Source organism: Marmota flaviventris, chromosome 11 (assembly GCF_047511675.1).
Source record: "Marmota flaviventris isolate mMarFla1 chromosome 11, mMarFla1.hap1, whole genome shotgun sequence".
Lineage (NCBI taxonomy): Eukaryota > Metazoa > Chordata > Mammalia > Rodentia > Sciuridae > Marmota > Marmota flaviventris.
Window position 1 is genome coordinate 7,811,938 of NC_092508.1, and position 221,633 is coordinate 8,033,570.

Consider the following 221,633-nt stretch of genomic DNA (forward strand, 5'->3'; position numbering starts at 1 on the left):
ATAGAAAACGGAATCTAAGAAAGGAGATGGTTGAATTACTGTGGAGAAACATGATAAAATAGGAATGGCTCGATGCAGGGCGGGTGGCGCAGGCCTGTAATGCCAGCGACTGGGGAGGCCCAGGGCAGGATAATTGCAAGTTTGAGGCTAACCTCAGCAACCTAGCAAGCCCCTGTCTCAAAAAAATACAGAAGGGCGGGGGTTATAGCTTCGAAAGTAGAGCTCCTCTGGATTCAATCCCCAATACCAGGGGAAAAAAAAGTATGGCTTGAAATGTGGATAGAAATGTAATATTTTAATTGTGGCCATTTCTAGGCCGGTAAAAATCAAGGTGACCCTAAGAAAATGGCTCCTCCCCCAAAGGAGGTAGAAGAAGATAGTGAAGATGAGGAATCTTCAGATGAAGAAGATGACAGCAGTGGAGAAGAGGTAATTTTATCAACTCAGTACAGAACTGCGTAAAGTTAAAGTCCAATGCAGTGGCACACACTTGTAATCCCACCTACCCAGGAGACTGAGAGCAGGAGGATCCTGAGCTAGACGCCAGCCTGGGCAATTTAGGTCCTATCTCAAAAAAATACTGTGTAAAATCAGAGAGTTAAAGCAGGTGGTGGTGGATATCTGAAGGTATTGGCAAAAAGATTTTGTGGAGCTAAAAGCTCTTCATTGGCATATTGTCATTTGGTTATGTATTTGAATGTGAATTTGAGACAGTATCTGGGAGGGGCTTCTTTTTCTCAAGTCCCCTCTTCAGGGTTTTGTGTGGTGTGGTATGTTAAATCATTACATCTTTCCAGTTTTAATGTATTTTCTTGCCTTCACATGCTAAAATGAAGGAAAAGCTCTTGTTCTGTAAGTGGCCAACCTGAATGTTATATTCATGAACCTTTCCAGATTCCTAAATTTCAAGCAAGAATAATTGGTCTTTATCCCATTATGTATAAACTTTGAAGCAATCACTAAGTATCTGGATTGAGGGCAACGATCTTCCTTAAGTTATAGCTTAATAGTTGGCTCTCTTAAGCTCTTCTGCCAGTTTGCTCACTGTAAAGACAACTGACCTAGAGTTGTGCTTCCATTTTTTAAAATATTTTTCATTGTAGATGGACACAATACCTTTATTGTATTATTTATTTTTATGTGGTGCTGAGGATTGAACCCAGGACCTCACACATGTTTTTTTTGGGAGTATGATAAAATTACCTGCTAAAACTAATAAAAAGCATCTTGTAAGACGAGATAAATTATAATTTGCTCACTTGTCCTATAATTTACAGGGGTTGTAAAGTTTGTTATTTTTTATTTCGGGCCTTAAGAATTAAACTTTTTATTAATCAAGCTCTATATTACTACCACCCACTCTGGGAGCCCCAAATGATTAAATTAATGGGTGTAATGTTTTGAATGATTAAGTGTATTTGGCATAATCCTTAAACACTCACTGTGGTTTAGATTAACCTTTACAAGTGATAAGTTTTAAGATTTCAAAAGCATAAGATGCAGGAATTAGACATTTGGTTCAAAAATATTTTTAAGTGTTAGGAAGGATTCTTTATGCTTGAGTATTTTACCTGGCATTGAGAACTCTGGCATCACAGACATAAGACACATAATCTTACTAAAGATTAACATGGGTATAGTCTTGAACCACAGGCAATGCCAAGATCTAACAATTTTTAAGACCGTGGCTGTTTGAATGTGTGGAAATATTTAGTGTTTTTATTTATTCTTAAGGTTGTCGTCCCTCAGAAAAAAGGCAAGAAGGCGGCTACCACAGCACCAGTAAAGAAGGTGGTGGTTTCCCTGACAAAAAAGGCAGTTGCCTCACCTGCCAAGAAAGCAGCTGTCACCTCAGGCAAAAAGGCAGCAGCCATTCCAGCCAAGAAGACAGTTAAACCAGCCAAAGCAGTTGCAGCATCTGGCAAGAAGGGAGCCACTCCTTGCAAAGCATTGGCAGCAGCCCCTGGTAAGAAGGGAGCTGTTGCCCCAGCCAAGGGGGCAAAAAATGGCAAGAATGCCAAGAAGGAAGACAGTGATGATGAGGAGGAGGGTGACAGTGAGGAGGATGAAGACGATGAGGAGGATGAAGATGACGAGGAAGAGGATGAATTTGAACCAGAAGTCATGAAAGCAGCAGCTGCTGCCTCAGAGGACGAGGATGATGAGGATGACGAGGAGGATGATGATGAGGATGAAGAGGATGATGATGAGGATGACGAGGAGGAAGATGGTGAGTTCTTTTTGTAATTTCTGGAGTTCTGTTGCAAGATACCTTGATGGAGCTTAATTAAGCATGGTGGCAAGGTTGCATTTCCTTTTCTTTAGCTTTTCCATACTCGTGTTGGTTTGGGGAGGTTTCCAGAGTTTCTGACATGGTGGCTGGCTTCTCTTTCAGACTCTGAAGAAGAAGAACCTATGGAGATCACACCAGCCAAAGGAAAGAAAGCTGCTCCAAAAGCCGAACCAGTGAAGCACAAGGGCATGGCTGAGGAGGACGAGGAAGAGGAGGAGGAGGATGAAGATGATGAGGATGAGGACGAGGAGGATGAAGATGATGATGAAGAGGATGACGAGGAGGAGGAGGAGGAAGAAGGTAATCAAACTAGGTTCTGAAGTATATTGACTTGAGCTGTGTTTAAAGAAAGTACTTAAGTAAGTATATGTGGCATGTTGTTCCAGAGCCTGTCAAAGAAGCACCTGGAAAACGAAAGAAGGAAATGGCCAAACAGAAGGCAGCCCCTGAAGCAAAGAAACAGAAAGTAGAAGGTAATCCACCAAATGAGGAGGGAGGCGGGTGAGATAAAATAGTAATAGCACAAATGATGAACTATAAAGGGACTTAATTCTGAAACACCTGATGTTAGCTTGCAGTATACTGATGTGCTATATGTAGAAGTTTTTGTGCTGGAATTTGATTTGTACCGGGCTTTGTAGTCTAATAATAAGAGTTCACTTTCTGTATAGGCACAGAACCAACTACATCTTTTAATCTCTTCGTTGGAAACCTGAATTCTAACAAATCTGCCCTTGAACTAAAAATTGGTATCAGTGAACTTTTTGCGAAAAATGATCTGGCTGCTGTGGATGTCAGAATTGGAACAACTAGGTAAATGTCACACTGTTACATGCGAATCTGCAAGTGCTTTTTCCCAGTTACCCTAGCCTGGCATCCAAAAATATCTTACAGATTATACATTAATGAACTGGACCATTAGATTATTAAATTACAGAATCCCCAATTTTGAAACCTACATAATTGACATAATAATAAGTAATCTACATAATAATAAAAGTAATCTACATAATAAGTCAAATTCATTTTAAAATTTTTGAAATTAATTCATTTATTGTAGTTCTAGGGATTGAGTTTAGGATAATGTACCACTGCACTATATCTCCAATTCTTTATTTTTAAAATTTTTTTTGGTACTGAGTATTGAACCCAGGGGTGTTCAACCACTGAACCACATCCACATCCCTTTTTTATATTTTGTTTAGAGACAGGGTCTCTCTAAGTTGCTGAGGCTGGCTTTGAACTTGTGATGCTCCTATCCCAGCCTCCCGAGCCACTGGGATTACAGGCATGCACCACCACGCCCAGCTGTAAAATAATTTTTAAGAATAGTTTTGGAAATGTGATGTTTATATTCTTGGAAATGCCAAAATTATTAGACCTCCACACTAAGTGTTTTAACAGGTTGCTTTGTAAGCTATTACTATGTTATAACATAAGTGTGACCCACAGGAAGACATGAAAGATGAATTGCATATTAAATATTGGTATTTAGATCTTGTTCTTTAGCTGAAATTTGCAGAGCCATAACTTTATTAACACTGTAGGTGCTTTATCTATAATGTTGCTGGTATTCGTATGTGTACAGTTTGTCTGTTTTTTATTTTTTGCTCTCATCACTTGTAATTTTATTGTTTGCTTTAAAAGGAAGTTTGGCTATGTGGATTTTGAATCTGCTGAAGATCTGGAAAAAGCCTTGGAACTCACTGGTTTAAAACTTTTTGGCAATGAAATTAAACTAGAGAAACCAAAAGGAAAAGACAGTAAGAAAGGTATGTAAAGCGTTGGAGATTATATTATCCAAATGTGTCTAGGAAGTCAAATGTAGATTCAGGAGATAGACTTTTCAGGTTTTTGTTTTTTTTTAAAAACCTTTTCTCGTAAATTCTTCCTAATATGAGAATTCAATGTGTTGATTGTTGACAGCAGTGCATGTGGCACTACCTTTGTTGTTAAGGATTCTTGACTTAGGCAAGCGTGAACAGTGTTACTCAGAAAAGAATTATATGCAGAGTGAACTTGTGATGTTTGAAATACTTGGGACCCAGAAGTATTTTGGAATGGGGAAGGGGTTATGTTCTGGGTGGGTGGAATGTGAGTCTTAAACACAAGATTAACTTATGTTTCATGTATACTTTTACACATAGTCTGAAGGTAATTTTTGGTGCCATTGAATTTTGACTTGATTTATAAGGTCAGATGTATTTCCTACTGTGTCAACATATCAATAATTATAAAGGGCCTTTCTTAAATTATAATACATTCCTACTAATTTTCTTTATGTCCTTTGTTTTTTCCTTATAGATTGGACATCTTATAGATTGTGTATTCATAAATTTTAGTTTAAGAAGTGAGCATCTACCCTAGATTTAGTATTCTAAATATTTTAGTGTAGATAGTTGTCAGCTGTGACAGCATGGAGGTATTTGTGCTTTGCCACAGATGTACATCCATACTTAGAACAGTACCTTTTACATTGTCATCTAAGTTTCTTGTATGCAATTGTGCTGTTAGTGTTATTTTTGTTTTTTTCCTCCTCTGGTCTGTCGGTCATACCATGGTTCATTTTTATGGTTTCTTTTTAAATGTAGACCGAGATGCAAGAACACTTTTGGCCAAAAACCTCCCCTACAAAGTCACTCAGGATGAATTAAAAGAAGTGTTTGAAGATGCCATGGAGATCAGATTAGTCAGCAAGGATGGGAAGAGTAAAGGGTATGTTTTGTGTCTCTTAGAATGTTAAAAGTTTTGTGTTTTTATTAAGACATTTCAGCTGGGTGCAGTGGTGCACACCTGCAATCCCAGCAACTCAGGAGGCTGAGGCAGGAGGATCATGAATTCAAAGCCAACCTCAGCAATTTAGCGAGGTCCTGGGCAACTCAGCAAGACCCTATCTCTAAATAAAATATAAAAAAGGGCTGGGGATGTGGCTTAGTGGCTGAGCTTCCCTGCGTTCAATCCCTAGTACCAAAAAGAAGACACTTCCCTGCTTAATGACACAAATCATAGTCCAGTTTTGTAGGTGTGTGATCTTGAGCAAGCTTAACCTATAAATGTGGCTCAGTTTCCTGCTTATAAAATAGGAATACTATACTTAATTTGTAACAGTTTTCAAAGATGAGATAATGTACATATGAAGGAGTAAGAAGTGCTCCTACCTTATAATTCTGTATTAAGAGCAGTCATGCCACATAATGATAGTCCAGATTAAGACATGCATCACTTCCATCAATATTGGTATGGTCCTGAGCATTGAGGTCCTCAAGAGCATGTGGGCTGCATGTGACAGTGGTCCTGTGTACATCAGCATCCGTTGCAGTTTTGTGTATGCTTTCGTATTTGCACAATAATCACCTTAATGTGTTTTTTTTTAGTTGTAGATGGACACAATACCTTTTTTTTAATATTTATTTTTTAACTTTAGGTGGACACAATATCTTTATTTTTTTATGTGGTGGTGAGAATCAAACCCAGTGCCTCACGCATGCTAGGCAAGTGCTTTACCACAGAGCCATAACCCTAACCTTTAATGTGTTTCCTAGTGTTTAACTTGATATTACTGCTCAGAACTGAAGGAAAGTCTGTGTTGTTGAGGGCAAAACATGTTAATGTTCTTCCCATTCAATAATCCTTGCAGGATTGCTTATATTGAATTTAAGACAGAAGCTGATGCAGAGAAAACCTTTGAAGAAAAGCAGGGAACAGAAATTGATGGTCGATCTGTATCCCTCTACTACACTGGAGAGAAAGGTCAAAATCAAGACTACAGAGGTGGAAAGAATAACAATTGGAGTGGTAAGAATTTATGGGTTTATTATAGAATTGAGGGTGGAAAATCGTTTGTATCTCCTAATAAATTTATAATTATTGTGTAATCAAGGAGGGTGAAGATCCAGCAAATTAAACTACTGAGCTCTCTGAAATATTTTTTTATTGAAAAATGGTAGGCCAGTCTAGCTTCTTTTGTTAGATGTTTTGTGTTTTAAGTAACTTCAGCCTATATATTATGAAAATATCACTGTTTTATGAAGATATGAAATATTAAAGAATGTACTAGAGGGCTGGGGTTGTAGCTCAGTGGAAGAGCGCTTGCCTAGCATGTGTGACACTGGGTTCTTCTCATCACCACATACAAATAAATAAAGGTTCCTCAACAACTAAAAAGTATTTAAAAAAATAATAAAGAATATACTAGAGCAGGGCATTACCAATATACAATGACTGCTCAGTACATTGAATGACAGAATTAGGCTTTCACTAGCATCAGCCTTGGTACATTCATTCTTAAGTGTTGGTCCTCAGGAACTGGATGCTATTTTACCTGTAATTGTAGCTGGGAACCACTTTCATTTTTAAGAATGACATCTCTATTTGCAGGTGAATCAAAAACTCTGGTTTTAAGCAACCTTTCTTACAATGCAACAGAAGAAACTCTTCAGGAAGTATTTGAGAAGGCAACTTTTATCAAAGTGCCCCAGAACCAAAATGGCAAATCTAAAGGGTAAAATGTCTTTATGTTAGGCTTGGGGCCTGGGGGTGTAGCTCGGGTTATAGCATTTGTCTAGGACACATGAGTCCCTGAATTTGGTCCCCAGCGCTACAAAGGAAATAAGTATGTTGGTTGTCAGGAGTGGGCTATAAGAGTGTCTTTATATCTAAAATAAAGGTGGTTGGGGCTATAGCTCAGTGGTAGAGCGCTTGCCTAGCAAGCATGAGGCTCTGGGTTCGATCCTGTCAGCAGAGGAGTGGAATGGTTTTAGCTGCACAAATGAGTGTAAATTGAAGCGCCTGCTTGAGGGAAAAGGCCTGGGGCATTGTCTGATAGTAGAAAAACCATGTGTTTTCTAACTTGCTAAGTATTGGCTGTCCATCCTCAGGTATGCATTTATAGAGTTTGCTTCGTTTGAAGATGCAAAAGAAGCTTTAAATTCCTGTAATAAAAGGGAAATCGAGGGGAGAGCAATCAGGCTGGAGTTGCAAGGACCCAGGGGATCGCCTAATGCAAGAAGCCGTAAGTCCCATTGGCAAGGTGGTGTGGCTAGGGAATGGTATCTTCCTTGGTGCTCTGCATGAACTTAATGCCATTTTTTACTTTTTCTACAAATCTTGAGATGATCCTATTTTTCTTTTATCACTGAGTGATAGCTGGATATGATGACTGATTACCTGAGAAATAATTGATGAAATATCAAGAAAATTCCTCTAGATAGTCAAGTTCTGATCCAGCTATGTCAACTCAGAACAACAAATTTGCCTGTGGTTCACTGACTCCTACCTGGTGGGCAGTACACACTTCAGTTTGCTTTTGTTTTCTTTGAGACGTGAGGCAGAAACTTGACTGTCCTTAGGTAATACAAAATAAACTTTAAAAGGCTGTTGATAGGAGCCTTAAATTAAGCATTAGTTGGCTAAGTTGCTTTTAACTGCTTTTGTACTAAAGCATACTGGACGTTGCACAAAATTACTGTCATATGAATGTGACTTAAAAATAGAATACACAATTTATTTTTCTTCCACAGAGCCATCAAAAACTCTGTTTGTCAAAGGCCTGTCTGAAGATACCACCGAAGAAACCTTAAAAGAATCATTTGACGGTTCTGTTCGTGCAAGGATAGTCACTGACCGGGAAACTGGATCCTCCAAAGGGTAAGGCATGGGAAATGGGCAGCATTGCTTCTGTTCATATTGATGTCCTGGGTGGAGAATTTGGTTCTTATGTATCTTCTCATTGAGCTCCTTTCTGTCAACTGGTGGCAGTTTATGGATTCGCACGAGAAGAAGAGACATTTCACAGAACAGCATTACTTTACCTTCTGTTTCTACTGAGGTGTGTATTTGGTTGTTCTGTGAGACAGACATTTTAGGATTTAACTGGCAAATTAGGATTTTCTGTAGGGATGATCTGTCACTCAGATCTTTTCTCAGTTGAACAAGGCTACTTTCTGTGGGGTGACATGTGGAGTTAACTTATTAGTATGTATTTCCTTTATAATGGGTGATTTCATTTGGTGTTTTAGGTTTGGTTTTGTAGACTTCAACAGTGAAGAAGATGCCAAAGCTGCCAAAGAGGCCATGGAAGATGGTGAAATTGATGGAAACAAAGTTACCTTGGACTGGGCCAAGCCCAAAGGGGAAGGTGGCTTTGGGGGTCGTGGTGGAGGCAGAGGAGGCTTTGGAGGCCGAGGTGGTGGCCGAGGAGGCAGAGGTGGATTCGGCGGCAGAGGCCGGGGAGGCTTTGGAGGTAAAAATTGGTCCTCCACATAGCACACAGACTGCTGAGCCTGTGCTATATATTCAGTTTCTGGTCACTTTGGGCATTTTTGCACCATCCTTTCATGATGTTTTGCATTCCTGCAGGGCGAGGAGGCTTCCGAGGAGGCAGAGGGGGAGGAGGAGACCACAAGCCACAAGGAAAGAAGACGAAGTTTGAATAGTTTCTTCTGTCCCTGTCTTTCCCTCTTCCATTTGAAAGAAAGGACTCTGGGGTTTTTAACTCTGTTACCTGTTCAATGACAGAGCCTTCTGAGGACATTCCAAGATGGTATACAGTCCCGTGGTCTACTCGGAAATCCGCATAGATGACATTTCAAAGGAGATACCCTGTTGGTTTTGACTGGATGTTCATATAAACTTTTTAAAGAGATGAATGATAGAGCTAACCCTTATCTGTAAGTTTTGAATTTATATTGTTTCATCCCATGTACAAAACTGTTTTTTTCCTACAAATAGTTTTTGTTTTGTTTTGTTTGCGTTGGGGGGTGTAAAGGAAAGCAGAATGTTTTATGATTTTTGCTTCAGTGACTTTAGGACAAATTAAAAGTCCTAAACTCTGGTGCCAGACTTATACTTACTAAAATCATATTTCTTGTGGAATGTCACTGAAGAGCCTAGCAACAAAGGCTCTGTATTGCTCAGAACCACCATATCTGATATTGAATGATCAATATATTGCTTTCAAGTATCACAGCTGCGGAGATGGGTGAGGTAGCCAGTTTCTGCAGCCCTGTGTGCTGACATGTAAAGTTTATTCCAAGACTGGTGGCTTCTTCCAATTGTAGCAGGCTGGAGTATCATGTCCTGAGTAAGTTCTTTGGAAAGAGGAGTAAGAGTACATTCATTGGTCAGATCTCCTAGGATCAGCAGCAGTTGAGAGCATCAGTTCTGGATTTGGCAGTAACTGATGCGTGAGCCAGTAGAAACTTCAGAACTGAGGGTGGAACAAACACTGCCAACATCATACACTAAAAAACCTCTCATTCTGGCATTATGCACATTGCTCAGGCACTGCTTTAAGTAAACACTGCCTCCTCCTGTTTGCTTCTCTCCCCAGCTGAAAGACAGGGTCTTGAGCTATGTTGCCTAGGTTGGCCACAGACTAACAATTTTCCTGCCTCAGCCTTCTAACTACCTGGGGTTACAGGTGTTCACCACTACACCCCAACCCATTTCTGCTTTTAGTTGAAGTCAAAAGCCATGCCAGGTCAAGGGATGGTGAGCATTGTGACAGATATAATATTAAACCAAGGCAGCCACGTCCCAAAACCTGATCAGCCCATTAAAATACCAACTCAATGAAATGGGACATTGTGGGGAATTAACTAACTCCAGTGGCAATGCATAAGTCTGACCAAAGTGCCCTTTTAGAAAACACTCCATAAGTTAGGCATGCAAGGCAAACATTCTGCCCTACTAGGACATATCCCCAGCTCCAGAGAAATATTTGTAAAACTGGCTTGTGAGTGGGGTTTTGGTGGGTTTCTTTGCTATGGAGAAGGGAAGGCTTGAATTTGATCTTACTAGTAGCCCAGTTGCCCAGAGAACCATAGCTTCCATTGTGACGGCTTGCCTTTTAAGGATTTTACATGTCCGAACTACTGAGGTTGCTACTAACAACTCAGTTGCTGACTGCAGTTTATGTTGGGTTTATATCAGACCCTAAGTCAGAGATACAGGCAAGAATCTTCTATGTACTGTTTATCCCATTCCATAAGTAATAGACAGAAATTGTCCCATCAGTTGTGCTACTTGACTGTGGGATGAGGATAGAGGATGATTATCCTGCAAGGCCAAAAAAATGCCAGGGTTTGCAATTAGGGATCAGAGTCCTGCAATCTGGCCCCCTGGGTATCTGTCTGGTTTTCAATTTGGTGGGGTTTGCTGCCATTTTAGAAAAGCTGTCAGTTCCCTTCAGCAAATGGTTGTCACCACTTTTGTCAGCTTCCAGCAGGTGGCAGTACAAGTCCAAGGAAGCTCCTAGGAAGTGTTCAGAGGTAATGTGGGAGACCATCTATCTGACTTTAGCCTAGTGGATATCTTAACTCCAAAATAGTACTCTGACCCTCCTGCTCTCCCTAGTTGGACCATGGTCTATCCTCCATCAGTGTGGCTTTTGTTATTCCCTCTTCATTTTGTGCTAAAGGTGCCAGTGACTAGAGGCTGCCAAATCCAACAGTACATCTTGTCCCCTAAGCATCTGACCTACATCATCCTTCCTAAAATGCCTCAAACCTTAAAAGTAATGCAAACACTAGTCCGGTAGCTCTGTAACAGGGCCAAGTGAGGAGGATGGCAAAGAACAAACCCAAGAAGCTTTTCCAGTTAGTTATATCCCAGCCTATTTGAAATCGGGGTCACTAAATTGCTCTGACTGGCCTGGGACTTCTGATTTGCCTGCCTCTGTCTCCCAAGTAGCTGAGATTACAGGTGTATTCCACTGCATCCAGTTGAATTAGCCTTTTAATAGGTGAACCAATGGAGGAATGAAATGCCACAAGGGCCGCTCATTCCGCTCATTGCTGATCCCTCAATGTGGACCTGCTATGCTCTGCTGTCCAGTTGGAGGGACTTGGACACCAAGCTTCTCACTTAAGGGGACTGACTATACTTTAGAAGAAAAGAACCACAACCCAGGTTTAAAGATTAAGGGCAAAATGGGCTTGCCCTAGCAAGCCTAAAACAACCCTCCACCTCCCACCCCGTGATAAAATTGCCTGTTGATGACAGGAAGACAAGTCTAGTTGAATAAAAATGTGTGTCTAGTTTTAGTCATAACTAAGTAGGAAAATGAAACAAGGTCAAACGTTGAAATTTGCACACAAGGACTGACAGGTGACTCATGCCTGCAATCCCAGTTACTAGGGAGGTTAGAGCAAGAGAATCACAAGTTTGTGAGCATCTTGGCAAGACCTTGTTCCAAATTGGGGGACCCCTGGAGATGCAGTTCAGTGGTAGAGCATCTCTGCATTCAATCCCTGGCACTACAAGAAGAAATTTAATGGTTATAAATAATGTAAAGGAATTTTCAGGAAAAAGTCTGACAAGGGATTTCTAGAGATGCGGGAATTAAAAACCAAATAAATTCTAAAGCTGAGAAGTAAAATAATTGAAAAACTTACTAGAAGGGTGTAGAATCGGTGCTAGAAGGTGGATCAACAGCTTGTCAAAACTGAAATTCAAAGAGATTGGGGGAAAAAAGTGAACTGAGTCTCAATGAAAAGTTGTGTAGTTGAGTCTAATGAAGGTGAAAGCAGGAAATTTTTTGCACATCCGATGGCTAAGGAATTTATCAATTTGACAAACTACCTGCAGATGCAAGAAAAAAACCACCTCAGCACAACTGAATTGTTCAAAACCAAAATTAAGCCAGGCACAGTGTCACACACCTGTAATCCCAGAGGCTCTGAAGGCTGAGGCAGGAGAATAGAGTTCGAAGCCAGCCTCAGCAAAAGTGAGGCACTAAGCAACTCAGCAAGACCCTATCTCTAAATAAAATACCAAAAAGGACTGGAGATGTAGCTTAGTGGTGAAGTGCCCCTGAGTTAAATCCCCAGTACTGTCTCACCAAAAAAAAAAAAATTGAAGAAACAAGGGCCTATTAACATGCAAAGGAACTTATTCCCCCCCACCTTTTGGGTATTCGGGTATTGGGGTTGGAGCCCAGGGTTGCTCTAACCCTGAGCCACATACCCAGCTTTTTTTTTTTTTTGATACAGAGCCTCACTAAGTTTCAGAAACTGGCCTTGAGCTTGTAATCTTTCCAGTCTCCAAAGTCACAATATGATTGCATGCATGCATGTAGACAAATAGTAACGATATAGATGAATTTTAAGAATGCTGGTCAATTAGACCTCAGCTGAAGAAGACACATTCTTTTCAATTCAATTGCACATGGAACAGTCACCAAGTACTGGCCACAGAAAACCTCAAGGAAATTCAGCTCTGAAAAAATGCCCTGTAGTGCTGCAGGGCTTGGTTCCTTACACTCCTATTCCTCACCGTGTTTGCTCTCATTAAGGAACAAGTCAGGAAGCCAGGCCTTTTAAAGATACTGGAAAAGGCCCCCGAGGGACCAGAGGTGGTGATTATGGAATTAGAATTATCCTGCATGGCTACCATGCGGGATTCCTTCATGTTGAAGGTGTGTACTAGCTTAATTAGGCACAAAGAAAAATCTCAGGTGAAAGTACTCTCTTGGGTGCAGGAAAAAAAAATTCATGGTGAAGGTGTTACAGAATCATTTCAAGATGAGGCCACTCAGAAACTTTGTTAGTCGGTTCCTTGCTACTGAGCCAGAATTCGAAGTTGAGTCACCATGCATATAGCTAAGTCAGTTCTTAATATCAGTTAAGTTTTGTTGCCTTTTACTCAGAATACCAACACCAACAAATTCTGAGGAATAGAAGTAAGGATGGGCTATGAAATTAAAAAACAAAACAACAAAAAAACAGCCAGGCCTGCTAGGTGGTGCATGTCTGAGGCCTTAGAGGCTGAGGCAGGAAGATTGCAAGTTCAAAGCCAGCCTCAGCAACATAGCAAGGCCCTAAGCAACTCAGCAAGACCCTGACTCTAAATAAAATACAAAATAGGGCTGGGTATGTGGCTCAGTGAGCAAGTGCCCCTGAGCTCAAACCCTGGTACCCCTCTCCCCCATCAAAAAAGAGTGTGTTGGGGACATGGCTCAGTGGTTGAGCACCTCTGGGTTCAATCCCCAGTACAAAAAAAAAAAGTTTGGAGGTCCCCTTCTTTCTTCTGGAGGACCTCCCTGGATCCTTATCCTGTGACATTTTGATGATTTAGAAGCAGTTTTCAGATGTATATTTAATGTATAAATATTTAGGGATTTTTTAATGTATCATTGTTACTGGGTATTGAACCCCGGGGTGCTTTGCCACTGAGTCACAATCCTAGCCCTTTGTTTTTTTTGAGATAAGATCTCAAAAAAAGTTAAGTTGCTGAGTCTGGCCTCTAGGATTACAGGTGTGTGCCACCCTGCCCAGCTAACTCTTAGATTCTTGATGTACATCACAGAAAAGAATTTCAGGGACTCCCGAAGATTTATTTAGGAAAGCAAGGAATACTCACTTCAAGGGACAGAGTGTGGGCTATCTCAAGAGTGAGATGCACTTTCGGGATCTTGGACTTTTTTTTTTAGAGAATTTTTTTTTTTTTTAATATTTTTAGTTTTGGGCGGACACAACATCTTTGTTTGTATGTGGTGCTGAGGATCAAACCCGGGCCGCATGCATGCCAGCAAGCGCGCTACCGCTTGAGCCACATCCCCAGCCCGAGAATTTTTTTTTTTTTAATATTTATTTTTTAGTTTTCGGCAGACAACATCTTTGTATGTGGTGCTGAGGATCGAACCCGGGCCGCATGCATGCCAGGCGAGCACGCTACTGCTTGAGCCACATCCCCAGCCCCAGATCTTGGACTTCTTTATTTTTGTGATACTTGGGATTGAACCCAAGGTTGCTTTACCACTGAGTTACGTCCTATCACTTTTCATTTTTGTTTTGAGACAGAATCTTGATAAGTTGCCCAAGCTGGCCTCAAACTTGTGATCCTCCTCTCTCCACCTTCCAAGTTGCTGGGAATTCGGCACCACCATGTCAGGCTTTGGCTCTCATTTTACTTTGTTTTTGACATTGAAAGGTCTTTACTACCCACTAGCCTCATGCAGGGCCCTCTTAGGGTTTCTCCAGCTCACTCTAGGAGCCAGCCCAGCTCTCTCCTTCCCAGGCATCAATGTGCTCCTGAGGTGGCAGAGGGACCTTGGGGACAGAAGAGGCAGGAGAGGGGCTGCACAAGCAGCGGTAGCTGGTGCCAGAACTGAAGAGGATGAAGATGAGCAACCACACAGCTTCACATTCTGCCACAAGAACTTGCAGCCACCTTCTGAGATGTGGACTTAAAGTGCTCCAACATGGCTTCCAGGTCCTCTGTTTTGGTGGAGATGGTTCAAGTCTTCCCCACAAACCAGGATCTCTGCTTCACATTCTGGGTCGTAAATTTCTTGACTTCTTTCACCTCACTCTGTAGTTCCACACTTAGTCGTTCCCCGTCTTCTGCCTCCACTGGCCACCTCCATGTCTCAGCAGCCAAGGCCTGTGGGTAACAGAACTTTCCTGGTCAGCTTCCTCCTGGGGAGCCCTCCCTTCACTTCCTGCTTCTAGTCTCTACTTTTAAAGGAAACTTTATGAACACAAAGTTCACTAGCATAAGATATATGGAGGGATGTCGAATTTTAGAGCATAGGATGGGTCATGGTGATTTGGTTTTTTTCAGGATTGTTAGAATGATGCTATGTAGATTATAGTATTTGGTTTGTTTCTGTATTACTGGGAATTGAATTCACATGCTATGGAAGTGCTCTGCCACTGAGCTGTATCCCCACCCAATGGATAGCATTTGAAATATACACACATCATAGGTCTCTAATGATATTTTCCCCTTGGCTTTATTTAATCCAAAAATACATTGTGAGCCAGGTGTGGTAGCACATGCCTGTAATCCCAGCGACTCAGAGGGCTGAGGCAGGAGGATCACAAGTTCAAGGCCAGCCTGGATAACTTGGTGAGACCCTGTCTCAAAATGAAAAATAAGAAAGGACTGGGGGGTGTGAGTCAGTGGTAGAGTACCCCTGGGTTCAATCTCTAGTGCCAAATTTAAAAAAATATATATGTTGTGAAGGCTGGCAATGTATTTAGGAATTAATTATATTCACAGTACTCTCTAAGATTCGTGGGTCTTTTAAAAATTCAGTCCTGGAGGAATGAGAGTAAAAATAAGGATGTTCATTGTACTTCTTAGCTTTAGAGTTTCTTTTTCTTTCCCTAACAGTCTGATTTCTACCAATTCTTATTCCTTCTGTCCAAACCCAAAAATAAAAATCATGAGAAATTAGATAATATTTCAAAATGAAAATGAAAGCATTTTGAGGCACAGGTGAAGTTATCCTTAGAAATGTATAACTTAAAATGTTTGAGAAAAAAATGATTTAAGTTATCAGTTTAAGGAGGTAAAAGAAAGAAAAGAAATTTGCTCGAAATAAGTAGAATAAGGAAATAATAAAGGGATGAAAATTGATATTAAAAAGCAAGGCAAGGGACTGGGGTTGTGTTGTGGCTCAGTGGTAAAGCGCACGACTAGTGTGTCTGAGGCACTGGGTTCAATCCTCAATACCACATATGAATAAATAAAAAATAAAGGTATGGTGTCCACCTACAATTAAAAATATTTATATATTTTTAAAAAGTCAAGGCAAAAGTTGGTTCAATGAAAGAACTACAAGGAGGGCTGGGGGTGTAGCTCTGTGGTAGAGCACCTGCCTAGCATGCATGAGGCCCTGGGTTTAATTCCCAGTATTAAACAAATAAAAAGGACTACAAAGATTAATATAATAGATAATTCCTTAGCAGGATTGAAGTAAAAGTAACTATTTCAGAAATAAAAGATGCCACAGATGTTAAATATGAGAAAAATATCATGAACAACTTTATGTATAGTACGGGGGATTGAACTCAGTAGTGCTCTACCACTGAACTACACCTCCAGTTCTATTTTGAGACACAGTCTCACTATGTTGCCCAGGCTGGCTTGAACTTGTGATTCTCCTGCCTCAGCCTGCTAAGGTGCTGGGATTGCAGGTATGTGCTATCATGTCTGGCCATTAACAAATTTAATAACTTACCTGAAATGAGCAACTTAAAACTGACACAAGAAATGAGTGGGGTGTGGTAGCACATGCCTGTAATCCCACAAGCTCACAAGGCTGAGGCAGGAGGATCATGAGTTCAAAGCCAGTCTCAGCTGTGATGTGGATCAGTACTTAAGTGCCCCTGGGTTCAATCCCTAGTACAAAACAAACAAAAACCCCAAATCATCAAAATAGAAGAAATGGAAAATCTGAATAACACTGCATATACTGATGAAATTCCCAACTGAATGGGATTCATGATTTAATTCATACTTTAAAACCTGGGGATAGATAGCTCAGTGGTCCAGCACTTGTTAGCATGTGTAAGGCCCTGGGTTAGATCCCTGGTACCCCCCCTCAAAAAAAAAAAAACAAAAAACCAGACAACTCTGGAGCCAGAGGCTTTATGAGTGAATTCTATCGAATGTTTAAGTAAGAAATAATAACAATCTTACAAAAACTATTTCAGAAAATAGAGGAGAGAACACATTCCAATTGGTTTTATGAGCGCTGATTCCAAAATATGATAAGGACAAGAAAAAAGGACCAATATTCCTCACGAATATAAACAAAAATACCTTTAAAATATTAGCAAACTAAGTGGGCATGGTGAAGCACACCTGTAGTCCCAACCATTTGGGAAGCCAAGGCAGGAGGATTGCAAGTTCAAAGTCAGCCTCAGCAACTTTTGAGGCCTTGTCTCAAAAAATAAAAAGGGCTGGATATGTGGCTCTCAGTTAAGTGCTCCTGGGTTCAATCCTCCATACAAAAAAAAAAAAAAGAAATTGGGAGACAGTTTCAGCAATTTATTTAGCAAGACCTGAGATAGGTGGGCTCTTGGGAAGAGTGAAAAGGAGCCTCTTAGTAAATGGAGACCTGGATCTACAAGCAAGTCATGTTTGTTCCGTTAGTTAGATGAATGAAACCTCCTTGTATGCTTGTAACAGATCAACTAGAACAAAAACAATTCAAATGTCACCAGATTCAAAGACTTAACGTACCCACTGATGATTTATGGCTAGACTGTTTTTTAAAAATATTTATTCTTAAGTTTTAGGTGGACACAATATCTTTATTTTACATTTATGTGGTGCTGAGGATCAAACCCAGTGCCTCGTGCATACTAGGCGAGCACTCTACCACCAAGCCATAACCCAAGCCCCAAGACTGTTTGACCAAAGAGAAACATTCTGAACCTCAAATATAGAATGATTGTCATGGGACTTGGTTTTCAAAGAAGTTTGCCTAAGGACCTGCACATTTCTTCTCAGGACTATCACAGATATTGACAGTTGAACTCTCTGTGGTTCTTTTCATTTCTCCCAGAGGCAAGGACTTTGGCTGTGTGAACCTTTGCCATCCTTAAGCAAATCTATGCTTGTGCCTTGCTTTTCACATATCCTGGGGTTATTTTCAATGGCAAAAGTCAAGAACCTACCTGGCTAAGTTGAGGTCTCATTCTCATTCTCTGGCAGGACCCCCTTGGATCCCTGTCTGCTGTCAAGACCCTATCTCAAGGAAAAAAAAGTCTAAAATATTAGCAAACTAGGTTGGGGATGTAGTTCAGTAGAAGAGCCCTTGTCTAGCGTGTAGGAGGCCATGGGTTCCATCCCTGACCTTGGGGGGGAAAAACAACTGAATCTAGAAGTGTATAAGAATGATAACTCATCATGACCAAGTGAAGTGTATCTGAATTCAAGGTTGAATTCACTCATAAATCAATGTATTTCTATGCACTGTAGAATCAAGGAGAAAAATAATACAGTTATTCAAAGTAGAAAAATTCATCAATGTCCAACAATCAACATCATAAGAGCATATGCCTGTAATTCCTTCCCAAATGTCTACAGCCTTTGTGGTATGCAAGGGCTACTCTCAAAAGCAAGAATTCCTCTATGGCATTGGCACATGCAAAGTGAAGAGCAAGGATGTGTCCATCTGAGGGCAGTTGCACACTCCAGGGCACCGCCAGGCAGCAGCTTTCTCTCCTTTTCACAAGCTTCTTTGCAATGTTAATGTCCCTGTTCTAGAACATTCCACATTACTAGGCAAGAAACTGCTTCCCATATTTTCTTCTGATCCAGTCTAAAAAGTAGCTCAATAATCTCCATGCATGTGCCCTTGTCCTCTCTACTGACTCCCTCACAAGGGAGGAAGTTTTTTGTCTGGCACTCTGATCAGCACTTCAGAGGATGCTTCAACAAAAGCTCATTATGAACTAGCAAACAAAGTGTTCCAGGTTTTTTAAATTGAGTGTTCCCTACACAAAACACTCTATGCATCTTTAAATGTATTTTTATGAGGAATCCTCTCAGTTTTTCTGGTTTCATCTTTTTATTGAGAGAATTCTTAAGCACAAAAACACTGGCTTTTGTGTCCTGTCATGTCATTACTAAAAGCCAGAACTGTATAGGGCAAGGTCTTCATCACACTTCTCTTTCTTCAGTTTGTACTCTTGTATCTAAGATTTCTTTCTGTGACTGTGATGGCCTTTCCACCCAGTCCCCAGCTCTTCAATCAAATGTGAATCTAGTAGTGAAGTGATGAGATGAAAGTCCATAGTCAATTACTTGAATAGAGGACATTATCCTAGATAACTGGAAGTCCCGAGTCAATCAGTAGAAAGATCTCATGAACAGAGCGAACATTCCCTGAAGAAGAAATACTGCCCATGAACTTCAACTCTTGCAGAGTTCCAGCCTGCCTGCATGGATTCTGGACATACCAGTCATCATAATCATGTAAGCCCATATCTTGCAAAAAATGTCAGATACAGTTGAGGCACCAGGGCTCAATGGTAGAGCATTTGCCTGGCAAGCACAAGGTCCTAGATTCAATCCCCAGAGCTTCCAAAAAATTAAAAATTACACACACACACACACACACACAGATGTTGATCCTCAGTATTCATGGATTTCATATTTGCAAATTCACCTACTTGCAAAATTTATTTTGTAATCCAAAATTAATATTCATGGCACTTTCACAGTCATTCATGGGCATGCAAGTGGCAAAAAAAAATTTGGTCTGATAAAGGTGACTATCATCTTTTTCCAGCTCTTATCCTAGAAGTTAGTGTCCTTTTTAGCTCTAGTTCCTCACTGTTTGCATTATTATTTTTGTTGTTGATTCCGCTGCTTAATATAGCCCCACATGTCATGCTGGAGAGCATCTGGTTTCCTGTAACATGTACTTTGGAGAAAATTGTGTATTAGAGAAGCTTTGCTCAGGCATGAGATTTTTTGCTGTTGGCCACAAGTTCAAGGTTACTTAATCAATCATATATACTAAGTAAGGTGAGTTTAAACAGAATCACACATAAAACAATGTTAGGTATCAATCAGTTGATGAAAATCTTTTGTCTGAAGGCTCATGGGAACCCAACCCTGTGCTTGCTTAGAAACATTGCTTCTGTATTGGCCAATTCAGTGTTTCCAATGATTTTATAGAACATGACCAGCTCCACAGGTAAGGGGCATTGACTGTATCTGCCACTGGTTGTGTTTCTCTGCTTGAACCCAGACTGATTCCGTGACAAAATCACAGACTGCTTGTATACTGGGGTTTGTTATCTACGTTTATATTTGAATGAAAGTTAAGGATTAGTGAAAAATAGTGTAGCTAAGTTTATGGATTCCCTGAATTCTCTCTATGGACCCCTTGGGCCCTTGTGGACCTGTCTGATGAGCAGGTGGCGTAGGGTAGAGGCAGCAGTGATTCCACAAGCTCTCACGATGCTTGAGGGCTCTGCAGGCTGGAGAACAAGGAGGCCCAAGTGCCCTGAGCACTCTGCTGCCAGCCCCATCAGTAGGATGGCATGTGGCTATTCCTCAAGCTGAAGTTGTCCCCCAGCCTGATCCATCCAAAAAACAACAGTTCCCAACAGGCATCATGGAGGGGTTGTCTGCAAGGGCTGAAGTGAGGATGCCCAGCAGCTCCAAGGTCCCTCCCTCTCCCTGTGCTAAACTTAGAAGATGCAACTCGGGTAACCAGGTGAGGGGTTAATTTTGAGTGTCACCTGACTGGATTGGGGTGCCTAGAGAAGTGGTAAATCATTACTTCTAGGTGTGCCTGTGAGGGAATTTCCAGAGAGGATTGACCTAAGCGTCCAGAAATTGTGTGGGGGAGATCTGCCCTCCGCATGGGCAGCACCAGCCAGTTGGCTGGCGACCTGGATGAAACAGTAAATGGAAGAGGCAGAAACATTCTCTGGCTCTTCCTTCTGGAAAGGTGAGTTCTGCTGCCCTTGGACATCAGACTCCCGGTTCTTCAGCCTTTGGACTCTGAGGCTTGCACCAGCAAGCCCCTCTTGGGCCTTCAGCCTTGGACTGGGGACTTCATCATCAGCCTCTCTCATCCTCAGTCTTCCAGGTGGCCATGGTGGAATTTTTCAGCCTCTGCGTTGGTGTGAGCCATCCAACAAATCCCCTCATATATTTTATACATTCTCTTGGTTACGTTTCTCTGAAGAACCGTGACAAATATACCGGGGGCTAGGTAATTCTATACTTATCATTTATTATTCTACCTAGGATTTTATCCCCTCTTCCTATCTGCAAAAACTCACTTTTTTGTTTTTTCTTCAGCACTGGGGAATGAACCCAGGGCCTTGCACATGCTCAGTAAGCATCTTACCACTAAGCTACATCTCCAGCTTCCCACTCTTTTTAGTGTTTTTGCCAAACTTAAAATTGAACCCAGGGGTGCTCTACCATTGAGCTACATTCTCAGCCATTCTTATTCTTTATTTCGTAACAGGTCTCTCTAAGTTGCCTGAGCTGGCTTAAACCTGCAGTCCTCTGGACTTAGCCTCCTGAGTAACTGGGATTATAGGCATGCACCACAGCACCCAGCTACATTTTTTTAATGAAACAAAGAAACACCCTGATTTATTAGATCTGGGATGACCCTCTGGCAGTACACTCAGCCCACCAAACCATCCTAGAGAATGAAATTGGTTTGCTTGGCCAAGTCCATCTCAAAGGTGAGCTGACAATCCCGACTTATTGTCTTGGCCTTTCCACCGCACCGAGCAGTCTTCACCTCAAGGTCCTGGGGCAGGAGGACTTCCTGGGCTGGGCCTTGACACTTCCTGTCGGGGGTCACATTTTACTTCAACTGCTGTTCCCTTCCACTGGTCCTACAATCCCCTCCTCTTTTTTTTTTTAGTTTTCGGCGGACACAACATCTTTGTTTGTATGTGGTGCTGAGGATTGAACCCGGGCCGCACACATGCCAGGCGAGCGCGCTACCGCTTGAGCCACATCCCCAGCCCGCCTCCTCTTAACATAGGTCTTTTTGTCCTGTTTTGTGGATGAGAACCGAGCTTCACAGGGCAGCTAACTGGCACAATGTTGGTTCCTGGCTGAGATGACCTCAGTCCCTCGCAGATTTCAACTTAACCAGACCCTCTGGCCTCAGTATCTTCCCTGCTTTGCATTTGGCCCTACATTAGGCCTGGGCTTGTATGGTTCTGTCCCCAGGTGATCTTCCCCCCATCTCTGTCAAAGAGGCTAGGGATTTGCATATGTCTCTCAGAATCCATGGTTCCCACCTCAGGCTCCCCCTGGGGAAATGCTGCTACCTTACTGGGACCCCAGTCCTTCCCTCTGCGGAGGATCCCATTCACACACTCCCAACCAACCACATCAGACAGACAGAAACCTTTAGATGGAATTTATCCCACAAGGTGGACATGTCTTCAGACAGCTCCTCTATGATTTGATCTTCTTTGATCTTCTTCTTTGATCCTTGGCTAGGATCTTGGCCCCTGCCCAGGAGCCCGTGGAAATCTCAGGTGGCTCTGGGTGTACTCCCCATCCTTCATCCTGGCACCTGCAGTGTTAAAAGCTTTGAGAGTCTGCAAGCTCTAGACCTTCCACAGACTCAGACACCTGTCCAGTCCTTCAGCGCACATCCTTTAGTACCTCCCACCCTTGGGTGTTGATTCAGCTTTCACACTTGGAATTTCTGAGTGACCGTCTGCTCTGTGTTGAGCTGCTCATCTGGTCAAGGATCAGGGCTCAGCAGAGCAGGAGCCTCGCTGGGCTCAGCTCGAGGACGCAGGGGCTCATCAGAACAAGGCCCTGACCCCACAGGCTCAAGGGGGCCCTCCCTTAACCTCCCTCACTCCAGTTGCTCTTCTTCTCTCTCTTCCCCAGGGACCCCCAGCCCCACGTCACCTCTTTGGCCCAGTGCCCATGGACTTTTGCAGCCCAAAAAGTTGAAGGGTGAGCATAGTTCTACCTCGTGTCCTTCACAGCTCCCTCTATTGCTTTATGTAGAGAACACTGACACATTCGTCGGCAGTTCCTACGTCTTTGTGGCTTGTTATTTTTATTTGTGTTTTGCCCTTAAATTTGTCTGGATTTTATTTGGTTATATGCTATTTTATTATTTTCCAAATAAGCATAATAATCTTAGAATCATTTATTGAATGAGCTTATCCACTAGTTGCAATTTTGCTTTCTGATTTATGACAATCGTGGTGATCCCAGGGTTGATTTCTGAGCTATTAAGCACCATTAATCTGAGCATGCGTAGAGTTTTCACATGACGGTAACGAACCTTCTGTAGTAGATCATCTGCAATGGGTTTTTAATCTGGTAAGGTTAGCTTTACCCTTTTCAAATGTTCTTATCTGCCTTGAATATTATTTTAGATGGCTTTTTAAAAGGGCTTTGTCAGACTAGACACAGAACTACCATATGACCAATCCTAAAGAATTAAAGTCATCATACTAGAGAGATCCGGGCACACCCATGCTTACAGCAGCACCACTCACAACAGTCAAGCTATGGAACTAGCCTAGGTGTTCATCAACCAATAAACGGGGGAAGAAAATGACGTGTACATACACGGAGTATTATTCAGTCATAAAGAAGAATGAAAATATGCTATCTGCAGGGAGATGGATGGAACTTGAGAGCATTATGTTTAGACAAATAAGCCAAACTCAGAAGGTCAAGGGTCATATGTTCTCTCTTGTATGTGAAAGCTAGAGAGGAAAGGGTGGGGCAGGAGGTGGGAATCTCTTGAAAATCAAAGGGAAAACAGCAGAGTAGAGGAAGGGGGCAAAGGAAGAAGGACAGGGGCTGAGGAGTGAAACTGACAAAATTATGTTCTGAGCATGTATACGAAGTAACAATGAAGCCCTATTTTTTTTAATTTTAAAAATTTGTTCTTTTTTTTTTTTAACTGAAGTGTAGGAGAGGCACACTGTCCCTCTCCTTTTTTTTTTTTTTAGTATTTATTTTTTAGTTTTAGGTGGACCCAATATCTTCATTTTTACATTTACATGGTGCTGAGGATCGAACCCAGTGCCCCGTGCATACTAGGCAAGCATTCTACCACTGAGCCACAACCCTAGCCCCCAAATTTGCTCTTTTTAATTACACATGACTGTAGAATGTGGAGTTACATGGTCATGTACTTGTACATGAACACGGGAAAGTCACGTCAGTTCATTCTACTGTCCTTCCCATTCCCAACTTCCCTTCATTTTTCTTTGTCTAGTCTCCCTACCTGCCCCACTATTGCAGAGTCAGCATCCACATATCAGAGAGAACATTCGGCCTTTGGTGTTTTGGGATTGGCTTATTTCACTTAGCATGACAGTCTCCAATTCCATCCATTTACTGGCAAGTGCCATAATTTCATTCTTCTTCATGTATGAATAATATTCCATGGGAAGTCTCCTATAGAATTATAATGCACAAAGGAATGATCTTTAAAAAACAGGGCTTTGTCAAATTATTGAAAAAGGAAGTAAAACTTTAATGAACTTAATTCTTATTTAAATAGTGTGTTTTCTTCAATGGGTATATTTATATTGTCAAACCTGGTAGACTAAAGGAAATGAATTAGTCGTCTTGAGGCAAAAAAAAAGGAAGTAAAAAACAATTTTGAATGGACTTGGTTAAAAGCTAAACATTATTATTTGAACTTCCATCCTGAAACATGTTCAAATGTTTTATTTTAAGCCAGTAATCCCAGTGGCTCAGGAGGTTAAAACATGAGGACCATGAGTTCAAAGCCAGCCCCAGCAGAAGCAAAGCCCTAAGCAGCTCAGTGAGACCCTGTCTCTAAATAAAATACAAAATAGGGCTGGGATGTGGCTCAGTGGTGGAGTGCCCCTGAGTTCAATCCCCATTAGTCTCCCCAAAAATGTTTTATTTCACTAAGAAAACATTTCATGTTTATTTATGCACCTCTTATTGTATTATTAAAATTATTTCTAATAAATTTTTTGGGGGGGTACCAGGGACTAAACTGAGGGGAGCTCAACCATTGGGTCACATCCCGAGTCCTTTTTTAAAAAAATATTTTATTTACAGACAGGGTCTCACTGAGTTGCTTAGGGCCTCACTAAATTGCCAAGGCTGGCTTTGAACTCATGATCCTCCTGCCTCAGCCTCCTGAGCCACTGGGATTACAGGTGTGTGCCACTGTACCTGGGCTCTAATATTTTTTTTTTTTGTTGTTGTTTTTACTTTAAATTTTTTTTTCAGTTGGTACTTGCGATTGAACTCAGGGACACTCTTCTACTGAGCCACATCCCCATTTGAGACAGGGCCTCACTAAGTTGCTGAGGCTGGCTTTGAACTTGAGGCCTGCCCGGCTTATTTCTAATTTTTATAGTTGTATTTCCTCATGCCAGCAAAAAAAAAAAAATCAGAAGTCAAAAATTTAAAAACCATACTGAAAAATAAAAACCCATATCATTTATAATAGCATAAAAATTATTCAATCCTTAGGGGATAAATTTGATAAAAGAGGCGCTAGGATTGTAGCTCAGTGTTAGAGTACATAGTTAGCATGCATGTGGCCCAGAGTTCAATCCCCAGCACCAAAAAATGAATAATTTACAACAGATTTGCAAAACCTATACACCAAAAAAAATTTAAATTGCTGAAAGATAGATATTAAATGGATATACATACATACATTTATACACACACAAACACACACACACACACATGTTTATATGCTGTACATAGATGGATCAGATGAATCACTATTAAGATGTTAATTCTTAGAGTCAGGCAAAGTGGTACACACCTGTAATCCCAGTGACTCAGGAGGCTGAGACAGGAGGATTGCAAGTTCAAGGCCAGCCTCAGCAACTCAGCAAAACCCTGTCTCAAAAGAAGGAAGGAAGGAAGGAAGGAAGGAAGGAAGGAAGGAAGGAAGGAAGGAAGGAAGGAAGGAAGACTGGGAATGTAGCTCAGTGGTAAAGTGCCCTGGGTTCAATTCCCAATACCAAAAAAAAAAAAAGTCAATTCTCCCCCAAACTGGTCTGTGATATATTGTTTGCTTCTATCCAGGCTTCCTGGCTCTTTGTTACTACCTTAGTGGCTGGAACCAGGTTGGTGCTCTGGGTCCCAGCAGCAGGCCTCAGAAGGTGATGCCTTTCTTGGATCCGCCCTCCTACCACCTGCGGCTTTCCCTCCCCAAAGCAGGTCATGGAAACTGCAGTTTCTCTTGGCAGGCAGGTCACAGAAACTCTGGTCTTAAGTTGTCTGCCCATTCTGTCTGCTAGCAGACGTAAGACCCCCATTTCAGAAGGGGTCCGCCAATGCGCTCTGTCTAGGAAGGAGTGTGACGGATCTCACCAGGCCGGCCATGTGGGGTCCCCACCCTCTGTTGGCCTCCGTCAGACCCAGGCACATTTTGATGTGGTTATATCATGCTGATGCAATGAAGTCTCATAAATACCCCAAAGGGCAGGGCTGGATGGCGGAACACATGCAGGTTCCTGGGGGATGGTGCACCTGGAGAAGGCATGGACACCCTGCAGCCGGGACCCTGACCCTCGCCCTCTGCAATTTCTTCATCTCTCTTTTCTAATATCCTTTCTGTTTTTTTTGGTTCTGGGGATTGAACCCAAGGTGCTTTACCACTGAGCCACATTCCCACTCCTTTTTATTTTTTATTTTGAGATAGGGTTTTGCCAACAGTTTAGGGCTCACTAAATTGTTGAGGCTGGCCTTGAACTTGCCATCCTCCTGCCTTAGCCTCCCGAGTCTCTGGGATTACAGGTGTGCACCACACCTGTCTTCTAATATCCTCTGTTTTATAAGCCAACAAATGTAATCCACCCAAGCAAATCAATGGAACCTGAGGAGGGGTCATGGGTACCCTGATGATAGCCAGTTAGTTAGAAGCAAGGTTAAGATAGCCTGGGGCTTGTGACAGGCATCTGAACTTTGGGAGTGGGGGACAGTTTTGGGGACCAAGCCCCCAACCTGTGGGATCTAGCACTGCAGATTGAGTGTCACATTGTCAGAGGACACAGTGGTGTTCTCTGCTTGCTTGCCGTTGGGGAGAAACCCGTGTCTCATGGGGACACAGAGATCTACGGTGCTGGCTGTTCCAATCCAAATGAAAACCCTAGCAGGACTGTTTTTGTCTTTGTTTTTTTAAACTGGCAAGATGATCCTAACATTTACTTGGAAATGCAGTTTTTCACAGCTTTGTTGGAGTATAATTGACATATGCCGTAGTCCGGCTGTTGCAAAATAACCGGGGGTGGGGTGGGGGTGTGTGTGGGGGGTGACGAGGAACTTGTGTAGATTGATACAGCAGGAGTGGGAGCCGTTTATTGTAGGACAGGAGGGGTATATATACATTCCACACAGCTTATCTTAATTAGCATAAACTAGATACAGCAGTCAACCAATCAGGAATCTCCACACTTAATGGCTCGCTGGCGTTACTTCACCAACCACTCCCTCTGCAAAATGCCAGGCGCCATCCTGACTTGTTTACAGACCTTAACAGACATACAACAAATTCCACATGATCAGAGTATACAGTTGCAGAAGTTTCCCACCCACCGGGAAACTGTCACCACAGTGGAGAGAGTTCATCACCTCAGTGTCCTGAGTCCTGAGCCCCTCCACAATCTGAACTATGGGAGTGGGGGACAGTTTGGGGGACCTTCTTTGGTCCCTTCCCTTCTTCCTCCCTGGTTCCCACTGATGGCCTTCTATCATTATGAAGCAGTGTTTTTCTAGAATTTTACATAAATGGAACATACATTTACTCCTAGTGTTTTGTTGTTTGATGGGGTCTTCCCACCTGCATGAGCTACTTTCTTAATAACATACAACAAAGCATTTCTCTCTTCCTGCATGGGGGTCCTGTGTTCAGCCTCTTTGCTAGGCTGTCCTAAATCTGAAACACTTTAATTGATTTAGTTTTTGGTTCATAACCAACCGTGCCATCTGTACCTCTGTCCCTTCCTTTCACCAATTATACTTCTTGTGTCTGCTGTGTCAGTTCAGGTCCTCTTGTATCTTGACCTTCCCAACTTCCAGACCTAGATTGGGCCTGATCATGGGGTGTGATTCCAGACTGTGTTTGAACCCAGGGGCACTCTTCTGAGCTATATCCCCAGCCCATTTAAAGAAAAAGAAGCGTAATGCCCTTGTCATAATGCCCGACATAAAGATTTAAATTAAAATGTTTTGGTATGAAGGAGTGAACCCAGGGGCACTTAACCACTGAACCACATCCCCAGCCCTTTTAAAAAATACCTTGTTTTTTTTTTGCGGAGGGTGGGGGGGTTCTCACTGAGTTCCTTAGAGCCTCACTAAGTTGCTAAGGCTGGCTTTGAACTCGAGATCCTCCTGCCTCAGCCTCCTGAGCTGCTGGGCTGGGATTGCAGGGGTATGCTACTGCACCCAGCTAAACTTAATTTTTAATAAGTTTAATCAAATATTCAGTGTTTAGATTTCCCTGATTATCTAATTTCTTTTCTTCCCCCCCACATCTGCATTCAAATCTCTCTCTCTCTCTCCCTCCCCCCCCCTCTCTTTCTAACTTTCCCGTGTGTGTGTGTGTGTGTGTGTGTGTGTGTGTGTGCGTGCGTGCACGCGCTGGGGATGTCAGATCTCTTTTTCTTTGTGAGTTCTTCCTTCCCTCTCCGTTCTTGCTGGCTGGTGGTTGGAGAAGCAGCAGCTCTCTCTGCAGAACCCTGGTATTCTCCTCAGCCGTCTCCATCCCTGTGATGGTTACCCCCCTCCTCTGTCCCTGTGCTGCTAGAGAATTGAACACATTGAGTCCCTTTGTTTGTGGCAAGTACGCCCCAGAGGGGAGGCCTTGACTCAGGGTGCTGGGGCCCAGGCTCTGTCAGGAAAGGCCCTGGAGGGTGAGGGAGCGGGTGGGGCAGAGGGAGACAGGCAGCTTCCCACCTGGGCTCTTAGCTGGGAAGGCTCTTCAGAATGCTCTTGGGGACAGGAAGGGACAAGGCTTCATACTGGGCTCTATGACCTGTCCTTGGATTTGGGTGACCCAGGGGTGGGAGCCTGTGTCAGCAACAATGGACACAGGTCCAGGCCGCAGGAACCTCAGCAGTGACATCCACCACACCCCGCCACCCCAGGCAGCACGCGGAGCAGCCCGGTCTGTGGGCCTCTCTGGCGCAGACTTGCTGCCCAGGCTTAGAAGTATCAGATTCCCTGTCAGCTTTTCTGTAATAGCTTCAGCAGCCCTTGAAGATGACAGTTTAGAGCCACTGTTTCAGGAGGAGTCAGGGACACTAACGATGTTCTAATTCCACTGTTCTTTCTGAACTTTTTTTTTTTTTTTGTATTGGGGATTGACGCTAAGGGCATTTTACTATTGAGTCCTTTTTCTTTTATTTGTAAATTAAAAAACTTTTTTTGGTACCAGGGATTAAATCCAGGGGCACTTAACCATCCAGCCACATCCCCAGTTCTTTTGATTTCTCCTAAATTGCTTAGGGCCTTGCTAAATTGCTGAGGCTGGCTTTGAATTTGCGATCCTCCTGCCTCAGTCTCCTGAGCCACGGAGATTACAGGCATATGCCACCATACCTGGCTCCTTTTTATTTTTTTTTAGTGTGAGATAGGATCTTATTGTTTCTGAGGGTCTTGCTAAGTGGCTGAGGCTGGCCTCAAACTTGAGGTCCTCCTGCCTCAGCCTCTTAAGGTGCTGAGATTATAGGCAATGTGCCAGTCACCTCACCCGATCTGTTCTTATTAGCTAGAAGAAAAGAACTTTCTCTCCTACTCTCTTTGGTCATGCCGAGGCACAGTTTATACAGAAAAGTGAGAATAAATCTTGGTTCTTTGACTTATTTTTCAATTAAAATAAGACTTTTTTGAGACAATGTTTTGTTAAGTTGTGAGACTGGCCTCAAATTTATGATCCTCTTGCCTCAGCCTCCCAAGTAACTGGGATTACAGGAAAATACCACTACATCTGGCCTGAAATGCTATTTATTTAATTTCTTTTTTGTTGTGCTAGCTTCTATCTTGCTTCTCAATGTTTGGTTCAGCATCACTGGAGATTTTGTTAAAAAATTCAGACCCTCAGATCTATCTCAGGCTTGCTGAATCAGGGTCTGCTGTTGAACGTAATTCCCAGGTGATGTATGTATACCCATTAACGTTTGAAAGGACTGTAGAACACCGTGTCTTACATAAATCATTCCCCTAGTAATTTGAATCAGTACTGAGTTACTGAGTGCTGGATTCAGTCAATGACGTGTCACGTGTTGCTGGAGGTGGGACGACTGCTACCCCTGCCAGTCTACTTTATTGTTTATATGCTTCAGCTCTCCATATTCTGAGCAGCATTTCATGACATAAATATTTTCTAATTGCCCTTTTTTTTCTTTTTCACTTTTTCTTCTTCTTTGTGGTACTGGGGCATGAATCCAGGGCACTTACCACTGAACTACGTCCCGATCCATTTTATTTTTTATTTTGAGATAGGGTCTCATTAAGTGTGCCATTGCATCTAGCCAGAATTTTCTTTTTTAAGGCTGAATAATATTCCATTGTATGTATATGCCACATTTTGTTTATTTATTCATTGGTTGATGGACACTTGGGTTGCTTCCACCTTTTGGATATTATGCATAATGCTGCTGTGAACACTGTTATCTGTCTGGGTCCCTGCTTTCCAGTCTTTTGGGTGGCTAGGCGCAGTGGCACATGACTGTAATCCCAGCTACTCAGGCGGCTAGGCAGGAGGATCACAAGTTTGAGACTAGCCTGGGCAGCTGTTAGCTTTTCCTCACTATACAGAACAGCTTAGAGGGGGAAGAGTTTACCTGGGGCTCACAGTTTCAGAAGTCTTGTCCATGATTGGCCGTCTCCCTTGCTTTGAGCCCTAGTGAGGCGGAACGTCATGGTGGAAGGGCGTGGAGGAGGGGAGCTGCTCACCTCATGACAGAAAATGAAGAGCCAGGGACAAGATACATAATCCCCAGTGGCATGTCCCCAGTGACCTACCTCCTCTACCCATGTTCTGCCTTGCCCACAGTTGCCACCCTCAAATCTATTCAAATTATCAATCCACAAAATTGATTAACGCACTGATCAGGTTTCAGCTCTTACAACCTAATCAGCTCACGTCTGAGCATTCCTGCATTATCCCACACAGAGATTCAGGAGACACCTCCAGCCATGACAGCGACTGAGCGAGCACCTGTCCCCAGCTTTGTGTGGCTTAGTGGTGGAGCACTGGCCTGGCATGCTGGAGGCCCTGGGTTCAGCCCCTCACCTTGCAGACACAAGAGCACATCAAATCTTGAGGGTATATGTGAAGAGGAGAACTCCTGTTGGACAGGAGTTCTCTGGGGGTTGGCACTGATTTCCGTAGCAGCTGCACATTTTACATCCCTACCAGCAACTCACAGGCTTCCAATTTCTCTACATTCTTACCAACACTTGTTATTTTCCTTTTTCTGGTAACGGTTTCCTGATGAGTGAAAAGTGGTATCTCCTTGTGGTTTTGATTTGCATTTCCCTCGTGACTAGCGATGTTGAAGTCTGCTTGTGCTTATTGGCCATTTGTTTATCCTTTTTGGAGAAATATCCACTGAAGTCCTTTTGCATATAGAACTATATTTTAAATGTGCTACTAAATCAGATTCTCTAATATTTCCTTAGGATTTTTGCATTTAGTGGGCTCAGCTATCTGCTACTGAATCCCTGACCCACACAAACTGTGAGATAAGGGCTTACTATTATTTTATTTTTATTTATTTATTTGATTATTTATTTAGGTACCAGGGATTGAACCCTGGAGCACTTAATCACAAAGCTACATCCCCAGCCCTTTTAATTTTTTTTTTTTAATTCTGAGATAGGATTTCACAAACATAGAGGATTTTATTCTCCTTACTGTGGACACTGGTTCAAGCCAACCTGATTAGAGTCCCCCTACCTTGATTTTCTCCAGAAATATCAGAAAAGACACTTTCCCCCCACTTCGAGGTTGTGAGCTATAAAGTCATAAGTCTGAAGCTTCCTGGAACCACCTTTCCCCACCTGGAAACAGCTTGCTGGAGAATCAGTCACCTCGAGAAGAGCAGAGCCCACAGAGGAAGAAAATCACTTAAGACCCTGGACCCAGTCATGCCTGAAGCCTTAGACATTTCAGTGACATTCATTTAAAGTTCTTTTTGGCTTGAGCTAGTTTGGAGTTGGGTTTCTGTTCGGAACCAGTGACTGCAACCTGAGTGGAAGAAAGTTTTGTGGTGAAATTGAAAGAACCATATTTCCCCAGGGACCCAAGCAACCCAATGTGGAATCCACTCCCCAGATAACATGATTTGAGATGGGGAGATGCATCGCAGGGGCCAACAAACAGAGGCTGGGGAGAGGTGGGCAGCGGGGTGGAGTGGGGGTGTCCACAATCTCTGTAAGAGGTGGGGTGCACTCTCCCCCGTGCACTCTCTGCCCCAAGGCCAGCAGTGCCGGTACAGGGTCAGCCTAGCATATAGCAAGTATCCAAGGGAGCCTCTGGGCCACAGCTGGTCAGCAATGCCCCTGGGAACACAAGTGGCCTTAGGTGGGCCAGAGGCCCTCAGCAGCTTTGTGGACACAGGGAGAGGGGAGCAGAGGTCGTTTGTGTGCAAAGTCAACAACAGTGATGAGAGGACACTGATAGAAGCCCAGCCGCGAAAGGAACCACCCAGACGACAGGTTCTGGGGGTGTCCCAGGGAAGCCTGGATCTACCCCGACAGGGGTCTATTGATCAGTAGGATTTGGAGACAAATGGGAAATCAGGTACCTGGGAGCCACAGGGCCAGAGCTCTGGGAGGTTGTGGCAGTAGCAGTGAGTGGGAGTCAGGGACAGTTTAGCTGTGCCCACTTTGGGGTCAGGATTATACTGGGTGCAGAGCTCTGGGTTCGGTCCCCAGCACCCCTCTGCCAGCTGGAGGGCCGTCATCCTTTCCACAGATGCTGGATTCAGTTGTTTCTTGGGCGTTTGAAAGAATTTACTCTCCAAATGGTCCCCAGAGTCTGCAAAGGTGATTTTTTGATGATTCTTTTCAATTCTTCCTCACTTAGGGGAGGATATAGGTTTTCTTTTCTTTTTTTGAGACCATTCCTCTTGTTTATTAATTTGAATCAAGACTATCAATAAGATTGATAAGATTTATTCACATATTCATGTTAGAGTTGTGATTTCATCTATGTTAACTACATCAACTTGCTAATTATATGGTCTTTCCTCTTACTAAATTTGGTATAGGTCTAGCTATTGCAATTATTTTTTGTTGTTGTTTTTTTAAAGAATCAACTTTTGGCTCAGGTCAGTGGTGCACTCCTGCAATCCCAGCTCCCTGGGAGGCTAAGACAGGAGGATGGTAAGTTCAAAGCCAGCCTGGGCAACTTAGCCAGAAGACCCTCTCCAAAAATAAAATGGAAAGGGCTGTGGGTATAACTCAGTGGTACAGCACCTGCCTGTCATGCACAAGGTCCTGGGTTTGATCCCCAGCATTGCACAAACATAAATAAACTTTGTCAGAGAATAATCAAGTTTTAGGTTTATTAATCAATTCTGCTTTAAATTTTATTAAATTTGACTTTCATTATATTTCCTTCTTCCAGCTTTGCTTTAGTCTGTTTTAAAGTTCTTTTCCTGAAATATTGCAGTGGAGCTTTAGTTACTTATCTGTATTATTTTCTCTTACAATATGACTGCATTAAAAGTTGTGAAATATCACAACATTAGCTTCAGGGCTGAGGTCTAAGTTGGGACACCTCTTGAAGTCATAGTGACGCAAATTGGCATTCTCCCCCTAAATATAATTATGTGGTATTCCTGTTTCAAAACAATCAGACTTTATAGTTTTTATTTTATCTTTCACTCACAGTAATTTAAGAAAGAGGCTCAGGTTGCTGACATGGTTCTTGATTTTCTTCTGTGGGTGATTTTTTGGTTCATTGTTTCATGAATATAAAATTTGAACTTTCCAATTTCTATCTTGGGGGACTTGGCGTTTTCTTTCTTTCCACAAACCTGGTGGATTTCATGTGCAAAAAGAAGGTACAACACCTGGTGGCCCAGAGCGCCACACAGGTCTTTGATTCAGTCTTGCTCATGGTGATATTTGGTCCTCTTTCAATTTTTTAAAAATTATTTATTTTTTTATTGTGGTGCTGGGGATTGAACCCATGGCCTTGTGCATGTGAGGTAAGCACTCTACCAACTGAGTTATATCCCCAGGTATTTATTTTTTTTAATATTGGAGATCAGACCCAGGCACATTCTGCCTCTACCTCTATCTGTCTATCTATCTATCTATCTATCTATCTGTCTGTCTGTCTATCTACCTACCTACCTATCTATCTCTATTATTTTTGCAGTACTGGAGATCAAACCCGAGGTGTTCTACCACTGAGTGATATCCCCAGCCTTTTTATTTTTTATTTTGAGACAGAGTCTTGCTACTAACTTGCTGAGCCTGGCCTGGAACTTGCAATCCTCTTGCCTCGGTCTCCTGGGTCACTGGGATTGCAGGCATGTACCATCTTAATGGCTTAATTTTGGGGGATTGGGGGGCTTAATCTATTTTTTAATGACACATAAAAATTGTGCATATTTATGGGGCACAGTGTGATAACTGGGTGTGTAAATATGTCACCAAACTCAGATTCTTGGACCCAGGGTTGTAGGAAGGGATAATGGGCCTGGAAAGAATGGAGGAGCAGGCAAGGCTTTATTATGGCTTTATCATCTGCTCAGCCAGAGAGAGCCAGCACTTGGGAACAGAGACCCCAGGCTGGCTCAGGTGAAGGACAAGGGAATAGCTCTTTTGGCACCTGCAGGTAGGTAGGAGGTCGATCTCTTGACGTGGTCACATGTGGAGCGGACTCCAGTCATACCTGCGTGCTTCATCCTGCTTCTACATTGACACATGTGCCATCACCATCCTGGGTCTCCAGCCTTGAAGCCTAATGCACTCTAACTCCTGATTTCCTAGTATAGCTATGGACCCCACAAGACTGAGAGCAACCTGGCAGCCCTTAGCCCTAAGGGGACCTGTCTTTCTTGGGAGTCTCTGACCATGTTATTTCCCTTCTGAGTTTCCACTCCCTAATCTTAATCTTCACCACCAACCAGTGGCGAAGATCCATCTTCACAGCTGCTTCAAGCTGGGTAGGGGCATAGGCCCTCCATATTGAAAGAGGTAGAAACCCTGGGGGCTGGATCTGGGGGTCCTGAGTTCCACATCAGTTGATGGGATAGGGTGAAATTTCCATGCCAGCACAGATTGAGATGTGCCTTCTGTAGTTTGGAAGAGACAAACTTAACAAGGAGGTTGGATCAGCATGGACCAAATACCAGAAGTCAGAAGCTGTGTTGAGAGCCACAGCCCAAGCGGCCCCAGCAAACTTCCAGCTGATTGGCTCACAGCGGCCCCAGCAAACTTCCAGCTGCCAGCTGATTGGCTCCTCTGAGGTGATTCTCATTGGGCTGTTTCCCCGCCCTTTCAGACCACGGAGCTGCTCATTGGGGGACTCTTTTGGCTCCGCCCACACGACCCAGCCAATCGGCCTCAAGAGCGGGAGGAGTGGGGGTTGAGAGGCTCACCAGAAGCCTGTGGTCCCCTGTGTGTTCTAAAAATAAAGTTGGTTTCTGCTTGACAAGTGGCTCCTGAATTGTGCACAGCCAGACTGGGGCAAGCTGCCCTCCAAGGAAGACAGTTCTGCTTGTATTGGGGCTGTGGGGGCATCAGCAGCTTAGCATATGAGAGCAGGGAGGCCATAGCGAGTAAGGGGGCCACAGAGACATCACAGATCTTATTTCCTTAATCCTGAGCCTGAACACAAAAGGGCAAGTTCCTTTGTTTCAGTAGAAGTCATTGCTCTTAAAGAGATACCTGGGGTCTCCCATGGGCTATTAGGTCTATTCAGCTGGACATTTTTGTTCTTCCTGGATGGGCTCCTAAGAAACAGGCTTAATTCTAAGGAAACGTAACTAACTGGAAATGCCTAATAATCTGACTGTGGGGAGTGGGGTGACGGGGTGGGTGTTACTTGGCAACATGTGGCAGGGCCCCACCAGTGGGTTGTACCTACTTGCGATGGGCATAATTTCCCATCTTCTGGCTAGAAAGCAGTCTGGCTCTGGTGCTACTCATGGAACTTGTGTTTTCTGGACTTCTTTGGCAGGGGGTCACTCTGGTAAGGGACTGGTAAGTTCTGTGCCTCTAAACTGAACAAAGGAGATAAGGTTCAGAGGCCTCCCTCCACTAGGAGTCTGGATATTGAGACAGACCTGGAGGGGCTAGGGTGGTACTGCTAGGAGGGGGTCATCTTAGATGTCGGTCTTAGTCTCTGAGTGACGTGGGCAGAGCACACTTGGCCAATGGCCTTTTAGCTCTGGATCTTTTTTTTTTTTTTTTTTTAAAGAGAGTGAGAGAGAGAGAGAATTTTTTTTTTTAATATTTATTTTCTAGTTTTCGGCAAACACAACATCTTTGTTGGTATGTGGTGCTGAGGATCGAACCTGGGCCGCACGCATGCCAGGCGAGCACGCTACCGCTTGAGCCACATCCCCAGCCCCTTAGCTCTGGATCTTCATAGACGGTGATGAGAGCTAGGACATATGGGATCTTTCCCACATTGGATCAATAAATACTAATCGAATGTAGTTTTTTCGTGGTTATGCCTTCCTGCTGGTGTTTCAGACTGGATAGGTAGCTCCCAGTTCAACCTCCTTCCTACTGTTGAGGTCAGTCAAGTTTCCTCAAAGGTCAAGTTCAAGGCCTGGTGAGGAGCATCATGGATGCTTTAGTTTTCTCCACCAGCTGTGAGGACAGAGTAGATGGTTTCCATGATGAGAAAGAACTCAGTTTCCTATCTGCCACGTCAAGGGTCTCCGAGGCATCTCCAGAATCATCTGAAAGCCTGGTGTCCACAGGGAGTTTCCTGGTGCCTCTTCAGTGTTGCTGGTTTGATTGGGGACTCCAGGCCTGGGTTTGGGTGGAGGGGGCTGCCTGCCTATTGATCCTCCGTGGAGATTTGGGGCATGCCGTTTCCACGTCCTTCCTTCCATCAGTGAGCATGCTGGTTGGGCCCCCGGCTGGTCTTTGGGGTGGGACTTAGCTAGGGCAGCCCAGAGCTGAATCTCTGCCTACATCTCATCTCCCTTGGTCTCCTCGGCCCCATCTGGGTTATTACGTACCTGCCATCATTTTCTGACTTGATTGCTCTGAGGGTTTTCCACTGTACCTGTAATGCCCTGGGGTGGGGCAGAGGGCTGGCCCTCTGGCATTTATTAGCCGCAATGCCTTTCAAGACCCCAGAGAGAGGGGAAATGACTTCTCAAAGGAGGGAAAGTAGAACTGAGCCAGGCGGGATGGTCACAGATTCTTCATGGGAGAAAACAGAATAGATTCCCGGCAGAGAGACAGAAGAGGCCCAAAGAGGGCCAGGGCTAAAATAAGCTGCTGCTGCTGCTGCTGCTGCTGCTGGTAGTTGGGTGGGGCACAGGTGGGGAGGTGGCTGCAATAAGGAAGCCCGACGCCAGGGGGAGCCCCAGAGCTGCGATACCCCGGCCTCACTGGACAGGGAGAGTCACTGGGAGGAAGAGTAGGGCCTCGGATGAGAAGAAAAGTAAAAAGGGCAGCTGACCAGCCAGAAAGAGGAAGGGGTGGGGACCTGCCCTCAGCCTGCAGTCTGGGGATCACAGCTTCTAGCTGCACTGACAGCCTGGAACACCCAGGTCGGCTGTTGGGGTTTTTAACCCAGTGACTAATTCCCCTGGGGACTCTAGCCCCTGGGCATTTGGTTCTGTCACCTGGGGACTCTTACTGGCAGGGGAACGGGGAGGTTGGAATTTTCCCCATGAGATTCTAATGCCAGGGACCTTCATGAACTGGGATTTGGAGAGTTTCTCTGGGGACTTTAACTTCAGGGCACTTTGGGGATTCTAACCCTGAGAAATTAGTGGGAAAGATGGACGTTGTCCAGGCAAGAGACTCCAACTTGCCCAGCCTGTTCTCAGCCATCCAGGGTATCCAGGTGACAGGAGGGGCTTAGTCAGAGGTTCCATTTTTACCTCCTGGATTGAAAAGAAAGGAAAAAAAGAGAAAAGGGAGAGATTGAGGGCAAAAATGAGGGGAAAGAAGAGACAGGGGGCTCCTGTGGGGTGTTGGAAACCTGGGTCTCCGCCAGTCCCCAGAGTGATGTCAGTCAGTGCCCACCAGTCTTGGGTCGGCCCAGCCAGGATCTTCTTGTAGCTGCCAGTGGATGAATTGAGATTATGTCCTGCTGGTCAGAAAGGAGAAAAGAGCAGAGGCCCAAGACTGGAGGGACAAGTCAGGCAGGACGCATTGCCAATGGGACAGACAGTCTCAGAGAGACACAGGGGTCAGGTTGGGGCTGGCGCTCACAGCTGATGTGGTCCTCGGCAAAGGGCCTCTGGCAGCTGCTTAGCCATCAGCAGAGGGTGTTGGTTCAGCATCCCAGGTCCCACCCCTGCTGTGTCCTGTCTCTGTGACTCCCTGTATGGCACCACAAATGTGTTACCGAACTTGTTACCAAACTTGCAGAAAGGGAGAGTGGGCCTGGAAAGAATGGGGGCGCAGGCGAGTCTTCATGAAGCACTTCTGCTCGGCCGGAGGGAGCCAGCACTTGGGGACAAAGGCCCCAGGCTGGCTCAGGTGAAGGACAAGGGGAATAGCTCTTCTGGCACCTGCGGGTAGGCAGGAGCTCGGTGTCTTGCCATGGTCCCACGTGGAGTGGACTCCAGTCATGCCACGTGCTTCAGCCTGTGACATGTGCCTCATCGCCGTCTCAGGTCTCCATCTAGGCCTGGGCCCCTCCCTAATCTTTACTAACTGCTACTCTAGTCTCAAGTTCTATAAAATCAACTTTTCAATCTTCTACATGAGTGAGGTTGAAGTGGCACCTCCTTTCTCCACAGAAAAGCCCTCTTCACCATGGCTGATTTTAGGTCTGTCAGCAAAAGAATCTCTATAAAAGAGTCCAAGTGTAGATAAACTTCCTATTTTCGTGTTGCCCTGTTTATTTGGCCACTGGTCGAGAAGATACCAGCACTCCAGGTGCTGAACACCCCCTAGTTTTTCACAGACATGTATCCAGTATAGTAGTTTGTAGAAATGTGCAAACAAGGCCTCTGGCCTTGAGCTGGGCTTCACAGAGATGTCTACATTTTTAAGATAAGTTACAAATGGGCTCCATGGTAACAGCTGGCAGGGGGAGGAAAGAGAGGGGAGAAGCAGCTCTCCCCTTCTCAGGCGCTGTCCTTGAAGAGTTAACTTGCCCAGAACAGTGAAAGAAAAAGCTGCTTTTATGTGAATTTCTGCAGACTGTGGACTTCTGAGCCCCTCCCCTTACACGCTGGGTATAAAACTCTGAAACTCCCTGAACTCGGGGTTCAGGGGATTGATTGATTACAGCAAAAGCTGTGCCCTCTGAACCTGGCTGCAGCCAAATAAAACTGTCTCCTGCTGTCCTCGGTGGTGCCTTGCCTCGTTTGTCCCTACAACAAAGTCACACAGTGTCCATTGACTCTGTGCCTGGCTTATTTCACCCAACACAATCTCCTCCAGGATTTCACTCCTTTTATGGTTGAATAATATTTTGTATATATATGCTTCATCTTTTAAAATCATGTTTGGGTCCTTGATCTTTGTTTAGTAAGTTAAATGTACTCTAGGTTGATTAAATGGTATTATAAAGACTCATTGCATTTGTGCTTCTGGCCACATCTTGGGTCTTTTTTTTTTTTTTTTTTTGGTACTAGGGATTGGATCCAGGGGTGCTCTACCCATGGAGTCACATCCCCAGCCCTTTTTATTTTTTATTTTGAGACAGAGTCTCACTAAGTTGCCCAGGCAGGCCTAAAACGCGTGATCCTCCTGCCCCAGCCCCCTGAGTTACTGTGATTGCAGGTGCAGGCCCAGCTGTCTCAGCTGCTGGTCTTTCACCAGCAGCTGACTCCGGTTAACTGCAGGCAGCAGTAGAGGTCAGATGTTCCCAGACTTGCCTCAAAGTCACCAGGCCACATGCAAGGTGTTCTGTGTGGTGGCAATGTGCACCTTACAGCCAGGTGAACCGAGTCCAGTCTCAACCCATCCTCAACCAGCCATGCAGCTCTGTGAATAGAGTGGCTGGTTTATAATTCTGTCCTGGATCAGCTGCTGGACCAGGCCAGCCCTGAAGGCAGTGCTCCTTGGGATTTCACTCATGTGGGCCAACAGATCCCCCGAAGGTTTCAACCTGTTTGAGTTGAACTTCATGCCACTTGAACAACAGATATCTGAGACGCACTAAGAAAAAACTGATGATTGTATCATTTGTCTGTGAGATTGGACGCCAGACATCGACACAGCACATTAATCCCTTGTGAGGCCTCAGCTGGGCCTAGCAAGGCCTGTGAGGATGGTCCTGCTGTGTGATTTCTGACAACTCAAGAGCCGTGCTCAAGTCCTTGGCCTGTCAAAACTGCAGTCCTTCTCCCTGAAAGAGGAGGCCCCAAAGGGGGCCTGAGGACCGCAAAACCTTCTCACTCCCTCCAAGGCAACCAGGCCTGTGCGCATCTCAGCACAGTCCACCTCTTAGACGCCCATGGTGGATGAAGTCTTCCTTACCCAGGCATTACAAGTCCAGAGGCTCTTCCTGCTCAGTCTTGGTGTGGAGCTCTGGTACTGAGGCATTCAACCAACCTACTTACCTACCTACCTACTTCCTTCCTTCCTTCCTTCCATTGAACCCAGGGGCACTCGACCACTGAGCCACATCCCCAGCCCTTTTTAATATTTTATTTAGAGACATGGTCTCACTGAGTTGCTTAGGGCCTCACTAAGTTGCTGAAGCTGGCTTTGAACTCATGATCCTCCTGCCTCAGCCTCCTGAGCTGCTGGGCTCACAGGCGTGCAACTCGCACCCGGCTACAATGTTTTTATAACACGAATGACTTGGGGTACAGTAATGACAGTTTCAGATTTCACCCAACCAGCTCAAAATGGACCCCCAGCACTAAAGTCCCGATGTTCCCCAGGTGGTCAGTTGGGGGCGCTCCCTGACCTCTTCTGGATTGCGTCTGCAAAACCCTGAGGTGACCTGGTTGGGGGGCACTGAGCACTGAGGGGTTGGCGGGCTGCCGGGTCCCCGCCCCCTGTCCCAGCGGCGCAGGCCAGCCCGTAGGTCCCACGGAGACGTCTGCTCGGGGCGCGCACGGTGCAAACCGCGACCCCACCTCCTCCGCAGACCCCGGGATCCAGCGGATGGCGACCTCATACACTCGCGGGCTCCCCGCAAGTCCTCGACCGCCAAGCGCCATTGTCCCCAGCACTGCCCCAGGCCGGCGCGGGTGGCCTGGGCTCCTTTCTGCCGGCGATAGGGGCCGCGGGCGCGCAGAACCCGGGCCAGGAAGGAATTCCGGGCATTCCTGTTGGGTTGGGCGGCACCGGGGAAGCGGGGTGCTCCGTGATAGACCACCTGCCGCTGGGGGGAGGCGGGGCTCGCAGATCCCCACCCGCTGCCCGCGCCAGGCGGCCGAGGCCCCTGGGGAGCGCCCCTCTGAGTTGCAGCCTTCGCCCTGTTGGAGACTTCGTGCATTGGCTCACCTCCAGGGCCTATAGTGAGTGCCTCTCACTATAGAACCGAGAGTCTCCATTTCTGGTGTGTCTGTGTTCATTTTAATATAAAGGCAAGCTTGGAAGATAATTTTTAGCTACTCCGGAGGCTGAGGCAGAAGGCTCATCAGTTGGAGACCAGCCGCAGCAATTTAGCAAACCCTTAGCAACTCAGCGAGACCCCATCTTAAAATGAAAAATAGGGCTGGGGATGTGGCTCTGCGGTAAAGCACCGCTGGGTTCTATTCCCAGCAACCCCCAAATAAAGATCATTTTCAGGGTACATTCATGTCCTGGGCAGACACAGAAATGAGAATGTCAGGAGATTTATGTCACTCCTAGCAGGGGCTGAAGGAGATGTCAAAGAGCACACGTTTCTACTGGAAGAAAAGAACTGAATGGCCAACGGAGGGTCTTCCACAGGAGGGAGAGAAGTGACTGAAGCTCTCCCAGATGAGAGGCGCTGGCGGGCCATCAGCACCTGCTACTTAAAGGCAACAGCGACCACGGGCTGCTTCAGACCATGCCCAGTGCCTCATTGAAATAAAAGGTTCGCTTCAGAAATTTTCAAATAATTATCTGGAAAAACAGTGCCACCCCATACAGTGCTAATACTGCCAAGTTTCCCCAAACCCCAAATTTTCTTTTTTTTTAAACATGTGTATTTTATTTTTATGTGGTGCTGAGGATCAAACCCAGCGCACCGCGCATGCCAGGCGAGCGCGCAACTGCTTGAGCCACATCCCCAGCCCCACCAAACCCCAAATTTTCAATCACACATCGAACATCACATTTCATTACATCTTGGACATTTGGGCAAAACCAGCGAATCCATGTTTACTATTAAGTTACTTGGAAAAAAGGAGGAAAATGGAAGCCCTGGGGAGACGTTAGGGAGAAGGGGTCAGGAGTGAGGGGCACAGGGTTCCAGTCATGACCTGTCACACAATAACTGTGGGATACTTCTCTGGAGGCCGCAGATTCCAGAAGCTTCCCCCTGCTCCCCAGCCTAGGTGCCTGGAGTAGTCACCCAGGAACAGGCTTTCTTTGTTAAGGGGAGGATTCTTTGAGTGGTCTCCTTTAGTTATGCAAATGTGGCCAAGTAGGCACCCCAGCCCTGGGGGAAGAGCGGAATTGGACTTTTTGGGGCCTGACAAAGGCTGGCCCTCTTCGAGGCCCCTTGGAATGCAGAGCTGGTGGAGGGGAAAAGGGGGGCCTTTTGCCGGATGAAGCCCTGGGCCTTTGGTGAGAAATAGCCTTACCCCTCCCAGTTCCACCAGGCCCTGCTCTCCCAAATCAGGTTGGGGGCTGATGTACTGTCACCAAAGACCTCAGAAGTTGCTTCAGTAGGACAGAGGGAACCTGAGTGTTTGTGGGCTTTACCTACAAGGCCGCAGCTGACCAGGAGCCACAGGACCCAGTACCCCAAACATAGTGCTGCCTTTTGGAGAAGGACGACTGAGCTGGTAAGGGTGACAGAGAAGGACACTTTGCGTCTGAAACATGGGCTGCCCTGCAGCCTAGGCAGCCCAGGCCCAGCCTGAGAAGCCACAGGACTGTGCAGGTCCCGTGTCCGACAGCGCCACAGTGTGGAGTGAGGGGGGACAGCTGGAAGGGCCTGCCCAGACTTGCCGGAGGAAGCCCTTTGGACTAAGCAAGTCCCTGAAGTTCTCACACAATTTGGGATGAGTGGGCTCCAAGAGGGTGACTGGATGTTCTGCCAACAAGGACATGTGAGGGAGTGAAATCACCAAAGAGGAAAAATCTTAATATGAACACATTTGTACCCTGAAGTCACGTAAGTCTTCTCGATTATTCATGTAAATGCTACCCACAGTGTAAGGCGAATCAAATGTGCTCCCTAAGGTGGCCATTGTTATCCTTATTGTCAGTGTTGGGGCCCAGAAAATGACACCCCAAAGTCTGCCTCAGTGGCATGCTGAGTGCTTTGAACTAAAGCAGACTGAAGGCCTCGGGGAGAAGTCTGTCCCCTCTGCTCCCCTGAAGGTCTTCAGACACCAGAATTACTCTCCATGAAGGCAGGTCACGGGAAGCAGAGCTCCCTCTTCCAAAGCAAGCCACAAAAAGTCACTCCATTGTCCCAGGAAGACCCTCATTCCGGAGGGTCCTGCCTATTCCTGAAGTCCTCTGCCCTTCTGCTATGCTAATGCCGGACTCCCCACTCGCCTGAGGGAAGGAACGCCACACAGAGAGGCCAGGAATCTGGGCAGACAGGCCTTGCTGGGTTTCTCCCTGTATTTTACAATTAGGGGGGACCATTACATCACAACAGCCGGCCTGCCTGATCTTGGGGTCCTAATTTCTGAAGGTTACTGTGTCACACAGGACTTTGATTTGTTACGCTTTTCTCTTGTCAACCTGTCTTTGTTATAGGGGTGTCAGACTCAGCATTTAGGACCCCACAACAGAAGCAAGACTGTAAATGCCTGAATCTTCCAGAATGACCTGTTTGTTTCCCAAAGTGATCAGCAGTGGACCTCGCAAAGGTCAGCGTTGTCTTCAGAGACAGTCAGGACTGAGGAGGCTGGGACTCAGGTCACTCTCCCAGGGTCAGCTGGGCAGAGTGGCCAGATCAGGAGCAGGCGGAGGGCAGGACCAGCTGGGATGGCATCTGGGCTGGGTGTCCTCCAAGGCTGGCTCCAGGTGGCTGCGCCTGGCCATTCTCCTTCCAGGTCCCAGCCCCTGCTTTGTGGAGCTCCTCCCTGCTAGAGGGGAGAGGAGCCAGGGGACAGTGGGGGAGGTTTGGGGCCATGTGCCCATCCTGACCTGTATGTCCTGCCAAGCCAAACAGGCCTGAGGCTGGCTCCCTCACCACGCCCTGGGTGGGGGACTGGGGGTGAGGATGCATTTCTACGACTCTTTTGCTTTGCTTGGGAAACTGTGATGGCGCCTCAGTACCTGCAGAGAGTCCCCTAACTTTCACCAACCCCTCCCCCACACTGTTCCCAGCAGCGGTTCCTGCTCATGTCCTAAGTTTTTGCACTTCTGGGCTCTTGTCCGGAAGCCTGGACTGTCCCTCCATGACAGACAGAAATCCACACCTCCCTCAAGACAGGTGCACCGCCAGCCCAGGGCGGTGCCCGCTCTCACCCCCCAGCCCACCCCAGGCAGGTCCTCTGCCCTTCTGCTATGCTGATGCAGGACTCCCCACCGGCCTGCCAGGAAGAGTGTGGTGAGTGAGGCCCCACATCTGGCCAGGCGGAGGCTGAGGACAGCCAGAGCACTGAGTGGCTGTGAGGTGGCCTCAGCATCATTAGGATCCACGGGGAAAAAGGCTGCCCCACCTAGGGCTTCCAGTCAATGGGGCTCAGTCAGGGTCATGCAGAATGAGCCCAGGAGACAGCTGCAGAGGCCCCAAGCCTGTTGGTCTCTTCGGTTCCTGAAGATAGCCCTACCCCCAGGTACCTTGGCCCTCTGCTCTCAAGGTCAAGTCTAGACACCTTCCTGAATCTGAGAGGCCAGAGAATGTGCCCTGCCTGCCTCCCCAGCACCAGAGCTATCCACCTGCCTCCCTTTGCCCTTTGATTAAGTGGCCCTTCAGCTGCCCACAGGCCTGCACACTGCCCCCTGGGCCTCTGGGTAGTATGGCCGGCCCTTCCACCCTCTATGCTGCCCTCCCCCTGACTGGACTATTAACTCAGGGCCTCCTGCAGTCCACAGCAGGGCTGGGCTTCTCAAAAGGGCCCTGCACTTGGTTTAATGATCTGCTGTCGCAATAATTCTTAATAACTTTTTTGCTCTGAAATAATGTAGCTGAAGCTGGGCGTGGTGGCGCACACCTGTAATCACAGTGAGTCTGGAGACTGAGACAAGAGGGAACAAGAGCAAGTCAGAGGCCAGCCATTTAGTGAGCCCCTGTCTCAAAATTTAGAAACGGAGTGGGTGTGGAGCTCAGGGGTAAAGTGCCACCGGGTTCAATCACGAACAAAAAGTAGGTGGTTGATGGGAACACAGTCGAGGGAGATGGGAAGACCTGTGTTGTAGAGGGAGGAACAGCAGCACCCTGTGCTCTCTTCCCTCCCAGGGGCTTGGATATGGATGACTGGGCCCACAGTGGGCATCCCTTTGGCCCCTATGGGGTGCTCCCGAGCTGGCCCAGCCAGGGAGCCGCCAGCTTGCTCTCTGCTACGGTCCTGGTGGGCCTCTCCTGGGTAGCTGCCCTCCCTCCCTGAAGGCAGCAGTTCAGGCCAAGGAACATGCACAGGGCAGTCACCCCAACTCTAGCCCTGAACCACACTGAACCGGGTTCAGTGCTTCCAGGTGACAGGAAGAGAGGCCACTGGTTTTGGTAGACACCTGCCCAATCTCAGCCACTGAAATTCTGGTCTCAGGCTCACCCCTGGGCCAGCGCTTCAGCTGTTCACCCTGATGCCTGAAACAGCTGGGGGCCACAGCTCACAGGGATCTCGCCTGCTGCACCTCCACACCCCCACTTTAATCCCAGTGGGCACCTTCCTCCAGGGCTCTTCTGGGGGTCCTTGTGCACCCACCAGCCAAGGCCAATAAGGAACTAGCTATCTCAGAAACCTCTGGCAACCTTGGTCCCAGAAAGGCTCTCGGACGGAGCTGGCAACAGATTTCACACCAGAAAAAAAACAGTCCCATTTTATTGAGAAAATAGACAATCCCCCATCTTAACCAGGTGACCCCACCCTGAGGCAGGGATGCAACCTTTCGCTATCCACCCCTACGGCCTGGTCCATCCCTTCACAGGGCACATGCTGGTCTGCTCAGGCCCTGAAAGAGCAGGGGTGTGGTGGGGAGGTATCTGGAGAGGGCTGTGAAGGGGTGGGGGGGTGCTTGGCTGGGGGTAAAAGTGGCTGAGGGAACAGGCAGGAGAGGCAGAAGGGTCCATCACCTCCTGAGGCCAGAGCCTTCTTCCTCCAAATTCTTCATAAATAAAACTTCACAGTAATCGAGGACTGTCCATTTCCAGGGCCAAATCAGCTAGTTTCTGGCCAGGGAACCAGCCTCAGGGGGGCTGCCAGAGGGACCGGGGCTCGGGCTCGGGTCAGACAGCACCGGGACTTGGGGGCCAGGAGCGCTGTGCTTCTGCCCTGCGTCAGGGTTGGGTGGGCTGCAACCCACGCCGAGGTCTGGAGGAGCGCTGAGGTAGACAGAGTGGCTGGTCACACTCCTGGCCGTGAGAGGACACAGCCAGGAGCCAAGGCCCTTGGAGCAGAGACACAGGCTCCAGGCAGCCCTGGGCCGTGCTGGAGCCTTCTGGGGCTCTCGTCCTGGAAGACACCAAGTTGTGGACTGTGGGGGACCTGTGAGCCTGCACAGGGCTGAGCTTCTCCTGCAAGGCCATCTGGCCCTGGGGAGACCGAGGCAATTCACAGAGAGATTCTCTGTGAAGGCAAGCGGCAGCCGCAGACCAACCGGGGCTAGGCCCAGCCCAGACACCCGAGCACAGGGTTCCCTCAGAGGCCACCAGGGCCTCTCACAGGCCAGACTAGGAGGGTCCCAGCTCCTCGGATCACCTCCAGTCTGGGAAGCTCCAGCGTTCCTGGGCCTTGCTTTCTGGGAACTTCTGGGATCCCCCTCTGGTCCCTGCACCTAGGGGCACAGAATGCCCAAACCCTTCACCTTCAGCAGGGGATCAAAGGCCATGCCCGGGCACTGCAGTTCCAGCCCCAGCACTCTGGGCACTGAGCACATGCCCTAGTGGCCTGCAGCGTCACAGCACCTGGAGCTTCCGGGAGCAGGTGAGGTTGCCATGCACCAGCCCCCACATGGCCAGCAGCTCTGCGGGTAGCAGCTTGTGCACCACTAGCATGGAGCGGAAAAAGCAGGGCTCCTTGTTCATGCGGCTGCTGCGGTTCTGGGAGATGCCGAAGGTCTTGAAGCCCTTGTGGGCTGTGGGCTGCACGCCCAGCACCTCCAGGCACATGCCCAGGAAGACGTCATCAATGGGGTAGAGTTCCAGGGTGTCACAGGCGTGGTGCAGGCGGCGGGCCAGCCTGCCGGCCATGAGGAAGCCCCCACCGCCAGCATAGGGCGGGTAGCTGGCCTTGCTGTACAGGATGGGGGGGATGTAGTACTTGTTGTCCTTCCTGCGGATGGGCCGCGCGCGCTGCAGGACGTCACCCACAAACAGGTTTTCCTGTGGCTGCCGGTCAGCCAGAAACTCAAGCAGGTTGGTGGGATTCACGAAGACATCATCGTCACCCTTGAAGACGAAGGGGATGTTGGGGCAGTAGATGTCCAGCCACTTGAGGAAGTGGATCTCCTTGAGGGTGAGGTTGAAGAAGCTGTCAAGGAAGTCCCACTGCAGGATGTCGTGGTAGAGACGGTCCTCGTAGGCCAGCAGCTGCTGGTAGTGGGTCCGCTCCTCCTGTTTGGAGGCCGTGCCCAGCAGGAAGAGGGTGCGCACAGCGCCTCGGCCCCTGCCAGCAGACTCCCACTCGCGGCCCCAGGTCTGGCGGATGGCCTCGCGGCGGTCATGCTGGGTAATGACGGACTTGACGACCACCAGCAGGTAGACGTCACCGCCACACTTCTCGGGGTGGTTCATCAGCATCGGGAAGTACCGGCAGTGACGATAGAACAGGAACTGCCGGAAGTGTGGCTCCAGGCCCTGGAACCAGGGCTGATGGGTCAGGTTGACGTTGGCCGAGCAGTTAGTGGTGGTCACGTCCCAGGTTTGGGGCCCCTGGGAGGCCGTAGGGGTGGGGTCCACCACATCCTTGGGGCTCTTCCAAAAGCTCTTAGGGTTCACCAGGTTTCCACTCAGCTTCTGGGCCTTTGGTGACCCCAGCGTGGGGGGTGGAGGCTCTTGCAGAAACTGACCAGGAGTCAGACTGCGCTGGAATACCGTGACAGCCACGAGGAGAGCCAGGGCCAGGCACGCACTCCTGTAGAGGGTTCTCTTCCTGGGGGGAGGGAAGGAGGAGAGTGTGAGCTGCTATTCTCCTGGCAGCCCCAGCGGGTTCCAGGCCCAAAGGTCAGGGAATAGTCCGCTTCCTCTCCCAAGCTTACCACCCTACCCAAGGAGCACTGGGGGTTCCCACCTTGACCTTGCCACCTCCAAGGTACATGTGGGTTCACTTAACCTCTCCAAGCCACACTTCTACTTCCCCCAAGTGGGACAGAACACAGGGCTTGGCATGGGGTCAGTGAAGTGCTGCCATCTTCCTGGAGGACCACCTGGTGAGATGACAGGTAAGAGGCCCTGTCCCCCTGCCCAGGAGCTTTCATTTCCTGGTGTAGCCCCAGGAGCAACAGAAGCATGATTTTTTGACTCTGAGCCAGGGTCACTGGGAGGGGCAGAGATGGCACCCTCTCTGCAGCCTGGGAGCCCAATCACACTGTGGGGCGCACTGGAGAGTTGCTATTGCTACTGAACCAACAGAAAAGGACAGCTCTTAGCCAGGCACAGAGGCACACGCCTGTCATCCCAGCAGCTCAGGAGGCTGAGGCAGAAGGATCTTGAGCTCAAAGCCAGCCTCAGCAACATAGGGAGCCCCTAAGCAACTCAGTGAAACCCAGTCTCTAAATAAAATATTAAAAAGGGCTGGGGATATGGCTCGGTGGTTAAGCACCCTGGTTTCAATTCATGGTACCAAAGAAAAAAGAAAAGAAAAAAAGAACAGCCCTATGGTTGACAACAGACCTGAGGGCGGATGACCCATGCCCCCTACCCCTACATCATGGGGAGCGATGAGGTCCCCAGCTCTTCTCCTGGGAGGGAAAACATTCAGAGCCAGGAACCTCACCACACCCATTTCTGGAGCCAAAATCAGAGCTCTTCACCAGCAGCCACCCACTCTTTAGGGCTTGGACCCTGCTCCCCAGTACCCACAGTGCAGCACGCAGATGCCAGGAGGTCTGCCCACTCTTCCCTGCGGCACATGGAAGCTGAGGGCCCGGGGATAGGTAGGTTGGCCCAGCAGGGAGATGGCGCTGACCTTCTCAGCAGGAAGTGCAGGGAGAGACAAGGAGCCAGTGGAGGTGCCCAGGGTGTCCTCAGGGCCAGGGGGTTAAGGCTGAACCCCATAGGGCGAGTTTTCCCCATGGAGCCCCAAGGTTTCCTGGACACCAAGTTGGTGGAAAACAGGGTCACCTCAAAGTGCGGGGGCAGGGTGATGAGACCCGAGGCCTGCCCCTCCCCGCGAGGGGCGCCGAGCACCCTGGATCCGGGGGTCTTCCAGCCCTGTGGGCTGCGGAGAAGCCCCGTACTCGGGACCGGAGTCCGGAGGGGGAGGTCAGCACCTGGGCCGCCCTGCAGGCGCGCTCCACCTGCGCCAGCCGCTGCGCTGATGAGAGAAGCTCGGGAGGGGCAGGAGCAGGGGTCGCGGCGGGCGGCCGGGGCTGTGGCCGGGAGGAGGCCGCGGCACGGGGCGGGGGTCGCGGGCGCGGGAGGCCCGCGGCGGTCTGCGAGCCGGCGGGCGTGGGGACGGGGCTTGGGGGCGGCTGCCGGGCGGCGGGGCTGGGGACCCGGGCGCGCGCCCCGCGCCCCCCGCCGCCCACCTGCCGTTCGGGCGCCGCGCACGGCCGGGCATCTCCTGCCACCGCCGCGCGCCCGTCGGGGAAACTGAGTCCCGCCCGGGCAGCCGGCGGGCATCGCCAGCCGTCGGCGCCGCGGGGGGACGGCGAGCCCCCCGGCCCCCGCGCCCTGCGAGGGCCCCACTCACCACAGAGACATGGCGGCCCGGGCCGGGGCGGCGGAGCGGGGCGCGCGGGTCGCAGCTCCGGGCGCAGCGGCTGGGGACTGCGGGCGGGCGGGCGAGGACGGGCCGCGCCCCCACCGCCGCTTTCGTCTTCCGGGCGGCGGGAGGAGGGGCCGGGGCGGCGGCCCAGGTGCGTTAACCCCTTCGGGCCTCGGCCGCAGGGAGGGCGACCCGCTCCCCGAGGCGCGCAGGGCGGAGAGCGGACCTCGGAGCCCGCGAGGGTCACCTCCGCCGCGGTGCACGACTCCTCCGCGGGGCTGCCGGGGTCGCCTCTCCAGGACACGTGGGAAACCGGGACACCCGCCCACCTCCACGCCCACGGGCCGCCCCTCGCCGCGGCGCCTCCCTGCGGCCCCATTCAGACTCGCCCTGGGGGCGGGGGCGGGGGCCCGCCGGGGTGGCCGTCCTCTCCCGGCTCCCCTCGCGGGCCCAGCAGTCCAGCCCCGGGCCTGGGCCTGCGAGGAAAGAGGGCCCGGGGCTGGGAGCAGAGCCCCCTGGCTAACCTGGAGAGGAGGCCGCCCCTGCCCAGGCCCCGGCTCCTCTGTGGCTCCAGGCGGCTCCTTCTCCACTCCCACCCCCCACCACCAAGAGAAGGCCTGTCTGCCTGGGCCCCGTTTCTTTTCTTTCCATCCATTAACAAATATTTCACGTAAAATCCTTTTTGTCCCCAAGTCTTTATTAATTCGCTTGTGTGCCAGGACCACCTCCTCTTGGGGAGTGGGCATCTTGGCTCAGGCCCAGGCTCTGGGGTGATGTCCCCTCCAGTTGACTTGGAGAATCCTTCTCAGGAAAGCCTGGCCTGCCATTGGCCAGATGTCTGTTCGGTCTTGTTCCTTGATGGGTTCCTAGAGCTGAGCATGTAGTAAAATTTCAAAGTGCTCATAGAATTGAAATGGAGGAATTCAGCTGTCCCCTCAATGCCGATGACATTCATTCAGTGGTCACAATGTGGCCGAGCCAGGTTCTAGGCCCCGGGCATGAATAGCTCACTTCCTTTAGGGGCTACCTGTACCTTATAGAAAATAAATGGAGGTGCAAAGAGGACAAAGTCAGGCAAGTGAGGTCCCATGGTTAGTAGCCAGGAGGCCTCCTGGATCCGGAGGCTGTCCCTTCTCCCAGAGATAGCAATGACAGGAAGCTACCTTCCTGCCCCGAGGCACACAGGGAGGGCAGAGTGCCCTAACTGGTCCCAAACCTATGAGGCTGGGTGAAGAGTCTCTTCAACCCTTTCCTTAAGGCTCAAGAGCTTCTTGGAAGGGGAATAAAAATTTAAGGTACAAAGGAATTTCCAGGGTGTTGTAAGCTCTAATCAGGGAATGTGAAAGCCTTCCAGGCAGAATCCAGAGGAGGACCCTGGATGACAGGTTCTGAAGCACCGGATGAGGAGGAAAACCTAGCCTGCAGCTGCGGGTCCCCTGGCCTGGCTGCCTGCCACTGAGAGCTACCCACAGCTCCCGGTCCCTGCAGCCCCTGTCCCCTTCACCACAGCTTTGCCCTGGCTACCCATCCCCACTTTGTTTCGCTGTCTAGGCTTTGGGATTCTCCCTGTTTGCCTTGCAGTGTGTGGCCTTGCAGAAGGGGGAGGCCCTGCTGAGAATGGCCTACCTGTCCACTCACCCCAGTGCTGTGGGATCTCCTCAGGTGCCAGGTGAAGGGTGGACACAGCTGTCCCTGGGAAGGGGTTGTGAGCTCAGGTTTGGGGACTAGAGCAGGGTTGGGGTCAGCGACCTATACTTCCTGTCTGTCTCTAGGGACAGGTGACGTATCCCCTTGAGACCTCAATTTCCTGCCAGTGCAGTTATGTGAGATGACGCATGGGAAGCGTGCAGGCCAGTGTCCCCTACATGATGAGCATCACGACAGACAGCTGCTGGTGACAATTTTATCATTGATGCTTGGCTCACCCCACAATGCCCCAGAACCACAAGGGCTCAAGGAGGTGGTAACCAGGGGAGCTGCCCGAAGTCCGCAGGGTTTTCACCAGTGCAATCTGGTCAGTTGAGACAGTTTGTCACATGGGATTATGTGTTCTGTGCATAGGTCAAACACAGAATGGGGAAATGAATGGCAATTAGGTACATGGCTCGATGAGGGTGGGGTGGGTGGGATGTGTGGGAGCCTGGCTCCTTGGGTTTTCGTGGACCCATCCCTATCCAGAAGCACAGCAAGTCCCCCACCCCTCCACTCCTGGGCTCACGCAGTCTGGCTCATACCACCTGTCCGGCCCTGAGGGCCATCAGATTTCTGTGGACTTTCTCAAGATAGCAGGTGGTCAAGCAAGGTCAGTCTGCAGATGGAATCTCCCCTGCCCCACATGCCCTGGTTGAAGGAAGAGGCTGAGGAGATAAAGCTGATCCCAGGAGGCAGTCTGTCGGGGGTCAGCAGAGGGAATCAGGTAGGAAATAGCAGGAATTCAAGCCCCAGGGTCACTCTGTGCCCCTTAGCTTGCTGCCCTGAGGTTAATTCAGTGAGCTGGGGTGTGGAAGGACCCTAAGAAGTATCCCTTCCCTCCTCCCCTCCCCCATTACTTCTCTGTCTCTAAAATAAAATTTAAAAAAAAAATCAGTTGTAGATGGGCAGCTTGCCTTTATTTTATTTGTTTATTTTATGTGGTGCTGAGGATCAGACTCAGTGCCTCACACGTGCAGGGCGGGTGAGCGCTCTGCCGCAGAGCTGCAGCCCAGCCCTCTCTCTTTTCTCCCTGCCTTTATTGTGGGACTGGTGATTGAACCCAGGAATGTTCTGCCTCTGAGCTACCTTCCCCTGGCCTTTACTACATTTAATTTTGAGACAAAGTCTTGCTTAGTTGCCCAGGCTGGCCTCAAATTCAGGATCTTCAGACATCGACCTCCAGAGCAGCTTTACCTCCCAGAGGGGACCGTGCGCCCTGCTGCCCATTCCTCCTCTCCACACTCTCCCCGCATTTGCTGGGAATCTAGACCCTAAGTGACCACAGCAGAAACAGTGCCCTGTAGGAGTGGGGAGACATCGCCTGCCAGGGCTCAATGATTAGTGGGACCAAGTGGGGATCTTGGGCCACAGGGAACCCAAAAGCAGAATCTGAGGAGCCCTGGGCCCCTTGGAGAGAGGTCAACAGCTGGTGCTGGGAGCTCGGGTGGCCACTGGGTAGAGAGCTCTGCCTGCTGTGTTGGCTTTGCTGCGACAGCGTGAAGTTCTTCCACGTGTGGATTTACTTCAGTATTTGAAAGACCCTGAGCAGAAATGGACCCTCCAGGCAGCCACCGCCATCTACATTCACAGTGGAGGGTCTGCGGACAAGCACCAGTGGTAAGAAATTGCTGTTCTTAGGTGGGTGCAGTGGCACACGCCTGTAATCCCAGTGTCACGAGCGAGCTGTGTCATTAACATAGACCAAACACATTTGTGTCTTTCCAAAATGTCAGAATTTATTGAATAGCACTAAATTCACAGGCTACTCATGGGTGACCCAGCTGTCACCAGCAGGACAATCACAGGTTCTTGTATTCCCATCTTAAATTCTAAGGTCTCTAACACACAGGTCACGCGTCACGCTGCACACTATACATAACGCACAGAAAGGTTAGGAGAGGGCAAGGCAGCACCGGGGCGCAGGAGGCTGGGCAGAGAGCCCGGGCAGGGAGCGGGTGTGGACGCAGAGTCACTGTAGGTGGGCAGTGCTTCCAGCTTCCAGCCAGAAGAACTTGTTCAGGGCACAGAGGGGTCAAAGTACGGGAATTATTCTAGGCAAAGATCCTGATTGATGGTAGTTTAATGGTTCAGTTTGAGTGAGCTTGAGAGGTCAGCTTGGAGTGGGACTTCCATGATTGTCAGGTGCAGGAGAAACGGAGGACAGAGATTCAGAGGTCCATTGCTGTGGCTATTTTCCTAGGGAAGGCTAATGATGAGTGACCAGGTGACTGGGTCAAGGTGCTGCTGTGTTCAGTCTTGGGGTGCCCCTACTTTTATGGGCCTCAAGTAACAGGGTTGTTTCATTCGGTGGTCAGGTGTGTTTGATAGACTCGTGGGCCTGGTTTTCCTAATATGAGTTTGATGTGCCCAAGCCGCTCTGTGCTTCTGATTAAGCTGATAAAGTCATGGGTTTTCATTCTTTATGTTTTAATTTTGAGGCAGGGTCTTGCTAAGTTGTCCAGGCTGACCTTGAACTTCTAATACGCCTACCTCAGCCTCCTGAGTTCCTCAGATTGCAGGTGTGTGCCACTGTGCCTGGCTGTCCCTGGTGGTCATTCTTATTAGCATGATTGATTGATTTATCAGCTTGGACCTTCTGTTTTTGACAGGCAGATGGTTTTGACAAAGTACCACCTCAGTACTTCAACTCAGCATGGATCAGCTCACAGCAAACTACGGAGCGAAAAAGGTTTAGGACAGTTTGAAAACAGCTGTTCCCTACATGGAAGAGTAACTCAGAGCTGGGCACAGCCTGCTTTCCACATCTAGCAACTTGGGAGACTGAGGCAGGAGGAACACAAGTTTGAGGCTGGCCTCAGTTACTTGCTGGGAGCCATTAGCCAAGTAGGTATGACAATTTCCTTGCCAGCGTACCCCATGTTGCTTAGTGGAAGGACTCGTGGAAATAGGACATTTTGCAGTGACATTGCAGTTAGGTGACCTTGCTCAAGGACCAGGGCGGATCCGGGATGAGGGTGTTCCCGGTTTAGGATAATCGGGTTTAGGGCGTTCCAGGTTTAAGATTATTCCTGCTGGGAATAGGGCGTATCCTGCTGCCTGAGTTCCCCTTGAGTTCTCACGGGATTCAGACAGTATATTTTGGGAGATAGAAGCCCAGTGGAGGTGGATTTGGGCAGAGAACGTGGATTTCCCCAGAACGTGATTGTAGACGGCTGGTGTGAGTTCGGGAATAAAGAGTTGCTGTTTGAATCTACAAGCTGTGTGGTGGCTCGTGATTGTGTGCCCAGCCAGACTGCGGCATTTGTGCCCAGCCAGACTGCGGCAGTTACTTAGCAAGACCCTGTCTCAAAATAAAAAATAAAAAGCATTGGGGGTGTGGCTCAGAGGTAAAATAACCCTGAGTTCAATTCCCAGTGCGCACACACACACACACACACACATTGCTGTTCTTCAGCGGAAAGAGTGTCGCTAGAGAAGGGTGCCTGGAAAGAAGTACTGCGAGTCCCTGTGCCATGCTGGGCGAGCTCAGCAGCCTTCTGGAGCAGTGCCCTTGGCCTAGAACTTTCTCAGGTTGGGCTTGGCACCTCACCCCCATCATGACCTGGCCATGTCATGCAGCTTAGCTGGTCATTGTCGGTGTGTCCTGGAATCTGCCCTGAGATGCTTTCCCAAAAAGGACCAAGAAGGAGGTTCCCCGGGCTGGGGCAGTGGTGGGACATCTGCTTGGTGCTCCCTGCTAGGAAATGGGGGCTGAGCCTTGATTTCCTTCCTGATGAGGAAGTGTGCTCCCACCCATCGTGCAGGGCAGCCCGGGGGGGCCTGGGGGACCCCAAGGTTTCTCAGTCAAAGGGGCACACCCAAACGGCACTGGAGGAGCACACACAGGCAGACGGAGTCCACCCCCCACCCCCCACCGCTGGTGTCCCCAGACACTAGCTGCCCTTGCAGGGTCGGGATCTGATGGATTCAGGGCTGAGGGAAACAGGGGTAGAGGTGGAAAGAGGGGTACGTTTCTCTGGGAGTGGGTCCTCCCTTGAAGGAGGTGAGGGTGCTCCCAGTGGGATCCAGGGTCTGCCGATGCCGCAGGCGGCTGTGCTGGGGAGACCGTAGCTTCCCAGTTGCCCCGGGGCCATGCCCCGTGTTTGGGCAGGTTCGGGCTTGCTGGCCTGAGTCCTCTTGGTCGCTTGGAGCAAGGCCAGCAGAAAGTCTGGGGGAGAGGGAGACAGGAGAGGGAAGCAGCCTGCGGCGGGGTGGTCGGCCGTCCGCGGTCGAGGAGGCAGCAGAGTGGGTTAGGAGCCTGAGAAGAGCGGTGGAGGGCGGCGCGTGCTCTGTGCAGAATCTGAGAGCCAAGGGGATGATGGGGCCCGGCACCTGAAGACCCAGGCTTGTGGCTCAGCAGGGGTGGCCCAGGACTCCTCTGGCTGCGAGTGACAACAACTCAACTCAAAGTAGCTTCAGCAAAAGAAATGTGAGCTCAGGTGACAGAAAGCACCCCCAAGGGTGGCCCTCCTGTGGGACCCTCCTGACTTTCCATGAGGAGGGACAAGGCAGGTTTTGAGGTGCCTCCAACTTGGGGGCCCCAGGGAAAGAGGTTTTTGCTCTTCCCCCCTCCATATGCAAGATCTTAGGGAAGGACTCTCCATGTCTCCCTTCTGCCATGTGCCCCTTCCTAGGCCAAGGAGCATGTCCCAGGGTTGAAGTTCCACGAGTGACCAGGCCTGGGTCGTGGGTCCTTTCTGTAGATGGAGCAGCCAGCAGGAGCAGCGGGGCTGGCGCAGTGCTTCAGAGGAAGCTGGCATCTTCAAGAACCTGCATCGCAGAGGGTCCTGGGCAGTACAGACGCCAGGGCCAGGCCTCGCCTCCACCCAGGCCAAGCCCTGGACCCTCCACTTGTCCTGCTGTGCCTGCCGTTGGTAGGGGTGTACACATCCACACACTCTCAGACCCGCACACACACATCACACTCACCAACCCCAAAGGTGGAGACCCTGGAGGGTGAAGCAAGGGGCGGTGCCCTGTGGGAAATGCTGTCCTAACGCTTCCTTCTGGAGTGTGGAGTAGCCCCAGGCTGGTCAAAGAGAGGTGGACTCAACTCTCTGGTCCCTTTCCTGAGCCCAGGCACTCACCACTAGCCTGGGGATCGCCGAGTTCACCTGTGGCTTTGTGGGTGTGGGGGCCATCAAGTCAGGGGGAAGCTGGGCACAGAGGCCAGAGTTCAGGGAGGCCCAGGACCTGGGCGGGAGGCCTCTGGGGCAGGAGGGCCAAGGAGCACACGGGGAGGATCGGCACTGGCCCCCATGTCTGGGTGCACCCCAGGCTCCTGTTGGGAGGGGTGTTAGTGGGAACACATCTACACACACTCAGGGACACGCACACACAGGCATCGGCACTTGCAGAGACACAACTACTCCTATACACACAGGTCCAGACACCCACACGGAGTCTGCACATGCAGAGAGACACACAGCACTCACGAGCATGCACACATACACCCCTGAGATGCACACTCACCCAGTAAGACACACACACACACACACACACACACACACACGCCTCTCCCAGGCAGGAGGACCCTCCTCACCACCTCATCTGCTGACACTGAAACCCTGCCTGGCCAGCCCCTGCTGATCCCTGAGCAGCCTCTTTTGACCCCCAGGTCCCCGGGTCTTCAGGACTCTGGGCCTTGCCCACAGCCTTCGCGGCCTGCGTCTGCCCGCCACGGCTCTGGCACTTGGCCTTCTCCCCTTCACCAGGACCTGGCTTCCCGCTGCCCAGATGCTCTCCTTTCAAGCCCTACCTCCAATGTCCCCTCCCTTGGGCTGGGTGCCCCCTGCCTGGCCCGTATCCCCCTGCACCCCTCCTCCACCTGGCGGTCCACAGTGGGACACGAGATCAGGCTCCTGTTTTCCCTGTGGACCGCACCGCCAGGGGGTGGGTGGGTGAAGAGCCAGCTGCCCTGCCTGCGGGGTCTCCTGCAGTCCCCGTGGCCACAGTCAGCAGATGACGGGGTGTGCCCAGCCCAGGGAGCCCTGGGCGGCCCAGACAGCTCTGCAGGGCCTGCCCCACCCGTCCAGGCTCACACTGACACATATTCACTTGAGGGGGCAGTGGGCCCCTCGTCCCGGGCAGCTGCGCCCAGGCTGCACCCTCCCCTCCCGGACACCAGTGACTCACATCTCCACCCGCCAGGCAGCCAGCGTGGACACACAGCCGCCTTTCAGCCCCTCGGCCTCAAACACTAGTGCAGTCTTCCCTCCGGGGCGCCTCCTCTCCCAGCAAGCTGCCCCCTCCCGGGCTGTGCTCGGCCCACACTGAGGCCACGCCAGGCCCCTTCCTCCTGGAGCACAGGCCTCCCTGTCTCTCGTCACCCGGCTCCGGTCCAAGCCAGCCCTGAATGGCTGTCTTTTCACGACCAGAGCTGGCCAGGTGCATTCTGGGCAGCCCCGTTCCCACTGCTCCCAGATGGACATCGTCGGCCCCGGCTGCCCAGAGCGGGAGTCCACTGAGGGCTGGGTGGAGACATGGAGGGACTCAGAGGTGCCCAGAAGTCCTTCCCAGCCTCCGAAGGCTCGGCATGCTGAGCCGCTCTCCACACACATGCTCCATCTGCTTCCCCAGCCTCGAGGATTGTTCCCACCGTAGAGAGGAGAACACTGAGGCCAGGGGAGGTGGCCAGCTGGTGAGTGGGGGAGCCTGGACCTGGTCCTGGTCGAGCTGGTCGATGACCCCCACCCTGCACCATCACAGGGGGGTGACTGAGACCGCACCCAGGCCACCGAGAAGGGGCCACCACGGGCACCTTGCGACGGGAACCCTGACCCCGGACCTCCTCCTTCTTGCATAAGCAATCTGCCCGCGGGTCTCAGGGTGGCTCCTCGCCAGGCTGGCCAGTCTTAGTGTCTCCACCCCCCGCCCCCGTGGTGCTTGGTCCACAGTACAGGCCAGCTGGGGCTCTTCCCTGGGGATTTTGAAGTGGATTTGGTCTCTGGCCATCGCACTTCTGGGGACTAGGCCACAAGTACTCCACTCCTACTGTGTGTGCGGGTTCTGAAGAGCCCATCAGAGGACAGGGGTGGGCACAGCGCTGGCTGGGATCCCATGACAGGCTCTGCTGTGGCCAACTAATGCCCCTTCCTCAAAGATGTCCACGCAATCCTTGGGTCTGGTAAATGCGTTAGGTAGCAGAGTGAAAGGGCCTTTGCGGATGAAATGAAGGTCATAGACCTTGAAGCGGATTATTTGGGGGCCTGTGTTAGTCAACTTTTCTACACTATGACAAAATGCCTGAGGAAAACCACATTTTTTTGATGGCACTGGGGATTGAACCCCGAGGTGCTGTACAGCACATTCCTGGCCCTCTTAAATTTTTTAATTTTAAAAAACAGGTTCTTGCTAAATTACTCAGGTTGGCCTCAAACTTGTGATCCTCCTGCCTCAGCCTCCTGAGGAGCTGGGATTACAGATGTGTGCCACTGTACCTGGCTTGAGAAAAACAACTTGAAGGAGGAAAAATTATTTTGGCTCCCAGTTTCAGAGGTTTCAGTTCATAGACGGCTGACTGTTGCTTGGGGCCTGAGGTGAGGCAGAGCATCATGGTGGAAGACCGTGCAGAGCCGACCAGGAGGGAGGGGGAGAGAGACAGAGCGGGGAGGGGAGAGCAGGGACAAGATGCAGTTCCCCAGGGCACGTCACCAAGGACCCACTCCTTCCAGCTAGGCCCCACCTCCCAATGGTCCATTCAGCTGTGAATCTGTCACTGGATTAACCCACTGATGAGGGCAGAGCCCTCATGATCCAGTCACTTCCCCACAGCCCCACCTCTGAGCACGCTACCTTGGGGACGAAGCCTTCACGTGGGCCTGTGAGGGACATTCCAGTTCCGAGCTGTAATGGCCCGTCTAACCAGTGGGCATGTAACCATACGTCCTCTAACTGGCAGCAGAAGAGCTTCAGGAGAAGCAAGGTCAGGGGACTTGGTGGCAGACGGCTTCCCTCCCTCTCCAGGTGCTGAAATGTAGGGGTCCAGGTGCCGCCGCAGAGGCCAGAGGGGTCTCCAGGAGCCAGCTCCAAGGGCATAGGAACCTCAGTCCTACAGCCTCAAGGAACTGGGTTTTGCCCACACCCGGAGGGGTGTGAGGTGGGTTGTCCCAAGTCCAGTAAGAGCCCCACTGGCCCACACCTCAGTTTCAACCCTGTAAAATCCTGAGCAGCCTGGACTTCTGACCAGTTTGAGCTGATACATCTGTGTGGCTTTAAGCCCCTAAGTTGGTGGCAATTAGTCACGGCAACTCTAAGAAATTGATATTAACCGTGAGCACAGGTGAGCCAAGAGCTTCTCATTTGTGGTTTCTGTCACCCGAGCGTAAGATTCCTGGCTGATGGCGTGATTGTTTTCTGTCTCCTCTCTCTCCCCACAGGCTGCCCGCCTCGCCGTGGAGGGCACAGGGCACCCAGAGCTCCCTCCCAGTCACCCTCGGGCCTTGGAGCCTGTGAAGGTTGGAGGCTGCTCCTCCGGAGGCCCAGACCTGTGTCCTTCACCAAGACCACGGGTAGATCCCGTCCTCCCCAGAAGACCTAATGTCACTGGAGAGGAGCCGGTGGGGAGCAGGGAGAGGCACTGGCCTGTGAGCGTTCCTGGTGGCTGGCCAGGGCTGGTAGAGGCTGGCAGGGTGAGGTGCCTCCTGCCTGCAGCAAGACTGGGGCCGGGGAGAGGATGGCCTTCAGCCTGCGCTACCTGCAGAATCCTGGGTCCCTCAGCTTCTTCTCCCTGGGGGCTGCTTAGGCAGCACCAACTGAGGGCCAGTGTCCCTCAGCCTGCTGGCCACCCTCTTCCTGCTCCTTCGCTTTGCCCCTGGAGTAAGGAGGGCAGAAGGGCCTGGCGCCAGGCGCTGGAGCAGAGGAACGTCACTGAGATAACATCGCCTGAAGCCAGCCGCGTAGAAGTGTTAAGACGGATAATCTGGACTTCTTCAAAACCAAGATCTTCTGGTCTTTGAAGAACATTTGAGAAAGACTGAAAAAAGCCACCATCTGGGAAAAACTACCCATAAAGCGCCTGAGTGAGCGCCCGGAAGAGCATTGAGACCACAGAACTCTCCTGCGTGGTCAGAGAGCAACCTGGCTAAGAGATCATGGGCAAGAGATCTGGAAGGGACACCTCACCAAAGAGGACAGATATGAGTGGATACCGAGAGGTGGCGCTAGGTAGAGACGTGTCAAATAACCCCGTGAGAAGATGTCAACAGCCATGACCATTAAAACCCCGAGAAACCACTGCACACCTTTTAAATCATCGGAACTCAACCCTGGGCCATATCGCACGTTGGTGAGGATGAGGAACCACTGCATTCCCATGTTCTGCTGATGGGAACGGAAATTGGCTCGAGAGTTTTGGAAAACAGTGACACATCTTCTTAATAAGTTAAACATGTACTCACCTCATGAACCAGCTGTTCCACTCCCGAGTATTTATCAAGACAAACAGAGTGCGTCCCTATAAAGACTTGTACGTCAGAGTCCACAGTAGCTTTATTTGTAGTAGACAAAATCTTTCGGGTACTCATGACGTTCAGTCAACAAGGGACGATATTTAGGACACTGGTCCTGTAAGATGTGTATGGCCTCGTGATATTCTAGCCTTTTCCTTTGTGGAAGCACATTCTGTGCTGTTTGCACACTGACCTAGTTGCCGACGACATATTTCTCAGAACACGTTCCTGTCCGGGAGCAATGCACGACCATCCACGACTGTCTGCACCGCAGAATACTGACCACACAGAGGAATCAACTATGGATACATGCTGCAGCAGGGACGGACCTCAAATCATTGCCCTGGATGAAAGCCAGACCAAACAAAGTACGTACTATGTGATTATATGTACAAAATTCTAGAAAACGCAAACAAAATCCTAATAACAGAAGGACGGCTTGCCTGTAGATGGGCTGAGGCGGAAAGAAGAGGTTACAAAAGGGATTGAGGAAACTGTGGGGGTGACGTTTGGGTTCCCCACATTTATTGTTTCACGAGTGTTGACATATATTAAAATTTATTACACTGTATACTTTAAACACACAGCTGACTGTTGTCAATCATACCTCAATAAAGCTGTTAAGAAGAACAACGTGGAACAGGAGGGATGGGGAGACGGACATTCACGTGGCGGGGACGGCCGACAGGAGGAACACAGCCCACATTGTACAGCTGGCCCGGTCACTCCAGTTGACGACTATTAACTGAAATTCAAAACAGCTAATAGAGAGGATCTCGAATGTTCCCAACACACAGAAATGATGTGTCTGAGGTGACAGGCCAGTCACCCTGATCTGATCCTTATATATGGTATACACAGTACCCCATAAATAGGTGTGATTTCTATGGGTCAATTAAAATACATTAATAATAATAATAGGAGGACTATGGCACAGGTGTTGCGCAGAGGAGGTTCGTGGTTTTCTGAGAGGGCAGAATGGAGGCCCAGTGGTGGCCAGTAGTGACCCCAGAGTGTGGGTGGGCACATCAGCCCCACCTGGGCCCCTTGGAAAAGCAGATGCCAGGTGAGCTCTCCCGGGAGACTGTGCACATTCAAACTGCAGCTTGGGCCAGGCCCGACCAGGACACCTGGACCCAGGCCCTCCAACCCTCTCAGAGACTATGGCAAGGACTCCCTAGTGTGTCTGTAGAGTGACTGGGGACATGGTCAGTCGGGGAGAGCTGGAGGCAGGGAGGGGGCAGGAAAGACTCTCTGATTTGTGTCCCTAGCCACTTGGGTCCCATCATGGACCAAGATCCTGAATTGCATTTGGTCTTGCTCTGATCTGAGTGTTTGGGCTGCATTTCATGATGCCACCTGGCCTCCAAGAATTTATGGATTCAGAGGTCCTGGGACAGAGTGCAGAGTCCTCGCTGCTTAGACTCCTCGTGACTGGACGGAGTCCCTGGGGCCTCTTCTCATCCTCCATCCCGTAAGCAGAGACTGAAAGGGTGACAGGAGCCCGAGGAACAGGGCAAGAGGACTGCTCGGAAGAGGGCCACCACGGGGTCGAGATGAGGGGCAGGAGTGGCCAATGGGCATTTCTAGAGGCAGCAGACTTTAAGATTCTGTAGAGGGGACCCAGGATCTGTCCTGACATTACAGGTGTCAGAGGAAAGAAAGCCAGCGCTGGGTTTGCTGCCACGAGTGCCTTCGGGGGACAGGCCTCGGTGGGCACTGGAGCTGTGTCAGGGTCAGAGCCCCAGGTACTACTGTGTCCACTGCTCTACAAGGTGGCAAGCTGTGACGCTGAGTCCACCTGGCCTGGACCTGCTTCAGCGCCTGAGCCTCAGATGGTGTGCCGGGGCGTGGCCAGCTGCAGGGTCCTGGCCATGCCAGGGGGCAGAGGCCCTTCACTGCTGGCCTGACCCCACCCTGGGCCCGTGGTCATGGAGTCCTCTCTCTGGCAGTAAACGTCTTCTTCAGCCAAACCGCCGTACAGGAGAAAACCAGTTTTGTGTTTCATCTTGGGGGCAGATTGAGTTACTGAGAAGTTCTGTCTGAGTCCAACTGCAACCTTGAACTTCTTGGTCCAGTTTGTTTGGCCAGCTGCTCTGGTGTCTCCTGGTAACCTTAAAATCTGCGGCAGCATAAAGAAAAAAGAAATGATGCCGTGTTCAGGAAAATGAATGGACCAGAGACCATCACCTTAACAAAATAAGTCAGACTTAGAAGGTCAAGGGTGGTGTGTGTTCTCTCCTATGAGGAAGCTAGAGGAAAGGGGGAAAGAGAGGTGCCGGTGGATCTCCTAAAAATCAAAGGGAGATCAGCAGAGGGAAGGGACCGAGGGGTGGGAGGCCGGGAGGGCGCGGAAGTGCAGGGGGGTGATACTGGCCAAATGCTGTCATCATGCTTTGTGGGTGTGCGAGTGTGTAACAACAACCCCCATCAATGCGCACAACTGTTAGACATCGATCAAAAAATGGAAAAAAATCTGTGGCAGAAGCTGGAGCCTCACGGGAAGGTGTCACCCACCAGCAGAGCAAGGAGCGTCAGCTGGCCCCGGAGCCCAGTGCCACCACAGCCGGACTCTCCAAGCACCCAGCCCGTCGGCACCTCTCTGGGCCCTTCAGTCTTGCAGAGGGACCCTCACCAGGTCTTCAACAGAAATGAAGGCAGAGGCCTCTCTCCGAGGGGGGACGGGAAAACCTAGTGGGGTGATTCTTGCTGCTGAAGAGTCACCCCTAGATGCGGGTTTCCCAGCGAGGACCTGAGACAATGGCCTACCTCCTGGTCCCTCTTCCCGGCAGTGGGAGGGGCGGCTGCACAATGGACAGGGTCAGGACCAGCCTGAAACTCCCCAGACACTGTGACTGAGAGTGGACTGTGACCACAGACGGGGAACAGTGTGGCCTGCCACGTCTAAGAGACCAGCTGATTGCCTGACAAACCTTGTGTGCTGACTAGTTACACCCCATCCGAAGAATCGGTTAAAAAACAAAAAGGCAGAAATTCTGTTGGCTCAGAGGAGCAGAACGGGACAGGTCAGGCGGTTCTGGAAACTGGCCACCAGAGACTCCACTGGACACCACCTGGTTCTGCCTCTTCTTCAGTAGCGGCTCATGGTGGCTTCTCAGGGCCACCACCAGCTGCCATCGCAGCTTCCCATCAAGCCCTCAGCCCGGGGCAACTCCCCAGGGCAGGCTCTGAAGCAGGGTGCAGGGGGGAAGGGCCTTGCGCTGGAGTCCCAAGGTGGGGGGGAGGGGAAGGAAGGAGCAGCCCCACAACTTGGAAGAGGTGAACACAGACCCAGCAGCACCCCAACTTCTGAATGGAGCCCAGAGATACATCAGGCCACCCCACCGTTGGGTCAGCAGGCCACCACGAGGCCTTGTGTTCTACCTGCTCCGTCCTTGTGTCCACCTGGCTCCCTGCCCTGCCTGGTCAGGCCTGCCCCACCCTTTCTGGTTATAGTTCCAGGTCTTACTTAGAATTCGCTTCCCCTTGAAGCCCTGTGTGGAAGGCCACTCCCTCTTCCTGCTCTTCAGGCCACCCTGAACACCCCTCGCCTGAGCTCCAGTCTGGCCTGGCTGCTCAAAGGTCTGCCCTGCCCAGCTGCGCCTCCTTCCCTGCCACGGGACTGCCTGCCCGTCAGTCCCCGGCCTGCCCCGCCTCCCTGCCGGGGAGGGCTAATGTGCTCTAATCCCCTACTCCAGGGCTCTCCTGGGGTCCCACAGAAGCTCCTGCTGCTTGCTGCTAGGGATTCCCAGTGGCCTGTCCCACATCAGCCTGAGCTCCGGCAGCAGGCAGATCACAGAGCCCACGAGCGATGCTCCTTGGCCTTGGCCGGCTCTGCCCAGGGCCAATACGTGCCTGGCCCACGGTGCTCAGGCCTGCAGCTGGCTCCCTGGGTGTGCATGCTGTTGGCTAACCAGCCCCAGATGGGCAGGGATCCCAGCGTAGGTTCCAGAGGGTGTCCAATGCCAGACCTTGAGTCTAGCCTCATGCCCCACGGTCAACGGGCCTCCCAACGGGCCCCGGGACCATGCTGCTCCTGTTTAGCCAGGGAATGGTGCTGGCGTTTCCTGACCTCACACTCTGGTGGCTTGGCCTCCTCTCCTCTTGCCTCTGGATCCAGCACTTTTTCCCAGCATCTCTCTTTTCACTGTAAGCCCCGGGGCCCAGCCCTGCTCCTCTGGGCCCCTCTGCCTCTGCCTCTCCCATGAAGATGCCACTGTCTGAGTTCAGGCCTGGCCTGGGTGCTGCTCAGAGACCTGCTAGTCTGAATGTGCACCCCCACTTATCTCCCTTTTCAGCCCTGGTCAGTGCCCCTTGCCCCCGGTTGGGGACCAGAGTCGAGTTCCAGGGGTCCACTCCGATACCCAGTGAAGCCTCCTCACTTGCAGGAAGTGGTGACTCATCACTGAGCCCGGCAGCCGGAGCGGCTCCCCTCCCTGGGGCCTCAAGTGGGTGTGCTTCTGTGAGGCACGCAGGGACAGTGGAGGCCTGAGCGTGGCAGTGTGCCAGCAGGACGGGGTCCAAGGAACACCTAAGTCACCGGGAGGAAACCCTCAGCTATCGCACAGCTGGGAGAACGGTTGCAGGCTGGCTCCTGAAGGTGAGGCCTGAGTGAGCTGGCGTGGGAGCCTGGGCCACCTGTGGACAGGTGAGAGATGTGGGTGGAGCCCCCTGGAGCAGCCGCCACCAGGCCACTGCACACACACCCTTGGTTTTGCCATCCTGAGGGTCACACGTTGCCCTGCTGGGTGTGGTCTCTGGGGCGGGGAAGGCTCTGCTCTGTGATGCCTGCCCATTCCTATGGTGTAAATGTGCCCACCATGGCCAGTTTCAAGTGACCAGGATGATGTCACTGAACACGGAGTGTTTCCACCATAATGACGCAATACGTGCAGCCACCTCCAGGACAGGCAGTAGTGAATGTCGCCAAGTAAGTGTAAAGGGACAGGCCTGGGATATTCATTCTTTGTTTTTAACAGAACTCACTGAATCATAGGCCTCACAATTCAGCTTCTGGTCATGGCTGTATTTACAACCAGCTCACAGGGCTCCTCTGAGAAGTGGCCTGACAGCAGTTCTCGCGCTGGCCCCAGACACCACTGTTCCCACCCGGGAGCCGGCGGAGGCCTGGTGGGCTGCGGCCTTTGCTGCCGCCCCCTGCCAGGGCTCATGCGGTCAGGCCGCCTCCGCTCCCTTCCCTAGGACCACTGTCTCAGAGCCTGGGCCTCCAGCTCACGTCCTTGGCCTGCTCCGTGCCAGGCTGACCTGTGGCCAGGCTCTAAGGAAAAGTGGCCTCCGGCAGCCCCCTCCTCCACAGCGTGAGCCCGGGACGGCCCTCCATGCGCTCCTTTCCCCGCACCTGCCCCTCTTCCTCGCCCCCGATTCTGTCCCAGTCTCTCCCGACACCCGTGGAGGTGGCTCTGGATCTGTTGGTCTCTCTGCCTGACTTTTCCCAGTGGTGCTGCTTCCTCCTGGAAGTCCGCCCGTCGCTTCCAGCAGGGTTTGTGCTCGGGCCAGTGCGACTGTGTCTCCACCTCGGAACACAGAGTGCCCCAGAGGACGGAGCTGCTCAGCTGACTTAGTATGGGGAGGCCGCGGCAGCGAGTGAGGTGAGTTCTGGACCCCTCTGTGCCGCAGGTGTCCCAGTGAGCCCTTGGTCTCTCCAGCTGTCCCATGTCCATGTCTTTCCACACAGGCCCTGGCTGTGTGATGAGAGGGCCCCCCGGGAAGACAGCATGCGTGATGTCAGTGAGACTTGAGAAGAACTACCATGTAGGGGGTGAAGCCCCACGGGAGGAGACCTGAATCAATGGCCACTACCAGACACGGCTACGACCCTGACTGTCCTCCGACCACAGAGGCACAACTGAGTCCAGGCAGATCCAGCAGAAGAAACGAGCCCAACCATGGCTCACCGCATACTCATAAAACTAATAAAAACTAAATAAAACTGTTTTGAGCCACTAAGTTTCAGAGGTGGTTTGTTAGGTGCAAAGACCCACAGCATCGCTCCAACCACATCTCACCACGAGCCCCTGAGCCCCTCAAGGGGAAAGGGGGACAGTCAGGCAAACAGGCCCAGCCCCCAGCCACAGGCTGCGCTTCCGGGGACTGGGAGGGTCCAGGAGGATCCCCGATCCTGCACTAGGGTGAGGGTGAGGGGCGAGGCATTCTCTGAGCCTGATTTAAGGGGAGCAGACCAAACTCATTAATCAAAGTAAATAATACTTTAATACAATATTTTAAAAATCAAATCAACATAATGGTCCATGTACAGCTGCATATTTTTGTAAAAAATATTGGTTTTTGTAAAAAATTATTGGTTTGAGGTCCAGGATTAGGGTTAGGTAAGCCAAATAGGGTTATACAAGTACAGGGTGAGCCTTGTTTTTTATTAAAAAAAACTTTGATATTTTATCATTTTTTTGCATTTGGTTTTGATTTTTAAAAATTTGAACCCAGGGCCTATGTAGGTCAGGCAAGTGCATGACTACTGAGTTACACTTCCAGCCCTTTTCTAAAATTTTTTGGAGACAGCACCTTGCTAAGTTTCCCATGATGACCTGGAACTTGCAATTCTACCCCTGCCTTCCTGGTAGCTGGGGTTGCAGGTGTGCACCACCATGCCTGGATTTAGCTCCTCCGATCTGGGCTGGGTCCTTCCTTACCTGCTGTCAGACCCCAGGTATCTGACTGGCTTGCAGAAACTCTTCCTACTATTTTCTACCCTATCCTGATTTGAGCACTTGTCAGGCAGTTATACCACACTCTGAATGAAGCAAATGAGATCAAGTGCTTCTCAGGGAAAAAAGGAAAGAAAAAATTGGGCTGGGTACAGTGGCACATGCCCATGATCCCAGCGACTCAGGAGGTTGATGCAGGAGGATCACAAGCTCGAGGCCAGCCTGGGCAACTCAGCAAGACCTTTAAAATAAAATCAAAAAGGGTTGGAGAGGAAACGAGATGGTAGAACGCTTGCCTAGCACATGCCAGGCAGGACCTGGGTTCAATCCCCGGTGCTGCAAAAAGGAGGGAGGAGGAAGAGGAGAAGCAAGAATAGAGGAGGAAGGGGAGGAGTACGGGGTAACCAGAGAGCTGGGCTTAGCTTCCAGGGCCAGAGGGGCCCACAGTTATCAGAGGTTCCAAGATTCTTCCCATGGCTTCCCTCGGTAGGTCTCATGGGCAAATCTTAGGAGTCATGTGATTGCTCTCGAGGTGATCTTTAAAGAACTCCCGGCTTATTTGTGTATTTGGTATTTCCCCCTGTAGATTGGGTTCATGTCCAAGCTCAGCTAACTCTGTGGAGCCAGCAGATAGCTGAACTATTTATGAACAGGTCCTCGGTATTTTAAAAAGCACATTTCCAGCCCGCAGCCTTGGAAGGCAGAGTGTGCCCGGGCGTGGCCCCCAGGCCGCGGTGAGAGGCCCAGTGGCTCTACTCCTTTCTCTTTAAAAGACTAGCTTTTCTTCTTCCCCAATGACCAGTGAGATTTCTGCTCATCTGTAGGCGAGGGAGAGACAGCTGGCTCAGCCCGGGGAGACACGGCTGAAAGACACGCCCCTGGGTGTCTGCGGCTCCCACACCAGGCGGGGAAAGGCCGTGCCAGGCGGCGCCTGAGGAATCCCAGGGGAGTGGACTGGTGGGCACGGGGAGCACCCTTGCTGCTGTTTATCTGTGACCACGGAGTGATTCCCTTCCGCGCCTCTGCTCCCCCTGCCCGCTTCTCAACCCTGGAGACCAGCACCTGATTGTAGTCCAGGCATCTGCAGGCCGAGCCAGGGGTTCAGAGGGCACCTGAGGCCCCGGGCTCCACAGCCTCCCTCCCCCAGAGTGCAGGAGGACGCACGCACTTCCAGAGAGCTGAGATGCGGTGCTGGGCGGTGCGCACCAGAGTTCTAAGGTGCCTGCCCGAGCCGCAGCCAAGAATGCCCGAGAGTTCCAGGGTCCCGGCCCCAGATGGGCTTACGGGACTGTCACGGGGAACCTGGTTCTTTCTTGCTCAAGGGACTTCTGCTGGCTTCTGCCTGCTCCTAAGGAGTCACAGGCCACTGAAAAACACAGGGATTGTCCTTTATTTCCAACCTGTGGGTCCCCTGAGATGTCTCCACTGAAGGCAGGAGACACCTGGGACATGGCCTGGACACTAACTTGCTTTCCCTCCCCACTGCCTTCTAAAACCTGATCAGTTTCATGATTTTACAGTGTGGGTAACACCCAGGGTACTGTGCTGTGCTGGCTCTGAGGGTGAATGTCCCTCCTCTGTCCTAAGACTTGGGCCTGATTTACCCTCAACAAGAACAGTGGTCACTGGTCATTTTGCTGGTGGAGGTGGTATGTTGTGGTCTTTTTAAAATCTTTTTTTTTTTTTTTTTGTGCTGGGAATTGAACTCAGGGGTGCTTTACTACTGAGCTGTGTCCCCAGTCCTTTCATTTATTTATTCTCATTGTGATCCTCCTGCCTCAGCCTCCTAAGCTGCTGGGATTACAGGTCTGTGCCACATGCCCGGCCTTATTCATGATCTTAATACAGGGAGGGAAACACGGGGCATTAAACTGGTCGGTTTTCTAAAGCTTTTAAAAACTGTGTGCAGCCAGGTGCAGTGTCACACGCCTGTCATCTGTGACTCAGGAGGGGAAGGCAGGCGGACTGCAAGGCGGAGGCCAGCCCGGGCAACTTAGCAAGACCCTTCCTCAAAGAAATGAAACGAAATGAAAATAAATAGATAAAAAGGGCCGGGCTGGGGATATAGCTCAGTGGTGGCGCGCCCCTGAGTTCAATCCCTAGTACCACAAAAAATAAAATAAAAACCAAAAAACCAAGAACCCGGGTAGGAGCAGAGGGCTGCTCTGAAGCTGCCGGAGCATTCCACATTCTGTATCTCAGTTGAAGACCCAAACAGAGTCCCCAGGCTGCTGCTGGGGCTGACACTGGCTTGAGAATGAGGTGCCTTAGGATGAGGACCTCCGCAGCTGGTCCCAGTGAGGACAGTGGCTTCCACAGGGCAGCCCTGGTCAGCAGTCTGCAGAGTCCCTCTGGCTGGCTGAGCTTTCGTGGGCTCAGCATCTCCTCGGGAGCCAGGGAGATGGCAGGGCTCCCAGGTTTGGTCTCGAATTCTGCCCAGCTGGTGCTGGGGAGCTGGGGATGCTGGCTGGACCTGGGCCCAAGGTCTCCCGAGGGCAAAGGCCACGGCTCTCCTCCTGTGAGTATGAAGGTGACCAGGAAATGTCCCCTTGCCAGGAGGGCAGTAGTAGGCTCCCCAGCCCTCCCCATGTGGCTCTCCTAGATGAGAAGGGCCCAGATGGTGGGCAGTCACGACCGGACTCCTGGCTGGCCTGGCGGGCAGGTCCCTCCCCAGCTCCCCAGTCGTTCAGTGTCTCGTTGTCAACTGTCTCTTCACATCTGTCACCTGCAGCTGCTGGCTGGCAGAGAACGGGAAGCTGGCTGGTCCTCAGGCAACGGGACAGTGACACCCAGGGAGAGAAGCATCCTCACTTCCTGTAGGACTGGCTGCCTGGGGAAGAAGGGCCAGAGCAAGATGCCAGCGCCAAGTGATGCCTGCACAGAACCCCTCTGTGCCACACAATCCCTCTTTCAACCCGCTCATGTCAAACAGAATGAGAACTTTCCCTCCCGGGTCCCGACTCCTGGCCAGGGCACGACTTGCTTGGCCACGGCCTCCCCCCACAGGAAGCAGGCCGCCTGGTGGGGCTGCCCGGTTGGGCTGCCGTGAGCTCTGCTGGGTCCACTTCCCGAGAGCTGTGCACACGGCTCAGGCTGCGAGAGGCATCTGGGTGTGTGGCCAGGGCAGCCATCAGCTGCTGGGGTGCTACTGATGTGATGTTATCACCCGCGCTCTTCTGACCTGGTGTGGCCTGGAAACTGGCAGGGTCAGAGGCCTGACCACTGTCCTCTAGCGGAGCTCTCCCTGGGTCTCCTGCAGCTGCCCTTGGGGCTGGGGGGAGGTAGCCTGGCCTGAACTGAGGCTTCGCCGAGTCTCCCCCAGGAACAGGGGCCCGTGGCCTTGCAGCCTGCAGGTCCTCAGGTGGCCACAATGCCCAGGTCTGGCCAGGGAGGGCTGGGGGCAGGCACGGAAGCGCCTGTCTCTGAGTGTGGCTTATTTCAGGCTGTTTGGGCTTCTATGTTTTGTTCTTCATTTTCCTCTGAAAAGGTCCAGCTTAGTTGGGGTGCAGAGGTGGTAGGGTGGGGAGTCAACTGGTTGAGGCTGGGAGGGTCGTCCTGACAGGGAGCAAAAGGGCAGCAAGGTAGGCCCCAGGACACAGTGGGGACCTGTGGACCCACCCACAACTGGCCCTCCTGGTGGCCCTGCTACCTGGCTTGTGAGGAGTCACCTGCTTCTATTTAAAATTTTTTTTTTAGTTCTACATGGACACAACATCTTTATTTTGTTTATTTATTTTTATGTGGTGCTGAGGATCAAACCCGGTGACTTACATCTGAGAGGCAAGTGCTCTGCCACTGAGTCACAACCTCAGCCCCTCACCTGCTTCTATTTGACTGTGTCCCCCACTGGGACACAGCTGTTGGGCTGAGGCCTGCGTGGGAGTCTCCCAGCACAACATAAGCCTCGTTCCAGGGCCAGCCTCCTTCGCCAGGACAGGCCAGGTTAACCCCGCATGGGGGTTGGTCACTCTGAGCTACTGGCCAGGGCCCAGGCTGACTTACTGTGCAGGCCCCTTGAGGAGGAAGCCGTGGAGCCAGGGCGGCTGGCCTTCTGGGGGCCACACGAGGAGAACTGGGGGGTCAGGGCTGATGCCTTTGCCTTGGGCGAGTTCAGCTCGAGGGTCTCTGGAGTGTCGGGGGTCCTTGGCTTGCAGGTGAAAGTCGATGCAAACTCCCTAGGGAAAAAAGTGCAGTTAGAGTCCCCGCTACTGAACTGCGGTTAGGAAGGGGGGAGGAGGGAGGCAGCTATACTGCCGAGCCCCAACAGGTGCCAGGAAGGCCCTGTCCTAGGCACGGTGTGGGGAGGGGGCACAGGACACCCACAGGCAAGAATCCCCGCCCTGTGGAGCTCACAGTCTAGGTGACAGGGAGATCATGAAAAGCAAACCCTAAAGGGGTGAAGGTGGGAAGGGGACAGAGCCTCCGAGAGATGGTGTGGGAAGGCATGTCAGCAGAACATGGTCCCCAAAGATGTCTGGGTCCCAAATCATGTTCAATTGCATGACAAAGAGGGTTCCTAAATTTGCAGGCTTGCTGGGGCTGCTAATTAGCCAGGCGTACAGGAGGGAGATTGTCTCGGCTTATCTAGGCAGGCCCAGGTGATCACAGGCTCCTCCCAGGAGAGAGAGGCAGGCGGCCCCGGACGATCAGGGAAGGAGATGGGCTGTGGAAGAAAGGCCCAGGGATGCACTGCCTTCAGAAAAACCTGGTCCTGGCCTATAGGAACTGACCGCCCAAGGCGGAAGGGGAGCTGAGAGACCAGAGGCAGAGAAATCCAGGAGTGCCCCAAATGCAGTGTGCTTGGGACCGGTGGCCAGAGTGTGTCTCCGTGGGCAGCAAGACAGAAGGATCCCACATCCCGAGGCAGTAGAAAGTGATTTGTATGCTGAATCACACAAAGGTGGGCCTTGACTCACCGGAATGTCCCTGTAAAACTATTAGCATGCCCAGTGTGAGGTCAGAAACAGTCGGGCATCTGTGGCTGCACAACATGCTTGGCTGACCATCTTAATGGCTGTTTGTCAGAGAGGGCTTGGGATGCGTGTCAGGGTCACCTGGCAGGCCAGCGGCGGTTCTGACCAAGTTTTGACCAACATGGCTCCAGGTCAAGCTGAAGCCCTTCAGCACAGCTGCTGACTTTGAGGACGGAACAAGGGCCACAAGGAGGGCCAAGGAGTACAGGTGGCCTTTAGAAACAGGGGACAGCAATGAACAGGCTGTCCCCCAGAAAGGAATGTATCTATTAACACCCCTTGAATCTGGCCCAGTGACTTCTGCCCTACGGAGCTGGAAGTTAATACACTGGTGTCGTTGAGGTTTCTAAGTGTTGAAATCTGCTTCAGCAGCAGAAGGAAGCTAATTTTAGATGGGGTGGCCAGGAAGGGTCTTGCTGAAAACAAATGACAGTGAACCCTCAGTCCTGCGAGGCAGGCATCACACTTCATTTATAAGATGTACAAATTAAAGAGTCCATAGCAGGTAGCTGAGACCAGGGGGACCTTGAAGCCAGCACTTTCCAGGTGCCCACAGGATCTAGCCTGCTGCAGCAGCCTCGCCGGACACGGTGGCCCTGTGTGGGCACTGGCTCCCTCCTCCCGCCAGCAGTGACATCTTGCGCTGTCTCCCAGCAGCGGTTGGATGCATGGTCTCTTGGCCCGTCTTGGGCTCTCACCTTGACTTCCTGACTACCTGATGTGCTGATTTACTGACCATGTCTGTGAAGACTTGGAGCCCCCAGAAGTCCTTCAGGTGTGGTCACCACTCCATGAGCTTATGTGGGTGCCTCAGCGTGTGGGCGAGTCTACACACAGAGGGCTGCTGAGCTGCTGAGGAGGGCCTTCCAGGCAGGACACAGAGGTGCTGGCAGGTTGCAGGGCTCCCACCCTGGGGGCAGGGGCAGGTGTGCAGTGCAGGCTGGGAGAGCGAGACCCAGGACTCCAGTGGGCATGCGCAGGAGCCAAGCTCCCTGGAGTGGCCAGTGACCCTCAGGGCGGCCCTTCCTCCCTCCAGCTGTGACTAGATGTGAGCAAGTTCCCTGACACTTGTGCAGCCTCAGTTTCTCTCCTTTAAGATGTCTATGTGATGATTCAGTGATGCACCCTTGTCCCCAAGGCAAGCGCTACATAAAATAAGGGTTACTGTTCTGGCAGCTTCTTCTTTTTTTAATATTTATTCCTAAGTTTTAGGTGGACACAATATCTTTATTTTACATTTATGTGGTGCTGAGGATCGAACCCAGTGCCTCTAGCATGCTAGGCGAGCGCTCTAACATTGAGCCACAATCCCAGCCCTCTGGGAGCTTCTTTAGAGAAAACTGGAATTTCTATGGCATTTCTATGTTTCCATATGCTTTTCTCTTTGTATTGAGAATATATCACTTTAATAAGTAGAAGCTTTCAGGCCAGATTCAGGAGGACGTGGAGGACATAACTCTACTGCATTTTTTAAAAATTGCAAAATTAAGTCGAGTGCAGTGGCACACACCCATAACCCCAGCTGCTCGAGTCAGGGGCTGAGGCAGGAGGATTTTGGGTTTGAAGCCAGTCTAGACAACTTAGTGAGACTTTGTCTCAAGTTAAATGAAAAGGGCTGGAGATGTGGCCCAGTGGCAGGGCACCCCTGGGTTCAACATTTAGTACAAAACCCCCCAACAAAACAGGAACAACTGAGACGCAAGTAAAAAATGACCTCTTCAGAACAGTGGCAACTATCACGGCAGTGGTAAGGGTGGGGCCGAACACTGGGTTACCTGGACACGTCCCCAGCCCCGGCCATCCTGGGAGCCATCCAGCACTGGGGGTTCAGGCCCAGGAGGGCTGACTGGATTCACATATGGCACCTTAAAGCCCATGAGCAGTGACATCAGGCAGTGGAGTCAGGGGTCAGCTGAGGGGAGGCAGTGAGAAGCAAGACAGAGAAGGGCTCAGAACCTATAACCCCCCAGCCCCAGAGTGAGCAGGAAAGGGCACTGCCCTTTTGGAGAGCAACTTAGCAAGGTGTCGAAAGCCTTGAGGGGTTGGCTACTCTTACATTTCAACTTGGCTGGACCACAGTAGCCAGATATTGGGTCAAACATCATTCTGGATGTGTCCGTGAAATTGGTTTTTGGAGAAGATTAAGATTTAAGCTGGGTGTGCGGTGGTGAATGCCTGTGATCCCAGCTACTTGGGAGAATTAGGCAGGATTGCAAATTCAAGGCCTGTCTGGACAACTTAGTGAGACTCTGCCTCAAAATGAATTTTTTTTTTAACAAGGGCTGGGGATGTAGCTCAGTGACAGAGTGTTTGCCTAGATGTGAGAGGCCCTGGGTTCAATCCCCAGCACCACACACACAACTAAAGCAAAATTAACTTTTTTTTTTTTTTTTAGTTGTCAATGGACCTTTATTTTATTTATTTTTATGGGGTACTGAGGATCAAACCCAGAGCCTCACACATGCTAGGCAGGTGTTCTACCACTGAGCCGCAACCCCAGCCCCCAAATTAACATTTCAGTGGTAGACTTCAAATAAAGCGGATCACCCTCCAGAATACGACTGGGCTTCATCTATTGAAGGGCTGATTAGAAAAAGATGTACCTTCCCAGAGTGGGAGGGAACTCAGCCAGCAGGCGGCCTTTGGGCTTGAAGGGCACCTCTTCTCCTAATCTCTGGCCTGCTGGTCTACCCCGTCATATTTTTGGACTTACCCAGCCCCTCAGTAACATGAACCAATTCCTTTAAATTCATCTCTCCTCTGCACAGACTGTTCACACCTCAACAGCCACACTCCACTGCCCTGTGCCCTAGGGCACAACCCTGGCTGGCTCAGGGAGAGAGTATCCTCGGACTGGGGCTCCCTCTGGCTGGCTCCTCCCAGTGGCATATGCCATAGCCCTCCTGCTGCAGGAGGTGGCCATGTTGACAAGGAGCTGGGCAACTGTCATTGACCTCTGCAGAGACGAGGGGAAGGACACTGTTGGCAGGATGGACTCCACGTCCCCACCCCAACATGCTGAGGTAGCCAGAGCCAGGAAATAGCACTGGCCTGGCAGAGAAGGCCAGCAGGGCAGAGCGGGGAAAGTAGTTGGAAAGGAAGTCCGGGACGGTGACCACCTACGACAGAGAAGGCGTTTGCTGCAGGAACACACAGCACCCGGTGCCAGAAGTCAGTTTTGCTCTCTGTGTCAACCGGAAGGTGCCCTGGAGATAGCCGTCAGAGCTGTGGCCGCCTGCACGGGCAGCTCGTCAACAGGCACCTGTGCAGGAGGAGCAGTAATGGCCAGCAGACTTCTTCTGTGCTGGGGTCTGGAATGCTGCTGAGTCACACCAGGCCACTGAGCATCCCCGCAGAGTGTGGGGGCACCGTCACCTGTGGGTGCACACAGACTGGGGCACTCAGGGCCCCACGTGGTCTCTGCTCCTGCCCTCCCTCATCCGGTTACAACAAAGCCAGAGTGTGGCCGAGCTGGGAGCCAACAGGAGTGGAAGAGAACACACCGGACGAAGGCAGAGGCCCCAAGCTCAGCAGCCGTGCCCAGGGCGTGCGGGAACAGGGCTGTCCTCCACCTGCCCGGGCTGCCTGCTTCCTAAGGGTGGTTCTCCAGCTGAATGGACTCTACCTGTCCCAAGCTGCCATACTTCCTTAGGGGACACAGGAGAGGGGAACAACATATACAAAAGTAAAGCTCTTTCTCCTTAAAAGTTTTGGATTTCAGCCGGGCGCAGTGGCACCAGCCTCAGCAACTTAAGAGGCCCTAAGCAACTCAGTGGGACCCTGTCTCAATAAATACAAAAATAGGGCTAGGGAGTGGCTCAGTGGTCATGCACCCTGAGTTCAATCCCTGGTACCAAAAATAAATAAATAAATAAATGAAGTTTTGGACTTCATTACTGACACTGATGAAGTTCAAGTGGTTGTCAAATGATCAAAAAGGAAGCAAGAATCACTTTAAGAGCCTCACGGATTTGCTGACAGGAATAAGGTGCTAAATGGAGACTGAATCAAAAAATGAAAAATGAAAAAAATTTCTTCAGAAAATATTTAGTGGGCCTTTGGAGAGTCCACAGCAATCAGACTCTCTCTGGTGTGGATATTTCAATGGGCTTGGATGTAGCCACCCTAATTTGTTGCAGTAAACCTTCTTATCTCCAAAGAATGTTGAACTCTACACCCCACCCCATCAATACCTGTGTTTTCCTTCCCTCTACTCTTTTTAATAAAAGCCTCAGTCCTTCCTCAAAAGAAACAAAAAAAAAAAGTTTGGATTTCAGATAGTTTTGGATTTAGGAACATTTGCATATGTATATGAGGTATCTTGGGGAGGACCTAAGTATAAACACAGACTTCATGCATGTTTATATATACACCTTATACACACAGCCTGAAGGCAATTTTATGTAGTTTTAAAAAGATATTTATGTGCAGGAAATAGTTTCCTGGTGTGGAATTTTCCACTTTTGGCATTAGTGCTCAAAACATTTCAGATTTTGGAGCTTTTCGAATTTTGGACTTTCTGATCACGGATTTCAACTTTCACGTCCTGTCTGAGGCAGGACAGAACCCTGGCGGTGTTTGCTTCAATCCCCACCTGGGCTTGGAGAGGAGAGCTCTGTCTGAGGCGTCCGCTCCCTCCCCTGTCCCCAGGTCATGTGGCAAATGCCTTCTGTCCAGCTGGGGCTGCTCTCTGGGAGTCACAGGGCTCCCTCGGGACCACACCAAGCTGTGGTGGGGGGACAAGAGGGAGTGGGAGAGCAAGTCTTTCTCCCTTTTTCTCTGACCTGTGTTCTGACAGCCGGGTGTGGGAACACAGTCAGCCGGTGTGTGACCACTGTCTTAGAGGACAACGGAGCTGGCTGGGGGCAACGTGTCAAAGCAGTGAGCTCTGTGCCCGTGGCAGGGGACGGCGCTGCTGGGAGCCTGTGGCCTGGGGCGTAGCCTACTTGGGATCACGCAGGAGCAAGGGTGTCTAGCTGAGACCTGAGGGGGCCAAGAGGGGGTCAGGGCAGGCAGAGAGTGTTCCAGACAGTGTGGGGAGAGGGGATGGGACGCGCTCTCCTTTTCACCCTCTCCCTCCTCGTGAAGAGCCCCCTGGAGTCAGAGGACTGAACACCACGGTTTGACCACCAGGGACCTGTGCCCAGCGAAGCCTGGCCGGCCAGCCCGGAACCCTGCTGAGCGTCGTGAGGGGTTGCTTCCAGGAAGTGGGCCCTCAGGCGCCTGCCATCAAGGAAACAGTTATCCCCCAGTGTGAGCTTCATAAAGGAGGAAGGAAGGAGAAAGGACCCCAGGTCCGGAGCGCTGCTTTCTCTGAGTCTCACAGGAGGATCTGCCTGGCCCTGGGCCTGGCCTGGAGGTCTCTCACTCTGAACCTCCTCCCCATTTCAAGAGGGGACCGAGGGCCAGAGAGCCCCTGACCTGGCAGACAAGCTCTCCTTCAGTCACTCAGACAGGGAGGGGGCCAGGTAGGGGGCCTGCAGCCATTGGCCCGGAGGTGGCCAGATGCTGGGACCCAGGCCCCCACCCCACCTCTGGCCTCTGGCTCATCCTGCCACCTTTTACAGCCTGTGCTCCTTAGGGGCTGACCCCTGTGGTACCTCCACCGTCTCCAGGAACGTGGATGAAGCAGGTGCTGCTGATGGGGGCTTCAGCACTGTGGCCCCTTCTCCTGCCCGCCTCCTCCCCCTCCCCCTCTTTCTCTGACTTCCTCCACAGTGGGTGCAGGCTTTGGTCCTCCCACCCGCTCTGGATGGCGGTGTGCGGGGGCCTCTAGAGCTGGGGGGCTCCTGTTTCTGCAGACAGGGGAGGAGAGGGCTGGCTGGCTTCCTGGAGGGAGGCACAGTCACAGGGACCGGGCCCTGCTCCCTGCAGACACAGGATGGAAGCCTTCACGGAAGGCCTGGGCCGGCTGCCCATAACGTCCCTCGAGGCAGAGACTGAGGGTGTGTAGGCCACCATATGCGCTACCCCGTATTTTGGTGCCCAAGGATGAATTCTCCATCTTGAAGTCACTCTGCCTGCAGGGTGCCCGTGGCCAGGAGGACATGGAATGGGCAGCGGGCGACTGGGGCTTGGGACAGGCTGGTCTGAGACTGGGCCGCGCCCTCTCCCTGAGCAGGTTTCCTCAGATCAGCAAAGGGACAGGCGGGACCACCGGACGGCGCGCCTCTGCACCAGAGGAAGAGAAAACCACTTCCCCATTGGGCCTGTTCTGTCCTCGCCACCTTCTCCCCGCTGTGCCAGCGTCTTCAAAAGTGAAGAGCAAAGATAGGATGCCGCCCCCACGTCGCCCCGAATCACACGTCCCCGGAACAGGTTCGCCCATGGTTCCTGAAACCGGTCTCTGGGGCATGTCCAAGAGGGTTGCCCCTTGGCACTGACGTGGCCTAGGGTCACCAGGCATGGTGGCGGCATCCCATGGGTGCCCCGTCTCTGTTTCAGGACCTGGAGAAAGCTCCCTGGCTCTCGTTGTCTGAGGCCAGGCCAGGGGAGCCTCCCCAGGCCTGGTGGGCGCTGTCTGTCCTGGGTCCTCCTCCAGGAGCCAGGTGTCTGATGAGACCAGGCCCATGACACCCCATGCCCCTACCTGACGGGCTCTCTGCTGCCAGGGTCCTGGGACACATCCTTCAGCCAGCTGTGGGCCGCTGTGGGGAACAGGGGCGGCTCCTCCTGAGGTCCAGCGGGCAGCTGCCCTCCTGCACCGTCATCCGTGGCTGCTGGGGAGGAGATGAGAGTTCAGTCACACCTGCCCTGGCCTCTCTGCGGTGCTCTTTCCTGGCTGGGCTGCAAAGCCACGGCGAGCGCACCCCCAGGCCAGGCCCTCAGCTCCCAGAGCCAGAGATGGGACACCTGGGAGTTTGGGTCAGAGGGGCGCAGCACAGGAGGCTCCCTGGTTCTTCTCCCCCCCCAGGGGAAAGCTGTCGAACACAGAGTTGTCTCCCCGGGTCCCCACCGCATGGCTCCCCGAGGAGCTCCGAAGCACATTTGCTTCTCTGAAACTCAAGTGTAACTGGCCTCCTGTGTTTTGATGCTCTAAACCTGGCAATCCCAGAGGTGGACACTCCTTACCACCCTCCTCGAGGTGCATGGGTGCCAGCAAGGGCCCAGGTCCAGGGTCCTGGCCACCAGGCCACCTAGGAGACCTGCACGGGGAGCAGATGGAGAAGTCTGGTGCTGCAGGGCCTGACCTGGACCCTCATGGAGGACGCTGTTTGCTCTTTGTGCAGCAGGGAAGGAAGTCCTAACACAGAACACTGTGTTTGGGACAAAGTGCTGTCAGAACAGTAGCAGGCACAGTTCCTTGCCCCTTTGACAAAAAGTCACTCCCCGGTTGGTGCAGGGTCGAGCTACGTGGCAGTTTCTGGACTCTTGGTGTCTTGACTTCCAGAAGTTGGTATGTTTGTGCCACCTCTGGCCCATGCTGACCGTCGTATGTAAACTGGCACACGCCCACTATGAGAGCTATTTTTGCTGCGCAATAAAGCAGATGCTGTTCTCTGAAACCATCTTGGGGGGGGGGGTTTCTCCGCGTCCTCCAGCTCCCCACAGTCGATGCTGGAGGGATAAGCCCCCAGTAACCCTGGGGTTGGGCCTGTTTCTATATTTCACCCACCATGCACCCCTTCTTCCCCAGCCCCACCCCTCTTCTCTTTAAGTCCTACAGCCAAAGGGGTCCTGTCACTTTGGAATGACCCTGTGACAGGGTCTGAATTCGTAGTTAGTTGTGTCTCCTTTTTTTTTCTTCTTCAGTACTGAAGATCGAACACAGGGCTTTTTACCACCAAGATACATTCCCAGCTCTTTGTATCTCTTATTTCAAAATTTTGAGACAGGATCTCACTAAGTTGCTAAGGCTGACCTCTAACGTGTGATCCTCCTGCCTCAGCCTCCCAAGTCGCCAAGATGACAGGCATGTGCCACTGCACCAGGCATCCCTGCTCCTTAATCCAAGTTCCTCTTGGCTCTTCCATTTAGAAAACACCTCAGCTCTATCCTGAGCATAAAGGAATCTTCCCTGCAGGTTTCCTTGAACCCAGAGCAAGGTCTTTGGCTTCCAGATAATTTTATTTTGACTTAAAAAACAAAAAACTCACTTCTGCCAGGCATAATCCTGTAATCCTGGCCACTCGGGAGGTTAAGGCAGGAGGATCAAGTTGGAGGCCAGCCTCAGCAATTTAGCCAGACATTCAGCAACTTAGAGAGACCTTGTCTCAAAATAAAATTTAAAAATAAACAAAAGGGCTGGAGGTGCAGCTCAGTGGTAGAGCACCTGTGAGTTTGCTCCCCGGTACCTCAGGGGAAAATCATTCCTGATATGGATCCTGACGGGTGGCTTTCTTTCAGTCCACCCTGGAGTTTCTACCTGGAACTAGAGTCTCCGTCTGGAACTAGCATTTCCAGCTTCTCGGATCCCATCTTCGCGGGCCCACTCCCTGGCGTGGGCGCTCTGCTCAGGGCACTCAGGATAAAGCCCAGGAGACAAAGCCCGAGCAGGACAGGTGCTTCTTGAGCAGGACTGCACTTGAGGGCTGGGTGCACGGGGCTTCCCGAGCACTCCGCCAGCGGTGGAGGCCGGTGGCGCCCAGTCCCCTGGGCCAGCTGGGCCAGCAGCTCCGGGTGAGGAGCAGCCCTGCACTCCTCTGGGCCCCCGGAGGCCTCCTTGGCTCAATCCCCTTCCTGCACTCACCCTGCCACATGCCACCCTGTGGACACTGGGGTTCCACCAAAGAGAAAAGGACCCATGGACAGAGCAGGAGCCAGGAGGAGGGCACTCGGGGAGCGGGGCACACGGGGAGGGGCACCAGGGTTTCCAGGACAGAATCCAGATATTCACGGTAAGTCCCGGGAGATGGGAAAGAACATTCCTCAGGCCACTGGCTTGTACGATTCCAAGCTGATTCCCTGGTTTTTCCCTTGGGAATGATTTCCTTTGGGCCCTCTATGAGGCTGAGCCCTTTGCTTAAAAGGAAAGGTCCATCTTGGCCCGAGTGGAACCGGTCAAGCCCCCTGCAGGGCCCACCCGCTGCGCTGAAGGGCTGCTCCTCCACCTGGCGTCGGGGGTCCTACAGAACAACTCCACGTGCAGACCCTGGAGGGATCCCGGAGGCTCTGCAGGTGGGGCCTGCTTCCCAGCACAGCGGGGACACCTGGGGGAGTAGCCACGCGGGCTAGCTGTGTCTGGGGACAAGACAGGCGAGAGCCAGATGTGGGAGGAAGGGCTGGAGAACAGGCCTGTGTGGAGAAGCGTTCAGAGGACGTCAGCTCAGGAGGACGGACCCTGCCGCCCTGCCCTGCCATCAGCCATGGCACCTTGTCCAGGAGCCCAGACACGGCCTCACTCCTGGCTCAGCACAGCCTCACGGGCACAGACACCGAGGCCGGTTGCCATCCGTCCCTCAGGCCCAGGCTGGTGACAGCAGCAAGAGATGAGGACAGGAGACCAACAGAACAACTGGCCTCAGTCCTTGGGCGTAGAGGAAGGGCGAGTGTACCCCAGGGACAGAGCCACCGCCTGGAGGGACAGCCTGGAGGTGGGCTGCTCCAGGGGAGGACTTCCGCCGAGTGGAGAGTTTATAAGGAGAACCCGGGTGCAGGCCTAGGTCAGGAGCAGGCTCGGCAGGCCCAGGCGAGAGCAGGGAACATTCCCGGTCCCAGGCAGGGGACAGACAGGGCTGAGGCTGAGTGTCACGGGGCCCACGGAAGTGGAAGAGCTGGTGGGCTGGGGGCAGGCTGGGCGCCGGCTGGGTGCCCACCAGACTGGGCAAATAAGGACAGGCGCAAGGAGGGGCACGGGGAAGACGGACTCAGCATCCTGCCGGCTGCTCCTGCCAGAAGGCTTTGGGGAGATCAGCTGCTCCCTCCTCAGGCCCAGACTCTGGGAACTGCATGTGACCTCAGGGCTGCGTCCCCTGGTGGGTGCCCACCATGTTCATGGGAGGAATTAGGATCTGTCAGGGCCCCATCTTTGTCAGGGCTGAAATCAACTACAGTTGAAAATAACAGTATTGTCAACGCCGTGGCACCAGCAAAAGCCACACTCAGACATTTCTGTGCATGACGTGCTCACAGGCCTCCACCCTCAGGTGGCAGCACAGTAAATCTCTCCAAAAGAACCAACCAGGGGCTGCGGTGAGACCCTGGGCAGAGCAACTGCCTGGCACGCATGAGGCCCTGAATTTGATCCCCTGCACTGCAAAACAAAAATGAAACCATCATATTTATAATTAAGACTCAGAGGGAGCCGGGGTGGTCCTGAGAAGCTGTCGCCCTGAATGAAGCACACAGGCTTCCCGAGGTCCAGGCCTGCGGAGCTGGAAAGCACTTTCAACTCCAGGGCATTCGATCAAACTGGCCAACATCCTAAGATGACCTAAGACCTCCACCCTGGCAGCAGAGGCCCCTGGGTGAATCACTGAGCTGATTCCTTTATGAAGGCGCGTTAACAGTCACAACTGAAAACACAACGTAACTGACGCTCTAGGTCGGAGGACTTTAGAAACTGCTCATAATCAAGAGCCTCTGCCGGGCACGGTGTGCACACCTGTGACCCCAGCTACCGGGGAGGCTGAGGCAGGAGGATCGGAAGGCCAGCCTGGGCAACTTATCAAGACCTTGTCTCAAACTGTAAGAAGGGCTGGAGTGTAGCTCAGTGGTACAGCCCTTGTCTAGCATGCGAGAGGCCCTGGGTTCAATCCCCAGAACTGGAAAAAAAAAAAAAAAAAAAGAGAGAAACCAAGAAATCAATCCCTCAAAGTCCCTCCAAATGGCCCTGCTATCTTCGGCCTCACAAACCAGCCTGTCACCCTGGTCAGAGCCTCTGAGTCCAGCTCTGAGCAGATCCTCCAAGTCCTCAGATGTTCCTCATCCCGGGCTCTGACCCGCTCCTCTGTTGTTTTCCTATTTGAATGGAAATTAGAGTCTTATCTGGACTGCCCACAATCTTTTTAATTTCCTCTCGAAAATTAAAAAAAAATACTTTCTACATTTCTCATTCAAAATACTTATTTTTTTGGCATCCAAAAAATACTCTTGTCCCCCCATCAGTCTCTGGTTAACCCAACTGGAGGCTTCGAAGCCCATTTGGATCCCAGGGTTGTTTGGCTGCCGGGTGCCTTGACTCGGCGCAGCTTCCCGAACACGGCGGCCCATCTGGGCACCAGAATCTGAGGCACCGAGACCTTGGCCATGGATCTACGTTGCTACGGTTTGAATGTGGGTTGAGTGGGTCCCCCAAGGGTTCACAGGCTGGAAGCTCAGTCCCCCGTGTGGTAATGTGGAGGTGGTGGGCCCACGAGAGGTGGGGTCTAGGGCAAGGTCAGGGGGCACTACCCTGACCTGAGGGTTTAAAGTAGTTCTCATGGGATCCACTTAATTCCACCTGGAGTGGGTTTTAAAAAGAGCAAGACTGGCCCTTCCCAGCCTCTGCTTCCTGTCTTGCCACATGATCTCTCCCTCTTGAGTGCCCCACCATGATGTCACCTACCATGTTGACCCAGCCACCAGGGCCCCACCCGAGGCTGAACCAATAGGGCCACCTGATCTTGGACTTTCAGCCTCCCAAACTTAGTTAAGTAGACCTCTCCTAACGTGTCCAGCCTCAGGTGTCCTGTTATAGCAGCGGGAGTTGGTTAAGGCAGACAAGTGTTCTGAGATCCTGACTCCAAAGTCTCAACATGAAACCTCAGTTCCACGGCTCCTCCAGGAGCCTCCAGATGTGGGTGACAGATACTATACTCCAGGAAGGGGAGCTGGAGGATCAGCCGCCTCAGGGCTGGCTGTGTGATCCCAGGTCCCCAGCCTGCAGGCCCTGGGGCTGTGGCTGAGGTCAGAGGGCTTTCTAGGAGCAGGCCTGCACCTGCGACTCCCACTGTTGCTTCATTGGGATTCTAGATGTCACCAGGCCCAGAACTGCCCCGCAAGCAGCGGTGTTCTTACATGAAGAAGTTGTGTGGCACTCAGGGACATCAGGCTTGGCCTCCTTGCAGATGGCCAGGTGAGCGGTGAACAGGGCCTGCAGGCTGCCATTTCTGGCCTGTTGGCCACTCTGCGGAGAAACCAGATGCTCTTCCATCCTGCAGAAAAACATGAATAAAAGCAATAAATACAGATAGCTGGGGGGCACTGGCTGCTGGCCACCTGTAGCATCATAAACAAATCCAGGTGGTGGCTGTGCCTGAAATTCTTTTGTTACATTGATATTTTTAAAACCCTTCTGAGGGTGTTGGCAGAAACCAGGAAGTCCTGTGCAGAGTGACCTTACCTCGCTCCTGTTGGCCCTGCTGGGAGCTGCTAGTGCTACAAGGTGTGGTACGTTTCTAACACGTAAATGTCTTATGGCTTTGGGTGACACAGGCCCGTGACAGTTCAACCAAAGAGCTTAAGGCACAAATCTGTTTCTTCTCCAAGGACGCAGCAGATGCAGGAAAGAATGAACCCAGTTAGAGAAGCAATGACCGCTGTCACGTCAGCCGAGAGCAGCGGCAGGCAAGAGCAGAACTGGGGGCGGCCTGTTTCCTTCCACCACCACCTGAACGACGCACCTCACTGCGCCAGGCCCAGTCAGTAAGAGGCGCAGGCTGGACTGAGCTCTCAGAGGGCAGGCTCCTGGTGGCCCTCCACGGGCCCCAGGAGGGCTCTCCACGTGCCTCAGTATCAGAGCACGTGCTCCACCAAGGAGGAGACCGAAGCCACCACTCAACAAGGGCCTGGTGGGGACACTTGGTGACAAGCCTGTGCCTGCCCAGGGCTGGACTCTGGAGTGGCTTTCTTAGATGTCCAGTCTTTAAGGCTAGACTCGAGAGCGACACAAGGAGACACAGCAGCAGCCCAAGGGGTGGGGAAGGCTGCTCTGCTGTGTCCAACTCAGAACTGGGGATTCCTGGGGTCCCTAGGGGAACGTCGTCTAGCAGGGGGAACACTGAGCAAGGTGACACAGAAAGATTTAAGGCACCACAAGAAAAATGTTGGCTGCCTCTCCCCCCGAAAGGCCTTATAAGATGGCAGTGGGGTGAGGGGTCCCCTGGGGAGCTTCGAGGCTGGGATGGTGGTGGTGAAGACCCTGCAGCCCCGGCCAGGGCAGGCAGACTTGGTCCTCAGCACCTATAAGGCCACCCCTGGTCACGGTCCTGGGAGAAGTGCCTGGAGCCCCTGGGGCTGGGGGGAGAACTATGGCTCAGGGGGAGGCCAGAGTGGGGCAGAGAGCGGGGCTGGAGCGAAGGGCCAGGCCTCAGCTGCACTGTCCCCAGGTATCCACGCCATTCCCTGAGGCAGGGGGCGCAGAGATGGCCATGTTGCTCTAGGAAATGCTGAATGGGCGTGCTGGGGACACAGATAGCAAGTCCAGGCTGGATCTGGGCGCCATCGGTGTGTGGTGGGTATCGGGGAACAGGCAGGAGGGAGTGAAGGCCTCTGGAGGAGGGGGTGAGAGGCAGAGGGCCAGCCCGCAGGGCAGGGGGCAGTGGCCACTGTGAGAGCACATGGGGCCCGGAGGATCCTCAGGTGGGGTACTATTGGGTCACCTGGCGGCAATTCCTTGCAGATGTCACTGTCCCACTTCCCAGGGCTGTGAACAGGGAAGGGTCAGGACAAACCAGAGAAGGCCTGAGGGTGAGGGAAGTGGCCACTGAAGCACGTTGACAGGTCTAAGCAACAAGTAGGAGGGAGCAGGAGGCAGAGCCCAAGAGGCTTTGGGGGGTTAGGCCTGCTGGGGCACTCCAGCACCAGGAGGCCAGGCTGAGGCCGGGCCGAGGGAGGCAGAGAGCCAGCACAGCGTGGGCCAAAGTGCCAGTGTTTACTTACAACCTCTGCTCTTGATAAAAAGTGCTCATCATGAACCATCAGATCAGCAGGTGTAACGTGCAGAATGCCCTGGCATCCCCACGCCTAAACACACTGCTTAACATTTGGTATACAGTCAATCTTCTTAAAAAAATGCAAACTAAGTTGGGAGCCATGGTGCATGACTGTAATCCCAGGCACTCAGGAGGCTGAGGCAGGAGGATCCCAAGTTCCAGGCCAGTTTGGGGAACTTAGTGAGATGCTGACTCAAAATTTAGAAAGGGCAGGGGATGTGGCTCAGTGGTAGAGTGCTTGCCTAGCATGTGTGAGGCCCTGGGCTCCATTCTCAGTACTGAAACAAAACAAAACAAAACAAAACAAAAACAAAAAAAGCAAATACATACAGAATACTAAGCTGGGATCACTATAAATGGCCCGCATGACTATTTCACCTCTTTTCCATTCAGCAACATATTGTGAGTCTCTTCATTTCTCATACTGTCTTGTCTGGATATAATTTGCATAATCAACCTCCTATTTTGGTGTGTAGATTATTTCTGATTTTCTAAGTCATACTTCAATAAATACCATTGTTTATACTTATGAACTTCTGATTACTTCTCAGCATCAAATTAGAGAAGTGGAATTAGTGATTCCTAAAACACTAATGTCTTGATATTATCAGATCGAAGATTCCAGATCTACCCCCACTCCTGACAACACTGAGTTACCTGGGGGTGCTGGTTGGACCCTCACACAGACTTCCTGGAGGTGAGTTGGAGACACGGAGAAGCTAAGAATCCTGCCCCCAGCACTCTGAGGCCCTCCTGGGTCTCCCACACACTAGACTCTCCATCTCCTTCCTTACCGCGCGGTGTGCCGTGTGTGCCTCTGAGGGCAGAAATCCCATCTCATTTGTCTTTGTGTCTCCAGCACTGAGCACCCCATCCACCAGAGGTGACGAAGATGTTTGTTGAATCAATCAGATGGAGGGAGCTGGGGACTGCCACGACTTAGTTACAGGCAGGGCCATTGATTAGAAGGTGCTCTCATGACTGGGCAGGTGCACCCCAGCCAAACACCTCCATGGGACGATGCTCCGTGGGGAAGCACATTGCTCACAGGCTAAAGTCGGCACTTAGTAATTCCACATATTTACAGGGCAAAAGCAGACAGTGAAATGAGCCCAACAGGGAAGTTGGCAGATCACCTCATTCTAAGGATAAAGAAGCACATTCAAAGTCTGCAACCTTCTTCCAAATAGTTTGGCCCCCCAAAAAATATTTAAAAAAGTATAGGTGTGTAAATTATGTATCACACACAGAGAAAGCAAGCAAGGGAGCCAGCATTTATGAACTGAAAGTTATTTACCGTAATATTCTTTCAACTTGTCTATAGGTTAAAAAATACTGGTTATATGTTGGAGAGAGAAAAGGGCACAATTAGTTTGCATATCAGTAATTAAAAATAAAAACCTAGAAATAGAAGCACATGGTGACTAATTTTGAAATCTAATCAGACAGATCTCAGAGCACTGATTTGGCATAGGCTTTGACATATTCACAGGGCAAACCCCAGATGGGCAACAGAACTTGGCAAGAGCTGGTGCTGGGGACACCAGTGTCCCCAGTAGCTGTGGCAAAGAGCTCACCAGAGCAGGCATTTCCACATTTTATTTGTTGCTAAATCCCCAGTGGCTGATTGCTTATTATAAAATTACCATGGACTACCACTGGAAAGAGCAGAACTTCCCAGCCGTGGGGTAGCTGGGTGAAACGTGGCACAGTTACGATGGCCACCGTAAGGCCATGGACACAGGGGGTTTGCTGGCTCTCTGAACCCTCAGCCCCCTCCATGTGTTCCTCTGCAGTATTCTCTAGACAGGGAAAGAGGCTGCCCTCCACAGAAGGGGACTGTCTCCTGCCCACTGAACTGCCCATCTCGGGGCTCCCCCAAAGCCACAGGGGAGGGGCCCCAGGCCTTCCAGGGAGGCCGCTGGCTCTGAGGAGGAGCACGACGTTTTATTTCTGTCCAGGGAGGGACTCTGGCAGTTCCTGCTCCACTGGTTTTTTGCTGGGCTGGGGATGGAGCTGGGCCTCACTCGTGCCTGGCACCTCTGCCACTGAGCTCTGCCCAGTCCATACCGATGCTTGAACAAGGTCATCTTAGATAGACCCGGAGTCCTCAACTGTGACAGAGGCCACAAAAACAACAACATTAGCCCGTCCACGTGGCCCCACATTCCTTCTGGCTCTGTCCTCTGAAATGACCCTGGCCAACACTCATCTTCGGAAGTGGCCCTGGAGATACTATAACCAGCCCCCCACTTCTCTTTCTGGAGGTAGAAACCTGGGTGTAGGGAGGAGGGGGGTCTCAACTTCTTTCTTTCCAAAATCCCTCACAAGATAAATGATAAAGAGATAAAGGATTTCCAGTATGAATGCTTTATTTTGCATTTTTAAATATACACATCTTATACGTCAGTTAATCAAAGTGAAGCTTAAGAAAATAAACTCCCGCCTCCTTTAGCCTGGACTTACACTGGGCACCCGGTCCTGTGGCCACTGGGGGTGACAGGCCGGCGCAGGGGCTCATCCCCACTCCACTGCACGCTGGCCAGCCCCCTCCGCCGTGCCTTTCCGGTGTTGGTCATGATCTGGTGGAAGAAGAGGAGACATGGCTGGAGCGCTGACCTGAAGCAGAACTTACCACATGGAATCAGTCAATCTCCAGTAATCAGGTCACAGGTTACTCAGGTAAGCGGAAATTTTTTGGGAAAAGTCCTTTTAGGTTTACATACGATAGCACTCAGCAGAATAATGTTTTTAAAAAACCAAACATAGGAAGAGGAAGAAAACAGTTGACTACAGCAATTTATCACATCTCTGCAAAGTAATGGTCTTTGGAAAGTGAGAAGAAAGGCCAGATTTGACTTCACAAAAAATTAACATATCCATGTGTGTAGTATATTAAAAATGAGCCAGTCAATAGGCGAACGAACAACCCAGAGAAATATTTGCAGCAAATTCAATAACCAAAAGGTTAACATCTTCATTATGTAAGGAACTCCTACAAATTAGTAAACACTAAACAACTGGGCAAAGAATTCACACAGCTGAGTCACAAAATAGGAAAATTACCAGTAAATCAAATAATGACCAACTTTAGGAATAATTAGAAACTACAGCTTGACCAAAAAGATACCACCCTTCAACTCTGTGTGTGAATGACAGATAGACCCAGCCACCGCCTGGAAATGTAGTTTGCAACACCAGACCACTGCAATTTTGTGACAGCTCTTTTGGAAAGCAATTGGCATTTGATGTCAAGAGTGATAAAAATGTTCCTATCTTTGGGTGTAGATTCTAGTGAAAGAGTTCAAAATATGAAAAATATTAAATAAACATAGTTTTTCATTATAAAATTATTGGAGTACAACTAGAATGATCTAATAAAAGGACAATAATTAAGTAAAATATGGCATATTCATTTGACATATGGCCATTTACACTGATAAAGAACAGGTTATAAAGAAAAATGTTCACTTAAATATTAAATGAAAATCAGGTGATAACGATGTATATAAATAATACTATCAATTATGCTTAAAGTACACAAAAAGGTAGGAAGGAAACAAGTTGTAAAGTGACCAGAGCAGCTCTACAGGAGAGTGGGACAGAAACAGTTTTTCTTTTTCATGTTCTGAGTTTTGTGTAATAATGTTACAATTATGTTAATAATTAAGAAAAAATGTTTAAAGAAGAAATTACAGTAAAACTGATGAAGTCCAGATAAACTGTGGATTGAACCCATGTCAACTTCCTGGGTTGATCTTGTGCTATAAATGACATGAGACGCAACCACAGCGGGATACGGGGTGAGGGGTGGGCAGGACCTGTCTGGCTGCTTTCCTAATATCCAGTGATTCTAGTCCTATTTCTTTTAAAATTTTTTTTGGAACCAGGGATTGAACCCAGGTATGCTTAACCACTGAGCCTCATCCTCAGCCATTTTTTTATATTTTATTTAGAGACAAGGTGTTGCTGAGTTGGTTGGGGATCACCAAGTTGCTGAGGCTGACTTTGAACTTGTGATCCTCCTGCCTCAGCCTCCTGAGCTGCTGGGATTACAGGTAGGTGCCACCACACCAGGCACATCTATTACTGTTTAAAAAAAAAAAAAATCACAAATAAACAAAAAAAGCCAGAAGGCCAAAAAGTGTTTTTAAAATTGGATTTATACCTTTGATGTCTTGATTTTTGCTGAAAAGTTCTTTGGGCTTATCTAGCACTTAAGGCAGGGTGTTATGGTTTGGATGTGAGGTGTCCCTCAAAAGCTCAAGTGTGAGACAATGCAAGAAGGTTTGGGGAGAAAGAATTAGATTAAGAGAGCCTTAACCCAACCAGTGAGTTAGTCCCCGATGGGATTAACTAGGTGGGGGCTGGGGGTGGACAGGGTGTGGCTGGAGGAGGGGGGTCACTGGGCTGCCTTGGGGGTATATATGTGGTGAGCTGAGCTGAGCTTAGTCTCCCTCTGCTTCCTGGTCACCCTGTGAGCCGCTTCCCTCTGCCACACTCTCCCTCTGCCACACTCTCCCTCTGCCACACTCTCCCTCTGCCACTCTCCGCCATGAAGTCCTGCCTCACCTTGGGCCCTGAGGAATGGAGCCTGCTGTCTATGGACTGAGACCTCTGAAACCCTGAGCCCCCAAACAAACTTTTCCTCTGTGATTGTTCTGGTGGGTCTTTTCCTCACAGCAGTGAAAAGGCTGACCAGACAGAAAAGAGAAGAAGACAAGAGGGCGGGGCCTGGGGACCCTGGGTCTCCTCTGAGCTGGACGGCTGCCAGCAGGCAGGGTCGAGCTGCCCTGACTCGGGTGGAGGGCAAGGGAGTGGGAGGGGCAGAAGACAAGCAGAGAAGGCGGAGGCTGCCACTCTGGGGGACACGGGACACAACCAAGCTCCGCAGAAGGACCTCAAGTGCAGCTCCCTCCCATTGTACCTGGAGGTCTCCAGAAGCAGGGGTGTCCACCCAAACACCTGACTGACCATTGGCTCCTCGCGGGCTCCCCCCCCTCCGCCCCGCACCCAGGCATCTCTGTGCCTGCCCTCAGCTCGGCTCCTTAGGCCCAACTTCAAGGCTACCTTAGGCCACTTGCACCTCTTCTCTTTCCCTCTCCCTGCCCCAGTCAGTCCCCGCTTCCAGGGCCTGAGTGCAGGGAGGAGGGGAAACTGTGACAGGAGGGCTGGGGTCACTCAGATTTGCGAGTATTCAGCTGTCTGCAGACTGCCACCTCACCTCCTTAAACCTGCGGTGGGAAAGCCTGGGACAGTACCTCCGTCTGACCCGGCTACCCCACTCCTCGGTTTATACCCAAAAGACTTCGAATCAGCATACTATAGTGACATGTCCACATCAGTGTTTACAGCAGCTCAATTCACAACAGCCAAACTATGGAGCAAACTAGGTGCCCTTCAACAGATGAGTGGATAAAGAAAACGGGGTACACATACATAATGGAATATTACTCAGCACAAAGAAGAGTGAAATTATGGCATTTGCAGGTAAATGGACGGAACTAGAGACTATCATGCTAAAGGAAATAAGCCAATCCCCCCCAAAAACCAAGGCCGAATGTTCTGATATGCAGATGCTGACACATAATAGGCTGGGGGAGGGGTTCAAGGGATTGGACAAGGGGGAGTTGGGGGAAGGGAGGGGAGATGGGAATGGGAAAGAGAGTGGACTGAGTCAGACATAACTTTCCTGTGTTCACATATGCACACAGGGCCAGTGTAACTCCACATCATGCACAACCACAAACACAGGAAGTTACACTCCCCGTATATGTATACACGTCATGTCAAAATACATTCTGCTGTCATGAATAACCAAAAAGAACAAACAGAGAAGACTGCAGAGGCCTGGGCCTGACTTTCCTCCCCAGTGAATGGGATGCCTGAGGACAGGCCCAGGCCTCTGGCAGTCATCCTAGCACCTTGTGCATGGGGCAATGCAGGCCAAGCCCCCTGTCCACCCTTGCTCCCTCAGTTGCAAAGGAGACTTTCTGGGCAGGAAGCAGCTCCTGTCGCAACTGTCTGAGGAAAAGCTCTCCAGACTGAATTCCACAGAAACACATCTGGGTCTTGGAAGAGGGGACAGAGTCGTGGCATCCACACCCACCCATCTGGAGGAACAGGCTCCCACCTGGGCTACTGTGGAGAGATCATTTGAAAAAGGGTTCTGCTACAGCAAAATGCAAATTATTTAACCATAATAGTGCAGTATGTGACTGAGATGAATGTAATTTGTTCGGTAGTAAAAGTTGGTGAACACATATCCACTTAGATTAAAAAAAAATCGTATTTCCCATTTGTTAGTTTTGAATATTTGTGAATCACCTGAATTATGATGTCATAAAGCATGCATCTTTGTAATGCAGGTACTCTATTTCATCTATCTTTACACTCACAGAAAATAACCTGGAATAGGAGCGGATGCTGTTTGCTGTCTACTCAATATGCATTCTCTCCTTCCTGACCAAAGAACTCTAATTTTAATGGCACAGCAAGTGTTTACTTAAAAATCTTCATTTTTGCCAGGTGCAGTGGTGCATGCTTATAATCCCAGCTATTCAGGAGGCCAAGGCAGGAGGATTCCAAGTTACTGAGTCCAGCCTCAGTAACATGGTAAGGCCCTGTCTCAAAATAAAAAGTAAAAGGGTTGGGAACGTGGCTCAGTGTGGCCTATCCCCTGAGTTCAATCCTCAGAACCAGAAAAAAGAAAAAAGTTCACTTTCCCAGATGCCCTGCACCAGAGGCCACATGAGGGTCTGAGCAGAAAGAACGAAGGGACAAGCACCCAGGAGGGCAGACTGGCTGCCTGGACATCTGGACTTCTTCCATCACAGGCTCCTGCCAGGGGCTTCCTCCGTCTTCTTATGACCCCAGGCAATGGGCATATGAGCAGAGGCCTCCTTTAAAATAAAGGAGCACAGAGACAGGAACACCATGGAGCTAACCCCAGCTCTGAGCCCAGCACGTGCCCTAGCAATGTCTTCACGCCGGCATGTGTTTTTTAAGATTTCCAAGAGTGGAGTATTTTTTTAAGTGCAATCCTTAATTCTGTTGTGACCTCCCCACCTCCCCAGTACTGTGGATGGAACCCAGGGATGCTCTACCACTGAGCTACATCCCCAGACCTTTTCATGTTTTTGAGACAGGGTCTTGCTAATTTGCCCTGGGTAGCCTCGAACTTGCGATCCTCCTGCTCAGTCGCTCAGCTTCCCGAGTCACTGGGATCACAGGCTGCGTCCTCCTGCTTGGACTTCCTTTGTAACTTCCCCTCATGTCACTTGGTGCTGGATGGTCCAAAGGCAATTCCCCAGTTTGCTAAGCAGAACTTCAACTGAGGTTGCATTCGATTTGGGTTCAGTGGGAAACACTTAGGATTCAGTCACTTCTGTGCCTAGACAAGCGAGCGCCTTCTGTCCTGGTGTAGGAACGGCACTGAGGGTTCTCTATGTTGCAGGCGCTTGCCTGAATAATCAATATGTAAAAAAACTTGAAAGGCCCCTACTCCACACTTAAAGGGTGGCAGAATATGCTACTCCAAAATATGCCACTTTGGTATGAGGACAATTGTGAGCAAAAGACACTTAAAAAACAGCAGGTCCAAGAAGGGCTCTGATCTTCTTCTTTTTTCCCTGAACCCCATAGATAAAAAACTCCCTTGTGAAGGACAACCTCCCTGGTCTGGGCCAAGAGAGACTCTTCCATGGGAAGTAACAGCGAAGAGACTTCTGCACAAACACACCATGTTAAATATTTATCTTTTCTCTCAGTTCAAGACAGTACAAACCTGTCATATATAGAGATGATCAAAGGGCATAAAACAAAATACAGGAAGATAAACTTATGAGGTGTGCCAAGCAGTCAGTTATTGGATTTTGTGACATTTGTGAGGGGCCTCCCAAGCCCTTGTAGGCTGGAGGCTCACAGAGCCTAAGTCTGCCTTCTTACTGGCAGGCAGGGCGAAGGAAAGATAAAGAGCCTGGGGTCTGACAGCATCCTTTTTCCTTAATTTCTTTTAAATTTTGAGACAGGGTCTCACTAAGTTGCTTAGGCCTTGCTATTATTGAGGAGACTGGCCTTGAACTTGAGATCCTCCTGTGTCAGCCTCCCAAGCTGCTGGATTACAGGTGTGCACCACTATACCAGCCCCTTCCCTGAAATTCTTAGCGGGACTGATAAGGCAGGAATCCTCTTCAAGTTCAGCCTGCTTCTGACTTTTCAGCAGTAAGCATATATTTCTTTTATAGTTAGGAGAGAATAAAACAAGCAACAAAAAGGAAACTGTAACCGGTGTTCACTTGATGTTTTCAGTATACCCTTGTGGCTTTGATACTCACATGTTTTTTCTTTTTCCGAGTCTTCTTTTCCCTAAACTTCTCCTACCTGATCTCTCCTCCCTGATCTCATTTTCTCTGAATCACTTCTATAGAAGCCCGCTATTCCTGCGGATGGGCAGAATCATAGCCTTTGAAACAGGAATCCCCTGTATTTCTCCTTTGCTAGTAAAGCAATAAACCTCCTTTTTCCTTTCTCTAAAAACCATGTTGGGACAAGGACCACGCTTTCAGCAACAAAAGGATTCAGAACATTTTGGGATTCAAGATTTTTTTCTGCTTGTTGGGCTGTGTTTTCGCATACAAGACTACGGGCATTTAGTGGATCCCAACTAATCCCGCAGCGGGCAGAGGGCCTATCTCAGCCCGCAGGGGGGCAGGCGGGCAGGCGGGAACACTGGATGGGCTCAGGGTGGGGACAAAACTGAAGAACAACTATGGAGGGGAGGGGCGTGGGAAGGAGCTGGGAGCCCTCTCTGCAGGCACCCCAAATCCTCCCAGTGTGGAAGAGACCCCGCCTCACTCCCAGGGAGCACCCAGACCTCCAAAGACAGAGTCCTCGGAGCCTGGACTCAGCTGCCTGGAGGCCCCACAGCCTAGTGCACGCGGCTCAAAGACCAAGGAAGGCTCAGCAACCCTCCAGCCTTGGTTTCCTTCCTATTGCAGGTTCCAGTAGATGTGCCAGGTCCATTTCTGGGAGGAGGAGATGAAATGGAAGCGGGCGTGTGAAGCCCTGGGTCCAGGGCCCATGCCAAGTTCACGTAAGATGTTCCTGACTGCTTCAGGGCCGGGGTGTGGCTCAGTGGGACAGCACCCAAGTGGAGGTGCCGGGTTCAATCCCCAGCACACGAGACAAAACAAACGTAACTTTAAAACAAAGGCAAGGACTGGGATTCTATGACTGTGTCATAATATTTATGTCCCTTTAGGCCAGTGGTGAGGCTTTTTAAATCAGGGTATTCTTTGCAGGAAGAATTTAGTGACTATGTGGTACAGTATAGTATAAAAAAATACACGGACACTCTGGCAAGAGAAACAGGAGTGAACTTTCTGTCTCGAACAACTCGTGTTCACAAGTCTGCTTGTCACTTCTCCAGAGTTCTGGGTACGCAGCACAGTGGCTGTGGCCACTGCCCCCGCCACAAGAACAGTGACTTGTTCTCCTGTGTCAAGTGTTGGAGGTGGGTGACTTGAGTTGGAGCTACAGCAGCAGCAGTAACCCCTGAACTCAGGGGTGTGCCTGTGGGTCCCAGAATCCTGGGACACCTCTTCTCATCCCGAGCCCCTGGGGGCCATCTTGACTGCACCATACCCTTATCTCCAGAGACTGGTTGGTTTTAAAATCACTGATGTGCAAATAATTCCTGGAATTGTGATGAGGAGCTCTGGGTGGCGCCTAGACTATTTTTAACCCATACTCTAGTCTGGGACCAGCTGTGGCTCTGCAGGGCACAGGACAACACCTGCCATCTACCCTCAGCAAGAGCAGCTTTATCTGTTTTGTGTCTTTCCTGAATATAACACTGTGTCTCCAGCATCCTGCCACGTTGGGCAAATGGTTCATGTTGGAGAAAACCTTTTAAAAATAATTTTCTGACAGGATGTTTCAAAAAGCCGGCATCTTCAGGCTCACTCTGAAAACTCTGCAAAGTACCTGGCACCTGAGAACGAGGGGCCTGAGCCATGAATTTCGGGCACATACTCCCCAGGAAATGTCATCTGTCTAAGCTTCCTTCATGTGACACATGCAGCTATAAGAGGAGACTCTAAGTCCTTTCGTGCACCTCCAGAGCAAAGGGCAAGGTGAGACTTCCCCCTCTTTTGAAAGACCTAAGCCAGCACATATAGGTTGCAGCTGGCAACTTCAGATCCCAGGACTGCCCCGGGGACCCACCCGGGCAGCCTAGGATGAGTGACAGGCAGGGGAGACGGGGAGGCGTGCCTGACCTCAGCCGTCACTGCTCTACACCAGTTTTCTAACAAAATGTAAAAATATTCTCTCGATGAGATCCTAGGGTGGCCTGGTGTGGTGGGCTGGACAGTGGCCTCCAAAGGCCATACCCACGTCCTAGCCCCTGGAACCTGTGGACATGACCTTGTGTGGAATAAGTCTTGGCAGAGGAATGGAGCTAAAAATCCTTAGCTGGGAGGTCATCCTGGATTAGCCAGGTGGGCCCGGGGTCCAGAGAGAAGTACCTCCACAAGAAACGGAAGAGAAGGCCGGTGAAGACAGGGGCAGCCATCAGGATTGTCGGGAGCCCCCAGGAGCTGAGGAGGCAGGAAGGCGCTCCCATAGAGCCTCAGGGGAGCCCAGCCTGCCAGGCCTTGGCTTTGGACTGCGCCCGCTAACACTGTGAGGGAACAGGTTCCTGGGTTTGAGGCCACCCAGCTCCTGGTGTTTTGTCACTGAGCATGGAACACGAAGGTGCCTACATAGTGAGTTCTTTCTGTGCTTCGTCCTTACTGCTCACATCTCCAGCCAGGGCGGTAAGCAAGCCTGCGTTGAACCTCCTTTGTGTGATTCAAAACATTCCCTTCTGGTAAAAGGAAAGCACACTGACCCTGAGGAGATTTCAACTGTGTGTGGTGCACGCCCGTCATCCCAGGGACTCAGCAAGCTGCTGTAGGAGGATCACAGGTTTGCGGCCAGCACTGGCAACTTAATGAGACACTGTCTCAATAAATAAATAAATAAACAAAGGAATAAATAAATAGGCTGGGGTTGTAGCTCAGGAGTAGAGTTTGCCTAGCACATGTAAGATCCTGGGATCGATCCCCAGCACTACAGGAAAATTAAAAAAAAAAAAAAAAAGCCTCAGAACTACATGTGATGGTGAATGACACCATCTCCACATGCCAGTCATTTGGGGTTACTGATTAACGCTCTAGTTGTGTCTCACCAGTTGGCCTGGCAAAATTGGTAGTTGCGGCTTATCCTGCCTCATTTATATGTTGAGTTTGTTGAAATCGCCACCACATCCACATGAGGTCCTGTCCGTGGCATTTCATTGAGTGGAGGTGCTAAAATTGTTTACCAAGGGCTGTATTCAGGCTTATGTCTGACAAGGCCACAGTGATCCTTGCCGGCATTGACATGCTTGTGTCACTGTGTGGTGACTTTGGGGTAAGGGGTGTAGGTACATGGTCTCCCCAACGATCACTACCCATTCTCCCAAGGAGACACACCAATTTGCCTCCTGTTTTCCTCATAACAGGAGGTCCTCCAGATGCTTAAAAGAATGTGTGTCCTCTCAAATAGCCCAGACTCTCTGAAAAAACAGCTTTTTTTGGTAAACACAGGTACTCACGGCTCAGACTCCCATCAGGAGCCTGGAGCCCTAGGCTGCCCCCTTTTGACTCTTCCTGAGCACCTCCCCACCTGAGCACCTCGTGCAAACGGCTTCGTGGGCTCCTGTGGCCCCGAGACATTCTAAGGACAATGGCAGCCACCATACAACTGTGACTGGGGTAGTGGTGGCTGGCCTGTCCCTCTCCCTCCCTTCACTCTTGCCCCCATAGTCTACTCTCCAGAAGGCAGCCAGAGTGCAAGTTCGAGTGGACAGTCCAAACAGTCTAGTGGGTTCCCAGCTCATGCAGAGTAAGATCCACAACCCCTGTCATGGCCCCCACAGCCCTGCAACCTGTCCGTCAGCTGTCCCTCCAACCTCAGGTTCCACAGCACATGCTGCACTCTAGCTGGAGCCCTGGACACTCCTAGGTGATGATGGGGGGATGAGGGCAGGTGACTAGGGACACCAGTGCCTGGGGTGAGGGGATGAGGGGACTGGGCTGGTGAAGGCAGCGGGAATGGACAGGTACATTCTGCTTCCATGTTCCTGCAAAGGCTCAGGCCTCCTGCACAGGCCATCTCCCCTCTTCCCGAATCTGGCTTTGCCAGTCCACTGTGGAGGGACCGGCACCAGCCTTCTTCTCCAGAACCAACTGCCCAACTGGAGAAGGTTTTAATTTTAAGGTCCACGTAACTGACCCTATCAACCACCAGCTTCCAAGTACCAGGAAGACCCCCTTAACGATAATGGCCCTTATCCTTATGTGTCAGCTGGTCCACACAGGGCTTTGGTCTGGATTGGTCTGAATCTCTGGCAACTGCGCATCCTGTCTGCTCTCTGATCAAGGCTTTCTGAGACACCTTGGGCCCAAGACTCCACCAGCTCCTGGGTGAAGGCAGCTCCCTCCTGACTCAGGTCCACCCTCCTGTTCTTACTTCCTCATTTACTTATTTATTTATATTTGGTCCTGGGGATGGCACCCGGGGCCTCATGCACACCACATCTGTGTGCTACCAGTGGGCGACGCCCAGCCTGCGCCCTGCCTATCTAGGTGGCAGGCTGTAGGCCAGGGTCTCCTGGCGCTGGTTAGCATCAGAGTGGGAGCTCTCAGAGGCCAGCTTCCGGCCCTGGGACAGACAGTGAGACCAACGGCTTCTCAGATGGTGTGCTCCACCTGAAGCACTGCTCTCTTGGGTTTCTGTGGCACTGCATTCTGTGGGCTCTCTGCAGGCCCCTCTATTTGATTTCTGTCCTTCATGGGGGGTCCTTCTTCTTTTCTGCGTGTTTGACAAGCTGGGGAGCCCTGTCCTCGCCCACTCCCTCCCTCCCACCTTCCACAAACTTCCGTGGGTGTCAGTCACCACTGCTGTGCCCATATCCTCCGAACTGATTAGTACTAGGTGACAAAAAAGCTGGCTGGTGGTGACTGCCCCACAGCTGGGCCCACCTTCAGATGCCCCCCAGGGCTCCCGGCTCACACCTGGCAGCTACATCCCCTCTAGCCCCCTCGGCACGGTTTGAAACGCCCACCCAATCCTGTAACCACCCTTCCTGTTCCAGGTTCATGCCCGGCAGGTGGCACTTACTCCCAGGTACTCCGTCGTCAGAAGCTTCTCTCCTGAGAGTTCTCCCAGCTGGGGTTGGATCAGTTCGTCTTTGTCCAGATCAGCTTCCATGGTGTCATGGTCCTCCTGCGTCAAAGAGACGGGGTGAGTGTTGTGGACACCCTGCCTCCGGCCCCAGAGGGAGGCTCCCCAGAGCATTAGCCCAACACCGCAACTCGTGGGTCCCAGGCCCATCTGCCCTCTATGTGGAGATGGGTGGGGAGGCCAGAGAGCCCCTGGGATCTGGCGGGGCGAGCACTTCCCAGGGGTAGTGTGAAGAGGCCCAACATGGCACTGCAGCCTCTCTCAGCCACAGTCCTCGGGTTCCTCTCCGCGGCCAAGGCCCCAGGGCAGTGGCCAAACCAGTCAATCTACAACCAGTGTCAAGCACTTTCACATGCACAGGCCTCGTGGGGGCTACAGACATATGGGACAGCTTTGTTCTCCTCAAGTCAGTCACGGTCACCAAGAAGACAATACGCGGGGCTCAGGCAAAGAATGTCATCCTGTAGAAAACGTCTCCATAAGATGAACACGTTGTGTCGGCACTGTGGCTCCAGGCCTGCCACCTTCAGATCTCGCCCTGCGGCAGATGCAGAGGACTGCCCAGCACAAGAGGCCAAGGCTGGAAGGTGAAAGGCCACTGGTAGAGTGAGACGTCTAAAAATCGCACAGCCCAGATTCAGACATGGCCTCTGAGGAAGGACACTGCCTCCACCCAGGAGGGCAGCTGCGAGGCACCAGCGGCTGAGGATGGCCACTCACGGAGGAGGAGAGAAGCGAGGAGGAGAGGGAAGGAGAAGAGCCGTTTAGCTTCAAGGAAGATGCAGTGGACCTGTGTCCCTCCTCCTCCCGCCAAGTCAACTAAAACACTGGCCACTACACTTAAACAGAAGACCCTGAAACATGGAGAAGGAGGCAGACCAGCGAGGGACTTTGGGACCCCAGGAGTGACAGACGAGGGCTTGGTTTTCTTCTTGCCTCATCCACGTCAGACTTGGAGCTGAAGAAGCCAGCAATCAGGAATGCCAAGGAAGACAAACGTCCCCTACAGCCTGCTCCCTCTAGCCCAGAGACCAGGAAAACGGGAATCGGACATGAAAAAAACACCATAGAAAGTAACCAACACTGTAGTCCCACCCCCGACAGAGCCTGCAAGGGCCTGGGGATCCTCATCTTCCGCCCTCACTGTGGTAAGGCACCCCACACCTTGTGGGGGGGGCACCAGAGAAGCCGAGCAGGGAGATTCCGTCCCTGCTGGGCAGTAATGAAGCCCTCATGCCCAGTGTGGGCCCCTTCCTGTACCTGACAGTAAGTGGTTTCTCTCCATCTTCCTGCTGGGAGAAAAGGCCATGTTGGGGACCAAGTGGGGACCCAGAACTCCTGCCCCCATTCTAAAGTAATGAGGGAACCCCACCTTCCAATATGGAACCTGGAATTCTACCCACACCTTTCATTAAGGAAGGAGTCTGTGCGTTAGTGACAAGGTAGCGTCAGAAGAAACCAGCTAAAACAGAAGTTCAGATAAGATCCAGCACCTTACAATACCCCAAATGTCCAGGTTCAAACTTAAGACAAATCCCTCATCACATCAAGAACCAGGGAGATGGCTAATCAAACGGAGAGAGAATCCCTAGATGCCAATGTTAGGTGACAGAGATATCAGAACTATTTGACATAAATGTTCACGCAGCTATCATAAAAAAATGCTTCCATGAATAATCACAAATGCTCTTGAAACATAAGGCTCAAGAATTGAGAAAAATAAAACCAAAGCAAGCAAATGGAAGAACATCATAAAGGGCAGAAGGAAGAGAAGAAAAACAGAAAAGCAACAGAGAACATGGATAAAAAAAAGAGCTGGTACTTTTATTTAGGATCAATGAAATTGACAAGACTGCCAAAGAAAAAGTCAAGACTCAAATTACCAGTGTCAGGAAAGAAACAGGGGCTGTCAATACAGACCTGCAGATATCAAAGGGATCATCAGGAATTCCCACAAACAACTCTACACACAAAGTTTGAGGACTTAGAGCAAAAACACAGACTCTTCACCAGGTCTCTCAACATGGAGTCAATAATGTGCACGGTGCTAGGAACATTAAGGAAACTGGACTCATAACTTGAAAATACTTGTAAAAGAAATCTCCAGGCCTGTGTGGATTCACTTGAGAATTTTATCAAACTTTTAAAGTAATACCAAGTCAAATAACCAAAGGAAGAGACGTTTCTTACTTCATTTTATGCAGCTAGTATTACCCCGGTACCAAAATCAGAGAGAGGTAATACCAAAAAAGAAAAGCACAAACACCCCTCATGAATATAGCATAGAAGTCCTTAACAAATAAGGCAATATATTCATAGATTTCTATCCCATGACCAGGTACAGTTTGCTCCAATGATGCAAGTGTGGTCCATATGTAAAACTTCATCCCTGTAACCCACAATATTAACAGACTTATACAGGAAAAACAAAGCACATGATCAGCTGGACACAGTGGCGCAGGCCTGTAATCCCAACAGCTCTGGAGGCTGAGGCAGGAGGATTGCAAGTTTGAGGCCAGCCTGGGTTACGTAGCAAGACCCTATCTCAAAATGGACAATCAAAAGGGTTGGGGGTGGGGCTCAGTGGTAGAAAGCCCTTGGGTTCAATCCTCAGTGAAGGAGGAGGAGAAGAAGGAAGGGGTGGAGGGAGAGGAGGAGGAGAAGCAGCACATGATCATATTAATGGGTGATCAGAGTATTTGACAAAACTCAACAGCCACCAGACAGAAACCCAGCAAATCAGACAAGTGGGGGACTTGATTAAGAACATTTACAAAAGCCCTACAGCAAAATGGTACTTAGCAAGGAGAGACTGGATGCTTTCCATCTAAGACCGGGAACAAGGCAGGATCTCTACTCTCACAGCTCTTAGTCAACATGGTGCTTGGAGTTCCAGCCAGACTAATGAGGTTGAAAAGGAACAAAAGGCACAGATCAGAAAGCAAAAACAGAACTGACCCTATCTGCAGATGACATAATTGTCTATGCAGAAAATCCTACAGAATCTTTAAAATATGTCTGTTGTGCATATGTGTATATATAAAATATTATTTTCTCCTAGAACTTATGATTGAGTTCAGCAAGGTCACAGAATACAAGGTAGACATATAGAACACAATTTCCTTCTTACTTTTTCTTTTCTTACAGTGCTGAAGATCGAACTTAACATCTCAGCATGCTAGGCCAGTGTTCTACCACTGAGCTACATCCACAGCTCCAATTTCTATATGTAACTAATAAACAGGTAGACACTGAAATTAAAAACACCACTTACAACTACACAAAAATAAAGGATTATCTAGGTATAAATCTGACAAATCACTACAGGAGGTATACGCTGAGAACTACAAGACTAATGAAATAACTGAATATCTAAGTAAACGGAGATACACACTTGTTCATGAATCATGAGACTTGACATGGTTAAGATGCTAATTCTCCCCAGATTGATATACAGGTTCAGCTCAATTTCTATCAAAATCATATGAAGACTTTTTTGTAGCCATATACAAGATTATTCTAAAATTTATACGGAAAGGGCAAAGGAGCTCGAATCAGCTAAGACAATTTTGGAAAACAAGAACAATATATAAGAAATCATACTATCTAATTCCAAGATTTAATATATAGCCACAGTAATTCAGATTGTGTGCTATCGGCAGAGAGATAGAAAAATAGATCAACGGGAGAAAGAACTCTGAAACAGACCTACACAAATATTCCCAGTAGATTTTTTTTGAGTTGGAGTCTCGCTGTGTTGCTCACACTGGTCTTGAACTTCTGGATTTACATGATCCTCCTGCCTCAGCCTCCTGAGCAGCTGGGACCACTCTGCCCAGCTTCTTCCCCACTGTTTTTTGACAAAGGTACAAAGTAATTATGATGCAAATAGTTGTTATACTGGCAAATAGTTGTTATACAGAACAGGACACATGGCGATGGGGGAAGTGTGTGGTACTCCTCCTGACTCCCTGCTGAGTCTTGCTTCAACACCAAGTTGTCCTCTGTGGGTTAAGTTATGAAAAGCAGCACACAGCAGCCCAGACTGGGGTCTGAGCTGAGGCTGAAGGGAGCCACTGGCCCTGGGAGTGAGCAAGGGGAGAGGGCTCCTGGGGGGAATATGGCAGCCAACTGCTGCCCCAGAGTGGAGCCCAGGCTGCCCATCACCTTCTTGTGACACTGTTCCCTGAGAAATGCTAACCAACCTTTCTCTGATTCCTGGCACACTCAACAAGTAGAATTTGGTTCCTCTAAATATTCTAATTTTCAAGAAAGCACGATTCTGCAAACATGAGCACCTGTGCTCATTTAATACTAATTTCTGATCATTGTGGATGCGATGGTCTTTGGTGAATGTGATTTACCCGGTTCAGTTCCCAAGGGGTATGAAGTTCACACACCTGGGCCCAGGACTGGGCTGGGAGCTGAGCCCTGGAATGCCAGGCTGTCTGGTTAGGGCTGCTGTAGGGGGGCAGCCCCAGTCTTTAGGCTGTGGGTACCATACCTGCCATCATAGACATGGCCACCTCAGGACATGCTACCTTAAGAAAAGGAGACATGATTTATTCTAGGTGGCCCCCAAGGCAGGCCAGAAGCAGCAGACGGAGACAGGTTCTAGATCCACCCAGACCCTGTCATGGCCATCGGCACTGGCACTGCCTCAGTCATGAAACAGCCTGCAGAGGGACATCACAGTCACCAAACACCAGGGCACCCCGCCTGGCAGCTGGCACACTCGCCTATTAAACCATTAAGGAAGGCGCCCCCATCCTTACCCTTCCCGGTGACTCGGTGTGGATTCCTTTGATCAATGCTGCTTTCCTTAGGAGGAAACCACAGCCTGGAGAACAACAAGCCCACTGCAATGGTCCAGCCTCAAGGCTGAGCCTGGCCTTCAAGCTCGGCAGCCCCTTTTTGCCCAGGTCTTTCTGACCTGGCCCCTTGGGGCCCTGCAGGAGAAGCCTGCTTCTGAGGAGACACAGGCAGGCCTGCCCAGGTCTTCTGAGGACCCAGGGTCCGCGGTGTCTGGTTGCAACTGAGCTCAACGGGGCACATGGAGTGGGAGGGAGATTGTGGCCACGGTCTAGAGTCCACAGCTCATCCTCTCTTCCCTGCTCTTGTCTAATCATAAATGGAGAATCCACTCTTAATTCTACCCAGAACACAGGTTCACGGTCACTGCTGTGATCTAAGCTCTAGTCTGAACCCATTCTTCCTAGCAAGAACAGTTGCCAAGTGCTAGTGGACTCGGCATCCTAAGATTTCCCTGAGTTCCTTAAAGGTAACGCTATCTAGGAGACCCTACCCCGAGGTCAACTCTGGGACGTTTGTGTAAGAATTATGTTGCTTCTTGGCTTGGAGTTGAGTTTACCAAAATAGCAACCTCTTAGAGATCAAATAGCATGTATACATTCTATGATGATTTCAGGAAAATGACTGCTCCTTGGGAACCAAGCAGCGGGCTCTGCGGTCTGAGTGGCAGGGATCTGGGCACAGGATAGAGTTTCATTTCTCCTCCAGGGAACTAAGCCTTGGAGGCCCTGACTGGAAATGGGCATGTGAATCACAGTTTCACGGAGGTATTAGTGACACACCACTTCCCTGCCAGGAGAGAATGGGAAACATTAGGAAACCAAACAAATGTCCACATTCCATTTCAAAGAGAAAGAAACAGTAAATGGCTAACAAAGGCTGACCTCAGCCAATACCAGCAGCAGAATTTCTTTACCTTGGACCATGAGTACGTATGTGAGACCCGTCCACTTGCAAATCAATCTATGCATTTGTGCCGCCACATCTTCCCACAGGTTGAGGCTTGACCTGTTAACTTCTTCTAATACAAGTTACTATGAGACTCACTGAAATATTTATTCAATTTTATTTTTTACATTAAAAAGACTGAAGCTACTTTTCATTTAAAGTGCTTTGTAATTAAATTCATGGATCATTGATAAACTCTCACTAACCTCCCAAAACACAGGGCCGTTTCTGCTTTGGTTTCTAACATATGTAACACATTCATAAAGGCTACCTGGAATTTCAGCTTAATGATGTTGGGAGGGGGCAGAGAAAGAACCAGGGTCTCCGGCTGACCCACTGGCAATGTGGAGAAGTGGCTTCCCCTGACTCAGTTTCTCTCCTACAACATGCAAGGCAATTACTATTGGTGTTTTCAAGAGTAGAACATTACTATGGGATGCATAAATGTAAGAAAACTGATATGGAAATCATTACTGAATGGATAGTTCTTAATTAAAAAACTTTTGTTCTGAGGTTTAATTCAGGAAAATATGATTCTTGACAGTGCCCTGGTTTCTCTAATAAGGGGGCCGCCTGCTGCCTCCTTTAAAACCGTCACGACCAACTTGAGGAGACTGAGGAAATCTCTCCTGTTCTTGCTTTTGAAAAGCCACGACACCGTAGATGCACACCAGGCACTGCTGTGGCTTCTGAGAAACACTAGTGTCTGTGAACAGGAAACAGGCATCCTCGGGGCTCAGGCAAAAGATAAAGGGGTGGGCGAAGTGAGTGGGAGACACACGCCAGAGCCCACTGGTGGGTTCCCAGCAGCACTCGGAGACTCTGCAGGCAGGGACGGGGGGTGGGGGGGGGCAGAGGAGTCTGGAATGGGCACAGAGAATCTGTCACAAAAGACGCTTGCTCAGAGCGGGCACTGGCTCCACTGAGTGGTACCAAGTAGGCTGGAACAGTGGAGGCCGCACAAGAACGTCAGACAAGAACTTCCGAAACTGGCAAAACCAGTGGCGACAGCCGGGAGGTACTCAGGGCTATTGAGGGCTCGGGCGTCCTGGCAGGGAGGGGGCAGCTGCTTTCCGACAGTTCTCCCCCAGCCTAAGCGGGCAGAATCTGCCAGCCCCGCTCAAGTGCAAGGGAGGCCCCGGTGCCCCATGCACCATGCCGATTGGCCACCATGTGCACTATCCGACCTCCCGGCTCAGGAATGCCAAAGAGAAGGACGTAGATTTTAAACACCCTCTTTGTGAAACAAGGGCCTGATGAATAAGGAAATACTTCAGAAAGAAATGCCTAATTAGGGTGGGTCTCAAATACCATTGTTGGAGGAATTTTACTAAAATTACTGGCCTTTATAGTCAAGCAGAATGCATCAGATTACTAGGTAGAGCTCAGGGATAACTGATTACTTCAAGAATTAAGACTGCCTCAAAAAAAAAAAAGGCCCTTGAGCTGAGATGAATTTAGATGTTCTCATACGAAGCTTCCCCATAGCGGCTCAGTGACCTCATGACACTACAAGATTCTTAACTGGAGGCTTTAGATACACAATACTCTAGAAAAACCAGATTCTAAGCAACTGGCCTGAAAACAAAACTAAGGTTGACCACTAAATGCATTTGAAAACTCAGATTCTCGCAGATAAATGCAGAGAGCAGAATGTATTCAAGTGGTTTCACATATGACAAGTGAAAGTGCCCAGTGTGCTTGCCACTCTGCAAGCAGTTAAACCCGAGACAGCGTCTCAGGACACGGAATTGTAAATCTCTCTTTGTAAAAATACAGGAAAACCCTCCACCTGGGAGAGCAAGGGTGGACTGAGGTGGCCAGGCCCAGCAGTGGGATGGCAGACTTCCCGGGTGGATGGGCCCCGTCCACAGGGGCGGCATTTCTCCTGCACCCACCCTCAGGGCTAAGCACGCCAGCTCCGCATCCCCCAGGATCCTCCTGGTGCCCAGCAGCTCTGACGTCAACTTCCTTACTCACAGAAATGCATCCCAGGCTCCTGAGAGCTGGCCAACAACCAGAGCAGTTCAATAAACGACCAGAGTCAACCCAGAGACCCTAACACCCTGACCTCCGGCTTCTTCAGGTCTGTTGATTTGGCTTCTTGATTTGCTTGCTTAAAAGTTTTTTTGAAGTCTAGGCAAAAACAGCAAGAAATAGAAAATGGCAAAGATGCCCTGGGAAAAGCAGTGCTTATCAACATATTTAACCCCAGAATCAGAGAAACCTGGAGGACCAAAGCGAAGGTGGGAGAAAGCATCGGGGAGGTCACAGAGAGGGGCCGCATTACAGCAGCTCTGTGGACACCATGCTCACACAGCCAAGAGCCTGAGGGGCACCTTCCAACCGAGTCCAGAGCTGCTCAGGGAACAAAAGCCCCCGAGACCAAGTCCGGGCGTCCCCTCCCTGACATGACGTGTGTGAGGGTGAGACCAAATCCCAGAACTGGAAACACCCCTCACACAGAGAAGGGATGGCCTCAATGTCAGCAAGAATGACATAAAGAAAAACCTTCAGTGAATCATGTAACTTCTGAAATACGTTTAGATGGACCTCAAAGTTCCAGCCCCACACTCCACTCCACTTTAACCCGTGTAGGGGTTCAACCTCTCCTCCAGCTGCTTCCCACTCTCTGCTCCAAACCTCCCTCCCAGCAGACAGGAGTCGAGATCTGATCATGAGGACAATGTGACAAACAGCCCCCTGCACCCCGACTGTGCTGGAGTGTTCCACGGGGTCCTCATGATCACCCAGTGAGAAGGGGCTCAATATGCTCACTTCATGAAGGCCTTGAGAGTTAGCCCACATTCCCAGAGCCACACAGGTGATAAGTGGGGGCAGCATTAAAGCCCGCAGATGGGACCACTGCTCCCGTCCTTGGTATCTGACTCGAGCCCACTGACTCAGCATTTAGCCAGCGTTAACCAGGCCTCTGACCTTTTCTAGGGTCTCAGGGCACAGAGAGCTTTCCACACTCCGCCCATCTGTTCCCCCTTGCCCTGGACTTGGAACGAGGACACACTGTGCGGATCAAATGCGCACAGGACAACAATTAGACCCAAGATCCCAGTGACCTGCCACAATAAGTTGACTTGCCAAGATGTCCCTCAGGGATCAAAATAGCATCCTGGCCTTGGTTCAACCCTGCCCCACCACCTACTTTTCTGGATTAGACGTCTCATAGCTTCAGAAGGACTAAGGAGTGGACATCACATGCAAAGAAAGGAGGGAAAGGAAATGATCACTTGTTTTGTCTGCTGTGGGTCACAGGTTAATCTGCTGATCTTGCGACATTTCGGTCATATTTACCTCTATTTTCACAGATGAAGAAACAAAGCTGTACTGTTCGTGAAAATACAAAAGTAGACATGGGTCTTACCATGTGGGACTTTGAGTACTACCAGGAGCAACTTGAGATTTTACTGGGTGATGAGGAGCGTGGAACTGTTTAAAAAGGGATCAAGTCAAAGTGCAAAGGGGTTTAGCTCCTTTGAAGAGCAATTTGGCAGGATCTAGTGAAAACGAGACCCTCATATTCATGAAACTAGCAACTCAAGGTCCAGGTGTGAGCCTTGTATTTGTGCAAGGAACACGGACAAAGATGCTCTCTGCTGCACTGTGAAAAGCGCAGAACAGGAAGGAGAAAGACACGCTGCGCTTATGCTTACAGCGGAACACCCCACGGTAGTTAAAAGGATGAGCTTGGGCGGTGTGGACTGGAACGAATACACTTCTACCACAGAAGGTGAACTTGGGGATGAAAAAGCAAGCCGGTAAATGATTCTTACACTACTAAGCCATCTATGTAAAGTTGAAAACCATAAAACAAGGGCTCCGTGGAAGAGCACCCACTTAGCACACGCCAGGCCCCGGGTTCCATCCCCTGCACCGCAAAACAGACCAACACAAGAGACCATAAAACAAGAGTGCGTGTTGTTTATGGAAATACGAAGATATTATGAAAGCACAGAATCATCCAGGGAATTTATATATCAACTTCAGGATGGTGGCTAATTCGTCAGGAGGAGGGTGAAGAAGGATACAACCATAGCTGTCTGTTATTTATTTTCTGTACTTTCTGGAAAGTCTAAAATGTTTCCTAAGTTAAAAATTAATTGGTTGCATCCCAGAGTGGACCACTCCCTGCTTTAGAAAATGCTCTGCGGGCCATGTGCACCTCAATCTGGGAAGGGAAGACCAGAGGCCAGGAAATCGGAGATGGGAGGGACGATGAGGCTTAGGCCAGGATGTGGAGCAGAAAAGGAAATGAAAGGGAAGAGGCAAGTGATTTTCAGACGGATGAGTCACACGATTCGGTAACCGTCTAGAAGGTGATGACAGAATGAGGAGAGGGAAGAACCGCAGACCTCCAGCAGTTCAAGGAACACGGGCCCCAGGTACAGCCGGGCTGTCCAAGATCTTCACAGTTAAAGCCCCTGGTTCACACCCACCTCCTGGACACCCATCTCAGGGTGAGACGCTGGGACGAGTGGGGCTCTAGTTCATGACAGTCAGTGCTCTGGCTGCTGAGAGAACACGAGCCTCACGCCCAATGGTCAGGACGGGAACAAGGGCCCTGTGTCCATACTGGGTGATGTCTGCCTGAGACCAAAGCCTCCTCAGCCTAAAAGTTCCTGAGGGCCCAAAGGCTACCTGGTCCCAGTGCCTGGAGAGTAGGTTCAAGTCCCAAAAATAGCCAAGCCTGGTCAGTGATGTGCTGGACTCACGTGGCAGTTTTCATCACCGTAAACAGGTGCAGTGTGCTCTGATCACTTACAAATGCCCGTGGAGTGATCACATCACACCTGACACCTTCCAACAGCTTCCTCCTCTCTGAATAAAAGCTGAAGTCCTTCTCAAACCCAGTGATCTGATGCCATCTCCTGCTCCCTCCCCACATCTTGAGCCTGGAATGCCCCAAAGTGCTCCCTTCTCAGGGCTTTGACGGCTGCTCTTCCCTGTCCACCAGGGGCTTTCTCCGCCCTTCCTGCTCCCCTGTCCTTCAGGGTGCCCTCTCCACCTCATACGCTGCATTCCCACTTGTTCATTTGCCGGAGGTCTGCTTCCTCCCCACAGCATGATCTGGTTTGCTTATGACTTCCATCTCCCCAGGACCTGACCAAACTTCTAGTATGAACCTGAGTGAGTCAGGGAATTCCCCCTATAGAAATCATGTGTACAATGTGACACACGAATTAAAATCAATCATTTTAGGTATTTCACCAGGAAATGACCAGTGGATGCCACAAGTTGAGAAGGGTTTGCTCACTGGGGCAGGCTACTCACACTGGGTAGGCATGGCGTGTTTCTGGCCATCTTTGTCTGGGGAGCTCCTGTCCGAGAAACCCCACGCTTTTCCTGGCTGCTACTGTAGACTTGGTAGAGGGCAGGGCAGAGGAGGGGGAAATGAAGGGGGACACCTGGAAGCAGAAGCGCTGCAGAAGGACTGAGATCTCAGCAATCTGCACACATCTCTGAGTGACTGCCAAACTGCAGGTACATGCAGACATGGGAGGGAGCCCAGGGAAAATGGAAAGTCTGGGAAACTTGTAAATTTCTTGTGTTTGTAAATGCAAACTCCAACCTACACACAGCTCAAGTGGCAGAAGGTGGAAACCTTACTGGCTTGACGTATCAGAATACAATCTTTGGCCCAATCTAATCGGCAGTGAAACTATGCAGGGGGACTCCAAAGATTGGGGGAAAGAAGCAGCAGAGATGCTAGCAGCTAGCTGCAAACCACAGAACAGATGGACGCTTCAGATTAAGAACATGCAAGTCAACTGCTAGCTAAAACCAACAAAACCAATGAGCCTTGGGAGAGTAAGATGATTCAGAACCACCACCACAAATTATCTGTGTTTATTTTTATGGTCAACTTGTTTTTTACAATAGTACAATTTCACAGAAATCTAATGGGTCAAAACATAGTCTTTTCAACAAATGGTGTTGGGTAGCTACCTGTGTATCCACATGCAAAAAGACGCTCATTTATGTGTGTGTGTGTGTGTGTGTGTGCGCGCGCGCACGCACCTGCCACATGTGTGTGACCACAAAAAGCTTCTCTGTTTTGTACCCACAGGCTATCTGGAAATGGTTTGTTCCCAGATGAACTTCTCTCAGACTAACAGCCACAAACTCCTCCCATGTCGTAAGCACACCCTTTTGCAAGGTGGCTTTGCTACTCTTCCAGAGCATTAGTGATGTCTGGGCTCGCCTTGTAACTTTGACCAGTAGGATGTGGCAGAAGTGAGCCCTTGAGAGCCTTGTCCTCCAGTCTGAGGTTCTAACTTCACCCTCTTGAACCAAGAGAGACCCAGCAAGGAGGACAGAGAAAGAGAGAGGCCACATGGAAGAGGACAGAGAAGCCAGCTGGCACTACTGCCAAGCCACTGGTGAGGCCACCTTGAACCTTCCAGCCAGCCTTCCAGTCCATCCAACTGTGGTCACGTGAGTGAGTGCAGAGGACCTGTCCAGGCAACACACAGACTTGGAAGGAAAATTTGTTGTGTTTGAGGCCACTAAGATTTGGGATGTTTGGCATGATTTGTCATCAGTTGACAAAGGCTAACCAACACACACCCCCCAAATGAGGCAGGCTCCTGAGCACCTGCTCTGCATGATCCCATTCACACATCTCTCAAAAACAGGGCCAGAATGGGAGGTGGGTGGCAGGCACCTGAGCCACACAGGCGTGTGCCTTGTGAGTGCTCTCTCGGGCTTGGAGTATGTGGGCCAGCCTTGTTCCATTCCTCTGGGGGGACTCTGCAGAGAGGACCCATCAGAACTCCTGCAACATCCCATCTGGAGCATCTATCCCCACAGAGTCATCTAGGGAACACCTGGCACGTGCCAGTTGCTGATCTAGGTAATGGGCTCGTCTGGTGAACAAAACTGATACCAGCCCTGTCCTAGTGGCACTTACAGGTCCTACAGGACAACTGACGGCAGCCTGAACAGCCTAAAAGCAATGACTTGGCCATGAAAGATAATATCAAGATAAACACCAGAAAGTACTAGATGCCAGCTGCTAAGTGAGTCGCATAACTAGTTCCCTGCAGCTCCTCTGCCCACACAGCCACACACCTTCCATTTTGTTTCTGTTTTTCTCTATTTCAGGTGAACTTTCCCTTCATGATCTCACTCAGCCACCTGACTCTGCTGGGCAGCAGATCCCATCTTAACCGTCACACGCTGCGCCTGATGGCTGCTGTTCTGCAGGATCACAGATGCTGCTCACTGCTAACAGAAAGCCGTTTGGATTCCCATGTTTTATATAATGGACTAGGTACGTGGCACTTGGAATTAGGTACAGGAAATCTCTATTTGAGCAAACCAGATCCTGCACCTTTGCGACAAGCCCCAGCGATGTGAGCGAAGACCTGGGGAATAAGCTCAGGCACAGGTGTCTTGAATGCTGGAGGAGGGACGAGCAGGTCACACACTGTTTTCCTCTCTGTCATGTTCTCAGACTTAGGCACTAAGTGTTTCATCTTGGAATGCCAAGTGACAGCGATTTGATTAGACCAAACCATTTATTAAATAAAGTCGTAAAATAGAACTGTGCATGATGTGCCCAAGTGTTTCTTAAAGAGTTAAAAATGAGAAATATACCTTTCTGCACAGAATATACCATCACCCCAAAAAACCTATGATAACAGGAAAAGGTCTCAAAATGCCTCACTATAATTTTTTAAAAATTAGATAAGAGAGGGAAAAAAGTTTATTGTAGAGCATTGTTTGACCTTTTCTGCACCTGTTTCCATGGAAACAGATGTTGGACAAATAGGGTTTATAAATGCCTAGGAATCATGAGGTGTCTATAAGCCCTCACCTTGTTTTGAGCCATCTGATGTCTATTTCCATAGAAACCAGAGTGGAAATGAGGGCAGCAACCATGAGTCAGTCTGTTGGGCAGCTAGTTCATCCCAGGCATGGTCTGGGAACCCAGGAGCTGCATTACAGAAACAAACGAATTTAGAAGCTGAAAAGGTACCAGAAAAAAGCAAAAGCCTTAATTGGGAAACACTGGTTTCTTTACTGACTTGGTTGAATAATGGAAAAGCCTTGCAAGTACTATAGACATAAGACAGACGTTTCTCTGCTAATTAGGTAACAAGTGTGGTCTGCCCCATGCCAAGCAAGCTGGCACCACAGTGACCATCAGCAGAGCGATGGTCTATACTATAGAGTCACTATAGAGACTACTCAGCTGCTGGCTCTTTGGACAGATGCCCTGAAGCAGCTTCAGGTGGCCACCAGTCTCACAGATTATGAATGAAAGTGCCAGAAGGGAAAGGAGTCCGCACCCTCAGCAATGTACCTGCCTGTGAAATGCAAGGTCAGTGGGGGAGGCTGGTCAGGAATGTCTGATTCCGTGTTCTTCCTCCTCTGGTGCCTTCTGTATAAAATCCATTCCACCCTGCACCTGAGCTATACCCTACACCCTCCAAGCCAGGGTTCCCCATTTGGCATCCCATTTTCCCAGCTACTGTGGTTCCAAAGTTACCAGCCTTTGGGTCCTAATTACATGCTCTGCCCTGCTAAGTTCCCGACTCCCACTGGTTCCCCTCCAGGGGACTCCCTGCCTGGCCAAGCTCAGCCCCACTCCCTCCTGAAGCCTGCAGTGGGAGGGAAGCTGGGATGGAGGGCTTGTCCAGTCTAGGTTTACAGTTCATTCCCAACAAGGACTGCCCTGGGGCCTCGGGCAAGTTTCTGAGGTTCTCTAAAATTTGCTTTTCTCATCCCCAAAATGGGGCTCATAATAGCCTTACTTGGCGGAGAGGAGTGAGGAGTAAGTGGAAGGAGGGGGTGGAGGTCCAGGCCAGCGCCTGCACACAAGCGCAGTTTGTAAATCGCTGGCTGTGCGGTCACACTGAGCTTTCCGGGTCTCCACTTAACTGGACCTCTCATGCCAGATTAGTCTTCCAAAGGCATGGCTGTTTGCTCCCTCCCTCCTGGGCAGACAGATCCTGGGGTCTCCCTTCCCTGCAGTCTTTCTGCTCCTACCCTTGCCCGTCACACTCTCTGAGCTGGTGCACCGTGCCTCACCCTTGGCTGGCGGCAGGCAGGGCTCTCGGCCGGTGCGTTCTCAGCCTGGCATGCTCTAGCCCCACCACTTATTTGCTAAGTTCCTGTCTTTAGTTTTTGATAAAAGTTCCTTTTGGAAGATGTGGACCTTTATTGGCTAAGGTGACTACAAAGGAATCCAATGTGAATGTCATGACCAGATGCCCTGGTGGCAATAATTGTCCCAGTTCTGGAACCCAGGTGGAAGGTAACAGCAGGCAGGATGAAGTGAGAAAACTTAGGGGGCGAGCTTGGAGACCACACAAGGTCCCTGGAACTCCTTCAGCTCTGGAGAATCCATATCTGGAGAAGAGGGAGATGAGGCTAGAATGTCCAGAGGCGGGGGCCAGGCTGCTGAAGTCTCGCATGTTTACTGTGTCTTTTCCCCCTTTTTATGATGCTATATCTGGGGCCTTGCTGACCCTGGAGTGACGGCCCCTCTCAGGCTAGCCAGTTCCTAGAGACAGAAAACAGTCTGCCCTTGAGCACACTTTTCAAATAGAAACCAGCCAATCCAGAGTTTGCACCCCAGTCTTTATTAGGCTCTTACATTCCTGGCAAGTAACCACCTGCCTCAATCACCCCAAGGCCAGGTGCCAGACAACTAGGGTTAGCCCCTACAGAACAGAACTCACTAAAACAATGCAAACTGGACAACTCAAGGCCTGTTTACCCTGCCTTGCCTACACTGTGCCACAGAAACCACAATTTAGGCTCTCATCCACCTCTTCCTCCTCTCCTGCTACCCCTGCACTGATCCCAAGCTTCCCTGTGTATGCCCCCCCGCCCCGGGACATGGTGTGCACCAGCGCCTGGGCACAGCAACTGTCTGCTGGCCTGTTGGTCTTCCTGAACCACACGTTGCCCATTGATACACTAGATTCTAAAACCCCTTGGAGACCACAGCATTATCTAGGGCTTCTGTCTGGTGCCCAGACCCCCACCACATCAAGCGTGGCAGGCCGGAAGCTGATGACAGCAGTGACACTGCTGCTGCTGCTGCTCCTGCTATTGATGATGACAAAAAGGGCTAGTAGCCCCAAGGGCTTAAATTGTCCTAGGCACTGCGCCAAGTGCTTTGATAGTGATTATCCATTAGTGATGCCCGAACAAACAGGGAGATTATAAAAGCCACGGGTTCAGTTCTATCACTTCAGCCTGACCTTTCTTTGGATACTAATATTTACACCTAGGGGCTGTGTGTTGGTAAAGTATATCTAAAGAGTATCACATGAAGTATCATATTAAGTTCTACCTTGAAAGTTAATGGCATGGATTGTTTTTGCTCTACCTGAGCCCCAGCCTCAGCCCTTTTCAATTTTTTATTTTCAGACAGGGTCTCATTAAGTTGCCCAGGCTGGCCTCAAACTTGTGTTCTTCCTGCCTCAGGCTGCTCAGTTGCTGAGATTACAGGTGTGTGCCACTGTGCCCAGCCTGACAAATTTTTAAATGAACAAGACCCAGTTTTCTGCTTTCTACCTTGATGCTTTGGAAAATAGTTTTGAAAAAAAAAAAGCTCTAAGCTTCCTATGTCAGTCAATCATGTGAGATGGTCACTGGTTCTGGGCTTCCAACGCTACCTCAGGGTCAACCTCAGCCCCACCCACCAGTCATGCCTCTTTCCTGTACCCGGCCAGCTTCCTTTCCTCAGAAGAATGTGTGCATGTGCCAGGGGGCCAAGGGGAATAACTGGGGGCAGGACTGGTAAGAAGGGATTCAAACTCGCTGGCTGCCCTGTAAGAGGCAAAGCCTGTCTCTCCTGGAGAGATGAGACTTACATAAATGCTGTGATAAAGAAGTCTCCAGAGAGCTGCTTTGTTGACAAGAGGGCATGATTTTCATTCCAAGCCTGTCCCTAGTGCTGCCATGTCTCCTGACAAGCTAAGCTAGGGTGGAGGTGTTCTGATACTGATGGGGTATCAGAAACGCCCTAAAGGAAGAAAGAGCCAGACATCATTTCAACATGGCTGTCACCAGGCCTTGGAGAATGCCCTCAAAGCAGGATGAATGGAGTGAAGCTGGTCCCAGGCCAAGTTAAGGCAGAGTGAAAGGATCACAAGGGCAGGGGAGAGGAAGACCACGGGCACCCGGGTTTGCACAGTTCCTCTAGAGAGGAACCATTAGAGGACTCTGATGCCCCATCTCCTGACCTCCCTCCCTCCCTCCTGGGGCCTGGTGCTCAGTGTCCCTAGGGCTCCATATCTGCATTCAAGCCACCTATGGCTCTGAGGGAGAAGAGAAGGAGGGACTCCCAAATTGTAAAATCCTGCTCTGTCTTAAACTTCATTGTTACTACTCCAGTTGTTTAAGGCTTGTTGACCAGACTGTCTGTCTGGGTACCTATTCCTTGTCATTTGTTATTATCTCCTTGCCTGAGGTGTTTTTTTTTTTTTTTTTTTAATATATATATATTTTTTACTCATTGATGGACCTTTATTTTATTCATTTATCTATATGCGGTGCTGAGAATTGAACCCAGTGCTTCACACGTGCAAGGAGAGCGCTCCAACACTGAGCTACAACCCCATCCCTTGACTGAGTTCTTCATCTTCTCTGGGAAGCTCTTCTTAGTCTCACTTGCTCATTCCTATCTTGCTTAACCTTCTTGGACTTAAATGTCTTGCCCTCAAGACTTATAAACTTTCCAGCACCTGCCTACAAGATTCTGATTTCACTCTGTGGGATCTGTTGTGCCATGTTTTATTCTAATCCCTTTATAACTCTAACACAACCAATGGCTGCACTTTTCTATTTCTTGACTTCTTAAAAAAATCCTAAGAGTTCCAATTCTCTACCAATTAATTTCTTACAATTCACATTTAAATTAATAATTCTCCAAATGACTATATGTGTGAAAGAAGGTAAATGGCAATGACTCATGTCATATGCATTGAGTATTTAAATTAGATTTAGAGAACAGTATAAAAGACCTTAAAACAATGAAGACATACAATGTTCTTGGAATGGAGCACTCCACCATTAAGGTTCCAATTCTCTTCAAATTGATTGATAGCTTTAGTACAGTCCCAATCAAAATTCCAGCTAGTTGTATGGTGGGGGAGGGAAGTGGGAAAGTTCTCTGACTCATGAAAGGGAGAAATCTATTCAAAAGAAGTTAGTTTTAACTGCCAATCAAAAATGAAAATATGGCAAGTTATCTTTCTTTGATTTTTACAGATGTCAATAATTTACCTTATTATAATTTATGCAACAGAACACATTTGATTACTATAATATCAATTAAGTTGGAGTGTAATTTTGTGAAAAATTATTCAGAGTTTAACAAAAAAGGATTTGAATATTTAAACCAGATTTGATGAGTTCTTTAAAAGTCAAAAATTGAAAACTTGTTATAATCTTTCAAACTAGAAGTTTAAAAGCCCCTGAACTGCATGATAGATGTACAGGAATTCTCTGTTACTACTTTTCCTTTTCTTTTTTTATACTAAGGATTTAACCCAGGGGTGCTTTACCACTGAGCCACATCTCCAGCCCATTTTTATTTTTTATTTTGAGACAAGGTCTTGCTAAGTTGATTTGGGCCTCACTAAGTTGCTGAGGCTGGCTTTGAACTTGTGATCCTCCTGCCTCAACCTTCTGAGTCATTATGATTACAGGTGTGCACCACTACAACCAGCTGTACTACTTTTTCTGTAAATCTAAATTATTCATCCCCACAGAGATTTAAATTTAAGGACCTTGCAGGTAAGATATCATAGATTTGGTTAGAGAAACTACTTGGTTGCCTTGTATGGCTGACCTTGATGAAGCCTGCTGGATGGAAAGTTAGCAAAGGATATCACAGCAGTGACACTCTTCAGTGAAACAACAGCCAAATGGCAAACATACATGCTGAATCAACACCTCATCTGCAGAATTATGCCTAGACTTGCTATTGCTTTTGATTTAGGCTCAACAGTGACTAATTACCAAAGATCTTTTATGTAAATACTTGACAGCAAAATCTTTAAAATGTTGGGTACCTTTATTGACTTTCATGGTTTATCCTAGAACAATTACACTGCTGACATTTGCACAGAAAACACAAAAGCAGTGATGGGTGAAGCCCTTGGTAGCACGAACAGAGGCAGTAGATACACATAGGATAGGACAGAGATTCATTTAAGAATGTTCTTGATGAAACAGGTGAATTAATTTTATTAAATCTCTAACCTTATGGCCCATCTTTTTAATATTCTGTGTAACAAAATAGAAGTACAAAATAGAAGTGCTTTACTACAGCAAGATGGTTATCTTGAGGAAAAACATTTGTGACATTACTTGAGTCCCAAGTTGAATATGCCTTTTTTTTTTTTTAAGGGAACACCATTTTTACTTGAAAGAACAACTGATAGACTCTGATTATTCAGACTTGGGTATGTGTCTGCCAGTTTCTCAAAAAAGGATGCAGTAAGCCTGTCCTGTCAAGGAAACAACTAATAGTATTTGTTAGCAATAGTAAAATTTGAACTTTCAAGAGAAAATGAGAATTTTGAATAACTTGTATCTGTCATTGAGAGCTTAATAGCTTCCCAAACCATACAGACTTTTTTGATGGGAATAGCAATGATATTAATTAATGCATTTTTTTAATGCAAGCTAATGAAATGTGTCAACATTTGGAAGAACTACTAAATTTGATAAAACAATATTTTCCAAATGTCCAATAAAAAGTAATACAAACTCATGCATAGGTAGAAGTGCTATTGAGCCACGTGTGGTGGAGCAGGCCTATAATCCTAGCAGCTCAAGAGGCTGAGGCAGAAGGATTGCAAATTTAAGGCCAGCCTCGGCAACTTAGCAAGGCCCTAAGCAACTTAGTGAGACCCTGTCTCAAAAAATAAAAAATGGCTATTGATGTAGCTCAGTGGTAGTGCCCTTGGATTCAATTCCAGGTACCAAAAAAAAAAAAATGCTATTGAAAGCACAGACAGTGCATGAATAATATGATTCTGCAACCTGTACGCTCAGAAAAATGAGAAATTATATCCCATCTGATTCAAATGTATGGTATATCAAAGTCATTGTACTGTCATGTATAACTAATTAAAACAAATTAAAAAAAAAAAAAGAAAAGAAAAAGAAAGTGCAGACAGGAAGACTGCAGGAAGAATTCTGAACTTCCAAGAATCTGCTCTTCCATAAAAGCAGTGAGAACACTAGTGAAACTGTCAAAATCAACTTTTTTTTAGTTAATTTTGAAATTTCAGTTTCAAGTTTCTCTGGAAATCCATGAAGGCTTGTAAAGACCTGAGGAGTGTTTATTTAAGAAAAATGGCTTCCTCTCACTAAGATAGCAAGCATCATGGCATTTAAACTTGCCTCTAGCTCCACAGAAAACCGACAGCCACTTGTGCCTATGTGTCTAGCAAGAGGCCAGCGAGGGTGGAGGCCAGGGGCCTGTCTACTCCCTCAGACACCCGGGTGGACCCAGCTCCACCACTTACTTACCCAGCTTCCTAAACTCAGCCAACGACCTGCTTTCTGCCTCTCCTCGTCTGTGAGGGTAAACGATGACAGGACCTAGCCCAGGGCTGCTGGAGGAGCAGAGGAGGGAACTCAGGTCAGGTGCGAGAACGTGCCTACCACGCGGTGAGGCCACACTGGTGGAGCTGCTCACTTGGATCATTGTGGGCTCATCTACGGAGACCAGAAACTCTCGGAGATATGGAAACCCCAGCTTCTAAATCCTATAGATTTTTAATGCATCTCTCCCTTGTCTTTTCCTAGAACACTCTTATTTCAAGGCCCTTAAATATTTGTTCAACAGATAATGACTTCTGGATTTGACAAGTTTTTACATAGGAAATTTCTGATCATATGACTGTCACTTATATGGATCCAGCAAGTAAATGTCCATGGCTGACCTTACCTGGCACTGAAAGCTGTTCTTTTAAGAGGGGAGAATATTTATCTTAAAATAGGTCTTCTCAAATTGCACAGAAAGTCCTTCCACCTCCACTTAGAGCCACCGGTGGGCCAGACACGAGGAACCTCACCTTAACATGCCATAAGAAAACCTGAGTCATTTGGGGGTGAGAACCCTGGAACCAGGCTCCTGAGCCTGTGAATCTACCGCCTGCCCCCTGGTAACAATGCACATGTTCACTGTAAAAATAAAGTACCTTACCTCACACATTCCTTCACAGTGCTACACAAGGTGCTTTTGACCCCTTCAACAGTTGTCACTGTCCCTTCTCTTGTGTATATTTTCAAGGTCATCTAATGATGATTTTATTTCTCTGGAGGTTTATATAGGTCTGGGGCCTTGTGGATCAAGAGAGTTTATGAAGCATCTTAGAAAATAATGAAAATAGCTGTCCTTGAAAGGCCACCTTTTCTCCTCCTGTCTGGAGCCTCCTGGCAGTGTCTGACCTGCTTAGGTCTCTCCCATCTCAAGTCAAACCAAACCAAACCAAAATGCTCATTTAGCTACCTGTTCTCCCGTCCAGCAGGTAGCCATGCTGTGGGAAGAGCAGTACATACTTATTAGCACCGTATTCTCACTTCCCACCTGCTCCGCAGTTCACTCCAGTGTGGCCTATGCCCATCAATCCACAGAAAAGCACAGCCCTTGACCTCCACGCCACCACATCGAGCATCCTGTTTTCACTTCTCTCGCTTGACAAATCTGCAGCCCAGGGCCCTGTTGGCCTCTTTCCAAGCCTCTCGCACATTTCCTCATTCCCTGTACCCCCCGCAGTTCCTATGCTAACAAAGAGGGTGTAACTTTCCACACCTTTCTGCTACACAGATGCATAGCACATCTATAACTCACAGGTTTGCGGGTTTATATGTTTGCTTTTTCTTACTGTTCACATTGTTTTAGGATTTCCTTTTTCATTTCATATTATATCCCAGATGATCTATAAAAACAGGAGATACGTTTCTAGCTCAATGATTTTTAAACTTTTGTATACAAACGAGTCTATACTCAGACATCAGTGAGTTTTAACACATTAAAGTCATTACAGTTTTGGAAATTAGAAAGAAAACCTAGATTGTGCACTGGGGTCCTCTTGAGAGTTTCCAGTGGAGCAGGACCAGTCATGGTGGATGTGCAGATGCACAGATTTCAGCTCAATGTGAGGCAAAGGGAGCATAACTGACCCTGGCCTCTGGCTTCCCCGGAAAGCCACATCACTAAGCAGCTAACTGAAAACATTTTTTTATCTCGGTTTCAGGTCTAGATATTACATTAAAAACATATTTTGCATTGGTAAGCAAAATGAAGTGTGACTCTAATGTCCTGACACTAATTCTGATGTCTCCTTCATCGTTGTCACCTTGAGAGGTGACAACAGTACTACTGCTTAAATGGTTCTTGAAGATTTTCCTTTAGCCTAAATATCTGTTTAAGCATTTATTTTTTCCCCTCCATTTCCAATAGACGGTTATAAAAGTATTGCCTGCCCTGGTAAAAGCTGAATAAAACCCAGCCCCTACTGATCGGCTACTTTGCTGACCCTCTACAGTGCACTGTGAGGATCCTTTGTGAGACACAACCTACCATCTGCTGAACCTGAGTTGGAAACAACAGAACCTTTCTTGAGTCTTCCCAACTATACCTCTTCTAGGAATCTTCCGAAAATTCTACTTATCACAACAAATGTTTTCAAACATTAACCTCTTTTTTTAAAAAAATATTTTTTTTATTGTAGATGGACATAATATCTTTATTTATTTATTTTTATGTGGTGCTGAGGAATCAAACCCAGTGCCTGACACAAGTGAGGCAGGTGCTCTACCACTGAGCTATAGCCCCAGCCCAAACATTAACCTCTTAAAATGAAAATACATGCAGAGTAGCAGCAAGTCCAGAGAACTGAAGGAAGACCTTGATATCTGATTGTGTAGAGTAGATTATAGTTGGTTTCACAGGGAAATTTCCACAAAACTGAATTCCCATCACTAACCAGAAAAGTTGTTCCAACGAAATTTCCCGTACAATACAAAACCAAAGGATCAATATGACAATAAAACCCAGAGCAAACAGAAAAGCCAAAAAGGATGACACGGAAAGAGGGGAAAGCAGACCTGGGGGCGACCTCCGGACACAATGACAAAGAGCTACTGAATCCAGTCATTAAAACATTAACTGAAGAGCGCTGACAGCCAGGCACAAGGCAGTGTCTTGCTTCGGTTAGCAGTGGCCTGGGCGAGATGGCCAGCCAGGTCTACCTTGAGGGGTGGCCACAGTGGTCCTCAGGTACAGAAGCCTGTTTTTTTTATAGTCTGCGGCTAAGAATGATCTTTATATTTTCAATATTTGGAAAAAAAAGTAATGACATGAAAATTATGACATTCTAGTTTTAGTATCCACAAACAGTTCTGTGGGAACACAGCCATGTTCCCCTGACAGCTACTGTGTTACAGAGGCAGGACCAGAGACTGAAACCTGCACGAGTGGCCTGCCAAGCCTGAGAGGCTTCCTATCCTCCCCTTTACAAAGAAAGTCCGTGACCCCTGTTCTAAATCAGATTCGACCGCCATTTGCATTCTGTGTGACCTCGGGCTGGTCTCTCCTTAGGAGGGGATGATGGCCAGGTCCCCTCTGCAGGTCGGGTTCAGAGCCTGTGCCACCGGGCAGGAGGAGTGAGCAGGAGTGCCCACTGGTGCCACCTGCAGTCCAGGATGGAGATGGCATGCGGGAGGCGCCTGTGAGTCGCTGGGTGGATCTCACCCTCCTTGTGGGGGCTCCTATGTAACTATTGCACACAACTGATGCCATCATGAACAAAACTTTGACTGTCACCCACGTTTTAAACTGACAGACCTCAACTTCCAACAAATACATTTTCCCACATCCATATTTATAGTGAATACTCCCCCACAACAGAAGAACCTTCCAGGATTCATCGAAGGAAAGCAAGTCACATATCCACACCACAACCAGGAGGACAATGAGTCAGCTCTTTCTGGGTCTCCGAAGGGAAAACAAGGCCTAGCCTGTCATCTGAGGATCCAGACAGCTCCGGGGAGTGGTCCTTCCAACACCTCACAGGCTGCGCACATTAGCTTCTGTGCATTAGGAGGAGGGTTTTCCACAGTGAGAAAATCCACTCCCAAAGAATGAAAATAACTGAGTGGGGTTGTTGATTCTGCTGGCTCTGAACCCAACCCAGGACAGCTCAGCCCAGAGCTTCTCACCATGAGCCTCTGTGCCCAGCTGCCCAGCCAGGGAGATGGGTGGAGGCTTGTGGTAAAGAGCTTCCATGAGATCCAAAGGACGTGCAGTCTGCATCTCCGCTCTCTGCAGGTGTGTAGGGCCTGCAAACACAGCCACTTGTGCTGCCACCCCGGGGCCCTCCTGCTGCCCCCTCCATCGCAAGGTAGAGTCTACTTCCTTTCCCAGCCGGGGCCGGGCTTGCTGTGTGCTTCCGCAGAGTGCACAAGCCCCGTTCTGAGACCACTGAGCCCAGAGAGGACCAGAAGGGCTCACTTCTTCCCTGGTGGAACCCAGCCTGACCGGACCACTGAGTGACAGCTGGCACTGGAGAGACACCTCGGAGGCAGCCATGTAGGACTCTATGTGAGCCACCCCACTGGACCTCAGCCACCCCACAGGACTGAGGACAACAGGGCAGAAGTGGAAACTTCAGTTCTGAGCAACTGTTCAAGGCAAGGAAGACCAGGATAGTTTGGTATGAGTTTTCTACATGGTGAAAAGAGTTTCCAACTTACTTCATCATCATCATCTTCATCATCATCAGACTCAAGAACGCCATCAAGCAGCTCTTCTATAGAGGAAAAAAAAAAAAAAAAAAAAAAAATATATATATATATATATATATAAGAAAAAATATCAGTGAATAGCCACAAACAGTGGGCGACTTGGCCAACACAATCCTTCAGGCGCCACAGAGACCAGTGAGCACCATCAAGAGAAGGAGTGCTGGGCTCAACCATTTCTCATCGTAATCATTTCAGACACGTTTTGACATTGTCCTCAGAGATTTTAAATAAATCTCTCCATTTTTACCAGAACATATTTAGAGTAGCATGAGGAAAATCCCAACCAGCACATAATTTGAGGGACCTTCAGGGAAGGGAAGTAAACTAACATTTACCACCAGACATGGCAGCGGGCACCCCGACACTGAATCCTCACAACCCCCTTACAGCGAGAGGTGGAGGCACAGAGGGGAAGTAGAAACCGCATCTACTTCTGTGTACAGGTGGGGTGGTGGCTGTGGCAGGGAGGGTTCCCAGAGGCTCACTGCTACATCTTTAGCGTTCACAAACAAGCCTGGATTCATAGCGTAACTGAGCCAGAGAAAGAATGGACCATTTTACCATATGTAAAATGGGGATCCTACCACCTCCTTCTTAGGTGAAGCATCTGGCCCAGGTACCAGCAGGCATTACATAGATGCAGGTTCCCTCCTCCATGATGCCTTCCCTGGTGCCCTCACTGAGCCCATCATCTCTCCCTCCCTGAACATGATCTGCGTTTCACCTGGAACTCCTGCCAGCACTCACCCTGTGGATGACCCTGCCTCCTAATGAATGGACGGCTATTGACTGCAGGTGTCCCTTGTCCCTACTCTACTGGGTCGTGAGTATCTGGGGATGGAGCACCTGACTTCCCCCTCCCTGCGCTCCTGCTGCACCCTCCTTGTTAGCACTGGTTTGGTGAAAGTAAAGAAAGCCTGAGAAAAGAAAGGAAGTCAAAAAGAAGGAAGGAGAAAGAAGGCGTCAAAGGCCATACTTAGAGGTGGCCTTAGCACGGGGCCTGACAGAGGCACCTACATTAATCAAACACCAAGCCACGGCCTAGGAGGGCGTCACCAACATCCTGACAGTCTCACTTACTCAAAGTGAGGTCTCCGCTGACCTCACTGGTCTGTGGCCAGCAGGACACCAAATCTGTCCCCACCTTGATGAGGTTTGCATGTCTCTACACCCATCCCAAGCCACACCACTGTCACAGAATGCCAGTGAGTTCAGAAAGCTACTCTGCAGACATAAAGCTGTTAAGTCATTCTGCATTTTGGCTGAATTTAATTATCTAACTTCTCTTCCCTTCTCAGACACAGCATATTCCATTCCATCTGCAGGAAATGCCTTTCAAAATGGCGGTGCTTCCTATGGTCACCAATTACAAACCCCTCAGGTTCTCTGTGGAAAAGTCAAGTAGTCCAGCACACTCCCTGCTCTCCTTCTTGGCCCAGCCTCTCTTCCCTAACCCACAATCTCTTCATCTATTGGCTCAGACTCTTCCCACCACCCAGAACAGGGCTGGTCCCATGTACTAGAAGACCTGGGTCTGGGCTCCTCCACCACTCACTCCTGAGTTGGTGCACAGCCACGCTGCCCTCCCCAGTACCGCTCTACTTTCTCCTGCCCGTGGACCAGGCTAGCACCGCTGTTTCTCTGCCCTGACTGGCTATAGTCTGCCAGCTCCCTTGCAGAGGGCTGGAACTGTGGTCTGGGCCCAAGCCAGGGATAAACCTCCTTACTGCTGTTGGCTATAGCTCTGCTTGTCATTGTCACCAAGCTGGAATTTTCTTTTAGGCTTCACCAGACTAGTCTCTTCCCACCTATGGGGTTAGGCTCTTAGATACTCTAAAATATACCCACAACTTTGTACTTGAAGATCTTAAAACTTCACTGGAAAAATAGCACTGGTGGGCTGATAGCTACGGGCTCGAATGTATGAAAACCCACTCCTGTGCTTTTAAGTTTACTAAAATAAAACAAGGAAGTCTCTAAATAAAGATAATGGTAATGTCATTTCATGGTGGTTGTGGTTTTTCCTTGCAGTGCTGGGGATTGAACTCAGGGCCTCTGCATGCCAGGCAAGCACTCTACCGCTGGGACACACCGCCAGTCCTTCACATATCTTAAACTAGGAAGGTGGCCCCAATCCACACTCTGTTAGTTTCCATGTGAGTAGAAACACTGAGCAGAAGTTCTCTAGTTCCATTATTGTCTTGACTGGCTGCTGGTGGCACGTGTCATAAGGTGTGAGTGTGTGCTTTTGAATCTAGTTTCAAACTAGCAGACTCCTGGGTAGTTATCTCTGGGTTCTGCCTCCATAAAGAACAACTTGGATACTTTAGATGAAGAAAGAAATGTTTTAGGTCCCTTATTTGAACAGGAACTTGCTGAACTTTTGGGTAGGTATTTCCCAAGCCTTCCAGAATCTCCAGGGCTATCCAGCTGTAGTTCTGTCCACGACAACTTCTTGCCAGAGTGGTTCCTTACAAAGATGTGAACTGTCTCCTCCCTCATGGCAGCCTGGCATGTTGAGCCAGGGCAGTTTTACATAAGGGAAAGTTGACTCTTATGCCAGGGAGCAAATGGAGCCTGCATCCTGCTTCTTGGCTTCCAGGAAGACTGGCAAGAAGATGGATGTGCATTTGTCTCAACGACTCAAACACAGGCAGCCTTAAGAAGATTCCAACCCAAATGTGACCTTGAAGTTGCAGAGAACCCCTGGCCTGAGAGGGAGGACTTGGCGCCACTAATGACCAAGAAGCAGACGGGCAACAACTACCCACCTCAGTGGCAGCCCACCCAGAGAAGGCAGGAAGCAACCTTAGCCGAGACTCGGGCAGGCTCGTTCACATTATATCTGTTTCATCGCACCAGCCTGGGCTCGGAGTCAGAACTGAAGTCCCTGGAGAAAATGAAGCTCTATTCTCTGCCCGCCTGAACTTGGGATGAGTTATACTTGCTCCATAAGAACCAAAGAGGAGGACAAACGGGATGGCCAGGAAACCCATAGCTCCCTGGCCACTCACTCCTGTGGCTTCTTCTCGCCTGGCAGCAGGCTCCTCTTGGCTGCCCGGGTACCACCTGTCCCTCGATGCCCTCTCTCTCCTGTGGGGATTCTAATTTAACTGGTGTGGGTGCAGCAAATCTGCCCAGGTGCTGTGAGGCTTGAACAGGGAGCAGAGACACGGCACCTGTGGGCTTCTGGCGTTTCCCTGGAGCTTGGCTCTGGTCAAGCAGTGACTTGTGAGGAGAAGGGAGACCCTGGCTTACCTTTTGCTCATGTTTACTTGCACTGCTAGGTGTCAGGGAAGGGCACGCGGAGAGTCAGAGGGGACAAACTGCCCCAATGCTGGCAGCACCAAGGGCCTCTGTTGAAGAGTCCACACCAAGAGCCAAGAGCTCCTCCCCCACCCCATCCAAGGCTCCCCTGGCCTTCCTCTCCTGCTTATTATGGGACATGTGGCTGTGGTAATAGAAGCAGCTCAACAGAAAGGGGACCTTGCTTCTAGATGAAAATCATACATCACCTGGAGTGAATGGATCACCAAGGGAGGCGTGTACTGCACTATCTGACCCCAGGACCTGGGGAAGTCACCCTTTGGGGGTAGAACTTAAGAGGGGAAAGGGAGAGGCCCATAAAGAGAACTTACAAGGTTAGGGAAGGGTTTCTGAAATTGCTTTTAACTTCTTTTTGTTGACTACAGGCCCTAAAGTATGATAAGAGACTGTTAATCTTTGGACACTCTGGCCTTGACTACTGTGAGTTCACCTGGGCCTCCCCACTTCCCTAAAGGCCAATGACTTCCAAGGAACCCCAAGCCTCACTGAGAGAGCCCAAGATCCTTCTGACACATGCAAACAGTTCAAAAGCGAGGCGTAGGTTCTTGCATTAAACTGACCGGAATTGAGCTGCTTGATGATGAACTCTATCTGGCGGATCATCTCAGCATTGCCTTCTTTGATGAAGCAGCGCAGGATGTCTTCCATCCCCTAGAAGCACAATGCACACAATGCTTTAGTGTTTTCAGTAGGGCAGTTTCATCTCATCCAAAAAAGAATTTCTCTTTTTTTGGGGGGAAGAAGATACGTACAATAAAAATCCTCTGCTTACTACTAAATATTCTTTTTGTTCCTTTTATAAGTCACAGTGAGATTTTCTTCTTGGTTGACTGACTGACTTCAAAATAACATTATAATGTATTTAGCTTAAAAACAATTGTAAAATTTCCCTGCATAGTACTGCCTCGAGTTTTGGCAATTTGTTGAGAGGTGATTTCTTTCCTGTGTTTTCCTCTATTTATTCAATGCCTTCTGGATTTTAGGGCCAAATAGGGCCTTCAAAAAGTGGAACATTTGTTTAGAGAAGTAAATGAACAAACAGAAACTCTTTAAACAGCCTTCATTCTTTTTCTATCATAAGAATTATAGTTACTACACTATGTCATTATGTTATTGTAATTTTAAAAAAATATATTTTTAGCTGTAGATGGACATGATATCTTTATTTTATTCTATGCGGTGCTGAGAATTGAACCCAGGGCGTCACATGTGCTAGGCAAGCGCTCTACCACTGAGCTGTGACCCTAGCCCCTATTGTAATATATTTGACACTGGAATTTTCACATTGGCTAGCACAATCACAGGGAAACCCAGAGGTGAGTTGACTTGAACATGGTGTCTAATTCCTCTCCTTCCTCTTTCTCTGAAGGACGGGAGTTAAGCACACAGCTGGAGCTGTTGAGGCTTTCTTGCCACCAAGACGGGAAAGCATATCTAATGATGAACCCAAAACAGAAGAAGCAGAGTGCAGAGGTGGTAGAGAGATGGATCTGATGCCATGCAAACCCTGACAAACCATGCTTGAAGCTTATCCTGGACTTCTTGGTTACATGAGCTGATATGTTCCCTTTTTAGGTAGGCCAGTTTGGAATCAGAGAAGTGTCAAGAGCAGAAGAGGTTAAACTCTCATGACCCAATGAAGAGAACTGCTTTACAGAAAGGTTAAATCAAGATTATCATTTGGATGGTAATCCTAGCTCCTACGTGGATTAACTGTGTGACCTTACTCAAATTACTCAACTTCACTCAGCCTGTTTCTTCAATTATAAAACATAACTAATACACATGTATACATCTACATAACTAATACCCCGTTACATACGTGGTCTTAAAAAAGACCACGTATGTAACGGGGTATTAGTTATGTAGATGTATACATGTGTCAGGATGCACTGAGCCGAACGAGGAAGGCCTGAGCATCCACTGTTTGCCAGTCACACCCAAACGATGGCATCTCGTGCTGTGGCTGGCACCTACGTCCACTAGACAGGAGAGGCTGCCTGGCTGTGTCTGGAGGGCTAGTGGCTGGGGTGAAAGACCCGGTAGCTAAGTCAAGGGGATAACAGCAGAGTGAGGAGAGCAGAGGATTGGGACAGAGCTGAGAGAACAATGACATTTCATTGGAAGACAGACGGGTAAGCTCACAGAGACCCTGAGAAAACAGTCTACAACGGGAGAAGGCCTTGAAGGGGTCTCTGGAATCAAGGACAGGGTGTTTCAAAGAGGACTGGGCAGCACTGTCCAGCTCCTGTGCGGCCAGCCAAATACCTGCGTTTGTCTTACAAAGGGACAACACCAACATCTGGCGTGGACCTTGGCTGTCAGGAGAGCTGACTTTGCTGTCTCAGTCTTATCAACGGGCCTCACCCTTACCGTCTGTCCCCACTTCCCAGGGAAGGGCCACTGTAGGAGCGACAGCTCCATCAGCCCGACATGCCCAAGAGCAGAATTAAGCACAAGCAGCTTGGGAATGGAAAGTCCTCAACCTGTGCCCCAGGAATGGGACAAAGAATCCATTCAGGCTCGCTTCTACCTTTTCTTCCCAGATGTTACTTTTACAAGTGAGTATCTGCTCTTATCTTTATAGATCTTTTTATTTTCACTCTTTCTCTTTCATATGGCTCTAACTCAGTTGTTACTTGGAAAACAAACAATAAATTCCTGTGTAAAGAGGAGGATCACCTAGGGATGCTTTCTTAATAGGAAAGAGTCCAGTCAGAAATTGTACTTATTTTTTAAAACCACATATATTAGGTAATGTTTAATCTGAATTATAGAAATGAGAAGTCATAAAAATAACAGTATTTGACCCTGAAAGTAATAACTCATTTTGAAGATAATCCTGGCCTAATACAAACACTCAGGTCAGATGGAAAGGAGAATATCAGCCACGTGTGAAATGGAATTGCAGGCTGAATGGAAGCAACCAGAAGGTCAAGGTTAGGATCATTGCAGGAAACAGTGGAGAGGCCCTTATCTGGAATGCCTGTGGCTTCAGGGTTTTGGCTTTGGGAACATCTGCATGCACATAATGAGCTCATTTATGCTTTGTCAGTATCTCATACACATGCCATCAAGATGACTTCACACAGTATTTTAAATAATTCTGTGTGTGAAACAAAGTTTTATGATGTAGAATGTTCTACCTGTATTTCATGTCTATGCTCCAAAAGTTTTAGAGTTTGGAATATTTAAGATTCTAGATTTTTGGATTAGAGATGCTCAATATGAAATAACACAGAAGACAGTGTTTGTATTATAGAATTTAAGGAAGGAAAACATTTATCACATCTAGATTTTTCATTAAAGATGAGATTAGGGATAGGAGTCTAGAAAGAAATTGGTATAGAAAGAGCGCTTGCCCAGCATGTGTGAGAACCTGGGCTTGATCCCTAGCACTGGGGGGCGGGGGGAAGAAAAAGATTAAATTAGTTCTTATTTCTAAAGAAGCACTGCAGCCTGAGGTGTGGAAAGTTCTCAAAACAAACATGCAGTTGGCCCCTACACTAGCTGTGTGGCTCCAGGCCCAGAAATCTACCTCTTACATCAATGGGGACACAGCCACAGCCACTCCTTTAGGGGCTTTGAGGACTGAGTGGGCTAAAGCACCTTGCACAGAGGTAGACAGCGTGTACTGAGCACCACACAGCTCTCCAAACGATCCCACTCTCCCTTATGCTCAGCAGTTCAGCTCTATACCACATTCTATTTTGTTCCAGCCCAAATAGTCTAATCTACCACTAAAGGTCTTCAAGAGAAACTTCCCTCTTGGAAACTCAAATATCTATTTTAGGTGAATAAAAACATTTTCCTCTAATTCTGAAAGTCATTCAGGTTTTCCAATAAAACTTATAAGCTACATAAAATAAACAGCCAGTGTACATGATGGAATTCAAGTGACTTGGGAGGCCGAGACAGGAGGATCATTAAATTCAAGGCCAACTTCAGCAACTTAGCAAGAACATGCTTCAAAATAAAAAATAAAAAAGGGCTGGGACCCAGATGCCTATCAATAGATGAATGGGTTAAGAAAAAAATGTACTTTTACTCAGCCACAATGACTTTATGGATGTGAGGGCAATCTGGCTGCAACATCTGTCACTCCATTGATTGCCAGGGTTGATTCGGCTGATCCCACTGGCTAGGCGGGTGTCCCCTTCCTCCCCCACAAGCTGTGCACTCAGACAACCTTCCCTGATAAAGGAGCACTGTTCTTCAGTCAAGAGTAGCTGCACTCCCCTGCTAGAACCTCCAAATGAGCTCTGGTGAATAATGACTTTATGACATTAGCTGGTAAATGGATGGAAATGGAGAACATCATGCTAAGTGAAATAAGCCAACTTCAGAAAATCAAAGGTCACATGTTACCGGGCACACACCTGTAATCCCAGCGGCTAGGGAGACTGAGATAGGAGGATTGTGAGTTCAAAGCCAGCCTCAGCAAAAGCAAGGCCCTAAGCAACTCAGTTAGACCCTGCCGCTAAATAAATACAAAATTTACTGGGGATGTAGCTCAGTGATGGAGTGCCCCTGAGTTCAATCCCCAATATCCCACCCCCCCAAAAAAGTCAAATGTTTTTTCTCATATGTGGAAGTTAGAGTAAAATAAAGGAAAGAAAGGAGAGGGTCAGATATCATAAAGACACAGGCAAGATCAGTGGAAAAGAAGGAGCTTAAGAGGGAGAAAGGAAGGATGGGAAAGGAGGAGATGTGCTATGTATATACATATGCCACAGGAAATTTCACCTTTATGTATAAGTAGAAAGAACCAACCAAAAATAAATAAATCAGAAGAGCAAACGGAAGATCAGTAGAATAGAGGAGGGAGAAGCGGGAGGGAGGAAGGAGGGAAGAGTGGGGAGCGTGAGCTGAAATCAAAGGCCATTCACGCACCATTTCTTGGAGTAAACGCAACCCCAATGTTACTAGGTATAACCAAAATGCTATAAATAAATGAATACAATAAAGAAAAAAAAGGGGTGTAACTTAGCAGTAAAGTGTCCCTGGGGCTAGCCCCAATACTAAAAATAAATAAATAAATAAAATATTTCTCTGCATAGAGATAAAACTGAACATTCTGAAGTATTTCTTCTTTTATGGCTATTGTTTTACACAATTGAGATCATACTGGTTACAATGCTGTTTGTTATTTTTAAATTTAACTTACTATTTTCTTGTGTCAATATAAAGCTCATAAACAAAGTTTTAGCAGCTATAATAATAATAGCAGCTAAGATCACCTCTCAATGCTCACTAAGTGGCAGGCATAGTATGTGAGCATTAGTTCTTTTGATTCTCACAATTCCATGTGTTTGGTGCTACAGTAATTCCCACGGTGCCCAAAGACAACCAGATGTGCCATGTGAGCTGGAGCCATAGTCAGGACGCAGATTTCATAAAGACCCTTTCAGGGAAGACTATCCCACTCAAGGTTGATGGATACCATAGAATATGTAAAGGCCAAGATCCAGGATGAGGGAGGAATTCCTCCTGATCAGCAAAACCTGACCTTAGCTTGTCAGCACAGGAAGAAGGACATACTTGGTCTGACTACAACATTCAAAAGGAGTCCACCTTTCATCTAGTGCTGAGGCTGGTGGTGCTAAGAGGGCTTACCCCACTCCCAGGAAGAACAAACACAAGAGAAAGAACATTAAGTTGGCTTTCCTGAAATACTGTAAGGGGGACGAAAATGGCACAGTTATTCACCTTTGCCGGGAGTGCCCTTCAGATGAATGTGGCACTGGAGATTTTATGGCGAGCCACTTTGACAGACATTATTGTGGCAACTGTTGTCTGACTGATTAATTCAACTAACTAGAGGACCAATAATGTGTGACAACAACAACAACAAAAAGACAGAACACAGCTCTGGCTGGGCGTGCCCAGGGGACACCTCACCTCCCTGCCTGTTCTTATTCCTTCCCCAACTCGTTTCCCCGAGTGTTGCCATTTAGGTTGTTCCCTGGTTTCTACTACAATCAATAACGCTGCAGTGAATATTTCAGTATATACTATCTGGTCATGGTGTACGTGAGCTCCAGAAGAATTACTGGGCAAAGAATATGAATGTTTTTGAGGATTATATATATATATATATATATATATATATATATGTGTGTGTGTGTGTGTGTGTGTGTGTGTGTGTGTGTGCACGCGTGTGCAGCCATATTGCAAGGATGTTCTACCAACTAATCATCTCAGTCAAATTTCTACACTAATTTTGAAAGGCCTTTCCCTAAGGGCACCATGGAATGTAGCTAGGAAGCTAGGTGGCCCCCTGCGGCGCACAACTGCTATGATCGTAGCTGGAGAGTACTGTAGGACTAGCTACACCCCAGCCCTTGTAATTTTTTATGTTGAGACAGGGTCTTGCTAAGTTGCCCAGACTGACCTGGAACTTGTGATCCTCCTGCCTTCCAAGTAGCTGGGATTATTGATGTGTGCCTAGTTGAGAAGCAACTTTTAAACAGCTTCTCCACACTTATGCTTATTATATTAGTACCAAATACAATTTGACTGGTCTTACCATGTCACCAAAAGGAGGAAAAAAAAAAAGGAGGGGGGAGGCAAATGAGTCCCCTTTAAGCTGGCTGAGTTGTGGAGCGGGAGAAGAGCTCTGATAAATAGGGCTGCCTGACACTTGGGCAGCAAGGGCTCAATTACTTGGGCAGGGTATCAGCCAATGACTGGCACCCCAGCTTCCTTTGCAGCGAGGGTACTGGCACCCAGCCTAGATGCTGCCAAAAATGTACCCAGGTGAAGCTTCTGAATTGGAAGCAGGCAATGTGAGAAAGTGGGCAGGAGGGAACACACATCTTTTGGAAGAGTGGACAGCAGTGGCACCCAGACCTCTGGGGAGAATGGAGGAGGGTTCCTGGCATAGTAGGCATGAGCTGTGGGCAGCCCATGGAGCACAAGAGCATTCCTTCAGGCTGGGTGCCCCCACGCCCAGTTCCCTGGTCTTCCAGAGATTCTACAGCCTTCCTACCTAGCACCACATCTGGTCTGCCCCAGCTCTGGAGAATGCTCACAGGGGCTCTGATCCCAGGGAAGGGCACATGGTGACAAGTACTCCAGCTTGGTACTAATTGTACTTGGTACTAATATAATTTTATGCATGTGCTGTCATTTTCCATAAGCACACAAAGGTTTTACCCAGTGGCCAAAACAGAATTCTTATAATGACATGTTCTGCCTTAATTCCTCATGATGTAATAAAATTTTCATTCTGCCTCATCCTGCTTTTCCTAATTATCATCTTCTAAAGTTATTAACATTGTGAACAAAAGAACCACAATTTCATCAGCAATTATGGTAAAAATTATGTTACTTCCAGGTTTTCAACATTGTAAAAATGTTAAAATGAGCATCACCCTGCACTGAGTTCCTCTCTGCATCAACAACCGCAGGGAAATGAACGAGCCCGAGATGGGCACTGCAGTGGGTCTCACCTGTGGTGCGCAGCTGCTTTGCAGAAGGACTGTGTGACCCTCAGCTCAAACACCAGCAGGGCCCAAGGACATCAGTTCTGTCTCCCCTTCCCTAGCACTGCATGAGCAGAGGGTACTGTGGGGAGGTTGTGGATAGCGTTTTTCTTGTCTTGTTCCTCTAGTGCTTAGCATTCCCAGCATCCCTCGCAGCTAAGGTGAAGGCAGGTGCACAGCTGAGACGCTGACCAGCAAATGCATCATGCAGCCTCATATCCAATAAGAATGTGCTGGCTTTATTCACCTAAAAACTCCCTCAAGGATAAAAGTGTAAAGAGGGAACCCGAGGATTTAAGAGAAACCTTACTGTGGCCATAACCACCCTTTTGAGGCCACTTTACAAATCGTTCAATAGGCAACCGCCTGGGTGTTGTGTCTAAAAAGTTCCTCAGCTCAGGCTAACAGGGGTCGGGGAGGCTCATGACTCTGACCTCCATTCAAATGCCAGAGGCAGCCTACACTCAGACCTTTATCTGAGCAATTCAAGTTTTCTCTTAAAAGTCAAAAACTAAAGTGTTTTTCACTAAGTTGCTTCATTATCATTCAATCTTTTTTCTGTGTCATTATCTCCCATGTTCCTCCTTCTGGGACTCCTGTTAGACAGATGTTAGAGCTGCTCATAGTGCCACTCAGGACCCCGGGGCTCTGCTGCCATATTTTTTCTCCCTGGCCTGATGATCTGTGGGATGCCCTGTTCTGCTGAGCTACACCTTGATGATCTCAGGGGATGTGGTCCCTGTCCCCTGACTGCACTCCCTCCCGTCATCCCCACCTTTGCTGGATGTTCTCAGGGCCTTGTGCATTCTAGGTATGCATTGTAATATTGAGCTATACCCCAGCCCTTGCCTTTTTTGATGCCACAACACCCCATCCTTTCCTCCTACATGCCATTTTCCTGTTCCTTCCTTGATTAACAATCTTTCTCTTTCACCTAAATGACTACAGTGAGGATTTAATCAAGCTTTTATTTCCTATTTCCTATTGAAAATGCAAAGTTTTTAATTTAAAAGTAGCAGGCAACTCAGTTCCACTGTTTGGTAAGCTGGTATAACTGTTAATGTGATTTAGAAAACCAAAACCAAGTACTCCTATTAAGCCATTCTAAGGAAGCAAAACCAACTGGGGGAATGTTCTGGTTTCAATCTGACATCATCCTGTGTTTTGAGTGGGGAAATACATGTAATCCCTTCACCGCAGCATATAATATACGCATGGTTACCCTGGTTTCACATGGTACAAAGAAAAAGAACAAAACTTTAGTGACTTTGCTTATTAGATCTTGAAACATTCACCTCTCCAAATAAGACACTAATCACCTGGTGCTGATTTCACTTGAGCATAAGCACTAATGCAAATACACTAAACTGGGAACTTGCTGTTTACCAACCAACTTGAGTACTGCACTTTTGCAATCTTTGCAGCTTGTCTGTTACATTTGCAAAATAAACTTGCTGGAAATTTCTTAACACTGCGGTTCTTAACCATTTAGAATTTAGGGATCCCCTTGAGATTCTGATAAAAGATGTAGACTTTTCCCAGAAAACTTTCTTTTGTGTGTGGTGCTGGGGATTGAACCCAAGGCCTTGTGCATTTGAGGCAAGCACTCTACCAACTGAGCTATATCCCCAGCCCCTGCCCAGAAAACTGCAAATACACATTTTGCATGCCATTTCAGGGAGTGTGTGACCTGTGTAAAGCCTCCCCGGCTCTGTGGAGCAGTGCTTGCCCCAGCAGCTGGGCACGTGCCACTGACAGGCGCCCACAGCACTCGGCGCTCTCTCTTACCATTGCTCTTGCCTCCTCACGAATGGATGGAATAGAAAGGATACTGTACAGAGCTCCGTTCACATATGGCTGTATCTTTAAGGGGAGAAAAAGACAGTCAATTGCAAGTTTTCAAATACCACACAACTCAATTATCAAACACCACAGCTGGCTGAGGAGGAGAGGGCGTCCATCTCTCCGGAGTTCAGGATGCATGTTTTCAAAGAACAGACATCTCTATTTGTATGTTCTAGGGATCTCTACAACCAGGAGTCCAAAACCAAGGCCATCTCTCTGCCCAAGGCCTCCTCCTGCTATACTCCACTGCTTAAGTCATTTCTATCCTCCTGGTCACGGAGCCTGGGAACTTTAGAGTCGTCACGGATTGCTCGGAACTCCCTGGGTTCGGTCCTTGAAAGGAACCTTCTATTCCACATCTGTTGCTGCCGTCCTGTTCACACATCGCTGTGAACAGCCTCCATCAGACCTCCAGCCTCCACCCGACACCCACCCTTTAACCCAACCATCCTATCATCGCTGAAATTCTACAGCATGGGCTGATTGTTCCTGCCCCCCCCTCGGGAGCCTTCCAAGCGCCCATGGCGAAGTCCTAGCTTCTTCCACACACTGTGTGTACCACACACACAGGCTCCTCCAGGGGCCGGTGCCCACACCACCCGCTCTGCTCTTCCCTCTGTACTGCCCAGGGTGCCCACACTACTTGAAGGACCCCCGCCACATGTTCCTGGTGCACGCACCTCAGCCCTGGCTGCTGCAGTTTCCCTTATGGGAAAGCTCTTCCCACATGTCCATCTGGACAGCTGATTCTGCCTTTCAAACCAAGCTCCGACACAGATTCTAGGAAGCTCTTCCTGAAAGCTCTGCACACGGTGCTCACTTCTGCTCCCTGTTCAACCCTCTACTGCTCTCCTGAATTCTGTGACTTTTTTTTTTTTTCTTGTACGGGAGATTGAACCCAGAAGCATTTTTTTTAAATTTTTAATTCTGAGATAGGGGCTTGCTAAGTTGCCAAGGCTGGCCTCGAATTTGTGATCCTCCTGCCTCAGCCTCCCAAGTAGTTGGGATTAGAGGTGCGTACCACTGTGCCTGGAGACTCTGTGGGTGTTTTTTTGTTGTTGTTGTTGTTTGTTTGTTTTAAATATACAGGAAGTCTCTTCCTTTAGGACCTCTGAGGAGAGGACCATTCTTAAATCATACAGATAACACCAACATTAAATGAACACAGGACAGGTCACAGCTGGCTTGATGAGTGAGAGTCACCTGTTCTGTGGACTGTGTGCTGCTCTCTCCACAGGCAGAGAGAGGGCACACTGGCCACCACCCTTCCTAGCACTGGGCTTTCTCTTTCTCTCTCTCTCTCTCTCTCTCTCTCTCTCTCGGTTCTGGGGATTGAACCTAGGGTGACTTTACAACTGAGCCACATCTCCAGTGCTTTTGAGTTTTTATTTTGAGACAGAATCTCGCTAAGTGCTGCAGCTGGTCCTGAACTTGCAGTCCTCCTGCTTAAGCCTCCCAAGTCCCTGGGATTTCAGGCGTGTGCCACGGTGCTCAGCTAAGAGCTCAGTGGTTTTTAAACATAAAATGCATGGCACAGACTTTAACAGCCCCTGAACTCCACCTGCTGAAGAAACCAGGTCCTCAGCAATGATGCTGTGAGCCAGGAGCTGTGGGTGAAGGGAGTGGCTGGAGCCATCTGCCTGGAATGGGACGGACCAGTGGGAACCCAGGGCTCCCTCGTGACCCTGTGGTCTTGTTACTGTGTCCTGCTAACATGCGCCCCTGCACCTGGTCCATGGAAAGAGGTCTGACTTTGGCTGCAGGTGAAAGGCAATGTTGTAGCTTGTACAAAGGCGTTTGCAAAACACAAGAGAAGCATCACCTTTGCTGGTTTTTGTTGATTTGTCTTCCTACAGCTCTATTTCACTTAAACAAGGTTTATGGTCCATAAGCTACGAAACTTGGAGGATACCACCAGGTGGGAGGGGATGCTGGTGAGAACAGCTGATCCAGCTGTTCTAGAGGACAATCTGGGGAGACTCAGCCACAGCCTGGTGTATGCTGCGAGTCGGTGGTGAAAAGGGTCCACACCCTGGGGAAGCTCTGCGCAGGCTCGGGTGGGCAGGTGCCTCACTGAGGACAGCTGTGGCAGCAGAGCCAGAGACGACCCAGTGTCTACCCCTGGGGGACAGGTAACATGGAGGGGCGTGGCAGTGGCGAGACTGAGTGAACCAGGGGCATGTACAGGAGCCCAGGAAGGTCCCAGCAGCACAGGAAAACTCACACCACGCAAGCTCCACACATGCAGGGTATGGCACAGATGCGGTATCATGTACTTTAAGACCACATTTGTACCTACTATGGACAACGTTAATGCGAGCGCTGACGCTGGGGGGAGATGAAGCCGAGAAAGACGATAAGGAAAAAAAGTGAGGTACAGCAAGGAACATCCCAAAACACGAGGACTTGGGGACACACTCCCTGCTCTGAGCTCCAAACTTTTAGATTATAAAAGATTTGACGTCGTTCATAAAAATACCTGCAGGAGGGAGCATGTGTATACTTGTCAAATGCAGCCACTGCTGCAGGCCAGCCCCTTGGCTGCAGGCTGCAGGCACCGAGGGCCCAGTGTACCCCCACACCCGGGGCCAGCAATGCTGACTGAGTACCTCGTGATTTTCGTGGCCAAGGAGATCCGAAAGGACTTTCAGCACCAGGCCTGCCACCTTGGCACACATGTTCTTCCCTGTGGGACCAAAACAAAACATGATGCATCTGAACTTGGAAGCACAGTTTCAAGTCAGGCAGACCTGAGGACAAATCTGGCTGGTCTGTTTATGCTATGTTGTGATGGAAGGCAACCCCAGGCCTGGGTATAAAAGGAAATCAGAACACTGTTATGGAAAACTACAGTGCCTGGGAAAAGGACAGTCCCCTCCCGTTTGGACTGTAAATAACTACCTGCAGGGATCTACTCCCCTTTGAAGTGCTGCGGCTTAGCCTAAGGCTAGAGATTTATTGGAGGCCTGTGAGAAGAGCCAGTTCCTCCCCTTTTCACACTCTGTTTCTGTAAACCTACTCCTGCTAGAAACTAGAAATTTTATGGCACCAGATAGTCTATTAATGTTGTGAGAAACTGCAGATGGGGGCTCAGAATTTGGAGTGGGACCTCCTCTGGGACCACGGGCATAAAAATAAAGTTTGAGCTGTCCCACTCTCCAAGTGCCCTTTGCCGCTTCTTAAAGGGTCTGATTCCAGCAACAATGTGACTGTGGGCCTCAGTGTCCTCCTCTTTAAAACAGCAATTATCTACCTGAAAGGCTGATGGAGAATTCAGTGAGGTGGTGGACATGAAGGACTTAAAGTGGCGTGGAGCCCCCAGTGCCCAGTAATGGGCTATGGCTATTACTGAAGTCGGCACAGACTGATCCCGTACAGGTGGTGGTGCCACCACCTCCCTGAACAAGCAGGGAAACGGCTTATGATGCTCAGAGAACCTCCACCACCAGGAAGGGGTGAGAAAAGGATTAGGAGCAGGAAGCACGGTTAATGTCACTGCTCCCGCCACCAACTTAATCCTGGAGAATGCTGGGCGCACAGTCCTCAGTCTTCAGAATAACGTAATGAAGATGAAGGAAAACACGAATGAATTCAATCTCCTCTTCCTGTGCGAAGTGCATACATACAAACGCTCTTTCTAAGGCCAGACCGTATTTTGGCCTTGGGGACTCAACAGCTCTATACCTAGCTGGAAATACTTCAGGCTGTCTTTTCTTTTTCTCTGAGGGAGACAAAAAGCAAGCCCCCCCCCGCCCCGGGCTCACTGGGAACCTGGGCTCTGGTCAGGATCTCTTCTCACACCCCCATACCAGAAAATACAGGATGGGGTGAGACCTGCGCTGCGGAGACAGAGGTTCATGAGCAAAGCCACGGCGTACTCCAGTGTGTAGTCAGACAGGCAATCCGGGTCCTTCAGAATGTCAATCAGCCAGAAGATGAGGCCGTCTCGAATCATCGCTGTCTGCAGTGGGCGCCTGGGACGAAAAAGGCCTGAGGTAAATTAAAACTGGCAGGCGGGGCTTGTCACACAGGAGATACAACTCTGCGTCATAAAAGAAAGCCTATGGAAGATATAGACTCCGAGGCATTTTTTTTTAATTATTATTAAGCTGGTACAAATGAAATAACAAAATCCTTTACTTTCAGGGATACGATGAAGCGTTTAAAGGAAGAAGTAATAAGGAGGCTTCCTCCTTTGAAAGTTTCCTTTTCCATATTTAAAATTAGCAGAGTATTACTCAATTTGTGTGTGTGTGTGTGTGACTACTGGGGATTGAACCCAGGGGTGCTTTACAACTGAGCTCTCTCTCCAGCCCCCAACTTTTTAAAAAAATTTGAGACAGGGTCTCACTAAGTTACTGAGGGTCTCACTGAGTTGCTGAGGCTGTGATCCTCCTGCCTCAGCCTCCCAGGTGGCTGGGATTACAGGTATGTACCGATGTACCCAGCTTATTTCAAATATTTAATGAATATTCATCGACAGCTTTTGGTCTACTTAAATCAGGAAACAGGGCCACGGTAACACTTCTTTGAAAAATAGATTTTTGTCTCAACCCTATATAATGTAGCACAGGCACTTGGAGCTGAATGAAAATAAAAACAAAAAAAGAGCAAGACCCAGCTCAACAGCATTCTGACTCGGATCTCTACAGACGAAGAGTATGGCTTAATGACCCGGGAAACAGAAATTTCACCCAGCATCCAGTGTAAGATTTTACAGAATCCAATACCTCTTCACAACATATAATGGCGGATGTCATCATGTTAGCCTTAAGAACAGATGTCACCAAGCACAGTGCCACCATGAGAAGCCAACAGAATGATGTGAACATGTGAACACCAGAGAGCAGCCAGCACTTGCCTCTCCTAATCAATGAGTTATGGTAAAATGACCGCCCAGGAAGAAGGAGCAAGTAACTGTTCAGGCCATTCCTGTACCCACACAGACCTGACCGGTGTGGCCTCTTGGAACACATGGAGACTGCTCTCTGGGCAAGCCCACTGCTTTCTACTTTTATTGCAGAGACCCTGGAAAGCTGCAGAAAACATTAGGCCCATTTCTACATTACCAGAAAGAACTATTTCTTCACCCAATCTTTTATCTGTACTTCAGTTTCCTAAACATAGTCACCATGAAGCTAAGCTGTTGTGTAGGTAAACGGGAGCAAAGTGTTCGGACAAACTGAGCAGGAATAACTGGACAAATCACTTGCAGCTCTTTTCAGTTCATGAGTTACTACAAGAAATTGCCACCGGCAGGGACGTGGATGACAGCAGACCCTGAGCCTGTCCCTTTCCCCGTGAAGCATGTACCGATTAGATTACTTCACTCTGTAGGCTTCTGGTAATTAGGGAAAGTCAGTCCAATGTTAGCATCTGACGGGGAAAGCATGTTCAGAAGAGGGTGGGCAAAAAGCTGGAGGTTCTAGAATTCTTCAAAAAGTCAAAGATAAAATGAGGCAGTGCTGAGGGAAGCTGAACTCTGAAGATTTGCCATCTCCCTGGCAATTCCACTCCCAGAAGCCTCTCAAGGAAATGCAAATGCACCCTCACGCTGAGACTCACAGGCAAATGTCCACAGTAGCACTTTGCAAAACAGATAAAACAATGAAAACAATTCACACATCCATTGACTGAGATACAAAACAGGGCCTCTCTATCAGATGGAAGGCTATTCGGCAATAACAAGGAACAAAGCACTGACAAGGGCTAGGACAAGAAGGAACCGAGAAAACATTACACTAAGTGAAAGACGCTGTCACAAAAGGACACACATTATCTGATTCCATTTGTGAAACATCCAGGACAAGTCAGTCTACTGAAAGGAGTTTGGTGGTCATAAGGGCTGGGGCAGGAACAAGGAGGGACTGTAAATGGTACAAGGTTTCTTTTCGTGGTCATAGAAATATTCTAAAATCAGATTGTAGTGATGGCTGCGCACCTCAGCAAATCTGCTAAAAGCCATTGACTTCCACACTTAATATGTGAATTTTATGGTAAGGAAAGTATACTTCAATAAGCTCTCAATTTATAAAAACCTCTAGCAGGTGCCAGATCGGTTCAACAGTACCTGATTTTTCAATTTCTGACGGGGAGCTTCCAAGTCACAGCAGGAGGGTTCTGGGACGGACACACAGGGGCTAGAACCCCAGGGTAAGATACACAAGGAGAAATGGCAGGGCCTGTGCTGTGAGCCACTGGTCTCCACAACTGGGGCAGCCAAAGAATGCTTTTGGCCACACTCCCTGTGTCCTCGAGACAGCCCTGACTCCCAGGGGCTGCCAATCACACAGAGGACTAGAGACAACTTGAAGAGTATTCATGTTTGTCTCTCAACCTCGCATGTGGCCTGAGACACAATCCAACAATTCAGCACCTGGAGGGCACTAATGACCTACTGGACACCACCAATGTCCCCTGGAAAACTGTGCCTCCATTCCCAGCAGACTTGTGTAGCAGCTTACTGGAGGAGAGAGAAGCTTTCTATATCTGTCTCGGAAAATCACCCAAACTCTCCTAAGTGTTCACAGAAAAACACCATCTGCCTCCCGGGTTATGGGAATTAAATAAGCACTAAATGGCAGCTTAAAAAACTCAATCAGGCTCCACAGGACCCCCCATGACCTATGGCATGATCATCACCTGAGACTGAACTTCTGCAGGGCCCCAAGAATATTTTCCCGGGTGATGACGTCCTTGTCCTCCTCCTTCAGCCTTCCCTCCAGCATCCGCAGCACCTTAGTGTTCTGGGCCAGGTAGAGGCGGCCTAACGATACCCCAGACAAACAGGGGAGAGAGGAAGAATTAATCTGGTGGGCTCCAAATCACTTGCTATGGAAACTTTGCATGTAACACAGCAACTTTGCATATTAGATAATTTTTTGTTCTAAAAGAAATCATTAAAATGCATTTCTTCTAAGAGTTGTTTTATTCAATCAACTATGTAATGAGGAGAAATCACTCTTCACGATCGCCATGTTCCTGTGGGGAGCACTGTCTTCCATGCCTGCAGTCTGAACCCCACGGTGAGATGTGCACGGAGAAAAGGCAGGGACTGTGCTGTGAGCCACTGGTCTTTGCAACAGGGGCAGCCAAGGAACGCTTCTGGTCACACTCCCTGTTCCTCGACGCAGGCCCAGGCTGGAGAAGGTGGAAGCCATAGGGAGGATCCTAGAATACGCCTTGAATGGGCACTGACCTGCTGTGGACTTCTTGGTGACAGACAGGTGTGATGTTTGGACACAAGTGTCAACAGTGCAATGGCACATCCCCTAGACTATAATAAATGTCTGCTGAATGAATGCGATAATGAACAGATGAATGGATAATAAAATTTTGGAGTATTGTGTATCCATAATTTGAAAACTCTTTTTATTTCCATTTTATTTCCACAGCTCAAATAAGTAAGAATTATGGAAAATAACGGCCCTTTGCAAGATCATTTTTAATTCATTTATGGTGGCATGTTATTTTTTAAATTCTCAAATCCTTTAATTTAAGAGATTATATTCTATTGATGGAAGTGGTACACTGCTTATTGGAATCAGCTTTCATTGCTTCACCAACCTTATTTTGCCTTTAAGTAGAAAACTATAGAAAAAGCATAACCTGTTACATACTTGAAAGTAATCTAAATAGTATTGTTCTAGCCCAAAGTGATAAAACAAGAAGGGTTACAAAATCAGCTCTTTCGAAAGAAACAAAATTTGCTGACAGAGATTACAGCATGGGGCTGGGGCTGGGGCCCAGTGGTAGAGCACTTGCCTAGCATGTGTGAGGCACTGAGTTCAATTCTCAGCACTGCCTATAAACAAATAAATAAACAAAGGTCCATCAATAACTAATAAAAACAAATTAAAGCACTATGACAAGAATGTTTAATTTTTACAAGAGACTTCCAATGAATTAAACAGTAATAAAATGAGGAAACATATTTCATCTTTAAGAAATGTGGGGGGAACACCTGCACAGAGCCGCTCTGCTCTGCTCTGAGAAGCTGTGCCTTACCTTCTGCTAGTGACGCCAAAGCGTTGACGAGCCTGGCCATGTACTGCCGCACCACCTCGCTCTTGGAGTGCAGCAACTGCAGCACGCTCCTCTGTGGGGACGAAAGTGGAGAGGACGGGGGCTCCGTGAGGAGGGGGGCAAGGTGACAGCCGCCTCAGCAGCTCTGGTTGCTCCCTTCCTCTGCCTGGACTGACTGGAGGGGACAGACCAAAGCCAAACTTCTCCTCTGGAAGTCTTGGTTTCAAATAACACCTGATGCGACTTGGCAAAAAGAATTTATCCAGACTTCTAAATTAGATGAATTAACCACGCAAAACACGCAGCACAGCCGCTGGCACACAGGAAGCGAGGCTGTTGGCTGTCACTATTGCTGAGCGTCACCAGGTCAGGGCATCTGAGCTGGCTTCCTCCAATCCACAGCAGGCTACAGGAAAAGGGTTTTCTAAATTAAGCTGGGTGTAGGGGTGGGCCCAGAGAAGCACAAGGCTGAGGCAGGAGGATCGCAACTTAGTGAGACCCTGTCTCAAAATAATCAATAAAAGGACTGAGCGAGTGGTAAAGTGCCCCTGGATTCAGTCCCAACTTCAAAAATAAATAAATAAATAAATAAGATCTAAATTAAGGACTGAACCAACAGAACGAAAAATGTCAACGCTACTCTAAAAGTGGCAATGCAGGCCTGGAACACCAGACCCAAGGCCACAGTGGGCAAGGGGGAAGCACCCAAGTTCCACTGCGTACTCCCCAAAAGGCCAACGGACTGGGGGAACCAGACAAATGAGTGAAAAGTGTTAAAGAAGCAGCTGGACTCCATGCTGCTCCTGTCACCTCCAAGGGTGGTGCAGGGGCACAGGGGTGTTCTTATGTGAGGGTGGCACAGAGGGTCTCTGGACTGGGGACAGTAGGCTCAGGTGGGCTAGGTTCTGCACCAAATGGAGGGGGGTGTCTAAATAAAGAATGAAAAAGCTTCCCCCCTGACTTGGCTCCCAGACCCTGACTCTGGCAACCAGATCCTTACCTCTCTGCAGGACACGAGGAGACTCTTCTCAGAGGAAAGTGACCACCCCAGGGGAAAGAACTAGAGACTGAAATCAGTGGCTCCCAGTCCATGGCCCCCCAGCTCTCCTCAGCGGAGCTGAGCCAGAGGAAAGGCTCTGACATGGAAAACAGAGCCAAAGAGGGGGCCTCCCTGGAGACCAGACTGTGAGCGAGAGGAGAACCAAAACTAAATAAAAACTTTGTCACCAATACCTCGAGACATAAGAAACTGTATTGTATCCAGGAAAGAAGCAAATGCTCTGAGTTAACAAAAAACTCAACAGGAACTATGGAAAATATAAACAAAGAAACCTCCTAGAAAGTACAACAAAAAGAAAAAGATAGAGAATATGAGAGAAAAATTAACAAAACAACAGTTCAGAAGGGTTGACATTTAGGAAAAGAGAAAACAGAGGAAAAAAAATCATCAACAAAATAAAGAAAATTCCCAGAAATAAAACTATCAGATTCAAAGGGCCCACAACAAGGGACCAAAATGCACTTCATGAAGCACATCCAGGGGGACCTCTGAACTGTGGTGATAAAGAGAAGACTCACCATGCTCCCATGTGCTTCTAGAGAGGAAAAAAGACCACATACAAAAGATCAGGAATCAGAATGACTTTGGATTCTCAACAACAAAACTGGAACCCTGGGCTGGGGTTGTGGCTCAGTGGTAGAGCACTTGCCTCACATGCGCGAGGCACTGGGTTCAATCCTCAGCACCACATAAAAAATAAATAAATAAAATAAAGATAAAAAAAAAAAAAAACTGGACCCCTAAGGTTCTAGGATGGTGGTCTACATGCCTGTAGTCCCATTAATAGGGAGGCTGAGGCAGGAGAATTGCAGTTCAAGGCCAGCCTCAGCAACTTAGCAAGACCCTATCTCAAAAAATAAAAAGGATCGGGAGTGTAGCTCAGTGGTAGGGCACCCTGGGTTCAATACCCAGTATACAAACAAAACGAAACAAAACTGGAACCCAAAGACAACAAAGTAATGTCTTCAAAATTCTTTTTTTGGGGGGGAGTGAACCCAAGGGAAGTTTACCACTGAGCTACATTCTCAGCCCTTTATATTTTGAGACAGGTTCTAAGTTGCCCAGGCTGGCCTTAGACTTGGAATTCACCTGTCTCAGATGCCCAGGTTGCTACGATCATAAGCATGTGCCACCACAACCAGCAAATGTCCCCAAATTCTACAGAAAATTTATTTACAACCCAGAATTCTACACAAAAAACAAAGATATTTTCATTCAGGCACAATCTCAAAAGCCAAACTGCCAGGTGGTCTCCGTGTAGGGACTATGACTAAAGGATGCGCTCCACCAACTGAGAGAGCAAGTCAAGGAAGAGGGCGATACTGGAGAGAGGGGACAATGGCTGGAGTTGGGTGCGGAGATGACTGGATGACAGCTCTGAGGCACATGCAAAGGGCCACAGCCCACAGGGAACAGAGGTGACTCGAGGACACTGCATTGAGGGCTTCATCTCCTGCTTCCTGTACACATTCTATATTTACTTTTTATTGTAGTCTAACAATTATATAGAAAATGGCACAGGTCATAAGTACAGAACTCTGTGAGTTTCCACAGTGAACATGTGGGTGACAAGTAGCCAGGTCAAGAGGCAGAACATTATTATAGCCTCAGGACCCCCTTCCAAACTGAGGGAGACATTTCTTTCCTGGCTTCTTCTGCCACAGATTTATTTTGCATGTTTTCGAATTTTTTACAAATGAAATCATATTTTGTATATTCTTTCATGCCTGACTTTTTCACCCAACTTTTTTTTTTTAGGTTTGTGAGATTCACCCATGTTCTCTCTGTGCTCCTTCTCATTGCTCTCTGAACCCCATCTCGCAAATCTATCACAGACATTCATTCCTACTGTTGATAGACATTTGGGTTGCATCAAGCATTTGGGATCTTATAAAGCAGTACCACTCTTGGACTTATTTTTGCAGAGGGGCACCTAGGATTGAACTCAGAGGCACTCGACCACTGAGCCACATCCCAAGCCCTATTTTGTATTTTATTTAGAGACAGGGTCTCACTGAGTTGCTTAGGGCCTTGCTTTTGCTGAGGCTGGCTTTGAACACGAGATCCTCCTGTCTCAGCCTCCTGAGCAGCTGGGATTACAGGCCTGCACCACCGTGACTGATCTTGGACATTTCTGAGTGAACACATGGACCCGTTTCTGTTGGAGTACACCTAGAAGTGGTTTGCTAGACATAAGCTGTGCAGTCTCAGTAAACGCCACAGGTATTCCAAAGCAGTGCACCAGGGTGACTTTTAAACAGGGAGCTAAATGCTTCAGAAAAAGAGCTCAGAACCAAGACCCGGAGAGGCGCCCCTCCTCCCCCCACACCTGCAGTGTGGACAGCTGTGGACCGTCTTTCCACCCCACAGAAGGGTTCTCACAAAATCAAATCCTGAGAACCAGAAGCAGACCAGCGAGCTTAAAGGCTGAAATACAAAGTGGCATGTTCTGTAGTCCCATCCCAGCTACTAAGGAGGCAGGGGCAGGAGGATCACTTGAGCCCAGGAGTTCAAGACCAGCCTGGCCAACAGGGTGAGACTCTGCCTCAAAAAAAGAAAAAAAAAAAAGCCAAAATACCGAGAGCTCAGCACTGGCTTTCTCTGCCATACACCCATGTATACTATCGCTGGACAACTAGTACCTGGCTGGCCTTTCCATCCTGCCACATGCCCTGCTTCCCAGGACTCTCTCCTGACCCTGCCTACTAATGTCCCCAGAGGGGATCAGTAAGTGCCCGGGAAAGCTGTGCCCCACTATTATCCAACCATCCATTCATGCCACCTTCTCCCAGTGCCCCCATCTAACCTGAGCACAACTCCACCTCCCTGCAGAGCAGGGTCTGTGCCTGCTGCTCAGCACAAAGTCAGACGGCACATGCAGGACTCAGGGATGGATGGGAAGCTATAAAGACAAGCAGGAAATGATTCACACCAAAGTCAGGATGTGAACATCCATTTTGTAACAGCACTGTTCTCAGCAGCCAAAAGGAGAAAGAAACCCATGTGTCCATTGATGGATGAATGGATAAGCAAAATGAGGATTGTAAGGCTAATACATGGAATATGATAATCTAGCCTTTAAAAGGAAAGAAATTCTGATATATACCTGAATAATAACATGAATAAACCTCAAGGACATTATGGTAAGTGAAACAAGCCAGTCACAAAAAACCCCAATACTATATGAAGTCCAAATCATGGGGACAGAGCACAGATGGTGGTTTCAGGGCCGGGGGAGAGGGGAAGAGGAGCTGTTGCTTAATGGGCACAGGGTCAGTATTATAAAGTGAAAAGAGCTGCTCATGGAGACGCACGGGGGTGGCGACTTACCATCATGACTGTATCTAACACCACTCAACGTTTAAAGTGGTTAGGAAGGTAAATTTTATGTGATGTGTGTTTACCACAAGATTTAAAGGTAGGACAGTGTTTCCTTCTAGGGGAAAGGCCAGGGCACAACCGGAAGCACCAGGAGGTTAGACGGCCTGAATCTGCTTCCCTGTCTGTGCACCCTGAGTCGTGCTCCGTTTTCAGGACTCACGGTAAGCAGCGGGAGGAGGGAAAGAGTTGAGAATTGGAGAAAAAGAAAACGACAGAAGGAGCCGCGGAGAAGAATGAAGCAGGTCCTGCTAACTCGTTCAGGACTCCTCGCTAGAAGCAAACTCAGACTCCCCAGCTCACAGGGTCAAGGCTGACGCCCAAGGAAACAGAAGCTCCCCACCTGCTAGGGTCAGTCCCGAGGACCGCAGGCCCTGGCTGACCTCTGCCCACCTCTTACCCACCTGGTTGTGGCTATGACAGTCCAGGAGGTCATTGCTGATGTACGCCTGCAGAACTGTCTCCCTCTGCTCCCCAGGATGGGATGTGGTCAAGCGCTGGAGGGAAGAAAAACAAAAGTAACAGGACCTAAGTGTTAACAGGAGAAAAACTCCCATATAGCAGCTATGGTTTAAACGGCAGTTAAAACTCCACCAGTGACTATACACTGAACCAAGCAAAATAAATACTAGCCAAGTGGGGAGGTTGGTTAGCCAGCCAGCCAATCAATAAGGTGATGTGGGGGACATCTTAGGAGATGGGTGGTGTCGGGGATAGTGGAGTCAGGTTCATATGTGAAGTCTCCTCAGAGGGAAAGGGGCATGATGCCCAGGTCATCAGTGTGCAGATGAGAGAGCACCTGTCACCCTAGAGAGGCAAGAGTTGGCTCCGCAGGGTGAATGGACCATTAGCCAGCAGGGGAAGGCGAGTGGAGGGGTAGGGAAGCATGGCCCAACTCAAGAAGGTACAAACACAGGGCAGAACCGAGTGGCTCATGGGTGGGGCGTGGGGCTGATGGAGGTCTTGGAACACACCCTAAGGGACCCACAGAGCCATACTCAGCGAAGTGTGAGCATGCCCGGTGGGGAGCTGGCAGGACTTCTGTAGACTGCAAAGTCCACAGGTCTGTTGTGTCGCTCTAAGTAAGGGCTTACGTAATGTCTGCAGGGAAGAAGAAGGTTTCACTTGGAGCACGTGGAATGTGCTCGTGCACATGGGTGTGTGCGGTATGAGTGGGGAAGCGAAAAAGCCATGGAACTGAAGTGGGCAAATGTGCTTATTTTTCCAGGAAAACCTCACTAGATAAACATCCTGAGGCTGCAGGCCCTGCTTCTGGCTGGAGAGAACACCCTGGGCAAGGCCAGAAGGAACAGTGGCTGAGGGGAGAGCTGACAGGACGAGGAGAACCGGGGAGGCAGGTGCCCACCATCATGGCGGGAAGGCCCTATAGGAAGAGGGGCCTCTCCTGGAGGAGGAAGGTGCCAAGAAGGCCACACAGGGAGCTGCTGCCCCCTCTCAAGCTCACTGAGGTTGAGGCAGGGGCCAGGGGCTGGGGCGGGGCCCTGGAGGGGGACGGAGACAAAATCATTAAAAAGCCTGCTTATTTTTCCTGTGACAATGTTCTTCTCTCAGCAGAGCAACGTCCTGTCTCAGCCAGAGGCTTGGGAGAAGCGTGGGCTGAGAGGAAGTGCTAGGTGGCAAACCAAGAGCCAAACAGGAAGTGAGTCTGCTAAGCCGAGCAGAGGGCACGGCGGGGACAGCCCGGGAGACCCTCAAGTGGCCCACCCATGGGGCCAACTGACCCCAGTGGAACCAGAGCAGACGCCATGGCCTGGCCACAGGACTCTCCCTGTGTCCTCAAGTCATCTTCCAGATGCACCACCAGACCAGCAGGGAGCAGGACTGATTCGTCCCCAGATGGGGGAAATTAGTCAAGATACTCTAAAATTAGGGGATCCATGAAAGGGCCTGCTGCAAATACAGGGCGAGGCAGAATGGTCATCCAGGTAGAGGGCCCGCCATCAAGGGGGGATGCCGGCAGTCCTCAAGTGAGTCCAGGGAACCCGGTGTACCCAAGCCCTTTCAAGGGCTTGGGCCTACAAGGACACGATTATTTTCACAATTCTACTACAATATGACCCCTACATTCATGATCAGTCTCTCAGGGGCTATATGAAGCGTGGCACTTGGCAAATAGAATGCAAGAGCAGATTCGAGAATCCAGCTGTCCTCCATGTTGCTGACATGAAGAAACCTGCAAACACGTGAAACAATGCACCCTTCTCGTTGACTTTGTTGATCAGAAAGTTGTTGTGGTTTTTAATAAAAATGTCATTTATGTTAACATGTTCATTTGTTTATTGTTCACTTTACATATTTTAAGTTTCTCAGTTGTAATTTCCAATACTGTAAAATATCAGTAGATAAAATTCACGTAAACAGCAGCTCTCCGCAGTCCTTAGTAACTGTTGAGTGTGTGGAGGGTGTGGGACTGAACCTGAGAACCCATGGCTGGTTCATGCTGCTGCTGTCAGGCTGGGGACTGTGAGGATCCGAGGCCTCAGAGGAGGCTTTATTTCCCCTAAAGACTGGTCTTTGCCCTGGAGGCCGGCCCCGTGACATCTGAATACCGGAGTCTTGGGCCTCCCAGCAGGCCTGGCTGCGCTGGGAGCCGTGCCGGCAGCTCTCGCCCAGGAGAGGCCTTGACTGCAGCTCGTCATCACGTCACAGCGTGAAGGCAACAGCAACTGTGATGCCAAAGTAGGGGTCTTAGAAAGGCCAGAGCTGCCCTCAGGAGCTGCTCTGAACTCTAGTTCTTGGTGGCATCGGGAGCAGAAAGGAAGATTTCCAGTAGAAGGGTTACAAGATACAAGCATGGTAGCCAGCCAAGAAGAGCAGCACTGGGCTTGCCTTTGTTTTTTGTTTTCTGACATCAAGGGAAAGGTACCTACCCAGCGCAGAGCCTGCAACAAGAAGGCTTTCAAGCGGTCGCTCCCCCAGATCAAATCCTTCTTCAGTTTCTCATAATCCAGGGAGGGCAGCAACGGGACATCCTTCAGTTTCCTACTCAGCGTCACAAGTTCAAAGACAAAAACAAGCGGGAAAGGACAGGTTCATGACACCTCCTGACCATCCACACACCTGCTCTGGACCTGATCAGCCAGAGGGACTAGCAGTGGCCCCGCTGCCCGCCCTCCAGACTCAGCCAGCTCAGCTCGGCCAGTTCTGTTAGATGGACCAAGGTTTTGTGTTATGGTTTCTCTAAAATGAAGAGCCTCTGCCTGAATAGGCTTAAAAGCCACTGCCTTTGCCTTAGGCCTGTGGTGGGGAGAAGTCACCCTGGAGGCTCCTAAATTTTCCATCCAAGTTCTATTCAGAATTCCTGGCAAAGCCCTCAGACTATTAGCACCAGCAGTACCTGAGGGGTTTATCTGCACACCTAAAGCCACTGCCCCTCTCAAGCCTGGGGAATGAGTACCATAGAACAGGGGCCAGGAAGCAACTTGTAAGGGAGCAGGGGCCGGATGGACCACTGTGGAGGTGGAGGACTGGGAGCGAGGGGCTGGGACACACAGTGAGAGGGACAGTTTGCTAAGCCTGCCCAGAGGACCCCAAGTTTAAAGACCCCAGGGAAGCCAGGGGTCCGATTAGATCTCTGATTAAAGATCTGCCCAGCTTGGACGAACCCAAGACCTGCCCCCGCTTAGCCAAAAACAGAAGGAACCAGTCCCTTCAGACTCCTTGTCCCTAAAACAAGTATCTCCACATTTTGGTTTATTGAACAAAAGGTTAGAAAGTGGGGAAAATGAAGAGAACCGAATGAGGCCCGTGGTGTAGGTGACAGCACAGTGCCAAAACGACTTCCTCCTGTTGACCAGACACAGTCACCACTGGGGAAATGGGGGGGCCTCAGTTTCTGTGAATCTGTAATTAATTCAAAATAAAAACCTAAGCCAGGGTTGGTGGTACATGCCTATAATCCCAGCAGCTTGGGAGGCTGAGGAGGATCACAAGTTCAAAGCCAGCCTCAGCAACACATCAAGGCCCTAAGCAACTTAGCAAGACCCTGTCTCAAAATAAAAAATAAAAAGGGCTGGGATGTGACTCAGTGGTTCAATCCCTGGTACCAAATAAATAAATAAATACCAAAAGAAAAAAAGAAAAAGAAAAATATCTCCAGTATCAAGGGGGAAAAGGAGACACACAGTATTAAGTGGAGACACACTTCCCTGTTTGGTGAGAACAGGGAAGATGCAGGGCTGCCCTTGTTCTGAGGGTGGAAGGGAATCGGTTCTGGGAGGAGGGAGTCCGGGCATGCTGGTTTCCTATAATGAACTCGTGTTACTTACACAATGAAAAATGACATGCCAGCTTTTTCAGGATTAGCTTTTACTGGACAAAATGAGATTCTTGTAGAGGTTCCATGGAAAGGGCCAGAAGAGAAGGCAACAGCTGAGCTCTCAGTGAGCAGCTGCGGGCGGAGCGCCCCTCTTCGGCACCCAGCAGGACGCCCATGGAGCGCACCGTGGCTGCTTCGATGCTGTTTTCGGAGGCACATACTATTCTGAATTTAAAAATCAACAGAGCTACTTTGCAAATTCCAATTGTAAATCACTAGGTCAGGATTTTTCAAAATTGTCAAGGCCATGAAAGACAGAGGAACGCCTCAAATTCAAGAAAACTAAGAAGACACTCTGGTATCTTGAGGTTCTGGCTCCAACCCTGGCCCAGGGAAGACACGGGGGAGCAACGGTACCTGCGAATGAGCCTGCAGACCTGGTGGGAGCTGCCTCAGTGCCCACTGCTGGGTGTCTATTAAAGCTACTGTGAATTCCAGTTTGACATCTAGCTGTCCTCATTAATAAGATTTTCCAAGAGCGATTACTTACACGGGTGCCAAGGAGGCTCGCAACATGGTTGAGGCCTGAGGGGAAGGGGACGGGAGAAGAGAGACCATGTTAAGCACCGACAGCAACAGCTCTGACTCAGACCCTGTCAACAGTACACAGCCAACACGCCTGCAGGGTTCTCCAGCCACAGTCACACATGACTTAAAAATCAGCCCACACCAGTGCTGAGAGCTGCCCGCCCCAAGCCCCTGGCTAAGGTAAATGCTGCAGTGGGTCCACCCAGACCCCAGAGGCCATAAAGCTGCCCAAAGACATCGTGAAGAATGAAAGCAAAGTGGGTCATTGGATGTTCTTAGTTTTTTCTCTCTCACGATTTTCTCTTTAAGTACAAAAACAACACATGTACTGTGTGTCATTTCCCAGTCCTGAAAGAATCTGGCTTGGGACCCATGGAATAAGTCGCCCCTTCCCCGCCTCCATGGTCTGCCAGATGCAGGTCCACCCTGAGATCCGCTCTGGCCCTTGAGCAGCGTGCTGCTCACCAGGATCCACTGAGGGACGCGGGATCTCGGGAGCACAGTGTGTCACAAAGCCTTCCAGGAAACCCAGGCACCAGAAGTTTCAAACCCTGATTCTTGTGATCAAATCAGAAAGGTTTCAGACATGTTGTTCAGAGTGACAGGGATGAGTTTATTAGAAGGGCTAGGAAAAGGGAAAGGGGGCTGTCTCAAGGCAGAGAGTGGGTCCTCTCAGAGAGGAGAGGTGGGCGTGCCTCTCCCGCCCTCCAGCTTCTTGTTTTGTTTTTGGCACTGAGGATCAAACTCTGGGGTCCTTGACCACTGAGCCACACCCTCAGCCCTTTTTGTATTTTATTTAGAGACAGGGTCTCACTGAGTTGCTTAGTGCCTCGACGTTGCTGAGGCTGGCTTTGAACTCACGATCCTCCTGTCTCAGCCTCCCAAGCCCCTGGGATTACAGGCACCTGCCACTGCACCCGGTCTGCCCTCCAGTTTTATCGGGGGTCCCAGGGAAGTTTCCAGAGAGCCCTGCCCAGGTCCACCTCTTGATTTTTGACTCACAACAGGATGATATCAAAGTTCCAAGTCCCCACTGCCATGACTTTGGCCTGGGCCACCAGTTCTAACTGGAACCTGTTCTTCAGATGTTCCGGGTAGGAGAAATTAATTCTTATCTCCCTGAGTTCGGGATCTGGTCTGTGTAAAGGTCACAGAAGTTCCCGCTTCAGGGTAACTGTGTTCTTATCAGCATTTCAAGGCCTGCATTTCTCCTGCAGATGTCAGGTAGTGCTGAGGAATGTGACATATCCTGTGGATCATATCTTGTGGACTTAGGTCAGGCAGGGCTTCAGGTAAACAGTTTCTCAAAAGTGAAATGGGGTCAGCACAGCGGGCCCAGTCTCTGGAACCACACCCCAACCTCAAGTTCCTACCACTTGCACCTGACTGTCCCCTCTCATGCAGACCTCTGGAACAAGCACCTGCATCTCAGCCGGGCCCTTGGGGACTTGTGTGCACTTCGGTTTGAGCATCTGACTCTGGTCCATAAGTCATGCATTGCTAAGCCAGCAACGCCCTGCTCTGGTGACAGCCCCATTACGGGAGTGCATATCAGGGAGGGCAAGTCCTTCATTTTCCACACTTTGGGCTCATCTCGGATATTAATCTACTGAATTAGCTTTGGAGAGGAACCAAAGTGTTTTCCTGTTCATGGGTTTGTTTGAAAGAAAATGGAATTTCCATCCGCCATGGACCCTTTCCCAAGGGGCAGGCCGTGGTCCTTATTCTGTGTCCCCACGGCTCTTGAACAGGACACCAGTCATTTTTAACCACACTGAACTATGATTATTTCACAAATATTTGTGTCTTTCTCCTTCAGCAGACAATAAATTCTGTAAGGACTGGAAACATGTCACCCTCCTGTCCTCAGCATCTGCTACAGTGCCTAGGCGGACGGAGTCACTGATTCAACATCTGTTGAAATGAAGGAAGACGGACCCCCAAGAGGCCTACTCCAGGGTCCTCCAGTGCCTAGGAAGAGGCCCTGGTGACGACGACTCTGTCACTGATTGCTTCCCTCTGGCAGGTTTACAGATGTGCAGATTCCCACCTTGTGGACATCTGACCTTACTTTGCAATGGTCCGTGACTATGTATGTTCCCATATTTTTTAGCCCTTGGGTTGTATTAATTAGTAAACAGCTTATTCCTATTACTGGCTTAGTGAAGAGTTCAGAAAATAAGTTGGAAATGGTATCTAAATTACTCATGTAATACATGAAAGAGACCAAGAAGCTGACAGTGGGTCAACTGGGTCAAATAAGGACATGGCCACACTAAAATATTAGCATAATACAGATAAAAATTAAGAATTAGAGGGGCTGGGGTTGTAGCTCAGCGGAAGAGCACTCGCCTGGCATGTGTGAGGCACTGGATTCAATCCTCAGCACCACATAAAAATAAAATACAGATATTGTGTCCACCTATAACTAAAAAATCAATATTAAAAAAAGAATTAGAAATGCTGGCTCATTCCTATTTTCCCAATAAAATTCAGCACTACCTTTTTTTCATAGCTATAGGAAGTTTTCCATTATTTAAAAACCAACCCCTCTTTGCTAAACTCTATCCATCAATTTGCCTCATGAAGAAAGTAGTTGACAAGTAGGAATAACGGCCCCTCAGGAGTGGAAACAACAGGTAAGTGAAACCCCACTGGGACTTCAGCATCGAATCAAGGTAAGAAGAAAGCCAGGGATGGGCTGCGGAAAAGGGCTCAGCACTGTGCCCAGGACAGAGTGGGAGGCCACAGTGTTTCATGCATTCAGCAAGCACCCACTGATTACACCATCTGCCAGGTCACTGCTAGGCCCTTGGTCACACAGGGGTGAACAAATCAAGTGCCTTTCTCAAGAACTCCTGGTCCAGTGGGGGGGACACATGGCCAAACAACTCCCCTTGCCTCAGGGTCCTCACCGTGCCGACCTCACGGGTCTGTTTCGAAGACTGAGTGAGTTAATTCTGGCCTGCTCAGTCTCCACCCCCAGCCCCCACAGATCAGGTCCCTGTGGTTCTGTGGTGAACTTCCCTCACACCCAGGACTTTCTCTCCAATCCCCACACCAGGACTTCCTTTGGCACCGCCTCTCTCTTCTGAGCACAGACGGCCATGGTAAGAGTTCCTTGACCACCAGTGGGCATCTCATGGGCATTAGCTCATTTCCTGCTGTTGTGGAGATGAAGCACCTGCCCTAGGCCAAGAGTCCAACCAGAGGTCGGGTCCCAGAGCCCACGCCGGCTCGGCGCACTCCCCTGCCAGGCTCTTCCTCCAGCCCTCCTGTCCTGCTTGGCCAAGGGGAGCTTTATCAAAGCCACCTCACCCCCATCTCCTCAGTCTCACCTCTGGCACAGCTCTGTGCCATCCTGCAGTCTCCTTCTTCATCCTTCAAACTCAGTTCCAGCCATTGTGCTCAGTGAGATGGTTCCCAGCACTGCCCTCTACCCTTACTTCCTGGAGCTCTGACAAACACGGATTTTTTTTTTCTTTAATATTTATTTTTCAGTTTTCGGTGGACACAACATCTTTATTTTATGTGGTGCTGAGGATGGAACCCAGCGCCCTGCGCATGCCAGGCAAGCGCGTTACCGCTTGAGCCACATCCCCAGCCCAAACACCAATTTTTTTTGCCTGGTACTGCTGTGTTCTCTACAGAGCGTAAGGAACGTTTTCCATGTTTCCATGAGAAGTGTGCTCCATGTTTCTACTTTCCCTCCAGTGGTCCTCAACAGGGAGTCACCTTGTCCCAGGGGACATTTGGCAACACGGGGAAACATCTTTTGGTTGCCCAAACTAGGTGCTATTGGCATCCCCTGGGTAGAGGCAGGAGGTGCTATTACCCTCCCATCCACACACAGAACAATCCAGTGCTGGAGTCCAAAAGCCCTGCTCTAGACAAGGGCTTTTTGTTTTGTTAACAAAGCAGATACTCAGATCTCTTCTGAAGTGAATTGAGTTACTCAAGGATTTGCAATCATATTTATGATACGTAGGAGGTGTCCACCTGGAAAGGCCAGATAGGACCACATGTGGGTAGGGGCCACAGGGACGGCAGAGCAAGTCAGCACAGCCACCCTCCCCAGCCCGATGACACTGAACTCCTCCCTCTGACACAGTTGCTCCAGATGGTAAGTAAGTACTGAATTCTAATTTAAACGACAAACTTGAATTGACCTAGACATTGACCCCTGGGCATAAACTTGCTTAATGATGGGGTACATAGCAGGCCATAGCTTCTGTGTCCTCCTCCTGGGTAGAAGTCTTAATAATAACACAAAAGCTCTGAGGAGGCTGCTCTGAGGTTCTGTGGGCCACTCTTCACTGTGTGCTGGATTTCTAGAAGTCTACATGTGCAGGTTCTTGAGCAGGATGTGACAAGAGCCTCTGCTGGCTGCACTCAGGAGTCACTGCCACCAACTGTGAGCACTGCAGTATTTGCACAGTGTGGGGACAGTTCCAACAGGTAGGCAGCAGCCCCAGCAGGAGAAAGATGACAAATCCAAACATCAGCAGCCACAGAATAATTCCCCTAACGGAGCTCACAATAGGTTCTTAACACAGGAGGAACAAGTTTCAGAGAGAACTCCCTTGCTGAGAAGTAGGTTCTGGGTCCTGACTCCAGGCCAGGTGGCTCTTTATGATCTCTAGGTTTTTATGCTGAGAGCCCAGAGAATGGCCACTGTGGCCAGTGCACCCCTCTAGGAAGCCTGGCAGGAATGCTGGGGCAACCTTTTCAGGGCCCAGGTGTCGAACAGAGGGTAAGTAATGTGTTAATGCATCAGCTATTCCCTGAGCACCTTCACTGAACCACTTCAGGGCGAGGCTCTTGGAACTGTGGGCCTGGGAGACAAACGTCCCTAAGCCAAGGTAAAATGGTAGTGTAACAGGGGTCCAAGTTATGCTTACACAGCCCTTGCTGCTTTGCCACTGCAACTTATTTTTAAAATGGACACATTTCTTTCTCTTCCTCTCTCTCTCTCCTCCTCCCTAATCTCAGGGGAATCAGGATTACTTTCTTCCCCATTTTAGGCAGAGTATCTGTCCTTCAGTGTGCACCCACCATAGAAACCAGGTAATCCAGACTTTGGGGATGGCACCTCAAGACTGAAATGATTCTCTCCCAAATTAACAAATGATTTACAACTCCAACGGAGGACATGTGGGGTGTAGCCTTTGAATCCCCTCTTTAAAAATCCCCGGTTCCCCTTGATGGGCACAATCCCAGCTTCTGGGATAGGAGTTCCCAGTGCTTCTCCTTTGCTAATAAAGTTTTTTTCAAAATTGTGTCCTCATTGGATTGGCATCAGGGACAAGGAGTAAACTTTCAGTAACAGTAGCATCTATACCTTATTATGGTTTAGATCTAGAAATGTCCCCAAAAAACTCATGCTTTGGAAGCACAGTCCTCAATGCAGATAAACTCAAAGGTGGGGCTTTTAGGCACTGATTAGAGTTGTAACCTCGTCAGTGGTGCCATTTGATAGATTTGAATGGGCAACTGGGTGAGAACTATGGACAGGTGGGGTGCGGCTGGAGGAAGTGGGTCATGGGGGGCAAGCCTCAGGACTGCTCTGTTCTGAGCTTTCTCTCCCTGCTTCCCGGCTGCCACACACAGAGCAGACACCCGGCCACCGTGATGTTCTGCCTCACCTCAGGCCACGGCAACTGAGTCAGGTTCCTGGACGTTCATGGATTGGTCTGTGGGCTGAACCTCTGAAGGCTCCTCTAAGCTGCTTGTCGGGTCTTCTGGTCACAGTGACGCAAAGCTGCCTACCACACACTCCTTGGCCACAGGAAGACCCTAGAGCCTGGGCCTGCAGCAGCTGCTGCCCTCTGGTGCAGGGGTCCTGGCATGGGGGAAGATGGGTGCTGGGACCACCTCAAGGACAGGACAGCTATCGGTGATAACAGTGGGGAAGGACTTTGCTAATGACATGTGAGGTCAGTCTGCAGAAGTGTATTCAGAGAACTCAGTATCTGAGGTAACACCAAGCAAGGTGACTGCCAGTCACCCAACTGGAGACTGATGAGCAGTCCTCTCCTGAGGGACTTCTCCAGAGGCCTTGGTATGCCACTGTGTGTTTGGAATCACACTAGAGAGCCTGTCGCAAACTCACTAAACTATAGCTTGTCTGGCTCTGGGGCAGGGAATCCTGTGGGATTAGTGTTAACACAATTTGCACAGAGCACAGGGGAGACTGAGACTGAGCCAACACACTTGAGAAATGCGTCTCTGCTGGTACAAAAGTGGCAGGAAGAGCAGGTGCTCATCCGGAGCGGGAGAAAGAAGGGGCGGGGCTCAACACCGGCAGGCTAGGACAGCAAGCAGCTGCTAACCCCTGAAGACCAGCCGGTGCCCACCAACTCCCCCTGCCCCTGCTCATGCTGCCGCCTATGCTGTGCAGGAGCGCATGTGACCAGGGACGGCAGGACCCTTGGCCAGACCTCCAGAGAGGTTCAGATGACCACAATGGGACATATGAGGCAATGTGCTCAGCCCAGGGACTGTATAGGTAATGGAGGGCAGAGACCACCCCAAGCAGTACAGGTGCTGTGGCCAACTCCCTAGCAGGAAGGGGGAGGAGCACAGCATGAGGAACGCTTTATCCTGCAGCAAGGACAGGTACTGGGAAAGGGGACAGCACAATCAGCTGCCTGTGCGACACCCTCATCCTTCTGGAAACTTGAAGGTAGAAACAAATAGGACAACCAGAAAGGTAACTCCGGCTGGGCAAGTATGTAGTTGGTACAGCAGGAGCTTTGAGATGTTAGGAAGGTGCCTTTAAGCCAGGAGAGCACCTTGTAGAACCTGAGCAAACGCAACAGCACCCAGAGTGGGGAAGGAGGGAGGATGCTCTTTCAGGTCCTGGTGAACAAACGAACACAGGGCGAAGAGGGGAAAGGCCCTGGGCAATTCCCAAATGTTCCCTAGAGTTGCTCACTGAGACAGATAACACAGGAGCCCAGTTTGGAGACAGACTGTGGCAATCCTGTCAGACTGGAGGAGCCCGGAATTTGCAGATGGCCAATCACAACTCTACCAAGTGTCACCAGGTTAGTTCAGGGGTGGGACAGGCACTGGAGTGTGAGGTACAGAGGGAGGGGAGCTCAGTGGGCAACTCCAAACCCACAGGGCCCTGGACTAGAGAGTCTGCCTATGGTGATGGGCCAAGGGCAGGTGTCTGCCCCAACCTAGGTGGTCACAGCAGGGGAGGGCAGGGCTGCTGATGCTGAGCTTCAAGGCAGAGCGATGGCCACACGCTGGCAGACTCCAGGAACAGTCTTCCTTGGCTGAGCAATGCTCCTGGACACAAGGCCATATGAAAAAGGGTGACCACCACCACTGCCCCAGGCCCAATAGGGTTTCCCTGTAACAGAGGGTAGGTGTGGAAGTAGATGGTTTCTGAGAGCCACACATCTGGGGCCTGTCAGAGATACACTTCCTGCCATCACCTGGAAGTATTTACTTCCAATGGGGCCTCACCTGGAATTGTTGAAGAAGGGAGGGTTAATTCCCAGAAAGGCCATTTCTCCAAATGAGGATGCATTTAATTGGAAATTTCCCATCTCATGAATGCACAAACCCAGGGCTGCCACTAGGTGGGCCTTGGGACTCACCCAAGGGCTGTGACTCAGATTTCCACCCTGAGGGTCAGCCCAAACTCTCTCATGACCAGCTGCCCTCTGCCTATTCCTGCCACTAGCCTTTTTGGACACAGACTGTGGCAATCCTGTCAGGTGGGAAAGGACCTCCCTTCCCCCAGCACACTGGTCCTTGAATCTCTGAATTCACTGTATGCCTGGGAGGACAGAAGACAGAGAAGGGAAAGAAAGACAGGTCAAGGGCTTTCGATGCTGCAGCAGTACAAAGACACAGCTGCATCGTTAGCAGCAGCCAGGGGCTGAAAAGCCACCACCAGAGAAAAGAATGGCTGACTGCACCGTGTTCTCAAGCTGAAGCTCTAAAAGGGAAACGTGCATACACTCTAGGGACACAGAAGACTCTTGAAAGTGTGTTAAGTTAAAGAAAATTTGTATAACAATAAATATACTGAAACCTTAATATATAACCCTAATTATACATCTAATACATTTACTGAAAAGGTTTACGGAGTACGTAGGCAGCAGGGTCAGCTGAGGGAGGGGCTGAGGTGCAGGATGAGTGGAGGAGGAAGGGTTTGTGTGCTGCTCCTTCTACTGGTGAGCTGATGTTTTTCAGTGAACATACTTGCAGAGCCCTAACCCTACACCTTGGTCTAGGGTTGACTTTCAACAGATCATAGCAAAGGAGCTGCTCAGCTGTGTATGAAACATGAAGCCTGAGCCAGTAGTGGGTCAGCCAGGGATGTCTAGCGACAGGCTCCCCTCAAATGCATGCTGCATTGCGTGACTTGTGTAATCTTACAATTACAGTTAAGTGCTGCTTAATGATGGGGATACGTTCTTTTTCCCCCCATTATTGGGAGTTGTACCTAGGGGCACTTAACCACTGAGCCATATCCCAGCCCTTTTTATTTTTTGAGACAGGGTCTCACTCAGTTCCTTAGGGCCTAAGTTGCCCAGGCTGGCCTCACACTGGCCATCCTCTGCCTCAGCCTCCTGAGTTACTGGAATTACAGATGTTGCTACTACACTGCCTAACGGGGATATCTTCTGAAAGGTGTCATTACATGATTTGTCATCACAGTGTCCTTACACAATCTACGATGGCTAAGATGTCACCAGGTGACATGCAGTCTGTTGTTGGCAGATGTCCTTCCTGAGTAGTCTTTGGAGCTTCCTGTTTTCCTTATCTCTGGTGCCCTAAGGAAGAATGCTTACTTCTTCTCACTAGATTGCTGAGGACATGAACTCTGGCTCCTTGCCAGAGTTTTTAAGCCTGATAAGGTAAAGGACAGACACACCTGAGGTGGGGCAATGGCCTGCAGGGCTGAACTATTAGGGACTCCAGGGAGAATTCTCAGCCTCCAGAAAATGAATCCCGGCAATAGTCATCATTCTGGGAGTACCCGGATTCACCTGCCAGCTCTGGTCATGCAGGCAGCGTCCTGGACACAGTTACCTGGGCATGAACTGGAGAAGGGCAGGAGCAACACTGCCCCCTGCTGTTTCCATCATGGGGTAGTCACGGGGCACTCTGCCGGTGAGAGCTTTCCTCTCTCTGAGGAGAGGGCAGACTCCTGTGTTTGTGGGACTGGGTGGATCTGGACACACACCACCTGCTCGTCCTCTCCCATCTCCCTCAGCAAGCCAGCCAGAGGGCACAGTCAGTGTGGCTCCTCCATGCTGACCCCTCGTGGGAGCATGGTGGTGACAGTGGTAGCCCTGGCTTGGCAGAGCTGCCCAGGACGGGGTGAGCCTGATGAGCCTGACTCTATAAATCTAGTTCAGAGAAGGAAACCCACCTCCCTACCAATCAACTCCATGATGCCAACCCACAACAACAGAGGTGGGGAGGGAAGAACAGAAGTCCTGGATCAGACAAAGCGGAAGGCTGGGAAGGGCGGGGGAGGGAATAGGGAAGACGGAAGGAATCAGACACAAGTTTCCTGTCCTTATATATGAACACACGACCAGGCAACTCCACATCATGGACAACCACAAGAATGGGATCCTAATTAGAATAAGTTACACTCCATGTATGTAAAATATGTCAAAATACACTCTACTCACTTCTCAGAGGAGGACATACAATCAACAAGTACATGAAAAAATGCTCACCATCTCTAGCAGTCAGAGAAATGCAAATCAAAACCACCCTAAGATACCATCTCACTCCAGTAAGACTGGCAGCCATTATGAAGTCAAACAACAACAAGTGCTGGCGAGGATGTGGGGAAAAGGGTACACTTGTACATTGCTGGTGGGACTGCAAATTGGTGCGGCCAATTTGGGAAGCAGTATGGAGATTCCCTGGAAAGCTGGGAATGGAACCACCATTTGACCCAGCTATTCCCCTTCTCGGTCTATTCCCTAAAGACCTTAAAAGAGCGTACTATAGGGATACTGCTACATCGATGTTCATAGCAGCACAATTCACAATAGCTAGACTATGGAAGCAACCTAGATGCCCTTCAATAGATGAATGGATAAAAAAAATTTTGGCATTTATACACAATGGAGTATTACTCAGCACTAAAAAATGACAAAATCATGGCATTTGCAGGGAAATGGATGGCACTAGAGCAGATTATGCTAAGTGAAGCTAGCCAATCCCTAAAAAACAAATGCCAAATGTCTTCTTTGATATAAGGAGAGCAACTAAGAACAGAGCAGGGAGGAAGAGCATGAGAAGAAGATTAACATTAAACAGGGACGAGAAGTGGGAGGGAAAGGGAGAGAGAAGGGAAATTGCATGGAAATGGAAGGAGACCCTCATCGTTATACAAAATTACATACAAGAGGAAGTGAGGGGAAAGGGGAAAAAAAAACAAGGGAGAGAAATGAAGTACAGTAGATGGGGTAGAGAGAGAAGATGGGAGGGGAGGGGAGGGGAGGGGGGATAGTAGAGGATAGGAAAGGCAGCAGGATACAACACACTAGGATGGCAATATGTAAAAAAATGGATGTGTGACTGATGTGATTCTGCAATCTGTATACGGGGTAAAAATGGGAGTTCATAACCCACTTGAATCAAATGTATGAAATATGTCAAGAGCTTTGTAATGTTTTGAACAATGAATAAAAAAATTGTAAAAAAAAATACACTCTACTGTCATGTATATCTAAAAAGAACAACAACAAAAATATCAACTCCGCGTTCTCCCACAGAACCCTGTCCATAGTGAGGGCGACACTTTGATCTCACTCTTCCGTCTTATTTCTCCGTGGTTCAGAACTCAGCAGGGGATACAGGGGGCTTTTTCCTGGGCCCTTCTGAACTTTCAAAATTAAAGTAAGTTGGAGAAGCCTAGGCTCATGTTAACAGCCAGATCTGAAGACCAGTCAAACACAGTAAGCTAACAGGCACCCGCAGGTTTCCCACAGGCTTGGCATTGCCTTTACAGAATGCCATCTGCTGGAACACACCAGTGTGACAGGGCATCTGAGGAGGAGCAGACCTGGGGCCACTCTACAAAGGAGGCCAATACGTGCCCATTTATTTTTGCTGAAATTGATGGCAGCCTGCTTGACCCTAAAATGTTTATCACCTTAAAAAATAAAAAAGTAACGTTCCTCTCCTTCCAAATCCTAAATCGTACCAGTTCAGTCACTGCACACCCCATCTAAACTGCTAAGGAGCCCTGAGAACTCAATGTCACCTGACCCTGTGCTACCGGGGCAGGGGCAGCACCATAAAGGGTACGACTGGCTCCACTGGCAAAATGGAAAACGGACAGACTGGACAGGAGGCCACGTGGACGTTAACCTACTGAAGTTCATAATTATGTGGCTGTTTTCTTTCTATGAGGTACTGGGGATTGGACCCAGGGTCTCATGTGTGCTAGGCAAATGCTCTACCTCTGAGCTACACCTCCTGTCCCCTAAGAGAATATTCTTAATCTTAAGAGATACACACTAACCTTATAAACATACACAACTCTTAAGTAGCTGTTAAAAAATAAATTTTAAAAACTCTTAAGTATTTTGCAGTAAAGAGTCATAATATATGCAATCGATCCTTCAATGGTTCAGAAAACAGATTTTATGTGTGTGTATAGAAAAAGAGAAAGCAAATAAACAGGTAATGCTAACAGTTGATGATAGATAAAGGGTATATCAATCTCCTTTGTGCTACTTTTATAACTGTCTTGTAAATCTGCAATTATTCCAAGCAAAAGTTAAAGGAAAAGAAAGAATCCCTGACTTAGACCATATAAACCCCAAAGGGCAATTCTTTTAAAAAAGAGAACGAGGCTTCCTTCCTTCTTTTCCGACTGATACCCAGGCCTTGGAGGCCTGGAGCAGCTGCCCCAGCAGATCACAACATGCCTCTCCACTCCAGCCCCAGAGACTGCATTCACTTTCCTCTTGTGGGACTGGGGCTGTAGCTCAGTGGGAGGGCACTTGCCTGGCATGTGTGAAGCCCTGGGTTCAATCACAAGGACAGCCAAAAAAAAAAAAAGAAGAAAAAAATCAAAGACAGTTTTCCTTTTGAGAGTTTCTAGGCCTCCAGATCCAGCTGTGATTCAGCCTCTTGAACGAGATTTTCTCATGCACATTCATTTTCTTTAGCTACATTCATTTTAAATTTGAGGGACAGAGCAGGGGTGCTCTGCCACAGGCAGAGAGCCTCACCGTCCCAGGCCTCGTGAAGTCCACGCTGTGCGCCAGGCTCTGCCGCATCTGGTTACTGAAGAGGCGGATGCAGACACTCTGCAGGTACTCCGGGGTGATCTGCAAAGAAGACACGGGGACATGTGGTGAAAGGCACACAACCCACCCAAGGGACAGTAGGAGGCTGCTGTCCCCCAACAGCCTCTGTAAGGCACAGTGATGAAATGGATGAGCTAGAAAAAGAATCATTTGGCTTTAACTTTGGAGCTCTTGAGAAGAATTAATGCACTAACTTGACAGAAAAAGCTGATAATATATCCTGAGGTGTGATCAGAGGACATCACGCTTCAAATGGTGTAGTCTTACCTGCTATAGTCCCCCTGCCTTGGAAAATAGATTTTAAGCCATTTTTGTAAATTCAAGAAATAAAGTCACTGGGTGGCCATCATGTGGTGGAAAGAGGACCAGGCTGCAAACCTGAAGGCCTGGGCTCTAGAGAGAAGCAGCAGCCTGCTCCTTGCACTCCTGACCTGAGATGAATCAGGTTTACCTGTAGGGCCACGGCGAGGGGTAAATAGGGTCACACAATGATGGCGGGGTACATGCTGAGTGATGACAGAGACGTGATTAACAGTCAAGGGCCTGGCAACATGAGGCTGAACTGCGTCACCATTAGGGCTGCTGTTCCACAGTGCTCTTCAGAATGCCTTCACCTCGCTCATAGTCCTTGTAAGTCAGGATGGGTATGTGACATCTAAGGTGGTGATCTCTGCATTTTTTCCTTTCATCTTTTCATAAAAATAATACATGCTTATTTAAAATGTGTGAGTCCCCCACTTTCTTCCAAATCACAGCCTTCCCCCACAAACCAATCCTTAGGGGCAATTAAAAATTCTGCAGCCTTACAAACTTGTCTCTGCATCCGTCAGAGGGGAACCTCCTTTTGCACAGCTTCATAATTCCTTTGTGCTGAAACTTCCATATGGTAATGGAACTGGCTTCTATTCCTGCCCCTCGCTCACTTATCTCCACGGAGGAGGGGAGCCTAACTGGAGAGCTGGGAAGACCTGGGAACACCGGCCCAGACCTTTTCTCGCCTGCTAGGGCTCCTGCCTATACCACTGGAAACTTCTGGGCTGCTCTGTCCATTCCATGGCAAATGTCTGATCATTCCTGGACACACAACAACATAAGAAATCACAGATCACTCAGAGAAAGAAGAGCCCCACTGAAGGCTAACCTCCTACATCATCCTGAGTGCACTGCCAATGGATTCCTACAGTCTTAAAACGTAAACATTCCCTTTTTCACATATGTGCATACAAGTGAACTGAAATAATACAAGAGAAGTTCAAAAAGGAAATGAGTTGAAAGAGCTGTGGTGGAGGAGGCTTCCTACACGATCCTCTGAATCCCGTCTTTTGCCATGAACACAATCTCTTTCACATTACAGACCAGCCAGTCCAGCCTCAACACTTGAGGCCCCTTTACACCCCCGCCTGTGGTCTGCAAGCCTCTGCTCACCAACTCCAGCGATAGGAGCTCACAAGCTCATTTTGGTCACATGCCTCATCAGGTATCACATGAACCTGGCTGTAGGCGGTACACCCAGAATGAGGCAAGTTAATTTTTAATATGTAAGAAAGCAAAAGGAAGGTTCATACATTAAGAAAAACTAATTTGAAAAGCAAACAATGAACTGAGAAAAATACTTGCACTGGATAAACTGTGAGTGGCTCTACTCCAACAGCCCTGTCCAAAGCTGAACTCCTGATACCCCCACGCCTGCTCCCCACCCAAGGCCTCCCTGTCTCAGCTGGTGGCGACACCATCTTTCCAGTTGTAAAGGGTCGCCCTTGACTGCACTCCCTCCCTCCCAGGTCCAGTTCAGCATCATCTTCATCCCACATCTGGACAAGCACTTCTTCCACCTCAACCACATCCTCCTTCCAATGACTGCAACTGCCTCTGTGCTGCTCCTCCCAGTCTCCCTGCAGCACCTGTGGACGGTTCTGAGTGGCCAGGTGACTCTGCCACACCTGTCAGACCTCTTCACTTCAGCATTCTTCTACTTGGCTTCCTCAGGGTGAAGGTTGAGCCTTCTGATGGCCCCCAAGGAGCCCGCCCTGCCTTGCAACTTCTCCTCCTGCTTGCCCCCACCCCAGCCTGCCCTGGGCCCTGCTGGCCCCTCTGGCCCCAGCTCCGCTCCTTACCCACTGAGGCGCAGGCCACGCTGTGCACTGGCTGAGGCTTTGGCCTGGAACTATCTTCTCTCCACACTGTATGCTATTCCCTTGCCTCTTCCCAGCAACCCCAGCAATGAAGCTCGGTCTACCTGCACCTGTCCAAACTCGCAGAGCCCCAAACCCTGATCCCTTCATCTGGCTTCCCTTTGCCCCCTAGAGCTGTCGTCCTCTAGCTCAGGTTCTTATCTATTCTGCTTAGGTTTGCTCTTCGCCATCTGCACTCTTTACTGCAGTGCCTGCTCCCTGAGGGTGGGGTCTCTGCTTTGCAGAGTGATGCATTCCAAATTCCTAAAATAGAGACTGGCGTACAGTATGTATTTAACAAATCTTTTTCAAACAAATAAAATATATTTAAAAAGTTCAATCCCATATGTAAGGACTATAACATATATTTAAATCATGAGATAATATTTCTAACTATCAAATTTGCAAAACATAAAAATTTTAATAATAATACCCAGGGTTAGCAAGTGTTTTTTTTTTTTTTTTTTGTTGTTGTTGTTTTGTTTTTTAATAAAGAAATGGAATCAAGTGGAATCGCTGGAATCAAGTCAGCTTAACCTTCTTGAAGGATCTTTTTTGAGGGAGTACTGGGGGTTGAACTCAGGGACACTCAACCACTGAGTCATATCTCCAGCCCTATTTTGTAATTTTATTTAGGGTCAGGGTCTCACTGAGTTGCTTAGTGTCTCACTGTTCCTGAGGCTGGCTTTGAACTCGCTATCCTCCTGACTCAGCCTCCTGAGCCACTGGGATTATAGGTGTGTGCCACCACACCTGGCTCTGAAGGACCTTAAGCATAAAATTCAACCTGGCAAATCAACATTAAAAAAACATAACAAAGGAGCTGGGGTTGTAGCTCGGTGGTGGAATGCTGGGTTTGATCCTTAGCACCACATAAAAATAAATAAAATTGGGGCTAAGGATATAGCTCAGTTGTAGAGTGCTTGCCTAGCATGCACAAGGCCCTGGGTTCACTGCCCAGCACCACCAAAAAATAAAATAAGAATGAATAAATAAATTTAAAAATAAATAAATAAAGGTATTATATCCATGTACAACTAAAAATATATATTTTTAAAACATATAACAGAGGTTCATCTCCAAAGATATTTTCAACTTTATCAATGACATGAAAACAAAAACCTGGGGACAACCTAAATACCTAATAGCAGGTACCTGATACTACATGAAGTGTGCCACTGCCATATGACCAAAAACCCTGCAGCCACTGAAGGTGAGACACTGCAGAACAACACTCAATGGCTTCAAGTGTGTAATTCTGTAGTATTACACAGCAGGCCAGAAAATACTGTGTGGCCTAGAATGCACTTTGGGAAAACATGTGTTATTTAAGTTCTGAAATATTGACCAGTATTAGGACTCACAATTATATGTAATGTTTCTTTTTCTTTTTGGATCATTCTATATTTTTGAAATTTTCTATAATGCATACTATCTTATAATCACATTTTAAAAGTTAGTAGAAAGAATTTTAATACACAAACTTACACTGGTAATAAAACTATATATAGTACTTAATACACACACAAAAATGAATACAAATAAAATTATGTAAATACAAAAAACATCAGCAGATTGTAGCAAGGTCTTACACTCATTGTGACACACTACAGTTTTACAAAATGTTTTCCACTGAAGGCAAAACGACAAGGGATCTCTGCATTGTTTCTTATAACTGTACCATGAACCTATAATTACTTCAATTTTTAAAAAAACTTATTCTCCACAAGGAGATTTTATTGTACTTCCTAATTTTTAAAAGTGAAATACTAAAGTCATTCCCATTATAGTCAGGGAGAAAATGAAGATGCCCATGACATCATTCAACAATGTCCTACAGGCCTTAGCCAATACTACTATAAGAAAAGAAAGATACTGAAACAAAGTAAAATAAAATTAAAATATCATTATTTGAAGATAGAGAATCAACTGAAAAACCTAAGCAAGTAATAGGGTTCAGAAAGGTAGGTAAATGTATACAAATCAACATGTGAAAATCAACTGCTTTTCACTATACCAGCAGGGCAAAAACATTTTTCCCACACATTTTTTTTCTGTTGCCAATTTATCCTTATAACATTAAGAATTAGGGACAGAGGTTGGTGGCACATGCCTGCAATGCCAGTAACTCAGGAGGCTGAGGCAGGAGGATCCCAAGTTCAAGGCCAGCCTGGATATCTTATTAAGGCCCTGTCTCAAAATAAAAAATAAAAAGAAATGGGAATGTTACCTCAGTGGTGGAGCACCCCTGAATTCAATACCAAAAAATAAATAAATAAATAAGCTAGGGGGCTGGGGTGGTGGCTCAGTGGCGCTAACGCGTGAGGGCACTGAGTTCAATCTTCAGCAACACATTAAAAAAATAATTAATTAATTAAAGGTATTGTATCCATCTACAACGAAAAAAATATTTAAAAAAAGAATAAGTTAGATAAAGATATGATAAATAATGTGTTAGGAAAATGGGTAAAATACTGCAAACAGCATGATGAACCCATGTGAAGCATCAGCTCAGCCCCTGTCCGTGTGAACCTTTTTAAATAGAGGGGCAGGCTCTGCTGGTGGAGGAGTGGCCAGGGACTGCCCACCACACAGCCCATTCTCCAGACACCACTTCTCTCCAACAGAAATATACACAGGGATCTTCCTTACCATCTTTCCACTGACTGTGGCCTCCAGGGAATCCACCAGCTCGGCTGTGACTCCAATGAGGTTGTGGTAGTCGGCCTGGATCTTATTGTACCGCTTCAGGTACGTCATTGACCGACGCTCGGCTTCGACCAACTGCTGGTGGAGCTGCTGCAGCATTTCTAGGAAGAGGGTGTACATGAAAGCCACACGCAAGAACAACAACAAAACCCCACAGAACAAACTGCTTTCTTCTCAAAGGACTATCATACCTACTTTCAGAATATTTTGCCGTAATAACAGACTTGACACTATTGGGTTTAGCACTTTACCTCTAGTTCATGCCACCTATAATTACAAAGGATTTTATAATCATTAATTTAAATTCTCTTGGTGCTGTAAGTTCAACTAAATCATCAGTGGGCTCCCAAACAAAATCTCTTCCCTTGACTGACCCCCACAAAATTTCTAGTAGTTCTTCTATTTCTAAGGAATAGAATCAACATTTCTTTCTATATTCAGCTCACAAAACAGTGGAACCAAACCTGTGTCCTTTTCTCTGTTTTCGTACTATGAGGCTATCTGGGGATATTCCTATCCACAGGATGGTCCTCCATTTTAAACAAAAAGTGGAGTTGCTTGACTTATGCTTTAAGAAGAAAAACCCAGGGTTGGGGTTGTGGATCAGCGGTAGAGCGCTTGTCTAGCATGTGCAAGGCCCTAGGTTCGATCCTGAGCACCACATGAAAATAATTAAATTAAAGGTATTGTGTCCAACTACAACTAAAAAATTGATATTAAAAAAAAAAAAAAAGAATAAGAATCCAGGGCTGGGGCTGTAGCTCAGTGGTAGAGTGCTCGCCTAGTATGTGTGAGGCCCTGGGCTCCATCCTCAGCACCACATAAAAATAAATAAATAAAATAAAGGTATTGTGTCCTGCAGTGCTCATGCTGCTGTTTGAGAAAGCAGAAAGCCACTCCACTAGAGAGATCGAGGCCACACCACTCTGGTCACACCTAGAAAGGGCAGATTCTCATCAGGGCCAGACTTACAGTCAGCTTTCTGTCACTCTAAAAAAGAAAAAAAAAAAACCCCTAAGACAATCAACTTCAATGGTGGAGAGCCTTATTTCGGCTCACAGTTTGGGAGGGGCCAGTCTGTTGGCCCACTGCATTTGGGCTTGCGGTAGCAAGGTACACCAAGGTAGGAGCGAGAAGTAGAGGAAGCCTGTTCACCCACGGCAGCCCAGAAGCAAAAAGAGACAGGCAGGGACCAGCATCCCAACATCCCCTTCAGGACACACCCCATCGACCCAAATGTGTTCTACTAGGTCACACCTACCAGGGGCCACCACCTCCCAACAGCACCACAGACTGGCAACCAAGCCTTTACCACATGGTCCAGACCATAGCACTACTTCTCTCCCTCTTTTTATTTATTTTTTAGTTGTAGTTGAACTCAATATATTTATTTATTTATTTTTATGAGGATCAATCCCAGGGCCTCGCATGTGCTGGGCGAGCACTCTACCGCTGAGCCACAACCCCAGCCCTTCTCCCCCTTTCATGATGGCTTCATTTGGACAGGAGATGGTGCTGGTCCCAAGACACTAACTCAGTATTGCACAGATCCAGCAGGCACTGTGGAATATTTATTCCATTTACAACAGATTTCCTAAATACAGAGAGAGATTCTAAGGTAATGACCTGGACTCAAATTCCTACTCTACCACTTTCTAGTTGAGTGACAGCAGATAAAATATTTAACTTCTCTGATTATCACTTTTTTTGGGGGGGGGGGGTTATCAGATATTAAACTCAAGGGCACCTAACTATTGAGCCACATTCCCAGCTCTTTTATGGATTTTTTTTTTTAGAGACAAGGTCTCATTAAATTGCTTAGGGCCTTGATAAGTTGCTAAGGCAGGCTTTGAACTCGTGATTCTCCTGCCTCAGCCTCCCAAGATTCTCACTTCTTAATCTACAACATGAGGATGATAATTTTACCTTGAAGGGTTACTATAAGGATTAAGTAAAAAACACACTCCAAGTGTCCAGTGCAATGGCTGGGATAGAGCAGGTAATCAATAAGTGGTGGTTATTATTATTTCATTTCACAGAAAGGGGTCAAAGACTTTCTGAATGTATTTCTATGCAAATAGATAACTGGCAAAAGTGCAGAAAGTCTGCATCCTAAGCAGTGGTACGCAAGCTTTGAAATACATCAGAATCATCCAAAAATAAAGATGATCAGAGCCAGGCACAGTGGTGCACACCTGTAATCCCAGCAGCTTGGAGGCTGAGGCAGGAGATCATGAGTTCAAAGCCAGCCTCAGAAACAGCCAGGCGCTAAGCAATTCAGTGAGATCCTGTCTCTAAATAAAATACAAAATAGGGCTGGGGATGTGGCTCAGTGGCTAAGTGTCCCTGAGTTCAACCCCCAGTACCCTGAAAAATTATAATAATAAAATAAAAATAAAGATGACCAGGCCTCACACTGAGACTTTGATTCTGTAGATACTCGGCGGGAGAGGGTTGTGTCCTATGCATCTATGTTTTCAACAAACTCCCCAATGACTCGATGCATAACGTAAGTATGAGAACCAGTGTCCTAAGTTACCCATTCTTCCATGTTTGTTATGCATGCTCACACACATTCAGACTGTATCTGAAAAACTTCCATGTTTCACAATTATTTGTGTACAGAAATAACTATTATAACTATCAAAACCCAAAATATCGTTAACAACTATTTATTATTCTTATTCAGCAACCATCAAATCTCAGTGTTGAAAAATAATTTTAAAAAGTCAGCTGATACAAATTTACATCCAGTACTTGAGCTCCCAGAAAATATCCCTGGAAATGATTTCTTAAGCTTCTCCTTAAACATTACAAGGGAGACGGACTCACTACATTCTTTCTCTTTTTTAAATGTGTGCTATCATTAAAGCTCTTCATATGTATCAAAATCAAAAATACATAAATTATAATTTCCAAAGATGAAAATTCTCCTATTCACAATCCCACCTCATGGTAACAAATATGAGAATATTTTTGTGCAATGTGAGGGACCAAGTTGCAAAACCCATCATCTGGGCCATAATACCTCCCAAATCTCAACATGAGTGTCCCCAAAGCAGTCTCTCTCCAGAGGCAAATGCACAAAGGAACTCTTCCCCTTAGAAGCTCATTTTGTAATTAACTAAACAAAAGGAACCTTTGCCTTGGGAACCCAGAATTATAATTTATGACAGTTTCAAACGTGGCACCTTTAAGAAAAAGGAGAACTAACTAACTTCCTGCGATAAGAGAAGCTAACTTCAGGATGAGAGAAGCAGACCACTGGACTGAAAGTTTCATGACCAATTTCAAATACATCATTTGGCAGAATAATCTGCTATCCAGAGACATCAGCTTGCAGACATCCCAGCTAGCTATGAACAAAGAGTAAATAAGATCTTAATTTTAGAGACTTCTTGGCTGCTCAGGGAAAAACAATCAATTTTAAATATGGGGTTCTGGGGGTGTGGCCTAGTGGCCGAGTACTTGCCCAACACGTGCAAGGTCCTAGTTTGAACCCCTGACCATGACTGTATGATTTCAGTGATACCTCAAGGTAAGCAACTTTATTCCAGAGCATTAAGCAGCACTTTGACTCTTTTCCCTATCAAAATTTTTATGAGATAAGAACAACTCTGATGATTTAGATAGGAGGTGTCCCTGAAATGTTCCTGTGTTAATGCAGGAAACGTTTGGGGGTGAGATGATTAGATTATGAGACCATGACCTAATCAGTAGGTTAATTCATTTGATGGATTAATAATCTGAATAGAAAAGCAGGTGGTAATTATAGACAGGTGGGGCACGGCTGGAAGAGGTGGGTCGCTGGGGATTATACATTTTGTCTCTGGCTTCTTACATCCTCTCTGCTTCTCGGCTGCCATATTCTGAGAAGCTTTCCTCCAATACATCCTTCTGCCATGATGTTCTGACTCATCTGGAGCCCAGAGCCAGGGAGCTGGCCGACCATGGGCTGAACCTCTGATACCTTGAGCCAAAATAAACTTTTCCTCCTCCGTTGTTCTTGTCAGGTATTTTGGTCACAGCTACAAAAAAAGCTGCCTAACACAACTAAGCCAAGATGCCTTGCCATGCACGAACTCAACTTTTAATAGGGAAATATCTTTTAGACTTTTCATATTCTAAAACTACTGATATGATGTGCACGAAAGTCCAAAGAATGCGCCTCAAGTTTACAAAAATTTGAGATGCAAGAGACATACACAACTAAAAGAACGTCACAGGACATTTTCTGATAATTCTAGCATTCAAGGAACCAATAATGAAAGTGATAGAAATTTCACCCATGATCACTCAAGCTTTCTCTGTTAACATTTCTACTTCATTTAGAGGCATTGCTTCCCACTCCAACAAAGAGTTAATGAGATTTTAATTTTAGAGACTCCTTGGCTGCTTAAGCAAACCAGGGAGTCTATGTCTCTAATAAAATATAAAAAGTTCCAGGGACATGGTTCAGTGCTTCAGCACCCTGGATTCAATTTCTGATACAGGGGAGGAAAAAAAAGCAAAACAAAACAGAACAAAAATGACTATATGGATTAAAGTTCCTTTCTAGCTTTTCATCATTACCTTTTCTGCTTGTTTTTTGGGGTGAGCAGCCAGACCTGGTTTGCTGGAACCCCTGGAATTCAGCCTATGGCAACACTGGGAGGTGGTGAAACCCTTAGGAGGGCCCGGGCCCATCTTTTTTTTTGGGGGGGTGGGGCGGGGGCAGGGGAGAGTACCAGGAATTGAACTCAGGAGTGCTAACCACTGGGCACAGCCCTTTTTTTTTTTTTTTTTTTTTAATTTTTTATTGTGGGTTGTTCAAAACATTACAAATTTCTTGACATATCATATTCCACACTTTGATTCAAGTGGGTTATGAACTCCCACCTTCACCCCATACACAGATTGCAGAATCACATCAGTTACACATCCATTGATTTACATATTGCCATACTAGTGTCTGTTGTGCTCCGCTGCCTTTCCCATCCTCCACCCTCCCCCCTTCCCACCGCTCCCCTCCCCTCCCCTCCTCTCTCTCTACCCCCTCCACTGTATAACCCTGAGGGTCTCCTTCCATTACCATGCAATTTCCCTTCTCTCTCCCTTTCCCTCCCACCTCTCATCCCTGTTTAATGTTAATCTTCTTCTCATGCTCTTCGTCCCTACTCTGATCTTAGTTACTCTCCTTATATCAAAGAAGACATTTGGCATTTGTTTTTTAGGGATTGGCTAGCTTCACTTAGCATAATCTGCTCTAATGCCATCCATTTCCCTGTAAATTCTATGATTTTGTCATTTTTTAATGCAGAGTAATACTCCATTGTGTATAAATGCCACATTTTTTTTATCCATTCGTCTATTGAAGGGCATCTAGGTTGGTTCCACAGTCTTGCTATTGTGAACTGTGCTGCTATGAACATCGATGTAGCAGTGTCCCTGTAGCATGCTCTTTTTAGGTCTTTAGGGAATAGACCAAGGGGCACAGCCCTTTTTGTAGTTTATTTTGAGACAAGGTCTATTGAGTTGCTTAGGGCCTCGCTAAATTGCTGAGGCTAGCTCTGAACTCGTGATCCTCCTGCCTCAGCCTACCAAGCCACAGGGATTCCATGTGTGCACCACTGTGGCTGGCCCAGCCCCGTCTTTTCATTCTGCTTTCTGGTTCCTCATGAAAGCTCCACCCGTTGCTCCATGCCTTTACCATCAGGGTCTCTCACCACAGGCCCAAAGAAATAAGACGGCCCAATCTTAGGATGGAAACTCCAGAACTGTGAGTTAAATAAACATTTTCTCTTTATAAGTTAATTGCCTCAAGAACTTCATTACAGTGATGAAAAGATGACTCACAAGGTTACTAAGGACAAAACGAACACTGAAGCCTTTCACATCTGACACTACTGAAACTCTCCACAGGTGGCAGACCTAAAGTATTACTCATTTGTCAAATTGGTAAGCAGAGTTAAATAATTTACTAATATTTTCTTTCTTTAAAAAAGTTTAACTCTCTAAAAGAAGCATAGAAAAACAATGGCAGGACGTTCTGCAATATTCTCTGACATTGCTCTACTCTGAAAGGGGCAAACGGGATATTTCACAGACCAAAACTTTCATGTAGCAAAACTCCACCTGCTGGGAGTTGAGGAACACGCCATCGATACTTACTAAAGGCATGAAGCACCACACACACCCTTCCCAACATGGTCCTAATTCAGACACTTTTCAAAATGTAATATCAAAGACAAACCTGGCCCCAACTAAAGCCACCAATTTCATATTAACTAGTTTTTCTCACCTCGCTGGAAAATGTTCTGGTAAAAATTACTGACCATGGAAAAACATCATTTTACATACAAACTTAAGATTGGAATTTCTACTTTAAATATAAGAAATGGAAAAGATTTATAAGAATGGGTACTGAATAAAAAAACCCCATTTGACTAGTTCAAGATAAAAGTTAAAATATTACAATAATTCCATAAGGGGCTGGGGATTTAGCTCAGTTGGTAGAATGTTTGCCTCCCATGCACAGGGTCCTGGGTTCAATCCCTAGCACCACCTAATAATAATAATAATAATAATAGTAATAATAATAATTCCTTAAAATAATCCCATAGTGTCCTGCCTTCGGAGCTGCTACAGTCATTTATTTCCCTTGGGGACCCTATCTGGACCCTCCATTTCCCCAGGCCTTGCTATTCACTACACAAGACTAGCTGGCAACACCAGACACCCTGAGAGCAGGCCTCAACACTGCAGATAAAGATGATTACAGAGCACTTTGTAAATATTTAAAGCCCTCATTTACCAATCTACAAACTCTTTCCATCGCTGTTCCTACCTCGCAGCTTAAAACCTGAATTGGCAGAGCTGTTCTTATAAAAATTTTAATCTAGATGATTTACCTTTGTTGTTTTGTCCATTCTCCTTCTGGGATGAGAAATAAGTTCAGGAAAACGAGCGTGTGGTAGACAGTACCAAAGAGGAAGAGGATTCTCAGGACAACGAAGCCCAGGTCTAAGCGTTTCTGTGAGGAGCTAAGATAGTTAGCGATGTCTCAATACTTGGTTGATTTCACTCCCAAACCAATCAGTCCTCTTCTCTCCATCGCAATGATCACTGTGTTGGTGGAGCCTTGCCTATTCCCACAGCCTCCTAAAGGCCTTCTACCCGCTTCCAAAGACCTTCCCCCTGCCGCTGAAATGTCCTAAAAATGCAAATATGCAACTTCAACTCCAAAGCTTTATCCTAAGGAAATTGAGATTGGGGTGAGTATAATGGAGCCAGACTGCCTGGGTTCAAACCTCAGCTCCCGCGTGTCTGGATGGGATACCAAAGCAAGGTATTCATGTAGGGTTTCTCTTTTGATCTCATTAAATTCTTCTTAATTTTTTCATAATAGCACTATTCACATACCATATAATTCACCTATTTATAAGGTGTACATTTTAATAGTTCACAGTATATTCACAGAGTTATGCAACCATCACTACAGTCAATTTTGTTTTGGGGTTTTTTTTGTTTGTTTTCCCTTCTCTTTTGCAGTGTGGGAGTCAAACCCAGGGTCCATACATGATAGGCAAGTGTTGAACCAATTTTATAACATCTTCACCATCCCCCCAAAGAAACCCCTTATTGACTAGCAGTCATGCTCACTTGCCCTGTTCTCCCCAGCCCCTGCCACCATTAATGTACTTCCTGCTTTCGTAGATTCACCTCTTCTAGACCTTTCATATAAACAGAATCATACAACATATGGCCTTTTGTGCCTGGCTTCGTTCACTTAGCATAATGTTTTCATTATGTTGTAGCCTGAATTAGTACTTCATTTCCTCTTCTATTTCATCGTATGGATACATCACATTTTGTTTATCCTTTTATCAGTTGATAGACATTTGGGTCATCTGCCCATTGGGCTTTTAGGAATGTTGCAAGTTGCTGTGTGGACATATGTTTTCACTTCTCTTGGGCATAATCTTGGTGTGGAATTGCCAGGTCATATGGTAAGTCACCTTCTGAGATAACTGAACCTGTTTTTTGAAGACTATTAATGATATGAGGAAATGGTCTCTTCATTTGATAAAAAGATGCAAAAATAAACACACATACATGTATCTGTTTTTTATAAATACTGCAAACTTCTGGGTGTATGTATGGGTCTTGGCACAGCCTCCCATTAATGCTTTGTACACCTTATAAATGTTCACAATTTATATTCTCAGATTCACAATCATTACCCTTATCTACCAGGCACCTGCAACCACTGGCTGCTCTCATTCTGCAGGGGCTCCCACTGCTTCAAAAGGATACGTAGATTGTCAAAAGCTTTGGCGTGTTGTTTGCTTTAAAAATTAAAGCCAGAAACTTTTCCAGCTTCAACTTTAACTCTGGAGTCCAAGAGTCCTGGAGACAAAGAAAAAAAAAATAAAAATAGTACCCCACTAAATGCCAGCAGTACCATCAAGTTGGGGCCATTTGGTTAAGAGCCCTGCTAGTTACAGAAACCAAAAGCAAGGGATCTTGGCAGAGATGTGAGAATGTAGAAACAGGTTCTAGGACATATGACCAATTCAGTTACAGAAGACTCAAGAATTCACAGCACGGAAAAAACAATTCAGTACATGATCTGAATATTTCATGTGATTTAAACACAAGCATGACAAGTGACCTTATTAGGTTGAATACCAAAAATAATTATGGTTTAGGCATGCATGGCGCTGGTAGGCATAACACAAACAATTATCGCTAAGTTACTGATGGTTCCAAAGAAAGAAACTCATTTTCATAGAACTTGCCTTCATATAAAGAAAGAACAGAGGTCATTATCTGAAACAAATACATCCTATCATGTCAAGCAGTTATGATATGCTCCTTGAAAATAATATATTGAAAATAACACTCATTAAAGAAGGAAAAAATAATAAAAGAAAAAGTGTGACAAGTACCGATCTTTCAGAACAATTTTCTTCATACACTTCATACAAAAATAACTTCCACTCAAACCAAGAATTTCATAAAAAAGACGCTCTCCCAGTAAAACACTCACATCCACCTGCCTGGTGGATCCTGCCGTTACCCTCAGACTGTCCCATCCTTCCCTCTCTCTCCTCTCCAGCTCTGCATCCAATCACTCTATCCTATGCCATTTAGTAACAATACAATATAAATGAACACGTATTCCTAAATTTTGAAGATTTGTTCATTTTTTGACACCATGTGATCATTTTGTTTATAACGAGTTGTCGTGGGTTGAACTGTATCCCTGCAGAAGACGTGTGGAAGCCCTAATCCCTGGTATCTCATGAGGTCTTTGGGGAAGGGGCCACTGCAGATATAATTACAGTTAGGAGAGGTCACACTGGCACGGGGTGGACAATTAATTCAATGTGACTGCTGCCCTTACAGGAACAAGGAAATTCAGACAAAGGAAACATGAAGAGAGAAGTAGACCATGCAAGATGGAGACAGAGGCTGCAGCAATGCAGGCTCAAGCCAAGGGCCACCCAGAAGCAACCAAAGCTGGAGGAAGAAAGGCAGGATGCTCCCCCAGAACCTCCAAAGGCAGGCAGCCTGCACACACCTCGACCTTAACCATGCCCAGTCTCCCGAACTGAAAGACCATAGATTTCTGTGGTTTCAGCCACAGGGTCCTTGGTTCTCTGTTGGGGCATCCTTAGGAGGGCAAACATGGCATCTAGAGCTCAGGGCTCTCTGCACTTGACCATCTGGAAAAGAACCTCGGAGAGGACTGTTGTGTCTCAACATGAATTGAGACTTCTTAAAAACAAAACAAAGTATTTGTAGAGCTCCAGTTAGGCTGCTCTGTTTTGGTTACCATTTTGAAAAACCAACAAATAATGTATTTCCAATTGGTTACCTCCCCAGTGATGCTCTGCTAATGACAGGCTTAAGACTGGGGTAAAATCTCTCTGGGGATGAACCCCCCATTTTTTTTCTCAACTGTTATTTTTCCTGTGCTTTCAGCTCTGAGAACATTTCCCAAGTCTGATGGGCAACTTGACCACCATAATTCCAAAAATAAGCATAAAGAGCCAGGAGAAGCCCTGGGTCGGCTCTGCTGAATGATCTAGAAAAAGCCACTCACCCTTTTTCTCTCACGGTTTCTTCCCTTATAGAATGCAGGCTTTTAAGTAGATTAGTCTGGCTGTAAAACAGACTCTTCACATGACAGGGAACCTTTACTTAGGACCCTGATACAATGAGTCACGGCAGCATTACTATGGGAGTGAGGAAGGCCCAGGGCTCACCCCCTGGTTTACCTGGGGCTTCCTTTCTGTCCCTTACAGAGACTACAAGGCTCCTCCCCACTTCTTCAGATCTTCCCTAATCAAGCATATAGTGGTCCCTAGCACAGAATAGGTGTCCAGAAGTTTTTCCTAAAGTTATCAATTACAGAAATTCATAAGTATTTCTGCAGAAGGATGATCCTAAACTGAGTTTGCAAATAGAACTCATTACAATACCTATGAAGGAATTTCCTGTCTGTCAACACTGCAGAAGGGATAATATAAAAAAGCAATTAAAAGAACTCTTTGAAAAAAAGGCCATAGTTTTTAAATGCACCCAAGTGTCAAGGAAGGAACTGCAGAGGACAAAATGAAGTGAAAGCAGGAACCCCAAGAGTTAAGGAACATCGAAGACAGTGTTTTTGCTGTAAGGATAACTGCAGAATGTTGAAGACCTTGAACTTCAGTTCTGAGAGTTGTCATGAGTACATAAGATGGAAAACATAAGATCTGCTCATATTACATAATCTAAAGGAGACCCCAGAACAAACCCAGGACTCCAAAGGGCTGTAGCATAAGTAAAATGTTATGGATAATAAACTCATTGTACAGAAAGAACCAGTATTGACCTTGACACTGGGTGGAAGGAGGGAAAAGCCTAATTTGAGATTTCACAACCACACTCCGTACCATGAGCTGAGACTGACACTACCTGGGTTGTCCCCAAAACTACTGCAAATAATCTGATTTCAAATGGTCCTAGGTTGGTATGCCCCCCGTGACTGGAAGATGCCAATAAAAATCTTCTTTGGAAGAACCAAATCGCATCCAGGCCTCAAAGAAATTCTTTCCAGTTCCAAGTAAAATAAACTCATCAACACTTTTTTTTTTTTTTTTAAAGAGAAATAAGTCACTGTCAGAGCAGCAGAAATAGACATAGTAGAACCAAATTTACACAGACTTTTGGTATTGAAATTCACAGAGAATATGAGATAAATGTTTAATATGTCAAAGAAATAAGAAAGCAAGAAAAAAGAGTATAAAAATGACCCAGCAAATCTGAATAAAAACAACAACAAAAACCCTTCTATCTTAACACGTTAATAAAGTAGCCAGGCATAGTCATGCATGCCTGTACTCTCAGCAACTCAGGAGGCTGAGGCAGCAGGAGGATCACAAATTTGAGGCCAGTCTCAGCAACTTAGGGAGATCCTGTCTCAAAATAAAACATAAAAAGGCTGCGGGTGTAGCTTCATGATAAAGTGCCCCTGCATTCAATCCCCAGTGCCACACATGCACAAAAAGTTAATAAGTGAAATCACAAATTCAATGAGAAGAACAGATTAATCACAGCTGAAGAATAAATTTGTGAACTGAAATATAAATGTGAATAAATTGCCCAAAACATAGCCAGAGAGATCAAGAAATGGAAAATATATGCTGTTAAAAGACAAGGAAGGGGCTGGGGTTGTGGCTCAGTGGTTGAGCGCTCGCCTAGCTCGTGCGAGGCCCTGGGTTCGATCCCCAGTACCACATAAAAACAAATAAACAAATTAAAGGTATTGTGTACAACTAAGAAATAAATATTAAAAATAAATAAATAAACAAATAAAAGAAAGGCATTCTATCCATCTATGACTACAAAAAAAAAAAAAAATTAAAAGAAAAAAAAAAGACAAGGAAGATGCCAGGCATGGTGGCACACGCCTGTAATCCCAGGGGCTTGGGAGGCTGAGACAGGAGAATCCTGAGTTCAAAGCCAGCCTCAGAATCAGCAAGGCACTAAGCAACTCAGTGAGACCCTGGCTCTAAATAAAACACAAAATAGGGCTGGGGATGTGGCTCAGTGGTCAAGTGCCCCTGAGTTCAATCCCCAGTACCCAAAATAAAACACAAGTAAGGCCCAAAAATGTAAATGTAGATCACACTACTTCACACTACTGAAATACACACTTTAAAATGGTTAAAATGGCCGGGCACAGTGGTGCACACCTGTAATCCCAACAGCTGGGGAGGCTGAGACAGGAGGATCATGAGTTCAGCTAGCCTCAGCAAAAAAAGTGAGGTGCTAAGCAACTCAGTGAGACACTGTCTCTAAATAAAATATAAAATAGGGCTGGGATGTGGCTCAGTGTCAAGTGCTGCTGAGTTCAATTCCCGGTGCCCCCCCCCAAAAAAAATTGGTCAAAACGGTAAATTTTATATGTATTTGACCACAATTTTTAAAAATGAAAAAGAAAAAAGAAGACACAATAAATAGTCTGATGTTGTACAAGAGATGTAGCTCCATAATCGAGCACCTACCTGTCTCATGTGGACAAGACCCTAGGTTCAATCCCCAGCACTAAAAAAAAGAAGTGCATTCAACCTGATCAGATATTCAGAGGAGAGACGAAGACAATGGGGAAGAGGTAATACATGAAGAGATAAGAACTGAAAATTTTCCAGAGTTGTTGAAAGACGCAAAAACAGTATATCCAGGAAGTCCAATAAATCTCAAGTGAAAATAGAAATCTATCCCTGGACACAAAGAAGTGAAACTATACCATCCCAAAGGTCAGAGAAAAAATATAGATCGCCTCTACAGGAATAGCACTTAGGGTGACAGCCAACTTCAAAGCAGCAACAATGAGAGCCAGGAGACTGTGCAGTGCAGTGAAGTTTTAAACATAATCGAAATCTCCCTTCAATACTTACATACAACATGATTTAAGAGGCTATTATATTTTAAAGTATTTCTGATCGGGTGTCAACATACTTTATATACAAATAAAATATGAAAAATTGTGGTATATATGTGTATTAAAAATTATAATGTAAAAAAAACAAAAGTATATGTATAAAGGCATGAATTGTGTGAACATACTTTATACACAGAGATATGAAAAACTGTGCTCTATATGTGTAATAAGTATTGTAATGGGGGCTGAGGATGTGGCTCAAGTGGTAGCATGCTCGCCTGGCATGCATGGGGCACTGGGTTCAATTCTCAGCACCACATAAAAACAAAATCAAGAAATTGTGTCCACCTAAAACTAAAAAATAAATATTAAAAAAAAAAGAATTATAATGCATTCCACTGCAATTGTGTATTTTAAAAAAATAGAATCAATTAAAGATAAAAAAAAAAATTCTGTCAGCCCAAGTTAACAGGCCTTAATATAACCAAAAATAAATCTTATTTTATGGCACCAAAGAGTTCATTAAGCCCATTACCTCAATGCTCTTTTACAGTGTAATTTAAGAGTGGTTGCCAGGGATTAGGGGTGAGGACAAGGGTGACTACAAAGGGGCAACACAAGGCAGTACTTTGGGATAATTAATGCAGAAGTTCTGTGTGCTAGCTGGGTGCAGTGGTGCCTATAATTTCAGATAGTTAAGCAAGAGGATCATAAGTTCAAAGCCAGACATAGCAACTTAGCAAGGCCCTAAGTAGCTTAGTGAGACCCTGTCTCAAAATAAAAAATGAAAAGGGCTGGGGATGTGGCTCAGTGGTTAAATGGCCCTGGGATCAATGCCTGGTACAAAAAAAAAAACAAAAAACTGTGTGTCCTGATTGTGGTGGTAGCATTATAGAATCAATGCATGTGTGGAAATTCATAAAACACACATGACCAAAAGTTAACTTTAGGGCTGAGGTTGTGGCTCAGTGGTAGAGCGCTTGCCTAGCACATGCAAGGGTCTGGATTCGGTCCTCAATACCACATAAAAATAAATGAATAGGGCTGGGGATGTAGCTCAGTGGCAGAGTGCTTACTTCGCCTGTGGAAGACACTGGGTTCGATCCTCAGAACCACATAAAAAATAAAATAAAGGTATTGTGTCCATCTACAACTAAAAAAATCATAAATTTTTAAAAAATAAATGAATAAAATAAAGGCATTGTGTCCAACTACAACTAAAAAAAAACCTTTTTAAAAAAATAGGTTAATTTTACTATATAACATCTAAAAAAATAAAACTTTAAAAAAATTTGTCAAGCAAGCAGGTAAGAATCCTTGCTTTCTGTTAAAACTGAACACTGGTATATGCTGGTCTAAAAACTACCTTTGTTTGCTTTGATCTATCTACAAAGAGAAACTATAACATGTCCTCTCTGTTTATGGCATACTCAAGGCTATATCATAGTGTGGTTAGTTCGTTCTTTCTCCTAGATGTACAGTATTCCATTGTGTGACCATTACACAATTTATGTATGCATGTTCCTTCTGATGTACTATGGGGCACTGCTAGTTCTTGCTATTATGAGCTTTATAAGTATGTACAAGAACACAAGCCACAGCTAGTATAGGACAGTGAAAATTAAATCAAACACTCACCAAATATAACTAACCACCCAAAAGAGGATGAATAAATTAGGGTTACAAAAAATAATAATGAGAGCAGCCAGGTGCAGTGCTATACACCTGTAATCTCAGCAGCTTAGAAGGCTGAAGCAGGAGAATCACAAGTTCAGAGCCAGCCTCAGCAACTTAGCGAGGCCCTGAGCAACTCAGTTCGACCCTATCTCTGAATAAAATACAAAAAAAGGGCTGGGGATATGGCTCAGTGGTTAAGTGCCCCTGAGTTCAATCCCCAGTACCAATAATAATAATAATAACAACAACAACAACAACAATAGCAGACTTTAGTTTTCTAAAGTATAATTCAGAAACCAGAAGCTTACACAAAGTGAAGCCACAGATGTAAAGGCTGCCACTTACCTGGAAGAGCTCTTTGAATGAGGGGTGTACCATGGGGTTGGGCACAAAAGGGAGGGCATAGAAAGGAAGGAACTCGGTGGTCTGGCTTAACGCTGCCCCTTTCGTCTCCAGGTAGTTTTTGAAATAAGAAATCCGTTCATCTAGTTCCTGCTTGTCCTAGAGCAGGGAGAAACTTGTTTGAGGTTTCTAGCTCCACAATGGTCCCCCGTTCACCCATCTGCTCTTGAGGCTCCTTGTCACTGGCCTTGTCCCCATCTGGCCTGGTGGGCACACTGTCTCCAGTCATTCTAACATCACCTCAACTTTACCCCTAGTGAAACTTTAACAGAAATGCCAGAAAATTGTAAGAACAGTTCAAGACACTGCTTTTTAACTTCATTTTTACCAATTTAATATGACCTCCAAATTCTTCATGAACATCCTTTTTAGTGAAAAGACAAAATCTCATCGAATCTCTCCTACTTTGAGTAGTTCTCCCATTATTAGACATATCCACTGTTTCCACTTTACAGACATTCATGAACATCTGTCTGCATTCCCATGATTCTAAGGGGAGTAGGTATCTCCATAGGTTCTTGAAGGCGAACTACCCCTGTCACTACTCCTCTCCTTTATCCATCTAGGGGCGGATCCTGCCTCACTTCCCTGCTCCACATGCAACCCAGTGCTCCTCAGTTCCCGTCTCAGGGTTCCTCTCTTCTCTTGGACCTTGATGAGCACACAGAGGAGCTGGATTTGGTGTTTCCCTCCGTGACCTCAGGAGCCCCACAAGTTATAGCCCTCAGCCTGTGGCCTTGTGCACACACTAGCCGCTGTCCTCATGGGCACACCTCACTGGACCTGTACGTGGCCCTCTTCCGACCCATCTTGAAAAATGGATGACGTTGATTTTTTTTTCTTACATCAAAACAGAAAAATTTAAAAATAGAAATAAAAACAAATAATAAAAGTCTCCCATGACCTTCCCCACATGAGTAATATCTTAAAGAACAGACTCCAAGAAAGGGTACTGCCCCTCCCTCCATCACTGCCCCTTCCTTGGGGCCCCTGATGTTCAGAGTTAACACAGGTCCCCAGGGCAGTGTTAACGTGCATGACCACAGATCAACTGGCTTGCTCCCTCTCCAGCACTTCCTCTGAACTACAAGGCTCATCTACCCCAGGGCTTGACACTTCAGCCCTCCACCCTACCGGGAAAAGGTCACGGAAGCTAAATTCAACCTGTCATTCCCATGCACTCTATAAATAGGCAAACTATTCCCCTACTACTTGCGTTTAAATTTATTTCCTAATATGTGGCCCGAAGATGTGTTCTTTTAGAAGTCTGCATATATACACTAAGCTATTTTGATGAGTTTTTCAAAAACTTAAAGTATTTAGATAAAAATTTGATTACAGAAATTATTAAATCTCCATATAAATTAGAAAATAAAGTGCTGGGAATGAGGTGGAAAATAACTTCTCAAGACACAAGATGCTGCACCTTTTGAGCAGAATGATGAAAGAGGACAGAACTAAGAACATGGAAGAGCTGACAACCCCCCCAACCTCCGCCCACCCTTGCCCACCCACCAACCACAGCCAACCCACCGGCCTCCCTACAGAGTACTTCAGAAGATAAATGGCAAAATGAATGTGAAGATAGAATTCCAGCTTCTGAGCAAGGGAGTCACCATCTCGGACGGAACTGGGAACATGCTCCTCCCACAAATCAAAGAACACCTTCTGGTCTCCACCATCAAAGGCAGCCACAAGATCCTTCTGCAGAAAGGACATCAGACTGATCAAGAATTATGAAGGACACTTGTTCTTCCAACACCCAAACCCGTCATAGCCCAGCTAATACTACAGACACCCCACACACCCCTCTTCGGAAGCAGGAAGTAGAAATACAAAACCCCAAGAGACTGCCCATTATTTGGCCATTATTCTTTTTATACTTTCAAAAATGGTTTTAGATATGATTTTCCTATATAATTATCATTTTTAGATTACTTGTTCTATTTATGATCAAGTTTATTAACATTATAAAATGGAAATGTGCAGCGAACAAGGTCACAGTGTCTGGTTATACTTACTTAGGTCAAGGACATTCACTAATAAGGATTCTTCAAATGTGACTTTTACAAAAACTATCACCATGTCATGTGATGGAGAACTACTGTTTCAGAAACCTGCATTACTGCAGGAAGTATCTGCATACATTGAACATAAACTCAGAACTTTCCCAAATGAGACTCCAATGAACTTCTACCTCCTCCAAGCCAGCCTCTTTCTGTTGCTCAGCCTTGAAACAGGTCAAGGGCAGCTTACAACAACTCTGGGTGGGGGCTTCCAGGACAAAGCATACAGCCGAGCACAGCCCCTCTTGGGAGACACTGGGGGACCCAGGGAAGAAGGCTCCACACTCTTGTGAATGAATGATATAACAGCAAGTGGATCTTCCCAGAGGCAGTGCTGCTGGGCCTGGCTCAGCACCAAGTTCATCTCTGACGTGCTCCCAAGCAAACCCTATGAGCCATTCCAGGGGAGGCCTTTACCCTGAGCATTGCAGACCAAGAGCTCTCTATGTGAATGAGGAGAGCACAGACTCCCATGGAATTTGAAGGCCCAGAATCATGGTATTTTCTTTTCTTTCTTCCCTTTTTCTGGGGGGAGAGGTACTAGGGACTGAACTCAGGGGCACCTGACCACTGAGCCACATACCCACCCCTATTTTGTATTTTATTTAGAAATAGTGTCTCACTGAGTTGCTTCTGGCCTCACCACTGCTGACTCTGGCTTTACACTCGTGATCCTCCTGCCTCAACCTCCCAAACTGCTGGGATTACAGGCAAGTGCCACTGTGCCTGGCCATGACATTTTCTTAACATGGCTTACCAGAGCCCACATGTCAAATGGCTCATCTACACTTTGTTCTAAACTCCATTTTTAGTCCTAAAACCACAAGGCTTAGATATCTACTCCAATTTGTTATTTTCTGTTATGTTCATTGGTAATTATCCTGGTGTGTTTAAAGTGTAATACTTCAAACACACTAGGATAATTACCATCCACTCCAATTTATGATTCAGATTTTATACCTAGAAATAGTCCTTGCATTTAAAATATCCTTATGTGTAAAGCAATCCACTGTAAGTACGAGATCACAAACTATTAATGATCTTCTGTAAACCACAATCAGAGCCAGAATCAACAAGATGAGAAAACGTGCATACCACCGGGCACCACTAATAACTCATCAACACATACTTCTTAAAGCACTGTGCCCAGGGAAATGCCATTTGTTTTTGAAGGTCCCTGACAACATATTTTGTTTAACTGCTCTGTGTATTTTTATTTGTGGATCTACTCCAGTGGGGCACAATTACTAACTGGAGGAGCAGAAAAGATACTCTGAGACAATCAAAAAATTTCAAGGTCATAGCCAGGTATGGTGGCACATGCCTGTAATCACAGTGGCTCAACAGGCTGAGACAGAAGAATTGCAAGTTCAAAGCCAGCCTCAGCAACAGCGAGTGAGACTCTGTCTCTAAATACAAAATAGGCTGGAGATGTGGCTCAGTGGCCAGGTACCCCTGAATTCAATCCCCTGTATGCCAAAAAAAGAAAAGAAAAATTCAATGTCTTTCAAGTTACATAAAAATGGACCTGAAGACATCAGAGAAATGTAAATCAGAATCTCAAGATATTACACTTCAGCCGAGTGCAGCAGCGCAAGCCTGTAGTCCCAGCGAGTTGGGAGGTTGAGACAGGAAGATCACGAGTTCAAAGCCTGCCTCAGCAAAAGCAAGGTGCTTAGCAACTCAGGGAGACCCTGTCTCTAAATAAAATATAAAAAAAGGGCTGGGGATGTGGCTCAGTGGATGAGTGCTCCCGAATTCAATTCCTGGTGCCAAAAAAAAAAAAAAAGCATTACATTTCAAACACACTAGGATAATTACCAATGAACATAACAGAAAATAACAAATGTTGGTGAGTATATTTATAAAACAGGAAGAGCCAGGTGCAATGTCACATGTCTGTAGTCCCAGCTACTTGGGAGGCTGTTTAAAAAAAAAAAAAAAAAAGGCAAAAAGGGATGGGGACGTAGCTCAGTGGTACACCACCCCTGGGTTCAATCCCCAGTACAAAAAAATCGGCAGGGGTTAGGGGACTTGCATACACTACTGGTAGGAATGTAAAGTGGAGCAGCCACTGAGTAAAACAGTCCAGCAATTCTTCAAATAATTAAAATTTGAACTCTCATACAATCCAGCAATTTCACTTGGGTATTTCATGGATATATATCCAAGAAAATGGAAAGCAAGGTTTTGAAGAAAGATTTGTAATCACATGTTCACAGCAGTGGTCACAAAAGCCAAGAAGTAAAAGCACCCAAGTTACCATCCCGGGAGGAATGGATAGACAAATGTGGTATATACATACACTGGAAATTATCCAGCCTTAAAAAAGAAAAAAAAATCTTGTTACCCACTACAACATGAATGAATGTTCTCATAACTAAGAACATTATGCTGGGTGAAATAAACCAGACATAAAAAGATAAATACTGTATGATTGTACTTATATAAGGTATCTAAAGTAGTCAAATTCATAGACAGAAAATAGAATGGTGGCCAGCAAGGATGGGGTAGAGGGAATTATTTAATGGATGCAGAGTTTCAGGTGTGCAAGGTGAATAAGTTCTGGAAATCTGATTCACAACAATATAAAATTCTTAGCACAACTAAACTATACACTTAAAAATAGTTAAGATGACAAACTTATTATTTTTTTTAATTTTTTTTAGTTGTAGATGGACACAATACCTTTATTTTATTTATTTATTTGTTTTTATGTGGTGCTGAGGATCGAATCCAGTGCCTCACACATGCAAGGCAAGTCCTCTGCCACTGTGTCATAATCCCAGCCCAAACTTGTTATTTTTTAAATAAAAAATTTTTTTTAAAAAAAAGACCCAAAGAGACATTTAGGGTCTCAGAGGCAGCTAGAGCTGGAGCAATGACAAAGCAGTTGCCAGTGCACAAAAGCCATCCAGAGGCATTAGATGTGCCAAGAAGCTCCACAAGCCTTAGCTTGCTGGCCTCATCCTGAATCATCTCAGGACCTGGTTAGGCATGAGCATCGCAGAAGATTCTTACTGTTCTGCTAGTTAGATACTAAGGAGCTACAGTATTCCTCCCAGATGTCAGCCTCAAGCCGCGAGGCTCACATATGCTTCCAACGTGCAGGGCCAAGCACATGGTCCTTCTCCAGGCAGAAGGCATCCAGGTGCTACAAGTGAGGCTGAGCCTGTTTCTACTTCTCTCTCTCTCTCTCTCCTCTCTCTCTCTCTCTCTCTCTCTCTTTTCTTTTTTGGTGGTGCTGGGGATTGAACCCAGGCCTTGTGCATGCGAGGCAAGCTCTCTACCAACTGAGCTATATCCCTAGGCCCCTGTTTCTATTTCTAATAATGACAATATTCTCCTTTTACGTTCTGACCTCTCACTCTGGCTGCTGCTACACCCCACAGAAGTCCATGTCTGAAACAGCAGCAGCAGTTACCACCCAGGCACCCAAGGCCAGAGGGCACTAGGCAGAGGTGCAGGCCTCCTGGAGCTCTAGGGGACACTGCAACAGTGCCCTCCTCAACAATGGCACATGCTTGACCACTAGGAAGTCAGGGACTAAGAGAGAAGATGGCTAATAGGCAGCCTGAACTCCAGATCCTTAGGAGCTTGCAAACCAAGCCTCAATTACTTCTGGAAGTAGGTATACTGAAATAAATACATTTATTAAAATAATGAAATTGGGCTAGGGTTATAGCTCAGTAGAGCACTTGCCTTGCAAGTGTTGTTATCCTCAGCACCACATAAAAATAAATAATAAAGATATTGAGTCCATGTTAAAAAAAGAATCTTAACAAAAGCATAATAATAAGCCAGACGTGGTGACACACGCCTATAATCCCAGCAGCTCAGGTGGCTGAGGCAGGAGGATCATGAGTTCAAAGCTAGCCTCAGAAAAAAGCAAGGTGCTAAGCAACTCAGTGAGACCCTGTCTCTAAATAAAATACAAAATAGGGCTGGGGATGTGGCTCAGTGGTTGAATGCACCGGAGTTCAATCCCTGGTGCAAAAATCACAATAATAATTATAATAATAATATCACCTGAAGGTGATACAGGCTTCCTTGTCAGTATCACTTGTTCTCTTGTCACTGGCAACATTCAAGGTGAACTGATCACACCCGAAATGGTACAAATGGAACCGAGGCATCTAACGATGAAATGAGGAGTTTAAGGTCCTTTCTATCCTTGGAAAATTCCAAATCTCTGTGCTCATTGCAGCCTGCTGGTATTCAGAGCTGCCTCAGGCTTTCTTTGTGGTAGGACACTGCCTTGTCATTATCACTCTTGCTCCTGGTCCCCTTCAATCTCCCAAAGCACTGTGAGGCAGAGGACTGGTTCTGCTTTGGTTGTCAATGCTCCATCCCTAGTACCTAGATTAATAATCTCAGGATAGAAATTACACTATCCTGGTTCCTATAGTTTCTTCTTCTTCTTCCCCCAAAATATGAAAGTTCTTATTTGGCCACCCCTTTCCTATGTAGGGAACAGAGATTTAAAGATGAAGCAATTAATTCACCTATAAACACTCACATGGTCTAAAGTAACCCTGGGCAAGTCCCCAGAAACGATTCCATCATTATTCAATATGCTGCAAGTTGAGAGAACCTTAATTCTCTACAGAGATGAAAAATAAGCAAAATGTTACCTGAATAATCAATGATTTGGAGTCCCTTAAAGATCCACCTGCTGTTTTACACAACGGTTTTCCTTTTACTTTGCATTCTTTTGAAAATGTTTTCAAGGTGTCTTCAAATTCAGCAAAATCTAAATACTATAAAAGAGATCATAAAACTCAGCAGGAAAAAAAAAAACACACAAATAATCAATTTAAAAACAGGCAAAGGACCTGAACAGATATTTCTCCAAAGACACACAAAGGCCAACAAGTATATGAAAAGGTGCTCAACATCAGTACTTATAGGGAACCACTGTATACCTGAAATTTGCCAAGAAAATAGATTTTAAGTGTTCTCACCACCAAACAAAACAAATGAAAAACCCAGTTAACTATTTATTAATTAGTTTGATTGTGGTGATCATTTCACAATGTATACCAAAACACCAAGTTCTAGGGCTGGGGATATGGTTCAGTGGTACAGTGGTTGCCTACCAAGTACAAGGCACTGGGTTTGGTCTCTAGTACTTCAAAAAAAAAAAGAAAAAAAAATCAAGTTCTTATACCTTAAATATACACATTTTTGGCACCTATGCCTTAATAATTTTAAAAAAAGAACATCATTGAACATGTATCGTACATATATTTCTGTTTTCATATCAACGTGTAACTGTCTGATATTATTGTATCAGCTCAATATCATAATGAATTTATAAAGAACTTAGTAAACTGCTATCTTTAGGAGAATATGGGATTCAGCTTAAAATTTACTTATAAGTATGCACTATAAAAGCCTAGAAAAAAAGTATCACAGAAAATGTAAAAAAAGTATTTCAGAAAATAAAGCTGCTTTCAGGAGGAAAGTGTGAGCTACATGATTTGCTATTAATTATTATTTTTTAATATGTATTTTTTAGTTGTAGTTGGACACAATACCTTTATTTTATTTATTTATTTTTATGTGGTACTGAGGGCCACACACATGCTAGGCGAGCACTCTACCACTGAGCCACAGCCACAGCCCACTATTAATTATTAATAGAAAAAAATGACTTGTGCAACATTTTCAAAGAGGTGAAAGGGATCAGCAGAAGACCTGATGGATTTGGATCCAGTAGGTCCCTGGGAATTTGTTACTTGAAACAGATGGAATCAGAAATCATGTATGTTCCTAAGAACAGGAGAATATAAATCATTAAAATATAGGTAATGTTGCTAGAGATGTAGCTCCATGGCACAGATACACACACACACACACACACAGGGGATGTAGCTCAAAAATAAAATGCCTTTGGGTTCAATACCCAGGACCAAAAATATTTTTTAACTTTAAAAAATTAGATAAAATAGAGGCTGGGGCTGTAGCTCAGAGGCAGAGTGTTTGCCTAGGGTGTGTGAGGCACTGGGTTTGATCCTCAGGACCACATAAAAATAAACAAATAAAATAAAGGCATTCTGTCCATCTACGACCAAAAAAAAAAAAAAAAAAAAATTTTAATTAGATAAAATACAAATTTTTCTGTGACCCGTGTTTTAAATAACATACCTACCTCTTTTACTAGTCCAAGTAATTCAGATTCGTGAGCCAAAATATCCCCCATAGTGAACTGTTACTAGGAATTCTCACAGCAAAATTCTACAAGGCAAAAACATAAGACAAGGTTTCACTTCAATCACCTGAGAAGTCCAAAAGGGTGGCTGTGATAGGCAGAATAATGGCCCCCAGGATGTCCATGTCCCAATCCCTAGAGCCTGTGAATATGGGTGGCGACATGGCAAGGAGGAATTAAGATGGGTAATCAACGGACCTTCAATGACAGGGACTGACCTGGATCATCAGGCAGCCCCAAGAGGATCACTGAGGGCGTCAAGAGCAAGAGGGAGGCAGGGGGGCGAGTGTCAGAGTGATGAGATGGAGAAAGACACAACTGGCCACTGTGGGCTTTGGAGATGGAGGAAGCACAAGGAACAAGGAAGCAGGACAGCCTCCGGAAGCAGGAAAAGGCAGGAATGGATTCTCCCCCACAGCTCCACAAAGGAACAGCCCCACCAACACCTTGATTAGCCAGTGAGGACCATTTCAGACTTCTGATCTCCAGAACTGTAAGAAAATAAACTGGCTCTGCTTCAAGCCACTGAGTTCATGAGAATTCATCACAGCAGCAGAAGGAAGCACAATAGTGAGGTCGAGAGCACTGTCTGCCCTCCCTCTCTAAGCCACGCAAGCAGCCTGCCTGTGGCCCACCACTTACCCCAACTGGGTGCCACCACCCTAAGGAATTAAAGAAGGTGGGGTCCCAATACTAACTGTGCCATTCACTGGCAAATCACTGAAACTTAGAGCCTTTTTTCATTTACAAAACAGAAATTATGAGATCTCTTCCAGTTCTAAGGATGTATGAACCTGAACTTGACCCTTTTCTGCCAGTACATTTGGCCAGAATTATCTAAACACAGGGAGGTTAAATTCAGTAGCTGTCCCCCACTTGCTCTATCTCACTATCACTGTCTTGGGGACTTCATCTCTCCACCTCCTCTCTTCACTTTACTCCAATCTCTGCACCAGGAACAGGGACTTCCCCTCCTGCTCAGGACCCTACAGATGAAGCCAGACTCCCTAGGCCCAGTTCTCTAAGCATTTAACAGCCTGGCCTCTTATAGTCTCCCTTTTGTTGAACAGACTTGAGCCACACTGGCCACCCTGCAGTTCCAGTGGACACAGACAGCCACTGGACACCCAAAGCACATGCTCTGCATGAGCTATTTCCTCGACTTCACTACCCTGGCTGCAGATATCCACAGTTCATTCAAGTGCCTGCTTAAACATCTCCCCTGAGACACCTGTTGGCCACCCTCTAAGTGGTCCTCTCCTGGCCTCTGCTCTGACTTTCACATCTTCTCAGTGATGCACCTGCTCACTGTCTGCTCTTTCCCTGCACCAGGCCATGGATCCTGAGAACACAGGCTTCCCTGGCATCCCCAGTGCCCAGACCAGTGCCGGGCACATTGTAGGTGTTCAAGAACACTCACGAAGGAGCAGAAATAACTTTAGGTCTGAAGAAAACAAGATAAGCAGAGCCTAGAGGAGACAGAAATGAGATTATTTTAGATGGGGTAGTCAGAGAGGCCTCACTGGGCCCATAACATTTGAGTAAAGACTAAGCCCTGCCAGGGGCAGTGGTGCTTGTAAATCCCAGCAACTCAGGAGACTGAGGCAAGAGGATCACAAGTTTAAGGCCAACCTCAGCAACTTAGTGAGGCCCTCAGTAACTTAGCGAGATTTGTCTTAAAAAAAAAAAAAAAAAAAAAGGGCTAGGGATGTACCTCAGTGATAAAACACCTCTGGGTTCAATCCCTGGTACCCACCCCCCAAAAAATAAAGACTAAGTACTGAAAAGAAGGACTCTACACAGACCTTGGGCAGAAGGGCTCTGGAGTGCTTCGGTGCTGGGGTATAGCAAGAGGAGATGAGCAAGATAGACAGTGGAAAGCAGTAAGGAGCCAGGGGCCAGGGAAGGTGGGCCTAACGGGGTCAGTAAGCAGCTTGACCATTAGTCTGAGGCAATCGAATGCCCAGAGGGAGCAACGAGGAAGACTGATGAAACAGCATTTCCATTTTGTGACCAACCTGATGTCTGATGTTCAGGGAAGAGACTGCAGGGACCGAAAATGGAGGACTGGAGGATGCTATCCCAAGATGCACACCATAGACTAGTGTAGGCTTCCTGAGTAATAGAAACCAGGAGCCATGTTCTGACTCCAGATGTTAAAGGCAGAAGTGCTCACCTGCTGGGGACTGTGTGCATGATGATAGGGGAAGTGAAGACTGGCAGCTTGGTCTGAGCAGCTGATGAATGGTATGAAATTTGCTGAGACAAAAAAATTTGGAGAGGGACAGAGCCCCCTGATCAGAGATGAAATCAAGCAATGTGTGTGGCTATATGTCTAAGAGGACTATTTACAAATCAAGTGGGGGCTGGGGATATAACTCAATTGGTAGAATGCTTCCCTCGCATACACAAGGCCCTGGGTTCAATCCCTAGCACCACAAAAAAAAAAAAAAAAAAAAAAAATCAAGTGGAAGCTGGGCGCGGTGGCACATACCTGTAATCCCAGAGGCTCAGGGGGCTAAGGCAGGAGGACTATGAGTTCAAAGACAGCCTCAGCAACTTAGCAAGGCCCTGAAACCACTTAGCAAGACTCTGTCTCAAAAAATTAAAAGGGCTGGGGATGTGGCTCAGTGGTTCAAACCCTTGTACCAAAACATAAAAAAAAAAATAATAATAATAATAATAATAATCAAGTGGAGGTGCTAAAAATTTGGTGGATATCTGTGTCTGGAGCTGGAGACAAGCGTGGGGAAAATATGGGTGTGAGCAAAGAAAGGAACACAGTCAGTGAAGAGAAGTAGAACAAGAAATAAGATAACTGGCTGAGAGGAAGTATGCTGGCAGTCTGGAGAGAAGGGAGGTGACTATGGCAGCAAGGCAGGCTTTCTATCGTGGAGTCCACTGAAGACGCGTGGACTCCAATCTAAATGGTCCCAGCCTGATAGAAGAAAAAGTTGGCTACGATCTACAGTCGGTGGGGTCGGGCTCCAAATTCCTCAATAGGACACCCATAGCACAAAAGTTAATAACTAGAATCAACAAATGGGACTTACTCAAACTAAAAAGTTTTTTCTCAGCAAAAGATACAATAAGAGAGGTAAATAGAGAGCCTACAACCTGGGAACAAATCTTTACTCCTCACACTTCAGATAGAGCCCTAATATCCAGAGTATACAAAGAGCTCAAAAAATTAGACAATAAGAGAACAAACAACCCAATCAACAAATGGGCCAAGGACCTGAACAGACACTTCTCAGAGGAGGACATACAGTCAATCAACAAGTACATGAAAAAATGCTCACCATCTCTAGCAGTCAGAGAAATGCAAATCAAAACCACCCTAAGGTACCATCTCACTCCAGTTAGATTGGCAGCCATTATGAAGTCAAACAACAACAAGTGCTGGCGAGGATGTGGGGAAAAGGGTACACTTGTACATTGCTGGTGGGACTGCAAATTGGTGCAGCCAATTTGGAAAGCAGTATGGAGATTTCTTGGAAAGCTGGGAATGGAGCCACCATTTGACCCAGCTATTCCCCTTCTCGGTCTATTCCCTAAAGACCTAAAAAGAGCATGCTACAGGGACACTGCTACATCGATGTTCATAGCAGCACAATTCACAATAGCTAGACTGTGGAACCAACCTAGATGCCCTTCAATGGATGAATGGATAAAAAAAATGTGGCATTTATACACAATGGAGTATTACTCTGCATTAAAAAATGACAAAATCATAGAATTTACAGGGAAATGGATGGCATTAGAGCAGATTATGCTAAGTGAAGCTAGCCAATCCCTAAAAAACAAATGTCAAATGTCTTCTTTGATATAAGGAGAGTAGCTAAGAACAGAGTAGGGTCGAAGAGCATGAGAAGAAGATTAACATTAAACAGGGATGAGAGGTGGGAGGGAAAGGGAGAGAGAAGGGAAAATGCATGGAAATGGAAGGAGACCCTCAGAGGTATACAAAAGTACATACAAGAGGAAGTGAGGGGAAGGGGAAAAATAATACAAGGGGGACAAACGAATGTCAGTAAAGGGGGCAGAGAGAGAAGAGGGGAGGGGAGGGGGGATAGTAGAGGATAGGAAAGACAGCAGAATACAACAGACACTAGTATGGCAATATGTAAATCAATGGATGTGTAACTGATGTGATTCTGCAATCTGTATATGGGGTAAAAATGGGAGCTCATAACCCACTTGAATCAAATTGTGAAATATGATATATCAAGAACTATGTAATGTTTTGAACAGCCAACAATAAAAAAAATAAATAAATAAAAAAAAATAAAATCCAATACTAGCAAGACAAAAAAATAAAAATAAAAAAAAAAAATAAATGGTCCCAGCCTAAGGACTGGCTCCCGGCACTTTCAAAGGTGAAGCTAACTTTCCAACAGAAAGAAGGAAAACAAGATTAACAGTGAGTGGGCACCGAAGCTAAGCTGGGTTATGAATGGGGACAAGGGAGGCCAGTAATGGAGCTTAGACAGTGAAAGGGTGATGGGTGAATGCTCTGCAAAGTGGGCACAGTAAGGCAAACGGAAGCTTGGAAGACACAAGGTGTGGTCAGAGGGGGGGGCACGATGGCAGTCAAGATTTTGGAGGTGACATAGTAATAAAAAGCTCACAACCACAGGAGCAAGTGGATGAGGATGGAGGGAAAAGATGCCCATAGCTGAGGAGGATGAGGAAAGTGGAGAAGCCAGGAAGCTGAAATCTCCAAAAAGGAAGTAGAAAAAGTGGAAAAGGAAACTTGGCAACTTGCCCTGGAAATGACTGCCTTAAGGAGGGATGGCAAGTGTCACAGAGCACAGCATGAACTTCAGAGGGAAAGGGGGATGTGAACAAAAAAGCTGGAGATCCAAAAGCAGCAACAGGACACGTCCTCCAGACCTGACAGGCACATAAGGTGGGAAAAGAAAGTTAGTTCATGTCTAAAGCCCACCCATCTCTCCAGCCTTCATCTCATCCCTCTCCCTGCTCCCTCCAGCTCGCCCTGCTGATACTGAACTCAGGTTATTCCCCACACAACATGCTCTTTAGGGATTCTAAGCCTGGGGTGCTTTTGCAAATGAAAATTCCTGCCCCGAGCCTGCTCTTACTGATGAGCTGCAAGGCAGGAAGGCCAGAATCTGCCTTTTAAACGAGCTTCTTGGATGCCTTCCACACACACTCAAGTTTGAGAACCAGGGTTTTACTTTATGCAAAAGTAGGAGAAATTCCAGTCACGGGTGGGGTTTGTAATAGCGGCTTCTGAATTTCTATGAGAGAAATGTAGGGCCTACAAACTGGCCGGATCCGGGGGAGGCTATGGCATTTGTACGGAAAACTAATCTGCACACAAGCATCGCGTCCGCTTAGATTAGATGAAGTCTGGGCTTAACCTGGGCGCCTGAGGAGGGGAGCCAGCTGATGAACATTACTACGGAGGTGGCAGGAACCTAAAGCCCTGGCCACCCGCACGGCCGCCCTCCAAGTTGCGGGACCCGCTCCAAGTTTGGCCACGGTAGCAAAGATCAGGGACTACTTGCGGCAAGCAGGGGCCCGGTCCTTGGAATTCCCGGCGGCCGCCTCGGGCCGAGGGCGCAGGCGAGAGGCGCGGGCATCGGGGTTTTCCTGGGGGCGAGGGGTCAGCAGCTCTCCGGCCGCACCACGGCTCCTCCCCGCCAGGGGACCGCGGGCTCCCGGTGGCCCCCGCGGCGTCGAAGGACATGCTTACCAGCTGCTCCGCGGATACCTCTCCCGCCGTCACCCGGGCAACCGCCGCCGCCGGCTTAGAGTCACGTGGGGCGGCGCAGCCAATCACTCAGGACGCTGCCTGCGCTGAGCAGCCTGGGAGGAAAGGCGGGCGGCCGAGCGCCCCAGGCGGTGGAAGTGAGGCTGCGCTGCGTGATGGTCGGCTGGTCATCGCGCGCTGTCTCCAGGCCTTCGAGAACTGTCTGTCCATCGGACCGTTCGTTCGTTCATTCATTCACTCACTCACTCATTCATTCATTAATTCATCCCACGGACGGTGCCAGGCGCTGTGCGGGGCTCGGGGTTGAGCCGGAGCAGGCTGAACCCCCGAGCGCAGGGAGCTCGCTGTGTCCTAGAACAAAACACGCCCAGAGGTGACAGTAAACTCTGCTCCCAGGAGAGAGAAATAGGCCTGGATATTCCCCTTTACAGGATGCCTGGGGCCACCACAGAACCCGAGGTCTACCTTAAAGCCCCGGGCACCAGGGTTCCATGCCACTGCAGCAGTTTCCAGGAATATTGGGACACTTTTTTGTTTTGTTTTCCATGTTAAATTTGGGTTTTGAAAAACAAAAAGGGAACGCAGATATTTGCGCCTGGTGCTTTTGAACTAAAATTAAGCAGAACTCAGTGACCATCTGCTGGTGGCCAACTCTGGGCCAGAGGCTGGGGAGGTGGCCCTAGGAGGAGAAAATCCCCCCACCCTTCCAGGTATGGAGGCTCTGTGGTTTGCGGCTCCTTGTTTCCACCTTCGTGCCTCCAAGTTGGAGACTTCCAAGGACTCCCAGTTAAATTTTGGATAACTTATTCACATAAGTATATGCCAAGTATTGCCTTATTTTATGATGCACATAGCACATTTTATTATTGTGTATTTTCATTTGCTAAATATGCAACCCTATACCCAGTATCATGCTAAGCAAATCAGATTCTTTATTTCACACCTTAATTATAGGATGGATCATAGTTTCAGCATTTTACAGATTGTCTGTGTTGTACTTTACCTAAACCCTGTGCTCCTGGAAAACAGCTACAATTAGAAATTCTCCCTTTTGTGTTCTGGGAAAAAGCTTACCAAAAGAACTACTTGTTGCTGGGGTTGTAGCTCAGCGATAGAGTGCTCACCTAGCATGTACCGGGCCCTGGGTCCCGTCCTCAGCACCAAATAAAATAAAGGTATTGTGTCCAACTACAACTAAAAATAAAAAATAAAAATAAACTATCTTCTATTACCAGTGACTTGAATAAGACACTGTCTTTTCCAAGAGACAATCCTTATGGAATCCTCATGAATCCCATGAGACTCACAGGTAACTCCCTTATTTACCTGCAATAAGGACAAAAACAGACTTTTCAACTGCTTATTCTTTGTCATGTGGTCAATTAGCTGAGATCAGAACTGTTTGAACCCCTGCCCCAAAAACTTTTCAGACACAGAGATAAACATTTCTAGATCAGCTAATTGCCCGAGTCTTCCACTGATGGCTAAACCATCCCAACCACAAATCAGCCCACCTGTAACCTGTTCACCCCTCCCTAAACAAGTCTAATGTAAAACCATCCTGTGCAGACAGATGTTCAGATCTGCGCTGTTCTCCTTATTTTTTAAAATATTTTTTTGTCAATGGACCTTTATTTTTATTTATTGATACGCGGTGCTGAGAATTAAACCCAGTGCCTCACACATGCCAGGCAAGCGCTCTACCAGTGAGCCACAACCCCAGCCCCGTGTTCTCCCTATTTCAATAGCCGGAATGAAATCATTCTTACCTAGGTTTCATCTTTGACAAGGTGAACAATGTGAGGCACAGAGTGGTTAAGAAACTCCTCATAGTTCACACAGCTAGGGAAAGCAGAATAAAATCCAGACTTTTGTGCCTCTGAGCCTGGGCACTGAGCAACAATGATACCCACTCCCACCCCTGCTTCCCTTTTTGCTTTCCCTTCTAAGTGCATTTGCCTGACTTCCAGGATTATGGTCACTGTGTGGTGGCTATTTGTGTGGCCAGCATGCCTCTCCCTTTTGATAACTATATGTATTCAGTTTGACCTGACTGCAGCCATCTTGAGTCATAACGGCCGTGATTGCCCCTGAGTAACCCTGGTTGGTTTTCCATGAATAGTTTTCCAGCAGGCTATAAATACACACGACCATTACAGTGGTATGTGTAGCTTTAGAACTGAATCCTGGCATTAAGAATGTGCCTGGCTCTTTGATATTAGCCTGATATAAAACAGGTACATTCTGTCTTGGATGAAGTCAGCTTGTTCTTGACCACTTTATAAGTCCCCATCTTCTGACCCAAATTGCAGGGATCTACCTGATCTTGCTGTTGCCCAGGGACCATACTTCTGTCAGCAAGTCCCCAATAAATTGTACTCTGTGTAATCCTGCGTCTCTCTGCCTCTTTCTTTGGTCTCATGGTAGCTTGGGGCCAGTTCTCATACACTGGAATCAGGTGATTTCAGAAAAGTAATATATCCCACTTATTCCATCCCTGACCACAGGGTTCAGCAGATGGCTCAGACTTACCCCATCCCTCTGGCCACAGTGACTGATCCAGGATGAGCATAGGATCCAAATTGAGCCAATGGCAGTCCCTCCCTGGAACTTTTATGTTGAAGTGTGATCAGGTCATTGTAAAATGAGACAACATCCCCACAGGCAACAGCCACATCCTTCGCTACATGAAAAGCCAAGAAAATGAAGCCATCACTCAGAAAGATGCAAACATCCTTGGTCCCCAGCTCCAAGTTCTTGGAGATGCCCTCGTTCTTGCCACTATCCTTTCTATGAGCCATCCTTCAGCATCCTTTGGATTTACCGTATTTTCCTACTTTAACTGATTCAAGATGGGTTTCTATTACTTATGACCAAAGAGGTCTAATTCAGAAATAATTTTATATACATCTGTTTATGTTAAAAAAAAACCAAAAAACTCTTTTTTGGTAATACTAGAGGTTGAACCCAGGGGTGCTCTATCACCGAGCTACATCCCCAGCCCTTTTTATTTTATTTATTTTATTTTTTAGGGGGAGTACCAGGGATTGAACTCAGGGCACTCCACCACTGAGCCACATTCCCAGCCCTATTTTGTATTTTACTTAGAGACTGGGAGTCACTGAGTTGCTTAGGGCCTCACGTTTGCTGAGGCTGACTTTAAATTTGTGATTTTCCTGTCTCAGCCTCCCCAACCCTTTTTATTTTATTTTGCAATAGGGTCTTACTAAATTGCAAGCTCGAGGCTGGCCTCGAACTTGAGACCCTCCTGCCTCAGCCTCAAGTAGCTGGGATTGCAGGATTACGGACTGTAACTACAGCCAGCTAACAGACTGTTTTTGCTATTCTCACACACCCAACTCAGTGTATCACTTCTGACACAGATTTATGGAGGTTTTTCTCTACACCAAGCAACCGTCTAGCAGATGCCAAATAGGTGACCAATAACTCATTTCAATTCTTACACTAGCTACCTGGAGTTAAAGTCAGATTGCACGGGGTAAGGACTCAGTTCCACAACACTGACCCCCACCTCAAATGTCAATTACAAATAGTAGGTTGTCACCTGTACTTCTGGCCAAACAGCCATAAAACAAGGTTGCCTGGACCCTCAGGGAAACATTCGTATTTTCTGATTTATTATAAAGGATACACAGGCAGATGAAGAGGTACATAGGACAAGGTGTGGGAGACAGATCACAGAGCTTCCGTGACATCTCTAGGCTCCCACACAATACAGCAGTTGGGAGGCTCTCCAAACCCTGAAATGCAGGGATATTTATGGAGGCTTCTTTGTGTAGGCGTGATCAGTTACTAACCGAATCTCCAGCCCCTCTCCCTTCCAGGAAGCTAGGAATGGGGCTGAAAGTTCCAAGCTTTTAATCATGGCCTGATCTTTCTGGTGACCAGCCTCCAACCAGGAGTCACCTCATTAGAACAGAATTATCATTAGAACTATCACCCTGGAAATTCAAAGGGATTAGAAGTTTTATGCCAGAAACAGGGCAGAGGCCAGATGTAAATTTTTTTTATTATTCACAATGTCATATTAACTAAAAGTGGCTTTAATAACAGGGGATTTATTTTCTTATAACAAAAACAGAGTTAGATTCTTACCAGCAGGTCAGTATGTCAGGATCTGGGTTGGTCTCTATCATTTTTGTGGCCATGGATGATACTAGAACAGATAGATATGGCTTGATGCAGTTGAATAAACTACCATACCTCTTTAGTTATCTTTTAAGACTTCATTCAAATCCTAGAACACTTATGTGATGTCTTAATATCAGTATGAAATTGGGACTATTTGAGTAAAATTCAGTGTGTTTAACTCATATGGTATGTTGGGGTGTGAGTACAAAGAATACTTTTTGTCAAAACAGGCAAAATTGCCAGGCATGGTGGCTCACTCTTATAATCCCAGCGACTTGGGAGGCTGAAGCAAGAGGATCACGAGTTCAAAGCCAGCCTCAGCAACTCAGTGAGGCCCTAAGCAACTCGGCAAGACCCTGTCTCAAAATAAAAAATAAAAAGGGCTAAGGATGGGGGGCAAAATTACTTAGGTCTGAAGCTTCCTCTGAGCCAATACCACGTTGACTCTGCCCTGTTGCTCCCTGAGTTTAGAGCAGTGCTCCAAACCAAATGCCTAAATTTCCCCATTCATAGGACTTACCAAGCTCCCGTCACTCCTTCATGTGCTTCTTTGACCACTCCAGTCTTTCCAAAGTGGGACACACTCTGCAGGGAGCCAAATATGACTTCTGAAATATTTAATTGTGAAAATTTCAAATATATGCAAAAGTAGAGAATAGTTTAATGAATCCTCATAAACCTATCACTCAGATTCTAGGATTGTCGAGATATTGCTGCTGGGAAAAACTTGACCTCAAATTAAATCCTTGGAATATGCGGAACACTTCAGTCAACATCTTCATTTATGCATGGGACATCAAAGGGAATGGCTGAGCTCTGATCAGAGAGAACACATCTGAGTCTTCAAGCCCTGAGCACTGTAGGAGGGGGAGGCTGCACATCTCTGTGGCACGATACGCAGCTCATGGATAGATTCATCTTCTTAAAAAAATAATGTGTATTTTTAACCTGTTTATTTATTTTTATGTGGTGCTGAGGATCGAACCAGTGCCTCATATCTGCAAGTCAAGTAGCCCGCCCACTTAGCCCCAGCCCCAGCGCGGAGGGCTTCATCTTTGCAGAGGTAGCAGACAGCGGCCTGTCTTCTCTCTCCATTGGAGGGCAAAGAGCTGAGACCATTTGCAAAGAGAGAGAGATTGGTAATTGCCACTGACAAAGTGGGACAACAGCATGAACCCACCTTGATTCAGCCAAAAAGCCTGACAGTCCAGACACACCAGGCAGCTAGTTTGGGTTGTCTGCCTGGGAGCACCTGCAGGGGGAGTTCAGTCCAAGAAGAGGTCTCTGAGCCAGCTCAGGGTCTGGATCTAATCAGCGGGATGGAGGAGGAACTCGCTGAAACCCCAGGCGTAAATCTAGAGATGAATTATGGTAAGACGCTGCTTAGGCTAAAAATAGTTCCTTCCAGGAAAGTCGGGTTTGGGTCACTGCTGAAAACTCATGACACACTGCCTCCCCAGGGCTGCTTCTCCTGCCCTGCTTCCCAGAGTGCTGGAACAGGAAGCTGAGGGTGTCTTAGAAGGAGAGAATGTGTCCCTCCCAAGAGCACTTGTCAGCAGGCAGTGAAGCAGGGGCTCCTGACCATGGGGACACCAGGGGGTACACCTGGGCCTTGAGTGAGTGAGGTTTTTGTTTTTTGGTTTTTTGCTGTGTGCCAGAGATGTGAGCCACATTGCAGCTCCAATAGTTGTGTGACCTGAGTGAGGTGGCAAAAAGACCCAGGCCTCAAAAGGGACTCCTGGAAGGGCAAACTTGGCTTCCAGGATGGTGTCAGAGCAAACACGCATCAGGGGGTTGGTGAGGCTCTCACCAGGGTGTTGTTCATAGTCACAAATACCTAGGACTTCAGTGAGAACTGTTACTTATGTGTAAGCAAGTTTGAAAATACAGAATTTAAAAATAAACATTTAAGGGCATATGATGTGAGCCCAAAGGGTGGTATGTGGGTTGGACCTGGAAGAGTGGATGTTAAAGAGACCACATTTGGGTGATTTCCTGGAAGGTCAACACACCTTGAGGACCAGAGACATGGTACACAGGGACCATCTCCTTTCCATGCAGAAAGGAGTCCTGCAAGTCACAAAGCATTTCCTGGCTTTCTTGTTGTTTTAGCTTAAACCACTAGTCCTATTTGCCCCAAATCAACATTACCATATGATGCTTTCACAGTGAGACCTGCAGATGGTCCCAAGAGCCATGAATAAATAGTTGACTTTTTTTTTTTTTCATTACTGGATGTTGAACCAAGGGCCTCACACATGCTAGGCATGCTTTACTCTAAGCTACATCTCCAGTCCTTTTTATTTTGAAAAGGTCTTGTTAAATTGCCCAGGCTGGCCTTGAACTTGTGATCTCCTATCTCACCTTCCCCAGTAGTTAGGATTACAGGCATGTGCCACCATGTCTGGGCAGTTGATTAATCTTTTTTTTTTTTAAATATTTATGCAAATTTAATAATTCCTAAAAATTCTCTCAATTAATCATTAAATGTATGTCAATTAGAAGGAAAGGAAAAATGGAAGAAGCTGAGCCCAGTGGTGCATGCTTGTATTCCCAGGAACTCAGGAATTTAAGGCATGGAATTGTGAATTTGAATCATCCTAGTCAGCAACATAGTGAGAGACTCCATCTCAAAAAAAAAAAAATGAGTTCAATTTCAGCATAGCTACTTTTTAGAGAATATTTACTATGTACCAAATATTATAATAGATATTTTAATACATGATTAATTTAATTATTATAAAGGTTCATGAAGTAGGTATCACCCCATTTTATAAATAAAGGAGCAGAACCCTAGAGATGTTAAGAAATTTTCTTGAGGAAACTGAACAATCAGGATGAAACACCACCTTGACTACGAGACCCTGGGTTCTTAAAAATAATGCAACATGTGTTTCCTTTAAGAAGACCTTTACTCAGATTTAGATGGGAAATCTGTGGTCCCCATAATAATACAAGTTCATGAATAATGGATTACCTGTGGTCCAGCAAAAACACTACTGAGAATCCAGGCCAGGCTGGTCATGGACTGTTGAAGCTTGCGGTTGTTTTGCACAGCTAGTGGTCTGGTGATAGCCAGGGAACGGCCCAGGCTTAGCACCACCATCGTGAAAGCTGGGGCATACATGGAGAAAAGCTTCAGGCAGCTGAGGACTTTGCAGAGGAACTCTCCTGCATACCATTGGACTGTAATATTCCACATGCCATCCAGTGGCATGACAATCAGAGTCTCCAACAAGTTGGCTAATGTCAAATGTTTTAAAAGCAACTACATTCTGGAGAGTTTTTTCCCTTTTTCTTTCTTCTGAGTCCACATGATTCACAATAATAGGAAGTTCACAGAGTAACATTAAATCTTCCATTTTTACCCTTGCCCCCACCTGTAGTGACTGTCCCACGAGTTGGGCTGAACCGTGGGACAAGGATAAGATAAAGAACTCCTTTCTGCCAGGTATGGTGGCCTACACCTATGATCCCAGTGACTGGGGGGGCTGAGGCAGGAGGACCACAGGTTCAAGGCCAGCCTCAAAATAAAAAATACCAAGGGCTGGGGGTGTGGCTCAGTGGTAAGGCACCCCAGGGCTCAATCCCTGGTACAAAAAGAAAAAACAAAACAACAACAACAAAACTCCTTTCTGCCGCACCACCATGTCTTTTATGCTGACAAACATTTGAAGCCAAAAGAAAAGCTGTGGTCCTGTGAGGAGGCAGCGGGAAGGGCTGACCCTGCTGTCCAGAAGCTGGGGTGGGAGAGAACCTGCTGGGGCGCTGCCCCTCCCAGCGCCCCCGTGTCCCCAGGGTGGCCACACCTGGCCGCTCTGCCCTGCACCATCCTGCCCAGGCGGCTCCACTCCTGGCGTCCCCTTCCCTCCTGCCCAGCTCCCTACAACAGACGAGCAAGCGGGGCAGCCAGGGCGAGATGGCTCCTAAACCCAGCCACACAAACCTTTCCCCAGACAGCTTGAGCCCAACGGGGCCTCCTGGGCTCCACGGGGGCAGTGCTGGACAAAGCCCTGGCCCTTGCCTTCTGTCCCTCTGCCTGCTTTCCCTCTGTGTGGCCTAGGGCCGGGCAGCCATTCTCTCTGTTGCCCTAAAGCCTGCAGCGGTGAGTGGCCTGCCTCTGAGAATCAGAGACCTGGTCCTGCCGGAGTCTGGGCCTGCCAGGGTCCAGTCCCTACCACACAGAGCTGCCTTGATTGACACCCTGTCTTCCTGGCCAGCCTCCTTCTTTCCTTTGTTTTTTTCAGCCTGGTCTTGAACCCAGGTCTACCACCGAGCTACACCCCCAGCCCTTGCATCTTATCTTTTATTTTGAGATAGGGTCTCAGTAAGATGCCCAAGCTGGCCTTCAAGTTGTGATCCTCCTTCCTCAGCCTCCCAAGTCACTGGTATAACAGGCATGCTCACTAACTGCTGTCTGCTCTCTGCCCTTGACTTTTTAAATGTTTCTATGTGTATTGGACAAGGCGCTCGCTCTCTCTCTCTCTCTCTCTCTCTCTCTCTCTCTCTCTCTCGTGTTCACAGTGCTAGTTTTGCTTCAAGGTGCCTCCCTGCCTGTCCCTGAGGACAAGCTCCCCAACAAGGAGGCAGGAAGAAAGAGCCTGACCTCTAGCCCTGCCACCTCCTCCCTCCTGCTGCAGGTCAGGGGAGCAGCCCTGTCCTCCTCTGCAGCCTAGAGTCCATCTGGGGAGGAGTCCCGGGGTCCTGGGGAGGTGCTGAAGCTGGCAGACATGCTGCAGCTGCTTGTCCAGGTTCAGGGATTTCTAAGACATCGAATTAATCATTCCCTCCCCTGAGGATTTGCAGTTCCATCTTTGAAGAGGGGCTGAGAAACTATCCAGAAAAAAAAAATGATACAAACCCAGGCCACCCCTTACATTCAAATAAATATGGCAGGGCGTGATGGCGCATGCCTGTAATCCCAGTGGCTTGGGAGGCTGAGTCAGGAGGATCATGAGTTCAAAGCCAGCCACAGCAATGGCAAGGCCCTAAGCAACACAGTGAGACCCTGTCTCTAAATAAAATTCAAAATAGGGCTGGGGATGTGGCTCAGTGGTGGTGGAATGCCCCTGAGTTCAATCCCTGGTACCAAACCAAACCAAACAAATATGGCCTGAGGCCGGGAGCAGTTCTGACAGAGGTCAGCAGGCAGGGGGTCTGGCTGATTGAAGGCATGGTGTGAACAGAAGGGGCAGCATCATCAAGTGTAGCACAGTCTGAGGCTCTGACAGCATCTCTGGTCCCTGAAATGCCAGTGGTCGAGACGAACCCATCAGAACCCATCAAGATAGTGCCCCCACTTTACAGTGAAGCCGTGGCGTCCACTTCTACCTGCTAGGGATGTAGCAGGTCCCAGCTCCAAGGAGGCACTCCTAACTGGAAAATCTCTGGGAATGCTGCAGCCGGAGGCACTGGAATGGCTGGCACCCCAACAGAAAACACAAGGAGAAAGAGAGAATTCTATGGGACAGGCCTGCAGGGACCCCGGACCCAGGCTGCCAAGGGAGCCCTCAATCTATCCTTCTGGAACTCCCAGACTGAGAGCCTGAGCCTCTTAGTGCAGTGGCACCTCAGCTCTGGGCCATCTAGAGGGGTCAGAGGGAGAAAATGCCCCTGGTTGAAGGTTTCCCAGGTGGGCAGTGAGTGGTGAGGCCCTGTCAACCCAGTGAGGCTGGGAAGCGGATGGGGTTTCACTGGTATTAAGATGAAAGAAAGATCCTTCCAGATTTCCTCTTAGGAAGAACATTGGATTCATTTGGAAACAATACTTGGATAAGTCCTTTGGGGTGAAGTGGTAAGAGGAGCAGGGTGAGACCCCAAGGCCTCAGAACTCTGCCTTCCAAGGAGGCTGGGTGCTCACCCCCCCTGTCCTGGGAGGGAGGGGAGGTTGGATGGCTCAGGGAAGCTCTGGGACTGCCCTGAAGGGTCCTGTGTTAGAGGGGATTTGCAGTGGGGAAGAAGGGAGCCAGCAAGGTAGGGTGCTGCTTGGGGAAGGATGAAGGTGCTGTCTCCATCAGGGTCTCGGGGACCAGAAATATCCAGAGAGGTGGGTTGTTTCTTGTGGAGTGTGCAGTATTTCCCCATTTCCCTTTGTGGTGGGTGGCAAAACCAGGCCTGAATGTAAAATAAACTACAAGAACACTGTCCTGGAAAGGAGAGTTCCCCTCCTATTGCAGTCAGCCCTCCTTTGGGAAACCCAATTAACACCTTAGACCCTCACCTTTTGGATTGCAAATAACTCTAGGAATCTAACTACTCCCCTTTGAGGTGTAAACGCCCCCTTTGCAGTTTGGGTCCAAGGCTTGAGATTTATGGAGGCCCTGTGAGAGGAGCCAGTTCTTCCCCTTATCGTACTCCCTCTGTAAACAGGCTTCCAGCTAGAACCGCCCCGCCCTCCCCCCTGCACGGCCTTCTTTCTGTAGACCAGAAATTTTATGGCACCAGATAGCCTATAAATGTTGTGGGAAACTGGAGCCGCGGCTCAGATGGAGATCAGAGTCTCCTCTGGGCCTGCCAGTGTAAAATCAAGTTGGAGTTCTCCCCTCTGCGATGCCTGTTTGTGCTCTTGATGGATCTGATCCCCACAACACCTTCTCCCTTCTTCCATAGTAAAAAGCAACCATCTTTAGCAAGGCACATTTTCCAGGTGCCTCAACCCTGGCCAAGGGGATGAAGGCAGAACTGAGGTGTCGGGCCGGGAAGAGACCGTCCAGGGAAGGCTCGTGCTTGGCCTTCCTAGCCCTTGCTCTCCAGGGGCTGCAATGCGGGTGTACTGTTGAAGTACAGGTGCTGCCTTGGCATGAAATGACCTTGGGAAAGGCCCCTATAGGTGGTGGCAGCTGGGGTCCCTTAGCTCTGTCTCTGCTGCAAGGTCCAGCACACAAAGGCCCCACAAGTTCTCTCACCTTCTCCAGGCACCGCCTGGAGGAAATGTGGATTGGAGGCCCCTGTCCTTGTCCAGGCCCTCAGGGTGTGCCCTGCCCCTGCCTGCCCACACAGACCAGCTTCCACAGTCACGGGCAGGCCTGCTCAACCTGCCCATTGCACTCTACCACTTGTGAGCTGGGGGGATGGTGCTGGCAGCCTGACCTTGCCCGTCCTGTGTGTCCCGACAGGTTGAAGGCTGTGTGTGGTTCAGATGCCAGGTCAAGGCAGGTGGTCCCAGAGGCAGTCCAGCAAATCCCCACAGATCCCTGTTTCTCTGGTGGCCACAGGGCCAGGCTCAGGGAAGTTCCCTGTGAGGGACCCAGCAGGAAACAGAGATGGCCCCGCTGACGCAGGGACCCAGGCTGGCTTTGACATGATTCGGACCTGGGCTTCCACACACAGCAGGGCTGGGCAGGGAGGCACAGGATGGCCCTGGTGAGTCACCATCCTGCCCTATGCCTCCACTGCCTGTCTGTGACAGTTCCTCCCTGGAGGGACTACCAAAAGGCTGGGAAATAAACATTTTGGTTTCCAAGAACAACTGTGGAAGGAAGGGCAGGGTCGGCTTCTTCCCAGTTTTTTTCCATGGAGCCAACCTGGAAGGGCCAAAGCGGAGCTGAGGCTGGGGAGTGGCCCTGGCCCTTGGGGGCAGTGTGGGCTCTGGCCAACCCACCACTGGATCCTGAGGTTCCGAGGACAGTGGTGCATTATGGTAGCCCAGCCCCTGCAGCACCAAGACCTTGGACTGGGCCCCAAAGCCCCTCACATCAAGCTGTCCAGGCTTAGAATGGCCAGGTCCCAGATCAGGCCCCTGTGGCCTCATAGCGGTCCAGGTGGCCTTTGGGCATCTGTACTGGCAACACCAGGATGCAGGTCTGGGGAAAGAGCCAAGACCAGGGACAGGTTTCTCTCCCTATCCTGCCCCAATCCTGGCCCAAAGAGCCCTCAGGGCCTTGATCAGCCCCGACTAACATCTTCTAGAGCCATTTGTCCCTTGAGACTGTATGTGCGCCTTTCTGGAGGGAAGTCACAGGAGTCATCATGAACAACTTTTTCTTACTTTCACTTGAAAGTCTAGCTATTCCAGGATCAGACTGGAGCCTGTGTCTGACTGGGGGCTTCCCAGGGCCAGAGTGCCACGGAGCCCAGGTCCTGAGAGGGTGCTCAGCCCCATCTCTCTGCAGCCCTCCACACACTCTGCTACAGGAGGCTGTGAATGCCACCAGCCAGGGGATCCCATTCATTCTGTCTGTCTGCTCAGCCCTTTCATGGCCTTATAGGGTAGAGACTGAGGATGTGCAGGAGCCCAAGTCTGCTGGGAAGCACAGGTGGGGAGTCTAAGTCTCCCCAAGCAGAATGCATGGCTCACCCTCCCAGTCTCCCCCCTTTAATAACATGTTATGTAATATCCTCTTCCCTATCCTAAAATGAAGTCCCTGCATAATATAACCTATTTGTCTGCATGAGTTAACAATGATTGCATGCTCCTGTAGTCCCAACTATTTGGGAGGCTGAGGCAGGAGGATCACTTGAACCAAGGAATTCAAGGAAGAAATACAGATCCCATCTCTTACAAAAACTGAAGTAGAAAGAAGTAAAAGGAAACAATTTATAAATAAATAAATGTGCATATATGTGTGTGTGCGTGCACACACACACACACACACATATATTCTCCCTTCCCATGTATAAACACTTAGGTTGACTACACCAGAAGACCTAAAAGGAAGTCTCTAGTGTGGTCTTAGGCAGTCAGTCATGCAGACTGGCACAGGTGGGCAGTGGCTGTGGTGACACAGGAGTACAAGTGGTGTGGCCATCTTTGATGTGAGTTTTCAGAATAATAAAAGCTCATGGTAAAGTTCAAAACCAACCTAGGAGTCGGACACAGTGGCACATGGCTGGCTGTAATCCCTGCTATCCAGGAGGTTGAGGCAGGAAGGGCGAGGCCAGCCTAGGCAATTTAGCCGGGCCCGTTCTCAAAATAAATAATAAAAGGGGCCAGGAGGTAGCTCAGTGGTGGAACAACTCTAGGCTCAATCAAGAAGAAAAAGAAAAACCCAACACCAGTTGGGCCTTGCGTCACCCACACACTACAGAAAGCCCAGCGTGGAGGGCTCCCTCCCGAAACCAAAATACCCCACTGGTGTACAAATGTCCTCCCAGGGGTGTCAGTGTTGCATTCTGGGCTATTCGGCGCTATAGGCTGTGGGAATTGAAAAGGAATTGACCCAAGTCCAGCCCCAGGAGCTAATGAGCTGTGTGAGGAGAGGCACAGGGTGTGGTAAAGACAAATAAGGCAGAGGTCCCGTCTCCTCTAGTGCAGAAGGCTCCAGAAGCTGTCTCCTTTCTATGCCCAGGGTCATCAGCAGTAGCCAGGCTCAATCCATATTCTTCCACTGATTCCTTGGGCCTCCTCCTGGGCTCAAGCTTCATCCTTCCGAAGGACTGACTAACTTGCTCCTTTCATGCCCCATGTCCCTGTTCCATGGTTCCACCCAGATGAGCCTGTGGGGCCCCATCTACAGACTTGCTGTCTCCCGGTTCTGGAGGCTGGAAGCACAGGATCGAGGTGCCAGCAGGTCTGGTTTCTCCTCAGGCCTCTCTCCTTGGACTGCAGGTGGCTGCCTTCTCACTGTGTCCTCACGTGGTTGTCTCAGCCTGTGTACTGTCTGTTCTAATCTCTTCTTATAAGGACACTAGTCAGATTGGATTAGGGCCCATGCAAATGGCCTCATTTTATATTAAGCCTATTTCCAAAAATAGTCACATTCTGAAGGTACTGAGGGTAAGACTTTAACAGATGAATTTAAGGGAAGGGCAATTCAGTCCATGTCACCCACAATAGCTCCCTCTTGAAGTGCTCCTTTGGCATCAAGTGCCAGAAATTCAACTCCGAGTACCTCATGTTTTGCTGCAACAAAGAAGAGAAGCTATTTCTCAAGGAACTTCACAGTCTGGAGAGAGAGGCACAGCTGGATCAGGGCTCAGTGATCCACTCGGGATCTTAGCTCATCTTCCTCTGGCTTTGCACCCCATGTAGGTTCCACGTGGTGGAAGGAGCAGGTTTAGGTCACGTCAGCAGTGGGAAAGAAAAAGAAAGAAAGAGGTTCCCAGACTTGGTCTTGTTAGCTCTGACTGATCTGACCTGACCTGGTTGTGTGGTCTTCCCTGAACCAATCACTGCAGCCTGGTGATTGGCATCTGGGCTAAGCTAGGAGGTGGCCCACTCCCTTAAGGAGAAATGAAAGTACAGAGGTCGTTTCAGAAGGGATGCAAATGTCTGATGGACTGCAGTCACAGTTTGTGAGAAATAGAAAATCCAGCTGAGCAGCTGGGTCTACCTTAGTTGGTAGAACGTAAGTCCAGCAGGGCACAGTGGCTCACACCTGAAATCCCAGTGGCTCGGGAGGCTGAGACAGGAGGATCACAAGTTCAAAGCCAGCCTCAGCAACATCAAGGTACTAGGCAATGAGACCCTGTCTCTAAATAAAATACAAAATAGGGCTGGGGATGTGGCTCACTGGTGGTGGAGTGCCCCTGAGTTCAATTCCCAATAACCCCCCCAAAAAAACAAAGAAGGAAAGTCCAGCGGTCCATTTTTCAGAATACAGTATGTAGCCTTAAATGTAAAATGACTTGGGATATAAGAGAGGCAGCTGGAGGGAAGAGCAAGATGTCAAGTTACAAGCAGGTAACACTGAAGTGTAAAATTTACAGCCCCTCTGCAAACAGAAGGGGAGAAGGAAGGGGCCACCTGACCAACAGAGATAAACTGTGTAGGTGCCAAAAGGCACTCAATTCAGGGGGACTTTCCCTGTCATAAGAGAACACAGGGAGATGAGGACAACTAAAGGCATATTTCTTTAAATAACCTGTAGGTCAGTAAAACCTGGGCGAACCTGGTGCAGGGGCTCTTTCCCAGGAAACAGACTCAGGGCTCTGCAGGTGGAAGAAGATAGATGCAAGATGCAGTTTGGAAGCAGACATGCTCCATTCTGAGGTGGCCACAGCCTCCAGCTTTACCTTCAGCCCCCGGCCAGTTCCATTTTGCCCCATTTTGTCCCCATTAGCCCCCAAGTCTTTTCCATAGGCCCTTTTTAAATGCAGACCAAACAAAGAAGGCACACTGCCAACAGGTTGCTTCAGTTAATGTTTATGACCTTGGGTCTCTATGCCGAATCAGAGTGTTTCTGGCCTGGACTAACATAACATAGCTGGCTCCCCGCCCTGGCTACACACTAAACACATCACATAGCCCACTGAAGTCTTGGTGAGGGAGCCATTTTGGGTGTGCCCCAACAGTGAAGTTTGGGAGGATTGTGTACCCCACAGTACTCAGCCAGGAGGAACTGGGGGAGGGATCTTGCACTCTAGGGGATAAAATGCTGGTTGTACCCCATCTGTGTGCCCCTGACTGCCAGGCACCCAATCTTGCAAGATTGCCATTAAAGTCAAGGCTGACTTTTTGCTCTACCTGTGTCTCTTCGTCCCCTCGTTGGGCCTGGGCAGGCGAGTGTGTTCCCCACAGGTTTACTAGAGAACACGTGACTGCATGGGGCTCTGATCCCCCAACGTGGTACAGAAGTGGGAGCCGGACCCAGTCGCCTGTGGACTGAATTTCCCACAGTGTGGTTTGGCCAGTTGACCTTCTGCTCCAAGCCAATGCCTTCCCATGTCTGTCAGTCAGAATTATTAGTCAGTATTGGCTTCTCTGTGGAGCATGACTCTGTCTTGAACCAGTGACTTGAGAACATTGAGAGACAGACTGTGTGTTCCTGTTCAGGCTGCAGGAAGATATTTAAAGACTCGAAGCTCTAAGAAGATTAGGTTTAGGCCGTCTCCTACTTACCTTCTTTCCTTTTTTTATTTTCATTTTTTTTAGTTGTCGATGGATCTTTTTATTTATTTATATGTGGTGCTGAGAATTGAACCCTGTGCCTCACCCATGCTAGGCAAGCGCTCTACCACTGAGCCACGACCCCAGCCCCTACCTTCCTTATTGTTCCCACTAAAAATAATAAAATAAATAAACCTCTATGCCACAAAACAAATGTAAGAAATTAGAACGTGTTCATTTTTTTCCAAAAAAGAATATTTAATTACATATATATTGATCAAATTATTTTTGATCCAATTATTTTAAGAAAAAATGAAATTATTTTTCCTGGGCTCTGCTGTGCTGGCTGCAGCCTATAAGCTTTGCCTGCTTATGTTCTTCTGGCCTTCTGTCCTCTCTTGACCCTGGAGTGTGACCCTCTCTCTTCCCCCTGCTGCTGGCTGAGGTGTTACTGGGGACTAGACACAGTTCCCCGTGGAGCACTGGTGAGAGGAATGGCAGAGGCACTTATGCCCAGGCCTCCATGGTGACGCACCTATGGCCAGGCCACCATGGGGCAAGCCTGAAGCCTGGAGAATGAAGGACCAGGACTGACACATGGCATCCATTCCTGGGCACTGTTTGCTAGAGGAGCAAGAAGCATCTCAAAAAATGGGCTGTTGCTGGAGTCGTACAAACCCAGAGTCCTTCCTGACAATGAACAGCAAGTGCCACAGCAAAGCATCCTGGAAGCCACTAGGCTTCTGTGTACTAGGACCTGTCCAAGGGGCCACAAGACAGCCACTTACATTGGTGCCACTTACATTGCCCTTGGACACATCTGTCTTGCCAGGAGGGCTTTTGCTGATGTCTGTTCTCCTGCATGCTGTTGGAGGGCCCAGGGGACCTCTTCCTTATCCTGCATTCTATCTAAATGGCAAGGAGATGAGGGTCTTCTAGAAGCAGCTTTGTGCAGCTTTGACTGTAGCAGAATCAACTGAGTGCCTGCTAAAGTTACTTGATCCCGAGTTGAACTCCACCTCTGCTGAATTACTGTGTTTAAGAAAGAAGCAAAACCAAAAGCAAAAGAAATAGGTTTTATAGTTAGACCTGGATTTGAATTCCGGTCCTGTAACTTTGCTTTGATGTCACTAACTGTAACTTGAGGATAGTCATACTTCCCTCACACTAAAATCTCAAGGACTAAAGATGGTGATGTAAGGAGGGTGCTGAACCCCGTGCCTGGCACACAGGGGTTAAGTACATTTTGCCATCTGCCCATCCAATGAATGTTTACTGGATGCCCACAGTGAGCCAGGAACTGCTCTGGGCACTAGGAATAGGACAACCATCAAGATCAACCTCCTCATCCTTATTAAGTTCATGTGCTAATCAGGACAAAGACAATAAACAGATAAACGTCATATGCCAGGTGGTTGTGAGTTCTGTGGAAAAAAATCCGCCAGGGTCAGCGGCATCACCAAACTCCTCCAAGCAGAACCAATGATTTCATCTGAAACCAACAGGCGTTACTGCTCAAGCACAGGGACTTTAAGGGGGTACTTTGGGCTTGCCTTTAAAGAGCTGATTAATGGACTGATTGGGAAACCAAAATCCTAGACACACACAGGACAGCGCTGGAGAACACCGAGTTGCCTTGCAAATGATGTGTGATGTGTCCTCGGAAGAGACTTCTGGGGGTGGACAGTGAGGTGTGAGTCTCCCGACCAGGCCCCTAATCCAGGAACCGGGGAAGGGATTTACCTAGAGACCCATCACCTGTCCTTATTTTGAGGATGCTAGTTCAAACCCAGTATAAGCAAAAAGCCTAGGACACTTATAAAACTTCAATCTTTGGGACATGAATCAGGATTTCTGAGATGATGGCACAAGGGTCGGAGGCTGTTCACACCCGGTTATGGGAACGAGACTTGATGGGAAACACTTTATCTCTGACCTACTCTTTGCCAAGCCCCAGCTCTGAGTAATGCCCAAGATCTTTAATGGTAATTATCTTCCGGATGCAATTTTATTATAAATCACTAATTTGCAGATTAGGAGAACACTGAGTGCACGCACCAAAGGAACTGCCCAGATCTGTGCAAACAGATGGGAAATGCCCATTACCAACAGGCTATGCTGGAGAGGCCCCCAGGAGCTAGAAATAAGGCTTTCGTTAACACTCCCTTTCTGAAAAGGATATAGACTCAGGAGTGCAGAGAAGACACCAATTAAAAGAGAGCATGAACATAGAATGTGCAGAGAAATGGCTATTGGTGGGTCTGCTGACCCACTGAATCAAAGTCCCAGAGAATTCAAAGGCCAGAATCTAGCTTAGTGGGAAGGTGAACTGGAAGCACAACTGTAAAAATGGCTCTCCATGTTGGACCGTGTCTATCCACTCAGTGTCTGAATGAGCATTAGACATGTCTTGAATGAGATGCAATGAATGCCTGCCTGAGCGCCGGGTTCTCTAACATGGAGGGTGGGTCTACCTCTTGGAATGGTTGTGAGGGATGAGTGGCAGCACATATGACACTTAGCACAGTTGGCTGGCACACAGCAAACCTGTTACATTAGCTATTATTTAATATTGTAATGACCTTGAGATGAACCCTGCTTCCTCTGTGCAGATGAGGAAGCCAGTGAGGGGCAGGGTTGATATCTGAACCTCAGTCTGAAGCCAAAGTCCATGTTGTTCCCAATGCATGGTTTAGCTTGGAAGGGCCCACAGCCTTGACTGTAAAGGAACTTGAGCCCTCAGAGTTCCTTTCCACAGCTAAGGGCTGTGGAAAGTGGAAGTATCTCATTTATAATGGATGTAAGGCTGGCGGGAAGTATTTGGGACAAAGCCACAAAAGCTTCTTTGCCTAAACTCTTTTCTTTCATCATCTCAGGCCGGTATAGACCCAGAGACACCCTCTATGCCTGCAGAGAAAAGCCAGGGTTCTTCAAGAACAAAACCAACTGAAAATCAGTCCTTGGCAGAAGTTTTTAGTTACTGCAGAAAGAGTGAGGAGAGACATTTAGGCCCCTGGGGAAGGCAGCTCTGAGACAGGTGAATTAATCACCTTCTGTGCTCATGGACTCTTCAAGTTGTTTTGTTAGTGCTCAGTTGTGGTTCCCAATTACCATTCTCAAGAACACAGTCAGCATGAAGATGTGGGGGGGTAGTTAGGTAGGTGAACAAGGCAATGAATGATAGGGTCTGAGGACAATGGGGGCCAATATTGGTTTCTAGGGAAGCAGAGTAAAGAACAGTAAGGCCCTGGGGTACGAGGACAATGGGGGCCCAGAGTAAAGAACACAGTATGGTCCTGGTGGGAGAAACCAGGGAGGGCGTCTTAAAGGTTAAGTTTCTAAAAACAAAATCTCTACAGGTGGTCCGCTACCTACAATGGTTAGACCTAGAACTTTTCAAGTTTCTGTTGGTGTGAAAGTGATATATGCTGCATCCAGCCTGGGTGAGGGGTGATAGGGGATGAAGACAGACACACCTAGAAAGAAAGCTGGGACACAGAGAGAAAGCTGGGACACGGTGGGACACTATCCTCTGATGGAGAAATAATGACCCAGAGCTAGTTCAGCATGTTTATTATACAGGTTAACAAAGGTTATTTGTGGGAAAGTTTCAGTAAAGCAGACAGACTTGAAGGTTGCAATGAAACTTGCGAGACATCGAGGTTCTCTCTTTATGCCCAGAATTCTCTATCCATGGGAGTGGGTGCCTGAGCTCAAGGTCCAGACTGATAGAACTCTGCGCCTTTGCACAGAGCCTCCCCAGGCCAGGCGTCACCATAGCAACCAGGCCATCTTGACCTCCACCTTTGCACAGGAAGTTCCCAGCACAAAGGTAGCCTTGAGGCAACCAGAGACTCTGGTTCAAGTCATTACTCTCCACAGATACACATTAGTGAAACTGTACTTTTTTTCTTTTTTTTTCCAGTACTGGGGATTCAATCCTGGGCCTTGCACATGCTAGGCAAGCGCACTCTACCACTGAGATACATCCCCAGACCCTATACTTTAAATTTAGAATTTGAATCTTTTCCTGGGTTAGCTATATGCTGTCTGATACTCTTGGACAATGCTGAACAGTAGCATCGAGTCACAACTCCCAGTCAGCCATGTGGTCATGAAGGGAAACAATGGATCCTCTGCTGTGTACTGTTGCTAAGCTACAATGTTTGATATGTTTGGAGTATTAAGTACATTTTGAACTTGTGATAGGTTTACCAGGATATAACTCCCACTGAGTAAGGAGCACCTTAGATTTGCCAGATCTAGATGGAAAAATGTTGGGAGTGAAAAGAGGAGGGTATTTCAGGCAATGGAATGTGCAAAGATTGAGAGACAGAGAGCCTAGGTCTTTGGAGGAAGTGAAAGCAGTGCCCAGGGGGGAGAAGTGTGAAAAGACTGGAGGCCAGAAAAGCAAACAGCAGCTAAAGCCTTGGGCAGCCATGAACACACACTGAAGAATTTGGGCTTTATTCAACACTGAAGGATTGCATGCTTTTAAGCAGGAGACCAACATGATTTGCATTTTAGAAAGATCGATTTGGAGAGTGCAGTAGACAGAGTCTGGCAGCAGAGAGGCCAGTGATGTTCTTCTGCTGGGGATGGCATGCAGAGAGGAAGTGGCAGATGAACTGGAGAGATATGGGAGGGGTCAGGCACCGAGTCCAGGGTAAAACTGGGTTTTGGTGTGGGCAATTAGATGGATGACTTGACATTAGCTCAAATCAATAGAAGAGGCTGGATGTGGAATGTGCAAAGTGCTGAATGTAGCCATCAAAAACTCAGAGGAAAAAAATGGGAGGAATGTGAATATTAGAGTCATCAGCACAAAGATGGTGCCTGGATGTAGGATGGATGAGGTCACTTGAAGGAAGCAGACTGAGAAGAGGACAAAGACCAATTTCTGAAGAAGGCTAGTAGTTAAAGAGCAGTCAGAGGAAGTGGGACCGCCAAAGAATCAAAAAATCTCTGTATAATGAGATGATAAAATAAACACATTTATCCAATTAGGATAGGAAGAAAATTAGAGCAAGTCAGAGAAGCCAAGTTTTGTTTTTGTATGTCATTGGGGATTGAATTAAGGGATGCTCTACCACTGATCTACACCCAGCCCTTTTATTTTGATAGGGTCTTACTAAGTTGCCCCAGGCTGGCCTCAAACTTGCAATCCTCCTGTCTCAGTCTCTCAAGAAGCTATAGGCCTGTGCCATGGTGCCCA

At 48.1% G+C, this 221,633-nt stretch overlaps 3 protein-coding genes, 2 long non-coding RNA genes, 3 other non-coding genes and 1 pseudogene across 11 annotated transcripts in view; 7 read left to right on the forward strand and 2 right to left on the reverse strand.

The window, feature by feature from the left end:
- The window catches only part of Ncl (nucleolin), a 10,180-nt gene extending 1,047 nt beyond the window's left edge, over positions 1-9,133 (forward strand). Inside the window, exons 2-14 of the mRNA XM_027941761.3 lie at positions 316-429; positions 1,735-2,230; positions 2,396-2,593; positions 2,680-2,766; positions 2,965-3,106; positions 3,941-4,065; positions 4,885-5,008; positions 5,931-6,088; positions 6,671-6,794; positions 7,171-7,304; positions 7,813-7,939; positions 8,311-8,534; positions 8,651-9,133. Of these exons, the coding sequence (XP_027797562.1) occupies positions 316-429; positions 1,735-2,230; positions 2,396-2,593; positions 2,680-2,766; positions 2,965-3,106; positions 3,941-4,065; positions 4,885-5,008; positions 5,931-6,088; positions 6,671-6,794; positions 7,171-7,304; positions 7,813-7,939; positions 8,311-8,534; positions 8,651-8,727 (2,130 nt within the window). The 3' untranslated portion in view covers positions 8,728-9,133. The remainder of the gene's footprint in view (positions 1-315; positions 430-1,734; positions 2,231-2,395; positions 2,594-2,679; positions 2,767-2,964; positions 3,107-3,940; positions 4,066-4,884; positions 5,009-5,930; positions 6,089-6,670; positions 6,795-7,170; positions 7,305-7,812; positions 7,940-8,310; positions 8,535-8,650) is intronic.
- On the forward strand, positions 2,813-2,884 carry LOC114097989 (small nucleolar RNA SNORD82). Its single transcript, XR_003583654.1, has one exon. It is a non-coding gene; the product is annotated as a small nucleolar RNA SNORD82 (small nucleolar RNA).
- LOC114097992 (small nucleolar RNA SNORD20) lies at positions 7,440-7,519 on the forward strand. The gene has a single exon (XR_003583656.1). It is a non-coding gene; the product is annotated as a small nucleolar RNA SNORD20 (small nucleolar RNA).
- On the forward strand, positions 8,013-8,150 carry LOC114097986 (small nucleolar RNA SNORA75). The gene has a single exon (XR_003583651.1). It is a non-coding gene; the product is annotated as a small nucleolar RNA SNORA75 (small nucleolar RNA).
- Positions 9,134-45,762: 36,629 nt separating the features above from the next.
- On the reverse strand, positions 45,763-49,867 carry B3gnt7 (UDP-GlcNAc:betaGal beta-1,3-N-acetylglucosaminyltransferase 7). The gene is made up of 2 exons (XM_027941765.2): positions 49,807-49,867; positions 45,763-48,045 (listed from the first exon to the last, which is right to left on the reverse strand). The coding sequence occupies exons 1-2, from the start codon at positions 49,815-49,817 to the stop codon at positions 46,851-46,853; spliced, it is 1,206 nt and encodes a 401-aa protein (XP_027797566.2). The 5' UTR covers positions 49,818-49,867; the 3' UTR covers positions 45,763-46,850.
- A 17,303-nt stretch (positions 49,868-67,170) lies between these two features.
- Positions 67,171-200,530, reverse strand: Armc9 (armadillo repeat containing 9). 2 transcript variants are annotated; one of them, XM_027942001.2, is made up of 25 exons: positions 200,482-200,530; positions 194,700-194,785; positions 193,180-193,305; positions 188,013-188,183; positions 186,423-186,578; positions 179,783-179,875; positions 178,378-178,402; positions 171,431-171,588; positions 166,530-166,628; positions 154,259-154,293; positions 152,321-152,432; positions 149,834-149,926; positions 144,974-145,064; positions 143,609-143,732; positions 140,801-140,940; positions 139,576-139,652; positions 136,910-136,984; positions 128,195-128,285; positions 124,257-124,312; positions 99,681-99,785; positions 88,938-89,053; positions 84,556-84,692; positions 79,208-79,337; positions 71,648-71,820; positions 67,171-70,475 (listed from the first exon to the last, which is right to left on the reverse strand). In XM_027942001.2, the coding sequence occupies exons 2-25, from the start codon at positions 194,748-194,750 to the stop codon at positions 70,453-70,455; spliced, it is 2,457 nt and encodes an 818-aa protein (XP_027797802.2). In that variant the 5' UTR covers positions 194,751-194,785; positions 200,482-200,530; the 3' UTR covers positions 67,171-70,452. The 2 variants fall into 2 exon arrangements, with proteins under 2 accessions (XP_027797802.2, XP_071475650.1); XM_071619549.1 differs by lacking the exon at positions 67,171-70,475 and having other exon boundaries at positions 71,362-71,820.
- On the forward strand, positions 111,708-113,069 carry LOC114097922 (uncharacterized). Of its 2 annotated transcripts, none has more exons than XR_011709154.1 (2): positions 111,708-111,953; positions 112,623-113,069. It is a non-coding gene; the product is annotated as an uncharacterized lncRNA (long non-coding RNA). The 2 variants fall into 2 exon arrangements; XR_003583637.2 differs by having other exon boundaries at positions 111,708-111,898.
- On the forward strand, positions 132,988-133,466 carry LOC114097727 (ubiquitin-ribosomal protein eS31 fusion protein-like; annotated as a pseudogene).
- Positions 149,547-151,713, forward strand: LOC114097921 (uncharacterized). Of its 2 annotated transcripts, none has more exons than XR_003583636.3 (3): positions 149,547-149,780; positions 150,658-150,898; positions 151,002-151,713. It is a non-coding gene; the product is annotated as an uncharacterized lncRNA (long non-coding RNA). The 2 variants fall into 2 exon arrangements; XR_003583635.3 differs by having other exon boundaries at positions 151,005-151,713.
- Positions 200,531-221,633: the final 21,103 nt, after the last annotated feature.

What these genes read in the sequence shown, in the direction of transcription:
- Armc9 (XM_071619549.1), bottom strand. Translation starts at nt 194,750, where the DNA reads ATGGGGGATATTTTGGCTCACGAATCTGAATTACTTGGACTAGTAAAA. An exon ending in ACTTCACGAGGCCTGGGACG is followed by an intron (nt 154,294 to 166,529) that starts GTGAGGCTCTCT and finishes CCTTCCCCTCAG; the next exon opens with GCCTCAACCATGTTGCGAGC. An exon ending in ATGAAGATGATGATGATGAA is followed by an intron (nt 99,786 to 124,256) that starts GTAAGTTGGAAA and finishes TCTTTGACGCAG; the next exon opens with GAGGACCATGACACCATGGA.